We start from the raw sequence: 288,358 nt of genomic DNA, 5'->3' as shown, positions 1-288,358 counted from the left end.
ACAGGCATCAAAGTTCAGCTGTCTGCATATGGGTGTTAGTGTGTGCCTAAATGTTCAGCATATCTGATGTGCCTAGGTCAGTGACGTGGGACTTTCTTACATAAATGTGTCACCTCCTGCCATATAAGATATTTTTGGATATCAAAGATACCTAGGTCCTCCAAAAGATCTGACCATTTTTGAAGCAATATCTGCATGTACTTGATATGTCACCCATACTTAGGCAACTGAATCTTCCCATTATCTAGACTGAACAATTGCATAGCTGAGATATTCATCTGACACCAATGTTGGTCTTGTTTTGTTTAAGCTGTATTAATCTGTTGCCCATTGACAACAGTAAACTGACAGTAATAACAGCTTAAACACCAAGTCACGTGTAGATATTTATACTGCAGAGATTTTGCTGTCTAAACTGCTGATGAATTTTGTGCTTGATTACTGGTTTCCAGTAAACCTAATACCAAATAAAACAAGGGAAGACATGGGGCTTTTACTTTTAATTAGTTTCCCATTAGCTTAACTGAAGTCAGAAAAATATTTCTACTGATAAAACGGGGGGGGGGGGGGGGGGGGGGGGGGGCAACAGAGAACTCATGTGATTTAGTAACAGATCATTAATGACAACATCTGGGTGGCTGTGGTTCCCAGACTTCACAGTCATTTTTTGTTTAAGCTCTTTAAACATAAACCATCTAAAGTGATATCCAGACTTTCCATTGCTATTGGAAGGAGAGACACTTCCACAGAGTCTTTTTCTCATAATTTGCTAGGAAGCCTTGCTTATGAGACTCATGAGAAATTATTTATGTCCAGAATAGCTTCTAGGTGACCAGAGTTAGTGACATTAATTGCCCTAAACGATTGCAAATGTGAGGTACAACAGCTATTTGAGGCTGCAGTCAACCAGTCTATAGGTAAATGAGAGGGAAAAAGATCAGATTCATGTTTACACCTGGAAAGTCAGTCTAAAAATATCAAGAGAAATTTCTTTTGATATATTTTATCATATATATATATGTGTGTGTGTGTGAGAGAGAGAGAGAGAGAGAGAGAGAGAAACAATTAGTAAACTGAGCTTTTAGATAAAATCACTGTCATGGCTCTGACACATATTGGTAATTAGAAAAGGAACATGAACCTTCCTTCTGTGAGGCTGGATTAGGTTCTGTGTTGGTGTCCTGTGGTGATTGTGATCAGAAAATTTCAAAATACATGGAAATCAAGAGGAAATCAACAGGAGATACTGGACTTTCTCCTGTGCTAAAGATTAGGCACTTGCTAATCAGATCTCCAATTGCTATAAACTATAATTTGCAGCATTACCCATAATGTTCTGCTTTTCAATTGCTCTCCTTACCTCATTCTCTGGAGTTCATAACAAAATATTACTGAGATAATAGGAAACAAATAAATTCTCCATCCTCTCCGAGCACTGTCTTGAAGGAAGATTTTCCTCAAAACCCAAGATTCAGACATCCCTCAGAAGGCTATTGGTCCAGTGAGTGAAGCTGCCATTCCACCTGTGCCCTTGCTCCTTACCAGAAATCACTGTCATCTTGGAGGAACTGCAAAACTCAGTATGTCCCAACTCCTCAGGTGCCCCAATACACCAGTGTAGTCATGAGTAAGTAGCCTGCACATTGCCTCCTCCCATGATACTGTGGTTTATACACCAAGCCCAGTTGTGTTCAAATATCTGGGAAAGCCTTGGCATCTCAAGCAGCAATGTGAGCATGGACAGCATGGAGAATTGGAGCATTAGAAACACGTAGTTAATAAATTAGTCAACACTTTGAGTTAAATGGTTGGACCTGAGAGGGATGTTCTTTCCCCCTGAGACAAGGCATGCATATTCAGGGAAATAACTCACATCTTAGAAGACAACAAAAATGAAAACTATATTGCAGTGAAAATAATAATGGCTAGGGGCTGTTGTAGGATTATCATTTTTAGCTCTTGAACAATGACAGTACTTTCTGTTCTGTAGAAGAGCAAAGGTAAAATCGAAGTCCTAGTCACATTAAGTTTCTGGGAAGGAAATGCATAAATATGCAACTATAATAAAAAGAAAAAGCAGAAGTGGATACAGTTAGAAAAACACTTAACTGACTTATTTTTTCCATTTGTTTTGTTCTGGGATATGGATGCAGGATGAAGTTAAATCTCACAGAAAGTTGGCATTGGCCTTGACTGCCCTGAAGCTGCTTTCAGATCTGCAGAGCTTAGCTTATTTTTAACCCATGGAAATCCAAAATAGAATTAAATGAAACAAAACCCAGAAAATCAACAGAACAAATTCCTGCACATTCCTCCTTCCCTCTTATTCAACTGCACTCGTTCTGATAAAATCTGAAGTAGCATATTTACTTTCTGATGTGTTAGTGGGGAAACTGCAGGTGGAGCTCAGGAGAGGAGAGAGAAATGAGCAAGACTTGACTTAGCTAAGCCAGCAACATGTGGGCCCTACAGGCAGCAGGAGTAAAGCAGAAGTTTTGTTTGTCAAGGATCTTTGCTCTGAGGGGAGCAAGGAATCCAAGTAGTCTGGAGTAGTTAGTGTTTCCTTCTTCTGTAGCACACAGAGAAAGGAAAAACGGACCTGGAACGCAGCGCAAATGTGAACCTTTATCCTGTTCTCACTGCAATGGGAGGCGTTGATGGGGGCAGCAGCAGAAAGTACTGCCTTGTCACACAAAGTGTCTGAGCTGGTGAAGATCCCTGTGTTGGGAGCACAGAACAACTTCATTCATCAAACTGCACAGAAAAGCGTAAAAAGAATAAACATTGTTTGCCTTTGTGTTTGCAGAGTTATTAAAAATCAATGACCCTGTTCTCCAAGAAATTCATCAGACATGAGCTAAATGAACTGAAAAATATGTTTTACATTTCATGTGTGTGTCTGGAGGGGAATTGGAAAGTGGTCACAACTCGTGGACTAAAACTAACTTTGTTGTGACCAGCATGTGACAACTATGCATTTCTTCTGAAGTGCATGTGAGGATTGAGCAAATAGAAGAATCTGTTGAAGAGCTAATTGCCTGTCCTCTCAGGGATGTTGTCAATAAAGATCAGGTTTAGCTGATCTGATGCTTCACAGGTTAGGTTAAACCCTCAGACCAGACAAGGGATTTGAGAATGATAGAGGAAATATGCTTACCTGTTCTTGATCCATGGTCTGCAAAGACACACAAATAGGAAGTGGAGGCAATGATGACTGACACCAAAACATGTCCACGTGTCCACTGCAGAGCCTGGTGTCTACTGAAGGTTTTTGTGTCTCTAGAATGAAAATGTTTGAGTAAGAACAAAACAGCATGATTACAGAAGCTGATGTAACTTCCTATTCCTTACTGAGAGCACATGCTGTTAAACAGAAATCTGGGTGTTTGCAATACATAGAATCATAGAATGGTTTAAGTTGGAAGGGTCCTCAAAGATCATCTAGTTCTAACACCCCACCATGGACAGGGATACCTCCCACTAGAACAAGACACTCAAGGCCTCATCCAACCTAGCCTTGAACACTTCCAGGGAGGGAACATCCACAACCTCCCTGGACAACCTGTTGGCCATCCAGGACAGTTGTCTGTCTGAGCTGCCTCTGCACACTGCTGGCTCATGTTGAGCTTTTCATCAACCCAGATCCCAAGGTACTTTTCCTCAGGGATGCTCTCCAGCCATTCACCACCCAACCGGGATTTGTGCTTGGGATTGCACCAACCCAGGTGCAGGACCTTACACTTGGCCTCACTGAATTTCATGAGCTTGGCAAAGGTACTTTCCATAAAGAAAATATGCTGTAGCCATTTAGCAATTTAACAACTGAGACAATTAAATTACATAAAAGCAGACCATGAAATACCTTGAATTTGAACCTTTCCAAATTAGATTTAAAATTCAAGAAGATATAATGAGACCAAACAATTTGCTGCCAAAAATAAAAACAATATCAACTGTTACTAATATAGTTGGGAATTTGTGTATCTTACTAAATTATGCCTTCTGCAACACATTTTGGTCAGTGAAAATATTATGAGAATTAACAATTAAAAATGCCAAGCTACATAAAAATCTGACATTGGTACTTTTGAAAATAAATATAGAAGGAGAAATTATTTTGAAATTTACTAAGTACTGAGGGTGCTGCTTATATCATTCTCTTATTTCAGTGAAAACATTTAATCTAGTAACTTAATTTTGCTGTTAGTTACCAATGACATAATAATTGTGAACTTGTTTGAAATTGATTGTTCCATTGTTGACTTATTTTTTTATTTGTATTTTATGCATGGACTCTTCAGATTTATTCTAGTTATGTTGTTTTCATTTATAGCAAAGTGTTTGAAGCTACTTCAGAATAGGTATTTGGTATATATTTTGCTTACCTCTCTTTTTTCTTAATTCCACACTAACAGCCTCCTTTTATTTTCTTAACATGTCTAGTGGATGATTTACTAATCTGAAAGCTCATCCTGTTCCAACCTTCTTCATCTTCTGACAGATAGTCTTAAAACTTGTCTTCACCTAGAGGAACAACAACCCCATGTAGAGATACAGGCTGGGGTCGGAGTGGCTGGAGAGCAGCCAGACAGAGAGGGATCTGGGGATGCTGATTGATACCCACCTGAACATGAGCCAGCAGTGTGCCCAGGTGGCCAAGAGAGCCAGTGGCATCCTGGCCTGCATCAGGAATGGTGTGGTCAGCAGGAGCAGGGAGGTCATTCTGCCCCTGTACTCTGCACTGGTTAGACCACACCTTGAGTACTGTGTTCAGTTCTGGGCCCCCCAGTTTAGGAGGGACATTGAGATGCTTGAGCATGTCCAGAGAAGGGCAACGAGGCTGGTGAGAGGCCTTGAGCACAGCCCTACGAGGAGAGGCTGAGGGAGCTGGGATTGTTTAGCCTGGAGAGGAGGAGGCTCAGAGGTGACCTTATTGTTGTCTACAACTACCTGAGGGGAGGTTGTGGCCAGGAGGAGGTTGCTCTCTTCTCTCAGGTGGCCAGCACCAGAACGAGAGGACACAGGCTCAGGCTGCGCCAGGGGAGATTTAGGCTGGAGGTGAGGAGAAAGTTCTTCACTGAGAGAGTCATTGGACACTGGAATGGGCTGCCTGGGGAGGTGGTGGAGTCGCCATCCCTGGAGCAGTTCAAGGCAAGGTTGGATGTGGCACTTGGTGCCATGGTCTAGCCTTGAGCTCTGTGGTGAAGGGTTGGACTTGATGATCTGTGAGGTCTCTTCCAACCTTGGTGATACTGTGATACTGTGATATTCTGAATGTGGAATTTTGGAGCAGCTGTGACTGACTCTTCTTCACTTGGAACTCATGTTTCTGAAATACTTTAATCTCTTTGGCCCCAGGTATCAAGATGAGAAGTTGTCCACCTGAGAGGTGGCATACATCTTCTCAAGATAAAGAACAAAATGTTTCTATGGACAGCTGTGTAGACACTGGCAGTCCAGACAGGGAGTAGACTGTATTGAAATTACCTGTGGTCATAGGAAAAATTAAAAGAAACCCTAAGTAGGATGCTGATTACCAGGTAATATCCAGGGCTTCTCCCTCAGAGTATTCATGTTTAAAGATTTACCTGTATGGTTAAGAAGGTCTTGAGGGCAGTGTAATAATATCAGAGTCCAGCATTTCCACCTCAAAACTATCTCATAGTATCACACAGTATCACCAAGGTTAGAAGAGACCTCATAGATCATCAAGTCCAACCCTTTACCACAGAGCTCAAGGCTAGACCATGGCACCAAGTGCCACGTCCAACCTTGCCTTGAACAGCCCCAGGGACGGCGACTCCACCACCTCCCCAGGCAGCCCATTCCAGTGTCCAATGACTCTCTCAGTGAAGAACTTTCTCCTCACCTCCAGCCTAAATCTCCCCTGGCGCAGCCTGAGGCTGTGTCCTCTCGTTCTGGTGCTGGCCACCTGAGAGAAGAGAGCAACCTCTTCCTGGCCACAACCTCCCTTCAGGTAGTTGTAGACAGCAATAAGGTCATCTCTTTGTAGCATAGCAGTGTTTTGAAATATGCATTGCTTTGTTTCTTCCTGCAAAATGCCTTCACTTTTTCTCCCACAGAACTCATTGATTGTTCACATATCTCACATATACCCTTGGATCCCTCATTCCCTCCAATCAGACTTTTAATGATCATGGTTGATTAATTTAATGTATTCTGAGACATAATCAGAAGGCACCATCCAAGATTTGTAGTTTTGTGCTACTTCCTTCACATCTGATGGAAAACTTTACCTTCTCCAGGCTCCAGATCAGACATATCGTGTGAGAAAATGTTAGGTAGACTAGCAGAAGAGGTTGTAGGCAGATATCCTTGTTGCATGAGAAATAATAGTTGCTTTATGTCCTGCAGTAGGACTTGTGGAAGGTGGATGGACAGTGATGCAGACAGGAATAAGTTTTTGTGTCTGGAAGTGAGCAGAGCTGGGGGGCAGGAGTGGGGAGGGGAGCTTGTGGCTTGGAAATCTGTGCTTTCAGCACTGGTTCAGCTGGGTGCCATTGCAAGGAGCTTCTTTGCAGTTAGCCCAGCTGTCCCAGCAGCTGTTTCACCCACACACCTGCTAGGAGCCAGGCTCTACCTGCCTTACTCTCTCCATCTGTTGCTGCTCCCTCGGGAGGAGGGATGGACTTCGCTTCAAATGTGCCACCAAAATGCTTTTTGTTACTTTTAGTAATTTTAGAAAGAAAAAAGCATAGTCTGGGAAGAAACACTGCTGGTTCTAGTGTCCCAGGGAAGTTCTGGCCTGAAGAGGAGCCCTGGTACAGCCATCTAAGTTGTGGGAAACCCAGAACTCCAGGAAGATTTATCCAGAAGATCATTCTGTGGAAAGCCAAATTGTGTTTCTCTTCCATTGCCAAGTGGATGGAAGATGGTCCTCTGCAGAAACAGCAATACACTGGGAGTGGGGTAAGAAAGATCTGAGACTGTTCCTTTTTCCCAGACACAGTACATGTTCCTGTAAAAGAAAACTAGAAGTTTGTTTCTTGCATATTCCTTAAACATCAGGCAAAAAATCTCCAAGATATGTATGTTTCTCCTCCCAGATATCCATCCTGATAATCAGTAAGTTCCACAGCTGCAGATGGGAGAACGAATCATGACAGTGCAGCATCAGAGTTACACTGCTTTACTGAACGATCGCTGCAATATGTTATTGAAGCACTACAGTGCAGTGATACTGTGATTCAGAACATAGTTTCAACCAGAAACACTATTACAAAATAGCCCAGTCTACCTCTTTTTCCTCCTTTTTTGTATGTCTGTCAGATGAAAACATTGAAGGTGATGTCATTATGGCATTAGTGGTCTTCTCAAAAAGAAAAAAGTCTCATTTCTTGAGACTCATGCTTGAGCCAGCTGCTCCCTTCAGCTAGTGCATAGAAGGTTTGGATGCTGTCTGTACTGAGGGCAAGAGAACACTGCAGAAAGGCTCTGGCCACCACTTGCTTCACAGCTTGGTGAACCAGGTGCCATTTGCAGCCTGGTTAGCAGAGGGCTGTCAGTGTCTTTGAAACAGAAAAGGCTGCCTCACCCATTGTGCTGTGTTGCCCACACAGGCTGCCTTTATTTGCTTCTTCCTTTTCCAGCCAATGAAGAACAGTGTTTGTTTGCAAGCGGTTTTGCTTTCTCAGGTTCCCAGGGATCTCAGAGCATTGCAGCCACCAGAGTATAGCAAGCAAAAAGACTACATTAAGAAAGCCTCCTAGGGAAGTCAGTATATGACAGTGTTGAAATAAGACAACGTATTGTACCACACAGCCTCAGATATTCAGATGAACATTTTACTTCGAGGTCCTGTAGGCACATCCGGTAAAGAGTACAAACAGCTGCAATCCTCTGGAGCCATTGGGCACACTATTGTCACCAGCTATTGAGGTGTAAGCCAGTGACTTTGGCACACCTTAAGGAAAAAGTCTGCTACCCAAACGAAAAATGGTTTCTCATCAGGGATTAGAGTAGTGGCGGGGAGGAGGAGCAGGATCTGACTGCAGACTGCCACAGGGAGATTTGCAGGGTGGAATCAAGTGTTCAGGAACTTGTGTCTGTTTTTTTTTAATCTCTATCAATCAGCACACAGATGGGCTGGCATGCCCTGGTACAGACTATTGTCTGCTAAAATATAACAATGTCTTATTTGTAAGAAAATAGCAATGAGTTATGCACGGTAACTGTTCAAAATTTGTCCCAAAGCCAAAAAGCCAACAAATAGCTAGACTACTCAGACATCTGAGTCCTCAGAATGCCTCTGAGGTACAGTGATTGCTTTGGAGCAGATGGAGAACTGAGAAGATGCTCAAATCTAAAGGGAGTACCTAGCATACTTTCTAGGGACTGAATAATCAAACTTCTTTGGACTATGTAGTTGCAGTTTGGTAAGGAGTCTTATAGGAGGCCAGTAATGACATTGATGAATTCTCATAAGGCCTAGCACACAACAGAAGCAGCAAAGAACAAGCATCTGCTAGAAAACTTGTTTCTTGAGTAAGACATAAAGATAAAAATCAAAACTGTGGTGCAGAAAGGGCCATGTTCAGGCTGCTTACTACGTGTGCTTGTGAAGTACTGTGCCTACTCTTGCTCCCAGTCTTGTGAAGGCAATAAAACCATTAAGGTAGTTCTAAGCTGCAGGGTCTCTCCCCAAAGAAAAAGAACAAGTATGCAGTATCTTTTTTTCAATAAACAGAAAATCAACCAAGGAACTGAATGCTTCTTTAAAGGGTGCTAAAAGGATCCTTAGTATCCTACATTGATGAGGGAATGCAGAAAATGGAGCAAAAGAGATAAATTATGCTATTAAGCACATGAAGTTTTCTTCTGTCAAAAGTGGTCTGCCATCCAGTTACCACACAGGGAACCACCTGAAGTACTATGCACTTGCTGGAAATGTTCAGTCTAGCTGAGAAAGTCTGGTGCAGATGTCACGATTTGTGTCTATTTCTGGCTGTGTTGCTGTGCAATTAAACCAGAAGTCCCTCCTCATCTGAAGGATAGGGTAGCAATAAGTGAAGTGTGCAGTACATACTTCTATGAGGACATTAGCCATTGCAAAACATTTCCTTACCAGAGTCCCAAAATAAAATCTGGTGTTGGTTATTTTCTCAAATGAGACAATTCTTAACAACAAGAAACTGATTTGTGGCTGAAATTTCATCTTATCTGAAAACTAGTACTGGAATCTGGCACGTAATAGTGTATAACCTTTTCAGTACGTCGTGATAAATGCTTCATGCTGATTAGCTGCTTGGGCAACTGGCCAGTGCTCTCTGCTAATTGTAGAAGACAGAACATTTATTTTGTAATAAACTTTTAAAAAACCCCTGCTGGCTACATCAAAAGATGTTAAATAAGAGTAGGTCTGACTGGTGTTTTAAAAGAAAAGAAAGAGGAAGCAGAACTAATGTTTCAACTTCAGAAGACATCCATCTTCTAATACATTTTACTTTCATTTCTTCAGATTTCCAAAGCAGAGATCAGGAGAACTTATTGCTTCTCTGAATGCTTCCACTCTGAGAAAGATCCCTTAGCGTTAAGAGCATAGAAAAGAAACATCCAATGTGTTCTGGAAACAAATTTTAGAATCATAGAATCAGTCAGGGTTGGAAGGGACCACAAGGATCATCTAGTTCCAGCCCCCCCTGCCATGGGCAGGGACACCCTACCCTAGAACAGGCTGGCCAGAGCCCCATCCAGCCTGGCCTTAAATATCTCCAGCCTTGGGGCCTCAATCACCTACCTGGGCAGGCTCTCACCACTCTCATGCTGAACACCTTCCTCCTCGTGCCCAGGCTGACTCTCCCCACCTCCAGCTTTGCTCCATTCCCCCTAGTCCTGTCACTCCCTCATAGCCTGAGAAGTCCCTCCCCAGCTTTTTTGTAGGCCCCCTTCAGATACTGAAAGGCCACAATAAGGTCACCTCGGAGCCTCCTCTTCTCCAGACTGAACAGCCCCAACTCTTTCAGTCTGTCCTCATAGGAGAGGTGCTCCAGACCTCTGATCATCCCAGTGGCCCTTCTCTGGACATGCTCCAGCATCTCCATATCCTCTTGTAATAGGGGCTTCAGGTGGGGTCTCAGCAGAGTGGAGTAGAGGGGGAGAATCACCTCCCCCGACCTGCTGGCCACACTTCTCCTGATGCAGCCCAGACTCTGGTTGGCTTTCTGGGCTGCAAGTGCACACTGCTGGCTCATGTTGAGCTTCTTGTCCACCAGCACCCCCAAGTCCCTCTCCTCAGGGCTGCTCTCCAGCCACTCACTGCCCAGCCTGGATTTGTTCTTGGGATTGCCTCTACCCCGATGCAGGACCTTGCACTTGGCCTTTTTGAACCTCATGAGGTTGACTTGTACCCACCTCTCCAGCCTGTCCAGGTCCCTCTGGATGGATCCCTTCCCTCTGGCATGTCTGCTGCACCACACAGCTTGGTGTTACCAGCAAACTTGCTGAGGGTGCACTCAATGCTTCTGTCCATGTCACCAGCAAAGATATTGAACAAGACTGGTCCCAGGACTGATCCCTGAGGGACTCTGCTTGTCACTGTGTTGTGGAGGCAGGAAAATTAATGTAGCCGAGTTGGGAATTTTTTATACAAAAATAGAGTTATTTTATTTTCCCCAAACCCGCCCCCAAAACGATATGTACAAAGATTAGTTTAATTAACAGATTCAGTTGCTTGAGAATATCTACAGGGATACCATCGATAAGCTGACTATTTTGGAAGTCAGAAGTTGGAAAAGGCTTTAGCTATTAATTAATAGTGTTTTCTTACTAATAAAGTTGAGCCAAAATAACTCACTATCAGGCTGACTTCCTCATGAGGTCTGTCTCTGTCGTTCCCTTTCAGCAGCTGCAGGTGGACCATTAAGGGTCGTTAGGCTTACAAATGGTGTCAATAGGTGAAGCAGCCTTTGAAGATCTCTCTGCATCCAAGGCGAGGTGAGAGAGGTGGGGGAACTCTCAGGCAAGCACAAAGGTTCAGGCAGTAACGAACTCCAAGTGGGAATGAACTCCAAGTCGGGAACCAACTCCAAGGCAGGAACCCCCAAAGGCAGGAAGCCCCCAATATTTATATCCTCTCTAGACAAAGGGCAGAGTTACCACTTCCTTAGGCATGAAAGGGCACAGCCAATCCCAGCCTGATTCCAGTGCGGGCACTGCACAGGGCACTTCTCATGAGGGCAGGACCCCTTTGCTCACCTCCTCCACGCCTGCAGGGCAGGGGAGGGGTTGGGGGGAACCAGGTGGCTTTTGCTCTCCATTCAAGCCACGGAGGGAGAGCAATTTAGGGATATACAGGGCTCCAGGACACGCTGGCCTCCACTTAGACATGAATCCATTGACAGCCACTCTTTCGGTGCAGCCATCAAGCCAGTTCTTTATCCATCTCATGGTCCACCCATCAAAACCGTGTTTCACCAGCTTGGAGACCAGGATATGGTGTGGGACAGCGTCAAAAGCCTTGCTCAGGTCCAGGTAAATGACATCAGTTGCTCGCCCCTCATCTATTAATGTTGTGACCTGCTCACAGAAGGCCACCAGGTTTGTCAGGCAGGATTTGCCCTTGGTGAACCCAGGCTGATTGTACCCAATCATCTCTTCACTATTCTTCTGTCTCAGTAGTGCCTCCAGGAGGATCTGCTCCATGATCTTAGCAGGCACAGTTGACAACTCATTGAAATGCTCAACTTTATATTTTTTATGCAGTAAAAACACTGAAGGTACTGCCTGTTTTGCTACATCTGTGGGAAGTAGGGGTTTGTCTGTACATTTTTGCTTGGTTTACATTATAGCTCTCTGGAGCTCTGTGTACTGCTATTTCTTTTTCCACGGTAAATTCTTCTTAAAGTGGAGCAAACGTAGTTATTCAGCTGTTAGAATTAAATGTTCTTCTTTGTTCACTGGAGACTTGTCCTGGAGTCTTTGCTTCCTTCAAGCACAAATGCAAAGATCAGACTCTAAATAGCAAGGGCTACTCAGATAAACATTGATAGAGAGAAACATGCTCAGGTCCTTCTCTAAGTGGTATACTGGACCGTGATGGTGAAGAGCAGCATCTTCTTCTGGGAAGGCAGAATGCTGCTCACCAAGGATGATTTTTGCTTTTCAGATGGCTGTTTCCACCAAGATAATCAGCTGAAAGAGCCACAACGCAACCCTGATTATGTCTCAGTCATTGACAGCCATAAGAGGTTGTATGTACCATTAAGTAATTTGTCACACATTGCGGTATGCACTGAAAATATTGTGATAGATGCAGCTACTGCTGTATATGGAGCTGTCATAAAATGGGAGAGGCAGGCACTCTGCCTTCAAAAATACAGAAGTTCCCAGTTCTATTTCATGAACTTGTTACTTTCCAGTTGAGAAGCAGCATAATTCTTACAAAACTGCTCAGTATTCTTCCCCTTATGAGCATTTTCACAATGTTTTTTTCCCCAGCTTAAGAAAGATAGAGTAATCTAGCTCAATAAATTCACAACAGGTGTAACTGTAAGAGAAAAAGATCACTTGTATGGAAGTGGTCTTCAGAAAGTCAGGGTTTCAATAAAGAACAAATAGTAATGAGCAGAACTATGCAATGGGATTCCTACGTGGGATGTTTCAGAAGAGGAACGTCGAGCTGTGGACTACAAGAAATGACCTGGATTCAGAACAGCTGTTGTCAGTGATAAAACTGAAGGATTTTACACTCTAGGATGAACCTTAGAAGATGGCATAAGCCATCCTCATCCTAAGGCAAGACTGTGTTGACATTGTTTCTGATTAGTATTTGTCTGTGCTAGAAAAATGAAAACACCACTGCCTCCTGAGGCCATTTTTCTACTCCATTGCCTTCATTATCATTAGAAAACTTAAGTAAATGTATATCATATTTTTCTATGCTACAATCTTTTATTTCTCATTCAATCCATCACATGTATATGCAGAATAATCTCCTCCTGTTTGTGCAGTACTTAAATATACTTAAACTCTTGGCCTGTGATCGTTTTGTAACTCCTTTCTAGACTTTTTCTGTTTGATCTGTCTTATTCTTTAAGAATGCATATGGAAACTGGATGCCTTACTGTTAAAATATTTCCTAAAGTGGAGCAGACCAGCATCAGCTTTTTCCAGCCAGGGAGCAGCAAGGACAGCTGCTCCTCAAGAGAAGGGGAGGCAGGAGCTGGACCATGGCATCAGTCACAAGCAGAGGGAGCAGAGCAGGTCTAGCAGCACTGATAACTGTCAGGTGACCAAAGAAGTCACAGGAGTGAGGCAGGTCCTAGGTTAAGCTGGGAAGTTAAGCACACAGGTCAGGGTCATCAAGGAACATGGCAAGGCACAGGTGTGGCTGCAGCAAAGCTTATTGCACTATGCACTGCGTCTACTGAATCTGCTTTTTCCTGCTGTCTTTTTGCAGAAGGTGTTGGTTATCACCAGAACAGGATGACAGAAGACTTATTCAAGCAAAACCAACACACTTTGTTCAAAGGACCAATTTTTTGAGTGCGTTATTAGTGGAAGAATTGTTTCTATTTAACCTTAGAATATGAACTGAAAATGAAGTTACGTTCTCAAATGCAATGATGATACATATGCCATGGGCTGAATGCCATAGGCATCAGAAGAGACAGGGAGATGCCTGATGCAAGCCAATCCATTTATTGCATTTCAAACATGTGTTTTTAGACCTTTCATCAGGATACAAATTGTATTACACTGTAATTGGTTACATGTATTTGCATTAGAAATTGCATACTAATTAGCGTAGACATACATCATATCCTCTCAACAACACATACATTGTGTCTAAGCAAGCTAAGTCAGCAGAGATGGGCAAAAACCACAGGCTGCAGCCTTACATTTGTTTATATTTGTTACACCATTCTCTAAGGTCATTCCAACCTTCCACTTTATCTCAACTCAGCACTTCTGAGCTCATGCACTCTCACCTGTCCATGGCTTATGTTCCAATGTATAATATTCAGACAATGCTATAGAATCACTACATTTAATATTACTATTCCCAACACACATATGCCTTCAAACTATAATTCAGGAGCTCAACTCTCCCCAGCTTCAGTTCAGAATGAAATACCCATGAATCATGGAACCATTTAAGTTCAAAAGAAACCTTTAAGACAGAGTCCAGCCATTAACCCAGCACTGCCAGGTCTGCCACTAAACAACTAAGCACCACAGCTGCATATCTTTTAAATTCCTTCAGGGATGCTTCCCTGAGAAGTTGTTTCAAGTGATTTACAACCATTTTGGTGATGATTTTTTTCCTAATGTCCAATCTAAACCTTTCTTAGTGCATCTTGAGCCTATATCCTTTATCCTATTACTCATTGCTTGGAAGAAGAGACTGATCCTCTCCTTGCTACAACCTCCTTTCAAGTGGTTGCATAGAGTGATAAGGTCTCCCCTGAGCCTCATTTTCTTCAAACTAAACAACCCCAATTTCCTCTAAACAACCCCAATTTCCTCAGCCACTCCTCATAAGACTTGCGCTCTAGACCCCTCATCAGCTTTGTTGCCCTTCTTTGGACACAATCCATCACCTCTAAGTTTTTCTTATACGGAGAAACCCAAAACTGAATCCAGCACTCAAGGTGTGGCTTCAACAGTGACAAGTACAGAGGTATAATCACCTCCCTAGTCCTATTGGCCACCATGTATCTAAAACAGACCAGGATGCTGTTGATCTTCTTGGCCACCTAAGCACGCTACTGGCCCATATTCAGGTAACTGTCAGCCAATACTCTCTTTTTCTGCCAGGCAGGTTTCCAGCTGCCCTTCTCCAAGCCTCTAGCATTGCCTGGGGTTGTTGTAACCCAAGTGCAGGACTTGGCACTTGGCCTTGTTGAACCTCATACCATTTGCCTTAGCCCACTGACCCAGTCTATCCAGGTCCCTCTGTAGAGCTTCCCTACCCTCAAGCATATCAGCACTCCCACCTGATTTGATTTAATTTGCAAAAATACCAAGACTGCCCCAATCCACTTGTGCAGATCATTGATAAAGTTATTAAACTGACCCCAGTAGTAAACCCTGAGGGACACCAATTGTGAGTGGCTACAAACCAGATTTATCTCCATTCCCTGCACTCTTTGGGCTAAGCCATCCAGACAGATTTTATCAGGCAAAAAGTATATCTGTCTAAGCCATAAGCAGCCAGTTTCTCCATGAGGATGCTGTGGGAACCATTATCAAAGGCCTTACTAGTGTCTAGGTAGACAATGTGCATGGTCTTTTCCTTATCCACTAAGCAGATACCATTGTCATAGGAGGAGACGTTAGTCATAAATGCACGTTGACTAGGCTTGAGCACTTGGTAGTCCTGTACATGCTGTGTGATTGCAACTTAAGATAATTTGCTCCATTACCTTCTCTGGCACTGAGGTCAGACTGACTGGGTGGCAGTTCCTTAGATCCTCCTTCCAGCCATTCTTGTAGTTGAGCATCCCAATTTGCTAACCGCCAGTCAACTGGGAGCTCCCTGGTTAACCAGGACTGCTGATGAATAACTAATATGACATGGAAAGTGCATTATGCAGGAGTCAGACTTTGGAGATTATGATTTTGAAAACACAAAACCATTCAGCCAGAATGATATTCCTGTTGGACTAGTCAAGTGAATAGGATTTTTCATCTGACAGGCTTCCTCGGATCTGCACTTCTAAAGTTTGTCAGCGTCAGCTGAAAAGCATACAGCTTTACTCCATTGTTTTTTCCAGAAGGAACTGCCATTACTAGGCTGTCCTGATCTGCTAAGTCCTTACTGCAATGTGAAATCTGCACACTTAATACAGCACTTACATTTCCATTTTAGCAAATAGATCTGTCCTTACAGCTGTCTCAAAGCCTCTGATATATCCTCATCCATCCTCAGTGATTCCTTACTTATTGTCTCTTCTGAGTTCTTCCTTCTAGGTTACACTCCCCACTGCCTCCTCAAGTAGCAAATTTGTATGATGCCAAATTTACATGGCATAAAATCAGTTGTCGATCTTCAGAAGTTGCTAAGCCAACTTGAGCCTTTACTGGTGTCATTGTTTCGCCTCAGCTGGCAACTGAGATTCACACAGCTGCTCACTCACTTCCCCTGCAGTGTAACAGTGGAGAGAAATGGAAGAGTAAAAGTGAGAAACATGAGTCAAGAAAAAGACAGTTTAATAATTACAGAAAATCTGTGTGTGCAGACAAAGCAAACCAAGGAATGAGTTCACTGCTACCCATTGGCAGGTAGGTGTTCAGTGACCACCGGAAGAGCAGGGCTCCATCATGCAAAACAGTTACTTGGAAATACAAACACCATCACTCTAAATATCACCCAGCTGAATATGCTGAGCATGATGTGAGATGACATGGAATATCCCTTTGGTTAGTTGGGGTCAGGTGTCCCAGCTATGCCCACTCCCAGTTTCTTGTTCATTCTTGTTCATTCTGGCAGTGTGGTGTAAGAGACAGAAAGGGACTTGATACTATGTAAGCACTGCTCAGCAATAGCTAAACCATCCCTGTATCATCAAGGTTGTTTTCAGTGCAAATCCAAAACATAGCCTCATACCAGCTACTATGAAGAAAAAAATCTATGCCAGTCCATCTACATTTAGCCCATACCAGGGGCTAAACTATATCAGTTGTTCTATCATTCAATGACTCCGTCCCAGCAGAGAAGGAGAATCAAAAAAAGAAGATGCACAGGGTAAAAGAGATTTAATGACATATCCAAAACAATGCTAATGTCAATACAAAACACAGACCAGCAAAAGTGCAGCAGTCACAATATCCAGAAAGACATCCTTCAAGGACAGGAAAGGGACGAGCAGGATCCCAAGGAGAAGGTTGCTCTCTCCTCAGCAAACTTTCTCCTCTATACTGAGCATGATGCTCATGGTATGTGATAAACCTATGAACAACTGAAGTCACCTGCCCTATCTGACTCAGAACTGAAAACAGCTTGCAGCCTGTGGCTGATCTTGGATGGGCCTCTCTCTTCCAGCCAAAATTATGCCTTTGCACCTGAATTTGGGAGGAGCACCAGTATGCTCATCTATCATGAAAGTATTCTTGAAGTTTCTACAAATACCTCATTCTTTAATTCAGAAGTAAGTTAGCTTTATGAGGGATAAAATTATCCCGCATAAACTGCTTTAGAAAAAGCACTTCAGTGATTCATTGCTGTGCTCTGAACTGCATTTTTACAGGTAAAGGCAGAGATAAAAATGACCAGTTACCAAAACTTTTAGGGATGAATTCATATTCATGACTATCAGTTGTAAGTTCCTGAACCAAATAATGTTTTCTTGCCACTCTGTAAATGAACAGATTAAAATACATTACAGCATTCCAATGTAAATTACAAGAACAAATAAAGGCATGGACAAGTGATGTGCAGTAGATACTGAAAAGGAAACTCTGAAACATCTTAAGGATCTGGTGTAAATATTTGCACTGGAACATAATGCATTGATGGAGCAGACTTACTGAGAAATGAAGACTTGCTGCAGCTCATGTGATTCAAACAGATGTGACTACTAAAGTAAGGTATGATTACTACAAAAAGATTTCCCAAGGGACCTTTGTTCTCAGTCTTTGGAGGTACTTTGTAGTACCTTAGAACTTTTCTATTGCCTAAGGCATTTTCTAACTTTACTACTACTTTTTACTACTTTCTAGTTCCAGCAGAGCTTGTTAGGTTCTGTACAGACCTGTGAGATTCTGTCAGCAGAGTAATGAAAGACACTAAGTTTGGTCTGCTGTAGCTGTCCTCTTCCATGGTGGCATTTTAATCCATTGGTTTTCATTTGTATCCCAGCTTTAGTCAGTCAGTACAACTGTGAGCAGTGAAAATGCCTAAATTTTCAAGTCTGAAGTAACACTTTTGGATATTTGTTCTTGCAGAGACTGTCACTTTATCAGTGTCCCTTTCACTCCAAGATTTATGGGATTTCATTAGGAAGATGATTTATGATGAGAACTATTCCCACCATGATAGCAATTTGTCCTAAATGTCAGGAATAATTATGAAAGCAGCAGATTGTGATGTATTTTACACTTCTTCTAAGTCATAATCAGAAGATAGTAGTCATCTATATGACTGCCAGAGGAAACGTGTGTGTGCACGTAAGCCATTGCACAACAGCTAAGAGGAACATAGGGTCAGAATAAAATAGTGCTGGAGACACAAGAGGAGAGAAGGAGGAGAGGAAGTCCTCCTGGCACTGGCACAGGCATTGGTGGAAAACCATACTGAGGCAGATATCCACACCGCGGCTCATGGAGGACCCTATGCTGCAGTAGGTGGACATGCCCTTTATTTTGACACTGTCTTGGTGATGAGGGAAATTGAGAGAGTGGGCATCTGGAAGTCAGGCTAAGTTAACCCAACACATTTAATCAGCACTTTCAGGTTCTGCCTATAGATGCTTTTTACTGTAGGGCATTGAAAAAGGTATAATTACTACAGGTGCAGCCAAAATAATTACAATCATACATTATTTCCTTGCCTTTACATGTTCCTTTTAATTCAATGTGTTAAAACCAAAAAACAACAGAGAGATCTTTTTAAAAAATAGCTTAGTAGGATCAATTTGTCCTCACTGTACATCTCTACATTTTAGCCAGCTTCCCAATTCCCTCACATTTTGCTGCACAATTGCTGTGCTTAGTTATGGTTATTAATACATTTCTCACTATGAAACGCACCTGTGGCTTTTACCTTAGACACTAATAAATTGAGTGAATAGCAGGAAAATGAAAAATCCCAAAGACTGACATTTTTTAGTAACCCAGTATTTTACCAAAGAAGGTCCATAGCCTGACTTGAACTATCTTAAATAGCTTCATTACAGGATACAAAGCTTATAATTCTGTCACTTGTTAAGTACATCATAAATGTACAAAATGTTTAACATGAAGATGGGTAGGGAGCAATAGAGTCAAATGATACCAATAAATATTTACAATTAAGAGAAACAGAGCTCCTATTTAGCTGAGTCCTTCAAATGAATTCAATTTAGACTTAAATACATCCCTACTCTACTGCAAAATTCTTGTAAATCTGAATTCAGCGTAGAGTTAGTTTCATAGTGGCATGAGAAAGCAGATCAGTGTAAGGGGCTTTGAAATGTAGGGAACTTTTTACTGAAAAAATAAAAGAAATATTTCAAACTTTTTTTTTTTTCCTCATTGAAATGCTTGCAGGCCTCTCTCACACCATGTTTTGTAAAGTCTCTAAGTCTTACACAAGAGGAGAGTGCTTACTCAGCATTGTATGCAACACCTGAGCCCGGGACATGGCAGTGTGTGATGGTGTTACACGGTCCCGTCCCCCCCTCCCCTCCACACACACACTTTGGAAATCACCCAGACTAGACTCAGCCAGCTCTGGAAATTTGAGTGAAGCCAAAGCAATAGAACAAGGGGACACAGTCTCAGTTTGTGCCAAGGAAGGTATAGGCTGGATGTTAGGAGGAAGCTCTTCACAGAGAGAGTGATTTGCCATTGGAATGGGCTGCCCAGGGTGGAGGTGGTGGAGGCACCGTCCCTGGAGGTGTTCAAGAAAAGCCTGGATGAGGCATTTAGTTCCATTGTCTAGATGACTGGATAGGACTGGGTGCTAGGTTGGACTGGATGATCTTGGAGGTCTCTTCCAACCTGGTTGATTCTATGATTCTATGATTATATTTTCATTTCCTTCCAGAAATTGAAAGTATCCAAGCTCATAATTCCCTAGCTTGCTGGCTTAGCTCAATATACAAGCAGATTTTTACAGTATATACATTTACATACAGAAATATATAAGGTAAAAGGTAATACAGAAACACAACTCCCCTCCCAGAAACCTGAGTCCCCAGGAGGGGCTCCCAACCACCCTTCCACCTTCTCCCACCCCTCTCAAACTTACCCCAGTCCCGAGGAAGAATGGAAGTTTGCCCAGGGGGTTAGGAAGCAAAGTGGATTAATCAGAGAAAGGACAGTGAGGCTAGAGAGAGAGAGAAAATGCAAGGGAGAGGGCTAGAGAGAGGGATGTGAGCAGAGAAGATGAGGCAGCAAAGGCAGGGGAAATAGGGTCATTCCCAGCATTCTGCTGGGGTGGTGCTGGAGATGATGCAAGAAAATGTCCTCCTGTTTTCTTGTTACAGTGTCGTGTCGTTTCCTCACTAATCAGTTCTCAAGTGGGTTGTACAGATGTTGAATACTGGATGGAGACTCAGTGTATCTAAAGTGCAAAGATGCATGTGCTAAAATACAGTGGCTGAGGCTACTGCAAGAAAATCACCACCACTGAAGTAAGCAGTAGTGCAACCTCCTTAAAACCATCATTGTACAAAATAGGTTTTACTTATGCTCCACTCACTGGATTTTATTGTGAACTCCTCTGATAGTTCTTCTGCTGGACTGCAACAGTTCCAGTCTGATAATGAAAATGTCACCTACTAGGATGGCATGTGAAAACCAAAGGCATTTAATGAATGGTCTCTAGCAACCTCAGAACAACAGATTGTGTCTGCTGTAGATCACATTGCAGAATCTTCTATATCTTGTTTCCATTTGCATCAGGAATACACCAGCCTGAAGAGTGACCTACTTTCCCTGCAATATTTGCTTTCCTTTTAATTATAGCAATTATAGCACCATGATCACTGGCATAGTCCCCAGAATGTTGACTTTTTTGTTAATGTTATTGTTATATAGATTACACAGACTCTTTGCCAGCATGTCGCCCTCTAATTATCCAGCTGAAGATGCTGTGTGTGCTGCAGACTAGCAGGAAAGCTTTGTGTGTGGGATCTTTGAAGATTTCTCAGGAGGCTGCTGTGCAGCAATCATTATGCATAGAGTCCTTTAGGGCACAGGTACACCTGTGTGTTGTTCCTAAACATCCTCTTCTTTTTTTATGTTGTTCTTCCCTCACTTTTAAGTGCAGCCTTTTTAGTAAAGTGTCTAACACAGAGCAGTGTGGAAACCAGCAAATGATTGACACTTTTCTCAGCCTATGTTACCACAGAACATTTTTTACTGTTTTTGAATAGATGTTTGATAAAGTTTTTTCTTCACAAAGTCTTTTTATTAACTAGCTTATTAACTTCCTTCCCCCATCTTTGTTAACTTGTTTAACCTTAGAACTATCCTAGACTGATTATTTTATTATTCAACAGTGCAGGGTTCTGCACTTTGGCCACAACAACCCCAAGCAGTGCTACAGGCTGGGGACAGAGTGGATGCAGAGCAGCCAGGAAGGAAGAAAGCGACTTGGGGGTACTGGTAGATAGTAGGCTGAAGATGAGCCAGCAGTGTGCCCAGGTGGCCAAGAGAGCCAATGGCATCCTGGCCTGCATCAGGAACAGTGTGGCCAGTAGGACAAGGGAGGTTATTCTTCCCCTGGACTCAGCACTGGTCAGGCCACACCTTGAGTGCCTGTGTCCAGTTCTGGGCCACTCAATTCAAGAGAGATGTTGAGGCTGTTGGAATGTGTCCAGAGAAGGGCAAGAAAGCTGGTGAGGGGCCTGGAACACAAACCCTATGAGGAGAGGCTGAGGGAGCTGGGGGTTGTTGAGCCTGGAGAAGAGGAGGCTCAGGGGTGACCTCATTGCTCTCTACAACTACCTGAAGGGAGGTTGTAGCCAGGTGGGGGTTGGTCTCTTCTCCCAGGCAACCAGCAATAGAACAAGGGGACACAGTCTCAAATTGTGCCAGGGTAGGTATAGGCTGGATATTAGGAGGAAGTTCTTCCCAGAGAGAGTGATTTGCCATTGGAATGGGCTGCCCAGGGAGGTGGTGGAGGCACCATCCCTTGAGGTCATAGAATCATAGAATCATAGAATCAACCAGGTTGGAAGAGACCTCCAAGGTCATCCAGTCTAAGCAAAGCCTGTCTAAGGCACTTAGTGCCATGGTCTAGTTGACTGGCTAAGGCTGGGTGCTAGGTTGGACTGGACGATCTTGAAGGTCTCTTCCAACCTGGTTGATTCTATGATTCTATGATTCTATGAACAACAGAACAATTTGTACACAGGTCAGGAGATTATGAGCTCCAAGCTGAGCATGGAGAAGCATGGTACGTACCTCCACTGAAGAAAGGAGTACTGCTTTTCTGGTTCAAACAATGACCCAACAGTTTTTGCTTTCACAGTAACAAATGTCTCTCAGGAAAAAAAAGTGATGTGGTAAAGAATGGTTTTGCCAGAAACATATTAAAGAGGGAAAATATTCTGACATAACAAATATCACAGGAGTGATTGATTGCATGACTTAATTAAAGAGAAACTTCTTCATGAACAGAAAGAGTCATTGCTACTCAATCAGAGTCCTTCTACTTCCCAAGCCTCAACACTTGCACCTGCTCTGTCCCAATTCCTTATTAAAAGAAATCAATTAAACAACGAACCAGAGGATTTCTGCTGAAAGCTGGGTGAAATATATGCTGTGTTCTGGTCTGGACAGTCAGAAGACACTAGTGAGCCCAGACCAGGAGGGTGCAGATAGTCACTTTCTGATTTTACAGGGGTCATTTCTTATTGTCATTCTCTGAAGGAGACTCTACTTGTATGTGAAAATCCTTGCTCTCCTATTTCAACAATATTAGTGAGCAAGAAATATTTAACTGAGGACATTTTCATATTCTCAAATGTGATTAAAAGATGTAGTAAATATATTATTGGAGCCAGATCAGAATCTCTGGTACTTGTACACTGTCTAATCATTTTTTTTCCACAATCCACTCTAGGGTGAACTAATTCTATAATTGCTTATGTTGCAGAGATGTTAATTTGTTCATGAGAACTCTCTTTTGTAATGAACTGATGTGTTCCCATTAATAAAAACAAATGGGGAAAAAATGGATTTGCTTCTGAGGAAAGTCCAGCCCAGGGTCTACTCCCAGTGGGCAGCACAGAAGAGTTAGTCCCAGGCTGAGGGCTCTATGCTCAACCTGCTTCAATACTACCATAGCAATTTTTTCACCTCCAAATGCTCATTTGGCTCTCATACCATGCCACAGGACATAGACCTCACACACAGTGTTTCATGCGCTACAAATATCTTCCCAGAGGGCTGAAACACAGCCAGCATAAGTTCAGAAATTTGCCTCTGCAGTAAACTCCACCTCAAACAATGCCTGTGCCCAGTGGATAAAATATTAGCCCACACAGCCTGAGAGTGACCCCAAGATATGTGCTTTAAAGTGTGGACGTGACTGCTCTTCTCTGCAGGGGACTCCACGGCACTCTGCTCTGAGTTGCTCCACATCCTTTAGTCAGAAAGATCGTTTGTGAGAGCAAATTAATTTTGTAATGTCAGTGCAGCTAACAAGGAGTCCCAGCTGTAGCTCTGCCCCTGTGCCAGGTCTAATTCTTACGCAAGCTGAGCAGGCCTTGTTCTTATAATGCTATGCTTGCTCTGGCAGCCCCTGCGACTGATCTCAGGTGTACCAAAATATCTTGTTTAGGGAAGGTGGGTGGCCTAAAACTGCCAGGTCATGTAGAAGTTGGTACCTCCTAGCAAAATTCTTCAGGTCCTTCCTTAAGGGACTTCCATGATCACTTTCACCTCTTGCTCACCCACGTCCATGCTTTCACAGGGAGATGAAATGGCAGCTGTGCTTAGTACGAGCTGGCCCACCACTACACCTGTTTTAGTGACTTGCCAGAGTTCTGCCCCCTCTCCTCTAGTTTAATTTTGCTGCTACAAATGTATGCACATTTCTTTTTATATGTACATGCCATACAGTATGTTTCTACACATGGCTGCACTGGCACAGCCATTCCCCTGATTTTTGAATAGTGATGTTATATAATAAACAGTCAAATCCCTTGAACACAGCAGGAAGCTTCTGACAGTTGTAATTGTATTCCACAAGGCACGAAGTTCTCCTTGTGCTGTGCTCTTGAATTACTATTTTTTGTAAGCTATTTTTATTATATTACTATTTTTTTTGGTTGATTTCATCTATTTAAGAGCAGAGGAGGTGTATTCCTTTGGGCTGCTCTGAAAGGTTGACCGCCAATGCAGATGTAAACAGCATGTGGGGTTCAACAGTGGACCGAGAGGACATGACTCTCAGTACAGCAGAGCAAACAAGTTTTAAACAATGCTTTTCTTCACAAGGTGTTTAAATAGTGTCATAAGACACATAGACAAAATGTTTGAAATACTGTGATGCTCTTTTTGGACAAAACTTATGTATTTGAGTGAGATAGGCCAATCTCTTCTTTATTTATGGATATGATTTAATTTGTCACTGCAGTAATGTTGTTTGAGACAAGAACTTGTAGCCAGACATACTTGACAATGTTATTTAAGATGGTGACATTTCAAAGAGATGGGAACATCTGAACTGTGGCTCTTACCCTTTCATTGCAGATATGCTCTTTTGTGTTATTTCTGCCCTTTGATGGGGAACTTCACCACTGCCAAAGTTCCTGCTTTTTGTCTGCCTTACTTCTGTGGGCTCCCCTGTGCTTGACAGGTCTTAGTTCTCACCATGGGAAGCCAAAGTATAACCAATTTCAAAGTGGTGCATTATTTATTCAAAGGCAGAAGGAGGGGTGTTCAACAGTGTCGCTTTTGTATTGCTTTGCAATTCGGTTCTGCTTGGTTCAAATCCAAGTTCCCTAATCCCAACTAGGAAGAGGCAGGAAGTACTTGGAGCCATACATCAATGTCCCTCCATCAATGATGCCACTGATTCCTGCTGCCCACACACAGTTCGTTTTCACTAGACCAGAAAATCCAACAGATTAGTGTCCCTCTGACTTCAGATGTCAGCCTAGAGAGAGAAGGAAACTTTGTTAGCTTTGGCTGGAGTAGCTGACCAGCCCCATTTGTAAGCTATATTGTAAACAAAAATGTATAACATTCTCCTCACTTGTACTCCATCCTGGTTATTATTTTATTTAGATTTTTTTCCACCTCTCTCAAACTTTTAAGACACTTTTTTTTTTTTTTTGTTTCACTTTATGCTTTTATTACTATGAAATTAATAAGGTTCTCTCAAGTGGCACAAGAGTTCTGGAAGAAGTTGTAGGGGAAAGAGAAACATTCAGAAGAGTCCCAAGCATAGCCTGGGAACACTGGGCAGCTCTAGCTCAGTTTGTAAAAAGAAAAACCAACACAACTCTTAATTGATACAGCACCAAAAAACCAACAGAGAGCGATGTGGATTTTGCAATGTCTGTCAAAGGCAAAATTGTATCTAATGAAGATATCTGGAGAGCCACCCTTAAGAATTGCTTTCCACACATCTATCTGACTTCATTCTGACAAAAGAGAAGCCCAAGACAATTCAAAGAAGCTTTTAACATCTTATTCCATCCTTTCTTCCTCTGAAGTTTTAATGGATTCTCCACAAAGCAATGTAACTATGGGAAAGGTGGCAGGAAAGGTTAATATCCAAATTACTTAGGTAGTATGATCTTGTCCACATGTTAGCTCTGGCTTGGCTTGTGGCTGTGCTAAAACAACTGCTCTGCAGGCTATTTGACACTCCTGGGCTCTGTTAGGTCTGTGTTCAAAACCATCTTCAAATGTGCTTTCTGACCTGATCCAAAGATTAACATTTCCTGCAGTAGGTTTCCATTTTAATGGAGCAGTAACTTCCATTTGGCATCTAATGATCCTGCTACTCTTGCTGCATGATGTAGCAGGAGAAGAGAGAGGTTACAAGACCTGCCACAGATGGAAGTGATTTGAGTCAAACCTCTCAATTTGCAATGTTTCATAAGGCAGCAAAGCATGTATCCAATCATGGAGTTTCTGAGCTGCCTCCCCACTGTGTGCAATGATTTATTCTAGTCAGTAGCTGCTGGCGTGAGATCACTAAAATGGTAGCTAATTTCTATAAGATCCCTGTTTCTAAAGCCTCAGTGTTGGCAGATGGTTTGAAGAACTACAGATAAGATGTAGATAAAGAGATACTACAATGGTATGAGTTGCTGTAAAAATTTTATTACAAGTTTAAGGTAGTTGCATTAGACATTAGTGACATTCTACTGCCCCTCACATTCTCATACAATGTCTGTCCCTATAAGATATTAAAACAGATATTAAAACCCAATAAGGCCAGAATTTTTGTTGTTCTTTTTTTTTCATTCAGTTCTTAAGTATTTTGAAGCCCTTATACCAAACAAGGGATGGTCAGCTCTGTAGTACTGTAGTTCCATGGCTGTAGTCCATTTTCTAGGAAATAAAGATGTTCCTCATGCTCTTGATGGGAACATAGCCAATAACATAAGCAAGACTCAACTAGGAATAAGAGTTGGTCTCTTTTTGGACAGAGTTTGAATTAATAGAAATGACCTTTGTGTGTGTGCCAGTGGAGCACCTGGGTAAAATGACTCTTTGTTCATCAATATGATTAGATGGTCATTCTCCCACTTTATTTCCATGTACAGTGAATGATATGCTTCCTTGCAAGAGGCGTGCACAACTAAGATTGGTTACATGTGGAGGGTACAGGGTTACAAGCATGGCATGGATAGGGTGATAAACCATAACATTCTGAGGTGTCAGACCCAGGGCTGGCTAACCCAGCCCCCTTGGGCTGGCTAACTCTGCCCACATGCAGCTGGCACTCCACCCCCTGCAGCTGCATATGGGGGATGCTACCCAGTGCCTGGTATCTTAACTCCCAAGACAGACCCAAGGACACTTCCCAGCATGGGTTGCTCATGTTTATCATTTCATGTCCTGTTAGCAAAAATCTCTCCGTGTGTGTGTGTGTGTGGCTTCCTTCTCCCCATTCAAATAACTGGTGCATTTGTTTGTGTTGGTTGATTTGTACAAATTTCATACCTCCCCATCACCTCTCACAGTAAATAAGGGTACAATATAATTGCTCAGGGGAAACGGTAACAGTTTGAAAGCTTTGCAGTGCAGATATTGTAAAGGGAGAGGACTTCTCCCTTGTGGAGTGATTGAATATTAAGATTAGATTAGGAAGGCAGATTGATAGTTATTCTGTTCACACCTCCTGCAGCCCAAATACTTTATCCAATTTGCTCTCATCACCAACTTCGTTTATAAATGAAAAAGATACATACCTTGATATTTATAGCTCAGAGATTCAGGTCTATTTAGTGACATTATGAATACTGTAAATCAAGTCCTATCATAAACTGTGAGAGACCAATGGTATAACAGTTAAAGCAGAGATAATTTATGGCCCTATAACAAAAAAAAAACAAAACAAAGCACCAAAAAAAATTAGTTTAGTTTTTTTTCTTTCACCTAAAATGGGTGTGTTGAGAGGGTTGAAGGAGTAGGATCAACATCCTCAGATGAAGTAGAGCCTTTTCTGGGCAGCTAAGAGTAATGAAATGAACCATTGCTGTGACTATTTGTGATAGTTCTTTTCTTGTCTCTCTGATAAGCCTGGCCTGGAAATAAAAAATGCAATTCCACCCGGTTTCACTAGAGGACATATAAGGGAAAAAGGAACAAAGTACCACAGATCAAGCACTCCTGTGCTGTGGTGTAACCCTAAAATTGTAAATTCATTTAGGTTGGAAAAGAGCTTTGCAGTCAAGTTCAACTACAAACCTAGCACAGCCAAGTCCACCACTAAACCATGTCAGTAAGTACCACACCTTTTAAATACCTTCAGGGGTGGTGACTCCACTACTTGCCCAGACAGCCTCTTCTAATGTTTGACAACTCTTTGGGCAAAGAAATTTTTCCTAATGTCCAATCTAAACCTCCCCTGGCACAACTTGAGGCCATTCCCTCTAGACCTATCTCTTGTACTTGTGAGAAAAGACCAACACCCCCTTCACTACCAACACCCCCTTCACTACGACCTTCTTTCCACTAATTATAGAGTATGATAAGGTCTCTTCTTAGCCTCCTTTTCTCCAGTTTCCTCAGCCACTCTTACTAAGATTTGTGTTTTCTTTTAGAATAGTCTCTTGCAAGTCATTTAGCATCTGACTGAGCTCCTGTTTTAGATAGGTCAGTTTTCCTCCAGTACATCCTCCAGTTCATCGAGCAGCTGCAGGACAAAAGATAGCGGAATACGGACACTTTCCTATTTCTGACCTGTGTGTAACCAACCTAAAGTTTGGAGCCAGTGACTGCAACATGAAACTACTTAATTTGAAGCACACTGTAAAAAGCCAAAATGGTCTGCCTGATACCTTGCTGTCCAGATAGTACTTTGTGGAGAAAGGGGAACAGTTGACTTCAGGCCTCTCATGTAAACTCAAAGCTCTTTAGGAGGAAACAATTCCCTGCAACAATATAACTAGTGTACGAAGGAAGAAGAATAACATTTGCTGTAGATTTTTCTCTTGCAGAAGACTTTGTCAAGTTGACATAAACAGAAGTGAGACATGCATCTGGACAATATGTTTTTATGTGAGATAATGTGCTACAGTAATTATGATTCTAATTTGCACTGCCTGGATTTCTGGGCCACATTTATTGCTAGGGTTCCTTTGAATTCAGTATTGCTCTTAACCTTATCATAGAATCATAGAATCAACTGGGTTGGAAGAGACCTCCAAGAGCATACAGTCCAACCTATCCTCAAGCCCTAGCCAATCAACTAGAACATGGAGCTAAGTGCCTCATCCAGTCTTTTCTTGAAGACCTCCAGGGACGGTGACTCCACCACCTCCCTGGGCAGCCCATTCCAATGCCAATCACTCTCTCTGGGAAGAACTTCCCCCTAACATCCAGCCTATACTTCCCCCGGCACAATTTGAGACTGTGTCCCCTTGTTCTGTTGCTGGTTGTCTGGGAGAAGAGATCAACCCCACCTGGCTACAACTTCCCTTCAGGTAGTTGTAGAGAGCAATGAGGTCACCCCTGAGCCTCCTCTTCTCCAGGCTGCACACCCCCATCTGCCTCAGCCTCTCCTCACAGGGTTTGTGTTCCAGGCCCCTCACCAGCTTTGTTACCTTTCTCTGGACACGTTCCAGCACCTCAACATCTCTCTTGAATTGAGGAGCCCAGAACTGGACACAGCACTCAAGGTGTGGCCTGATCAGTGCTGAGTACAGGTATGATACTTCATCCCAGATATAGCATCATCCCCAAACCTTCCTATCATTTCATGAGCCTTCATGGATATCCATGTAGTAATATACCCCACTATATACAATGTCTTGCTGACAGCTGTACAAAAGTGAGTGCCTTGGGTAGCGCATGGGTTGTTTTGGTTTTTTTTTTCAACCTTATTGTATCTCTTTAGAGCTGAGCCTGCTTCTATTGTTTGTTTGGGGGTTTTTGTTGTTTGTTTGTTTGGCTGGTTTTTTAAAAATTCCTTTTATAGTAGTGCTTAGTTACTCCAGACACTGGTAGTTGTACTACTTAGAAACCTAATATCACGGAATGGTAAGGGTTGGAAGGGCCTCTGGGGATCATCTGGGCCAACTCCCTGCTAAAGCAGGTTCATCTAGATCAGGCTGCACAGGAATGTGTCCAAGAAAGTCTCTGGGAGAGAAGACTCCACAACCTCTCTGTGCAGCCTGTATCAGTGTTCTGTTGACTTTACAACGAATAAGTTTTCCCTTGCATTTAGTTGGAAATTCCAGTGTTCTAGTTTGTGCCCCTTGCCTCTTGTCCTGTTATTGGGCATCACTGAAAAGAGTCTGCTTGACACTTTGATAGCCTTTAGATATTTACAAGCATTGGTAAAATCCCCTCTCAGTCACCTGTTCTCTAGGCAGCTCAGATCCCTCAGCCTTTCCTCATAAGAGAAATGCTCTGTAGCCCTTGTTTAGACTCTCTCCAGTAGTTCCCTGTCTCTCTTGAACTGGGGAGCCCAGAATTGGACACAGTACTCCAGGTGTGTCCTTACCAGGTGGGTCACACTCCTTTTAACCCACTGCAGGGTACCATTATCCTTCTTGGCCACAAGAGCACACTGCTGGCTCGTGGTGATCATTCAGGACTCCCACGTTTTTCTCCTCAGAGCTGCTTTCCATCAGGTCAACCCCTTACATGTACTGCTACTTCATAAAGTTCCTCTCTGCCTAGCTCTTCAGTCTGTCCAGTTCATGCTGAATGGCAGCAAAGCCTTCTGGTATGTCAGCCACTCCTCCCAGTTTTGTATTGTCAGCAAACTCGTGAGGGTACATGCTATCCCTTCATCCCAGTCATTGATGAATATCTTGAACACTGCTAGCTACAGACCTCCAGCTAGACTACTGCTGATCACAACCCTCTGAGCATTGTTGTTCATCCACTTCTCAATCTGCCTCACTGTGCTCTTATCTAGCCAGTATTTCTTAAGCTTACATATGAGGATGTTATGGGAGACAGTGTCAAAAGCCTTGCTGAAGTCAAGGCAGGTGACTATGCCTGTAAAGGACAAAAATAGAAAATTTGCTTCTGTACAATTTGGCCAAAATTAATGCAGTTTGGTGGATTTGGACTCTACATTTTTGAATACTAATTGGTGGTGGTGGTGGTTTCTGAGCATGTTGATGTCTGGGAACAATTAAACATCAGGCTTCTTTATTGAATGGCAAAGCCAAGCTGGAGGTTGTAATCCTAATTGGTCACAGTGGAATCATGAGACATTATGGCTTTCAGAAGGAAACTCAAAGTTGGCAAAGTTCAGCTAAATGTGTGCAAGCAGGGCGTGTTCTCTCTTCACTTAAATAAGCAACATATTGAGCATTAAATATGACGTACTGAGTAGCTTTAAGGAAGGGAACCTTGTGCTTCTGAAGTGGAGTATGTATTTCATAGCTAACTACAAGTTATTTATAGAAAGATCCCTTAAATTTAAATCCATGTCTGGCTAAAAGTAGAAGCTGTTTATGTTTGTGAAATACAACTTTGCAGCAAGAGCTGCGGCGTGGTTGCGGCAGAACTTTGAGTACTCAGCTAGCACATTTGAAAGATCCTTGGACTCTTTTGCAAACCTTGTCAGTGCTGAGCCAAAAAAAAAAAAAAAAAAAAGGTATCAAAAGCTATTGAAAATGTTGTTCTCTATTCTTAGCATGTGCCTGCATTCCTGTGGGCACAGAGCTATATTTTGAATACATTGGCTTTGGAGTATCTGTGTAACTTGAACTCCCAAACAAAAGGGAAAATTCAATGGTTAGGGTGACACAAGCTGACACTAACAAACATGAAGCAAAACAAAAACCAAGCCATATCAAGATTTTCAGCAGGGAGTTAGAAACCACAAAATTGTCTCCTAAGGGAACTTAGGGAGAAAAAACACTGATGAAGGCATCCAAAGCAAGGATGAACCTGTGCGTATCAATGCCATAGGGTCTCAAAAGTACCCGAATGAGTGACGTAAAAGATATTTGTCCACACACTGTTAATTTACAAAGAAGGAATTGTTTGAACATTTTACTTCTAATATCAGAACTTCTGCAGGAAGTGGAAGCTATTATTGCACCAATTAATATCAGCTGATACTGACACTGAGTGTTGATCTTCATGAACAGTCTCAGCTCTGATCAGGAGTGGGCACTCATTGAGTTAGCGGATGACTATGCTGGGGGGAGACCCTGATATAGTAGCATGTAGAGTAATCATTCAGAACCTCAACAGGGTGAAATAATAGACTGAAAAAACTTATGAAGTTCAGAAAATTAAAATAAAAAACCTTCAACCTGGAGTAGGAAAACTCCTTGCAACAATGCAGCCAGGAGTTGAGGGACTGAGGAGCAGCTCTGTCCAAAAACACCCAGAAGAGCCTGGTATGTATCAGGCTGAAGAGGAGTTGGTGTTGTGATGAGGAAGAGCACCACAGACTGGATTGTATTTGGAAGAGTATTACCAGCAGGTATTCCCTTCTACTTGGCACTTATGAGGGTGTGTAGGGGATACTGTGTTCAGCTTTTGGCTTCTCCATGCACAAAGAAATCAATAAACAGAAGACAGCATGTAGAGAATCACTGCAGTGGTTGCAGAGCACATGATGAGCAGGGGTACATTGAGTGTCAAGGTAGGAATAGACAAGGCAGAAACAAGAGTCTAACTGCTTTCCTTTACTTTGTAAAGCAAGCTTATAGGAAAAGAGAGATGGATGCTTTGCAAAGGTGCAAGGACAAGAGGTGGTGGTCACAAACTGCAGTAAGGAAACTTCACTTGGATATAGAGGAACAAATTCTTCCTGTATGATTCAGCACTGCACAAAGTTTTCTTGAAATGTCACAGAACAGCTTGGAGACTTTCAGCACCCATTAGGAGATAGGAGAAGACAATCAGCTACCTCACCTAATTTTGAAGCCAGTCAAGACAAAAAAAAAGTAGCAATGGTAGTTCAAGGAAGATGGATAAGGAGCTTTCCTCCTCTTGATCTCATAATACAAAACAAGAACTATCAATAAAATATAAGATGGTAAAGTTAAAACCAGTAAGAGTTCTTTCCTGTATTACAAATTATTAGGTAAGACACTAAAGTTACAGTTTGCAAATATTTATATGGATGTATGGAGAATTTTGGGGGAAAGTGGAATAAGAGGTTTACTAGTTCCAGTGCTAGAAAAGAGAGATCAGAATCATAGAATTATAGAATCATAGAATGTCAGGGGCTGGAAATAACCTCAAAAGATTGTCTGGTCCAGCCCCCCTGCCAGAGCAGGACCACCTAGAACAGATCACACTGGAATGCATCCAGATGGTACTTGAATATCTCCAGATAGGGAGACTCCACAACCTCAGTCTCTCCTCATAAGAAAGATGTTCAACTTCCCTAATAATTTTTGTGGCTCTGTCCTGGAGTCTCTCAAGCATCTCCCTGTCCTTCTTGAGCTGGGGGGCCCAGAACTGGACACAATATTCCAGATGAGGCCGCACAAGGGCAGAGTAGAGGGGAAGGAGGACCTCCCTCGACCTACTAACCACACCCCTTCTAATACATCCCAGAATGGTGTTGGCCTTCCTGGCCATAAGAGCACGTTGCTGACTCATGGCTATCCTTCCATACACCAGGACTCCCAAGTCTCTGGCAGGTCAGTCCCCAACCTGTACTGATACATGGGATTGTTCTTTCCCAGGTGCATGACTCTGCACTTGCCCCTGTTGAACTTCATTAAATTTCTCCCTGTCCAGCTCTCCAGCCTGTCTAAGTCTCTCTGAACTGCAGCACAACTCTCTGGTGTGTCAGCCACTCTACTCAGCTTGGTGTTGTCAGCAAACTTGCTGACAGTGCACTCCATGCCCTCATCCAGGTCATTAATAAATACTGGTCCCAGTATCAACCCCTGAGGAACTCCACTAATTACAGGCCTCCAGCTAGACTCTGTCCCATTGATCACAACAACTCTGACTTCTTTCCTTTAACCAGTTCCCAATCCACCTCACTACTCCATCACCCAGACCACACCTCCTCAGTTTAGCTGTGAGGATGCTGTGGAAGACAGTGTCAGATGCTTTACTGAAATCAAGGTAAAGCACATCCACTGCTCTTACATAATCTGCCTGGTTACATCCTTGTAAAAGGTTATCAGGTTGGTCAAACATGACTTTGTAAAAGCTGACTGCTCCCAGTGACCTTCTTGTCCTTGATATGGCTAAGCACAATGCTGAGAATAAGCTGCTCCATTATCTTTCCAGGGACAGAGGTGAGGCTGAATGTCTGTAGTTACCTGGGTCCTCCTTCTTAACCTTTTTGGAGATTGGAATGATGTTTTCACTCCTCCAATCCCCAGGCACCTCTCCTGTCCACCACAACTTACCAAATATGATGGAGAGTGGTCTGGCAGTGACCTCTGTCAGCTCCTTCAGCACTCACAGGTGCATGCCATCAGGACTCATGGACTTAGGGATGTTCAGTTTTCTTAACTGTTCCCTAACTTCATCATAAAAAGCCACCATATTTGTCATGCATGATTTGCCCTTGGGGAAGCAACTGCTGGCTGCCACCAATCACCTCTGCTTTGTTTTTCATTTGCCTTACAGAGCCTTCAGGAGGATGCCAGGCACAGAGTTGAGACTGACTGGTCTGTAGCTCCTGGGGCCATGCTTTTTTCCTTTCTTGAAGATGGACATTATGTTTCCCCTTTTCAAGTCAGCAGGAACTTTGCCAGTCTGCCATGACATTTCAAACATGCTGGACAGTGGTTTAGTGACTTCATCCACCAGTTCTCTCAGGACCCTTGGGTGGGTCTCATCACACCCTATGAACATGTTCACATTCGAATTCTTTAGGTGCTCATGAACATGATCTTCAATTATAGTTAGCAGATCTTCCTTCTCCCAGTCCTTTTGCCCTCTGAGACTTGGACATTTTGGTTGGAGCCCTTGCCATTGAAGACTGAGGCAAAGAAGTCATTGAGCACTTCATTCTTTTCCATATCTTTTGTCACTGGTTTTCCATTTCTCTTCTGGAAGGGTCCCACATTCTCTCTAGTCCTCCTTTTCCCACTAATATACCTGAAGAAGATCTTCCTGTTCCCCTTACTGTCCCCAGACAGACTCAATTCAGGCTGTGCTTTAGCTTTCCTAACCTGAGCTCTGGTTGCACGAACAACTTCTTTGTATGCATCCCAGGTTACCTGTCCTTGCTTCCACTCCCTGTAGGCTTTCTTCTTGCATCTAAGTGTGTCTAGGAGCTTTCTATTCATCTATGCAGGCCTTCAGGCATTCTTAGCTCCCTTCTTGTTTTTTGGATGCATTGCTCCTGGCCCTGGAGGAGGTGATCCTCAAACATTTACCAGATTTCTTAGGCTCCCCTCCCTTCCAGGGTTTTTACCCATGTCATCCTGCCAAGGAGGTCCCTGAAGAGTTTGAAGTCTGCTCTTTTGATGTCCAGAGCAGTGAGTTTCCTATGCACCCTCCTTTATACCTTCAGGATCTTAAACTCTACTATTTCATGGTCACTGTAGCCAAGGCAACCCTTCAGCTTCACTTCACTCATCAGCCTCTCACTTGTTTTACTTCCGTTCCTTATTTGACCCTTATCAATATCCTTTAATGATTCAGATTTGACTCTCATTGACTTATAACACTTTTGGTAAGCCTTAAGACGCCAAAGGTTCCCTGTTTTTACTGAAGACACTCTTATTTTTATAGTCCCTGTCCTTGTGATGAGCATTCCCTGGAGAGAAATGTTTCAGGCAATTGGAAGGCTCACCATTAAGCCATGCAAATGTTTAAATTATGGCTTGCAGATCAATGACAAGAAATAGGACATCTATTTCTGGTAACATGCTAGATTTATCGTTACGAGTCAAGGCTAATGCAAGGTGAACTCCTCCCTTTATGATCACTGCCACAAATGCATTAGCTCATCCATGAATTTAAAAATCGACCTCCAGACAGTTAGTTGGCAATTTGGCACCTTGCTTTGATTGTATACAATTTAACAAAAGGACATCCAGCACTAATTCACCAGTAATACTGCTTCTGCCTTTCAGGAATGATTTATTCATTTGGATATGATGTCCAAGTTACAATTTCTTAAGGAAGGGTGTTTACTTTGTTTGCAGTTCATTGTATTACTTGTCAAGGACATGACAAAAATAAAATTGTTGCTACTGATTATTGGGTTGAACATAAGTATGTCCTGAATGAGGCACAGAAAGCCCAGGGGGTGGGTGGATGGAAAGGCAGTTGTTGCCCCATGTTTTCTGACACTTTACAACCTACCTCCTATGGAAGCTGCTGTCACAGCTATCATCTTGCCCTGGTTTGAGCTAGAACAGAACTAATTCTGTTCAGTGGTTTTACCTTTTAGCTAAGTCTATTCTAAGTAACTGCACTTCCAGAAATTAATGGTATGTTTTCACAGTGTCTGCTTATAGCAGTGTTAACACTTGATGTTTATAGGTGGTGCCAAGCATTTGAATGCAGACCAAGGTCACTGCTAAATTTTGTGTACTGTGTTTGGGCTACACAACAAAAGGCTGCACCTGTGGTGAGAGTTGGATGGGACACATGACCCTAAATTGATTGGCGAGGTATTTCAGTATAGATCATATTCAATATAAAGCTCTCTCCTTCAGTGGCTGGCATCCAAAGAGGTCATTATACATTCTGCCTTCAATCTGGATCCATGAATCCTTCAATCCATTTCCAGAATCTGGCTCCTGAATCCAGTTCTTGTCTGCCACTGAGTCCGGTCTTGGACTTTCACAGCGCATGCCACAGCACTGGTGGTGATGGTGACTTAACTGACATTGGGGGGAGGGGGGTGTGTGTGTGGCTGGAACACAAGCCCTATAAGGAAAGGCTAAGGGAGCTGGGGTTGTTTAGCCTGGAGAAGAGGAGGCTCAGGGGTGACCTCATTGCTCTCTACAACTGCCTGAAGGGAGGTTGTGGCCAGGTGAGAGTTGGTCTCTTCTGCCAGGAAACCAGCAACAGAACAAAAGGACACAGTCTGAAGTTGTGCCAAGAGAGGTATAGGCTGGATATTAGGAGAAAGTTCTTCAGAGAGTGATTTGCCATTGGAATGGGCTGCCCAGGGAGGTGGTGGAGTCATCGTCCCTGGAGGTGTTCAAGAAAAGACTGTGCCGTGGTCTAGTTGACTGGATAGGGTTGGGGGATAGGTTGGACTGGATGATCTTGGAGGTCTATTCCAACCCAGTTGATTCTATGATTCTACAATTCTAAGGGAAGAAAATTGACAGTGTCTCACTCATTTAGTGGCACTACCCCTTGGCAAATCTGTATAAAACAGATAGGGATCTTGAACATTAGCACTTCAGACCCTGGAGGATTCAGCAGGTATTGGTCCTGCCATTCTTGTAGCTGTAGCAAGAGAGTTTCAGCACTTCTCAGGTGTGCTAGTTTGAAGTAGGGTAGAATGTTTTGGTGAGAACAACTAGATCACAGGCTGTGAAAGGAAAACAATGGTGATGTCCACTTCCCTCAGAAGTCTCGCTGAGGAGTTTGGGAAGAAGAAATGAAAACATTAGATAACACTCTCACCATTTTTCACTCACTCTGCCTTGGGCTGCTGACTGAGCTGCATCTCTCTAACACACCCTCCACTCACCTTTGCTTCTTAACCTCTTGGCCAAGCCTCTATTCTTCCTTGGGACTGGGGTAAGGTTGAGAGGGGCAGGGGGAAGGTGCAGGGGTGGTTGAGAGCCCCTCCTGGGGACTCAGGTTTCTGGGAGGGGAGTTGTGTTTCTGTATTACTTTTACCTTGTATATTTCTGTATATAACTGTATATACTGCAAATATCTGCTTGTATATTGTGCTAGCTGTAAATAAATAGCTTCATTCATATTTCCAGAGCCAGCTGACACTAGTCTGGGAAATTTCTAAAGTGTGGGGGGGCGGGGAACACCCAAACCATCACATCAGGGATCACCAGGTAAAGAGCTTTGCCTTGCTTATGTTGAGCTCCCTTTTAGTGCTGTGACTGTAGTCTTCTGCTGTTGTAGTATCACCACACAAATAGGCTCAAGTTTTTTCTTATCCCCTTGGTAAGCAGCTGCTCTAACTACAATAATGTACAGAAATATATTGTATTCCATTTCTGTACCTCAGATACCATCCTTAATCTTATCCTAGAGGAAAAGGCTTTACATGACTCATCATTCAGCTCTCCCAGTATTACCTATTGGCTCTTTATAGCCATCAGGACCTGAACAACTAGGTGTGTCCTTGGAGGACGATACGACTTGTCAGAAGACAACTAGGTGTGACTGGAGGTATATTGTATGAGAAATGACACCTTCTTGGACCTAGTTTTTTCTCTTTGCTTTCAACATTTTGACATTGCTGTATAACTCCAGAAAATCAGCTGCCAGTGCAGGTGGTCAAGCAGACATGCTGTCATTTAACCACAGGCAATATTAGGGGTTTCCAGAATGATGGGAAACAGTGCTCCACAGGTCTGCTGGGACTATCACTATGACATATGGCTTGAGAGTTGCAACTATAAATATGTCACCTAGACATATTTATGCTCGTTAGGTAGGTCTCAATCAATCAAAGAGGTGAGTTAGCAGGCATCAGTGTAATACGGCTGATATTTCAAGTTTTAGCATCTCACAAAGCTAACGTGATCCAGCAATCTACTATTTACAGTGTGAGTGATTGGAGAGCTTCCTTCCACTGGCTTCCACAGAAAAACAGTGGTGTGTCTGTGCCCACATTAACCATTTGATGGGAAGCTAGCTGGAAAGAGAGCTTAACTACCAGCTCGGTTGGATACTTAAACTAACAGTTGTAAATTGGTGGTGGTTTAGCTGGAAGAGTAACAAGATACTGCTGCTCATCCATATCTTTGGATGTCGATGTGTTCAATAATGATATAATTATAGGGAAAGCTAAACACTGTAGGAGTCCTAATCTGGAGCAGACTGGTCACAACAACCCCATATAGAGATACAGGCTGGGGTCAGAGTGGCTAGAGAGCAGCCAGACAGAAAGGGATCTGGGGGTGCTGATTGATACCCGCCTGAACATGAGCCAGCAGTGTGCCCAGGTGGCCAAGAGAGCCAGTGGCATCCTGGCCTGCATCAGGAATGGTGTGGTCAGCAGGAGCAGGGAGGTCATTCTGCCCCTGTACTCTGCACTGGTTAGACCACACCTTGAGTACTGTGTTCAGTTCTGGGCCCCCCAGTTTAGGAAGGACATTGAGATGCTTGAGCGTGTCCAGGGAAGGGCGACAAGGCTGGTGAGAGGCCTTGAGCACAGCCCTACGAGGAGAGGCTGAGGGAGCTGGGATTGTTTAGCCTGGAGAAGAGGAGGCTCAGGGGTGACCTTATTGCTGTCTGCAAGTACCTGAGGGGTGGTTGTGGCCAGGAGGAGGTTGCTCTCTTCTCTCAGGTGGCCAGCACCAGAACGAGAGGACACAGCCTCAAGCTACACCAGGGGAAATTTAGGCTGGAGGTGAGGAGAAAGTTCTTCACTGAGAGAGTCATTGGACACTGGAATGGGCTGCCCGGGGAGGTGGTGGAGTCACCGTCCCTGGGGCTGTTCAAGGCAAGACTGGACGTGGCACTTGGTGCCATGGTCTAGCCTTGAGCTCTGTGGTAAAGGGTTGGACTTGATGATCTATGAGGTCTCTTCCAACCTTGGTGATACTGTGATACTGTGATATTTCTGCTGGTTTAGCAGGGCTACTGCAGGTAACTAGTAAGAGGACATGGGAAAGGATGATGCCCCCAGGACAGCAAGACAATTCGTGTCCTGGAATTGCACTGTTGTGTATATGTACTCATTCTCCAATAGTGGCATGTGAGTAGAGAAGAACAAGAACCTTTTCACCCAGGAGCACTTCTGTTTCTGTAGTGCATTGACTAGCTTCTTTCCCACAACTGCTGCTTATGGCAAGGTGAAGGAGATTCCCATAATACCTGAATCAGTTGGAAGACAGATTAAAAGCACAGATAATGATACCAACAAATATTATAATATTAAAAATTTCAGAGGATGATCATTGTAATTTTAAAGCTGTCTCTTTACCTGTCCTTCTCTCTCCTTTTTTTTTTCACTAATTTTCATTCTTTTCCTTTGTCTACAAGCCTGGAGGATTTCCATCTTGAAGGTAAAAAAATTCTTCATTTTGAGGATGACAGAGCACTAGGAGAGGCTGCCCAGACAGTTTGTGGAGCCCTGTCTCTGGAATCATTAAAAATCTGCCTGGATGTGTTCTTGTGTGATTTACTCCATGTTATCCTGATCTACATGATCCTGTTCTAGCAGGACTAGATGATTCTCAGAGGACCCTTCCAATCTCTATCATCGTGTGATTCCGTAAAGTAGCATTAGGGATCCTTCTCTTTCCTCTTTCTGCTCTCTGCCATTTTCCAGGGTATCTGCTCCCAATTTACATCCTTCTGGTATCTGTAGCCTTCCAGTATCCAAGGCCTCCTCCTTCCTGTAGTTTGCCTAATAAATCTGTGCTGATGAAAACTTGACTGATATGTGAAACAGCTGTCAGATGGGAGCAAAGAAAGACTGCAGCTTGCCTTAAACCCATTGTATTACCATAGCTGGAAATCTTACATTTCCTCCTCCATAAAAATTCTTCAAAATCATTGCACAACTCAAGATGAGGAACTCAGATGCAAAAACTTTGAAACAGAAGTGTATTAGTGACAGCCTTTCCTTGCCTTTTAGTTCCACCAGCAAAAGACAGAAAATGAACCATCATTATCACAGACTCATCAGGTATTATGGAATTAGTATATCAACTACCTCTTCCACAGTTAAAAGTGTGGTAAGACCAATCTGAGAGGAAAAAAAAAACCAACATCCAATATCTTCACATTTGCTGCAGATGTGTTGCCATTCCCATACATTTTTCACTTTTATAGCATAGAATCGTCGAATCAACCAGGTTGGAAGAGACCTCTAAGATCAGCCAGTCCAACCTAGCACCCAGCCCTGTCCAATCAACTAGACCATGGCACTGAGTGCCTCATCCAGGCTTTTCTTGAATACCTCCAAGGACGGTGTGAAAGTCTAAATCCTCTCCCTCGTTCATCGACAAAGATAAAGATTGCATCGTCTCTCCCTAATCAACAAAGATAAAGATTGCCTTTGGTAACTCCGGGACTCAGACTCGGGGCTTGGCCCAAAGCTCAGGGATGCAAATCAACAGGCAACGCCTTGGAAACTCCTGGACCTCAGCCTGGCTGGAATGCCCAGGATGCATACATCTTATCTCAGCTACCCCCAGGGGAAAAGGCTGATGTGCATTCAGGGTATGGACAGGTGCAGCCAGGGAGGGGGCAGAGGCCCTCCCCCCAGTGGCGCCGGACCCCTGCAAATGCAGGAGCGTGCACAGGAAGTTGCCCTGGGGAGCTGCAGCCGGACACTGAGCAGAAAACTGGATAAAAAGGCAGGAGAAATGCCTGCCAAAGTGTGGCACCTCCATCGGACCACCGAGGGCGGACAACCACCAGACCACCAGAGCTGCACACCACCCGAAGCACCTCTGACAGACTCCACAGAAGATCATCCCTGGGCCACGCACTTATCTCTCTCTCTCCCCTCCATCTGCACCTGAGGGTAAGATGATCACAGCTCTTTTCCTTCCCTGCTCCTTCTCTTCTCTATTGTTCTCTTTATCTCTCTCTCTCCCCCTTCTCCTCTCTCTCCCTCTGTTTTGCCCAACCTTATCCTTTAATAAACAATTCCGTGGTGATCTATGGTCTCGTTTGCACCTTAATTTCACAACACGGAAATCCATAAGAATTGGTCTTACTCCTCTGGACAGAGTTACTGTTCATCTCTGTTCTCTGGATCTTGACAGATCTCCACCACCTCCCTGGGCAGCCCATTCCAATGCCAACCACTCTCTCTGGGAAGAACTTCCTCCTAACATCCAGCCTCGACCTCCCCTGGCACAACTTGAGACAATGCTACTTCAGTGGCCACAGCCTGTGTGACAGCCACAAAGATGGCATCTATATTCTGTCCATCTTTCAAGGTACAACTTTGTCCTAGGTCACTTCAGGTGCTCTCTTGAACAGGTCTTGAAACTTCCACATGAAATTGCACTGAGCTTCATTTGTGCCTTTGGCAACCATGGTAACTGCTATGAAGGCCTTTTTGTCTCAAAAAAATCATCTCAAAAGTGTGAAAGGAATGAGTGCAGTGCAGAGCACTTTGTCTTGGAGAAAGGCAAGATTCAAGAGTGAGATCTCAGTATTGATTTTGACCTTTGGAACCTCAAATATGTGTTCCTCAGGTTTGTTGTGCCCTCATGCCCAAATGGATAAAAAAACCCTCTCTTCTTCAAAACCTGTTGGAGAGGACTTTGAACAGATCTCAGGAATAGTGCCTGAAATTTTGTTCTGAATAACCTCATGATAAGAGTATATTAGGGATTACTTAAGCTCCTAGGTGCTTGCTACCTGCCAATGGTAGTCTGGAATTCCTAGAATACATCTTAAAGCACAGTGAAAGCACTTGTTCTCCACAAATTAAGTTTGATTTTGTCTACTTGGCATGGACATTAAATTCCTAGCCTGTATAACCAAACATTTATTAGAATTGCAATCAAGTTATATTTATCTAGAAGAAGATTTATTAGACTGTAAAAATTATCCTTCTAAAGCAGGGTCAAGGATGACAGTGCTTTTCATATCCAGGTAAAACTCCTGCTGACGTGAAAGGGAGTTTTATTCTTGTAAGAACTAGACTGTATGCTCAGGCTCTGACAAAATGGCACAGTTACTGAGCTGCTGCTTTGAAATCATGACCTGTCTGAATGGGAATGGAAAAAGTAGATTGTTATTAAATCATTGCTGACCCATATCACAGTTATACACAAGTTAAAAGTAATACAGAAACACAAAATCCCTCCCAGAAATCAGAGTTCGCAGGAGGCTCCCGGCCTGTTTCCCCTCTAAAATACATCACCACATAGGCACTGATTGGCCTGGCCTTGGCCAGAGGCTAGTTTGACTTAGGGGCGTGGGGATATTCTCAAAGCTTCTTGCAGGATCTACACTAGTAGCCCCCTCCTCCACTAGCAATCTCTCCCCCCTTTAGATGTCACCAGCCCCTTTTATGCAATTTTTCTTTTGTTTTACCATGCTTGTTCTTTCTCAGTACTACCTGATCCCTCCCTTTCACTGCCTTTGTTCTCTTCTGTAAACATGCTACCCAAAGTAGCCTTCCTCATACAGATTCTTGTGCTCCACCTGTCAGGTGACCAGGGTAGAACCTCTCCCATGGAATCACCTTGATGGGTCTTGCTCACCTTCATGGTGTGAGTAGCTGATCCCTGTGACACTCAAGAGTGCCTAGGGCAGGAGATTTCACTGGTTCATATGGGCTTCATGGAGCTCTCTCCACAGATTCTTGGGTGTCCCAACTCCTTTTATTTATCATGGAACTTAACGAACTTTTGAGTAGACCCAGTAGATAGCATAAGACATCATGAAATTCAACAAGTCCAAGTGTAAGCTCCTGTACCTGGGTTGGCACAATCCCAAGCACAAATACAGGCTGGGTGACAAATGGCTGCAGAGCAGCCCTAAGGAAAAGGACCTGGAGGTCTGTGTTGTTGAAAAGCTCAACATGAGCTGGCAGTGTGTATGTGCAGCCGAGACAGCAACTGTGTCCTGGGCTGCACCAAGAGAAGTGTGGCCAGCAGGGCAAGGGAGGGGATTCTCCCCTTTAGTCTGCTCTTGTCAGACTCCACCACCCCACCTGGACTACTATGTACAGTTCTGGAGCCCCCAACACAAGAAGGACATTGAACTGTTGGAGGAGTCCAGAGGAGGGACACAAAGGTGCTCAGAGGGCTGGAGCAGCTCTGCTATGAGGACAGGCTACAAGAGTTGGGGCTCTTCAGTCCAGAGAAGAGAAGGCTTCAAGGAGACCTTGTGGTGACTTTCCGGTATCTGAAGGGGCTGCAGGAAGGCTGGGGAGGGACTATTTACAAGGTGTCATAATGACAGGATGAGGAGTAATGAGTTTAAACTGGTAGAGGAAAGATTTAAACTAGATATTAGGAAGAAGTTCTTTACAGTGAGGGTGGTGAGACACTTGAACAGGTTTCCCAGGGAGGTTGTGGATGCTCTCTCCCTGGAAATGTCCCAGGCTAGGTTGGATGAGGTCTTGAGTGACTCAGTTCTAGTGGGAGGTGTCCCTGCCTATGGTGGGGTGTTGAAAATAGATGATCTTTGATGTCCCTTCCAACCTAAACTATTCTATGATTCTATAAGCATGTCATGGCCATATTTATTTTGGCAGGTCCTCAAGGAGCTTTATGCCTCATTAGTCTGCACTCTGGAATTATGTAAGCCACGATCTGGACATTGAGATTCCTTCAAGAAATGGAGAATGTTCTGTGTTTCATACATCAGTGTCAGAGTTAGATCCCAGAAAGCAGTTAGCCTGCTGCAGTTTCTCTGGGGAATCAGTCTGGACCAGTTTGGGATCTCTCTAGGCACAGGAATGGGTGAAATTCCAGAGGAAGCAGGAGACTGTAGGAACAGAGTGGACTGCCAGGAGGAGATAACACAACTCCAGAGTAAGACAGATTTTTTAAATATATATAACTGAGAGGAAAATAAATCTTTGTAAGTTGTGAAAATCTGCAATCAGGAGACAGGTTCTGATAACCTTCCAATATTGATAAATGTTGCTGTGTTCATTTGAAACAAAGCCTATGACTTGTTTAGAAAGTGACAGTATTGCAGCTTAGTAATGTCCAAAATACCATACAATTCTCAAGGCTAATTTAACACTGATGAGACCAATAGGATTCCTAGGGCTAGGAATAGATGAAAACCATGGCTCGTTAATTCGTGCTGCTCTGATTCTCCATGGGAAAGAGAAGAAACTTTCAGTAGGGTGAGAGAAAAGGGACTTGGAAACACTGGAGTTCTGAAAATCATGCAGGTACTTTTGGCTTGCTCTAAGGAGAGGTTCCTTTCTACACCTGACTTAGGTGCACCCCTTGATTGGAATATACTTTTTAGGGTGTTTTTGTCAATGTTTGCTCACTTCCCCTTCTTTCTTTCTCTCTGTATTGATGCAATCTGCCAAACATACAAAATCTGAATTTTCTCTGCAAACATAAGTCTCTATACAAACCTATAACTTTTGGTGGCACTAACATAAGCACTGTTTCTATACAGAACTATGTCCAGATGTTATCTGGCAAATGGGATGATATGAAGGCACAAAAATGCACTGGAGGATTGAAAAAGGGATGTGACTATGTTCGCAAACTGCAGCCTACCCTGGTTGATATGTCACAAGTGCATGTGCCATGTAAGGGAATAGATGGAGAGGGCAGAAGAAATATAGCAGCAACATTTCTGTAGCAGTCTTGCAGTCATCATGATCAGTGGGCACTGGCTAGTAGGAAACACTATGGAAAAGATGAAATTCTGGTCCTCTTTGGGAGTTAGACTTCTTTGCCAGCCTTGGGTGAAAAGAACAGACACCTGGAGCTAACAGCTATATTCTTTTGTTCAAAGTATCAGATTAGGTGAAGGGAGAGTGTGACTGATTCCCTCTTTTTTTTTCACAGTTTATAACAAAAAACTTTTTTTTGTGTGCAGCAGTTTAATAATAGAAGTAGCAATCTATATAGCAGACTAATAGAGTGCTCAGCAAGAAACTCAAAGTAATCAATCCCTTTTCCTCCCGTCCTGAAAGGCTTCAGCTTCACAGCCCAGCAGCATAGGCAACCAACAGTGACAGCAACATGTTGTTGCATGTCCCATCTCCTTACAGTCTTGAATTCCTTTGATATTTTTTTTCTTACAAGTAACATTACTGTAAGACAGATAGAGAACGTTTTTTTCTTCTGTCTCTACCTTTAGTTCCCACAGCTAGAAACGGTGGTTGGGATAGCGACTGTAGTCATGCAGGCAAATGAGAGCAAGGTTTTAACTCCTCGATTGATGGTCCTTCGAGCCACAATTCTGCATAAATGAGGGCTTTGCAAGAGGGCTTTGTAACCCTCCACCACAACAGAATCACAGAATCTCAGAATGGAAGGGACCTCAGAATATCATCTAGTCCAAGCCCCTGCCAGAGCAGGATCACCTATACCAGATCATACAGGAACACATCCAGGCAGGTCTTGAATATCTCCAGAGAGAGATTTCACACCAGCCCTGGGCATGTTCCCTTGTCTCTCCACTCCCTCCAAAAGCTTTTGAACTGTCCTGGAAGTTGTGGTGGTTCTCCTCATAGGCACCTCATGTTAAAGCAGCCCCAAATTCTCTGAAACTCTGGGGCAGAACACTATGCTCTTAGCTGAGTTATTCCAGGAATGGCCAGCTGCTGCGTGCCAGACCCTGCTCCCAGAGATGTTGCCCTATCAGCTGTCAGCCCACACAGTCTCAGATGGAACCTCTGTCTGAAAACAGCTCAGCCTTTCCATCCCCACTGTCTTGTGTATGTGACTGCTTTTTGAATCTTTCTTTCTAATAGCATGTCCTTTTCAGGCCATAGGCATAAATACAATTTAGAAGAGCAAGGTCCTAGAAACTCCTGTGCTCTTCTGAACACTGTGGCCATGGAACGGTATCCTAAAAGAGAAAAAAAACCCCAACAAAACAAAACTGTAAAAGTTAGCATCAAATTTAATTCAGGGATGTATGCAGGGGTGTAAGACCTCATCCTCTTAATAATTTCAATGGAAGCTAACTTTTGATCAAATAACACAGTCAAAGTTCAAGCCAAAGCAAATAAGCTCAAATAAAAAACTGAACAGAGCTTAGCTAAAACTAGAATCAATAGAGTAGTGAACTTAATGACCTGATCATCTTAGCATCATGTAATTGAACCCAAATGATATGTAAGCAGAATGAAAACTGGTCTTACCATTTGCTAATAATTACATTCCAGTAACAAAACTACAGAAGTGTTTCTTTAAACGGATGTCATGTGTTAACATTCCTACCCTACTCCAGGTAAGGGTAGCTGAGGAACTCCAGCTGTGAGAGTAGAATTAAATACAAATTAAATATTTAATGGCTTTAGCAAATACATTGGAAGTAGATCCATAAACTACAGGGGGGGAAAAATATAAGAAAGAATCACTGAAGTGAGGAGAACTTAATTCAGCAGTACCATGATTTAAGAGTTTCCAGTCTCTTTTATTTTGGAGAGTTGCAATGACATATCCAGTGCAGCAGTTTGTGAGCCCACATTTTTCAGCCAGTTTTCACGAAGCACAAGTGTAAGTGATGATAGGAGAAAGCACATTGTATTCACACAGTACAGTTGTGCTTTTGTTAGCAAATAGTTTCACATACAGGTTTTAAGATTCATGATAGCTATCAGCCAGTGATAAAGTCATGAAGCATTGCATCAAGAAGTGTATTCCCTCGTTTAGTCAACAGCGATGTTCAATGAAACTAACCAAATAACAATACATGAAGTACATGGAACTAATTAGGGAAAGAAAAAGAGCTTCCCTTTTTAGAGAAGACCTACCCTCACTTTTTTTTTGAGCAATGAGCAGGTTTCTATGTTTTGTTAGAACCATACCAAAGCTCTTTGAGGTTAGCAAGCCTTTGGATTGATTCCAACAGATTTTCTGCCAGGGATTCATTCTCTAATTTCATTGTATCACTGACAAAGCTTTTTTCCCCCTTCTTTTGGAAGAATAGGTGAAGCCTCAGTATAAAGAGGCAAGCTCCAAAATAAGCAAGATACAGTCTCATAGCTGGAAGACACTGTTCCCTAGTCAAGATGTAGCAATTGACTCTGTTTGCTCCCAAAGCCCATTGGAATAAAAAGTAGAATTGATTATTTAAATCAAGAGTCTTAATGGCACTGTTAGTGAAATATCCAATTTCAGCCATCTGTGTCACGCAACAGTTTGCATTTTGAATCACATCAAAATTGCGTGGTAAGCGAAACATATGTTGTTGCAACTAGAAAAGCAACACTAAACCATTTGACTTCACTATGCCACAGCCAAGAGGGTAGTTGATCATGACACCCCATCTGAGTTAAAACAAATTTCTTGCAAAGAAAGCAAATTTTTCAGAAGTACTAATTCAATTTCTGTGCTTATGCACAGGTATCCATATTGGGGCATCAATATTTTCATTATGCTGTGGACCTCAACAATCAATCATTATATCTGCAGTATGGTTTCTCTCTTTCAAGGTCTCCTTTCTCCGTTTGTCAGATTAAATATAATTAAAAGATATTGCTGCAGAAACCAGGTGACTGCAGTTGCTTAAAACTGTTATTCCATTAATATCTACATTGCTTTTCTTCAGCTGATCCTCATGACATTCAGTATATGGAGGACTGATTCAAAGGACATGCAGTTATTAAACAGGACCAGTCTTAACCAAGTCAGTTTTCTATTACACTCTGTGGTAATGCATCCAAAACCCCTCCATGCTCAGAGGAGTTGGGATGGGGGTGAAGATCAGAAGCATAGGAAAAGGGGTAAGCAGGAAGGCACCTCCCTCCTTTCAGGGCTGTGTTGGCTGACACCTGTCCCCCCATTTCCCCAAGTCACATGTTAAGGGTAAAGCCCTGGGCCACCACAAGCCTGGGCAATGCAGAACCTGGTGCTGATCAGTTTTCTGCCCTTTTTTTGGCCTGTGGAATATGATCTGTGGCATCCATGACACGGGACATTTGGGCCATGAGCTGATATAAAATAGGTCTGCTAGAGAGCACACTGGCTCTTCCTGGGATTTTCTCCCCCCACACATGTGGAACACACATCACAGCTCCAGAAGGATTTCTTAAGAAACAGAGACACCGAGAGGACTTCTCACAATTAGAGCCAGTGTTGTGACTGGGATTTACCTAAATCTCTTAATAGGGGCAAGAGTCTGGAGAATACTTCCTTTCAACTTGTTGGGAAGTAGGCAGTGAGGCATGTGAAGGTCCTGGAGCACATGTCCTACAAGGAGTGTCTGAAGGAGCTGAGGCTGTTCAGTCCAGAAAAGAGGAGTCCAAGGGGAGACCTCATTTGCTCTCTACAACTACCTGAAGAGAGGCTTGAGCAAGGAGAGGTCCAGCCTATTTTCCTTGGTGGCAAGTGACAAAAGTGGAAAAAATGGTTACAAGATGCACCAGGAGAAGTTTGCACTGGATATTAGGATATATTTATTCACTGAAAGGGTTATCAAACACTGAAATGGTCTGCCCAGGGCAGTGGTAACCAGCCCTGGTGTTTAAGCAGTGTGCGGACCTGGTGCTTAGGGATGTGGTTAAGTGTTGACCCTTCAGTGTTGGGTTGAAGGTTGGTCTGGACAATCTTAAATGTATCTTCCAACTAGTTACATTCTGTGCTTCTGTGATTCTGTGAATTTTATGCAGTGTTCATTTCAAAAGTCTTCACATTTGTGTAAATATTCTGACTTGAGGCATATGTGTAAGTCACTGTCACTTATATGAACAATTCTCTTATTAGAAGAGCTTTATTTTATCATCCTGAATTTTCAATTTTGTATGTTATGGACAACGTTCAACACAGTTCTCAAACACAATCCTGTTTCTAGTATGAAACTCTTCTGTGGTAACTTTAATAACTGAAAAAAAAATAGAGAAGTACTTAAGAACCTTGATATTGAAAACCTGAGGGGAAGAAGCTATCAGTTAAATGGCTGCTCTGATTTTACTCCTGTTAACAAGGTGGAAATGAATGAGAAACTATATCACAGTATCACAGTATCATCAAGGTTGGAAGAGACCTCACAGATCATCAAGTCCAACCCTTTACCACAGAGCTCAAGGGTAGACCATGGCACCAAGTGCCACGTCCAATCCTGCCTTGAACAGCTCCAGGGATGGCGACTCCACCACCTCCCCGGGCAGCCCATTCCAGTGTCCAATGACTCTCTCAGTGAAGAACTTTCTCCTCACCTCGAGCCTAAATTTCCCCTGGTGTAGCTTGAGGCTGTGTCCTCTCGTTCTGGTGCTGGTCACCTGAGAGAAGAGAGCAACCTCCTCCTGGCCACAACCACCCCTCAGGTAGTTGTAGACAGCAATAAGGTCTCCCCTGAGCCTCCTCTTCTCCAGGCTAAACAATCCCAGGTCCCTCAGCCTCTCCTCGTAGGGCTGTGCTCAAGGCCTCTCTCCAGCCTCGTTGCCCTTCTCTGGACACGCTCAAGCATCTCAGTGTCCTTCCTAAACTGGGGGGCCCAGAACTGAACACAGTACTCAAGGTGTGGTCTAACCAGTGCAGAGTACAGGGGCAGAATGACCTCCCTGCTCCTGCTGACCACACCATTCCTGATCCTTCTCTGTCTGGCTGCTCTCCAGCCACTCCGACCCCAGCCTGTATCTCTGCATGGGGTTGTTGTGGCCAAAGTGTCATGTCATTTGGCTATGTGAGAGCATAGAAAGCCATACTTTTCTGAAGATATGCTGATAACTGACTAGTAGATTAGGTACTTAGAATGTTCATCTAAGATGCTTAGAACTTCAGATCCAGTTCCCAGGGACCAAAGACAGCCTAATATAGCAGACCAAGAAGTCAGATGTTAGCATTGCAGGTTTGTAGCTTACAGTCTGTCAATTTGTATATGTCAATTTTGATTTTTTTAAAATGTGAGTTGCAAATTACAGTTGTTGGGAATTTAAGTCTTGTTTTAAGTACCATGAGTTGGGCTCTGTTCTGGCACTTCCTGAATATTTCTACCTCTTCTCTTGTCTAGTGTCACTGACAGAGGCTTTTCTTTCCTGTCTTGCTAAAAGGCATCAAAACCAGCTCCATGTTCCAAGTTAGCTAGCACTGGACTGAATCAGAAAACATTGTATTTTGCTTACATAAGATGGCAAGAATGTGTCATGAGTTTTTGTTCCAGGAGGGTAGAGCAACGGTCATTAGCTTGGTCATTAGTGGCTGTGGGAAGCTTCCTCCCGCAGCGGAGCATGAAAGGTAAACATCAGACCCCGTGATGAGAAGTATCCTTGGAGCCTTGAGGCTCCCAGGGGCCTGAGCCTGCGACTATGAGCAACCCACGCACAGCTGTCAGGGGGTGGAATCTGCCGGCCCCTGGGGCGGGCACGGCCCCGGGGGCTGACTCTGGCCACCCCCCCTGGGTGGGATCCTTAAGGTGTTTACTCTAAGTTAACCTATCTCTGCCTTACACTTAACCTGGGGCCAATCTGTACCTTCCACTTGTACCAATCTTGAGCTAAGTTAGTTGTCTACACCCCCTTTGGGGGCTATAAAGGTCGCTGCATCGCCCTAATAAATTGCACTGCTGCGCAGAAGCCACAGAGTCAACTCTCAGTGCCCCGATCTCTCGCCGCACCGGTCTCCGTCCTCTAACAAGTGGCTTTCACTACCAGCAGGTTATAAATTACATAACTATACTTAACTTTTCCTGCAGCACCAGGTTATGGAACAAAATCTTGCAGTTTCTGTTTTGAGGCTATTACCTTTTTACCAAAGATGCCCAGTGTTTGTTCATCATGCTGGACTTGGGAATGCTCTCTGCCTGATTTTTGACCAGTAAGTCATATTTCTGTAGTAAAAAATATTTAAGTGAATTGACATTTGCCGGTGCCAAAAATTCATCAGTTTTGTAAAATTCCAAGGCATGGCTACTTCCAGCTTTCCATAGACACTGTAGACATCTGCAAAGTCATCTGGAAACAGAGAGAAGCAGGTGTTTTGTGACTACATTTCATAGAATCAACCAGGTTGGAAGAGACCTCCAAGATCATCCAGTCCAACCTATCCCCCAGCCCTATCCGGTCAACTAGACCATGGCACCAAGTGCCTCATCCACTCTTTTCTTGAACACCTCCAGGGATGGTGACTCCACCACCTCCCTGCGCAGCCCATTCCAATGCCAATCACTCTCTCTGGGAAGAACTTCCCCCTAACATCCAGCCTATACCTACCCCGGCACAACTTGAGACTGTGTCCCCTTGTTCTATTGCAGGTTGTCTGGGAGAAGAGGCCACCCCCTGCCTGGCTACAACCTCCCTTCAGGTAGTTGTAGACAGTAATAAGATCACCTCTGAGCCTCCTCTTCTCTAGGCTAAACAATCCCAGCTCCCTCAGCCTCATAGGATTTGTGTTCCAGGCCCTTCACCAGCTTTGTTGCCCTTCTCTGGACATGTTCCAGCACCTCAACATCCCTCTTGAATTGAGGGGCCCAGAACTGGACACAGCACTCAAGGTGTGGCCTGACCAGTGCTGAGTACAGGGGAAGAATAACCTCCCTTGTCCTACTGGCCACAGTGTTCCTGATACAGGCCAGGATGCCATTGGCTCTCTTGGCCACCTGGGCACACTGCTGGCTCATCTTCAGCCTACTATCTATCAGTACCCCCAGGTCCCTTTCCTCCTGGCTGCTCTCCAGCCACTCAGTCCCCAGCCTACAGCGCTGCTTGGGGTTGTTGTGGCCAAAGTGCAGAACCCTGCAGTTGGCCTTGTTAAATCTCATCCCATTGGCCTCTGCCTACCCATCCAGCCTGTCCAGGTCCCTCTGCAGGGCTCTCCTATCCTCCAACAGATCAACACCTGCTCCTAGCTTGGTGTCATCTGCAAACTTACTGATGCTGGACTCAATCCCCTTGTCCAAGTCATCAATAAAGATATTGAACAGGACTGGGCCCAGCACTGGTCCTTGGGGAACACCACTAGTGACTGGCTGCCAACTGCATGTGGCACCATTCACCACCACTCTCTGGGCTCTGCCATCCATCCAGTTCTTGACCCATATCAGAGTGAATCTGTCCAAACCATGAGCTGCCAGCTTGGCCAGGAGCTTCTTGTGGCAGACAGTGTCAAAGGCTTTGCTGAAGTCCAAGTAGAGTACATCCACAGCCTTCCCCACATTCACCAGGCAGGAATCTAATCATAAAAGGAGATCAGGTTGGTGAGGCAGGACCTGCCCTTCCTAAACCCATGCTGGCTGGGCCTGATCCCTTGGCTATCCTGTAGGTGCTTTGTGATGGCACCCAAGATGACCTATTCCATCACCTTGCCTGACACTGAGGTCAGGCTCACAGCTCTGTAGTTTTCTGGCTCCTCCTTACAACGCTTCTTGTGGATGGGTATCACATTGGCCAGCTTCCAGTCTTCAGGAACCTCTCCAGTGAGCCAGGACTGCTGATAAATGATGGAGAGTGGCTTGGCCAGCTCAGCTGCCAGCTCTCTCAGCACCCTAGGGTGAATCCCATCCAGTCCCATGGACTTGTGAGGATCCAAATGATGCAGCAGGTCCCTTACTGCTTCCTCATGGATTAGAGGGGGACTATACTGGTCCCTGACTCCATCCACCACTTCAGGAGTCCAGCTGTCCTGGTCCTGGAGACAACCTGTCCCACTATTGAAGACCGAGGCAAAGAAGGTGTTAAGCACCTCTGCCTTTTCCTCATCCTTTGTCACTATGTTCCCCTCTCTATCTAATAAGGACTGGAGCTTGTCCTTGGCCCTTCTCTTGCCATTCATATATTTAAAGAAACATTTTTTATTTTCCTTGACAGCTGTGGCCAGCCTGAGCTCCAAATGGGCTTTTGCCTCTCTAATTTTTCCTCTACAAGACCTAGCAACTTCCTTGAACGTTTCCTGAGACACCTCCCCTCATTTCCAAAGGTGATACACTCTCTTTTTAATCTTTAATTTCCTCCAAAAGACCACAGTGTTATTGGACCATCTATTTTGACTGCATAACATTCATAATCTCCAACAATATGGGTGCTCTCATCAAGCACCCATGGCCCACAAAGCACAGGTTTCAAAACAGTAGCTTAGAAACACAAGTATAATTTGTGACTTCTAATGCTTTGTAAAGGCCTTGAATTTGGAGTGGCATGCACCAAAAAAAGGAACCCCAACAGATTTACACCTTGTAGATAACTAGAAAAGGAGTCAGAGTGAATTTTATTTTGGCTAAAGTGATGTTGGAGGTCATGTACAAAGGTTTATTGTAGAAAAATGACATAGCAGTGGAAGGAAAATACTGTGCTTCTCTGAATTTTCCTGTTTCTAGGTAGAGGAACTTTGTTTGAGATCATAACCCAGCTCAGGTGATTGGAAACAAAGTCATTAAGCAGGATGGATCTTGTATTCAGAGTTTAAAACATATGGCAGTCACTACTGAAATGTACAGCTCTTTGACATAGTTTATCTCACTAGCTGCATTAATCACAACTTAATGTTGGCCTAAAAACAGGGAGGACCTGGACACACCAAGAACTGACAGAAGTTCTGTGTTTTGATACCCAGCATAATAGTGACCCAAAAAGCTTACTTTAAAAGGAAAAATCTTCCTATCTATGAACTAAGCTTAAAAAGAAATGGGAAAATATTGAGAGTTACAAAGGGAAGTATCAAAGATGTTTGGGCATCTTGATGCAGCTCTCCATTTTAAGTGAAGAAATCTGTGAGTGATGGTGCATGAGATTAATGAAGGCACTGATGTGCTCTGCTTCATTTTGGCCTCAGGGAGATTCCTGTTGCAGCTTTGTGAAGACTCCTGTGTTTGAAAACATAAATGCATTCCACAAAGCTGGATTTTGGCCCTCCAAGGATCCTTCCCACAGATTCAGCCTCATGGGAAGAGAGTCTTGTTCCTAGTACTTCTGGAATATTCTTTCTTGATTTCTTCTGTAAATAGCAAGGAAGTGGTTCTACTCGTGTCCTACAACATTGTTGTGGCTTCCACTTCCTGCAGCCTTTTTTCAGTGCCAGAGAGGAGGTATGAATCCAGATACCCAACTATTTTAATGGTCATTTTCCTGCCCGAGTTTCCACTCTCCCCTATCTAAACAGTCAAGGAAACAGTTTGTCTATTCAAGTTGCAAAAAAATAAAGTAATGGGTCAGTAACCACCTTAACTTCTGTGTCTGACAGCACCCAGCACAAAGTCCTGTGGTTTGTAGCTTAGTTTCAGGCATTGTCATATTGTGGACAGTAAATGTCATTTAAAGTCCACTAAAATAGAATTAATTCTGAAAAAAAGTCCAACCTCAGCAGCATCTTTTTTTTTGTCCACAATGCATGAAGAGAGACTTTTATACAGATCATTTACCATAGGCATAAATTAATGTCTAACACTCTTGTCAGGGATAGAAAACAAATTTGCATGAAGCACTTTGATGTATTTCTCAACTGACCCCTTTCCTTTAATTAGAATTTCATATGTGGTAAAATGTATCATTTCTTTCTTATTGCTACATACCAAAAGTGGAGGGAGAGAGTCAATTTAGAACAAACATTCACACCTGAACTACATATAGCTAAATACTCTACATTTCATAGCTAGCTTGCAGAGTGGATTAAAAGAAGAGGAAGTATGCACAATTTATCTGACTTCTCAAAGCAACTAATGACTATTTCTATAGTGAGAAGGAGATGGAATAGAAGAAATGGAGGGCTAATCTATTTCTTACTCGGTTTTCTTTCTCACATGGTTTCTCTGAAGACTTTTTGTCATCTCTATGCTGTTAAGACAATAATCAGGTGTCATGGCCCCAGTAACAGACAAAATCAGCAACCAAAAGTCCAAAAAAAGTCCAGAAGGCTCTCAATGATAATTCTTGATGTAGGTAGTGGAGGAACAAACAAGGAGAGGTGCATTGCTGGACCTTCTATTAACTAATAAAGAGGGACTGATTTAGGACATTAAGGCTGGGAATAGCCTTAGGGACAGTGATCATGACATGATGGAGTTTAGTATTCTACAGGGTAGAAGCAGACCAACAAGTAGAATTACAACCCTGGGCTTCTGCAGAGCTAAATTTGTACTCTTCATTCCTGGAAAAATGATGGAGTGGCTCCTTCTGGAGGGCATCTCAAGGTACTTGGAAGAGAAGAAGGTTATCAGGAGTAGTGAGCATGGATTTACCAAGGGGAAATGATGCTTGTCTAACCTGATAGCATTCTAGGGTGACATAACCGAATGATGCAGGAAGACCAGTGGATGTAGTCTCCCTTGACCTTAGCAAGGCCTTTGACACCCTCTCCCAGGACATCCTAGTGAGCAAGCTCAGGAAGTATGGGATGAAGGAGCAGACAGTGAGGTGGATTAGGAACTGGTTACAAGACAGAGTTCAAAGAATGTGATCAGTGGTGTCAGGTCCAGCTGGAGAGCTGTAACCTGTGATCCTGTGAACCTTTGGATTAGTGCAGATGCCCTTTATTCCATGCCAATGGAAGTCAAGCAAACAACCTTAAATGCTCATCTTCCTTAACACATGGTCAGGCCTCATTTTATACCATCATACAAGCAGTGCATTAACATAATTCAGATGATGTACAGTCCTGTTTTTCCCTTGGGCCAGGGGACCTGCTATCTTCACTCCCCCGTGGAAGCCATCCTGAAGCTGTGGGAATCAAGGCCACTTACTCTGTACACAGCGCATTACTTTTCTTGCTTACATTTCTTCTTCTTGAATACCCACATACAGGGAGCTGGGGGTTCTGTATATTATTTCCTTCTTTAAACAGTTCTAGAAGGGGAGTGAAAAGCCACAAAAAGGGCACGGTCTCAGAACTGGCACTTTTTGTCACAATAAATTGGTGACTGGAGCAGATATTTGTGCTGAGAGGTGTCCTCCCTTTGTTCCAATGTCATGCTATCTTGAAAGCGACTTAGGCCAACTCCACAAGCCCCTTCTGTGGGTTACCTTGCTCTGAAAATAGTGAGTCATGCTCCCACCTGCCCTGCTGCCCTCTTGCATTTCCCCTCTGCAATACAACCACTCACTATTGTGCACCATTTAATTTGATTATTGCTATTTCTAGCCATGGGCTACTTCCAGTTTTAATTATTAGCCTAAGACATGTTATTCTTAAGAAATTACTATTGCTTCAATTTTCCATTGTTTTCTGATTGCCCTGGGATCTGCTTGATGGCAGCTGAAACTCAGCACTCTTGGAAGAGGTGGAGAGAAGCTCAAGCCACCTCAGCAGAGTATGAACAAGGTTGTAACTATAACACCTCTTGTTAATCAAAAAGACTCAGCACAGCAGGATTTCCGAAAGCTACAAGCAGCCCCCTGCAAACAGGATAGCTGTGAAACTCATCTGTCACCAGCAGAAGGGTCAGGAGCAAAGTTACTATCAGATTGACCAAGCAGAATAAAAGCAGCAGCAATGCAGATTATAATCAGCATCATCCCAAACTATTTTGTTGCCTCTTGTAGCTCATTTAACCAGGAAAGGATTAAGGACACCATCTTGCAGGTAGCCCAGGAAAAGACTTGGTGAAGCAGACTGTGAAATGATGAGAAGAAGGATGGTAGTGGCTGTCAGCTCATGTTGTTTAGAGATTTTGTTTTATTTTCTGAATTTGTGGACTCTTGTCTTTGCTTGAAGCAAGTTGAAACAAGCTTGAAATGAAGGAGTGTTGCCTTCTACCTCTTGGCTAGTTAGTCACAAATCCAACTAGTGCAATCTTTCCCTTTTCAGTTTCCCTTGTCATGATCACAGTTTAAAACAGAGGGAAAAGGGTTTCTGTGAATCTTTTTTAGTCAGCTAATAAACTAAAGTACCGAGAGATTTTATCTTGCTGGAAACACCAAGTGCTCTTGAAAATGTTGCTAGGTTTCCAGCACCAGACTATACCTCTTTACAGCTACTATAAACATGCCTTGCAGCTTTTGATAACATTTTTGGAAGCATTGCCACCATTCCTCTTCAATTGAAGTATTTCCTGCATCTCTCTCTGGATGCTACTCTTGCCACATCACCCTCCACCATTTTACCCAAATCTCATCAAAACACTTACCTAGAAAGAGCCAAACATTACAATATTTACCAGAAATGGTGGCTCAGATTTCTGCAGGACTTCATATCTGTTTTATTTCAGGCTTCACATTTCAAACATTTCACAGCGACATGAGGACATTTCCAGATGAAACGCAGCAGCCTATAAATTGGGTTCCCAGCCTTTCTGTTCTTAGTTAAGAGGACATATCTGTGAGGAGATACAAGGGTATTTAGAATATCGCACAGCACAAACAAGGCCAAAGTAGTAGGAAAGAGAATTAATTCCATCTCTGAGTTGATTTCTCTCAGCTTTTCACAGTATCACAGTATCACAGTATCACCAAGGTTGGAAGAGACCTCACAGATCATCAAGTCCAACCCTTTACCACACAGCTCAAGGCTAGACCATGGCACCAAGTGCCACGTCCAATCCTGCCTTGAACAGCTCCAGGGACGGAGACTCCACCACCTCCCCGGGCAGCCCATTCCAGTGTCCAATGACTCTCTCAGTGAAGAACTTTCTCCTCACCTTGAGCCTAAATTTCCCCTGGCGCAGCCTGAGGCTGTGTCCTCTCGTTCTGGTGCTGGCCACCTGAGAGAAGAGAGCAACCTCCTCCTGGCCACAACCACCCCTCAGGTAGTTGTAGACAGCAATAAGGTCACCCCTGAGCCTCCTCTTCTCCAGGCTAAACAATCCCAGCTCCCTCAGCCTCTCCTCGTAGGGCTTCTGCTCAAGGCCTCTCCCCAGCCTCGTCGCCCTTCTCTGGACACGCTCAAGCATCTCAATGTCCCTCCTAAACTGGGGGGCCCAGAACTGAACACAGTACTCAAGGTGTGGTCTAACCAGTGCAGAGTACAGGGGCAGAATGACCTCCCTGCTCCTGCTGACCACACCATTCCTGATGCAGGCCAGGATGCCATTGGCTCTCTTGGCCACCTGGGCACACTGCTGGCTCATGTTCAGGCGGGTATCAATCAGCACCCCCAGATCCCTCTCTGTCTGGCTGCTCTCCAGCCACTCCGACCCCAGCCTGTATCTCTGCATGGGGTTGCTGTGGCCAAAGTGCAGCACCCTGCACTTGGAGCTATTGAATGCCATCCCATTGGACTCTGCCCATCTGTGCAGGCGGTCAAGGTCCCACTGCAGAGCCCTTCTGCCCTCCAACCCAGCCACATCTGCCCCCAGCTTAGTGTCATCTGCAAACTTGCTGATGACTGACTCCATGCCCTCATCCAGATCATCTATGAAGATGTTAAAGAGGATGGGGCCCAGCACTGATCCCTGAGGGACACCACTAGTGACAGCCACCAGCTGGATGTGGCACCATTCACCACCACTCTCTGGGTCCATCCCTCCAGCCAGTTCCTACCCAGCACAGAGTGTTGCCATCCAAGCCATGGGCTGACAGCTTAGCCAGCAGTTTGCTGTGGGGGACAGTGTCAAAGGCCTTGCTGAAGTCCAGATAGACCACATCCACAGGCCTCCCCACATCCACCAAGCGGCTCACCTGATCATAGAAGGAGATCAGGTTAGAAAGGCAGGATCTGCCCTTCCTAAACCCATGCTGGCTGGACCTGAGCCCTTTGCCATCCCTCAGGTGCGCTCTTATCACCCCCAAGATAACCTGCTCCATCAGTTTTCCTGGCATGTCCAAAGTAAGATGAGCAGGATCACTGGAGGGTGAATCAGTCCCCAAGTGCTGAATAGACTTTGAAGGAGCTGATTTTTTTAACTGGCAATACTGGAAGCCTGGAATCCTCACAGAGGACACAAAATTAGATGCCTAGAGATAAGTGCTGTGAGGAATCTGAGCCAAGGAACGTGAGGACACAAACTGTCATACACTGAGGGACCAAGGGAAAAAGAATTGTTAGACTTTTGTAAAAACCTGTCCTTACAAATGGTTCAAGAGACTGTGAAGTTAGACTGTAGAGAAGGCAGTTTCTCTCTCTGAACCAGCTATCTGCCTGGTAAGGCTTTTATGTGCCTTTTGTCTCCCTTACTCCCAACGTTTCAGTGTCTAGAGCTCAAGCAATATACACGTTTCAAAGTTTTATGGTTTCATAAGGTGTGCAAACAGCAGATTAGGCTTTAGGCCTTGAAATAAGACCCAACCCAACACGAAGATCCAATATTCTGGAGTCCTGGTTGTAGATTTTCTGTAAATCTCTGTCTATGAAACACTCCCAGGGAAGCGTTGACATTGTTGTTACCGAATAACAGCTTTAGGAGGGCTGAATGGTTCCGCCCATAGATGTATAGATGGCTGCAACACTAAAATATGCAAATAAGCTTTCCTGCATTTTAAGATCATTAAGAATATTTCAAGTGACACTCCCCTCTGTCGTAATAGTGTAACAAACCCATTTGAAATGACAATCCCTTCACTTTTTCATACTCCCATTTATTGCAGAAAGACTTCTATTTCAGAAATATTTACAGCGAGATCTTTAAATCCTAATTATCACTTTGCCAGCATTTTGTTGCATATTCATACTCCTTGTGACATGATGCCAATTGCTGAATTAATTCTTTAGTGAATATTTAGCATGACACTTGAAGAAATGTGATGAAAGTGCTGGGTCTAGAATCTATTTTAAGAACTCTTGTTAGTGAGTACTAGAAGTACCTCAAGGTATGTTTCAGTTCTGGTGATCATATAATACAACAAAATAAAGTGGAGCAGCAAAACGTTACAATACTTAATATCCTTGTGAGATGTTGAAGAAGTGAATTCATTTGAAGATACCTGTCCTTTGCTAGTATACAATAAGGGAAACTTATTAGTCTGGGTGGAAAAACATTAAATACCCAATTGACACAACTCTGCATGAAGCCTGAAAGTGTTAGATGAGATTTCTGCTTTTCAACCATGCACTTTCTCCTTTGTACTTACTTTCCTTTTCTCATTCCTTTGGCTATTTCACATAGGTATGGCAATTAGATATTGCAGAAGTGCATTCAGTCATCCAATCCAAAGCCTTGGTAATATTACATTCCTTAAAATCAAAGGTATTTCCTAGAGGATTCAAGTTTAGTTCACTTCAGCACCAAGTGTACCAGAGAGTAGACCTTCCACCATTTCCCAGGGGAATCCATATCTCAATCTAATAAACCTTCTATGATGTGCAGTTTAAGTTTTCTTGCTCTAATTTCATCTCACTGCTTCTGGCTATAAACCTCCATAGCTTTACAGATTTTCTCTCCAAACTTAGTGCTGTCACACAGCCACTGCTCAAAATACAAAGTGCTGATTTCTATTTGTCCAAGGCTTCTCCTGTGTTAGACAAGATTTTCTGGGGCTATGCTAAAATAGGATTTTGAGACAGAAAGCTGGTATTCTCCTAAGTGATGAGTATGACTTCAGGCATTGCTTGGGTATCAACACTCTAATAAATTCGGCAGTCGGCCTTTGGTTATAAACTATTTTTTGAGAGCCATATCACTTTCAACTTTCCCTTCAATCTAGGAGCTGATGTTACAGAAATGGACATCAAAGGCAAATCTTCCAAGTGAAACAGAAAGTGAAGACCACTGTCATTTTTCATGTGCTTTCTCGAGTTTTTCCATGTATCCATAGCTTTTAGTTCTCTATGGAAGAGCACAACAACATTTGAAATTGCTATTTAATTACACTCGGGAAAGACACTTGGCCTGGTTGCTCTTTTCTTTCTGGCATTGATAGAAGATAAGTACATTTTCCCAAGAAGAAGACCATATTTTCCAATTTTCAAGTCCTGACAAACTTTAGTTTCATTGATTTCACAAGTGTCTCCTGCTTTTGAGAGTTTTGTGCCACAGTCCAAAAGGAGGAGTACTTTAGGTGGTGATGTGAAAGATGCTTGAAGCAACTTCAGCAATGTGCACTAAGATTTATGCAGTGGATTTTTCTGTACTTTAACTCCTTTGTGAAAGAAAGACTGTACAAATCTAACAATTTTCTTCCTTAAAATTCTGACATTTGAACTCCTGAAAGTTAAAACTGTGTAAAAAATGTAGAGGAAATATTAATAAAAATGGACTTTAACCTCTGTGTAAATAATTAATGTGGACAATCATCTCCTAGACTAAAGGGCAGGCAGGATGAGAAAGAGAAAGGAACAGGACACTTGGCCAGAAAACAACTGTAAAATTCCCAGTGTTAAGTCTTTTCAATTCAATACTTGCTTCAGTTCCGTGGGCCTGAATGTTATTGAAGCATAACTTTAAAAAATAGCTTTGAAGAATGTAACTTGAAAAGCTTCTTCATCCTAGGTAGAAACACACTTAGAAATCATTTCAGTAATTCAGTTAAAATCCCTCGGAATGGTGTGGCCAGCAGGAGCAGGGAGGTCATTCTGCCCCTGTACTCTGCACTGGTCAGACCACACCTCGAGTACTGCATTCAGTTCTCGGCCCCCCAGTTTAGGAAGGACATTGAGATGCTTGAGCGTGTCCAGAGAAGGGCAACGAGGCTGGTGAGAGGCCTCGAGCACAGCCCTACGAGGAGAGGCTGAGGGAGCTGGGATTGTTTAGCCTGGAGAAGAGGAGGCTCAGGGGTGACCTTATTGCTGTCTACAACTACCTGAAGGGTGGTTGTGGCCAGGGGGAGGTTGCTCTCTTCTCTCAGGTGGCCAGCACCAGAACGAGAGGACACAGCCTCAGGCTGCGCCAGGGGAAATTTAGGCTGGAGGTGAGGAGAAAGTTCTTCACTGAGAGAGTCATTGGACACTGGAATGGGCTGCCCAGGGAGGTGGTGGAGTCGCCGTCCCTGGGGCAGTTCAAGGCAAGGTTGGATGTGGCACTTGGTGCCATGATCTAGCCTTGGGCACTGTGGTAAAGGGTTGGACTTGATGATCTGTGAGGTCTCTTCCAACCTTGGTGATACTGTGATACTGTGATACTGTGTGACATCTGGAGTACAAAAAAATCAGGAATTTGAAACTTTGGTAAAAATACTTTTCAAAGGTGGTAACAGCAGCTGTGAATAAATATACAGAGATTAAATCCTGTCTGCAGCCACTATTAGGACCATACAACCATAGAATCAACCAGGTTGGAAGAGACCTCCAAGATCAGCCAGTCCAACCTAGCACCCAGCCCTATCCAGTCATGGCACTAAGTGCCTCATCCAGTGTTTTCTTGAACACCTCCGGGGACGGTGACTCTACCACCGCCCCGGGCAGCCCATTCCAATGCCAATCACTCTCTCTGCCAACAACTTCCTCCTAACATCCAGCCTAGACCTCCTCCGGCACAATTTGAGACTGCGTCCCCTTGTTCTCTTGCTGGTTGCTTGGCAGAAGAGACCAACCCCACCTGGCTACAATGTCCCTTCAGGTAGTTGTAGAGAGCAATGAGGTCACCCCTGAGCCTCCTCTTCTCCAGGCTAAACAATCCCAGCTTCCTCAGCCTCTCAGACCTTTCACCAGCTTTGTTGCCCTTCTCTGGACATGCTCCAGCACCTCAACATCTCTCTTGAATTGAGGAGCCCAGAACTGAACAGAGTACTCAAGGTGTGGCCTGACCAGTGCTGAGTACATGAGAAGAATAATTAGACTATTCCTCTAACAGTCACTGATATCTCAAAGAAAATTAAGTTTTTCTCTGTGTGGTGAGGGATGTGGTACAGGGCCAGGAAGCGAGGCCTCGGCACGCACAGGTGTGTGTACAACAATAACATTACAGTCCCAAGGTAACAAATTGCTATGTACAGAAAACATCTCCCCTCTCCCCACCTGGTTGATTGCCTCCATTCCTGTACCTCCAAATATAACAGCCAATCAAGGTCTTTGTCTCAATCCGAAGGTTGGGAAGGAGACTCAGTTTTTTTGAACATTCCTGTGAGTGAAATTAAGACACGAACAGGGTCATATAGCAAATTGGGACTATTTATTAAAGAGAAAAAGGATGGAACAAGCAAAACAGAGAAAGAGAGAAAGAGAGAAAAGAAAGAGAGAAAGAGAGAAAAGAAAGAGAGAAAAAGAGAAAGAAAGAGAGAGAGAAAGAAAGAAAGAAAGAAAGAAAGAAAGAAAGAAAGAAAGAAAGAAAGAAAGAAAGAAAGAAAGAAAGAAAGAAAGAAAGAAAGAAAGAAAGAGAGAGAAGGGAGAGAGAGGGAGAGCATGAATGGAGAAAAAGAGAGGGAGAGAGTGTTCTCACCCCATGGTCCTTCTTTGGGGGTGTAGGGGGTGGGGAGAGATGTCCCCAGTGATGTTCCCCCCAGTGATCTCGGATATCTCAGGGCTTTGATGGTGTTCCTGTTTCATTCATCGTGGGTCCATCCAGACCACTCACTAGTCACATTACAATGTATATGTGACTGCCAGCTGTTCTACCATGGGTAGGCAGAGCTGACATGTCAGGCAGATCTTATTCTTGTTGAGACACTTCTCAGTTCTTAATGTAATCGCCACCATCACAAGGTGATTTACATGTTCAAGAAAGGCGTCTCTCAGTCCTGAGAGTGAGAGACTGATAGCATTTTTGTTTGCTTTTGTTTATGTTTCCTGGACATAAGGAAGCAGGTGGCCTGCTCTGGCAGGGGGGTTGGACTAGATGACCTTTTAAGACCCTTTCCAATCCGTAACTTTCTGTGATCCTGTGATTCTGTGACTGGAGGTGAGGTCGACAAAAAGTCTGAAGAATGGCGTTAATCAAGAAAGAAGAAAGAAAATAAAATGGTCATAAAAAACAACTAGTAGCTTGCAAATATCTGCTAAATCTCTGTAGAATTATCCCTCAGTCTTTTGAGTCCTAAAAGAAAATGGCAAATTGTCTGTGTCGCAAAGCATGTTAGATACATCTTGAGATATCCTAGCCTAAAAGGTCTCCCTGCACACCAACATTTCTCTGCTTAGCATGAGCCATGACCTCCCTCAGGTACTCTGAGATCCCTGCTGGTGACAGGCTCTGAACCCCACTGGAAGGTTTTTAATGCAGTCTGTGCTCCTCAGAGATCGTTGCCATGTCTGCTGAACCTTCTCCCTTTCTGTGACTTGTCAAGTTGATGGATAAATTAAACAGTTGGTTAACACTGGCTGGTGTTATACAAATAAAGAATGGGAACAGGGAGAATATAATTTTCCTGGAATCAGCCTGGGACAACATTATTAGCTGCACATTATTACGGACAAGCAACAAGTACTTGTTGTTTAATAAAGCAGAGGCAAATATTAACAGCTGCTACCAGAAGAGAGTATTGCTTTCAGTAATCAGAAACAACCTGCTGATGGGCTGTGTAATAGAATTACAAATCAGTAAGGAAAAACTAGCACTCTCTCTGACAGGCTGATGTAGGTAGAGATGAGATAATTATGACCAAATAAATACCACAACAATAACAATTCACAGGGAGGGCAGCATAAGGCAGCAGGCTGCAGTGCAGAACTAATGAGCAAATTGTTGCTAAAATTCAGCTCCCTTTAGCTGCAAAATGGAGATTAATTTGCTCTGTTATAAGGTACAGCTATTAAAAACCTCACAGACCTACAGGTACAGAGATGGTGAAAAGAGATTTCCATGTCAGATTTGTAGTCTTAAAATTATGTATGAGGCTTTTGCATATTGCTTAAGAGGCTGAGATGATTAAGAATCATTTATATATCTTTCAAAGTTGCATCCTCTTCCAGGCATGTCTATTAATGAGCAAATAGTGTTTCCTCTATTCACAACAGTATCCTGAACTGCATTTTTAGGGGACCATAAAAGTCACATAAAACTGCCAACCTTTTGAGGTCTACTCATTATCAGAAATATTAAACACATTGTGGCAAGAGAGCAAGCTACATAGGACATGCCAAATAGAGTAGGGCCATATCACAATATCACAGTGCTTTCCCAAGGCTTTGTGGTATAACAGACCAGGCTGGCAGACTTTATCAGATAGGCTACCAGAATCACAGGACAATGTAGGCTGGGAGGGGTTCCCCAAATGTTATGTTGTTGAGTTTTCACTCAGAGTCATGCTGGTTTCAGCTTTAGCACAGGCATTGTATGTATGCAGCAGTTATTTACAGGATCTCCCACATGACCTTCAAGTCAGCTGCATCTGCTTTGTCCTTGTGTCTTGCTATTCTTGAACTCTTGGCTTTTTTGGGTCTTCCTTCCTCACCCATTCATGTCACTGTGTACAACAGATGAGGTTCCTTTTTTCTTTAGTAGGGTCTCTTCTCCCAGGCAATCAGTGACCGAATGAGGGGACACAGTCTCAAGGTGTACCAGGGTAGGTTTAGGTAAGATGTTAGGAAGAAGTTCTTTGCAGAAAGAGTGATTGGACGTTGGAAGAGGCTATCCATGGTGGTGGTGGAGTCACCAACCCTGGAACTGTTTAAAAAGAGACTGGAAGTGGCACTTGGTACCATGATCTAGTTGATTAGATAATGCTGTGTGATAGGTCGAACTTTATGATCTCAAAGGTCTTTTACAACCTGTTAATTCTGTGGTTCTGTGATTAAGTCAACCTTAATGCCAACTCCTTTTTTCCAAACCTTTCTGGGCATGCTGGCCACAGTTATCGTAAATATTATTTCTACTCTATTCTTTTGCCTTTCTTTGGTCTATTTCCTTTGGCCTTTGTTTAGGGAAATAATTTGTGGCAGTGTGTGTCACATTTTAAAATCTCTGTGAAGTGTCATGGGATATTATGGTGTCACCCAGCAAACCAATAATAATGAGGATAATGACTCCTTTTGTAGCTGCCAAACTTAGTCTGTCTAGAACTCAATTTTTAAAGATACAGAAAATGAAATGTTTCTCTTGACTTTCTGTCAAAGACATAAAATTTCAAGTGGGCATGAATTTCATTTTTTATCATTATTTTCACTCATTTGTCTAATCAATCTGAAAAAAAAAAGTTAGGCATAGAAAAGCACATTAAGTGACATGTTGTCAGTTTACAGCTAGTTTCACACTGTTAAAATAGTGATTTATACTGTGTTTGCTGTAGCTCTCCCATTGCAGCGCCTTGGTAATGCCTACACTTAACTGCATTAGCTTAATTGCATTGTCTGCTGTTTCAGGATTTACCTGTTTTCTCATTGAAAGTTTTTGGGTCACATCAGTGTCTCAGGTTTAGACTATAGGGTTAAAAATTTTTCTGGGGACTAGAAGATTGTTATTTGATCCCATAACTCTGCTATCTCTTTATAAACTCACAATGTGATGGTTTGGGCTCTTACCCACCCCCCCACACTTTTGGAATTGCCCCAGATAACTCAGACGGCCTCTGGGAATATGAATGAAGCTATTTATTTACAAGCAGCAAATATACAAGCAGCTATTTACAATATATATAGAAATATACAAAAGATAAACAATACAGAAGCACAACTCCCCTCCCAGAAACCTGAGTCCCCAGGAGGGGCTCTCAAACCACCCCAACACCTCCCTTGCCCTCTCAACCTTACCCCAGTTCTCAGGAAGAAGAGAGGTGCAGCCAAGAGGTTAGGGAGCAAGGTTAGTGGGAGCAGGGTTAATGAGATGTGACTAGGTCTGAAGGCAAAGGCAGAATGAAAGACAAAATGGAGAATGTTTTACTTCCTCTTCCCAGAGCTCTCAGCGTGACTGTGAGCGAAGGAGACACAAGTGTTTTTCATTTCACTGCCCATTATCTAGTTCTTTTACCAAAGCATTCTAGCTTGCTTCAAACTAGCACACACAACAAGGTCAGCTCATTCTCCTTTCCTCCTCTTCCTTCCCTGCATGTGGAGGGAGCCACTTTATTGTGAAGAACATGTAAGCAGCAGGCCTGTTTTGGGGCCCCCAGTTGTTTAGACCTCTTGGATGGGAGGAGGATTGGAGCACTGGGGAGCGTAGATTTAGCTCTTGAGTTGGGGCAAAATTTAAGGGGGTTTGCCAGGGATGCTGTAATTGCTTTGTAATGTCTATCTCTGTATTTCTCTCCAAACATAATTCTGTATTTTCTGTCCAATTTCATTTGAGAGCTTTATTTCCGTTGGCTGTCTTTAACAACCACAACAATCAGTTAAAAAAAATACTCAGTGTTATGGTAAACAAACATGCAAAAACCAATTTTTTTTTGTTTTGATTTTTTTGTTTGGTTGGGTTTTTTTGCATTTAGTGGAGTAATTTTAAGTATCTGCCTTTTTTTTTGTTTGTTTGCTTTGTTTTTTTGTTGTTGGTTTGTGTGTGTGTGTGTGTGTGTGTGTGTTGTTTGGTTGGTTTTTGGTTGGGTTTTTTGTTGGGTATTTTTGTAACCCACTGGGGGATAATTGGTTGTCCCCAGCAGTTTCCAAGAGCAATTAATTGTAGCATAATAACAGAATTTTTTTTTTACTTTGTGGGTGTAATGTCACTGAACTTCATGAGTTGGTTCCTATATAATGGAGAAAATGGCAAGATCTGTTATATATATATATATATACAATAAGCTTGAAATCATGACTAAGACTGTTTACTACTGAAATACACTGGCAGTCTTCACAGAATAACTTGAAAAGACTGCAGAAACAAAAATGACAAAAACTGTAGTACAAACAATTTTTAGCCCTATAGGACGATTTTGTACAAAATCAGCACACAACATCTGCCTAATAATTAAGCATTCATTGTTGTACAAAGTACTGGGAAATTATTTCAAACATATATTAGCAACAGCTTATTGTAGCAGATGAAAGCAGATTTTGCTGCTTTCACATATCTGATCATCCATAAAGCATCTTGCATAACAGGAGGTAGGTACATTTCATTCTTTCTTCTTCTGTGATTAGATACAGGATCATCTCATTACACAGTTGACTGAAACCAGAAGAGGCTCTTCAATTTGTTGTGAAGCTCACAGTTGGAATTTTTTTTTCTCCTCTTGTTTCCAAAAATACACAGAAGCACATTATAGGAGACCTGGAAAATCTGCCTGCAATCCTCACATAAAAAAAAGGTTAAGTATGTGTAACTAGGTGCTTTGTGACTTTGCAAGTGGAGCACTGTTAGAGTTGTACACATTACCTGGTCAAAGGCCCTTAGCATTGTTGCAGGCAAATTCATTTCATGATGACAAACAAAATGTTCTGATAGTCTTTTCTGGCCTAAAAATTGTTTATTTTGGTTTCTGCATTGCACGGAAGTTGTGCTCAGCACAAACCTCCCTCTCCATTAGTTTTATTGTACAATTAGCCTAACAAATTTTACAATTAGTTTGGTCTTTCTGGGACATTTGGATATCCATTTCTAGACAAGCTTCAATCCACTGCACCTTTAGGAAAATGAGATCTTTAGACACAGGTTAGAAGACACACTTCATGGTGCCTAATTTGATGAGGGGCTGAAACTGAAGGTACTAATACTCAGCGATGGAGTGACAGAGTTGGGAATGGATAGAAAACCCTTCCCAATAATACTTCCTTCTTTCCTATCTGATGTACAAAGCCAGTTATACTTTAGCAGTGTAATCAGCACCAGAAGCTATTGCTGGGCCTTGGAATGAGACATTGTACTGACAACAGGAGCAGGACTAGTGAAGTGATTTTGCCCCTGTACTAAGCACTGGTGAGGCTGCACCTTGAACACTGTGTACAGTTCTAGGCTCTCCACTGCAAGATGGACATATAGTTGCTGGAGCATGTCCAGAGAAGGGCAACAAGGCTTGTGAAACACCCAGAGAACAAGTCTTACAAGAATCAGCAGAGGGAACTGGGATTGCTTGGTATGGACTAGAGGAGGCTTAGGTTAGATCTCGCTGATCTCCACTCATATCTGAAATGAGTCTGTATTCAGGTAGGTGTTGGTCTCTTCTCCCTAGAACCATGTGATAGAATGGAAGGAAATGTCCTGAAATTGCAGCAGGGGAGGTTTAGATTGGATATTAGGAAAAATATTTTTGCTGAAAGGGTGGTCAGGCACTGAGATATGTTGCCCAGGGAGGTTGTGGAGTGATGATCCCGGGAGGTGTTCAAAAGAACAGGGCAAAGCTCAACTCACAGAATGGCCAAGCAACCTCTCCTAAAGTGAGGTTCGCATGCAGATACTGCATTTTGGGAAGTAGACATGTTAGTAGTGCACACTTAGGCTCTTCTGTGCCATTTAGCCTCAAAGCCTGAGCATGGTCCTTAGCATATTTATCTGCTAGTATAGACATAGTCCAAAAAGAAGTGTAACCAATGGATTGAATTGCACTTGCTTCTTTTCCTTAGCCCAGCTTCTTGACAGTCAGCCAAAACTAAGAGCTGCAGCTTTTGTTTATCTCGAGTTTCTAGACTGCTTACCTAATTCTTATCTTTAAGGTCCCCTTGGCATAATATCAGAAAAAATGTGCAAGTCGTTCAGTGCTTAGATGATAAACCAATCCACAGATTCTTGATACCTTATGCCAAAGTAAGAACTGACCAAAAGTAGATTGGGAACTCATCTCCCATAAAGTTACTCTTGATTTCAGTAAAGCTGGTAAGGGAACAGTGACATGATAAAACAGAGAACTTTTCACTCTGTTAAAAGTTTGTACAGACTCTGCACACTAATTTGATATGACCCAGTGCTACACTGTAGAAGAAATCTGGCATTTTAATTAATACTATTTGTTTTGAAATGCTTTTGTGTAGTATTTTATATAATGAACACTGTTCAAGAACTAAAGATAGCAATGTCAGATCTGCCCAGAAACTAAAGAAAAGCAGTGAAAGCAAGAACATTATGTACTTATTAAACATAAGCATGTTCATCATTACTGGATGAAATTCAAATCCCAGCATTCTGGATGCATACAACCATGATAACAATTATTTTTTTTTTAATTTGCTATGTGTATATGAAAGATTCCATCACTGGTTTCCTAAGCAAAACAATCTTTATTTCAGTATTCCACACCCTTCTGAAACTGAATATGTTGCTCTCCATCAGCCAATATTTTCTCTACCGTTTATTGTGTTTACAAAAGCTGCTCTGGAAGCTGTCTCATGCTGTAGCTTCAGCCTGTAAATCTCTCACTAGCCCACTTTTGAGACTTACATATTAACACATTATGAATTATGCTTCTGGACTGCATCAGGTATTGCTCTTTGGTTTGAAAAATTATTTATCAGCTTCTGTAGCCACCTCCATAATCTTAACACAGATGCAATTTGCAGTATATTCACTTGTAAACAGATAATCAATCTTGGTCCAACAGAAAACCCTAAAGGTGCACTAAAGGCAATACAAAGATTCCCCAGATAATATTCTACGTCCATTTTGTCCTAGATGATACTATCATGGAGCAAAAGGTGGTTCAGGATCTTCATGGACACTTATGCAGGATGGCTACTGTTGTTCTTAAAGTGTCCTAAATATTTAGACGTAAGAAACCTGTACCCTATTCAGAAATTTTTGGACTATGCTGTACTTGTAGCCAGAAAAGATGATTTTTTTGCATGAGCCATTGATTCCCATGTAACATCCACTCCTCCTCATGTCCTTTAAGTTTAGCTTTACAACTGACTAAAAATCTCCATGTGACTGGTGAAGTCCTTCATCTGCTCCTGTATTCCATCATCCCACTCCACCAAGGCCTTCAATCTGGATTTATTTTTTCCGGGTCCAAGTTCTTCTGGGAGCATTCTGCTGCACTGCACACACACAAAATGACCGTGGAAGCCTGAACTTTTAAACCTATGTGATGGTTTGGGCTCTTACCTGCCCCCCCACATTTTGTAATTGCCCCAGCTAACTCAGACGGCCTCTGGGAATATAAATGAAGCTATTTATTTACAAGCAGCACAATATACAAGCAGCTATTTACAATATATACAGTTATATACAGAAATATACAAAGAAAAAGTAATACGGAAGCACAACTCCCCTCCCAGAAACCTGAGTCCCCAGGAGGGGCTCTCAAACCGCCCCAACACCTCCCCCTGCCCTCTCAACCTTACCCCAATCCTGAGAAAGGAATAGAGGTGCAGCCAAAAGGTTAAGAAGGAAGGTTAGTGGCAGTGAGGTTAAGGAGATGTGGCTTGGTCTGAAGCTCAAAGCAGAGTGAGAGACAAAATGGAGAATGTTATCTAATGTTTTCTTCTTCTTCCCAGACTTCTCAGTGGGACTGTGCGAGAAGAGACACAACCATGTTTACCTTTCATAGCCAATTATCTAGTTCTTTTACCAAAACATTCCAGCCTGCTTCAAACTAGCACAACCTAGAATGTGTATTCCACAATGGCTCCTGTGAATACATCCCTTCAGTGAAGAGAAATCCAGTCTATTCTTCAGTCTATTGAAACTGCTTTTCTCCTTCCCTACATTGCAGTGGCTATAAATTCTCTTTCTCCTATTACTCCCAGCAATTTTTGTACATTTGAGATTGATGGTTACTCAATCATGGAGAATTAGGTACTTTCAGGAAATGTGCCTCTTTCTTTGAGTATTTGAGATATATTGTAAAATTAAGTTTTCTGAAATGAAGACATGCTGGGAAATGAAGGCATATGTGTAAATTTTAATTGTGTTTAGCCAGTGTTCTAGTCCTGAGTGAATGGTTTGACTGCTTATTGGCACAAACATATACTAACATCTCTGCAAGAACCTAAAGAAGCAAGCAACATGTGCTGGCATTACAAAATGTATTCCAATAGTGTATCATAGACTTGACATTCGTTTCCTCACACAGTTGTGTTTCCTGCTTCAGTTACATCAGTGTAAGAGGAGCAGCAAACTAAGCAAGCAACAACTTTCCAGTTTTTGTTGAATCTTAGCTTTTTTTTTTCTTCCTCTCCCCTAAACCTTTCTGTAAGGACTACCTAGGCTTTATCAGGAAAAGTATCTTTTATGTTGAATCTTTCTTAATGTTTTTATCATCTTTTATAAGAAATACATGAAAATCATGGGAAACCTTGTAAGTGTTGGACTCATGGCAATTCCCTTCTGAGAGGAATAGAGGACCCTATATGTCGGCTGGATCCTTCCCACAGGGAAGTCCGCTGCCTCCCTAGGGCCTAGGTCAGAGATGTAGGTGGGAAGCAATGAAGTCAAAACCAGAAGTTCAAAAGCAACCAAGAGACTTCAAGGAATTGGGGAGACTGGTTGAAGGATCAGGGCCACAGGTAATTTTTTCATCAATATCCTTAACAGCAAGAAGGAATACTGAAAGGAACAGGAAATTCTGCATGATTAATAAGTCTCTCAGAGGCTGGTGCCACCAACAGAATTTTGGGGCTTTTTATTTTGGGGAACTTTATATGGGACCAGGTCTGCTAGTAACAGATGGTGTACATCTGTCTCAGAGAGGGGAAAAGATCCTAGCACATGAGTGGGCAGGGCCTGCTGAAAGGGCTTTAAACTAGACTCAAAGGGGGAGCCTTCAGTCTGCCATTTCACTTGAGGTGAGAGATGGTGACAGTATAAAACTTGTCTGTGACAAGTGGCAGGAAGACACACTGGGATTGGAAAGATGGGGTGATAGTAAGGGCCTCCAGCCTGTTGCCCTGAAGCATGATGTTAACACTGCAGCAAAGACCAGGTCTCATAGAGCTGGGCCAGAGGCCTCTCAGATGACAGGAGAGTAGCTCCCATGAAACACCTTAGGGAACAGTGGGTTGCCCCTCTAAGAAGGTGACACGGCCAGCAGCCCAGCTAAAGTGCCTCTACACCAATGCATGCAGCATGGGCAATAAATAGGAGGAGCTGGAAGCTGCCCTGCTACAGCAAAGCTACAACATACTGGTAGTTATGCATACTTGGTGGGATGAATCCTGTGACTGGAGTATGGCTATCGATGGCTATGAGCTGTTCAGAGGGACAGGAGAGGAAGAAGGGGTGGAAATGTTGCCCTCTATGTAAAAAATTGACCAGAGTGCAAAGAGTTGTCACTAAAGAATAGCCATGAGCAGGTCAAAAGCTTATGGGTATGTATTAGGGATTGGGACAACCAAGAGAACTGCAGCAGAACCTCATTTAAGTATCAGAATGAGCCAGAAACCAAGTGTGCTTGATGTTCTAACCATTCTGATGAACAAAGGCTCAAGCAGCTGCACTGAAATTCAATGGGTGCCAGAAGGCCTTCTTAACCTCCATTCAGAATGAAAGGTGCACTTGGAACTTCATCGTCTGGATCAGTTTTCTTTCCCAGAGTTTGGTTTTTAGAAACCAAGAAGATGGTTGAGTTTTTATATATTTCTGATTCTAAATGTATTTAAATGTAAGATAAGAATTACACTTGACTGAATAGAACCACTTTTCTACACCATTAACCACAAGAGAGGAAATACATCGTTAATCATTATGATGTTATGTAAAATATTCTGGGTTTTATATTTTAAAAGTAACAGAGCTGAATTCTCTCAATAAGACAGAGTTCTAAAATGACCTAATACATGCAAGATATGTAAGTTCAAAAAGTCAGGCATCAAAGTTTTCAACTAAAGAAATGTTAAATTTCTAGCGTTAAACTGAATTTCTAAATTTAAGTTCCCATCTGAGTAAAAGAACAACAATCCCTTTTTAAAATTAGCAAAATGGGGTGGGGGGAAAGAATAATAAATGGGACAATATCATTTTGGTTTAAAGATTTGAGTTAGTTTTGTTTGAGTTTGTTATGACTGTTGTTTGTTCTGTTGTGCTTTTTATAGGGGACAGTGGTGGTGTTTATTACTGGGCTGATTATTTAGAAAGAAGGTAAGCTTATTTGTATGCAGATTATCCTTTTTTTCTTAAGATGACATATGGCTCTCTTATGAACATTATGACTGCTGACAGTCTGAGTGACTCAAAAAATGAACCAGATGATTACTACAAAGTAGAAAGTATTTGTAACTAATTTTTGAGTTTCTGACAGAGTTCTGCCAATGTAACTTTCCCTCCACCCTTTTCCATCTCTTAAAATGTATAAATGAACAAGAGCTGTAAGGTTTATGGAGGATCAGTTATTCTGTTTACCACAGAGTTGCTGTATTAAAAGATTGTAGAAATTAATTACTATGGAGAACTACTCTTGAAGTGCAAAAGGCTAAAAATATGATTTCACCAAATAACATATTTTGTGTTTCTAGTGTTTGAACCCTTAAAGTTTGTTCATAAACACTGCCTTTCACAAATGCCTTGGGGAGCTGTCAATAATTTTATTTCCAGACAAGGCAAATGGTTAATGAATTTGGTTGGCCATGGTTATGTTGGATAAAGAAGGCAAGCAAACACATGTAAAAATGTGATCCAATAGCAGCAATCAAATGTGTAAGTAAAAATGGCTGTTCTCTAGATTATACAGAACTTGGAAAGTGGTGGCTCATCACATAGAATTGTCCTTGTATAGTGGCTTAACCTCAGCTAGCAGCTAACCCAAAAGCTGGACACCTTGAAAATCTCACAACTGCTTCTGCCCTGCAGAAATGGTGGTAAAGTCACAAGGTAAATTCTAAGCAAGCATATAGGGCATCCTCTGAGGCACAGCAGAAGGAGGCTTCACCCACAGATTGTAGGAGAATGATCAGGGAGTAGATTTACATAAATAAAAAAAACAAACCTGTTTTCTGTCATAAGTGGCTGAATACTTGTTTGGACTCATAATACATGGAATACAAAACGTTCCTTCAGAATTAATTCTCTAAACCTAAACCATTACTGAATGAGGAAATTCATGCAGACAGATCCAAGAGGAAGGATTTTGTCACCTCCCAGAAAAGATGCTTGAAATTCAAGGAGTTTCTCAAGTCAGATCCTACTGCACTTATGAACTTCACCCACACTGTTGGCAGAGGAAAGTCTTCCATGTATAAAAGAAAAGACAGGTAGATGTAGTGGAGACTGAGGACAGGAAAAAGAAAACTGGGGAAGAGATGATAGGCAGAACTACCAACAATTAATTTAAATCAATAACACCATAAAGGAAAAACCTGTATCCAGCAGAGCTTTTAATTGTCACAAACTGCAACTACTCTTTACGTTGTAGAAGAATGATTGTAGCTATAAAAGCCTACAATAATTTTACTATAGCATTTTCATCTGCTACTGAAATTTATCAGGCAAATAAGAGGACCTAAAGAAAACAGCCTTAAAAGATTAAAGAGTTCAGAACCATACTGAGCAACAAAACCCCCCAAAAAAGTCTTCACACTTGATAGTCAAATAACATTATGTGAATGCTTTTCTTTCCACTGCAGAAAATGAATGCTTGAATTTATTATGTTCTGTGTAGATGATATTTAGAGAGTTTTGCATCTTTCACTAGGCAGAACTGAATTCTAGCACATTCCAATATATGCAGGGTGTCAGTTTAGTGCTTTCTGCTCTTTCCCCCTCTTCTTTGGAGAAATTAAACTTTAAAGACGCTATTGTAACACTAAGCATTTTGCCTGAGTTTGTAAAAATGCTGAGTTCTTTTACTCCTGAGAATTTTAAAAGATGGTTTATTTCAAAGGATCTTGCTACTTTTGTGTAATTTCTTTGGTTTGCAGAGAGTAACAAATATCAACCTTTTTAAACTGGTGTTCATACAGATGTAACATACATGCATGGTAGCTCTTGTCTTCTTTTCATGTAACAAGGTTCCTGAGCCTCTTCCTGGTAGTCTGTCCATCTCTTTTCTTGTTACACTTCTTTGGTCTGAATGTCTCCATTCATGGTCACAGGTAGCACAACTCCACATCTCTGGGACAACATCAATCAATTTTTCTGAAACTACTGAGCCATAGACAGGGGCATGGGAGTAGGACATCAGCTTCATCCCAATCTCCACCTTTGCCAAAACCTACAGGGTTGCATCTTACAAATTTCCTATTGTGAGGAGCCAAATAGCATTTAAGCCAACAGTGATTTTACAGCTTCAGAACATGGTCAAAAGTGAACGTCAGACTGAAGCACTACAGGTGAGATACCATAAAAGAGAAGCAGCTAAACAAAGATGCCTGTTCTGCAGTAGGGTCACACTGTAGCGAAATACATTAGATAACATTAGAACCAAATTACTGGATCCAGCCTCTGAAACATTGTCATGGATTGAATTGAACCTGCTGCTGCTGTTATTCACACCATGCTGCAGTCATGCCAGCTTCAGAAAGTGAAAGTGCTAACTGGAGCAAAGTATTAAGGGGCTTGAAGTTCAGATTGCAACACAGGAGGCTTCCTGTTTGGGTTGCTGCTTCTGGGTTGCAGGTTCTTTGGGTGTGGTCTTTTCTGCTGAGATGGCATCAAAACAGAGTTTTCTGGCTTGGGCTTTTGGCTTGCTTGTTGCTGCTCACTGCTGCTTCGCATCGTGCTTCTTCTCCAAATAGGCTGAGGTAGTTATGCATTTTGTACCATGTTTATCTGATCTTTTGATCAGTAAATTTTATTCTTCTCTCACTTCTTTTTGGTCTCAATCCCAAGTTTTCATGTGATACTTTTCCCTCACCTCCATGTTGGAAAATAGCCAAGTTAATCTATATGGTTCTGTTTGACCTGTTTTCATAGAATCATAGAATCAACCAGGTTGAAAGAGACCTCCAAGATCATCCAGTCCAACCTAGCACCTAGCCTGTGGTGGAGGGTCACATACAGGCCACAAATGGCTGTGTTTACAAATCTATTCATGCCCGGACATGTTGTCCTCCCGAAAGGTGTTGCCCTGCCTAAACTTGGGGAAAACAAATTAAGGGGGACAAAGGAGCACAATAAGACTGGTGCCCTCTGGTCTGGTCTGACCTGCTTGAAGGTTGAAGTAAACACCTTATGTAAGCTCATGCGCCTAGGGTGGGGATCCGCCTGACCTCTATCCATATTTGGGGGTACCGAACCCATGGACTTCATCTTATCTGGTATGTTTTGGCCTGCTGCCAGACCCTTATTGGACAGAATTGTGGCCAAGGACCATCAGTCTTGGGGTCAAACCTCATAAAATGGACAATTCAGTGTTCCTGCCACCTCTCTCTCTCCTCTTCCACCTGCCGCTCCTAGCCACTTTGCCGCTTTTGGAGACCACTGCCGCTGCATGATTCCAGCCCACGGCACCTCGCACCAGCCCGGCCCTCCCAGCTTGACAGTGCCCATGGAAGCTTCAGACAGTGTGCCCCAATAATCCCTGAACGGAACTATTCAGACCCACGAGGGTCAACAACGTGGCTTTGCCGCACATATTTGGGATCACCGAAACTGACTCCAGCCAGTGAGTAACTGAGCCAACTCGATTTAAACCAGCATAGACTTTCAGTAACTTTACCAGTGGCACCTTTATTTATGCCACAGAACTCTCTATCTAAATTTTTCTTAATCTCTGCTAAATTTCTGATTTTTTGCTGTAAATAGACATTCTGTAATATAATTTCACAACCACATACAAAGAACTTGTGTGGGGTAGCTGTAAATAAGTTTGGGGAAAAGGGGGGGAATTCCTTGTGTATATAATATTAAATTATTTAAACCCTTTTAAATTTGGCCTCATATTTCTTCCCCCCAAACCCAGACAAACCCCTTCACAACATAGCCCTATCCAATCAACTAGACCATGGCACTAAGTGTCTCATCCAGGCTTTTCTTGAACACCTTCAGGGACGGTGCCTCCACCACCTCCCTGGGCAGCCCATTCCAATGCCAATCACTCTCTCTGGGAAGAACTTCCTCCTAACATCCAGCCTATAATTCCCCCGGCACAACTTGAGACTGTGTCCCCTTGTTCTGTTGGTGGTTGTCTGGGAGAAGAGAGCAACCTCCACCTGGCTACAATCTTCCTTCAGGTAGTTGTAGAGAGCAATGAGGTTACCCCTGAGCCTCCTCTTCTCCAGGATAAACAACCCCAGCTCCCTCAGCCTCTCCTTATAGGTTTGTGTTCCAGGCCTTTCACCAGCTTTTTGAAAGAAAGAAAGAAAAGGAGGGGGTGAAGGAGAGAGAATGGAGAAAGAAAGAAAGAAAGAAAGAAAGAAAGAAAGAAAGAAAGAAAGAAAGAAAGAAAGAAAGAAAGAAAGAAAGAAAGAAAGAAAGAAAGAAAGAAAGAAAGAAAGAAAGAAAGAAAGAAAGAAAGAAAGAAAGAAAGAAAGAAAGAAAGAAAGAAAGAAAGAAGGAAAGAAGGAAAGAAAGAAAGAAAGGAAGGAAGGGAAGGAAGGGAAGGAAGGGAAGGAAGGGAAGGAAGGGAAGGAAGGGAAGGAAGGGAAGGAAGGGAAGGAAGGAAGGGAAGGAAGGGAAGGAAGGGAAGGAAGGAAGGAAGGAAGGAAGAGGGAGAGATAGTTCTTACCTCATAGCTGCTGCCTCTAGCCTGAAATGTCCCCAGTGATGTTCCCCCCAGTAAACTGGCATAGCCCAAGGCTTTTATTATGTTCCTCGTTCAACCATTGTAGCTCTTCCTGCCCCACACCCTTGTCACGTTACAGGAGTTCTTTCCTGCGTGCTTGCATGGGCCAGCACCGGGTGGCCTCCACCCCTCTTTACCATCCATGGTCCCCCACACCCTCTGGGCAGCTGCTGTCCACATGGGCAGCGATGGCACATCAGGGAGGTCGTTCAGGATGATCTTTGTTGAGGCAGTTCTCAGTTCTTAATGTAATCACCACGATCCAGGTGACTTACATGTTCAAGAGAGGATTCTCTAAGTGACTGCACTGTCCACATGTACAAGGCCAGTTAGACACTAGCTCAAAGCAGACAGTGCAATGCTGTCCTGCTTAAGTAATTAATTCAGCTTCCCAGCAATGCTGTGGGCTTGGATTCTGAAGCCAATTTGCTTGAGGGACTGCTAGGTACCATCCTTATGCATTCCAGCAGACATAGATGTCTCCCATTCTGAAAACTGAGGTCTTCAACTTATAAGCACTGGAGAAAACTCTGAGGTCATGAAACCAAACCAAACTGATTTGACCACATTTATGATGTCTAAACTCCAGATGTTTGTTTTTAGAACAACAAACTCTTTCTTATAACTATTAAAAAAAATAAAAGAAAAAAAAGGATATCTGGAGAAAATGATTCATCTTATCTTCTACAGGATCTATTAAGAATGAGATGAACTGTATTGTGGAGGAGGCTTGCTTCTCTACAGTGACCATAAAAGAGCATAAGGCAAACAGGTCAGATATAGATCAACCTTCAGATGTTTGATTTAGGATGGATGACTCGTCTCTGCACCCTCTTTCTATAATCAGTGAAGAATAAACCAGAGGGTAATCGACCCCATGTCTTGGAAATGTGGAAATCTTTCCTAGATGTTAAGTCAAGGACCCAAAATCAGGCTTGAAATGGATTAATACATTTTAGATAGCTGAAATGAAGTAACAAGGTTTCTAGGGAAGGTGGCTACATTCTTTTGTACCTCTAAACTTCTTATAGTGGGAATCTAAGCCTTTTTCAGGTTTTTCTCAGGACTTCTACACATACAAAACTTGCACATTCAAATGAGTTATTTTTTTACTCCATGACCAATATGCCAGCCTTGGTAAATGCAAAATGATTGTTGCTGACTACAGGCACTTAGATGATTACAGGCATAATGGCATAATAGCACTTTCCCTCCTTTCTTCATGTCTTCTTTTTCACCCACACTTTAAAATGTAATTCTGAAATACAGTGGGCAGTACAACCACAGATTCCCTCATAAATATTCTCTGTGTGAGAAAAGACACCTGGGAGTGCTTTAACGCTGAAAAGTGGAAGGAAGGCAGTAGTGAGCAGAAATTTACATCCATGTCTCCAATGCAGTATGGCAGGATAAAAACCTAGTGTTGTTTTGGAGACAGATACACGGAAGATTGATGAAGCAAAAAAGAAACACACCTTTCATCTACTGTACCTTGGCTGTTTCCTCACCAGATCACTAGAAAATTGTTGATGAACTGGAAAGGTTTCACAGAAAAAGGGCTAAAAAGAGTGCTAAGGAGTTAAGTGCAGTGTGATAAAACAAGGGAAGGAGGACAACTGTAGCAATTGAAGGAAGAAAGAATTTGTGAGCTATAGGACAGATACATCTAGTCTATCATTTACTGTTCCACCAAACACATTCTTCCCTGGGGCATTCCATTCCTGAAGTTTAGCATGAATAGGCTACAAAATGAAAGCTACACTCTCCTATAAGTAAGGACATCTGAAATCCTCCTCTACTGTTACCTGCTGCCTAATGCAATTTCTTCCCATCAGTGAGGTAGCTGGGTTTATGGCTGTCTTGTTTACTCCAGTGGAGTGACTGGGCTTTCTGCCCGGTTTGTTTCTCCAGTCTCTACACCTGTATGGCACATGCACCAGCAGACAGCTAACTCCTCACTTTCAGGTATGTAAGTAGCACATCACCATCTTTTAACATCAGTATGGTTAAAATCATATTCTTGCCTGCATACTGCAAACTAGTCAGGGAAGGATGAAGATTTGTCATGGCTTCTGGAGGCGGACAAAGATACCAGATTTTCCTCCAATAAAGGTCAGAAACTTTGAATAACTTGAGTGTAAGTGTCACAGCTTAATGATCTGAGGTCAATGCAATGCATGCTGATGGTCCTATTTGAATTTTGTTTTAATGGACGGTATCATACTACCAGTATTAATTTTGTATCTGTCAGCTGGAGCATCTTTTAGATTTAAACATGCAATTGACAGTGGGGTGGAGTTGATAAGTACTAAAAGAAGAGAAAAATAAACATCACCTCTGGGAGAGGACTAAGAGTCAAGTTTCCAAAGAAAGAATCTTCCATGGTGCTGCAAAATGTGTATATTTCCCATGAAAGACCAGTACATAATACTGGAATGAACCCAGAAACACAGGCTATGAATGCTTACATAAATGGGTATGTATTTTAGTAATCTGAAGTCACTGACCTTTTTCCTAATACAGGGAAAGGGGTGTCTGTATAAGAATTTGCAACTTAAGTGTCATGGAAGATATGCCTAGACCTAAGTCATTGTTAGGCACTAATTTCTACAAATGCCACGTGCCACAGAGAGTTTATGTTCAATCTGTGAAACAAAATCTCATAAAAAGCACAAGATCAGACAATCGTTTGAAGAGAATTACTAATGCAGAACCTATAAATTACACTGATAAGAACAAGAATAAAACTTGTTATAGAAATAGATATTACAGGAACATACACAGATAGATGCTGATGAATGTAAAGGATTGAGAGAACAGATGCCTAGATAGAATTCATCTTGTTTAACTTTGGTTGCTTTTTTTGAGGTCTCTTAGCTCCTGCTGGTGTTGGCAGATACTAGTGAACATAAGAAATGGCATATAGAGGATGGTTTACCTGTTTTAGAATGCTGTGGGTTGCTCTCTAGATGCCATTGGCTGGGATTCACTAGGTAGCTGTAGCTGGAGTAGAGCCAAGAAAACTGCCTATATGTAGGCATTCAACTTGTAGATAGCCAGGTTAAGATGGGACAAATTCAGGCCCTAACTTGAAGTACATTCTACCTTATTGTGAATCAATGCAAAAAGATGAAAGGCAAAGGCAAAGGCTGATACTGTTAGATGATGAAAATAGAATGAGAGAATCAAAATAGGAAAATAAACTTTGAAATTGGCTGTGCTGGTGGAAAATAAAAATTAGTCTCCATTTGACACCTGCCTGGAATTCCAACTCCTTTTTAGCCATCAAGGTTATTGCAATAGAGATGTGATTATGTTACTAGTTTAGCCATCAATTCTTAATACAATTTTACATTCATATAATGTGAACAATTACATTTTATATAATTATAATTAGACACTTTTCTATTTCTTTTTTGTCACTGGCTATATTTTTTATTAAAATTAAAGTAGTACCAGAGCTTCATAAATCTTGGGAATTGTTCCTCATTTTGATTTGCCTTTTTGTATCCCAACACATCAAGATCTTATGCATTTTTTTTTGTAGCTATTCAGAAAGGAAATAGAATCTTTGATGACTTAATAAAATTAAATCAATCATAATTACACCATTAGGCTGCAGAGTAGATTAATATTATGAAGGTAACTTATCTTCTAAAGATAATGTTTGCTTGGCATAGACTGCGGTTACATAAACCAAATTAAGACATCTTCAGGGTGCTGGTTGATGACCAATAATTTTTCCTGTGAGTTTTAAGGACAGTTAAGGTTAAAAATATGTATCCTTTGCATCATGCTGAAAACAGAAGAAATAAGAGAGCATGTTTTGTAACCTGGTCAGTAATTCTGAGGAAACACCTTTCTCGTTGGAAGGTGTGAGAAAGAGTATTGGCAGCAAGTCTGTATTGCATGGTTTGTATACCCAAAGCACACGCTGAGCAAGGGTGTTATTCTGCTGATGGAAAGCATGGATTGACTGTTTCAGACCTGCTGTTTTTCACTCCCCAAGAAATGTAGCAGACAGAAGCCTCGGGCATGAAAAAGAGGCAAGGAGTATCATCTCCCCTATCCAGACCGAGTTGTACCTCTGAGCAGCAAACAATTTAAGAATGGACTACTAAGTAAAGATGGATCAACTGGGAGGTGGTGAGGGCTCCTCTCTGGGTAGTCCATCTCCACTGTGTTTATCCACTAGGTCCAAAAGCAGGAAAATGTTAAATCCAGTTCCTTTGTGAAAGGCCAGAAAGGAGATGGTCCCAGTCCTACCTATAATCAAATATAAAAAGAAGCCCTCATGAATAGTGTTGTATTTTTCACAGTAAGACTTGGTACTCTTGGTATCACAGCTACCACCTTCCAAAATCACTAAGGGAGTTTTATCTGGGTGTTGTGGTAGGCCTGAGTAGGCCAAAATAGGCCTGAACACATCCTGGCCTGCCAGACATGTTTTTCTACTCTCCCTACTTCTGTTGTGGGGAGAAGCAACCACGGGAAAGAGGACAAAGTACCTGGAGCCATTGAGTCTAAGGACTTGCCCAGACATGCTTTGCTACTCATCGTGTCCTGTGGTAAGCAAGGTACATACACTTGGCTTGTGCCTGCCTCATGCAAGGCCAATGTATTTCCTGAATTTGGGTAAATTAAGCCTATGGCTTCACCTAAGATGGTTAAGATCAGCTAACTACCATTCTGATTGGCTGTTTTGTGTCCAAAGGCCCGTTAATCTCAGGCTGTATTGATAAGAAGAGATGAGCAGGTAATACAACGTGCTCTGCTGTTGTATTTGTGCTTGCTTGCTTGCTTGCTGTTAGCTGCTGTTACTGCCGTTGCCTCTGCCTTATTGTGCTCTCTGCTTCTGGCAATGATTCCGCTATTGCCTTCTGCAGCATTATGCTATGCTAAGCTGTAAAATAGCCCTGCTGCTGAATAACAAGCACTGTCCTTGGGATTATCTGCCTGAAAACTACACTGGTTTGAGTTTACAAGGAACAGGCTCTAAATGCCTTCACACAATAGGCTTGCGTAGCCAGCATGACATCTGTGCTAAGGCTGCACATCTGAAGGCATCCTACCCGCTCCTGCAAGTCTCCTGCCAAGACAGGAAGCTCTGGAAGGGACACACAGATTGTCCAGAGAAATCAGGACCAGGTCAGAGATCATCTGCCTTTTTACCCATCAGCCTGTGAAGCTTGGGAAGAATCAGAAGCCTCCCTCAGTAGCTAAGAAGACACCAACAGAACCCCATGCAAGCATTTTGGTACTGTCTGAAATCGTTGCTAGACCCACAAGTTGGGAGCTAATTTTGTGAGTAAGTATTCAAAGCCTCTTTAGCAAAGACTTTAGCAAAACTCTGTAATTGAATCTGATTGAATCCTAGCCTTCTGCCATAAGCAGAAAGGTGCTCCTTGAGTCTCTCTAGTGGACAAGAAGTGTATTGACTGCAAGGACCATCCAGTTCAATTGAGATAAATGTTGTATTATTGTTAGCTATTTGTTCTAGAGGTAGTTATTCCTTCATGTTTAATGTTTCCATGACCATTGCAAAAGAACCTGATTAACATTAAAATTAGTGTTTGGGGGGTGAGGCTCCTGAATATGGAAAAATAACATTAATCTTGAAGAAATACCATCTTGGATTAACTAATTACCCCTCCATTACACTGGGAGAGGGGCTTAGAACTTGTGAGACTAAGAGGTCACAAAACCTACACACACCATTTCATGGATCATCTCACCCATATGGGTTCACCATTAGAGAAAAGATCATCTACTTTTGAAAACTGTTATAGCACCCTATTTCATTTTTGTGCCATCCTCACTGCCGGCAGAGTGAATTGTGCATGCATATACCAAACTCTGTATCATGGGATGATTTCGGATACAGTCACATACACCTTTTAAAGACCTCAGCATTCATCAACATTACAAGCTTCATCGACACTAGTGAATAGTATGATCCACAAGGAAGCAATATGATTTCCCATTGGAATGGGCTGCCCAGGGAGGTGGTGGAGGCACTGTCCCTGGAGGTCTTCAAGAAAAGACTGGATGAGGCACTTAGTGCCATGGTCTAGTTGACTGGATAGGGCTGGGGGATAGGTTGGACTGGATGATCTTGGAGGTCTCTTCCAACCTGGTTGATTCTATGATTCTATGATTCTGTGTACAATGAGATAGATAAGTGGTGTAGATAACCTGGTATTAATACTACACATACTTTCTTTCTCATACCAGCTCTAGCCTTAGCCCATGGGCTCAGTGATCATTGCCAGCTGAAAAGCATTTGGTACATTTTGGGAATACATCTCCCGGTCTAATTAATCTGAAAGGAATCTGCTCGTGCTGAGAGACTCATTCATAAAGTACAGTGAGAAGCATAGCCAGGAGATCAGCTTCAGAAGTGCACCCGTGTCTAGGCAAATGTGCAAATATAGATATACTCACAGAAGAGTCTTACACCGAAAGCAAATTTGGCCAGCAGGACACCTCATCCTCTGCGAATGTCAGAGGGGTATGTGTGACTTCATAGCTCACAGTTTCAAGCTCAGACATCTACATGTTTTCAGAGTCCTTTTTAGGTACTTCAGGTGCAGGATGTGAATGATGGCATATCTCCAGGTCCAAGGAAAATTATGAAGATGAGGAAAAAGACTGAGAAGGACTTCAAATGCTATGTTGATGAATAGAAAGTTAGATAATTTTTATGACGGTGCAGAAAGTGCTTCATTAATAATTTTTAAAAGGCTATCCAATAAAATGTGCCAGTACTTACGAACTAGAAAATAATACTGAAGCCCACATTACCCAAAGGGAACCAATACACAAGGAAGCAGAGGAAGGTTCACAGCATTGTAGAACTCAGGGAAGAGATGTTTGTCTTGGGTTCAAATGCAGGTTCCCAGAGACTCTTATAAATTTAATAGACCCAATGACAATTTATAGAATTTATAGAGTGCCCTCCCCTTCTTCCCCCTCCTTTTCCCAAAAGACAGGGAGAGAGAGAAAGGAAAGGACACCCAAATAAATCAATCTCACTCGATTTGGAAGTTAAAAAGGAAAAGTTTAACAATAACTTAGAAAAGGTATTGGAGGTAGGGGAGTTTACAAAGGATAAGGAAGGGAAAACAGCAAAATACAAACAGGGATGGATACAACCCGAGTAGTGTGATGGTGTCTCTGCCTCGTGGCTGCCACGTGGTGTGCTGGTATGCAGTATGAGTGTGTGGGTCAAGAGTAAACGCAGGAAAAGAGGAAGAGACAGGAAACTCCTCTGTCTTTTATACCACAGGAAGTGGGGGGAGTGGGCTAACCATCACCTGGAGTGTGGCCCACCCCTGGGGAGGGGCCAAGACCCCTAGGGTCAGGTTCAGGGTTACTCCCCCAGGAGTGTTAACCCTATACAATGTTATATCCTTCAGCAGTGCTAGCAGCGTGAGCCAGGAGCATCAGGCAGCACAGGCAGGTGAGGCCATGTTATTGCTCTGATTTTCCTGCTGAGAGGACTGTATTTTTGGTAGCTCTGGAAGTCCCACATATACATATTTATAAGTCTTCACGTAATGTGAAAAACTGTTTACTTAGACATTGCAAGAAGTGTGGGGTTTATTCACACCTAGACATCACAGGTTCTATGAATAATGAGACATATAAGAGAATTTTCATGCAGATGATATATCAATCACAAACAAGATTAAATTCTTTGGGTTCTCAAAGTTATATTCACAGATATTACAAGTCAAAAAGTTAATTCTGCTGGAGCTATTTCTTTCACTGAGATATTTTTGAAAGCAATGTGCCCTTCACTCAAAGATTAAAGTAGACAACCTCTCTGTTAATTTAAATTTACAATACTCATTTGCTAGGCTATCACTTGTTTTCATTTCTCTAGACAAGCAGCTACTGTTCACCAGCCCGTGCACCTGAAATGCAGATTGTGTCTGCATGAAACTCATAATTCAAACCACAACGGCATGCAAGAGTCCATTTGGAAAATGATGCCCATCAAGGGGAGATTCATTTCTCTGCATGAATTTTTGGCAACACTCTATTCTTCATAATTTGTACTGCAACTGCTCTCATTTACTGGCACTACAGGTGTTCCTTTGTGTGTTCATTTTTTTATCTGTGGGTGATTAAGGAAAGAAAAAAATCTCTCAATGATAAATCATCCGTTCCATCTTTGTCAGATTTCCCAGTGCTTGACTTACAGCTTTTTCAGCCTGAATCAGCTTGGCTATGGTATTGATGAGAAAACCAAGCATCATCAACCCTAGGTCTTACACAGATCATCAGACTGTCATTTGCACAAGGAATGAGTATTATGATCTACAAACCAAACCCCACATCTTCACAGCACATAACATGTATGAAATAAATGCACACCCACCTGCATTTGCAATAAAAGAACTTCATTATCAAAAAACAACCCTTCACCATCCTCCTGGTCTCCTTGAACAAATCATTTAAAGATTTTGTGCAGGCTGATTTAGCCACACTTCAGTGCTTTTCCTCAGAGATTCCATATTTGAAAACAATTAGCATGTCTGAGAAAGAACTTTTTGTACTTCATTTTAAGAACAAGGTAAGAAAAAAAAAAGAAAAATAAACAGAATAAAAAGGAATATGAACTAAATAAATATTCTCAGAAACTGGTTCCTAATAACTTGTTTCAGATGGTGTCACGGAGGATCAGATAACCAGATTCAGAAGGCACACCTTTGTCTAGGGAGTTAACAAGATATGCAAGATTTTAAGATGCTCCACTGTTGAATATATTTCTAGAATCATAGAATCATTAAGGTTGGAGAAGACCTCTACCCATACCTCATTAAGGTTGGAGAAGACCTCTACCCATGCCCAACACCACAAGGTCCACTAAACGCTGCCCTGATGTGCCATGTCTGCACAATTTTATTTTAACACCTCCAGGGGTGGTAACTCCACCATTTCCTTGGACAGCCTGTTCTGACCCTTGACTACTCTTTCAGTGAAGAAATGTTTCTTAATATCCAATTGAAACACTGCCTGACACCATTTCAGGCCATTTCCTCTCATTCTCTCACAGCTGTTTCTCATGAAACTTGATCTCTAGGCCCTCCACCAGCTTTGGGGCTGTCCTCTGGACTGGCTCCAGCAACACATTGTCCTCCTTGTAGTGAGGGGGGGCTGCAGTAATGCAGCAAATATTTCTTCATATATTCTCATTGCAGAAAGATAAAACCCTAGAGACCTACCAGTACAATAAAAACTGGATATAACTGCACATTTATTAGCAAATATGAACTGGCACCTAAAGTAAATGTTGGCATAGCTACATTGACTAGGTTTAATCACCTGGGAGAAAATTAAAAAAAAAAGAAAAAAGAAAAATGTGGTGTCTTGTGAGTAGATGATCCTACCCACCCCAGCTACTTCCTGTTGAAAGCCTTTGTTCAGTTAATACTCTTCTTTTCTGAAAAGGACAGATATTGGAAGTTCTTCCCAGAGAGAGTGATTTGCCATTGGAATGAGCTGCCCAGGGAGGTGGTGGAGTCACCATCTCTGGAGGTGTTCAAGAAAAGACTGGATGAGGCACTTAGTGCCATGGTCTAGTTGGCTAGGGATGGGTGATAAGTTGGACTGGATGATCTTGGAGTCCTCCTACAACCTGGTTGATTCTATGATTCTATGATTCTAGGTTAATTCTATTATACAAATCAGAGAAGGAAACCCATAAAAAGGAAGTCAGTCTTCAGGGAACTGAAGGACAGATGCAGAGTAGAAAAAAGATAATTCAGACCTGCACCCAAACCAAGACTTTCTGAAGCTTATCTGGATATTTCATTTAAAGCAGAAGTTTCATTGAATCATGTGCAATTTGCATGTTTTCCTTACTTCTCATAAATTTTATTTTTCTTGTGGTAGAAATGAAGTAATAATCTTATCAGCAAATTATTTTGATGGAAATAATGTATTGAAATGCACTTTACAGTAGTAATTGTATAATACCTTACAAGTATTGCATGTAGTCACATTTGAGATTAAGCCATATTTTATGTCAAGGAAGAGTTGAGGAAAGCATGGGGAAATCCATTTGAATACGCATGGCTTAAGAAAGTCCTGCTAACTGGCTTTGAAGTGTAGTAATACTCTAGTGGAGCCACACTGGGTTTGGGACCTGAGCTGACATCTCTGTACAGCACTCTGCTGTGAATACTCCTTTCCTTGGTGATGCCTGTCCTGGGTTTGGGCTGATCCCTCCCCCAGGAAGAAAATTCACAACACAAACCCCCCTTCTTTTTTGAAAGTCAGGGAAAGATGAAATTGTATTTTCTTATAGTAAAACAATGTAAAGAGAGATAATAACTAGAGAAGGAAGGAAGGGAAAAAAAACAATACAATAACCTTAAGGGAGATGGGGGAGGGGTCAAGCAGCAGCGAAGCAGCAGAAGCAGCAGTAGCCAAAACAACAGACGGGGAAGATAGGCAAAGCTGCAGCAGCCGAAGCCAGCGGGAGAAGGGGCAGAACAAACTGTGCTTCTAGACATTAAGTTCTTGATGCTCCAATGAAATTATATTAATTTATCTATTGTTGCCATTTATGTGGCCTATCCCTGGAATGTTCATCTCTCCCCTATGTCTGAGCTAGAGGATCAGCTCAAACGGCCACAATGCCAAAGAACTTATGAGGAGACGTAGCACCAAGCCTTTGACAGCTTGCCACGCAGCTATTTCTATGATTCCTGATGGAGCTTTGAACATGCGATAGAGAGTGGGCTTTAGTTACCTGTCTGCCTTGTGCCACTTTAGAAGCCCTGATATAGCTGATATATGTGCAAGGCTGGCAAATCTATGTTGCGGAGGGGTGTTCTGCCACCTGCGCCAGTTGTGGTGGAGGGGAGGAATTAATTGACACAAGAGGATATTTATAAAAAATATATATTTATTAACTCAAATATTTTCAACTCTCACCACTCCCAACCACTGAACTTTAATATTAATATTTGTTCTACACAGTTATGTGGTGGAGGGGCAGTAGCTGCAAAACTGAGGCTTTTCTATGCCTCTACATGCCCAGACATGTTTTTCTGCCAGGACCCACGAGGCAGCAAACAAATTGTGTAACACACACACGCCCAGCCCGTGTGCCCCTGAGGTCCGGGCAGGTAATCCCCTATTGGGAGGGTCCAGGCATGTCTCTACTGCCTATTGGGGCAAGGTTTGGCTTACAGCCAGCCTAACTGGTCATTTTAGATGTCCAACGAGCCACGAATCTCAGCCACAGAGCCTTTAAAGAGGGGTGTACAGCAGCACCACGTGGTCAGTCCTGTTCAGTCCGATCAGACGATCCAGACTGTTTACCAGTTCAGAAGCTTAGAGCATTTTAGACTCAGCTCTGATCCACAGCAGCATCCTGCTACCCTGACCCGCTTGCATTGGCCTAGACACAGGATCAGGCCTTGCTCACTTGCAAGCATTACAGAGGCTTAGACCTCATGCATTAATCTCAAGGCACAGCCAAGCTATCTGCAAGCCCTCTGAGAAGCAGAGCACATTCATGCCTGCACCTTACATATATGGGGAGCCGAGAGACCCCCTGCCTAAAGCCTAGAGCTATCTTGATTCATCTGCAGAGTTAAATCTCCCTGCAGCACGGCATAAATACTACTTGCCAGCTATCCTGTAACTCTGGAGAGACCCAGAGCTCAGCAGACCCTCAGACAGTCTGCAAACCTGCAAACGCAGTCTGCTAGCTGCCAGACCGTGTCAGAAGCTGCACGGACAAATCCTTCTCCTGCATCGGGAAATTCTGCCAGCTGATCATCCCTGGACACACGGCTTCCAGAAGAAGAAGCAGCACCAAGGCAGAGATCACCCCAGGAGTGAAGGTTAGACAAAACTCAATTTACCCCAGAGACTGGGAAAAGCTTTATCATCCCTTGCAAGCCGGGACAGACTCCAGCTCACCAAGACCCCAATACTGGGCACACGCTGAGACAGATGATTCCCGAGAGGGTGATTAATGATTAATATTTAAGAGCAACATACCTAAGTAAGCTTTAATTCTCTTGTAATGTAAGTTACCTCTATCTGAAAGCACACACAGTTTCAGCCCTTGCTGGGCAAACACTAGAGTTGTTAAGAGGCATTAAGCCAAAGAAATATTTCTCCCTGTCAATAATTGTTAATAATTTGATATTTTCATTTAATAATCAATCCCTGTAAATATATATATCCCAAGCTATTTTCATAAACTTGCAAACGAACCCTGGATTTCATAGTGGTTGGGGGTGGTGTAAATTTGTAAATATTAATTTTAATAAATAATTTTATAAAAAATCAAACCCACCTCAAATTAATTTCTCACCTCCCCCTACCAGGGGAGGAACAGAGAAAACCCCACCACGACAGGTTATAAAGACATTATGGGAATATATCAAACATTAACTATTATAACAACTAGCATACATTCAAACTATTACAGAGAGAGTTTTCCCCTTGGCTTAATGTCTCTTGGGGTCATATGGTACTTGCCCAGCAAGGGTGGGCTGAAAGCCATTTTTCTGCTCTATAGCAGAGGTAATAGAAATTACAGAGTCATTAAATTATTTACTCACAATTCTGATTAATCAATAATCACCCTCCGGGGCTACGTCACAGCCTATGCCTAGTGTCCAATTCTTCAGGGTCTCTGCCTGTGGACTTTAAGGCTGGAATCTTCTGGCTTCAGGGGAAATGACAGTGTGCTGCTGATTTCTTCTGGGTGCTCTCTCCAGGGATATGTAGGCAGGATCTCAGGTGCAGAGGCAGGATGCTGTGTTGTGTCAGCACAATGTAACGCTGGCTACTCAGGCCTATTGTGTGCAGACAAGTGGGTCTGCTCCTGGCAACTTGTGGCAGTGGTGCACACCAGGTAATCATACAAAGGCAGGTATAAGTGAGCTCTGCAAGTATATACGCAGGCAGGCAAGCAAGCAATGTGGGGGAGCTGAGCCCTGTGCACCCACGCAAGACAAACAAAGAGACGGCAAACCGCAGCCTCAAAGGCACAGCTCGTGAAAAGCCTCACCGTGATTCAGCACATGAATCCAGCCTGTCTGCCACTAGAATGACCAATCAGGTTGGCAGTCAGCCAAACCTTGCCATACTAGGCAAAAGCCGCAAGCCTGGACTCCAAATATGGGAATCAGGTGGGCCCAGCACCAGGCAGGCACGAGCTGGGTGTGTGGGGGCTTACGCAACCAGGTGTCCTGGGCAACTGATTTATGGCACCAGGTCTGTTGTGCCCCTCTGTGCTCGTTTAATATGTTTACCTCTGGTGCAGGCAGAGAGACATGTCCAGGCAGGGCAAGGCATAAATAAGCCTGCTTTTGGGCCTACAGGCCCTCCACAACAATCTAACTCAAGAGATTATTTGCCTTTGAAGTGGCAGCTAGAGGACAAGAGGGTTATCCTATGGTACCTAAGTGGCATTAGACTTATGACTGAGTCCTGGAATCCTTCCCAAAGTGTCAGAATGCTTCAGAGAAATTACTTGTTTTGAAATACATCTAAGAAGCTGTAGAACAATTGGAGAAATAAAAGCACTATTGGGATGCACTTTTTATATTGCCATTTTTTATTTGTATCATTATCATAATTCTGGGAAATGTCAATTTTAATGCACATGTTATTTTGTCCTTTTAAACTTGTCTTCTTTGATTTTAAAATATCAGGGAAGGGGAAAACACCTTTAATATAGACTGCCTTTAAATGACTTGTCTTTTCTTTTGCTACTCCTCCCTCATCAGTCTTTTTCTACCCACTTCATAGTTGAGAATAATCCACAGACTTGGGAAATGTCATTGTCTGTCTTGGCCTGTGGCCCAATAAACAGGACATGCTTGAGCAAGGCACTTGTATAGGGTTAACACTCCAGGGGAAGTAACCCTGAATCTGACCCTAGGGGTCTTGGTCCCTCCCCAGGGGTGGGTCTGAACACCACCAAGTGATGGTTCACCCATGCCCCCCTTCCTGTCCCATAAAAGCAGGGGGCTTCCGGTTTATCTCTCTCTCTCTCACTCTGCACATATCTCCCTGCGTCAATCATACCACCGTTACCAGCTGTTTTACCACTGTGATGGTTTGGGCTCTTACCCGCCCCCCCCCACTTTTGGAATTGCCCCAGCTAACTCAGAAGGCCTCTGGGAATATAAATGAAGCTATTTATTTTACAGCAGCAAATATACAAGCAGATATTTACAGTATGTACAGTTATATATAGAAATACACAAAGGATAAACAATACAGAAGCACAACTCCCCTCCCAGAAACCTGAGTTCCCAGGAGGGGTTCTCAAGCCACCCCAACACCTTCCCTGGCCCCTCTCAACCTTACCCCAGTTCCCATGAAGAATAGAGGTGCAGTCAAGAGGTTAAGAAGGAAGGTTAGTGGCAGTGGGGTTAAGGAGATGTGGCTAGGTCTGAAGCTCAAAGCAGAATGAAAGACAAAATGGAGAATGTTATCAAATGTTTTCCTTCTTCTTCCCAGAACTCTCAGCGAGACTGATGAGGGAAGGAGACACAACCATTGTTTACCTTTTCACTGCCCATTATCTAGTTCTTTTCACCAAAACATTCCAGCTTGCTTCAAACTAGCACAACCACCTGGCAGACACGAGGCGGACAAAGCCACCATCACACAACTCGGGTTGTATTTATACATTTTGTATTTTGCTATTTTTTGCCTTCCCTATCCTTTGTAAACCTCCCTACCTCAGATACCTTTTCTAAGTTATTGTTAAACTTTTCCTTTTAACTTCCAAATCGAGTGAGATTGATTTATTAATTGTGTGCTTACCTCTCTCTCTCCCTATATCTAATCCCTTCCTTTGGGAAAGAAGGGGGAAGAGGGGAGGACACTCTACAAATTATTATTGGTTCTATCAAATTTATTAGAGTCTCTGGGAATTTTAATTAGAACCCAAGACAGAACTGAACTTGAGTTTTCGACTTGACTAACTACTTGACTATGGTTAAAAAAAAAGGATCTATAGTTAAAAAAAAAGGATCTATAGCCCCTACCACTGAAAGCAATGTGTCTTGCCCAGTTCTTTTCAAAAATGCTAGTAGCAGTTTGCTCTCGGAAAGAAATTTAGGCTATGGATTCTACATAAACGGAGCTTAATAATCCTTACCTACAGTCCAAAATGTCAAGTTTAGTCAAGTATTCATGCATGAAGGCTTTACAGAAGTTTAGCACACTTTCGGGGTGTTTGGCAGTCTCAGACACCCTTCTATGTGCTCAGGCAGGATAGTTTGCAGACAACATAGTCTGATAACAGGAGCCCAAGCAGTGAAGCTAATGTGGAGTTACATCTCCCATTCATATACTTGGGATCTCTATTGGACTGGCTCCAAATCCTCAGCAAGGGTTGGTCTTGTTCCCATTAAAATGAGTGAAAGTTTTCCCACTGAAATCAATATAATGAGAATCAGAGTCATTCTCATTAAGCACAATTCCCATAGATTTAAGAGCCCATCATTTTACACTGACTGCTTATCAGTCAGTACAAGAAATGGACCTCATTATGGTAAAAAAAAAAAAGAAAAAAAGAATTGAGCTTTGATTTTCAAAGCCTGGTTTAAATATGAACCAATTAACTTCAAAGTTTTCACGGGATGCAGTGACAAATCATGCTGACAAACATGCTAATTCTAGCTAGGAGTCTCACTAACGCAGTCTCCATGCCTCAGAGTGAAGTCTATAAAAAAGTTTTGAAAGAACCAAAGTTCTGCAGTCATCATGGCTTATGTGGGAACAGGAATCACTTATACAGAGAAAAATAATGAAAAGATTTTACTCAGAAAGGTATTTGCCTTTATGTACCTTGATGTTAAATCATCACTAAGCTTATATCCTGCTAAGAGAAATGAAGGGAATAGGACAGTTTCTGAGGACATAAAAAGAAGATTTTTCTTGTTCTTCTATAGCTGCCAGATTTTTTTATTTGACTGATATTTTGTAAGAGGAAAAAGAAAAAAGAGAAGCAATCTACTGTTATTGCCAGAATATAGTTTTTTTTTTTTTATTCCCCTATTTGATTTTGAAATTATATTTCATGTTTAAATGTTTTATTCACTGCTTTTAAGGTTGAATCTTCATAATTTTTGCTTTGTGCATGTCCCCAGAATGTCACCTTCTTTAATGTGGAATGAACGTCCCTGGTCACTCCTTGCTTTTCTTAATGTTTTGGAAACTGTATTATCAAAGCTTACATACAGCTTTACATTATTACAGTGACAAGTTCTGAATGGCACTCACAAAAGCAGGCTGACAGAGAGTGTGTTCTTATTCCCCAGAAAAGGAATAATAATCTTACCTTGAAGAACAGAACAACAACAACAACAACAAAATATACCGTTCAACATGCCTTAAAAAAAAAAAGGCTCCAGAAAAGCTGGAGCCTTAAATTATAGGATTTAAAGTCATTACCATGAATATCTTATTCTTTCTAAATGGTGATTTGGTTCTTAATATTCCTTTGCAGAATGCACTCTCAAAACTGAAACTTTCCTGTGGAATGCCATGATTGCAATCTGTGTACACACCAGTTTCCTCCTGCCTTCTCTCTTGCAGACATGCAGGCAAAGGGTAGTAATTCTTACTTTGCAAATAGTGATGTTTTTCTACTTGCAAAACCTTTTTACTCCACTCAGTCTCCCAAGAGAAGCTGAGAACTGTTTGTAAATTAATATCATTTTACTTGTGTCTAGAAGTAAAGAGAGGCTAGAGGTGCCACTAGACTTGCTCTATCATGTTATATTCCAAGTTTCGGACTCCAAATTGAAGACTACAATCTGTATTTAGCTAAATTATTTCTTCCAAACAAAAATGGCTTGATCTGAAAGTGTCTACTATTTATTTTGGTAATTTAATCTCAACATTGAAACTTTGCACCTGACATCTTATTTAAATGTGTCTGATATCAGCTTTCAGCTACTAGTACTTGTTAGTCTCCGTTAGTTAAAGAATTTCTTCACATTTTTCTTCCCAGGATGGAAATATTTTTTCCTCTTACATTTGATCCCAAGTAGACTTTTATGTTCTTGTTCATTTCTTCTTCTGTATTGTTATGAAGATAATTTCAACCCTTTGCTCACAATGTTACACAGTGACATTGCCTTTACTCTCCCCAAAGTCTTCCAAGAATACTTACTTTCTGTAACAAAATCTTCCATTCCTATACTAACTTATCTTCTGCACACTCTCAAGAGATATTCAACTCACCAATGGTATTCTTCTGATCAAATCAACATTTACAATTTAGGCACTCACACTTGAACTATCACTTAAAAGATCAAGGTATAAACACTTGTAAGACCCTAGCAATCTTATCCCAAGGAAGATACTTAAAGTTGGCCAGGTGAAAACATGCCTTAAACTTCATGTTCTCTCTGTAGATGATAAAGGCAGCTGAGGTGGCTAGCTCTGATGCAGACAATCAGTAGGCATCCCCAATGAGGTACATAACATGGGTGCCTGCACTCTCCTCACCAAAGAAGTACCTTTACTTCTCGTCCTTCTTGTGCTTAAATATATACTTATACATTATATATATGTAACTTTATGTTCATTTCCTCAGCAATCTTCAACATCCATAAAAATGCATTGGCAGCAAATTTACACTTGCTTTCAGATGAAGCATAAAAAATCAAATATGTGATGTTTAGCATGCCTCATGGATCACTGGGTAGCTGGGACTGTTCTCTGTTCTAACTAAACATCATGAGATCATGACCCCAGGTACAAGGTAGCCACCAATCCTTAACGCAGCAGTGAATTAACTTTTCACGAGGAGGTGTTATGTGGTGTGCAATATGGTTCTGATACAAAGCATAGCCTTTGTCTTTTATAATTTGATATGAACTGACTATACACAATTGCCAGCATCCATCCTGAAACTGAAGCTCCTGATGAAGGCCACGTGGTTAATTTTCATGCATTACGAAGGAGCATTCAATTTCATCTCTCATTTACATAATGTCTTTGCTGTGCTCCAGTACACTCAAACTATGAAGCAAGAGTTTAGCAATTTATAAGCTACCCATCCCTGTTTAAACAACAAAAAAAACTACTCTGTTTTAAAAGCTGGTGACTCTTTAAATGTTTCATCTAGTGATTGGTGTAAGACACACATCTTTCTAAAGGACATAGATAAAGTAATGTCTCATGGTAGAAGAACAGACTGCATCTTTTCCAATAAAGTCACTGAGACTTCTGTAACTTACACTCTTGTTTATATGATATCAAGGCATCGTAGCAAACGGATTAGGCTGAATATTGCATACATTCCTCTGGTATTCAAACTGACCTTGCTCACCGCTGGAGCACCAATGAGGCTTTCTTTTTATCTGTAAAATCCTCTCTTCCTTCCTTCCATGCCACTAATTTATCTGAGCTGCAGTGGGTTGACACTGTGGGTTGGAGTCATCTCATCTAACTTTTCAAAGCCTGCAGTGTCTATGTCCACACGTGACCATGCCTTTCCAGGCTCAGCTTTGAGTCACTGAAGCTTGGTTCCTCTGACTTATTTTAAACATCCCTGTTAAGATTAATAAAATCACACGTAGAAAAGCCTACTTCTCTCTGATGATATGCCTAGGATATGAAAGTCTGCAGTATAAATTTACATATCTGTTCAGGTGAGCCTCACATGTATCTGACTGTGATTTGGGCATGCTAAAAGGCTTCTGTCAGTTCCCAGCCCCTAGTGGTGGCAGGGATGACAGGAAGGAAAAACACAGAACAGGTCACTTTGCTTTGAAATACTAGATAAATAAAGCAGTGATTCAAAACAAACCAGTACAAATGCTTTCTCAGCAGAAAATGAAGACTATTACTAGCCATAGTAAAAGTCCTCTCAGGTGCTGAAACCAAGGCTTGTTGAGTTTTTAGATTCAATTTAGAGGCAACATTTTCAGCTGCAAGTTCTGATTCAGGTAAAAGTCTGAGCTTGTTTTCTGTTCAGAATAAAAGCTCCTTTGACTGATTGTCGTGGATTGAGTTGAATCTGCTTCAACAAGAAAGTGCTGGCTGGAGCAAAGTATTAGGGGGCTTGGTGTTCAGATTATAACATGACAGGTTTCCTGTTCTGGTTACTGCTTCTGGTTCCCAGTTTTGGGGTGCTGTTCTTTAGTGCTGAGCTGTCTGCTTGTTCATGGGAAACTCTTTTATTGCTGGCTTCTGCTGCTGCTTCTGCCCTTTGCTGCTCATTTTCTGCAAATAGGATAAGGTAATTGTGCATTGCATTATCTCAAGAAATTCCTTATCTCTGTCTAGGGTTGAGGGTTTTTGTGTCAATTTTCCCTCCCATCTGGGTGGAAGGATGGGGGTTTGGGAGAGTGGGTTGTTAACCCAGGACACTGATTTATTTAAATGTTAATACTTAGAATCAAAATGCTTTAACTATGCAAAATTACTTTTTCTGTATTTCCAGAACAAGCTCTGATGGCTGGAACACAGCTAAACCAGGATATTCAAATGTGAGATCACAGTATCACAGTATCACAGTATCATTAGGGTTGGAAGAGACCTCACAGATCATCAAGTCCAACCCTTTACCACAGAGCTCAAGGCTAGACCATGGCACCAAGTGCCACATCCAACCTTGCCTTGAAGTGCCCCAGATACTCAGTTATGTGCAAAAAACACTTGCAAAATGATAGATATCACGCTGAAAAAAGCTCATTGCTAACATTTATTACTGTATAATTTGCATTCCTCAGAAAGGAAAGAGAAGTTATGCTCTCAGGCATAATTGTGCTCACATGGTCCTTGTTTCCCATTGCAAATGTGGTGGAGAACAACAGGCAAGAGAGATCTAGTGAGAGTAAATGATATATGTGTGCACATATATGCCTGAGTCTAAAACCCTAACTATACAGACAGCATTATGCTAAGAGGAAAACTACTCTGTGCTGGATTAGAAGATAACCAGGGAGTTACACAGACACTTTTGAAACAAGTCATGCTGAAAATTAGTATAAAAGAACCATAAAGCAGTTGTATCAAAACAGAGAATACTGGGTGGGAGCAAAGCATTAAAGAAAAGCCTGACAGCTCCATAGCTCCTTCAGAGGCAGCCTTCCAGAGGGGCAGGGATGTAGACAGCACTCAGAATGTCTATATGGTGCTGTGTGGTGGGACCCACACCTCGTGGTGTGCCTGTGAACCCGTAGAAGACCTCATGCAGGTCTGCGGGGGTTTGGGAGCAGCAGGGATGACATACAGCCAGAGAAGCAACATTTCTCCACACAGGTGTGTAATAGAACACCCTGAGATTAGTTTGTCTACATTTAACCAATGCATTAGCAATACCATTTGTGGTTTACCACTAATTACACATCCAAAACTGATAAACCATACAAAACCAATAACAACCAACAGCAGTGGCAGAGCCATCCACAGCTCCAAAAGCATAAAAACCCCAAACCAAGCCAAAAAAACCCACAACTAATTCCACCTACTGCCTATCCTACTCACACCAACATAATTAATGCTCCTAATGACTTGGTCAAATCCATTAAAACTTCATTTCTTGGAGGCTCAGATTAAAGGCCTGTGATTCACCTGTGTGAACTGTTTAAGACAGACTCTCCAAAACACTGGACACCAAATCAACTGTCTATATTAGCCCATATCCAGAGTTAAACTACAGCAGTTGCTCTATCATCAAATAACCCTTCTCCATCCAAGAATCAGGTTCAGGAGCACAGGATGTCAGGGGTTGGAAGAGACTCAAAGCTAGGAGCAACTGTCGATCTGTTGGAGGGTAGGAGAGCCCTGCAGAAGGACCTGGACAGGCTGGATGGGTGGGCAGAGGCCAATGGGATGAGATTTAACAAGGCCAAGTGCTGCACTTTGGCCACAACAACCCCAAGCAGCTCTACAGGCTGGGGACTGAGTGGCTGGAGAGCAGCCAGGAGGAAAGGGACCTGGGGCTACTGATAGATAGTAGCTGAAGATGAGCCAGCAGTGTGCCCAGGTGGCCAAGAGAGCCAATGGCATCCTGGCCTGCATCAGGAACAGTGTGGCCAGTAGGACAAGGGAGGTTATTCTGCCCCTGTACTCAGCACTGGTCAGGCCACACCTTGAGTACTGTGTCCAGTTCTGGGCCCCTCAATTCAAGAGAGATGTTGAGGTGCTGGAACGTGTCCAGAGAAGGGCAACAAAGCTGGTGAGGGGTCTGGAGCACAAATCCTATGAGGAGAGGCTGAGGGAGCTGGGGGTGTTTAGCCTGGAGAAGAGGAGGCTTGGGGTGACCTCATTGCTGTCTACAACTACCTGAAGGGAGGCTGTAGCCAGGTGGGGGTTGGCCTCTTCTCCCAGGCAACCAGCAACAGAACAAGGGGACACAATCTCAAGTTGTGCCAGGGTAGGTATAGGCTGGATGTTAGGAGGAAGTTCTTGCCAGAGAGAGTGATTGGCATTGGAATGGGCTGCCCAGGGAGGTGGTGGAGTCGCTGTCTCTGAAGGTGTTCAAGAAAAGCCTGGATGAGGCACTTAGTGCCATGGTCTAGTTGACTGGATAGAGCTGGGTGCTAGGTTGGACTGGCTGATCTTGGAGGTCTCTTCCAACCTGGTTGATTCTATGATTCTATGATCAAGTCCAATCAAAAGTCTCCAGGGAAGAAGACTCCACAACCTCTCTGGGGAGCCTGTTCCAGTGCTCTGGGACTCTTACAGTAAAGAAGTTCCCCCTTGTGTTGAGGTGGAACCTCCTGGGCTGCAGCTTACATTCATTGCTCCTTGTCCTATCACAGGGAGCAAGTGAGAAGAGCCTGTCCCCCCTCTCCTGACATAGCCCCCCAATCATCCTCATAGCCCTCTGCTGGACCCTCTCCAACAGATCTCTGTCCCTCTTCAACTGGGGAGCCCAAAACTGAACTCAGTATCCAAGATGGGGTCTTAGCAGGGCAGAGTAGAGGGGAAGGAGAACCTTCCTTGACCTGCTGGACGCACTCTTCTCAATACCCCTCAGGATCCCATTGTCCTTCTTGGCCACAAGGGCACACTGATGTCCCATGGATAACTTGTTATCTACCAGCACTCCGAGGTCCCTCTCCACAGGGCTGCTCTCCAGCAGATCACCTCTCAGCCTGTACTGGTGCAGTTTATTATTCCTTCCCAGGTGCAGGACTCTGCACTTGTCCTTGTTGAAACTCATTTGGTTCCTCTGTGCCCAGCTCTCCAGTCTGTCCAAGTCTTGCTGGATGGCCTCACAGCCTTCAACTGTATCAGCCAAGCCTGCCAGTTTGGTGTCATGAGCAAACTTGCTGAGCAGACACCCTGTTGCCTCAGAAATGTCATTGATGAAGATGTTCAACAGCACTGGACCCATTACTGATCCTGGGGGACTCCACTGGTTACAGCTCTCCATCTGGACCTGGCACCATTGTTCACCATTCTTTGAACTCTGTCTCGTAACCAGTTCCTAATCCACCTCACTGACTGCTCCTTCATCCCACATTTCCTGAGAAGGATGAGAAAGCCTATGAGATGAAACGAGAACAGATTTAATGAATCTGCAAAACTAATATTAACACTAATACAAATACAAAGATAGATCCAGCCCAGCAAATGCATGAGTCACAACAAATGGGAAGGCAGCCTTTGGGAGCAGAATGGCAAGTGAGCCCCTCCATGGATGGAGAGAAGCAGGAGGAGAAAGAGCAGGAAGAATCTCCGTTCCTCTGCAAACTTCTGTCTTTGTAATAAGCACAACATCTGTGGTATGGGATACACTTGTGAACCAGTTTGGCTCAGCTGCCTTAGCTTTTGCCCTCCCCAGCTTATGCTTCTGACTATCTGGTGACTGGTAACAGCCTGCATACCATGGCTGGCCTATGTTTCCATCTGAGCAAAACCAGGACAACGTATAGAAGGTTGTTTAGGTATTTGTAGGTGTTTATTAACATTTCGTAACTGTCTAGTTTGGTGCTTTATCTGTTACATTAGCCATATTGATTCTGCATATGTGGCTCATGGACTGTGAGTCAATGATCTGGCATTAACAGATCAATAAACTTCTTCACTTCTGATCCTACTCAAACCATGTGAATTGAGCGATTTTTCCCTGTGACATCGGAAAGTTCTGCAAATAAACGTTTCAGTCTGCACTGCCATTCCTATCGTTTTCTTAGTGAGCTGTTATAGAATAATGCTCATGGCTCTGTGATACGTGAGGGAAATAGGTTATCATTAATGAAAAAAAAAAAGTGAAAATGCAATAAAATTACAGCAGAGCTGCAGTTTGAGAGGGAGAGACTTGTGTCTTGGCTGGCATTGTCTGCCAGATCTAATGTCCAAGACAATGCAAGAGCTGTTTAAAGGGACTTTGTCTGAGACAGAGAGTGCACACAGTGGCCCTCTTCTCCAAGTGCAGCCCTGAAAGAAACTCCCAGACTTTTGTATCAGTGCTGCTGGTGCACAGTCCCTGCAGACAGAATACCTGTTAAACAAGCAGGGTAATTAGCAACCAACCTCTGTATTTAGTCAACCAAATATAAGCAGTTGCTTGCATCTCTATTCTGACGATGTTTCCTCCTTGTTCACCATTTTCATAGAGAAGAAGGAAGCATTGCAAGCATTTCCATGAAGGTAGTTGCAAGACCAAGGCTGCTCACCTCCTTTCATATATATAACTTTGCTGTTTCCTGCCTCCTCTGTCCTGGCAATTCCCAGGTTCATTTGGTTTCATTATAACACAATGGCACTTATATTATCTAGGTTTAATCCTGGTATCATCCAGAGTAAAAACGCATGGGTTTGAGTACAGGTGCTTGCAGAGGAAGCTATGCATAGTCTGAGGAGTACATAGTCTGTACAAGCACAGCATACTGGCTTCTGTTCTGGTGAAAACCAGCAGACTCTGTTGCTATCAGAGGTATGAAGTGAGCTGACCAGAAATACACTGCTCCTAGTGCAAATTTCGTAGCAATATTTGCTTTTGTGGCTGCCTGTGTTTTCTCTTACAGGTAGATTTTACAAATTACAGAATCCTGACTTTCAATTGAGAGAGAAGAGAAAGGCTTTGGGGAAGCTGGTAGAGCTACATACCTACATCATGGAGAGCAGGAACAGGATAGGACATGCAAACTGGAGCACAGCTGCAAAGCAGTACCCAGCTGCTGCTGTTTTGTGCGTAATGGCTACGGAAGAGGTACAGTGTTTAGTATTCAAAGGCTATACCTCTAAGATGTCAGGCTCATCAGGGGAGAATAAGATGTCAAAAACTAACAGTCTAGACAATTAAAAGCTTCCAGTACTAGAGCTCACGAAGTAAGAGGGAGGTGCAGATGGGGGTCAAAAATGAAGGAGGAAGATTTAATGATTCCTTCAGGGAAATTAATTTCCATCATCACCCTTTGTATTTTTGCCAATTTCCGGTTGATAAAATGCATGCACAAAAAGCAGGAGTTTTAATAAGTGTTGATGACAACATTCTTTTGAATCAAGTTAATCATATTAACCTCTTGTGAGCCCTAGTAAAGGCTGTAAATCAATAACCGTAAAGTAAAACATCTGTGTCTGGATTGGGAGAAAAAGCACAATGCCTTACACATGTGAGAGGAGTCACAGTACTGCCTCAATTATCACAGTGGCTGTCCAAAAATACTTGCAACAGAGTTCCTCTTGAGAGGCATTTGCAAGTTCCTTAAAATGAGGCCTGATTGTCTAGTACAAGTCTGCTAATTTTCCTTTCTCCCACGAAGCCTCACAGTGATCTGACAGGAATGATAGTGCTGACTTGACTGGAGGCAAGATATTACTGAGATATTTCATACAGCTTTACAGTGAAAATATTTTTCTTCTTCTTAGCATGTAGGCTTTTGCCAAAACAGGTGGTTTTGCTATTCTAATGTCAGGTTGGTGCTGCATTTGTTGAACAATTTAATCTGAATTTTGTTGTTTGATTTGAGGTGGCTTTTTGGATGCCCTCAGAGGCTTGCAGAACCCCTCTGGATGTCTCAGGCTCTCCTTGCTGACCTTCCAGGAGAGCAGGTTTTTCACCTTTGCACAGTTTTTTGCAGCGTCTTCCTCTCACCCTCTGCTGACAGCCTTTCTACTCCATTCTAGGTGCTTGAATACACTCAGGACCATCTACTTGCACCATAGCAGCCCTCCAGGTGGCTGCTTAGAGCAGCACCAGGGACACAAGCCACCTATGTTTCAGTTTCAGTGGCTCTGAAGAGTTAGACATTTTGTGTATAGCTGAGGGGCTTCAAGCAGAAGTGAAGAGCCTGCACCATCCTATACACCAAGCTGTCTGAAGATAAAGCTCTTTTCCTTGAGTATGAGTTCAGGAGAAAGGAGGGTTTGTGCTAGAGATGCCAAAGAGCTGAAGTTGTTTGCCTGGTTCCCCTTTTTTTCTAGTGAATTATTTAACCTTGTGAGTGAATCAAAATAATCTCTGTGTTTATTTGATAGGGTCACAGCTACCAGTGGGGCACAACTCCTGTCTTACAGCAGCATTACCAGATTCAAAAGCTGATAGCTTTTCACACTTAATTTCAGCACTGTTTTATTTTTTTCACTTCTCATGATTAAGAAAAGCAAAATAATAGAACAAGGTTAAAATTCTCATCTGACAATAGTTCTCTGACAAATTGTTGTGAAGTAGCTGTTAAAGTTCTCTTTGAATGCAGTAATACCTATTATAAACACTATGCAAAAAAAAAAAAACACAAAAAAAACCCCCAACGAAAGACTGTGGTCTTGGGGCTAGAAAGATATTTGTGTTTCCTTGTTATCTGTGTGCTTAATTTAACACCATTCCCCCCAAAAAATAGCAAAGTCTATGTTCTGAGACAGGGAATTCTCAATCAGAAGGGAAAATTGATTAACAAGAAGGAATTCTACACTGGGAATTAATAACCTTTAATTAGTGATACCTAGTGAACCTGTATGAATCATGTTCTTTGCACTACATTCTTCTTCTTGATCATCATCATCATCACCATGTTATTACCATCATAGTCATTATCACTACTATATTATTATTATTATCATCATCAACATCATCACCACCACCATGTTACCATCATCATATTCAATTACTACCATTGTTTCCTGGTCCAGATCAGGGTCACCTACATGGGTGGCAGAGCAAAATCAGACACATGTATGTCCACTTGCTCATGCTATTGGTTCTTACAAAGAGGAAAGCTTAGTGTGGAGGATGGGCAGATGCAGTGGGGTACTCCATGAGATCCCTGAGTGCTGGAATCAGTGGGACAGAATCACAGAGTGTTGAAGTGAGCGTCAGTAAAGCCAAATGCGGCTTTTGGTGCTAGTCACTCAACCTAGAAAATAACAATTACTGGTAGAAAGAGCTTACAACCCAAAAGATAAGCTCTATCAAGACTTGAAAAGTCCTGGCAGTCAGATGAAGTCCTTGGGGACTGGAAGAAAGGAAAAATTACACCCACTTTTAAAAAGGGCAGAAAGGAGGACCTTGGGAACTGCTAACCTGTCAGCCCCACCTTCATGACTGGGAAGATCATGAAACAGATCTTCCTAGATGCCATCCTAAGGCACATGGAGGACAGGGAGCACAGCCAGCACAGATTTACTAGGGGCAAATCCTGACTGACCTTGTGGCTTTCTATGATAAAGTGACTATGTCAATGGATAAGGGACAACTTGTGGATGTGATCTATCTGGACTCTTGCAAGGTCCCCCCCCCCCCCCAATGTTCTACTTGCCAAGCTGGAGAGATATGGATTTGATGGGTAGATTGTTCAGTGGATGAGGAATTGGCTAGATGGCTGCATCCATGGAGTGGTACTCAATGGATTGAATTCCAGATGGAGAGCAGTGACAAGTGCTGACCCTCAGAGGTCTGTACTGAGACCTGTGCTATTTAATATTTTTATCAGTGATATAGACAGTGGGACCAAATGCACCATCAGCAGGTTTGCAGACGGCACCAAGCTGAGTGGTGCTGTCAAGGGACAAGATGGCATCCAGAAGGTCTTGGACAAGCTGGAGAGGTGGGCCTAGGTGAACTTCATGGGGTTCAACAAGAGCAAGCACAAAGTTCTGCACCTGGCCCAGAACAATCCTCGGTATCAAGACAGGCTGGGGGATGAGGTGATAGAAAGCAGCCCTGTGGAAAAGGACTTGGGGGTGCTGATGGACAAGAAGCTGGACACAGCAGACAGTGTGTGCTTGCAGCCCAGAAGGGAAATTGCACCCCAGGATGCATCAACAGATGCATTGCCAGCAGACCCAGAAAGATGATTCTGCCACTTTGCTTTGCTGAGACTTCACCTGGACTACTGTGCCCAGGTCTGGAGTCCTCTATGCAGGAAGGGCATGGACCTGATGAAGCGGGTCCAGAGGAGGGCCATGAGAAGGATCAAGGTGTTGTAGCAGCTCTGCTATGAAGACAGGCTGAGGATGCTTGGGCTGTTCAGCTTGGAGAAGAGGAAGCTCCAGGGATACCTAATAGCAGTTTTCCAGTATCTGAAAAGAACCTACAAGAAGGATGGAGAGAAACTGTTTACAAAGGCCTGCAGTGATAGGAAAAGGGGCAATGGCTTCGGACCAGAGAAGAGCAGATTTAGACTGGATGTTAGGAACTGGTTCTTTATCATGAGGGTGGTGGAACAGTGGAACAGGTTGCCTGGGGAAGTAGTTGGTACGCTATCCCTGGAGATATTCAGTGAGGCTTGATAGGCTACAGGCAACCCGATCTAGTTGAGGATGTCCCTGCTTACTGCAGAGGGTGTTGGACTAGATGACCTTTGGAGGTCATCCTTTCCAACCCAGACCATTCTATGATTCTGTCAGCAGGTTGGTGGAATTTGAAGTGTCATTTAAAAAGTATTTATTGCCTTGTTTTTATGGAACAGCTTTACAAATGTGGTAAGCCAAACAGTGGCAAGTGGCAGGACAAGCCACGATTTAATTGAATTGCTATTGAGGGGAAATGATATTCTGAAAACAAATATTTGTAAAATAAAAAGGGAAATGGTTGAAAGGAGTAGATTTAAATTTTTCATTCCTCTTATCATGTAAACTGTGTTGAATGTAGCAGAACATAATAGAATATAATTACATGGTTCAGTGGTGGACTTGGCAGTGTCTGGTTAATTGTAGGACCTGATGGTCTTAAAGGTATCTTTCAACCTAAACTATTCTATAATTCTCTAAATACACACTGTCAACAGTTAAATGGTAGTCATGGGAGAAATAGGTCACTGCATTTTCAAGTATGGGCTCCTTCTCCAAAGTACAAGTGATTTAAGAACAAGCAGTCCCCTTTCATTCAAATCAGAAGCCCTATGAGGGATTTGTGTGTACTTAACTGATGCAGCATCACAGCCAGGTAAGTTACATACTTTGACTTTTGCTGGCTCTGCTGAGGTACACATGCAAAGTGAAGTGCTTGCAGTGTTTCAAACAGTGAAGCAAATGACATTAGAAAGGAAGACAAAAGTGGTAAAGCTGGTGGGTGGCTTGCTAGCTTGCTTGTAGGAAGCCCTCAGTGCTACAGGAATCTGATAGCAGCTGTAGAGAAAACAATGAGAGAAAAACTGCAAGTGGCATGGAAGTCCTGTTAACAACGAAAGAAAAACTGTCAAACAAAAAGAAATCTATGGCTACAAACTGAACAACCAGCTTCTCTGCACGAGCCCACCAACCTGTGTATAACGCAGATTACACTGCTTTGGCTGCCTCTGAGCAGGTGCCATGGAGTGAAGCAAGGCTAATGGTCAATGGCACACATATTTTATGTGCTATGAGTTTTGACTTTTTGCCATGGTGTAGGTACAGTTTTTCAAAGAGTTCAATTTATAATTGCTCTTTCGTTGTATATGTTCATGTAAGAATATGCTTTGCTAACATCCGCTGCTCTTAGAAGTGTTTCATTGTCGGTATCAGAACTTGTTTCATGCACCTTGTGTGATCACTAAAGGTAAGTCAAGGAGCAGCTGAATCAGGAGACTGAACCACCCCCTGGTCTGCTCCCTTTGGCTGTGTCCCACTGTTCTGCTGGAGAAAGGCTCAGCTTGGCCTGTCCTAACTAGGTGAATTCTGAATTTCCACTTTACTGTGGTTCAACCTTAATGAACAAACTATTAGTCTGCTCTCATGAGACCCCACCTGGAGTACTGCATCCAGTTCTGGTACTCCCAGCATAAGAAGGACATTAGACTGCTGTAGTGGGTCCAGAGGAGGGCCATGAAGATGACCAGAGGGCTAGAAAACCTCCCCTATAGGCACAGGCTGTGAGATTTGGGGCTATTCAGTCTGGAGAAGAGAAGACTCCAGGGAGACCTTATAGCAGCCTTTCAGTACCTGAAGAAGGCCTGAAAGAAAGCTGGGCAGGGACTTTTCATAATGGCTTGCAGTGACAGGACCAGTGGGAATGGATTGAAGCTTAAGGAGGGTAGATTTAGACTGGATATTAGGAAGAAATTCTTTACACTGAGGGTGGTGAGACACTGGAACAGATTTCCAACAGAGCTCATGGATGCGCCCTCTCTGGAGATGTTCAAAGCCAGGTTGGATGAGGTCTTGGGCAACCTGGTCTAGTGGAAGGTGTCCCAGCCCATGGCAGGGGGGTTGGAATTAGGTGATCTTTTAAGGATCCTTCTAACCCAAACCATGAACCTGTGACTATGAATGAAACTGGATATCACAGAGCATTCTTGAAAGAATTCTTTCCCAAAGAGATTTTTTTCTCCATTCTGGTAGCCTGGATAAAGTGTCATCCAGCCATTGCACTGCTGAGATTTGTGTCCAGCATTAACTATGCCCAGTGAAAAGTTGTCCAAGTTTCCAGTCTCAAGGACCATGTACCCAAGTCATGTGTACCTGTGTTTCAGACCTTCCTGTGCCATGGAAATTCCTTTTTCAGAGTCAGACCTTAGGAATTTAAGTGGTGACTGACTTACAAAGGTGCTTACAAACTCAACAGGCTACTGCAAGTTTTAAACCAATACTTAAGAGCCTCAGCTGTGTAGACATCCTTGAAAATGTTATCATCAACTGTCTCTGTGAAAGTCCACAGAAGCTGCCAAACTGACAGAGGTAAAAAAAAATTGCCCAGAAGCACAAGTATTCTCATTTTATACTCTCTCCCTGGTACTACTTCACATTCTGCTTCCCTAAGGAGAAGAGTTGCAAAGAAAACTCATTTCTTTTTGTACACTGCAATAGCACTCATTGAATCTTTTTCTCTTCGCCACCTCCTCATAGTTACACTTGAATGTTGAGTGTGAATTCAGGCAGTTACGGTCTCCTCGCTGACTTCCTCTGGGCGAGTTTTCATTGCAAAGAAATATCTTTGGTACGACATCACTTCACTGTGTCAGCTTAGGTGCAGTTGCATTTGAAGTGTGAAAGTTAATTTTAACAGGCATCAGGTGCTTTTCTTTTTTTTTTTACATTTAGAAAAGAAGAGCAAAAAATATGGTCAGCATGATGCATTCAGAGGGAGTGAAGGAAATCCACAGGCCTGGGCTGGAAATCTGAGCCTTTCATGTTGCATTTTTCTGTCCAAGGACATTGATCAAACAGTTTTGTCTCCTGACAAATGTTTTTATCTCCTTGTGATGGTTTGGGTGTTCCCCACCCCCCCACACTTTAGAAATCACCCAGACTAGTCTCAGCCAGCTCTGGGAATATAAAATGAAGCTATTTATTTACAGCTAGCACAATATACAAGCAGATATTTACAGTATATACAGTTATAGACAGAAATATACAAGTTAAAAGGTAATACAGAAACACAACTCCCCTCCCAGAAACCTGAGTCCCCAGGAGGGGCTCTCAACCACCCCTGCACCTTCCCTCTGCCCCTTTCAACCTTACCCCAGTCGCAAGGAAGAATAGAGGTTTGGCCAAGAGGTTAAGAAGCAAAGGTGAGTGGAAGGTGAGGTTAGGGAGATGCAGCTCAGTCAGCAGCCAGAGTGAGAGTGCCCCAAAATGGCGAGAGTGTTATCTAATGTTTTCCTTTCTTCAGCAAAACTCTGAGGGGAGTAGACATCACCATTGTTTTCCTTTCACAGCCTATGATTTAGTTTTTCTCACCAAAACATTCTATCTAGCTTCAAACTAGCACACTCCTTCACAGCTTCTCTTCAAATATGAAACCATTGTGGCCCTCTCTCCAAACTAAAGCTCTGTGTGTGCAATTTTCTATACTTCCAGAGCTCCTAAAAATGAGACTTTTTTCATGATCGGGAACCAGAAGGCAGTGACTAGAAGAAATGCACAAAGCTTTACAAGCAACCAAATTTCCTAACCATTAAATTTCCAAGTCTGGAGTGCAGTAGAGGCTATATGGCCAGAACTGGCTTTGCTGTCAGGTTAAAACACGTAGATTTTGCTCAGTGTTTTTCATTAATGAACAGAGATAAATTTTATTGAGGAAAGTATTAGTGGCATTCAGAAAACTCATGGGAGCAGTCAAGTACTGCTCTTGGCAGAATTCCTTCATCATATAGTTAATAACTTTATTTTCCTACACTGTTGACCCAGAGGTATCTTGGAGGGGAGATGAATGATGAAGTAATTTTTCCTTCTGCTCTTTGATTAAACACGACAATGACTTACTTGGCTGGATACACACGTAATAAGACTTGTTTCACTGGAAGAGATCATGGGAAAGGACGAGGTATCTCTCAGTTACAAAGCTCCTCCTTATGTGTTCATGGTGAAACACATTTCTCGTTGTGGTAAGAGGTTACTGAAGGCTTTTACTCTAAATTGAATCTTAGCTTCAGGACCAAGTTTAATCAATAAACTACTTTGTCAAAAAGGTAAATCCCAATTAATCCTCATAAGTAGATTTTAGTAGTTTTCTGGAGCTAATACAACCCAGCGTAAAGAACCTCATGAAGTTACATGGGGATAAGACCAGTGGCTTCCATGTGCAGTTTCTATTTTGAGATTGACAAGTGCCATGTTTGAAAGGGATGTGAATTCTGCTCTTTCTGGAGTAGAAACAAAAGCAATAGACACTGGGTTTATTCTAGATCCAAAAAATGTTCCGACGTCATAAAATCATTAGTAAGTAGGATCATTTTATTTGTCTGTATATGTAAAAAAACCCTTTCCACATATGAAATACTTAGCAGAGTACTGTGTACAGATACAACAGCATTTACCCAGAGCTTACCCTGAAATTTCATGTTAACCAAAGTGGCTGAGTGCAGAGATCCTGGTGACTCTGATCTTGCCTTTGCTGTGCTAGAAGAATTTGGAAGAAGCAGAAACCTCTGCTTTGGATAGAGACAGTGTAAGCCTGTCAGACACATTCATCCAATGAATTTGTCATAGGGATGAGCTATAAAGTCTCTCCCTGGGGAATTCTTGACCAAGTATTGTTTTATTTTGAAATTCTGAGTTTATTGTATTTGTACTCTTTTTCTTAGCAATGTGGAGGAGATCCAAAAGATGTTATAAAATGTGTCTACTGTAATTCAGCATTTTCCTGGTTAGCTTTTGAAATCTCAGCCCTGCTAATGTATATTCTTGATCACAGAACTTGTAATGCATAAAATCCCTGGCAAATTGGAAGTCACACAAATGACCAACAGGGTTTTAATAACTGCTGCTGATAATTTCTTAAAACATGTTTATTTTTTGTTTACAAATCATTGGCCAACACATCCTGAGGTAGACACACAGTATTCCTAAAGCTGTCACACTTTGCACAAGAAAACATTTGTACAGGTGTCTGTATAATTTATGCTATGTTTCATTTCAATCCTCTTTCATTCTCTGCTTCCAGTTTGTGTGACTGTTGTAGGTCTTTTGAAAGCAAGACAATGAATACTAAGTAATTAACAAAACAATTTCATGGGTTAACTCTCTATTAAATATAACAATTTGCAACTTAGAAAGATTTTGGGAACCAGAGCAGGACTTGGTGAATGAAAGGCCTGGTGAATGAAATTAGGTATTGGTGTTTGTATTTTAATAGACATGACCAGCTCTTACAACACACTGAAGTGTAGGAGATAGCTTGTGAAAGGCAGAAGTGTTTCAGGCCTGCAGAGAGTATGTTTGCAAATTCACAGGCTTTACGTGGTCTCATTGACATGGCTAAGAAACTCCTGTCAAGGGCAGCTGCTTTCATTCTAGAACTGGCCATTACCATCGGGTAAGGGCCTGAGCATAACATCGTTTTCTGCCATAGCGCCTCTGGGCGCACAGCATCTTTCTTCTTTACAAAACAGTACAGAAGGGGATGTTTGATCAGCATAAGAACATGCACCACAGCAAAGCAGACTAAGGGTCTACCTGCTTATTGTCCTGTCTCCACTTTGGTCAGTGTAAAATGCTTAAAATAGAAATAAAATGTGATTCTTGTCCTGTCGCTTGTGCTCAGCTTTTATCAAGAAGCAGTTTAAGAGGGGTATGCTGCAAGAGTTTCTAAGGTACAATCCATTGGTCAGTCTTTATGTAACTTCTTCTACTGCTTATAACATTTTAGTAGAGGAAAAAAAAAAAATCAGAAAGAGGCAATACACACTGCTGCTCTCTTTTCACATGCTATACATTTTCCATACAACCTAATCCCTTTCAGTATTTCCTAGAAATCCTGTGAACTTCAGCGACATTCAATACTTTTGTTCTGTGTACTACTCTTTGTTTTGCTGATCTGCCCTCACTGTTTCTCAGTGTGTGTATTCTGCTCAAGGGGATGCAGGGCACTGTTGTCCGTGGGTTTAAGAGAAACACAGAAAAGTCTTAGGATATCAATTGAAATGAGAGAAGAGTGCCAACCATTATGTTTGATTTATTTCTACTGGAGTACATTTTATCATACATTTCTATTAAGGAGGGGACAATCATGGCAACAGTGCCTACTTAAATCTGTCCTGAGCATAATTTATAGCAGAACCATGGCTGAAGATATTTTTTCAAATTAACATTAGCCAGAGCATTTGCTTATGTTCAGAACTCCAAGAGTAAGTAACAACTGGGGAGAGAACAGCTTCTGCTCCTGAGACTGTTAGGAGGAAACAAATGTTCACTGTGAGAAGTCAAACTGTCTCACTGCACTTTCTGTGTTCTCGTTTGCTTCCATTTGATCGCATAGAGCTCTGCTATGCCACCCAAGTAATGTTACCAACATCAAAGCAAACAAAGGCAATTTCTTTATCTGATGATTGTGGCCTCACCTGTTCCCTGCTGTGCCTGCTTCTTAAATAACCGATGTCATTGACATCAGCAGCTACCAGTACATGTTGTCTTATTTGCACATCACATGAAACAGGGCCAGTAAGAAATGGCCCCCGTAACTAGAAGGCTCTTCGTTGTCAATTAACAACATCTTTTAACAGGTTTCTTAGCAACATTGCTTACTTCACTCATGTGCCTCTAAGGGATGTGTCCTGTGTTGTCAGACAAACAGCACATGAGGCCAGTTACTGATCCCTACCCTGTTGGTGCTGAATAATAGCATATAAGATAAACCATCTCAAAACGATGTTTTGACTCAAGATGATTATAATGCTAGATGTTTCCATTAAGAATTGAATGCTCCTTCCATTTCCCCAGTGGGATTCACATATAAAAGTATGATATACAGAGGTGATTTCAATTTAAAAAAATTGAAAAAAAAAAAAAAGGTCAAATCTACAATCTGGAAGTTATAGAAATACAGTAAAAATTCAATACCTGCTGGAGAAGAGAATGGAGACACAAGGAGAGTCCCAAAGCTAGGTGAAAACATTTAGTCAGAGCACTTTTAGGGAAAATGCAGAAACAATGCCTTGAAAAGCTTTAATTTTTTTTTTTTTAAGTCAGTTCTGCAGTACACATATTTCCAGGGCATAACTGTTTGCTTGATGACAAAGTTTCTCTCAACGCATCACGTAATTTTGCATCTAGCATTTGATTTTTCATTCATCTATTATTTATTCACCTGGGCATACAGGACTGCTCATTCCCTTCTTCTTTGTTCTGCCCTCCCTCTGGGTACTGCTTTACATGCTTGAAGAATACTGTTTTTCTGAACTAAACAATCTTACTTCCTTCTTTCCTCATGCAGCAGGTTTTCTAGACATCTGATTACTTTCATTTCTCTACTGAATGTTTTGATTTCCTTCATACCTCGAAGACATTGCCCAAAGTAGATCTAATATTCCTACTGTGCCATAACTACAGTGAAAACTCTAATTTACTACTATATGTTTGAGTCAAAAACTCCTGTTAGTGTAATAGCTGGGGCCTCTGTGTACAGCAACAGATTCTGTGACCCCTTTCCCTTCCACAGGGTCTGGCTACATGTGCTTGGGTCAGGTCTTCTATAGCTTGATTGAGTAACCTGGGATCACATTGCTGGGAAAATCTAGGGCAGTAAGATCTGGTAGAAATTTTGCCTGGAGTTCCCTTTCTTTGGAGCTGCAACTCATACACTGCTGCCATTTGACTCAGGTATCAGGGGGCCTCTTTTTGTCCAGGTTTTACAGGACTAGTCCAAGTTGTGGATTTATCTTCCCTTATCATAGATGTTTGCTCTTTGGTCTCTGTATTGTGTTGATAGCAAAGGAATGGTTGTGTCTGATTACAGCCATGGAAGCACCTAGAGATTTCCTACCTAACCCTACTTACAGAACTTTGAAACAAGCAATTAGCTTGCATAACTATTATCCAGTTGGTTTTATCATTGTGTAATCATCGATTTTCTACTTTATTCTTCTTTCTGAGATCATAAGACAGTGTTTCTGCCATGTCTTTTCTTTCCCCCTGCCCCACATCCAGAGAAACAAGAATGCAGGTGTCAAAGAAATAGCAGAGAATTCAAGAGACAAAACGGTTGAGGTACATGTTTTCGGTGACCATACATGAGCATTTAGCCTATATCCAGCCTTCAGGGGCCTAGGGATAGACCATGCTACAAATGCAAAACTGGATCAGTTGGAAAAAAAAAAACCTTACATAGTGCTTTCCTCATCAGATCATCTGCTGTATCTCTGTATAAGTAGATCCCAATGCTCTTTTAAAGACATTAGGGCCAAAATATGAAGGGAAGGGTTACAGTTTCAGAAGTTGTTTTTTTTTTATTCAACACAAATACAGAATAATGGTTTGAAGGGGCAGACAGAGACTTTACTGTGCCACTCTCACCTCTCTATTGATTTGACAAGCTAATAACTTCTGAAAATATAAACCCATGATTTATGTTAATGGTATAAACAGTCATCAGTTATTCTCATCCAAACAATTTTATTCCTTTGGCAATGACTGCATTTTATTTACCCTTGAAGATGCCACCAACGGTACTAAGTAATGGATCAAACTGCAAACTCAGTAACATTTTGAGATCCAGAGGACTCTAATATCCTCTGAAGTCTATTACCATAAATCTGACCAGTTTATCGCTCATTGCAGTAGCTTTTTTTCAGATTGTTGAAAAACTTTACCCTTCTTCCAGCAAGAGCAGTTGGTAGAAGAGCTTTGAAGGTATGGTCTTGTGGAGAAACAGGTTATGGATTTATGAGCTTTTCATTTCCCGATCTACTACTAACTACCATCTTCCTTCAAGGTGAAGAACTCTATGGAAGCACTAATTACTAATTTTTTTTTTCAAGCATAAAAGGATTGAAGTAGAGTTTGGAAGAAGGAAAATGGATTTGTATATTACTATGGGCTGTAGAATTGCCTGCATGCACGTTAGTTGAGATAAAACATCCCAATAAACTACAGTTTATAAGCATCTTTAAAGAATTCATCATCTTAACACCACATAAAGAAGTTCACTGGTTTATTCCTCAAAAAAGTTTTGTAGGATTCTTGTGGATTAAAATACAATAAAAAAAACCCAACACCTCAAAACAAAACAACCAAAGCTGGCTTGGCAAAGATTGTGCAGTACAATTGGTCCCTTTTCGTTGTATAGATGTCAGAATTACTTTGAGTGACTCACATGACGCTAACAAGCATTGGTACATGAAACATTTAATTCCTTAGTCTATCTGATAGCTTTGCTTCAGTCCCTTCCCCTTTCTGAATCTAGTCCTGTTTTATGTGTACGACAATGGAGAACAATTCTGGACCTTGCCATGCAGTTTGGTTTTTTCCAGTTCAAGTGTAGAGTCTTTCAATTCTGTAAATGTTGCTGGGCAATGAAGGAAAAAGAAAAAGTTGTAAAATGCAAAATTCTTGCATTTTATTTGTTCTTTAGTCTTTCTGTATTTTTACCAACAACAACAAAAAAAATCTGTAAGAGAAAGACACAGAAAACTTCTGAAAAAATACTTCTAAGTTCTGTCTTTATGAACATCCCTTCAAGCTATGAATTCTATTTTCTTTTTATGAAGAGATGAAGTTGTCCATTGCCCCACAACTTCAGCTTCCAAAACAATTCTATTTCATAAGGAGATAGAAAAGAAACCTTTCAACAGACTCTGAAGAAAACCAGATCATGTTCTTTGAGTTATGAATCACTTAAGAAAGACGTGAGCTTTTGAAATTCTGATTTCTGCCTCTCGTTTTGGATTTATATTGTTTCCAAAGTGAACCTATATTCCCCATTAATTTAATAATCCAGAATTTCCTGTGTTATATGCATTTAAAGTTTTAGAGGCTGCAAAGTATATCCTCAAGAGACAGAAGTCAGCATATCATAGTTCCAGCTCCATTGATTTATACTTGCTGAGGATATACTGGGTGTAAGAGGTAGGAAAAAAAGAAATATACTCTTTGAAAGACGTAAAAGACTTCTTAAATAACAGTGGAAGATACTACCTGCCAACTAACTTCTTTTCTACTGCATTCATAGATAACAAGTATTTAAAAGACAAAATATTACCTAGCAGTATTATAACCTTCTTTTTACCCTCAAGCTGATATGCATCTTTACAAATGTTTTAAAAATTACCCTTTGTGCTCTGTGCCTGATTAGTGTGTTCGTGCCTGATTTGAAATAGTTTATTATCAGAAAGCTAACTGTACAGATTGTGTAACCCCCTATGTTTGTGCTTGATTTGAAATAGTTTATTATCAGAAAGCTAACTGTACAGATTGTGTAACCCCCTATGTTTGTGTCTGATTTGAAATAGTTTATTATCAGAAAGCTAACTGTACAGATTGTGTAACCCCCTATGTTTGTGCTTGATTTGAAATAGTTTATTATCAGAAAGCTAACTGTACAGATTGTGTAACCCTCTCCTTCACACACCCCCCAAGAGAAGAGTCAAAATCAGAAAATCTAGATTCAAATTCTGCCTTCACAAAATCTTGGCCGTTTGGTGTAAATGATGGGCATAACCATTAAGAATTAGGAGTTTGTTCTTTCTGTCCTCTTGTTTGTCTCACCTGTCTTCTGCCCCTGAGCTTAAGAACTGCAAGATCACAGAAACAGTTTGGCAGTTTTCCTCCTTGCCTCCAGATCTGAAGGCATTTCCTAATTCCTTTAGACCTTCTTCATCAGTGAATATACCCCAGTACTTAACTGAAGGAATCCACGTTCAGCACTGCCTTGCTCTGTTCTTAGATGCTGCTATGTCTGATGAATGCATCTGAGAAAGTGGATTAGTAGGAAAAGAGCCTGAAAAGAAGTGGGGGTTCTTCATCGAGGCCAATCTCCTGCTCCAGGAGGCCTCACAAAGGTAAAGAAGGAATGAAAAATGTGTCAACATGTAGGCCTAGAGTGTGTAAAGAGAAAGCACAAGGTGTTCCACATTTTAAAGATGTTTGAAGAAACAGAAGTACCAAGAAGGGCTGTATACAATACTGGGCCTCCCTCTGAGAAAAATACATATTTGTTTGGTAAGCTATCCTCAAGAAAATGAATATAAAGTTCAAGAGAATATGACAGAGCCTCTGTGTGCTGGGGAAAAAAAGAAGTTCATCTCTGCAAATTGAATTGGGATTGAAGCAGTTTAATTTATGGCATGTATTTAACTGGCAATCACAGAGCTATACATTCAGGATCAATATTAGCATCAGAACAAATACGAGCTGTGCCTTATGACATTAACACTGTCCGCTGTGTACTAGGACAGGTGAAAGAGGCTATGTTGCTATTCCCACACCCTGAAACACAGAACGTGTTTCTGATCAGGATTTCCTCAAGTAAGAGCTTTCTCTCTGATGTTGTGCTTTAACTTCTAATCACATGCTGTTCTCTGCTGGGTTTCTTCTGTCTGACTCACGTTTTTCCTCAGAAACAAGGAAACTGCATCTGAATGATGCTTAGTGTGTACAAACAAAAGAGACAGTGGTGGCAGAGTGTTGAGGTGAAGTGTGGTTCCCTAAAAATAGGTGTCCAAGGGCTACTGAAATGTTCAGTTATCTAGCAGCCACTGCAGAATGCCATGAATCTCTTATAGGACAGGTAACCTGGAAAGGTGTTGTATCCTGTCGGACAGCCCACAAGGATTTATTTCCCAAGTGTCCCTGCATTGCTTATGGTTAGGTGGCAGCACTGAGCCAATTTGAGTTCAAGTGTTGGAGTTCAGAGGTCCATTCAGCTTTCCCTCAAATTCTTCCAGGTTCACTTGGTGAGCCTGGAAGAAATGTCCTAGTAATGCTAGGTGAAAGGTATGGGTTACCAGGGTTTGAAATAGTGTAAGACACAGGTCAAAATAGTGTAAAACCTAAGATACAGTAGGTGTCTTATTGTACTAGAAACATAACAATATAATTTCATTTGGAATTCAAATTGCTGTCATGAAGAGACAGAAATTAGTAGAGCTTACTCACAGTATTAATGGAAGGATTGCAGTTCAAGGGTCCTTTCACTGCTTCCACACTGCAAAGTAAGGGTTCCCATTTGCTAATGTTCCCAACATCTTGACTGAAGAGGTGTAGTGCTTTTGTCTGAGATGGAGTTAATTCTCCCCTGAGCATCTTTCGTAGTGCTGTGTTTTGCAGTGGTAGCTGGGTGTTGATAACACAACTGATGCTTTGGCTGCTTTTCCAACATTTCCCACCCCCAAGAATAGGCTGAGGGATGGGAAAGATCTTGGGAGGGGACAGAGCCAGGCCAGCTGATGCAAATTGACCAAAGGAGTACTCTGTACCACATGACAACAGCTCAGACATGAAAGCTAAGGGACAGAAGGAAGTGTGGGGACATTTGTTGGTGGTGTCTGTCCTCCAGAGCAACGACTGTGCGTACTGAAGCCTTGCTTCCCAGAAAGCAACTGAATATTCTCTGCTGATTGGAAGTAGAGAGTAACATCTTTGTGTGCTCTTGCTTCCACATTGGGCCTTTGATTTTAGATTTCATCCTAATAAATTGACTCTATCTTTACTCAGGGGACTCCTGTTGTATTTTTCCTCTCCCATGTCCATCTAAGAAGGGGAATGATAGAGCAGCTTTGGTTGGCTTCTGGTCCCCAGACAGAGCCAAACCACCACAAGAGAGAATTCCTCCTGGCTAAACTATACCTCTCTTACCCTGATTTAATATCCTTATTTTGAACTAGGACATTTGACGTAAGTGGACTGAATCCTTAATGGCGTAAACTGTCTGAGTTAGTGAAAAAGTTAGTTTACAACAACTTCGTCAGGTAAAGATCTAACTAAGCTGGACAATTGTTATACCTTTAAAGTCGGTTCAAAGAAAAAAAGTGCTTTCAGAAATTACTCACTCTCTGAAGGTGCCCATTTTTCTGTAAAAGAAGCCTGCTCTGATTGGCCCAATCTTAACCATTTAAGTTTGACACCTATAGGGCAGATGAGATGTCACAGTATCACAGTATCACAGTATCAGCAAGGTTGGAAGAGACCTCGCAGATCATCAAGTCCAACCCTTTACCACAGAGCTCAAGGCTAGACCATGGCACCAAGTACCACGTCCAATCTTGCCTTGAACAGCCCCAGGGACGGCGACTCCACCACCTGCCCAGGCAGCCCATTCCAGTGCCCAATGACTCTCTCAGTGAAGAACTTTCTCCTCACCTCGAGCCTAAATTTCCCCAGGCGCAGCCTGAGGCTGTGTCCTCTTGTTCTGGTGCTGGCCACCTGAGAGAAGAGAGCAACCTCCTCCTGGCCACAACCACCCCTCAGGTAGTTGTAGACAGCAATAAGGTCATCCCTGAGCCTCCTCTTCTTCTCCAGGCTGAACAATACCAGCTCCCTCAGCCTCTCCTCGTAGAACTTGTGCTCAAGGCCTCTCACTACCCTCATCGCCCTTCTCTGGACACGCTCAAGCATCTCAATGTCCTTCCTAAACTGGGGGGCCCAGAACTGAACACAGTACTCAAGGTGTGGTCTAAGCAGTGCAGAGTACAGGGGCAGAATGACCTCCCTGCTCCTGCTGACCACACTATTCCTGATGCAGGCCAGGATGCCACTGGCTCTCTTGGCCACCTGGGCACACTGCTGGCTCATGTTCAGGCGGGTATCAATCAGCACCCCCAGATCCCTCTCTGTCTGGCTGCTCTCCAGCCACTCCGACCCCAGCCTGTATCTCTGCATGGGGTTGTTGTGGCCAAAGTGCAGCACCCTGCACTTGGAGCTATTGAACCCCATCCCATTGGACTCTGCCCATCTGTCCAGGCAGTCAAGGTCCTGCTGCAGAGCCCTTCTGCCCTCCAACCCAGCCACATCTGCCCCCAGCTTGATGTCATCTGCAAACTTGCTGATGACTGACTTGACGCCATCTGCCTTCACTGACTTTGTAGCCTCTAATGATGTCAATGAACGTCAAAGAGGTAATGCTAGAGAGATCAGGTTGCCCAGGAAGAAGTGCTAGATTTGAATCCCTCATCCTCATTATCAGATTTCTGGGCTCACAGCCTTTGTTTTGTTGCAGATATTTCTGTTTTGAAAGCAGAGTTTCTGTGAAATGTCACTCATTTTCATCTTTATTTTTTCCTCCTTAGATCTTCAGGGGTCTCACACATAAGTTCCCTTCCAACACTCCAGTTTACAGTATTGCAAAAGGAGAGGTAATCACTGCCTAGACTTCTCTGTGGTTTGTGTCTTAGTCCCAGATAGCAGACAGACCTCATCCTCAAGGTAATATTTACTCTCAGCCTCTTGCTTTGGTCGTTCTGAAGAAAAGTAGCACTTACACTCTAGCTCTGGGAATTTCACTCTCATGTTCCACCCTTTAAACAGGGCAGAGAACAGATGCTCCTACCAAGGGTCATTCTCAACAGCAGCATTTCCTAGATTCCTACTCTCACAAGGTATAGAAGGTTGATGTGCCTGTGAGAGTCTAAATTCTCTCTCATTCATCAACGAAAATAAAGATTGCATGGTCTCTCCTTAACCAACAAAGATAAAGAAGATTGCATCGTCTCTCCTTAATCTTGTTACTTCTGGGACTCAGACTCGGTGCTTGGCCTAATGCTCAGGGATGCAAATCAACAGACAACACCTTTGAAACTCCTGGACCTCAGCCTGGCTGGAATGCTCAGGAGGCCTGCATCTTATCTCAGCTACCCCCAAGGGAAAAGGTTTATGTGTATGCAGGGTGTGGACAGGTGCAGCCAGGGAGAGGGCGGAGGCCCTTCCCCCGGCAACGCTGGACCCCTGTGAATGTGTGAGAATGCACAGGAAGATGCCCTGGGGAGCTGTAGCTGGACACTGAGCAGAAAACTGTATAAAAAGGCAGGAGAAATGCCTGCCAAAGTGTGGCATTCCTAGCAGACTAAGGGTGGCATTCCCAGTGGACCACCAGTGGCATCTCCAGCAGCCTACCAGTGGCACCTCTACTGGACCACCTAGGGCAGACCACCACCAGACCACCAGAGCTGCACACCACCCAAAGAAACTCTGATAAACTCCACCGAAGATCATCCCTGGGCCATGCACTCATCTCTTTCTCTCCCCTCCATCTGCAACTGAGGGTAATATGATCACAGCTTTTTCCCTTCCCTGCTCCTTCTTCTCTTCACCATCATTCTCTTTATCTTTCTCTCTCCCCCTTCTCCCCTCTCTCCCTCTGTTTTGATCTCTCTCTCCCCCTTCTCCCCTCTCTCCCCCTGTTTTGCCCAACCTTATCCTTTAATAAATAGTTTCATGGTGATCTATGGTCTCGTTTGCACCTTAATTTCACAACATAGAATCCATAAGAACTGGTATCTCTCCTCTGGACAGTTCATCTCTGCTCCTCCAGACCTTGACAGTGCCCCTCTAGTTTTTCAGCACAAAACCTGCAAAAGCAGTGGAGAGCTCATTCCACGAGCTATAGATGAGGGAAGTATAACAATGAAGAGACAACTACATGGAAAACCAAGTAGATGTAAGCTTTTTCTCTTTTTTTACTTTTCTCTGTTCTACTTGGTTTTGTTTGTTGGTTTCATATTGCCAGAGCCTGTTTTCATTATGAAAACAAACAAAATTTATTGTAAATAAAAAGGAAGCCATAATTTTTCCAATTAAATGCTTAAATTAGTGAAACATAAGATTCTGGCACAATTCCACAGGTTATTCTTGCTTTGAAATGACATAAAAACAGAGGCCATTATAGAAGTGCTAAAATCTAATTTAATAAGAATCCCATGCCAAATTACAGATACTCAACAGGCAGACTGCATTGATTTAACGGTAAATTAACATCTTAGTACCTAAAGAAGTGCGGGGTTCAGAGCAAGACTTTAGCTAGCTGTGCACCACCTAGAATGATATGCCTGTGGGACTGAAGAGTGTGCTAGTTTGAAGCAAGATAGAATGCTTTGGTAAAAGAATTAGATAATGGGCAGTGAAAAGTAAACAATTGTGTCTCTCCGCTCACAGTCACGCTGAGAACTCTGGGAAGAAGAAGTAAAACATTCTCCATTTTGTCTTTCATTCAGCCTTTGCCTTCAGACCTGGTCACATCTCATTAACCTTGCTCCCACTAACCTTGCTCCCTAACCTCTTGGCTGCACCTCTCTTCTTCCTGAGAACTGGGGTAAGGTTGAGAGGGCAAGGGGAGGTGTTGAGGTGGTTTGAGAGCCTCTCCTGGGGACTCAGGTGTCTGGGAGGGGAGTTGTGCTTCTGTATTGTTTAACTTTTGTATATTTCTGTATATAACTGTATACACTGTAAATAACTGCTTATATATCTGCTGCTGTAAAATAAATAGCTTCATTGATATTCCCAGAGGCCATCTGAGTTAGCTGGGGCAATTCCAAAAGAGTGGGAGGGCGGGTAAGAGCCCAAACCATCACAAAGAGGCAGAGTATAACTGAGGAGTATGTACCCATATTTCAGGATCTTCAAATCTAGCTTCCCATTTGCAGGGAATTCTGCTGCTCTGAGAACTCCCCACAGCTACACACAAGGGGACCAATCCTCTCAGCAGCATTTTCCTCCTTCAGAAAACATGCAGAGGGAGCAAGCCCTGCAAGGCTGAACAGAAGTTAAGCAACAGTAAGAAGACAGACACTCTAATACAGGGACAGAGTGTAGGGGAAAGTAGGAAAAAAGGGTGAGTGTGTAACAACTTTCCGCAGCTTGGAGACTGCACGGTATTGAACAGACCTGTGATTGGTTTAATTTACACCTGCAAGAATACTCTAGAACTGCTCTTATGGGTAGCAAAAGATGACTTAGACCTGAAGCAGTTTGGTATATATACATATGTATGTATATATATATATACAGAGCGAGATATATAAAGATATATAGATAGATAGATAGATATAGATATACACATGCATGTATATATATATAAAGGGAATGCTTAGAAAGTTGTCTCAGTAAGGATATATTTCTTTCACAATCAATGCTGGTTTAAGGTTTTGAATCAAAGGTAGCTCTTGTGAGTATCAGCTTGGAAGCTGATTTCCATTCTCTTCATTAGTCAGAAGTTCATCTTAAATTGCAAAATTTGCAATTTTCACATCTGTAACTGTGTAAATGATAGATTTTTGTGTGTAAGTTCAGTCTTAAATAAATCTGCTTAACATTCACTAACTAAAACCAAGATGTTATTTCTCTAAACTGCATTCTACAATATGATTAAAGTAAAATTTGAGTGCTTTGATTTCCATCAGTGTTTTCTAAATACTTTGAGATTTTGTCACAAGGCCTTCAATTCCTAGCAACTTCTATTCTCCCAGAAGAGGTATTTTTTCAAACTGAAATGGGCACTCTATCAGGAGCTCTTTTTCAAGGTGGAGAACTCTCAAGAGGGGAACTCTCAAGGCAGGACCTCTCAAAGCAGGAACCTTTTCGCCTTCTCCCTTGCTCTATTTCTCCTTTTCTAGACAAAGTGTCCATTTACCATTTATACTGGGTGTGAAAACCCAGCCAACCCCCAGCCTGATTCCAGCACAGGCTTCCACACAGGTCAGCCCACGTGCAGAAAGGCACCTTTTGCTCTTACCCCTTCAAGCCTGCATGGCAGGTAGGGGGAAAAGAGTTTTTGTGCCACCTTCTCCCATTCAAACACACGGGGGGTGGGAGGTAGAAGAAAGAAATTTGGGGTACCTCAGGACAGCTCCCCTTGCTCTCTTCACCCTAATGTCTGTTGCACTCATTTTACTCTCTCTCCACTCCTACTTACTAACAGATCATAGAATCATAGAATAATAGAATCAAGCAGGATGGAAGAGATCTCCAAGACCATCCAGTCAAACCCATCATCCAACCCTATCCAATCAACCAGACCATGGCACTAAGTGCTCCATCCAGTCCCCTCTTGAACACCTCCCAGGATGGTGATGCCATAAGTGCCATAATCATTGCAAGAGGTATGTCTTCCCCCAGAAAATAAAAGTGTAAAGTGTGCAGAAATACAAGATAAAAAGGTAGAGATGCAAAGATATTAGAACAGCAGGAATAAATGAAACTCTACATCCTTGAAAATTAATAAACATTTGAGTATTTAACTGAAAAAAAGGAATTTGTTATGGGAGTTGGTCATGATAGGCCTGATGGGCCAGAAATAGGCTTATACATGTCCTGCACCCAGGCATGTTTTTTTCTGCTCTTCCTCCTGTTATGGAGAGAAGCAACTGTGTGAAAGAAGACAAAAGAACCTGGAGCCATTAAGTCTATGGACTCCGGCCTGCCCAGATTTGTCTTGGTCCTGCAGTTTTGGTTTGTTGGTTTTTTTGGGGGGTTTTGTTTGTTTGTTATTTTTTTCTAAGGAAGTATTCCTAGTATCAATTCCTTAAAACAACATTAGAGGTGTTTGCAGCTTCTTTGCTTTGGCAATGAAATGCCAAGGCATTTTTTTTCTCACAGATGCAGCAGATTTAGGTTGCCAGGTATTAATTAAGTTTGTTTGATCTTATGCTTATCCCTAAAGTTTAATAAAATGAAATAACCCAATCAGTTGGATCTGTTTAACGAATTGGATTAACAGTTGTAACTAATGTGTTAGCAGTTGGAGATATAGCATTTTGATCTCTTCTAAATGTCCCAGTTGAGAAGAGTGAAGACTTGATATATCTGAAAATAAATCCCGTCACCAGATGTCAGTCTGGGGAGCTGAACTGATGCAGCAATAGAATTTAGGAAGGGTTCAGGTGAGGCTGAATTCATGTCTTTTTTTTTTTTTTCACAGGGAGAGATCCTACCACACATCCCTACATAGAGTTTTTTTGGTGCAGTACTCCCTCAAGATTATATAAGGTAACCAAGAAGCTAAGGCCCTAAATGAGCAAATCCTCTGTTTCACTAAGCACATATGCAAGTCATAGGCCTTTGTCTTTCTCATGTCATGTCCTAATTAGTTACATGACAAGAAATTTTATACAGCAGTGGTTGTGGTTAGGGAAGCTGAGAATTAGAGGCTGTCATAGGAAATGATTGATAAAGACTTCTGCAAGGGTTACTCCTACCAGTGTAACAGGGAAAAACAACTGAAGTAAAATTCTATTCACAGCAGCAGCTCCAAGCCCTCCAGTTGGTCCAATATGTTTGAAGCAGGGAGTATTTTTTTTTCAGCATGAACATTTGGATTTCCATGGGCAGTTGACAAGAAGTTGAGCACAAGGGCTGATGTAAGCCAAGTCACATCAGTTGTGAATCTAGGACACTGCTAACCCACTGTGATGGTTTTGGTGTTACCCACCCCCCACACTTTGGAAAAATCACCCAGAATAGGCTCAGCAGCACTGGAAATTGAATGAAACATGTACAGTTTAGCACAATATAGAAGCAGATATTTACATTATATACAAGTTAAAAGGTAATACAGAAACACAACAGCTCTCACAGAAACCTGAGTGCCCAGGAGGAGATCTCAACCACCCTTCCAACCTTCCTCTCACCCCTCTACCTTACCCAAGACTTTGCCTTATGCTCAAGGTAGTTTGGAGGGTCGGCCTAGGGCATTAGGAAGCATATGGACTAGACACACAGATGGCAGGTTAGGTTAGAGAGAAGTTCATGCAGCCCCAGACAGAGAGCGACTCTGTTATCTGCGTTTGTGTTCTTGTTCTTATACATCTCAGCAAGCCTATGAGTGAAGTAGACATCACCATTGTTTCCTTTTCATAGCCTATAATCCTTCTCACCAAAACATTCTAGCTAGGCTCAAACTAGCACACTCACATGACTTCATGCAAAAAAATTCCTAGATTGTTGATGTAGCTGTCCTTCTGAAAGGACAAGCACAGGCAGAACGTATTTGTGGCATGAGCCAGAGGAGGCATGTCAGCCTGCTCTGGAATGTGGTCCATGGGTGCCAGTGACCCTGTACATCTAGATTTAGTTCAATCTTGAGTCCAGCTCTGACCAACATACTTCATTCCTTCCTTCTGCTAGAAAACAGGAAAATCATGTATCTGAATCTCAGAGTGATAAAAGCGCATCACTTTGAACATCAGGTTTTGAGAACTTCATCAGATAGACTAAGCAGTTTGCAAAATCAAACAGTATAAAGACAGTGTCTTTTGACTATATATAGAAGCATTTTGATAGTCAAATAGTGGATGGCAATTGTCCATCCTTCTTCACAGAAGGAAAAAAAGATTGTTTGACAGCACTACATCATTTGTTGCCTTTTTGAAAGGCTGTCATGTAAATGCCACTTGCATTGTGGTCATTCACAAGAAATGCCACTCCAGCCAAGCAAGCCTATGGCTGAGGCTCTTGTTGTTTTCTGTTGAAATTGCACGGTGACTCAGGCACTGTGATAAAGGGGAGCAGAAGGCAGACAAGTGAGGTAAGTGGGGAGATGGCATACTGAGAAGGCTTGGCAAGAAAATATTCTCTCAGCTTGAACCAAACTGACAAAAGCTAAGAAAATGCCACTTACATGAAAACCATGATCGGCTTGCAAATAAAGTTTGGTGATTCACAGTCTGCCTCTATCCTTCTGAAACAATATTTGTAGGGCTTTGAAATATTGCATTTTCAATAGAGTGACATTTAAGATGCAATAGCACAGGGAGCTGCTTCTATTAAAAAAAAAAAAAAAGGCCTAAATGTGCACCAGCTCAAGGACACCCAAAAAAGCTTTTGCCACCACAATGCTAGCCCTATTTGATGGTATGACCCCCAGTTATCCCTTCCAACACTGTCCAAAGGCCTTCCAACAAAGCTCCCAGAAATTACTGCACCATCTTCTGTGAGTCTGAAGTTCTGCTGAGTGGGACAGGGTGTCTCTTGTTGATGAGCCCAGCACATAAGAGGGATTAGAAACTGTTTACATCTATCCCAAAGTAATGAGAGCTGAATTAAATAAAATGCTGATTCACATCTTTTCCATGTCTCTGCAGCTTAACTGGAGTGTCTTTAAGAGATGTGAGAAAAGCCTGTGTGGACAAGTTCAGCTTGCAGGATTCACCAAGCCAGCAGATTGGTTGAATGCTTAGGCTGCTTTCAGTGTCAGGCATTTACTGCCCACATGAGTGAAGCAGACTTTCTGAAGTCATGTCCATCACATGCTATCTAGTCGAGCAGCACAGTTCCCATGGTTGTGCAGGACAATGCTACATTCATCCGTGCAATACTGTGTTTCTATAAATAAACTCTGACTGTGGGGGCAAATAAAAATCCCATGAGTTTTAGCAAGAACGGGAATTCAACTACATGTGAAACTAGCAAGCTAGCTCTGTTTTTTTTTCTTTTTTTTGTGTGTTTTTTTTTTTTTTTTTTTTTTTTCCCTAACCAGTAAAAGCTACAAGCTGCTGTAAGAGGTTTAGAGTGGTGAATTAGATGCTGGCTTTGCCATGAGCATTCTCTGGGTAATTGGTACAGTAGCAGCCTAATAAATTTTATTCATTACCTGAGCAGAATTTATCCCAAGTGTGAGCATGATGGTACCTCACTGAATGCAGTCATTTTCATGGATCAGAAAATGAGTGCTCACAGTGCTTAGGCGAAACCCTTTAAGAATAAAAATTGTGTAGATGTTAATGACGTAGAGATAATAAAGACCATTTGGATTTTGTAAGGAGTACATATTCTGTTAATCACAGTGACTTTCAGCTTGCTGTCTTATACATAAAAACTTGTTTCACAAGTGACTTGAATTCCAAAAACATTGGTTTGGATCTCTTTGGTAACTTTTTCCTAATTTAAATTTAGAATTCAGCAATACCTATCAGCTTAAATCAGTGAACTCTCAAACTTAATTTAATGAGCTCTTCTGATTATGGTATTTCCAGAGTGGATTCAGACTATTTAGAACACATGTAATGTAGTTTGACCTTCAGGACATGTACATAATTACACAACATTGGAAAAAATTAGCAACTCATCCAAAACATATTTTCCTAAAACATAATCCTGTTTTTACAAATGACATTCTCTTAAGACAGCCAAAACCAAGTATGGCTTTTATTGTCTTGTGATATGGCGGAATTCTACCTGAAATATTTGAGGAATAGTTAAACCACCTATTTTTAATCTCTCAGAAGAAGGGAGTTATCAAATCTGCTTTTCCATTCTCTTTAAATTACCTTTAGTTTATTGCAAAATGTGAATCTTCAAGCCATGATCCAGCAAAGCTGGTTGGTAAACACATTTTTGAGGTTTTCCTGGGTGTAGATCACAAAACTGCTTCATTCATGAGCATAAGAAGCTATTTCAACAGCATCAGATAGTGGGTTTAGTTGTACTATTCAGAACGAACAGCAAAATTAAGCATTATTGTAAAGATATTTAACACTTACTATTACCACACTGCATCTTCATTGCAACTGCAGATTTCAGGTAACTTTGAGCCATTTCTGTAACTATGAAAACTTCCTCCAGCCTTTCACTTCTAGAGAAAAAAGTGGCAGCTATAAGTAGATTCTTGTATCAAGGCCTCCACCAATGATTTGAAATACCTTTTGTGGTAGTTTAAGGCTTACTGGAAAACTCCAAAAAGAGAAATTGGTACTTTCCTCAAAGTTCAGTGCAGAATCTGAATGAGCCTGGCATTGGTTGCAAAAGAATAATGGTCACATCTATATCATTCATTGGTTTGCTAAGAGGCATAAAAAGCCAATATATAAACAATTGTGGGGTTTGTGATGCTTTGTCACTGGGTCTGTCACTGTTCCTTCACTGCTCTCTAACTCCTCCACTAGCCTTGACTTAACAGGTAACATGTGAGGTCTTGCTGGTTGTTTTCTATCTGGGGAGAGAGATGGTAGTGTTGGCCCCTTCTGGGCTTTCTTTGTCCAGGGGGGTAAGATTTGATTTCTGTATTATTTCCGAGTTGTATATAGTTGTAAATACATGTAAATATATTTGGCATATATGCTTGTAAATTTAGCTTTGCCATAAAATGTAGCTTTATCTTACTTCCAAGATGTCTGAAGTGGTCTGGTAAATTTTTATTTGGGGAGAGATTTCCGAAACCCACCACATCTCTCCTAAACACAAATATCAGGTGTCCTCAAGCCTTCAACCCTTGCAGAAGGAGATATGAATTACATTATAGCTGGAATCTGGAACTCTTCACTCTAACTAGAGAAAGTCTAATCACCAACCCATTATGGTCCCAGTCTAAGTCTTTGACATTTGAACATTGTATGCTTGCATTAAAAAAAAAAAAAAAAAAGAAAAGAAAGAAAAAGAAACCAACAACCAAAAGAAGAATCAAACAAAAGCTGGAAAACTGATTTGTAAAAAACCTTACTATTTCAAGTGGGCATTGAATTCCAGATTCCAGAGTTGAATGGGAGCATAACAATCAGGGAATTGTGGAATATAATTGTTTTGGTTGGATAAGACCCATGAGCTCCTTGAGTCCAACTACCAACTTTAAGACCATTAAGACCATTAAACTATATCCCAAATTGCCAGGCCCACACATTTCTTGAACACCTCCAGGGATGATGACTCCAGCATTTCCCTTGGTAACCTATTCCAGTGTCTGACATACGTAATGTAATTCCAGTGTAATCAGCAGAGCAGCTGTTCAGCGTTGGCTTGGGTGTATTTCCTTACCTGCTTTCACAGCACCTCTGCGTATGGCTGTCAAGTTTAAGATGTCGCTTTCTGTCTTAGGAAACCTTGGAGAAGATCATTGCAAAGTCGTTAAAACCAAATTTATAATTCCTGGTAAATGACTGGGGAAAGGCAGGTGGAAGGGTAAAATGTCTGGAATCAACTTTGTCAGCTATATATCAACAATAGCACAAAGCGATCCTGAGATGCACAAGAGGTGGTGACCAGTAAGAGCACAGGGGACTAGAAATCAGAAAACCACCAGCTTTATGTTACAACCATAAATATTAGACATTATCTTGAAGCCAGGAGGCTTGTGATAAGGACTTGCAGCTACTCAAGGCAAATGACAGGACAATGCAGGGCATTTTGATGGCCTGGGAAGATTGCACTGGTTGGTCTAAGAAAGGCACATTTGATTCACAAATTAGCCATCTGATCCTCAGCACAGCTGAGGCACAGCAAGCTTCTATTTGCACTATAAAATGAAGTGACTGTTTCTGTTCTCTGTAAAGCCATAAGTACTGTGTCTTATTTACCCCTGCTTTTCTGTTCTCCAAAACTGATCAAACACACTTGTTTTCATATGTTTCAGATTCATGCTTACCAGAGAGTAAGCAAAGACACAAGAGACGTGGACATGGACCTTCAGGTAAGTTGTGTGACACTTTCCATGGACATGTAGGACTTTGAGGTAGAATTAAATGAGTATGTAGTAACCTCACAGTTCTTCAACTATAGATCTTCTAAAAGCACTTGGTGCCATGGTCTAGCCTTGAGCTCTGTGGTAAAGGGTTGGACTTGATGATCTGTGAGGTCTCTTCCAACCCTGATGATACTGTGATACTGTGAAAAGAGCTCAGACAACAACAGTCAATCATGTACAAAGAGATACACGAGACTTTTTTTGGGGAGATAGATACAGAAAATACCCTTGCCCACCTTAGCTCATTCCTGCAGTCACACATTTATTATACAAATGTGCAGTGCTTCAGAATGTTCTGATTCTCAAAAGTCAACCTCTTCAAATGTGGTAATGGTTTTAACATGTCCTGAAACAGTCATGAAAACTGTATAGTAGACCATACTATTTCAATTAGCTCTGCCTCTTGTGTAGAGCTAACAATCATTCTGCAAAAACAAATACCAGAAGGACTGAGTGTGTACCTAAACACACATCTCCTCTGCAAAAGAAAGTCATGGACCTGTCGGAGCGGATCCAGAGGAGTGCCACAAAAACAGTTAGAGGGCTGTGTCCTGGTTTCGACCCAGCCAGTGGCTGAGTTCCAAAAACAGTCTGCTCACACAAGCAGGCCTTCCACACACAGACCAGCAGTAAAAGTACAACAAAAAAGCCCTGTGGGTTGAGATAAGGCGAGTTTAATGGAATGAGAAAACAAGCCAAAGCAGCAGAAACAATGAGCATACAAGCCAGCAAGAGATAAAGAGCAGCATCCAAGCCTGCAGCCAGCCAAGCAGAAGAAACTCATACCCCAAGCTGGAAGCCAGAACAAACCCTGGGAAACAGGAAGCATCTGACATCACAGTCTGAACTCCAAGCCCCATAATCCTTTGCTCCTACCATGACTTTCATTATAAAGCTGTCATAATATCAGCGTGGTATTTAATAGTCATCACCAGATTCAGCTGGCTGAATCCATGACAGGCTAGAACACCTCTACTGTAAAGAAAGACTGAGTTGGAGTTGTCTGCCTGGAGAAGAAAAGACTCCTGGGAGATCTTATTGAAGCCTTTCAATACCTAAAGAGGACAGATACTTTAGTAGATTCTGTTGTGAGAGGATGAGGGGTAATGGCTTGAAATAAAAGACAGTATGTGTAGGCTTGACAAACAGAAGAAATTTTTTACAATGAGGGTGGTGAAACACTAGAGCAGGTTGCCCAGAGAGGTACCAGATCCCCCATCCCTGGCAACACTCCATTGTCAGGCTGGATGACGCTCTAAGCAACCTGAGGGAGTTGAAGGTGTCCCTGGTCATATTGCAGAGGGCCTTGGACTAGATGACCTTTAAAGGTCATTTTCCACTCAACCTACATTTGTGATTCTATGATCAATCTTCAAAGACTACTATGATCCCAGAAAGCAACTGGGAAAACTAATGAAAGCCCTTACAGTCTTTCACACATACAGGCGTTGTATCTTGCTCAGGATGCCCATGTGTCTCAGGTTGTTGGCCATCTGCATGTTTTGTTCTCCTGCTCTTGAATACCTGTGCAGTAAACATCCTGTTTAGATCCTTATTAGACTTTGGTCTGAGTCATGATGGCTCCTAATCCTATATTTATGCTGTGTCTTTGTTGATGATTGTGGACAAACCAGTTCCAGTCTCCATGCTGTCTCCTTCACAGGATGGCATGTTCTACTGCTGTACATGGGCATCCATTCTGCACTCCAGTTCAGTAGCTTTCCAGACAAAAACCATCTTGGTTTTATAGGGAGTGAGGCAGATGCTATTTAACCTTCCTCAAAGTAGTTAAAGAAAACCACTCCACAACAGATTGGAAAGAAAGTCTAAATGAGAGTACTATTCATAACTACATGCTACAGTACAAAGTATACAAAATACACAAAAGCCTTAGGCCAAAGCTCTCCACCACCTTCTTCCAAACCAGGCCGAAAACCCAGGCCCCAAATGCCTTCCCCCTCAATGTCTTCTTACCCAGGCCTAAATGCTTTTTTCTTCCTGTCCGTGCCGCCTCACATTAGGCCCAGCTAGCCAGGTTGGCTAGTCAGGTTGCTCAAGGCCTCAGACAGGCCTGAAGTCCTCCCCCACATCAGACAATAGCTTGTGCCTTCCCAGGAGGAGAGAGAAGGGAGAAAAGAGAAAGAGCTGGTTGTGCAACTGTGGGAGCGCCAGGTGCAGAAGAGCTGTGGGAATGGAATGAAGAAGGAGAATAACAAGCGGATGCTGACCTTGGTTCCCACCAGCTGTGGGCTGCCTTATCTTGGAAGGGATAGATAGCAGACATCTCGTTAATGAGCATAACAAGGCGTGGTTTACACTGATGTAGTGGGGTGTCCTTGACTAATTATGCTAATGTGTAGGCGTGTGTTCTACTGGCTGAGTGTATGTATTTAGGCTGTAACGCAATAAAATTGTCTCTGGCATAGTTCGCACTGAGTCGTCTGGAGTCCTGCGTGGCAAGGCCTTGATCACACTGCTCTGCAGGCCTTTGAGCCACGGTTCCCGCGGCAAGCAATCATTACAAGCAGCACAGCCTGCAACATACAAGCAGCTTGTACAGAGGTAGCAGAATTATGGAGCAGAATAACAATCCCTGGGTCCTGTCTAGCCCTCTGTCATGGAATTATGAAATAGCAGTCATTAATGTTAATAAAATCATAAAATATTATTTATTCACGCAAAAGTATTTTCTTAACTCATTTACAGGGCCTCTTGTGCTTGGTTGTGCAAGCAGATTACAGGATGTGTACCGTGCACAGGGCAGTCTCAGGCGATTGCAAACGGTTTGGCTAAATTAGCCAAATGCCAAAGAGAGAACTGCGAGGAGAAGCCTGCGGTGCAATATGCAGCCTGCCCTCTGGGGGCACTCGAGAGGCTCCTGCCTGCTGAAGCAGAAGGCACAGTCGCAGAATGAACAGAGCCGAAGCAAAAGGCTTTAATTCCAAAGAGGCTTTCTAGAATATTTACTCACTAATTAGAATCTCTGGAATCTTTCCAGAGCTGCATTATAGTCCAGATAGTACCCAAAACACTTGGAGGCTGCTGTCAGTCATATGGTAACCGTTGGAAGCCTCTGGATTTCCCCAGGACAGTCACAGGATGTCTGGGGCTTGCATGGTCATGCTAGTTTGAAGCAAGCTAGAATGTTTTGGTGAAAAGAACTAGATAATGGGCAGTGAAATGAAAACAATTGTGTCAACTTCGCTCACAGTCCCACTGAGAGTTCTGGGAAGAAGAAGGAAAACATTTTATAATATTCTCCATTTTGTCTTTCATTCTGCCTTTGCCTTCAGACCTAGTCACATCTCATTAATCTTGCTCCCACTAACCTTGCTCCCTAACCTCTTGGCTGCACCTCTCTTCTTTCTGAGAACTGGGGTAAGGTTGAGAGGGCAAGGGGAGGTGTTGGGGTGGTTTGAGAGCCCCTCCTGGGGACTCAGGTGTCTGGGAGGGGAGTTGTGCTTCTGTATTGTTTATCCTTTGTATATTTCTGTATATAACTGTATATACTGTAAATATCTGCTTGTATATTTGCTGCTGTAAAATAAATAGCTTCATTGATATTCCCAGAGGCCGTCTGAGTTAGCTGGGGCAATTCCAAAAGTTTGGGGTGGGTGGGTAAGAGCCCAAACCATCACAATAGTCTTCTGACCAGGTCTTAGTCTGTTCTCAGGAAGATGGGTCCTTCCTGGGGGCTTGGAGCTCAGCACAGAAGTTTGCAGGTGTGCAGGTGAGCACAGTGTACTGCGGCTTTCTCTCACAACACCAACTGCAGCGAGGCCGGTGCAAGCAAGCTCTCAAGCTAGGGGCAGCTTCCTTGCTTTCAATACTTGTAACTGCTAGTGGCAGTAATGCAGCTTTTTCAGGGGCAATTGGCTCTCCCAGTCAGCCCTTACCCCTTCTGCACAGCCTAGGCTGTCATTACCTGCCAGCAGGGTTGTTCACACTACAGCTGGCCAGTTTGGGGTAGCCAGAATTGTTTAAGCATGAAATCAGAGAAGGGCAGTTTGAGGTAAGACACAGAAGCACGAGAGCATTTGGCCCTTCTATTATTTCCTCTGCACTTGGAAAAAATCCATTGGATATAATTCCTCATTTAAAAATGTAGCAAAATCCCCTCCCTTACTGCAAGCTGCTTAACAAGTATTCTAATACTAATTCATCACACCAAGGTTGCATTTGGTGAGGGAGGAAATATTTATCACTGGTCTTTTAGGAGGGGTGGAAATTGGCTGGGTTTGGGGTCAGTAGGTGTTTCATTCTTGACCAATGCCGTGATCCCTTTGATTCTGGAAACCACAATGGTGGAAATCCATCCAAACCTTTCCCATCTAATATCTCCATTAATACTTTGACTGCTTCACTTATGTTTATGCTACACTTATGGAGCCCTAGGCATGGACAAAGGTGCCAAGCTCTCCCTCATCCCACACTCAATAACTAGAATTACTTGAGATTAATTAATTCCTCAAAAGATCTGTCCAGGATTAATTGTTTAGATTACCTGCCTCTAAGCCCGACTCTTCTGTTTCCTCCTTATTTTTACTTCATGCCTCTTCTGAAGAGCCAAAGATCTTCCAAAGAGCCAAAGGTCTTCCACTTTCCTACAGACAACACATTAAAAGCAATAGCAGAGAGTGCACTGACTGGATCTGAACCAAAATGTCAGCTGTCCTCTCCTTACATCTTGTGGTTCCTCATCTGTCAGTGCTCCCAGGTAGCTATGGCAGCTATGAATCCAACAATTTAGTGGTTTGTATTTCAAAAACAGTTACAAGAAGTTGGCAAGTAAATTCTTTATTTCTCAATGCTACTTTATAATCTGCAGCAGAATCTCTTCCAGGAGCTGTGTTGAGTCTTGGAAGTTAGACCACGGCATATAAACATTCCTGGCAGGAAGAAGACACGAAGCTGTGACATGTTCAAGGTGCTCCTGTTTTGTGATTAGTGATTAAACAACGTGTATCCTCAGTGGTCACACAGCTGCAGGCAGCATTTTTGGCAGCTGTCCTAGTGCTGTCTAATTGCCACCTGTCACATCAACATGGCCAGTGTTAAGCTCTGTGTTCCCTACTGAAAAAGGTTGCTTCAGTGAATTGGAACAAGCGTGCCAAGGGACATGTTTTTAGCTGATTCACAAGAGGCTTTGCTACTGCGGCTTAAGGCATTTTGGAGGAGAGGAGACTCTTGCACTATACACTAAGTGTTTTGCCAAAAGAGAAGGGTAAGGATAGAAATGTTCTTTCTTTGTAAAGCCAAAACAACACACGCTCCTTTTGGTCATGCATACAGGGAAGAAGGAGTCATTTTAAATTAACTTTTTTTTTTTTTTAAATTTTTGTTTAACTATTAGCTCATTCCCTAACCTGCCTTGACCTCCTGAGGCTGGCTGTTTTCAAAACAAGGTTTCTGTTAGGGCACTAGAAGCCTTTCCTCTGGCTGTGGCACCAGGAGCCCATCTTTGTCCAGCTTTTATCTAGCTCTGCAGACAGCTGGACTGAGATGGGTTTTGAAGCTAATTGATTCACATTTCTGCCAGTAATAGGCTTGAGGGACTCATGCTTATGGTGACAGCAGAGAACGAATGGAGGAAGTTCTAGAGAAAAGCACAGGGAAACAACACTTCACATTGTACTTAAGAGAGTGGCTAGCTCTTTGCACACTGTCATACTAGCAAATTGGAACAAGTCATGATCTGATCTTGCTAGTCACAGTGAGAAATGTCAGAAAACTTTCATTCCAAAAGTGGAGAATGGAGAGAACAGGAGACTTCTTCCCTTCCACTGAAGCTAGCCAGGACAAGAATCAATTTCAGCTAATCATGAACTCTTTACAAATGAAAGACTAAACCCACAACAACAAAAAATTGGATCCAGCTTTCCAACTCTTTCTAAATATCACAGGGAACCATGGTCAAACCTGGAGCATAACTGAGGAATGAGAGGTTAGGATCACAGTTCTTTGAAGAAAAAAGACAGGGAAAAACTTGCTCGAAACGAGATCTGCAGTGCAAACTGCTGTACCTAGAATGTCAGCGATGCTGTGAGCCCTGGGACACACATTCACAGGGCTGCTGCTACATCTTGAGCTCTTTGCAAAACTTTGTGGTGGCACTGGCCATCAGAAGTGTCTGTTCTAGGCAGTCAGCTTATTCCAGACCTGACACAGAAACTTCTTTGACTTTCCATGTGCTCCAGAAATAACATAGATGATTCTATGTTTTTTTTCCAGTCCTGACATGCTGTGAGGAAACCAGGAGTTAGTATGGATCTATAAACATGCTCTAAGTGAGCAATTACTTCTGGCATGCGAATAATAGGATCAATAGATACAGATTCTGAATACTCCTTGCCCTTCCTGCTCAGTGCAATAGGTGAGATTATTTTTAGCAGTGCAAGTTGTCTGCCAGGTAGATTTTTCTACCTTTGCTAAAGGTATTTCAGTCTGGGATAGTCCAGGAGAGAGAAGTTCAGTGGAAGAGTACAGATGGAGAGCAAACTTGCTTCTGAAAGAGAGAAAAAGTTTTGACCAAGCTTGCAAAGCCAAAAGCTGGGTTAATTAAAATACTTAATCTTGTCGTTCTGATATTTATGGAATCAAACTGAAATACTTAATAGTGCCCTTCAGGGTCAGAACTTGCTTTGCTTCACTTCACTTCTAGCTGCCTCTGCTAGTCATCGTTAAGTGCAAGCCCCTAGCTCATAGGGACATGAAGCTTATTAATCAGATTTCAGATTCATTGGTTTGAGTTCCAGGATCACCAGGTGTTTTCTGATGAGAACTGAGACTAATACTCCAGATTTATCATCCATTTCTGGACAGTCAGGGGAAAGTCACCCTCTAAAGTAATGCTGATAAGGTATCACTACAAGCTGTAAAAGATTAGCTGTACTTCTTCATAGAAAGCATTCTGGAATAAAGCAGAAGTATGTTGAATGGTGTAGAATGGAACATAAAAGTATTGAAACAAACTCTTCCAGTGTCCCCAAATTACTAGTGAGGAGGCTGCAATGTGGAATAGCATTGACCTTCTGCTGAATCAATAACATTTGAGATTAATTTCTTCAAAATCCTCAGAAAGTGTCAGATTGAATCTCTCTGAAAAGCCATGCAACAAAATCACAGAAGCTGAAGATTACATTAGTTAAAGCTGAAATTGGTATCATAGTCTTAATTACATGAGAAAATAGATGCAAAAAAAAAAAGAGAAGATTGACTCAGAATAAAAACACAAAAGAAAAAGGATGATTTATCACATTTGAGGAGAAAGCAAATACTTGAGAAACACAAAGATAATTAATTCCTAAACCGTTGCACATCACAACCATGGTGATGTACTCAGGAGTGTTCTTTATGTCTTCCTCCTCAGGTTCTCCAAACAGTTCTGTCTTTATATACTAACACAGACAGCTTCTCCTTGGGCCAGAGTTCTAGTAGGTGATGTCAGTCCCCAGTGTATTTGTTCATCTTCTGTGTGGCCCCCAAGCCATTCTTGCTCTGGTATTATTGGTAATAACAACTGCAGCACATTTAGATATTCTCAAATAAGTGATCACACTGGGTGATGAGACATAGCCATGCTAGTGAGATGAGCTAGGCATAAAAGCCAGTGTTGCACCATTCACAAGAAACAGTCTCTCATCAAAATCCTTGAAACTGGATATATGCTGGTCAAGGTTTGTTTGTCTAGGTAAGGGAGGAGGTTAGGTTTTTCCTGGAACAATCTGAAAGATGCAGAAAGAAGAGTTGACCTGCAGCGGTCACAGATTAAAGAGGTTGAAAACCCGAGGACAAATACTATTTCAAAAGGATAAATACCATCTCTTTTGCTTCTTCATTCAATTCAGCCTCAGGACTTTTGTCACACCATCTCCTTTGCTTCTTCACTCTATTCAGCCTCAGGACTCTTGTCACATTCATGGAGGTTAATTGAAACCAAATCCGTCTTGAACATATACTCTGACTTGCCCTGAAATTCAATATATTTCTCTGCTTATGTCTGAAAGGTATAATTCTTGCATGTTTCCATTTTCTTGAGGCAAAAAAAGGAAGCTTGACCCTTGCTGTTTCTTCCTACTTCATGGGTTAGCACCAAGAGTTGTTATCCTATGGCTCAGCTCTTCTCTGAACTCCTGCTAGTGTCATCCTCGTTTGTCCACTTCTTTGCCTGCCTTCTGCTTTAGATTCCTGTTCTCCTGTGAGTCCTTCTCAACCACCACCAACGGTAGAGCAGTTCTTCAACAGCTGTACATCAGCAGGGCACCAGAACAGACCTTTTTTTTTTTTTTTTTTTTTTTTGAGAAAAAGAGAGTAATTTTTAAAATGCTGTTCTCTTTGGTCTGCAGCTCATTGTGAAATGGCACAATTATTTCCTCTTGCTCTCCTAATTTTTTACTTTATTCACTTCTATTGTAAATTAAGATGGATTCATTTCCTTCTCAGGAACTAACAGAGAAACAAGTGACAGAATAAGGAGTTGTACCTCCGTTTTTCAAGACTTCACATGCTTCAAAGCAGAAGGAGTCCAGATCTGCATCACTAGGACAAATAACTGCTGGAGGCACAACAAACTCCTCTAAGGGTTTGCAAACACCTTTAGAAACAAGAAATCAATTGTATGCCCTTCCTTACATCGTATGGAGTCCTCTAGTTACTGTAGCTTTTTTCTTCCTAAAGCATCTCTTCTTTCCTCTTTGGTTCCATCTGAACATGAGCAAAAACATGTTACTTTGAGCATGACAGAGCACTGTAACTGGCTGCCCAGAGAGGTTGTGGAGTCTCCTTTGCTGGAGATATTCAATATCTGCCTGGGTGCAGTCCTGTGCAACCTGCTCTAGGCAAACTTGCTTTAGCAGGGAGATTGGACTAATCTCCAAAGGTCCTTATGATTCTGTGATTCTTTGAATATCTGCCTCAGGTGCCTTTTACATGATCTCCAAAACTTGGGCCAGTGGGTGAACGAGGTGTCAGGGAGTGTCTTGCTGTCCTGTCTGCAAGTTGAGTGTTTTCCTTAGATGGAGGGGGAGCGTATTGGCCAGCTGATGAAATTCTTTGGAGTGGTCTGTTTTACTATTAGTGATTTTCAAAGTCACTTCACAATGTATAGTGTTCAATGTTGCCAACTCTCTTGAGTTTATCATGTTGTTTGTGAGTTCATTCTCTGAGGAAAAATGTCTGTAACTTTTTCTCCTTCAGAAACCAAAAGCCTTAGAGCCATACAGGTGCATATATACTCTCAGTTAAAGTAAATCAGGAGTACTAAGACTGATGAGGAAGGCTAATGATGCCCAAGGCTAAAGCCTGGACATAGTCCTCATAGCTGGGAAGAGGGTGTCGGGTAAAGAAGACAAACAGGCCAGAGCAGGAGATAGGGTGTCTCAGGGTGAGGAGGTGGGAAGGGAGCTAAGGAATGAACAGAAAGAGAAACCAATTCAGTCACATGACAGCCAAATGGCCTGTGGCTGCTATAGGGGTGGGAAGAGGACAGAGAGATGAAGAGGTCAGTAAGTAGAGAGCAGGCTTGAGGTTAAAATGTGTTGAGAACTATATCACCAAACTCTGAGTCTCATCTTTCTCCAACTGTAAACACACAGGTATCAAATGCAGCAAGAGAGTGCATGTTTCACCAAGTCTGGTGAATGTCCCTGCAGCCAGGGACACAGCATCCTTGCCTTCAACAGCCCCAGGCAAAACAAGTAGAAATGTAAAATCTGTGGATTGCCCAAAGGTGTGTCAAAAGGAACCCTGGCTTTATCTTCTGTCTGTGTTATTTACAAAGCTCTGAAGACTTTGTGTAAAACTATTGTAAAACAGCAAAGTATATTAAAAACTGCTGTTTGTAGACTTGACAGTCTCAAAGATAAGCTGTGTCACAAGCAGGTGCAAATCAGTCTTTAATGACATATATATTAAACATTGTTAGTGTCTTATGGAAAAGTAGTGTTGGAACATGTAAAGACTCTCTCATGAGGAATACACAGTGGAGGGGAGGTGTTACATTTAAATTACACAAGCAAAAAATGAGTTTCTCAGCTTGCGTATGCTGGTTTTGGCAATGGCAGTACTGTTTTTTCAGCTGCATGAGTTCCATGTAAGCCAGTGCTGGAGATAATGAGAGGCAGTATACTCTGAGCTGCATAAGGACACCTATTTTTACTGTAAGAGTTTGGAACATTAGTGCTCTTTAAACACTTTACAGGTTTTGCTTAAACTGGGTGTTTGATACTCAGTCTCTCATATGTTTGCATTTAACCTCACAAACTCAATATACGCAGTTTCTCTCTCTCTGTATATTTAAGCTTACATAGATACAACGAAACACTGTTCCATCAACCTCCTCAAGTGAACTATAAATGAAGCACTACTTACTCATTTGTATAGGATATGTGTGAATGGCCTATGTCTACCTCTGCTAAAAACATGCTTATGAAGAGAAAGGGCAGAGAGTGCTTTCCCAAAAAATACTGCCTTTGCATTCTTCTATATTTGTTGCTCTGTATCAGAGCAACACAAATGTGGCAGTGTGTTAGGTGGTTTGGTTTTGGGGTCTTGGTTTTGTTTTGTTTGCTTTCTTTTATGGGGTTTTTTTTTTGGGTGTGTGTGGGGATGTTTGGGTTTTGATTTGTTGGTTTTTTTTTTATTTGGGGTTTTTTTTGGTTGGTTGGGTTTTTTGGTGTTTTTTTTTTTTGGGGGGGAGGTGAGAGTTTGGGTTTTTTTCTTGTTTTTTTTTTTTTAGTGTTTTTTTTTAGTGTTTTGGGTTTGTTTTTTTTTAGCTAGGTAACTCATTTATGTTTCTCTGCAGCATTTTGACTTCTAGGAACCCTAATTGGTGTTCCATTAGGAACAGTGCTAGCTTCACTTTGAACAACCATAACAAACTCTTCCAGCATGCATCATTAATGACCGCATAGCACACGAAACCGTTCTGCATGAAGAAAAGACAGATGGCTTCTTTACGTTTTTAATATTGCACACAGCCAAATCTTGCAATTGCTTTTATTCAATAAAACCTTTTTTTTTTTCCTCCTCTGCAGTAAGATATATCCTAGCCTTTATGGCCTCACAACTTATCAGATAAATAATTACTGAATTTCCATCTATCACTGAAGGAACTGCTATGCTATAGATACCGATGGGACTGGAGCACATTTATGAAACTGATAGATCATCTCTAATCAGTGGGCTCCTGAAGTGACCTTCAGAGATATAAATAGCTACCATGAGGTGTCTGAGTCTGCATCTTGGCTTCCTATGAAGAAAACAGAGTAGGTAAGGAATGTCTGAAGGGCAAATAATGGGAGGAGAGTCATTAAGGTGCTTTAAAATATTCCTTGAGAGGAAGTCTACATCTGCAGATTAAGTACAGTGCCTAGGAAAACTGTGAGTAACTAAATGAAGTTAGAGTTCTAGTACTGAATAATATCTGCCCTCTTCCCTCCTCTCCTTCAAGGAAAGTAGGAAGTATCAGATGAGAGATTATTTTGGCAAGTACTTGGGTTATAAAATGTCTTAAGCCCCAAGAGGATCATATGCATCATAGAATCAAGCAGGTTGGAAGAGACCTCTAAGATCATCCATTTTACAGCTTAGAACAATTTACAAGCATATATATGTGTGTATGTGTGTGTGTGTACAATATACACAAATATTTACAGTTATATATAAGTTAAAAGTAATACAGAAATACAAAATCCCTCCCAAAACAATCAGAGTGTCAGGAGGTTCCTGACCCAAACCTCCTCCCCATTTCCCTTCAGAAATAACCAGATCAACCCCCATATATCTCACGTGATAAATCTGGAGAGATCTGAGGTGAGATGTCAAAAAGACGACATGAAACTTAGGGGAAATAAAGAGTCAGGTCAGATTAGGGTTAAGGCAGATGCAACCACACGGACTGTCAGAGAGAAGGAGAACAAGTGAGAACTGAGAAGTGTGTGAGAAGTGTCCTACCTATATTTTAACTAGTTGTGTTTCTCAGCAGAAGAATGAGTGATATAGGGTACTGATCTATCTTTCTTTCTTTCTTTCTTTCTTTCTTTCTTTCTTTCTTTCTTTCTTTCTTTCTTTCTTTCTTTCTTTCTTTCTTTCTTTCTTTCTTTCTTTCTTCTCACAGCTAAGGATTTAATTTCTCTCAGTAAAATATTCCAATTAGCCTCAAACCAGCACAACAGGAAGATTCTTATGCCAGAAGATGAGGCAAAGCCAGGCTTTTTACTGGTTGTTCTCCCACGCTGTGCCAAGCACTGGGACAAGGTGAGGAGTATGATATGGTTTCCTCTCCACCTAGAAGTTAATAATCTGTTAATTATTTGCCTAAGCTTCTCTGAGAGACAATAAGGGCAGAGAAGTGATTTGTTCCCTCACCTCGGATACTAAGACATTTTGGTGAGAAAGAGCACATGTGAACCAAAACTGAGAGGGGCACAGCATGCTTTCCAAATCTTGGGTACCCTGTTGCAGCCAAATAGTCATTCTCCAGACTGCTGAAGGGCAAACCAAAATGTTAATAAAACAACTTCCCTTCTCTCAGTAACAGAAAAGAAGAATCAATCTAAAAAAAAGATATGGAGATCATTGATACTCTAATTGAGCAAAGAGAAACTGAAGTTCCTTTTGCAAAGTCTCACTTCACAGAGAGCAGAAGACACTCATTAGGGAAGTCTGCTTTAGCCTCACCTTTGGCCACTGGTTCTGCTGTGGAATAAAGTTAACTCTTCCAGAGGGAAAAATGACTGCAAACACAAGTGTTCTGCGCTCATACTTGCATCACACGTGGCCCAACCTCAGCCCTAACCAGTGTCTGGGGTTTCCTTGGATTTCTCTAAGATTGAGGGCATCAAATACTTAATCTGTGTATTCTGATCCCGAAGAAGAATCATTGGATATTGTTTTGTTGTTTGTTTGTGCTGTGCTGTAACAAAGAAATAACACAGTTGGGCAATTTTCAAAACATAGGAAAAGGCCCCAAGGAATTTATGCTGCTATTTTTGCAGTGGATTTGGGTTTTTTTTTCTGTAGTTTTTCAAATCCAGATGAAAGGGAAGCTCAGGCCATCTGTATTTTGAGGGTAACCTAGAGAACAGCTGTTTTCTTTACATTAATGATGAACATTATGCCCTCTGTGATTTGTGATCTGGATTTTGGCTTTTGCTACTATTTTACTAGTTTTTCCTCTGTGTTAAAGGGGTGTAACTCATCAATGAGTGCAATGAAGTCAGTGCTGACAGTGACTGTTTTTAAGTGGAGAAGTCTGTGAGCATGGCTTCCTAAACTTGTCACACACTTTTCAGCAACTGTGCAAGATCTCTGGAAGGCAGTGATTTTCTGAACTGGCATTTTTTGATATCTAGTTGTTGGAAGCATAAAATAAGGGAAAAGTACCAAACTCAATATTGCTGATAAGCACATGGTAACCAGAGTAGGCAGAGGGTCTGAGTGGAGATCTGGTGGTCCCTGCTGCCATCACACTGGGCAGAAGGAAGGGGCGAGGTGGAGGCCCACCACTCCGTTCTTCATGTGTCACATGCAACACTGCTAACCATAGGAGTTACAAAAAAAAAAAAAAGCAAGAAATGTCTCATGCAGCTGATAAAGGAGCAATTGATTGACCACCAGGAACAATGACTTGACTGCAGTCCCACCTCCATACTCTGTCCAATTATAGACAATGATATAAAATATTGCCCCAATTTAATATCTCATTTGGAAGGGATCCAGAGTTGGAAGCCAAAGGGCTGGGGTAAATCAACATGTTTGCCCCCCCTCAATTCCCCTCCCAAGAAGGCATGCTTTTTGGGTAAGGTTTGTGACCTCAGCTATGCTGAGTGTTTCCCCAGGAGGTTAAGGTTGTGATTGCAGTAGTTGTGTTTTGTAGCTGCATAGCCATTCTGCAGTTTAGTGCATTTGCCACTAGCAATCTGAAGAATCTGTGTATGTTGCATCTAAATAGAACATACTATCCATACACCCAACTGCTTCTTTGGAGTGCAGCCTAACCTGCAGAGGACAGGCTTTGTGGGTATCTGATGTCAGGCCTGCAGTTTCCAGTTTGGCATATCTATTTAGAGTCCAGCCATCCCTAGCCTCTGTAATCTCTGAGGACCGGCTAGAACATAAGGAGATCCATCTCTTGCCAGATTTATCCTTCTCTATATACAACACTAGTTACAAAATGTAGCCATATGGTCATCTGTCTCTTGGTCCTAAAGTCTACATATATTTGCATGCATCCCTTCCAGGGACATCACAGATGAAGAGCACTTTGGGGACCGAAAGCAACAATAGTAACAGCAGCAATTATGTCAGGCGTGTGGGAGCAGATTTATACTATTCCCATGGTGTTGCTGGGATCTTCTACTTGTTGAGATGTTTATAATTTCTAGTTATGTAAGAAGAACACGTGTGAGAGGGAAAGAAAGGTACATTGAAAATTTTGTGGAATGCTTTTGTAAAAGATGCTTAAATGGAAAAGGCAAAATTGCTGGGTTTGCCTCAGTGGTATCAGATGTCTTCGCCTTGATCTACTCTTGGCCATCAAGACACTAAAGAGCATCTTCCATTCTGGTATCATCAGCAAACTTGCTAATGCTGCATTCAGCTCCTGCATCCAGATCAATATATTGAAGATACATTCCTTGAGGAATACCAGTGGTTGCTTGCCAAATGTAGCTCCATTCATTACAACCCTTTGCGCTCTGCGCTCCAGCCAGTTCTTCACTTAGTGGATTGTTAACTTGTTCATCCCAAGGTTTGAAAATTTCTTCCAGAAGGGTGCTGTGAGGGCCAGTATCAAACCTTCCCTTCATCTGGAAAAAACACATCCAGCACCTTCCCTTTGTCCATGAGGTGGGTGCTCTTGTCACAGAAAGCTGTCAGATTAGTTAAACAGCACTTTCACTTAGTGAAAAAGTGTTGACTGTGCCTGATTTCCTGTAGCTGTGTAAGTCTAATTACAAGGAACCCTGAGAAATCTGGGTATTCTAATGGAAAAAACACTGTGTGATCAAGAATATATGGAATCTATTCTGAATCACACTTGGAAAAATACCAGGCGGTTGCTGTGTCTTAAAACACTGTTCATCTGCACCTGAAGTAAAATGCAATTTGGTGGATGTTCCACAGACAAATAGTTTGTCTCAGAAAATGATCCACAGGGAAATAGACTGTCTGAAAAAGAGAGCTATATCTGTAATTTGATTTTTTCTATATTATTTTCATAGTTCTTAGCTCTTGCAAACTCTGTGCCACCACATGCAACACTACAGAAACACAAAGGAATATTTGACACATGTTTTTCTTCCTTTTTTTTAAATTCACTTTCTTTTCTTCCATGCTGAATTTCCCAGCAATCACTGAGACACAGCTCAGGGTTTGTGGAGAAATCTCAAACAGGCTAGAAAATTGTGTAAGAACAAGCTCTCGATGCAGTACTCTCCACCTCTGCACTGGCAAACACTTCCAGTTCCCTTGGATATCTCTAATTATAATGTATGGTCCATTAAAAATGACAACATATGTTCATTGAGCTTGGATTCTTGTGATTAATTGCAATGCTCTCCTAATCAGTTGTTGTTATTTATGCCTCTGCCTTTACACAACTGATTATGCTGTACATTTGCACCATTCAGAGAGTACCAGAAGGGACATGAAGGGTGTGTTTACATGTTGCAATGCAGCATGATATGCCTGCATTAGTGGTGACTCAGTCTATGTGCTGACACAGAACAGAGCTGTATAGTGCTAGAGATAATTGTCTAGGTCTCCACCTCAGAGCCAAAAGGAAGCCACACAATGCTCACAAGCTCTGCCTCTCAGAAGAGTTTGTTTGACTTTGTGAAGCACTGTGGGGTAATGTTTTTTCTGCTTTCAGTCAAGCTCCTGCTGCCTTCAGTTGGTGAAAAATCACAGGCAGCTCAGTGCAGGTATTTCTCAGGAGCTCCCTTTGAGTGTTTCCTGCTTGTACTCATGTGTGCATATATCAGGTATCAGTACACAGAAATTGAATCTCTCTTTAAGCCTCCTAAAAATATCTTTAAAATACTTTAGAGCCACTGACTAGGCACTGCTGTGTATAAAGAACCTGGTAAACAAAACCTGAAAAAAACTCCTCTGGAAATCTGTTAGGAGGAGCAGAAGTTTTGGGGGGTGCAAAACTCCATGGTAATTTGCCAACAGCAAGGCTGTAGTATGATTCACCTTGACATTACATTTGACCTCAGCTAAGGTAGTCAGCAATTCTAGGAGCCTGTTAGTGGATAGCCCAACCTGAGACACACACCAGGAATCTGATTCTTTGCGAGAAATTGTAGAGCAGCTGTCTCTGAAAATAAGTTGGTCCCTCTTGGGTACACTGGCTGTGCACACAAAAATTGTGGGTCTGACATGCCAGCTCTTTTCTCAGAATATTTTTTTCAGAGAAGTCAAAAACTTCTTTGTTGGGCATAGTAATATTAAATGCAGTGATTCTACAGAATTGTCTGACTGTGGTACAGCCACTGGAAATTGAAATACTGGGACATAAACCATGGACAGGCGAGAGTGCACGAGCTCAGAAGTACTGATAGAAGGTTGGAATGACCTTAGAGACTGGTGTAACAAATATAAACAAATGTAAGGCTGGAGTCTGTGGCTTTCTTCTGTCTCTGCTTGACACAACGTATGTGTTGCTGAGAGAATGTGACGAATGTCTACACTAATTAGTGTGTAATTTCTGACTCAAGTACATGTAGCCAATTGCAGTTTAGACAATTTGTAGCCTTCTGATGAAAGGTATAAAAACACATGTTTGGAATGCAATAAATGGATTTGGATTTGGATTGGCTTGCATCAAGCTTTCTCCCCATCTCTTACCCTATTACCCATGGTATTGAGGCCTGTGGCACTTCTTGTTACATATCTTTTCTATCTCTTTCTCTTTATCTAGTTTTCTGCTTACTACACATCTGCTCTGCAATTCTCTTCTTCCTCAGTTTCAGGCTTTTAGTTGCAATTTAATGCTGTCTGCACAGCATTATTGCCTGGAGGCCTAAGTCAACTTTGGCAAGCCTCCTACTGGCATGTTATGTTAATAACTGATTGGTTTTGTTCTCAGTGAGAGCAATTTGTTCCAACAACTGGGATTCATCCCACTTTAGTTTTTGGTTTGTTTTTTTTTCAGCAAGTACACAGCTACACGCTAGCACAAACATTAAAGACCAACATCCTTAAAAATAGAAAGGGAAAGACCACCAGCATCACTGCATCCAACCCAACAGCTGTAGGCAACCAGAGAGTAGCTGCCTAGTGCAAATTCCACACCCACACACTACCCCACTGTCACAGAGCCTTGCTCCTGCAGGGAAATTTACATTTTCAGTCTTCTGACTGAAGTTTCTGAGCATCCAAGCATTCCAATCAGCTTCAGATATTTAGACTTTTTAGCCAGGTGGTTGTTAACACTTTGGCTTCCACTGGTATGCAGATACTGCAGGGAAAAAATGCAGATGAGGACCTGCATCTTACTACATGCATTCATATGTGGCAATGGATAAGGGTGCAGAGAACAAGCCTGTCTGTGATGTATTTGTTCTTCAGTTTGTGTAAAGTATGCCCCAAGTACTACATCCATTTGGCTTTTTGTTGATTTGAGGGTGTATCTCCATGGTTGAAGCTAGGCATTTTAACTGTCTGGGAAATTTAAGAAGAAACATTCCCCAGACAAACAAAAAAAGATGCTACTCATGTGCAATGAAAAATAGTTCATGAAAATTACTTTGTCATCACATGCCATCTGCATTTTTTAAACGTGTCTGTGAAATTTTACAGTCATTTACATTTCAAGTCAGCAATTAGATTAAAAAAAGCCCACAACTGCAGCTGTGGCAAGTACTCTGTTATGTGAAAAAAAAACCAAACATAAATAATCTTGTCCTCCAGTAACAGCTCTGATGAGAATGAAGTTTAGTATAAAATGCTCAATTTTTGTCTCTTCAGGGTTGATACAGTATAACTGGAAAGCCCCAAATAACCGACCCTTTACAGAGAATCTTTTCAATTGCCATTAGGATCAGCTGTGGAGCAGCCCCAGAGTCTGCCTTTCCTGGCACACAGGCTGTAATTCTGTGATCAAATCTATCATCCTTCAGATGAAAGAGAGATGAAGGTCTCTGGAGATGGACATCCATCAGCTCCCCCTGAGGCAGGAGCACATATTCTCATACGAAGAGAAGCTGAGTTTAGATGCTTTCTTCCCTATCTTTCCCACCTCTTTTGTTGACAGTGACAGACTTAGAGGCTTTGTCAGAAAAAGAACACAAAAGAGCAGAACTTAAAGTAACTATCATCTTGTTACCCCAGCTTCCTCAGCACCTCAGTACAAACACTTCCTTACAAATGTCTCTCCAGCTTGGCCTGAGTATTGGTGCACCCAAACCCAGTCATATCAGTCAGTCCATGCCACCTTTGTGGAGTAATGGACATTCAGTGTAGAAAGAACTGGCCCTGAGAGTTTAGTTGTTCAGCCCCTGTTCATGTATCAGGTCTCTGTATTAAACAGTCTTTGTCCTTAGCTTTGTCTTCAGGTTCTTTCTGTCCTGTCAAGCCAGGCACCTTCCCATTTAACACTAGAACCAGCAGATCCCAATTGGCAGTGGGATTCCAGTTTGTCCTGGGGCTTGAGTAATTTTCATCAGGGGCATTTTGGAAATGGGGTCTCTGCAACCCTGCAAGTGGACTATCAAAAAAACCCAAAAAGTAAAAGACAGACAGTTTTAGTCATGTTAGAAAAAGTCATTTTACATTCAATGATGGGGTTTAAAATATGTCTCTGCAGCAGTGGGGAAGCTTCACTAACTTTCTTAAATGGCCTTGCTTCAGTGGACTGCTGGCTGTGCCCACAGGGCATGACCCCTGCTAGGCAGCCAGAGACAATCAGCAATTTTTATAGGTGCATGTCATGGATTGAGCTGAACCTCCTGCTGTTATTCACACCATACTCCAGTTGTGCCAGCTTTAAAAAATGGAGGTGCTGACTGGATCAAAGTATCATGGGGCTTGAAGTTCAGATTGCAACATGGGAAGCTTCCTGTTCTGGTTGCTGCTTCTGGATTCCAGGTTCTTGGATGTTGTCTCTTTTCTGCAGGCACGGCAGCAGAACAGGTAGGAGTTGGGTAACTGCTGGTTTTGGTTTTCTGGTTTGTGCTCATTTTCCCTGTGCATTTCACTGTGCTTCTTCTGCAAATAGGCTAAGCTAAGGTAATCATGCATTGTATTATTAGATGAATTAGAATACTAGCTAAGGTAATTACACATTGTGCCTATGGTATCTCATGTTACATGAGATAGTGTATCTCTTTATCTCAGCCCTGGGTTGTGTACGTTACTCTTCCCCTCACTTTTGTGTTGGGGGAGCAGGAAGTTTAGCCTTTGTGCTAAACCATTGCAGTGCAGTTCATTGCTCTGTTCCATGATTGGTTGTTGCCATCGCTGTGGTTTTCCCCTGGGTGATTATTAAGCATATTTGTGAGCAGTTTTTATGCCTGGCTGAGCTGATGAAAAGAGGTGCTGCAGTCTGCTGCAGCCCTATCCCAAAAACTTAGCTTCACACATGAATAACTGCTTCAGTTTCAAGATCTAAGATAATTTGATTAATTCTTGCCAGCACTAACACTCCTGTCATAACAGAGGTGCATAACAGAGGTCTGAGCCCCAGGATCTCACAGAGGAAATGTGGCAGCTGGGAAAACTCTCATCAACTATTATGTCCATCTTTCTCTATGCTTCAAAACCTGGTCTTGCCTTGTCAGTGGAGCTGGATAAAAGATACAGGTCTCTATTATATGAGAGTGTGATGAAATGTAAGCTTTCCCTTTACCTTCAGTTCAGTGTTTCTCCTTCCCTGTAATATATGCTATACTCCTTTCCTTACGTCACAAGGCAAGTGGGCAGCACAGGGAAAAGAGAATTAGAGACACAAAAGGAGACTGAAAATAAATCATAAGCTAAGTGCCAGACAGAGGAAGAGAGAAGCAATAGTTATTGGAAGAGTGTTCCCAAGCAACACAAGAAAGGAAGTGATCATAAAGACAGTGGGAACAACATACAGTATGTTGATCATTTATCATCCAGAAAGAGGGTTATTCTTTTTTTTTTTTTTTTTTTTCCTGGAACAGTTAAGAGAAAATCTAAGAAGGTCACCAGGAGAGAGAAGAGCACAATGTGACTAAAAACAGCTGAACTTGTTTTAGCTCAACAAAGGGAAGGTTGAGAAAGATGTGACTTCTTTCTAGAAATATAAGAAAAGAGTAAACGCCAGATGGAGGAGGGCTATTTGAGCAGAAGGAGAATTCTGGTGAAAGAAGAGAAAAGGGGGAAAAAATAAGCCCTAAATACACCCACCCCAGAGACCTTTCTAACCATCTGGTCAGTGAGAGTTTGCAATGTCCGCTCAGTTGGAGCCAGTGGGACAATCTTTGAGACTTAAAGGTAGAGACTGATTGTTGCATGAAAAGGATTGAGTGACAAGGCTGCCTGGCTTTGACAAGGCACAATGTTCCTGGTGCTCAGGTCCTGCTCTCAAAAAAGCCAATGAAAATGGAAATGAGGGGAGGATTTGCTGGCAGCCTTTTTGCTAGCTAGCAGCTATCACTATGACTGAGTGCACTGAAAATGGCCACAGTTAGTTATCAGATCCTCATCCAGCCAAGACCCTGAAACTCCATATTTTACAATCACTTCACCATGGGAAAAAGTGTATATCCATGAAGATGGTGCTTCAGCAGTTAGCAAGAGTTTTTTCTTATTGCAGCAAAAGCTACCAAGTACACTTTTCAAGATCATTTCACATGTCAGTCAGCACTGAACACCAATTCTTCAAAAACTACTCCTGTATTGGCAGCACAAGGCTCGCTCCCCTCGCTTTCTCACCTTGGAGATTCTCAGCCTTTCCAGTTGCTGGGATTTCTTCATCCTCACGTAAACCTGTGGTTACTCGCCCTCAGACTGCTAGGCTGGTGCCACTATGCAGGAAATCAGTATGAGAACCAGGCTCTGGTTTTATTTTTCTTTACTTTTACATTGGAAAGCAGTTTCTGGCCAAAAGTTCTTCACCTCCTAAATCAGAGTTGTCCCATCCATAGGGCTACAGTAACCTAGCTCAATACAGTCAGCTCTCGGATGAGGTTTCTTTTTCAATACAGCATGCAGTGTGTCCATGTTATTAAATAACACTACTGATATTAAAATTTCTATTCATAACAACAACAAAACAAGAAATATTTACCTGTTGCAGTAGGATGTAAGTCTGCCTCCAGACGTGGAGAGAGCTGTGGGACCTGAAAGAGGTGTTCTGCTTCCATTTCTTTGGGTGATTTGAAGGGTTTTTTAAATTTGTGTTGGTGTGTTGCTACTAAGAGCACCATGGTGCCATGGTCTAGCCTTGGGCACTGTGGTAAAGGGTTGGACTTGATGATCTGTGAGGTCTCTTCCAACCTTGGTGATACTGTGATACTGTGATACTGTAAGAGTCAAGCTTGGGTTTTGTGGACATCCATGGAGAATAAAACTTGCAGCCTGGATGATTGTCACCTTAGCAGCAGCAATGTACTCAAACTAAGATTGCACAAATTTATATCCCTCGTGGCTATTGCAATTTCAAGTTTCAGTCCTCCATTGTATTTTGATCTTTCCCATAGATGTCAGAAGTTCTGGCATTTTTTTCTGTCCTGAATTTTATGTAATCAAGTAAGATTCAAATTTTCCATCAATCTGGCTAACATTAACTTCAGGTGGTATACAAAGTCAGTCAAAACCTCTGAGAGCTTTTCTGTTGACTGTAATGGGCTTTGGATCAAGACTCTTAACAGCAATCATTTGTTTGAATCTATTCTAGTTTAATGAGTGATTAGCACATGTTTTTCCCACTCTTTACCTAACAGTTGATAAACCAAAATCCATGAGGAGCTGTGTACTAAATAATGGTATGATTTTATAACCCTCAAATTGCTTTGGAAAATAGATTTATAAATCATGCACATAAAAGTAAGGGATATTGACAAATTCTCTGCTATAAAAGCAGAAGCTTGCTGTGCTTTATGTGAGTCTCTCAACAATAAAGTGTTACCTACCATGGGACACTGGGAAAAACTATCAGATCTTTATAGATCTTGGTGTCTTGGGTGCCTCTCCGTTCAGTTCTATTTTATTTGAGGTAATTTACATGTCTTTGGTACTCAGTCTCAAATTCCTTCATCTTCTAAAATGAGATTCTTGTTTAAACAGTGTTTGAACAGCTCTTCATGAAGGGAGTTGTGCAAAGCAAAAAGCCCTCAATTTTCCAATTACCTGTTGTTATTGTTCAAGTCACTTTACAATCCAAGCAGCATTTCTAACACTGAAAGATACCAGCCATCAGGATTTGTTCTACTCGACCTTTTGTGATATTTAGGCATCTGTCTTTCCAGCTCAAGTAATCAAAATGATAATTAAACCTACATCTTTGTGAATGTCAAAACTGTCATCTGCATTCAGAATGTTACAGGTCTCCAAGAAATTATGATCAAGTGAAATTTAGCATCTGTGAGGTCATAGAGAAATTGTTCCAGCACTGGCTTCACCAAAAACTGCCTTGTCAAAGCAAATGAAGTACGTGGAAGTATGCTGGATTAACTGCCCATACAGGATACCTAGCGTCATTACAAACCAAGCATATTTTGCAGATGTAACTGTTGAAAGTGTTTTAAGTAATGCTCTAGCAGTACTAGCAGGCTATGAGTATCCTTTTGACTTTTTCTCTACTAGTACCTTGCACTATGTGCAGTTGCATATTCGTTTCTTACATGGATTAATTACTTTCCTACTCAAAAGCGTATTGTGTTTTTAGTGAAAGCAATAAAAAACCTCAATGTTTCACATCAAATAACAAAAAACAAAGTGGCAATTTTAAAATGAGTTAGTTACAGTAGCTTCCAGCTTAGAATAAGGCAAAGTCAGGAGTTCAAAGGTCATGAGGAACCATGACCTATTTGTTCCTATTCATACATGAAGCCAGGTCAGAGTTTTCCAAACCCAATCAGCAGTCAGACATTACTTCTCAACAGTCAAGTTGTAAGTGCACATTTGGCTCTGACTGATACAGCAGTGGAGGCAAGTTCTTACTTGTGTTGATCATGGTAAGGGATCACTAGCATCGAGAGATGTCTTCTGCTATCTGCCACTGAAGCAGTTTTGTCCAATCCACTATAAATCCAGGCATGCATGGAAACGATTTCTATTTCTCTGGAAATGTTTGTCTCGTGATCATCCTGCTGCATGCAATCTTCCAAGTGTGCTCCTGCTGCAGAGCACTGTGCAGCAGCAGTGCTGCACACACAGTTCCCCCTGTCATTACACACTAACTTCTCCAGAGACTTCTTTTTTGCAGCTAGTCAAAGAATCAAAACGAAAAATGCTGGCCTGGAACTCCAGGTGTGGGCTCTACATAGCTCTTGGCATGATAATACTTCCATTAGCTACAAATACAGTTTACAATGACTAAGGGACTAGCTGAGTGCCTCAGGTAGCTGCAATGTGAGATGGAATGCAGCCTGTGCATCCTTTGCAGAGGCAGAGGAATTAGACAGTTCTGAATGGCAAAGCAATATGTCCAGCGTCCAACTGTCTAGAGCCATGACAGGAAACACAGAGCTTAGGGAGAATCCATAGCTTGAAGACAGTCACATATATCAGCTTGGCACCCAAAGCTATTTCATGACAGGAGGCTCCCCTCCATCTAAGATGCAGTTAGATGTAGTGCAGTTGTCATTTCTTAACATCAGAGGTAGTTGCCTAGGGTGCTTGCCCAAAGGGTGCTCTGGGTCATGACTCAGGAGTATTCTCAGCTGAGCTGGGAGTTTTCAAAACACTTCAGCTGCTCAACCAAGAAGACCTTTGAAAGAAAAAGGAGCACAAGTGCCTGACTCCAACCTAGCTCTTGGGTTGCTTGCATTGGGAAATGTACTAAGTGCTCCTTGTACCTTTCCCATCAAATATCCCCAGGAGAAAAAAGATGGGCAGACCTCATTGCTAGTAATTTTAAATACTTTTGCATCTACCTACCTCACTGATATTCTGGGCTGCAGACTCTTAAGAGTAGCCCTAGGCAGGAAGAATTTTGTATCAAATTACTTCTGTCCCTGTGGATTAAATGTATAACCTGAAACAAAATTTGAGCCTGGGTGTACAGAGAGAGGTTCTTAATTGCCTGACAGCCTGCAAATTCCCCTTTTCCTAGTAATTTTCAAAGGATGGGGAAATGGGGTCTCTAGTGGCAGCGCTGGCATTCAAGACAGAGGAAATGTGAAGCAGCAGTTATTTGTTAGACTAATAGAGTGTCTGATCTCTGAGACACTTTTTAACAAGGAGAATATCTAATAGCACAGCTGAGCAAATCATCACTTGGCAGTACATATCTGCAGGCTTGAGCTCTCAGTAACCTGCAGATGAGTAGCAAACCTAGTGCAGGGGTAATGCAAACCTTGCCCTGTGATACGGATGAAGGATGGAAGAAACGCCGTGGGCAGTACTGCTGAATGGACTTAAAGGATTTAGAAAACTCACCCATGCTCTGTTGCAGACTGCCAAGTATATACATATAAAAAGCATCAGCACCTGGAGACAAGTGTGATAACTCTTGAAGGCTAGAGCATAAACTGCAATACATTTAAATACAATATTAGAACAAATAAGCTAAAGATTACTGTGATATATCATAGCTCCGAGTACACAAGCTGTGTGCTGCTGTGCCTCCTGTCAGCTAGGATAATAGCTACTTTATCTCCAGGTTTTTGCAGCAGGAGCAATAACATCTGAAAGAAGCCAACTGCTGGTGGTAAAATGAGGGATAATTCAGAGTTTAGCCTAAGGCTCCCTCTGGAGTCAAAAGAGAGAGACTGGTGCCTTCAAAGAGGGATTTGGAGTAGGGAACTAAGCAGTTTTAGGGACCTCTGTCTAGGGAAAACCTAGGGAAGTGTTCTCCCTGCACCTTGCTGGAGGTACACCACTGCAGGGGCAAGTATGGGCTGAGCAGCCACTCTGGGTTTTCCCTCGTTTACAGGAAAGAACAAAATCTGCCAATCTCAACTAGGGTGCAGTGCTGGGGCAAAGGCATTACCACACTGCACAATGCAAAGATAAGGGACACTGTCCAAACAAATATTGTGCTTGCTTAAGCACTACCTAAGTTCAGTTAATTAGGTATCAGTTTAAACTATGGCTGATTTTAGGGGAAATAGTTATTGCTTTGTTCTATTCCATATCACATCCACATGTCTTTCTTGTTCAATTATACAAGTGATGCTACATGTTGAGTAACTGCCAAAGGGTTTGATTTTCCGAAGGTGTGCATTCAAGACCGCAAGTCAGGCCCTTGTGTGTGGTTAAGAACCACATAAATTAAATACTCAAAGCCTTAAATAATTTTAGAAAAGCTCAGAGCCTGTATTTGACAGAGTTCAAAGGTACTCAGGAGAGATTCTCCCTACATTAAAAAAAGTTTCAGAGAAGCCTTGGAATTCGTACTGCTTTTTGTCTAGTTTTCAGTTGTCTACTGTACTTCTATTAATAGGTAGAGCTGGCTTTTGTGATAGTAGTGACTGCACATCTATGGAAACAGTCTTGATACTAACCAGACAATATTTTGCAGAAGGCAGAAAGAGCCAATCATTTATAACGGGACTCAAACTCCTTTAATATAATGAGTAGTGCTTAAGCAGTTATTTGATATTGTTTATCTGTAGATCAACTATAAAGTACACAAAGAAACACATCTCTTACCAGGTGATTCCAACCTCTACCATTCTGTTTCCAATCAGCAAACTAAGCTTGGCACATCATTAGTGTTTTCTACTCTACAGTATGTTGCTGTACTGGAATAAACAGATAAGACTGAGCTGAAACATGCTCAAAGCAGAGGAAGCCTTGCTGCTGACTTCAAAGGCCCTGCAATCATATCTACAGCGCTGAATATTTTATCTACTTCTAAAGTTGTGACATGTATCATTAGCTTCTATGAGATTTAAGCAACTGTGTGACAGCTTGTTCCAATGCAAAGCATGGAAATTAGATTTAGGGACGGTTTGGTCTCCAAATCTTCAGAGTATTTTTGTTTGTTTGTTTGTTTGTTTTAGGGGAAGGGGCTGGTAAATTAATGTCAAGGTGGCTTCAAAAACCCCTCCTGGAGTGTGGCTGTACCCTAGCTCCTCTAAAATCACTTATGAACAGGATTAGCATTCCTGATACAATTAGCACAGCTGGAGAATTTTTCATTTGGTTGGTTTGGGGTTTGTTTTGGTTGGGTTGTGGATTGGTTTGAAACATTTGACTTAATCAGACGAATAAACAGGATTCCACTGTGTTGTTTTGATGTCAAAAGCTCTTTTGCCTCCTGGGCAGGTAGAGCTTTCATACAAACTTCCTGCTCTTAACAGACAGCGTCTTGGCTTGAAAAGAGGTGGGTTTGCCATTAAGAATCTTCCTAAATCAGTGGATGTAGTTTTCCCCTCTTCCTTAATCTGCTATAGAAAACAGTAGGAAAGGTGCTATGTTTAATGCTTAAGAATCCCTTTTGCTGCTTGTGTGTTGATAAGAAAATGCTTTCATGTTCATTTTGTTTGTGTAAAACTAACCATTACATGATATTTAACACGTGATTAAACATTAGAATTTAGTCAAACATACAACAGTCATACTCCATCTCAAGGGGAAAAAAAACCCAAGCAATTAATCTTTAAACCTTTTTAATAAATGAATATTCATTCATCAGTATTTTCATAAAGCATTTCTTTGTCATTCCATTTTGTGGTTTCTTTTTGGTTTTTTGTTTGTTTGTTTGTTTTTTCACTGCTGAATACCAAAAAAACATAGATGTGCCTTCAGCAAAAAAGACTGGGTTTTAGTTTATCTTTACAATGGGATGAAATCAACCTAGAGTTAAACCACCATAATATTTCTACTGTTTATTGACCCTTTGGGCTATAACACAAAATAGTTCCAGGTTTTGGGTTTTTTTGAATAGCTTTTACAAACAAATGATGTGTAAATGTTATTTATAGCTGTGCTGAGTTAGAAAGGAGTTAATTAGCTATTAATTACATTACTCTGGTGTAATTTGGTTTAAATTACTATTTTTAGACTTAAAGCCATCTATGGTTTAAAATACTGCAGCTATCTTACAAGGACGGGAGCCAGAAAATGGGAAGTCAAGGCAAACACTGTTCTTAACACATAAGGTTGTGTCTGTGTCTGTGTGTAGGACATGGTGCTGGGACCAGAAGAAGGGAATTGGCAAAGAAAGGCACAAAAAAAAAAGCGTGTTGAAGATGAAGTGTTAACCTTAAGTGAGATTTTCCTGGATTTTTTTTCAAGTTAAATCAAGACAGATGTGGATCTGTTCAAGGCTCAAGCTGCTTGTGCCCCACGGTGGTCAAGTAGATCAATGAACATGAAATCTTGCAAAAAAAGCTGAAACCTGCAACTGCCCCCTTTTTGCCATGACAGGCAAAGTGGGGAGTGTGGGTGCATGCAAGTCACTGCAGTAGCACACTGCCCCCAAGTTATGTGTTGGATGAGAAAGAGTCCTCAGAGACTGAATTCTCTTTCCTGTGCAGGGTTGGGAAAATACATTGCCTTTTTGCTCTGGCCAGACAACAATTCTCCATTTCCTTCACGACCTTGACTGAAGCCACTGGAGAATTGATTTCAGTGGGATCCAGAGTACACATTTCTATCACAACTGAAACATCTTTTCCTATGGAAGACCTCTGCCTAATCACGTGATTTCTAGGAGCTGAGGTTTAAAGAATAGAAAGAACTGGGATTAAATCATGAGGTTGGGACCACTCCTTTCTTGGATCCCATTTGTCAGGTCTGAAAGTCTTGCTGAAAGATCATTTCATCAGGGTAATTTTTCTATAGCAAAGTCTACCATTTCAAAGTTTTATTAAAATCACTTTTAAAAAACCCAACAGCTATATTTTGCTACTAGGATAAGAACCTGGGGGAGGTGCTTTTCAACAGTCCTACCAAACATGTACTTTGGGAAGGTGTTAATTGTTCAGTTACTTTGATTATAATGATGACAATCTGCTCTGTAATCCCTTCACAGTTTGAAGAGATATTAGAAAGCTCATTGTATATTGTGGTCTACCAATAGGAGCTAACACTGAGGAGCTTTTAGAAACCAAATTTTTCCATTCCAGCCATATAGGTTCTTCTGAGGCTCTCCATACTGTACAGCCGTCTGCAGATAGAGTGCTTAAGAACTGCAGTTAAAGCCATTTTGCACCACTGCCAAGGATGCAGCAGGACTGCAGTGCTGATCCCGTCGGAGCTGCTGTGAATGCCAGGGATCGCATTGCAGGTTTGCTGCAAGGCAACTTTGTGCAGCCCATTCATGTTCAAGGAGCAGATCCCATAATGGGATTGTAATGCAGACTTTGTAACGCCAGTTGATTTATGCTGAGTTTCAGATGAGAGCAAAGTTTAACATTTCAGCTGCAAATAGTCAGGAGTGGGAACGGTAACAGGCTGCACACAGCAGCAACACAAGTATCATTGCTCTAATCACACATCAATCAAGCACTAGTGACTGCATGGGTCATTACAGAGCCAAGGCAACCTTTTCAGTGTCCTCCCTTTTTGCTGTTTTTGGTGGATGCATGACCACACTTTTTTATCCCATAGATGTTTCTAACTAGCATCCAAAGTTCTCTATCTGCCAGAAATTCCCATTGATGCCCAGAGAAATTCTACATGCAGAGAACTGGCAGGGCTAAGCCTGATTTCTCTTTTTTTTGTTTTGTTTAAAGATCTATTTATGCTACTGTATTTGTTGTTATTTGAGAATGTACATGATAGAAACACTGGTTACAAAAAATATATCCTTTTTTCTTTAGAAAGGTTTAGTTTCAATAAATAACAAGTTTACAGATCTGAAATTGGCATACCTTGATGACTGCAACCCACTAGACTGAAAAAATGTTGGAATCAGGGTGAAGGAATGAATTGGGATGAAACCCAAAGTGGTCAAATTTGCATGAAGGATATGTCAGAACACAGCTAACGCTGAAAGAAAGCATACTGATTGCTATCTCTTGTGATCTGTAACAGCATCACACTACCTTGGTAAGTGTACAGGTATATAATTTTAGTATACAAATAAAATATGAAAATGCTCCATTTTACTGAATCAAAGTATCAGAAGTAATCTACTTGCTCAGTTCTAGAGATTAAAATGTTGTAACATCACAGAAACAAAAATATGACATAGCATGCGGTCACAACAGCAAGCAGAGGGAAGAAAATATTGAGAAAATATACTTATATGCATATTATGCAAATATATTTTACATTAACATACAATGTTATAAGAATGTTAAATAATGTGGATGAATGTTTAAAAAAGGCTACAGCTAGGTGGTTTCATGTTGAAATAGCAAATAACCTGAGACATCTTCTATGCTTTCACTGGAATAACAATCTTTAAATCTACAGCAGATGTAGAACACATTGACAGTAGTTGAATTCTCAGCTAAATTATACTAAAAATGTGCTGTTCTCTTTCAAAATGACATGGCAGCTGGAACCAGTCCAAGGGAAGGAAAATGTGCTGTACATTTACAGTACTTACAAAAGATTCATTTCACTGTTGATGGACACTTAAAACGCTTGTTTGAAATATTATGAACATGTATATGTCTCCGAAGACCTAAAGCAACACTCTCATGATCGGCTTGCTTACTGCAGAAGAGAAAGCAAGAGATTAAAAAACATGCCCATTCAGGGCTGAGGGGAAAAAAAAATGAATGATAACATATAGAAACCCAAGAAATTTTAGCAAATAAAAAATAAACTGGGCTTGATGAAATCATAGTTGATGGATCAACAATATAAACAACTTAAACTTACCAGTGTAACTCTACCGCTTTATGACTAGGGTGTATGGCAGCATCGACAAACAATGCTACTAAATACTGACTTTATACATGGTTACAGCTGTTTGAAAATGTCTATGACAACCAAGGTTTTGTAGTGATAATACACAACACTTTCTCAAGGCTTGTTGCTTTGATGACACCTTGCCTTTTGACTTAAAAAGTTCCTCTGCAGTGCATTCTATGTTGATGTGTCCATAACCTCAGAACAAATGTGTACATGTGTGTGTGCATACATATGCTTTTGCTTTGCGGTATGTGCTTTTAAGTACACACAGTTCTTTGCTACATGTATTCACACATACATGGGTACAGTCTACATGGTAAAAGTTCATATATATATATATTTTTAGATATAAATATATATATAAACTCTGCAGGCAAGTAGTACATCGCTTGTTGTAATTGAAGTCCTTTAAAAAAGTTCAGTCACTCAGTTAACATAGTACAGCCAGTAAATTAGGTTGAAAAGAGAAAACGTGAATGGAAACACCATTCTTGACCATCTGTCGATAGCATTCACATCTGTTAGGTCGGGGATTTTTATTTTCAGCTGTGAAGACCTTCTTCGTAAATGGCCTCTCTTGCTGTGGGAGCCTGTTCTGTCTGACGAACGCCTTCCAAGGCTTTCTCGATGTGAGCTTTGTTTTCTGTACTGGATTCCTGAGTTGTCAAAGGATATTGTTGAATTTCGGGCATCCGTAATGCTGGTGGTGATCTCGTTGCCTGCCACCTCATTGTGAATTTCAAGCGATGTCAGCAGAATGTTTCCATGGGTGTCCACCTAGGGGGCAAAACCAGAAATATATAATGTTATATATATATATTGTTTCCAAAGACCTTTCAGCGAGACGTGGGTGTATTTAGATCTCTAAATCCACACATATTTTAAGACAGCCTGTATTCATTTTAAGCATGTGGTAATCTTAAGGGGGAAGAAAAATGGCAGCACTCATCTGCTTAAAATTAGGCAAGTATTTAAATACTTATGCAAAGAGGGTTATCATCACAGTGCCAGCATCCAGTACAAACCTATATTGGCAAAATCAACCCTTTTCCTCTCCCTCTAAACTGGTTCTGTTTTAAAAGATGGTGCAGTTCAGTGAAACCTCTACGGCACTGGTGATGGTAAGAGATGGATTCTCTCTTTGCTGCAGTAGAAACTAAGTTAAACTGGACTAGCTTTTTTCTACCTGGGATTTAAAACCAGAAGTCTGCTAAAATCACATGAGTAAATAGTTCTGACCTGTTAAATTCTTTGCATCTTGCAATCACAGAGCTTATTTATAACTTTTCTCTTAGACTTTTCTTCTCATGTGATTTGCAGTTTTCCAGTCATGGAAATGTTTAACTGCAGAGCTTTTCCATCTTGGTAAATGATCCTAAAGAGCAACAAACTTGGATATGTATGAAAGCTGCTGAATTGAGGGAATAGGTGGCATTCTTCCCTTCAACCTCCGTATCAGAGAGACAGTGAGCACAGTGTTGAGCACGGGTGAGCAATGCAATGCCATTTTCAGTAATGAGGAGGAAGGTTCTGATCACTTCTTTAATAAAGTCTGGGCCAGACTGTCCAGTCCCTGTGAGCAGTGATACCCCAAAGAAGCACAGAGTTGCGTACAGCTCTTTCAATCCAAAAAAAAAAGTCCATTTCCTGTGAGTGGCACTGATGAGGAGCCCCAAATGATGCTGTCTCAGCATTTTGTCATTTTAGTGCCTCATGCCCTGCATACTGGAGGACAAGCAGAGAACACAACTGTTACAAGGATCAGCTTCAAGGAAAGTGACACCTGAAGGAGAAATAAATACCCTATGCTGGGTATTTTCACTCAGCTAACAAGTGTGACTGTTCAAGTGAACTCAGTTTCCTATGTCAGAAATAGATGGTGAATCACTACAGTGAAGCATACAGGATAATTTCCCATCCTGCAATTAATACCTTCTTCAAACCTGCCACCTGATCTAGCTGTCTTAACTTTGCAGCAGTTGAACAACTCATCCTAGAAGCATCTGTTTAAAAGCCCTCAAGCACACATTATTGCCATGGCTTTTTGAAGTTGTATGGTCACGACACCGTACCCTGTTCAACCCTGTGCAAACTTTGTGTGATGCATTAAAAGTATACATAGCTATGTGTCTGTCCATATGTATTCACCCTTTTCCCAGTCCTGTTTAAATTCTGTGAAATAGCTGCTTCCTTCATTAATAATTGATGCTACAGCTTAACTGTCCTCAGTGAAAACAATTAGGATAGCACATCAGTAATGCTTTGCCAAGCTTCTTGTAAATGAAAAAGAATGTAAAATGCTATGAATGACATACAGGCAGGAAGGAAAAAAATTCCTAAGGTATTTAACAAATCTTGCTGTTGTAGGCAACAGTGCATTATACTGATGAGTGCTTATAAATAAAAACAAACAACATGAGCCAAAATGATGGTGTGGAGAAGCCTCGGTAGTGATTAAGTAGAATTTATTTTCCCTGTGGCAGAAACCCACTGGGTACAAAAGTACAAGCTTGAAGTTTGTAGGAACAAGTTCATGCTGTTGGCATCTGTAAACAGGGAATACACACAGTTGTAAAATACAGCCATGGATATCATCACCACTTATAGTGGTCTCTGGAAATAACTGCATCCCTTTTCTCTGGTTTTGGGTTGGTTGTTGGGGGTGTGTCCACAAAGACAAATTATAGTCAGGATTCTTAAGAGCATTATGTAAAGTATCTCAACAAATTGCATTTTCCTTACAAAGTTTAAAGCTAAATATTTCACCCAGGTCTTCACAGCATCTCCTTTACCATCTCCTCTGAGGCTTCAAGAAATTTATAAAGCAGAGGGAAACAGACAAGTACCAAATTGTTAATTAAATGCCTGCTGAGTCAGTAAGGATCCAAGTATACAAAACTGAAACTCTTAGTTCAGAATTCATTTTTACCAAACCACATGCCTCCCATCTCTGAACTACTGCTCCTGCACCAGGGTGAAATGTCTGAATCTCACACAAATTGATTTGGAGAGTGAGAAGCATGACACACTGTGAGACATTTTATACTCAGTAAAAACAAACTCACTTTTGAAGGTTCATCATTTCTGAGCTGCACATATTCTATTACAAACAAAAAAATCAAAGACTCTATCAGCCTAATGCCACTACCCAGAAATGACCACACGTACTTAACTGAAGCCAGAAAGAGAACAATTAAGATAAGGCTCACAAAGAACCTCTGGTCATTCTCCTGGTCACCAGTGGCCTCAACTTGGATTGTATATTGTAGGTCTGAAACTTCAACATACTTTTACTGTTGGGAAGTGCTGGATCTGCTGCTTAATTCTAAACAAGATAACTGGCTCATTTGGATATTAGGCATTCTATTGTTAAAGAAATTAAAGGCAAACTCTGATACTGAATAGTTTTCTCCAATTCTTGGAAACCTTCATCTTTAATGCCAGTTGGAATACACTGTACTAGGGTTGGGAAACTACCATAAAGCTTCATTTACTAATAGGTGGTGCCTGAATTGCTTCACAATCGCTTAGTTCTCTGATAAATATAAAAAAGGATCAGGAGTACTTAACAATAAAATCTCCTTTTCCTCATAGCTCTTTCACTCTACTACACAAAAACAAAAAGAGGAAGCATTTTGTTCGAATCCCACAGGTATGTTTAGGAGTTCATAAATCCCAAATTTTTAAAGAGCATGTAAACACTTTACATCATACGCAGCAATATAAATGCAAATAGCGGGTTTAAATAACAGCACAAAAAGCAGTCTCTGTAGTTAGTCTTGCATTATTTTACATCAAAATTAGTATTCAAGTACATTATCCCACTAAATAGATCTCCCATTTAAATTACAACATGATAATTATTTTTGGTGGAAACTGTAATCTAATCTCCAGCTAACTACCTGATTTTCACCTGGTCTACCCTGCTGCAAGCATCTATATGGTCTTGCAAGGTGTAAACTTTCTGGTAGCAGTTTTCATCTACTTAAGTATAAACGGCTTTACTTATGTATTAATGGCTTCCCACCAGAACTGTACTCATCAACCTTGACAGATATTTTTAAAAAAAATTGGCACCTCCTCACCACACTCCTGTTTCAGAAATATCCCACTGTTTCAGCACTGAAAAAAAAGCATCCAGGAAAGATGAAGATGCACAGGAGAATAGTGCCAGCTTTGCTATTCTCATATTTCCCAATTTAAACTGAGTGATAATTCTGCCACAGCAGCCAAGATACTCTCATTCTTAGAATAAAATCCCACTTGTGAAAAGGGTTGCTACAATTAACAGCTCTTTAAAAGCAGTGAGTAGATCTAAGTGGCCTGAAACTATTCTCAGCGATGCCTGATGGGAAGTGACTGCCTTGGCCAACAGCAGGGGTTTGAGCCAGGAATCTCCACAGCTAAAAGAAACATGCAGGGACTTCCTGATGAGAAGGGCCTTTTTATAAAGGGTTATGCATCATTTTTTTTCAAAGGAAGCTTTTCCCACATGCCTGACAGCCACAGGGGGTTGAAGCTTGAATGAGCTTGTGGGATAGTTATCCTCCTGGGCTGAACTTTTGGTCCCACTAAAATGAATACGTAATTTGTCACAGCACGAACTAAGAAGCAATATTTTTAGCAGGGAACTGTGAAAAATCGTAATCTCTGTGGACTGGTCCAGGAGCAGCAATGTCCAAACCACATGCTTACTAGCTGATTACGCCAGTAGCCGCCATCACAAGAGCGAACGAGTGAGAATAGGATTGCCTTGGAGCTCTCTCATGCTGTTTTTGTTGTAAATTAGGCTGTATCTGAGCTTTATTTAAAAGAAACAATTTATGTAGCAAAACTGAAAGGGCACAGAGAGCTACAAATGAAGCCAGAATCTGCCAATGTGAACAGGAGAAACAGAATTGATCAGTAACAATGGTGATCAATTTTCTAGGGAAAACATTTTTAGAGGCCATCTATTTTCCTCTGACAGGTTTTCCACAGAGGACTTTAATTTAGGCACTGATAGCATAAGCAGAAGAAATACTTTATAAAAAAATCAGAAATAATGTATTTTTTTATCCTAGAGCTTGTCTTTATATATAAACCAGCATATCAAGGTTTTCCAATTAAATCCCTCAATCCAAAACTGGTACACGTATAAAAATCAGTTATAAATACGAGCATCTTATGTTTGTCTGCAGCAACTGTGGTTTACCAGGACTGGAGAAGTTCAGCAAAGAACAGAACATTATCTGAAATAAAATGTGACAAAAAAGCAGTCAAAAGGAGACAGTAAAATGTGAAATTTTCTTTGTAGTCAGCTGCTGATCTGCAGATGAGTCATTTGTAAAGGCTTGCTCAGGTTTCTTCTCATCACCAACTCTGAATCTTCTGAAACTGTTTCCAGAGATTCAGTTACATCAGGGTATGCCTCGGTCATCATTCCACCTTCAGCAGTGCTACCTGGGAGATCACAGGGCTGACTTTTTCTTTCCACCCTTTCCTTTGTCTGCTCCGTAATGTGAGGACACTAGCTGTGCTGTTTCCGTGCTGCAAGGGCTCTTCTTTCCCTTAACACCTGGAGCTGTTGAGCTGGTTGACTTTAACACATGAGCAAAGCTGTACAGAAAGCCACAATAGGAGCATGAAAGCCAAGAGACAGCTCAGCTTCAGCAGCTGGTAGAGTGCTCCTCAACACTGAAAGCCTCAGTGGTAGCATATCAGGAACAAGTCAGAGAGAAGCATTTAAAAGCTTGGTGCCTGAGGGGCATGTCTACAGTAGCAGGAGCAGCATGGAGATGGCTGTGTCAGTTTTGGCTTTTCAAGCCTGTGTCCTCTGATGCAGGGGAATGCAAATGTATGCATTAGCAAGCAGAGGTACTGAGCATGAAGAGTGGCTACTTTACAGAGTAATTATCAAATAAAACACAAACATAATCATGTCTGTGGATACTGTGGCCTAGAATATTGTTGTTGTTAAAATCCTCTTGCTCTACAATCAAGTAAGACTAGGAAAGCACGAAAAGGCCTTTTTTTGTGCTGTAAGAGGGGTGTTTCTAAAGAAGATCTCACTTTGTAGTTCAGTCCTCTGATGTTTAAAAAATGAACTTCAGTACCAAAGTCCATGCTGGTTGTACTGGTTTCCATGGGTTAAATGCTCCTGGAGTGAAATCAATGCAGAATTTCCCCCTCATCTTTCTCTTGTTCCTTTTGCCTGAGATAGAGACACTGCCTTAGCAGCACTCCTAGTTTTGAGTACCACAAGAGCATAGCTCAAAATCAGAGCCTGAGTGCCAGGCAGTGTGTTGGTGCTGCCTTTGCTCTGCTAATGCTGCCTCCAAACACAACCAAACGATTTCCACAGAGCTGCAGTCCCTCCTGAATCAGATTGATCCTGATAGAGAATGCAGCTGTTCTGTCACTGCATCCACAAGTTACAGCATCTGATGTGGACAAGGAATGGCCTAATATTTGTTTATTTATCTATTTGTTTTGTTGCTTGGTTTTTAGTTTATTCCCATTTTTTTGTTTGTTTTCTAGTGCCCTGAGCTAGCTCTCTAAATCAATTACAGGGAGCTCAGTTGGTATAGAAGCAAATTCAATTGCTAAAACAAAATAGCAACACAAATCAACACAAAACAGTAATCTTAGAGGCAAATTGCAAATAATGCCTTCTCTCAGTCTTATATTTGAACTCTTCTCAATCTTCTTTCCATCACAGCATACATTTTGATAATCACCAAATAGCTGCAATATCTGGAAAGGGGGCTGCCTGATTTTAGGCATTTTCTATTTCTTTAAAAGTGTCACACAGACTCAAATCACGCAAGATTTGGACAACTTTCTAGGATTATAAACCTTCCCTTTTTGAAGGGAAATACACTCTAGGGAAGCCTGAAGGCTCACCAAAATCACCAACCCATTAATTTGACCGAAGCCGTGCAACGTAGTCTTCTATCTATGGCTCCAAGTCTCCCTAGTAAGGAGGGAGTATGCTCTCCAATCTGTGAGCCTCTGCCAGAATATGCAGGCCCTGAGTTCCAACTCTGGAAAAAGAAGCAATCAACTGCCAAGCAGCCATTATTTCCAGCAGATTCAATGATCTTCAGGAGATACTGGAAGTTAGTATCTCTTTTCCTTTTCTGAAGAGGTCAGAGCCAAGGCTGCAGTGATTTCACATGAAAGTAGGTAAAAAAACCCTGGCATGACCGCCTGTCCTGCTGCATCCATGGATGTGTGTACAGCATACAACATAGTACATGATGGGCATGATCCAGCACCATGGAAACAATTTTCCTGCTTCAGGGCTGTGGTGGCTCAAAGACCTGGTAAACTTTGTATGAAGTATATCTGTTAGGTGGATTTTTCCTGAGCTGCTCATCCTGAAAGCAATGGGATTTCTAGCCTGTTCTATGCAATTCCCTCTGGTTTGTGCTTCCCAGTGTTTCTCAAATGAGATATTCAAACATGATATTCTACATCCATTGCATCTGCAGTTTCTGTCCGTGCTTCATTTCTAAGGAATAGTTCTGATCAGCTCTATCTACTGTTTCTGTCTTTTTCTGTTATGTGCTGGCACAGCTCCTCTGAAGGCACTGAATCCAGTAACTGCAATGAAGCTCTGTTGACCTCATCAGCTGAGGCCTGGTTTTCTGCACAGAATGGGACCATGCCTTACTATTTATCCTGTGTCATTTGAACAGCAAATATTCAGAGCCTGCATGAGTATAAGCACTTCTACAAAGCATAGTGTTTCCCTTTAATGGCCAGGCCTTCAAGGGACAAAGTTACACACTCTTCTTTCAGCTCTGGTGCGCTGAATTTGTATCCAAATTTCATTCATGTGTGGTTGACATAATGCAGCAGAAAAGTCAGAACAGTCCATGATCTTTGCTAAGTATGGTTCAGAAAATAAAGTTCAAAGTTCAGAAGTGTAAGGGGGGAAAAAAAGGTCAATATATGGTATGGTTAGTCCTGGGATATAAAAATGGCATGAATCTGGTTATGGAAGCTCTCGTTTTCGCCAGTTCAGGTGCTTATGCACTTGCCAATACAGACCAATTGATCTCAAAATAGAAGAACAGGCAGGCTTGGGGTGCTGTTGGGTCCATTAACATGACTTGTACTGAATTACATAAATCCTTTAAGTGGATGGGCTCACCAGATGGTTTTCAATGGAAGAACTCAATCTTAGGGCATACATCTGCACTACCTGCTTGCAGCTAAATTCTCCATTACTTTCAGTTGTGCTGTTTTGTTTTTCTTTTTTTCCCCCCACCTGGTATTTTTATTGCTAAAACTATTTTTCTAGGAAAGGAAATACATTCTTGCTGCTAGCTTAGTCCTAAGTAGTGCTGCCAGCTGTGATGAGGATTTGATTTCTTAAAATTATAGAAAAAAATGAGTTTATTGGTTCAAAAACTATTTCACAGATATGAATGTCAATAATTAGGTATATATACAGAACTGCACCTGTATAGCAGACAGATCCATTAGGATCAAAAATGCAGCTTGGAATTACTCTTGTGTTACTGGTATTTAATAAATAGGTAGTAGTTTTGTCACTGTGAACTCTTCTAATTTATTGCTACACTATAATAATGCTCAAATGTTGAACACCTCAAGTTTTTCTTCCGAAGGGGACTGCATGATGCAATACTCCCATAAAAAAAAAGGAGTCTGGAGAGTCATCAGCACTGACTATGCTATTGCTGTGCTTCAGAAATCAATTCAAAAGTTTCTCTAGAAATCACAATTTTCTGCTGGCCTTAAACAGCAGCAGATGATGATGCCACACGCAGTGGTTCAGCTATGCTGGCCAATTAATTAGAGCAGCAGAACTAATCCTTCATCTGTTCTCTCCCATTCTAAATGCATCTGCTCTAACTGAAGTGAGAAAAAGTATGCTCAGATCCTAGACTGTGTTATGTGAGTACTTAAAATCACATTTAAAGTATATTTGATTTAGACAAATAAATGTCTTTGTAGATCCAAGCCTATATTATCAAGGTAGCTGTGCACCCACTGTTATCTTCTTCTAACAGTTACTTGTCATACAGGTCATCCTCACTTCGATTTCTGTATGCCTAAATATATTCCTCTATGTAGGCTCTTGAATATAAACATGTCAAAGTTTGTCCACAAAAAAAGGGTATGGTTAGTGACATTCTTACATAAGCTTTTTTTATTTCATATGGTTACTTTTTGCAGTGAAAGAAAAAAGAGACTAAAGAATCCTACCCGGTTGCCTTCAAACTTTGAGCGATCGTTGTTTGCCTTTGCTGTTTTTTCCGCAAGTTTCTTCTGCCTTTGAGGGCCTTTTCCAAAGAAAATGTAGTTGACAAAGGCGTATTCAAGTAAGGCCAAGAAGACAAATACAAAGCAACCCATAAGATACATGTCAATGGCTTTAACATAAGGAATTTTAGGCAAAGTCTCTCGCAGATGAGTGTTGATTGTTGTCATAGTCAGCACAGTTGTAATTCCTACACAAAGGGGGAAAAACAAGGACATCTTACTACTCCAGATATACCATGATTCAATCATAATCTTCCTTTTTAGCCAATTTACCTTGCTGGTGTGAGGAAGCTTACAAATTTGTGAAAGATAACTTCCATGTGATATCACTGCAAAGGAAAGCATAATTAAAACTCCATGCATTACTATTCTGCTATTGTATTTCTTCCATATGATCAGAGGCAACTCGTAACAAGGGAGCGTGGCACCACTATTGTGAGTTACCACCAGCGTAGCTGGCTCCATGGTGGCCAAACTGATCTGCAACAGGAAGGTAAACAGATTGCCAGGAACTAAATGGTGTGCTCTACCAGCGCTGTGCTGCTCAGCACAATGGAAAGAAGTGTTTTAAAAGTAACACAACTAATTAGGGCTCTGAGCAGATAAAATCATGCACACACATTAAGACAGAGTGTTCATATAGATGGTAAAAGATTCCTTTCCTGCAGTTTTAAAGTTCTAAGTTAAGCTGTTGGTTTAGGTTAGCTTTGCAGTGCCTGCCTGTAGTAGGTAGAGAAAGGCACCTTTCTAGAACAGTTCATCTCATCTGTTTTAGACACCTATTACAGAAAAGGACAATATTGAAGAGGGATTTGAGATGACTACTTTAGAGCAGTAGTGAATTTTGACATAGAAAGAAGTGATATGAGCAGTGACAGGCAGAGAGGTATGTGCATTTGGTGAAAGAAAAGCCAGCAAAGGAGAGTGCTATTTTTATAGTGATTGACTGGACACCAATACAGTACCCAGAAAAATCTGTAAGGTATGTCAAACCCTCAGTTATTTACCTAAGGATGGACACAGTACCTGAAAATACATTACAAAGCACTTATTTGAAAAGCTGTTAGGAAAAGCAAATTTATTGTCAGTCTTCTTGAATTCACAATAAACTGCAGGGTCTGTATCTCTGCTGGAAAGTTTATGGGAATTGCAGATCACAAGTGGCTGAAAACACTGGTCTGTGGAATAAGTCTACATTGGTATAAGAGGCACAACCATTCTGATAAGTCCTTTCTATTACTATTTTCTCTGATTCTACAGTTATACCATCAATCTGTAAGCAGTCACTAAAATGCAGGCAGGAAAAAAAAAAAAAAAAAAAGAATGAAAGAAAATTGCTTCCATGTTACAAAGCACAGATTCCTTTACCAGAAGAAACAAAAATAAAGTCGCTGTAACTCAAAATCAAGCTGTCAGCATAAACAGTGTCACTCCAGGGAGCTGTAGTAGTAGCCTATGAGGTTTCTGTAACAAATATTTTGTGTATGAGTAGGTGAGCATCATGCAGTTTTCAGTGCTTCTCCTCTAAACTGTGAAACAAGTGTGTTGATGTCAGATGTTTCACGGTTCGAAATACAGCGGAGACACACATAGCATAAGCTTATTTAAAATCTGGATTTGGTATAACTCACCCAGCTCTCCGGTAAAATGAGTACAGCTGACACATTATTTTTAACTGAAGAAATTTTGCACAGTCTCAAAAAAAAACCTCCAAGCCTGACAAGAAACAGGGGTGAGAAAGCTGGAGGACTGTAGCAAACACTATCACACACTTGCAGCCCAAGGGATTTCTCCAGCCTGAACTACGTTCTTTCTTTGTAAGATTACCTCCTGCTGCTTCCCATAAAGGATATCAAAAGTTACTTAGTAGCAAATTAATTCCTTTTAAAATACTCCTGGCATCTCAGCATCATCCCACTGATGCTCACCAAAGCCTAGGGTAACAAGAAGTCTGGCTAGTGGGTGTTATAATGGCCACATTGTTGGAGTGTGTTCCCAGGCTGTAACCTTGATTCTAGAGATAAGTCCTTAAATACCACATGGGGAGAGTTTGGTGGCTCTATTGGTGATCTAGAATATTAAATAGACTGAATAGAAAGGCAGCTACCACTAACCAAAAATGAAGTATGTACCCTGTGAGAATCTGCTAACACTTTGCAGCCAAATGTCTATATGATGATCAATCATTTATTTTCAAGCACAGCTGATGAACAAGTAGTTTACAGTCACCTATTATAGAAAAAGAAGATGATGTTGTGATTATAAGCCTTCCAAAAAGTGAGAACTCTTCAGATCATTTTCCTCCTCACTCAAAGGACTGAATTCAGGAGATTTTAGAACTAACTAGCAAAAACTCAGTTTTGAGTATTTGTCTTGAGATCAGCCTTCTATCAGCTTCTACCTGCAGTGTCTATAGAACAGGCTCTAGAATGAATCACAGACTGATAGGAGTTGGAAGAGATCTCTGAAGATAATCTAGACCAAACCCTCTGCTAACACAAGTACGCCTATATTAGGCTGTACAGGAACATGTCCAATAAGGTTTTGTCTATCTCCAGGGAAGGAGACTCCACAGCCTCTCTGGGCAGCCTGTTACAGTTGCTACATCACCCTCAACATAAAGAAGTTTCTTCTTCAGTTCAAGTGAAACCTCTGTTGTAGTTTGCACCTGTTGCCCCTTGTCCTATCACTGGCTACCACTGAAAAGAGCTCAGTCTCATCCTCATTACCTCCTTTTAGGTATTTCTATGCATTTATAAGATCCCATCTCAGACCTGTCTTTTCCAGGCTAAAGAGTCCCAGCTCTCTCAGCCTTTCCTTGTAAGAAAGATACTCCAGTCCCCTAATCAATTTTTTGTATCTCTAAGGGACTCTCTCCAGTAGATAATGAGTGAGGTGGCCTTTGTTCTATGCCTGGGTTTCTCTGTTGAGGAAACTACTCAGTTCAGTGCAGCCTGGACCAGAGACAGTGTGTGCAGAGAGGAACCAAGGATAGCAGCAAAGCGTGGAAGTAAATGAACTGAAATGAGGCTCTTCCTAAGAACACAGGCTTCCTGCAGGGATTTAGTGAAATCTTGTCTCCATGTCTCTAAGAATTGCACATGGAGTTCTTCCTTGAACAAGTGTCTAAAACACCAGGCCTTATCCTCCTCTGAAAGAGCTTTTGAGAGGTATTTACCAAAGTTGTTATACTGTCTTTAAACTTCTGTACCATTTTGTACAAACTCTTCAAACTCTTAAGAGTGGCTAATCAAAGGAACATAGAATTATACCCATGGTACTGAATTTCATTATGCAAATATCAGGTGATACAAGACATACCCACCAAGGCTCTAATTGTTTTCTCAGAAGAACCAATAGATGGATTTTCGTCCTCTGAAAAGTACTTTCTATCCACAGGAAAAAGAACATCTGGGCTCCTGACCTTGCTTTGCATATACTATCTGTCTTTTATTCTAATATTTGTGTTACCATGGGATAGCTTGTGCTACACAGAGATAGGCCACAAGAGACAGTCCTGTTTCTTAACAGGGAAAAAAACCCACACAAACTCATTATAGAAGGATGTGGAATACCACTGAATTCAGTCACTTCTGCCAAACCATCTATTCTCTGCAGTTCAGGAGACTATGTAAAATCTAGATGCTGACTGATGTGTTTGAAGTACTCCCCTCACTTGGTTATAATATCTCCAGTGTGGATCTTTGGTATATAGTACTTAATTTGTAAATGTATGAGAGCTGTTTGCACTGTGTCCCACCTTCCATTAAGCTACCACTTATCTGCAATCTGCTGATCATGCACTAGGTGCCAAGTGGTAATGTGGCACTGTATATGCCCACATGCATCAGCTAATCTACAGTACTTGTAAAATTACTGTACAGTAACTGCAGTTAATCTATATATCTTCAGTTTCCCCAGCTCAAATGCTAGAATGTAATATAATATTGCACAAAGGTATAGCTGTGGGTGCCCAGCTTGCTTTGTTATGTAGGATCTTGGAAGTATGGGGTACAGAGATGGGGATCATATGGATACAGGCTGGAGTCCCAGTTTGCTATCAGAAAAATAAGGGAATATGTTCCTGTTTTAAGAAGAAAAGGGAGTACAGCATGAAGTTATACAGCATATGCTTAGTATCAAGTTTTGGGTAGGAAGGTGTAGGCTATTGGGACATACAGAGCTGAAGACAAAATTTGAGATGGGAGACAGACATAGTCATAAGGATTTATGGACCTGTTTACTCTTCCTTGTCTATAGTTAGAGATCTCTGAGTGTGCTTCTGTACTAGATGAAGCATTTCCCCTGAGATATTTTGAAGCCATCTACCCTTATCTAAAGGATACTTTGATCTGAAAAATGTCTTGGATGTGGCTCTGCACCAAATCCATGTCCTTCTGTCATGAGGTAAAACAGTAGTTTAAACTGTCATAAAAAAGCACTTAGCATACTGTGCATTCTGAGGGTTAAGCAGGATGTCATGGTCCACAGATGATGTGTCTTTGTGCTCTGAACTAGCACATGGTTCTCAAGGTCTGTTCCTGTTACTGCCACTTAAAGCACTCAGGACCTCAGGAAGTGGCTCAGAGCAACACTTTTCTTCCCACGCTGATCTGAACCAAAAGCCCACGCTTAAGCCATTGAAGTATGATTCTGCATCTGGTCCCCTTGTTGAAGCTACTGACAGCACTAACTTCGATGAGAACATGGCTGGGACCCACATGAGCAGCTCACACCAGAGATTCAATGGTAGCTACATTCCTGAACACAGCGGAAATCTTATCACTTTTGAGGCAATACTGGATGGCATGATTTTGTCATAAATGATTTTGGAATATCAAAACACTGACATCATGTTGTACTACTTAACAACCTCCAAAGGCTACATCCAATCTGAGATTTTAATGTCCCACTCATTCTTAGCACATACCAAGGGCAACTCTTGCCGCTGATGCATCATAATTGATCCAGAATGACACCCATGATAAAATGGTAATCAGTATGGAGGGCATGTAAGTTTGAAGAATAAAGTATCCAATATTTCTCTTCAACCTGAAGCTCAGTGAGAGTCTTGGATAGGCACCTGGGGAAAGGGAGAGAAAAACAGCATTATCTGTACCGAAGAAACAACACACACAGACAGTCGTCTTCAGTTTCCGTAGAAACCAGAGCATGCCCATTTCATGGGGTAGTATGACATCTGCAGAACAGCAGGGAAAATGTCTTCCCTGTAGTACTAGGTTGGTGTTAAAAGAAACCTTGAAGTGAATGTAGTGATACCCAAGCAAACTATATTTGGAAAGAAAAGAGAGAGTAAAGTATTCTAGATTATTGAACAGATGGGTGAGCACCGGTTAGTTTATAAAAACAGATGCTTAGGTCTCCAAGTAAATGCTTCTCCAGATACAGTTTTATATATAGCATTTATTCTGAGAGGATGAGAAATGTGCATAGCTTTTTATTTACATGAAAGAGTTCACGAGATAGCACTTCTTAATTGCAGCTAAACTATGAACAACATGCTACCTGTGGTGTCAAAAATAAACTGTAATGAATCCCAATGAGGAAAAGCCTTCAGACCAGATCTTCTAACATCAATTAGAGCTGGACAGAATTTTTCCTCCAAAAATATTTTAAGCAAAACTAAGATGATTGGACTGGATGATTCTGGAGGTCTCTTCCAACCTGGTTGATTCTATGATTCTATGATTTTTTATGTGTGTATACATATAGGATTCATTAAATGCTACAATTTAAGAAAGCAAATAACAACAAAAAAATAACCTAGCTGTCACTGTTTCAAAAAAAGCCATTCTATTATTTAACTTCAAATTGTGTGAATAAATCTTTTACATTTAGAAACCTCAGTTGAAAAATTTGTGGGTTCTTTCACCAAATGCAGAGGATTAAATTGAGTACAGCTGTGTAAGAAAAACATCGCCATTTACACAACATTAGCTCCATGATTTCAGTGTTTGCATTGCTAGTCTTAGATATGATAACTGTAATAGCTCATCTCAAAGTTTTCATTTTAGTCAACATCTTAAAAAATATTTCTGAACATACCAAAGGCCCAATTAGTTATTGGATTACATCCCTGTCCTGGAGTCCTGTACCCCTAAATTCCTCTCCTGCCCGGACTTCAGGGGGAAAGGGGAAAAGCCGCCTGGTTTCCCTCCCCCCTCGCATGTCCTGCAGTCGTGAAGGGGGGGAGCAGGCTGGGATTGGCCGTGCACTTTCGTGCCTAAGGTGTGGTAACTCTGCCCTTTGTCTAGCGAAGGTTATAACTATTGGGGATCTTCCGCCTTTGGAGTTCCTGCTTTGGAGTCTGCCTGTGCCTGGACGTATGTGTCTGCCTGAGCTCACACACTCCCCTGTGCCTGGACTGCAGAGACCTTAAAAGCATTTGCTTTCCTATTGACACCTTTGTGTGCCTAACGACCCTTAACGACCTCTGAACGATTCACCTGCAGCCGCTGGAAAAGAAGAGGAAGACAGACCGCATGAGTCAGCCTGAGTGAGTTATTTGGCTTAGCTTAATTTAGTAAGAAACCGCTATTAATTAATAGCTGAGGCCTTTTCCAACTTCTGACTTCCAAAATAGTCAGATTATTGATGGTATCCTTGTAGATTAATTCTCATGCAACTGAATCTGCTTATTAAACTAAATTAATCTTTGTATATATAGTTGTGGGGCAGGTTTTTGGGAAAATAAAAAATAACTATTTTTGATAAATTCCCGACTCGGCCACATAGTAATTCCTGCTCTCCGCACCAATCCCACCCATTCTAATGCAAATGTGTGCAAGATAAGAAAGATTATATCTTGAAACAAATGAAAATTACAAACTTCCCTTTAAATTCTGTCCATACGTTTGCAGATGAGCACAGGAGATAACATTTGTCCATATAAGCAAGAATGATGGATTTCCTGAGACAGAAACTGAAAGAAGGAATAGAAAACTGCAGATTCCTCTTCAACACATTCCGGATACATCTTTGGTAATTGAAGATGCAGAGATGGCTGAGTGCCTTCTTTGCCCCAGTCTTTACTGATAAGACCAGCCCTCAGGAACCTCAGTCTCTAGAAACAAGGGAGCAGAACTGGAGAGAAGAGGACACTCCACTAGTCAGCCAGGACTGGATTAGAGATCACTTGTGCCAAGTGAAAACACACAAATCCATGGGCCCACATGGGTTGCATCCATGAGTGCTGAGAGAACTGCCTGATATTGTTGCTGAGCCTCTCTACATCATTTTTGAAAAGCCATGGAGAGCAGGAGAGGTGCCTGATGACTGCAAGAAAGCCAATGTCACTCCAGTCCTCAGGAAAGACAAGAAGGAAGATCCAGGCAACTCCAGACCAGTCAGCCTCACCTCCATCCCCGGAAAGGTGGTGGAGGTCATCACTAACCACGTGGAAGAAAAGAGAATTATCAGTAGCAGCCAACCGGGATTTACCAAGGGGAGATCTTGCTTGACTAAGTCGATAGCCTTCTATGATATCGTGACCAAATGGTAGATGAAGGACAGGCTGTGGATGCCATATACCTTGACTTCAACAAGGCTTTTGTTACTGTCTCCCATAACATCCTTATAGGTAAGCTCAGGAGATGTGGCACAGATGGCTGGTCTGTGAGGTGGTCTGAAAATTGGCTCCACAACAGAGTTCAGAGAGTTGTCACCAATGGCATAGAATCAAGTTGGAGGCCTGTTACCAGTGGTGTTCCCCAGGGATCAGTACTGGGTCCAGTTTTATTCAATATCTTTATCAACAACCTGGATGAGGGCATTGAGTGTACCCTCAGCAAGTTCACTGATGATACAAATCTGGGGTGGTGGTGGTGGTGGCCAACAGCTCATCAGGCTGTGCTGCCATCCAACAAGATCTGGACAGGCTGGGGAGCTGGGTGAAGGAAAACCTTATGAAGTTCAGTAAGGACAAGTGCAGGGTCATGCATCTGGGGAGGAATAACAACAGGCACCAGTAGAGGCTGGGGGCTGCTCTGCTGGAAAGCAGCTCTTTGGAGAAAGACCTTGGAATCCTGGCGGATAGCAAGTTCTGCATGGGCCAGCAATGAGCCTTTGTGGCCAACAAAGAAAATGGTATCCTGGGGTGCACCAGGAAAAGTGTGTCCAACAGGTCTAGGGATTTTCTTCTCCCCATCTACTCTGCCCTGGTGAGACCACACCTGAAGTACTGTGTCCAGTTTTCAGCTTCCCAGTTCAAGAGAGACAGTGACCTGATGGAAAAAGTCCAGTGGACAACCACAGGGATGACTGGGGGACTTGAGCATCTCCTCTATGAAGAAAGACTAAGAAACTTGGGGCAGTTTAGGCTTCAGAAGAGAAGACTGAGAGGAGATCTGATCAATGTGTACACGTATCTGAGGGGTGGCTGTCAAGTGGATGGGGCAAAATCTCTTTTTGCTGGTCGGCAGCAGTAAGACAAGGAGCAGTGGCTACAAACTGGAACATTAAAGGTTTCACCTCAACATGAGGAGAAACTTCTTTACAGTGAAGGTGACAGAGCCCTGGAACAGCTGCCCAGAGAGGTTGTGGAGTCTCCTTTTCCAGAAACTTTCAAAACCCATCTGGAAAACCTCCCCTAAAACACTTTGATAAATAGCTTGAATCACTGAATCAGAGGCTTTCCTTGGGCTGCTCCAGTGACAAGGACCTTGGGTGCACTGGGGAACCTCAGAGAAAGAAGAGCATACTTTGCTATTGAAGAAGTGTCATGCATGTCAGTACTGTTCAGTAATGAAATCCTGAAATGAGAAATTATATAACAGACCAAACTTGAGACTTTTATCTTGAATGCTTCACCCATGACCGCCAGCTACTATATCCTCATCATCTCTGTCTAATGAGATTGGGTAATTACTCAAAGTAGAAGGACCAGGCCTTAAAGGTGGACTCTCCAGACAAATTTTCTCAAGGCCAGAGACATCAACACAAAGTTGTTTCACATACCAGTTTCCGTGTCCTGAAGGTTGAAGATAGAACCCTAAGAACCATATCTAGAGCTGTCAGTGCTGTGTGTCTTCCTGCGCTAGAGTTTGCACTGGACTGCACCAGACAGATTCAGTTGTGAATCTGAAGATGTTCTGTTCCTTTTGAGCTGCCCTATGACATCTCAGACACCAGTATGCAGCTGGTGAATATAACATATCCCCTTGTGGTAGTTTAAAACTAACACACTAGTCAGGTTCTAAATTATAAACTAAGAAATAGGAAGTTTGTTAAGTAAAAGGTAAATAAAATAGAGGATTGGATGCAAAAGAAAAACAATGGTAAGTGTATATCATTCCATTTGCTTGCTGGTTTAGTATGCAATTTGCTAGGACAAACTCTTCCCTCCTTTTCTCTTCGCACTGGCTGTTGTCAGCTGGTGGGGTTTGCATGGCTTTCACTGACCTTGGCTGAAACTCTTGTCATGGCTAAGCAGATAGCAGCAGGGCTTTTCTATTTTCTCTCTATTCTCCCTTCCTTCATCTCTTTGGAGAGAGTCTTTATCTGCTAAACAATGGGAGAGCAGACCTGCCTGCAGCCTTTAAAGCCAGACTGATTTTTTGCTGAGCAACCAAGGCCTGTTTGGGGCTAACGGGAGACAATGTTGGGGAGAGAAAATGAGCACCAGGGTTTTGTGGTTTAGTTTGGTGGGGGAGAAGGCTTTGGGGGAATTCTCATGTACCCTGTATCTGAATAAGGTGTTAAGGATTCATGTATGCCATATTTTCCTGCATGTCTCTAAATACAATTTCTGTATTCTTCTCCAATTCAATGAGAGCATCTTTATTTCACTTCCCTTGGGAGTAAAATTTATTTATATCCACTCTTTAACCTCTTTATCTCTTTGATCAGCAGTTGGAGACCATGCCCTGTGCCATCTCAAATACCAGTTGCTGCTCACTTGAACTGGACACATGTGGGCTAGGGGTCTAAGCTCTGATTCCATTTTCAAGAGAGTCAGTTCAACCAGTCAATCTAATAAATAATGACATAGAGAATCTTTCATCTCCTCCTAAAACAGATTCCTATTGGTGGACTGAGTTTTGTCTCCAAATTCCACTGACTGTATTGATTAATTTTCATCACCTAGGACACCTGGTTCAGATGTAAACACTGAAATTATATTCCCCTTAAATCAGAGCAAGACAAATCCCAACCCTGCAAGGCTCAGGGCATATTTTTGATCTGTGGGCAATGAATCAAGTCTTGCTGAAATTACAGCTACTCATAGAGCTGACAGATTGCTCAGGGTCATAAAGGTAAATAAAATGCCATGCAGTTTTGTGGTGATTTTCCAAGCTCAAATTTTATTGGGAGGTCTGGATCTCATGAAATTTCAGAATAATTTGGTCTTTGTACAATTCCAGTTGAATCTGAGATATAAACTGGAAGCCTCGTTTTGTCATGCTATAGAGCCACGCTTCTCCTTTAGGTAGCTATCTCTGAGAGTAGAAAAGTTTGTATTGCTTTTGCCTGTATTGCTTTTATGCCTTCATAAATGATCTATTTGCCCTGCTTCCAGGCCTGCCATCTCTGCTACATCTCGTCTTCAGCAAACAAGCCACAGGAATCTGTGGACAAAGTAATTAGAAGAAGGAACACCACTTATAAGGGCAACAAAGCTGGTGAGGGGCCTGGAGCACAGCCCTGTGAGGAGAGGCTGAGGGAGCTGGGGGTGGGCAGCCTGGATAAGAGGAGGCTCAGGGCAGAGCTCATTGCTGTCTGCAACTACCTGAGGGGAGGCTGTAGCCAGGTGGGGTTGGTGTCTTCTGCCAGGCAACCAGCAACAGAGGAAGGGGACACAGTCTCAAGTTGTGCCAGGGCAGGTCTGGGCTGGATATTAGGCTGCCCGGGGAGGTGGTGGGGTCGCCGTGCCTGGAGATGTTCAAGCAAAGCCTGTCTGAGGCACTTGGTGCCATGGTCTGGTTGATTGGCCAGGGCTGGGTGCTAGGTTGGACTGGATGATCTTGGAGGTCTTTTCCAACCTGGTTGATTCTATGATTCTATGATTCTATGATTATTTCCCATACATATTTCCTCCTCTTTGAGCCTAAAGCTCAGTGAAAAGGATGAGTGCTAACCTGCATGGAATAAACATTGTAAGCCCAGATCTTTATTTAGTAAGAAGGAACCATCTTGTGTAATCTATGTAATAAAAAAGGCTTTTTTGGTGAACTCAGCAATTACGCTGGTACTTTCCTGATTATGCTCTGATAATGATTTCTTCAGTTAATGCTCAGTACATTGGGAGATTAATTACCAGGAAATTGTAGTTAACATTTCATCAAAAATTGCTTTTTTCTGCCTAAAGAACAGTGTTGCTGTTCAGGGATCAGATTTGTTACCTTATCTTCCTATCTCATGTAACATGTTGATGTCAATGGGCTAATTTAAACAGTAGAGGAATAACAGAATTTGGCCTTAAGTATTTAAATCTAACAACAGTATTGAGAATGCCAGCATGAAAACAAATACTTAATCAATAACTGAGCCCAAAATATTCCTCTTTCATAGATTTGGGCACTTGGTAAAAAGTAATTACTTGTTTCTGTTTCGATTTCATCAAAAGCTAGCAAGCTGAATTATCTAGCTCCAAGGCTGAATTTGTCTCTTGCTGTTTTATCCAAGTATGAACACAGATAACACAGCTGGTCAGTTACAGAATTCTTATTTTAATATGTTCTTCTGGGAAGGTTCTTTGGCTAATTGGAAATGTACTTTACAGATTGATCTTTCAGAATACAGCAAGTAATTAATTTTCAGATCTTTAAAGGCTATCCTCTTACCAACAGGTTGCTAATCAGGCTCTGACTGCTATGCATCTTGAACTTTTCAGGCAGTGTTTTACACATCCTCATTTGTGTTCACTTTCTTAGTATTTCTGCCTAGCAAGTATTAAATAGGTGGATTTAGCTCACAGGTTTAGGCACTAAATTTCAGGTATCTGCATGCAGATATTCACACACTGACAGTGCATAAGCTCTTAAGTGTTGACCATGGAGGTCAAGACTTGCAGCCTGCTGATTCTAAGAGTAGGATATAATTACCTGTGTAGAGGAGTTTAATGCCATTTGAGATGTACCAGGCTACTAAAGCACAGAAGTAGTACTACCTGGTAAAACAATACTGAAACACTAGATTTGCACACAGGACACAAGACTATGAGATTCCAGAATAGCAATCTAACTGCTAAACAGGATGCTCTACACCACCTGAAGAGGCACTAGGTGCCTATGTTTGGGCAATTGAATTGTGTTCTAAAATACATTTATTTGACAGAATTGAGGTGTTCAAGAGATGAATACCTCTTTAAACTCTGTGACACAATTGATTTTGTATCATTTGACTATGGGCTTAATTCACCACAGGCATCCAGAGTAATTTTAGATGTCTTACAGTAGCCTGTATGGCCTTCAGCTGGTGTTAGAAGGATAGTCAAACTAGATTTTACTTCTTCATAGCAATTTAAACAGTTGTACTTTATTTTCTTTCTGTTATGAGAGTACAGGCTATTGCCCATGTCTTTGCAGGTACCTTCTAGACACATCAGGACACTATTTAATTCCCATCAAGTGTTCTCTCTTTTTTGTGGATTTTTTTTAATACAATCATACCTCTTCCTCCAGTTACCTCATGAATTTAACTTTCTAGACTTCCATTTATACCCACAAATTTCCCCTAGACCCTTTTCTATTTCTCCACAAATGTCCAAAAAGTGTTACCCATGACCACAAGTACTCAGCTCAGGCCTTAGAAAAGCAAATCAGATTCCTTATAGGATGTGGCTTGCTTGGTTTGGGGTTTCTTTGGTGTTGTTTGGGGTTTTTGTCTTGGGGCTTTCTCTGTGCATGTGTGTGTGCATGTGTGTGTTTTGTTGTGTTGTTTGGTTTTTTTTTTCCTGAAAAGGTGTGACTGGTTCATGTTCAGTCTCAGATCAACAGCAGCCTCCAGATTTCCACACACAGAACGCAGGCCTAACCTGGTATTCCCTACTCTGAATTTGGAGAGAAATAACTAGCATTGTAGCCAGGTGGGGGGTGGCCTCTTCTCCCAGGCAACCAGCAATAGAACAAGGGGACACAGTCTCAAGTTGTGCCAGGGTAGGTATAGGCTGGATGTTAGGAAGAAGTTCTTCACAGAGAGAGTGATTTGCCATTGGAATGGGCTGCCCAGGGAGGTGGTGGAGGCACCATCCCTGGGGGCCTTCAAGAAAAGCCTGGCTGAGGCACTTAGTGCCATGGTCTAGTTGATTGGATAGGGCTGGGTGCTAGGTTGGACTGGATGATCTTGGAGGTCTCTTCCAACCTGCTTGATTCTATGATTCTATGATTCTATATGTAGAGATGTTATATCTTACACTTGTCCATACTCACTTTTATTCTTTTTTTCATGTCCATTTTGCAAAATTACCAGGAACATTTTCAGCTCCAATGCTATATTCCCAAATGCATGCAGTTCCTCCAGTTTTCTTTCCGTCCTGTACAGCTTTCTGTCATTATATATGAGTTTTTTTCCCATGCTTACTGTTGCTTCTCAGTTGTAACTATGGGAACCAATTTTTTCCATTTGCATAAGTTACACAAGATCATACTGCACTGTTCCTCATGGAGGATAGGAGAAATAATTACTCCAAAAGCTGTTTATGGCATGACTCTGAAGTCTTCTTTAAGTTTTATACAATCAAAGCACGCTGGTACTGACATATCTGAAATGTTCGCTGAGATATTGCACTCAAAGAACTAATATCTTCCCTTGAGACTATAATAATCTCAAAGCCAAAAAAAAGAGCTGGAGTTATTTTCCACAAAAAATGTAGAAACACTCCCTAATTAGAACAACCATAAGAATGTAGGGTCTTGAGCAGAAATTTGGAAAGAATGTACCAACTTTATCCATCACATTCATTAGCATGAATTGGATTCAGAATGAAGTATTTCAGATTGAGAAACAAATGTGCTCTTTCCCCTGAATGGAAACACTTGTCACAAAATTTCATAATTCAACATTTTCATAATGTCTTGTACCAAAATAACAGTAAACTCAGGACTGCATCTGCATCACTGGCAAAAATTATATTCTTCAGAAAATGTTAAAAGAAAGAGGGAGTAATCTGTTCTCTGTGACTGTCGTGCCCTATTCCCTAACGTGGAGCTGTCTAAACCCCTGAAGCAGGAGTCTCCAGTGGTTACAGGACACTCCAAGGCTTTTTTGGAAAGAACTGCTGCAATTCTGAAAATGTACTCAGTCATATGAATGGTTGCTCCCAGGTTTCATTCTCGCTCTCGTATTTGTCTCACAGGTCTTTGGACTTCTCTTTTTCCTGAACTTAAATTCCTCTCATCTCTAAATTATGCCTTTACTGAAGTATGCAATAATTTGGCTTCCAACTGTCATAAAAGCTTCCCCAAAAAATTCTCTATTCACTCATTGATGTCCAAAAGACTCGTCCTACATAAACACATACAGTCCTGTGAAGGGGCAGGTAAGCCCTGTCTGCCAAAGTTGACTCTTTGTCCTGGAGTCCTGTATACCCCCAAATTCCTCTCCCTCTGTGGTTTGAATGGGAGAGGAAAAGGTGCAAAAAGACCTGTTTCCCCCCCCACCTTGCAGGCGTGAAGGGGGTGAGCAAGGTGCCCTTCCGGCACAAGGGGTGCCCTGTGCAGTGCCCACGCTGGCATCGGGCTGGGGATTGGCTGTGGTCTTCGCGCCTCTGCAGTGGTAACTCTGCTCTTTGTCTAGGAAGGGTATAAATATTGGGGGACTTCCTGCCTTGAGGTTCCCGCCTTGGAGTTTTTCCCTGCCTGGATAGATTCTGCAAGAAAGAGTCCCCTGGCACTCCGAAGGACAAGCTCCTGAGGGACAAGGCTGTCTCTGCTTTGGACAGCTTTCATCATAAACACCCTTTATGCAGGCTCAGTAGTCCTTAACGATCCTTGGATGGCTTCTGAAAGATAGCAAGGGGACAAGCATCTGGACTGCCCTTCCTTTCAGCCAGCCTGACTCACCTGTGAGTAAACATTAATGAGTAAACATTAATGGCTCAGCCTGATTAATAGTGGGGGATGCTATATTTAATAGCTCAGCCTTTTCAAACTTCTGACTTCCAAAATAGTCAATTCCACCTCTGGTATCCTTATAGATCTTCTCAACCTAACTGAATCTGCTAATTAAAACTAAATTAATTTCTGTATCTAGTTTTGGGGGTGGATTTTGGGGAAAATAAAATAACTCTGTCTTTCTATAAATTCCTGACTTGGCCACATTAATTCCCTGCCTCCACAACACTCTTGTTGCAGAACAGAAAGATATAGAATTAGAGAATCTATTTCCCTATAGAAAAAAAGCACCCTTCCATTTGCAATGACAAACAAAACCAGAGGTGTTGAACAAAACACACGGGGTTTTGGCCTAATATGTCCCAACATACTAACATATGGCCAGTAACCCTGTAGGCTCCACTTAAACTCATGATTCAGAGGTGGATGACATCATAATTATTTAGATTGTAGCTATTTGGGTGTCAAATACCACACATATATGCACACAGGAAAAATAAAAATAAACAAGATATTATACTCCATGAGTTCCTGCCTCCAGGTTTTATCAAGTAAGTAATTTCTTCAGCCAAACACACAACACAGACAACATATAATTACAATTAACAATGATTAATTATGATTAACACACCAGTAATTGTTATACACAAGGAAATGAAACACTAACTGGGCAAATGACATTACTTGCCTGTGGCAAAGACAACATTCTTTGACACCAGTCTATATTCCACAATGGAGAACTGAGGAAGCTCAATTCTTTCCACACCAGTGACTGCATTATCTCCACCTCTCCAGTAGAACTCAATGTCATCAGTTGTGTAGCCATCTGCAGGTCAAGCAGGAAAGTAAGTAAAAATTAACAGCAGATCAAAATGTATGTCCAAACAGTCTGCATAGGGTTTGTCATTTGAGACAATAAAAGTATCAGCAGCTGGAGTGGTGTATGATATTCTGTTCTGTATGCCTGTGTGAAGGTCTCCCAAAGAACTCTCTACCCAGAAATTTGAGGCAAATACTCCATTTTATTTTAATTTACATAAGGGTTAATGGCCTCAACAAGACAGAAAACAGTACATAATAACCTGCCAAATTGTAGATTAGCATGAGTTAAGACATCATTTGCATTTAGCACAAGTGTGTATTTCTGTCGATAATCACCAGAAGGAAGAGGATTATTCCATGAGTAGAGACAAACATAACTGGGGCAGATCTTTTCCACTGACACTAAAGAGTGTGAGTCTCATCACTTCCACTAGCTTCTGTAGTAGAGGACTACAGGTGAACATAGAAAATATAGTAGTATTTTCTGTAGATGGCCTACAGTCTCCAGCCAGTAATGGAAATGGAGCAGAAACTCCTGAAGTGCAAATACCGATTTGAATATTGCAATCCTAGGACGTGACTAGGTGGAAGAGAGAGAGAGAGACTCTGGCTTGGAACACAACTGCAAATCATAAATGGGGACGATCTGTAAGCCCAGGGGGCACCTGCAGCAAGACCATCCGTGCATAATAAAACATACTGAGAGAAAATAATATCACAGTGTTTGCCTTCCTGAAAATGAGTCTGATTAAAATATGAAAATTCATTCTCTTGTGAAGAAGATAAGCATCCAGCCCTCTTGCCAAGACTGTCTGGAGCAATAAGTGACTGCATTTTGCCCTAAAGCCATTTTTCTAGGATATATCTGTCTATCCAGAAATGCATGAGCCTTTGTATTTTTTTTTAAAGTAAAACACACAAACACACAATCCATAGAGGGATAATTATGAGCCATGCAGTGCTTCTAAACACCCACATAAATATTACACAGTTGTATAAAAGGAAAACTGCCCCACACCTGAACCAGGTTTTAAGTGCATTTTGTTAGATACATACAGCTTTCTATTTCCAGGGTACAGTTTTGTTCATCTAGTGGGTATCTTCTCAAGTCCATCATACAAGCTGCAGTGGTTGTGATTCTGAAATACAAACATCAAATAAAATTACTGTAAGCCAGGAATCCAGGTTTTGTTGTTGCTGTTCATTTTTCCAGGTGAAGACATTCTGAAGAATAGCTTACAGTAAGTGAAAATCTGGTCCACAGTTGTACACTGAGCAGCAGCTTAACACAACAGCAGTTATCCTGACTGCAATGGAGCAGCCACTGTGATTCACCCTTATGCAACCAGTCCTGACTGGGTTCGACAGATCTATCCACATATGCAAAAGCTACACAAACATTTGCTGAGATTAAAAAAATATGACTCTGTAGCAGAAAATGGGAGGCAAAAAAAAAAAAAAAACCTGCAATGAATGTCAAAATTATTAGAGCTGTGTGAATAACTGATTCCTTGGGTTTGTGGCAGGTCTACCTCAAATGTTGAAAAAAATCTGTAAAGTCCAGCAAAAGGCTTTGTTTCAAAGTTCAGTATATGTCTCTAGGCTCTCAGATTTAGAGAACTTTGTAATGAAGCAGCACACTGAATTTTACATTTTCTCCCCAAAGAACTCTATTTTTGCTTTGCTATTTCCAACGCTGGCAATTTAGCACACTAAAGATGAATTGGCAAAACTTTTCACCATTGATAAATCTGCACTTTTCACAGACTGCATCAAGTTGGAAGGGACCCTCACAGGTCATCTTGTCCAATCCCACTGCAGTGAGCAGGGGCACTTCCAACTAGATCAGGCTGTACAGGGCCACATCAAGTCTCATTCTGAATGTCTTCAGGAGCCTCAATCACATCCCCAGGCAACCTGTTTCAGGATTTTACCACTCCCACTGTAAAGAACTTCCTCCTTATGTCCAACCTAAATCTCTTCCCTGCTCCACCAAGCTCTTGTGTATCAGGAGTCTCAAGAACACACAAGGACAACCAAAACAATTCCATCAAAAGCTTCACAAAGTATCAGCACTTTACTTTTGAATTAATGGATACAGATATAGATATACACACTAATTTTTAGACTGATATAGCCATATGCTCATGACTAATCTTTGGCATATTTCGGTGTTTTGCTGAATCATAATCTTCATCAAGAGTAAGTAAATCATTATACATCATTTTCTTAATAATAGCTTCAAATAAATGTCATAGTTAAATTACCTTGACTAGTTCCATTTCTTACTGAGTCTTTCCTGATATAAACATGAGATGGAAATTGTAGCCTATTAGTTCTAACAGCTGGAAACCTCAGTGTTAAGGTCTTGCCCATGTGTTTTCTCCATTTTGAAGCTTTCTGTTCAATCCATTTACTGTTTCAATTTATAGTCTTCTAATCTAGTGAACTACTTCAAATTTTGGAGAAAATATTTCAAGAAGATAAAAGCAGCTAGGACTCTTTTTCCACCTCTTTCACAATAAAATGGATACTATGTTGTTTGTATGAATGCCCTACCCGGTCTCCCAGAAAAGGAAGGAATCTAGTTGATTGGATAGAGCTGGGTGATCAGTTGGACTGGAGGATCTTGGAGATCTTTCCTAACCTGGTTGATTCTATGATTCTATGAATGCATATCCTTAGCATATCGTTTATTTCAGATGGGTAACAACATAAGAGCCAAAGAAAGGGATTAAGACCATTGCAACTATCTCAGAGGACAAGAGACCCTTCTCTGATGGAGAATATATTTCTTTGCACAGGTGCAGACAATTGTGTGAGTACAAAGGCACTGGATGAGTTAAGAGAGGAAAACATCCAACGACCTGTTACTCAGCATATCTTCTCACTTGTGCTCCTACCAGTTCTAAGTAGGCACAAAGCTAATTTTTGTTCTTCGCGTTTTTCTGTGGCATAAACATCTCTCTGCCACTGCTCTTTACTCTGGCCATCCTCTGAATACCCTTACTGTAGTTGAACAGGCTCTGAGTTATCAAGTCACAGGAGGATACTAAGGTCAACTTTCTTCCAGCTGCCTGCTGGAAGATGCTCTGGTTCCCCTGTTAACGTGTCCCATTGGGCTGGAATAGTTTGCAAACAGCAACTCCACAGCTGCTCTGCAGTTTAGGGAACATCTCTGTAGCTACCATTTGCAAATGCCCTTCTGGATCCTCAAGCAAGATGCTATTAATTATGGAGATTAATGTCTCCTCAATATGATGACTACTACCAGCTCTAGCTAAGCATATAAAATTAGGCCTAGCAAAGGGTCTTAGAGAAGAAAATTGAGTCTTGAATGTGTGCTTTTGATGAGCAAGGACTTACCACGGATCAACTTGACAAAGCCATACTGATTGTGCAATCACACAAATCTTACTCCTGAGCCAGCTGATAACTATGCTTAACGTAAAACAACACATGGGCACTGCTTCTATAAGGTGTCCATCTCACGCTTCAGTACATTTCCCTACACTGACCTGGGCCTCATTTAAGATCTTGCAGCAGAATCCATATGAGCTATGCTGAAATAATAGAAAATGTTGTACCAGAATCTCAACTATTATGCTGTATAACTAGTTTTAAATGTCAGCCACGAAGAACACATATATTTACAAATGATTAATTTGTCAGAATTACTAAAATCTATGCAGATGGCAAACTTGTACTCCATTTATTAATTACCTTTTGGCTTTTTAAGGAATGTATTTTTAATTTTGGCCTATTCACATACTGTAGTGTCACAAGTTCCAGCACCAAAAACTGCATGATCTTGCTCAAGTAACTTTTTACACTACAACAAAATGTATTCCTTAATCATTATTCATAAATATCATTATTAATTCAAGTGATTATTCAATTTCATAAATATCCACTGCAAAAGAAAACATAGCTGAATATAGATAGAAACGGATTTACCCCATTTACTCAGAGCTGAGTGCTCAGAAGTCCCTCCTGAGTGAACACTTAAGCAACCAAATTTAACTTGCACAAATGCTCACCAAAAACAAATGTTAATTGCTCAGGCTTGTGCATGCTCCCAAGAAAACCAGGGTTTATATTTTATGGGATGGGATGCCACCTGACACAGAAGTACAATCAGGTTTCAAGAACTCATCATCACAGCAGTGACAGAGAAGCAATTACAAGCCAGAGAAAGATAAAGTAGTACACAGATACACAATTTGGGTGAAAGCAATACACAATGGAAATCTTTTTAATTGCTTAAAACTCCCTATGTCAGTTATCTTTCCTATGGATATTGATTCTTTCATCCTTCCCTGCTACTTTATTACTGCACTGGTCACCTTTGATCACATTGCTACATTGCATATGAACCCCACTTGTGACGTGTTGGGAGGTGCTGAACAAACAACTGACAGAAAGATATCTTCTTTTCCTCAAAAGTTCACATTGTAAATCAGTCTAAGCAATAGAAATACTTCTTTTGTGACTAGGTAACAGTCCTGATGGCCAGTTTGATCTTCTTTTCATTTTGATACAGAAGCACATTAATCCAAAAAAAGAGCAGAATTAAGTGTGGTTGCCTTGTCTGACAGATCATAATGAACATCTATCATGTTTTATATGCAGGTGATATCTTAACGAGTCCTTAATTCCTCCACTCTGTATGTTTATAATGTTTAGCAAAGTGGATTAATCAGAGAGACAGCAGAGAGGCTAGAGAGAAGTGCAGCTCAGGCAATGCCCCAAGAAGAAGTAGTAGTGCCTTATCTATGTTTGGATTCTTGTTCTTATACCTCTCAGCAAGCCTATGAGTGAAGCAGACACCATCACTGTTATCTAATCCTACTCACCAAAACATTCTAGCTAGTTTCAAACTAGCACAAACAGAAAAGCCTTGGTCTTTTCTGTCCCACATCACTTTCCAAGTGTGGAAGGACAATTTTGGGTTTAGAGAGACTATCTCAATGTATTACACAAAAAAAGGAGAATATCTGAAAATAATTCTGTCTTGTTAATGAAAATTGATGTTTACCTTTGAAGAGAACATTGGGTTTAGGTGTGATAATGCTGCATATTTATCAATGAAATAATGAATCTTTTTGTCTTGCAAACATCTATCATGTTTTATATACAGGTGATAACTTAATGAGTCCTTTCAGATAAAACACAGATTCCTCCACTCTGTATGTTTATAATGTTTAGCATAGTATTGCTAACAAAATTCTGTGACAAACACACAAGCAGCCAGAAAGACCATTTTTGATCCCCAGCCTGTATTTTCATTATTTGTTTTGCCTATTATTAAAAAAAAAAAGAAAAGAAAAAGAAAAAAGGAAGCAAGCTGTGGCATCATCATATGTTTAGTATGTTGTTCTGACCAAGGTGGAATGACAGTGCATATTGTGCTCAAAGAGAATTCCCCAGAAATGGGCTAAACTTCATAAAACCACTGTCCCATTCCTCCACTCTCATAGATTTTGCTGAGGCAGCAAACTACTGTCTCTACTTTGAAGTAGAGAGAAACCTTGGATAACTGAAGGTCAGGTCTTTCAAAACAGTGCTATGTTTTACATTGGTCAGAAGACAACACAGATTCAGTGTGGCCTTGGGATTACTTCGATTATGTATCTTTTGGAGGAACTGCTTTGCTTTATGGATCAGATATAATCAGATGCAACCCTCCAAAACTTCCCCTATTATTCTCAATAAGCCTGTGTTTTGTGGCATATAAAACTCTAGTTTCTGGTCTCATCCTACAGGATGAATCATTGCCTTCACACTGTGGCTTGAGACTAATGCCATCGGTATACCTGAAGCCACAATACAAGAAGACAGGCTAGTGTTAGACCACAGAAAGAGCAAACCTTTATATCAATGGAGCTAAGATTTAGATACTTTCTTCCCTCAGATCACAATGTCCTATATTTTTCAAGGTTTTAATTTCAGACAGTTATTCTTCATTAAGAAACTTTGCTGCTTCACACCATGCATATGTGACCTTTGTGTGTTTTCAGAGGCAAAGGAATGTAAAGAAGTGTGCAACACGTGAGCTACAGGGTGAAATCCCTGCTAAGCAAATACTGTCAAGTGAAATGCAGTCTGGTTGTGGACAACTATGTTTTGCTGCTCTTATCAAACATGCTATTTTATGACAGATAATCCCACCTGAATGACTCAAAATTTTAGAGCGTGACAGAAAGATTTCTATGTTTTATTACAATCACAAGTGTTCTAACCCCTGTCACCTTTTTATTGCATTGTCTGGGGGGATGGTTCCTCAGGTAAAGAAAACTAAAACATCTTGCATCATTTTTTGACATTTAACTACTTGTTGAAAGAATCCTAAACCTGCAGTTCCATACCAAGATGAAAGAAAGCCTAAAGAAAGTGCCTCCTTTGCTAGAACAGTTAATTATAGCAACAATATTTCCTGAACATTCTAAATGTCTTTAAAGTTTCATAAGATGAGACTATATTTATTTTCTCTAGAAAGATTCATCCAATTATATGTCATCCATGATATGTAATAGGAGTTAAAAATGTTGAAGGGCCAAGACCAAACTCATTGATAAAAAAGATCCAACTGTTGATAAAAAATGAAAGCAGGTAAATATAATGATACTAGACACATTATCCATTCACACCATTTTCCGTACTTCATTCACTTTTATATACTAGGGACTCTGTATCCTGCATTATCTATGTGCAGCAACACTGAATATTACCTGTGCTTACAAACACAACAAACTGGCAAGGACTTGCTTTGTTGGTACAGCTTAAACCATCAGAGTAAATGGAGTTACCTGTCCAAAGAATGCATTTCTTTTTTGTACTACTGAGTATTCCAGTCAGATTTTTCTAGGGCACTTAAGATTATTATGAGAAGATTTTTTTCTGCCATTTGTAATCATAAAAGCTATGACAGAAAAGGAAGAAAACACAGGTTAAGCCTAGAAGAGGTATAAAGTAAGATAACACAGGATCACTTTGTACCTCTGGTTTGGAGTATAACATATTGTAGTGCTGATCTCTGCTGTAAGAAATCACTGGGAGTACCCACAGTCATGGACTTAAACTGTGTCTGACTCTGCTCAGCCAGGGCTGCTTGCAGCTTTTCCTTTATCGACTCCAAACGCATCAAGAGGCAATATCAGCACCCACATTCAATCTTACTGCCTGTATTTTAGACAATATTCCCAGGTTTACAATTAATGTGTGTCTTTCTGCTTCCTGTAGCCAGTGGGCTTTCCAGATATGGTGACTACAGAAACAGATAAAACCTGACTGAAGGTGCTTCTGGCAAAATTAAGAAACATCAACTGTGTCATTTGTTTTCTACAGGCATCTTTCAGAGTTCCAGGGAAAGTTACATAATTTGCTATCCAGTATTTGGAATAACCTTGTACCAGGAAGTAAATATCAACAATACGTAACCACAGTGGGGAAATCTTCATGACAGAAGCACAGACCTGAGGCCGTAAAGCACTGTTCCATCCGGGTGAAGGCGAATCATTCGATTCTTCACAGTAACACCATGCACAAATGATTTCTTGTCATTTAAGAAGTAAGTGTCAGGCACCCAGAGCTGATCTGCCACTCGGTTGTCAAGCGTGAGGTTCAGAGGTATGCCAGCATAAGCCAGCCTCTTATCTCTCCAGTACTGCTGAAAATACATAGTCAAAGTGTAATCCTGGTGAAGGAAAAAAAAAAGAAGCACAACAGTCAGTCACACTTGGTGCAACTGGAAGAATTTTTCTTTTCAATTATTGGCTTATTTTGCATATTTTTTTTTTTAAGGAACAAAACAATTATTTAAAACATTAAAAACTCCTTTATTAAAAATTTTGAGTGATTCAAGTATTGCTCTGCTCTGAGGAAGTATTTCAAAGCTTAAGAAATTCATCTAGTGTTAGTATCTTTTTTTCTGCTCCTCCTTTTCTTTCACGCAGTTCCCCTGACAACTGCCCAAAATTCTGATGGTTGTGGAATGATAAATGAGATAAGAAAATACTGCCATCTTTTCCATTTTTAACAATGATAGAAGAATGAGAAAAAAAAAATCAAAGAGTTTTAAAGTACTATGCAAAATTCTGTCTGAAAAATCAGCTGCAAAGATGTCATTTATACATACGCCTTTATGTAAGATTGCATTTCACAGTGGCATAGCTTTTCTCATCAACAGGTGACACAGGTACTTAGGAGAACAGAAAATTGTGAAGTCCCACTAATGTCAATGTTTGGTTTCCATAATTCTGCCATTCAAGGCTCATAGTGCCTGTTGTGAGCTGTGATCACCAGCATAGAAGCCCAGACACAGATACATAGACATAAACTGTCGGGGTACGGAGGCTGGCGAGAGGTGAGATCGGAGTGCTGACGACTCGAGACAGCAGCTTCTAGGCATCTGTGCATCAGGACGATTTATTAAGGCAATACAGCGGTTTATATAGCCCCCAGAGGGGGTGTGCACAACCAGCCTGGGGGGGGCTGGCCGAAGTGGACAGTACAGATTGGCCCCAAGTTATGTGTAAGGCAGAGATAGGTTACCTGTGGTAAACAACCTGTGGCTCCCCACCCCAGGGGGGCTGTGTCCGCCCCAGGGGCTGGCAGATTCCACCCCCTGACAGCTGTGTGTGGGTTGCTCATAGTTCTCAGCCTAGGCCCCTGGGAGCCTGTAAGACCCAAGGACACTTCCCATCACAGGGCCTGATGTTTACATTCCATACCTTGTTGCAGGAGAAAGCTTCCCACAATAAACCATCCATTTTAAGATTTTTTTTATTTAATTTCAGAGTTTGTTAACCTGACTCAGCATGTTGTAATAATGCTACATTGAGACATTTGGGAAGTCTTAGAAAATGGGCTCATTCATTAGCTTCATGGTATTAAAAAAATAAAAAATTCTGGAAACATTTTAAAGTTAAGTGCCAGCAAAATTGAAACAAACAAACAAAAATGACATTAAATATCAAAATTTCCTGTTAGAACAGTGTAGTGGTTTGGGTGTTACCAGCCCCCCAACACACACACTTTGGAAATCACCCAGACTAGACTCAGCTGGTCTGGAAATTAGAATGAAGCTCATATTTATTTACATCTTAGCACAATATACAAGCAGATATTTGCAGTATATACAATTATATACAGAAATATACAAGGTAAAAGGTAATACAGAAGTACAACACTCCTCCCAGAAACCTGAGTCCCCAGAAGGGGCTCCCAACCTCCTTCCATCTTCTCCCACCCCTCTCAACCTTACTTGAGTCCAAAGGAAGAAGGGAGGTTTGGTCAGGGGGTTAGGAAGCAAAGTGGATTAATCAGAGAGACAGCAGAGAGGCTCGAGAGAAGTGCAGCTCAGGCAACGCCCCAAGAAGAAGTAGTAGTGCCTTATCTATGTTTGGATTCTTGTTCTTATACCTCTCAGCAAGCCTATGAGTGAAGCAGACACCATCACTGTTATCTAATCCTTCTCACCAAAACATTCTAGCTAGTTTCAAACTAGCACAAACAGAAAAGCCTTGGTCTTTTCCGTCCCCCATCACTTTCCAAGTGTGGAAGGATAATTTTGGGTTTAGAGAGACTATGTATTACACAAAAAAAGGAGAATATCTGAAAATAATTCTGTCTTGTTAATGAAAATTGATGTTTACCTTTGAAGAGAACATTGGGTTTAGGTATGATAATACTGCCATATTTATCAATGAAAGAAAAGAGACAGTAAGTGGAATCCATTAAAACTCAGATTTTCAACTTACAGAAATGCTCTAAAGGACAAAATTCATCATGAAGCTCTTCAGAAAACATCAAGAAATGCATGTCATTTCCAAACACATTTAAATATTTAGCAGCAGGTGTGTAAGCCACAGGATACCTGCACTTGCACCTGGTTCTACAAGCTGGTGATGCAAAACCCCTCAGGCTTGCTACCTATCTGAAAAAAGCATGTTAGGCTTTCTAAGTGGAGCTGTTGAGAATGGTCTGTTCCTGTAATGGGTTTCCTATGGAGACAACCCAGTTTCAGGCACTGCTCCTGCCCTGCTTCCCTCAAGCCCTACAGCATTTCCTTGAAATCAAATGAAACTTGAGGATGTCTTTCACATTCAGAGACTTTGCATTTTTTATTAATTGATTCATTCTCTCTAATGAGGGACCTGCTATAGCTTTAAGATATCACATTAATTGCTTAGGAATAAAAAAATCATTGCAGATATGAAAGACAATCTGTTCACATTTTAGGAAACTAATAGAAGACCTTTGAAAACAAAAGGTTCCAGTGATGGAAGAAAAGAGTCTCTGTGGAACTGCCTGGAAGGAAGATTATTCCTCAAAACTAAATTCGACATGACTGCTCAGGAGAACGTCCTTTGACTTTTTGTCAGAAGATTTCTTTGATAGAACTAATAGTTCCTGCTCACTGGTAAATGAGGTACATGCTACACTGGGTGCACTTGCCTCACTGCTGTTAGCATGTCAGGAAGAACATACCTTTCTGCATGTTCTCGGCAACCAATTTTCTGACACATGCATTAGAATGAATATCTTTTAACAGCTCTGTTTTGCCTTGATTAAAATTTGTTTCTATAAGCATTTGAAATCTGGTAAGTACTTGGTGTTTCTACTGGTTTGCACATCAATGACAAGGAATTGTAGTTCATAAAAGCACTACACCAAAAGTTCACTAGGCATAGATGCACAGTACGTGCACAAATGCTGAACAGATATAAAGAAATGGGGTAGCACTTCCCAGCATTTGGCATCCTGGCTTGTGTTAGAAACACTGTGGCCAGCAGGAACCAGGAGGTGATCATCCACCTGTACTTGGCACTGGCAAGGTCACACCACTAGTACTGTGGCTTGGATGGCAACACTCTGTGCTGGGTTAGGAACTGGCTGGAGGGCCGGACCCAGAGAGTGGTGGTGAATGGTGCCACATCCAGCTGGCGGCTGTCACTAGTGGTGTCCCTCAGGGATCTGTGCTGGGCCCCATCCTCTTTAACATCTTCATAGATGATCTGGATGAGGGCATGGAGTCAGTCATCAGCAAGTTTGCAGATGACACTAAGCTGGGGGCAGATGTGACTGGGTTGGAGGGCAGAAGGGCTCTGCAGCGGGACCTTGACCGCCTGGACAGATGGGCAGAGGCCAATGGGATGGGGTTCAATAGCTCCAAGTGCAGGGTGCTGCACTTTGGCCACAACAACCCCATGCAGAGATACAGGCTGGGGTCGGAGTGGCTGGAGAGCAGCCAAACAGAAAGGGATCTGGGGGTGCTGATTGATACCCACCTGAACATGAGCCAGCAGTGTGCCCAGGTGGCCAAGAGAGCCAGTGGCATCCTGGCCTGCATCAGGAATGATGTGGTCAGCAGGAGCAGGGAGGTCATTCTGCCCCTGTACTCTTCACTGGTTAGACCACACCTTGAGTACTGTGTTCAGTTCTGGGCCCCCCAGTTTAGGAGGGACATTGAGATGCTTGAGCATGTCCAGAGAAGGGCGACGAGGCTCTTGAAGGGCCTGGAGCACATGGCCTATGAGGAGCATCTGAGGGAACTGGAGTTGTTCACTCTGGACAAGAGGTGGCTGAGGGAAGACCTCACCACTCTCTGCAACTACCTGAACAGAGGTCAGAGTGAGGAGGGGCACAGCCTTTTCTCCTTGGTGTCAAGTGACAGGACTAAAGGAAATGGGCTTCAAGTTGTGCCAGAGGAGATTCAAGGTGAACATTGGGAAATATTTCTAAACAGAGAGGGTTATCAAACACTGGAATGGTCTGCTCAGGGCAGTGGTGGAGTCACTGCCCCTTGAAGTGTTGAAGCAGGACATGGACCTGGCATTTAGGGACACAGTTTAGTGTCAAACCTTCAGTGCTGGGTTAAGGGTTGGACTGGATGATCTTTGAGATCTCTTCCAAACAGCTGTGTTATGTGATTCTGTCAAATGAACTGGCTGACACCAAAGCAAAAGAGAAGCAGTACATGAGAACAAAGGAAAGCTCTAGGCTAGCCTCCTTTTTCCTTTGGCTTGAGATAAAATACATGTTAACACTTGTTATGGATGGAGTAACGGAGTAATTACCTAAGCAAAACACGCTTAACAAAACTGCCAATTTTCTATCCAGATGCACTGAGACCTAACCCCACTCTCTGGTGCACAACAGGCACAGCAGAAATAGTGCCCAAGAAAGCATGTGTGTTACCACAGCCCATTGAATAATCACTGTACATTTGTGCTCTGTCAGACTTAGCTGTTTTCAACACGATGGGATACAAAGAATTAACATGAACCATGCTTGTTTGGCATCACATTTATTTTCAATCACCTCAAAGCAAAAAGCAGCAGCAAACTCATATTAGAATTGCACTGAAACTAGGTGGTTGTGTGAGGAGTGACAACAAAAGCAGAAAAGGCCAGTTCCTTAGGGTGGTTATACCAAAGTAACCACCAGAAGAAATCAACCTTATTAAAACCGATTAAGGATGTCAACTCTGATTTTCGATTAACTAATTTGCTAGGCTGTGTACCCACAAAAGAAAGTTTGCTGTTTTCCAGAGGACTTTCCCCTCCTCCACTACTGAAATTTACCAGAACTGCTCAGACAGCTTGGAAGAAAGTAAAGCTATATTTACAGGAAAGCAAAATTTACAAGCATATATATACAATATTTACAACTATTTACAATTATATACAGATTAGAAATAATACAGAAATCCAAACTCCCTCCCAGACAAAGAAAACTGCCCAGAAGGGACTCAAATCTACCCTCTCTTTCCCCCTCTACTTTCCTGGATAGACAAACAAAAGCCACCAGTAAAGCTTACATTGTTTTCTGTTAGTGGAGAGATTAGAGCGGGGTGAAGGAGAAGTGAATAGGAGCAGCATCGCAGGACAGTGTGGGACAAATAGTTTACTTTTTGGCTTTTTATCCCTCTCAGCAAACTAATGAATGATATTGACTTCATCATTGTTTTCTTTTTACAACCAGTGATCTAATCTCTCTCATTCAAATATTCCCCTTAGCCTCAATCCATCACACATGGTTTGAGTGTGAACTTGAACAAAATTTACTAGATGAGGTAAAATGAAGAAAATGGACTTTTATTCCTTGGTAAGTAGCCTACAAAGTTTATTAAGGGACACCTTCCTCCAGGGGAGTATATAATACAGAGGTCAAGAGGGTAGATGTTTAAAGCTAGAAGAGATTAATTCCACTACAGCTGCTATATTAAGTTTGCTATTGTATGTCAAAGGTGACACAGAGCTGCCAGTTTTGGTGAATTCTAACTACTGTTCAGAGCAGTGGACAATTTTCTCAGCAGCAAAGGCCTCCATAAATCATATTTTTTCCTCACACGATACCATGCCATAATCAAGGTCCACCTTTACCCTCTCTAGTTCCTCGGAGTAACAGACATCTAAGGCAACAAAATCACTCAAAGCCCTGACAAAACAAACATGGAGCTTTTGAAGTACAGGAGAAATGTGCTCTAAATAGAAAAAGTTGGACTGCACAGGCAAGGTGAGCTTTCTTTTGTGCATTCAAAGACCACAGAACATCCTACAAGGATGAAGAATGGTGATGAGTATCCTTGACATTCTAGCACTGCAGTGACGCCACTTAACGCACACAAGAGAGGTATGCTGGAGAATTTTTCAATAGACTTTCTTGAAAAAGGAAAACAACAACAACAACAAACAAAAACCCAACTTGAATAGTACATAATATTTGTGAAAGAAATGAGATACAGTGGTAAAGAAGCTGATACCACAACTTAACTAGAGTATAATAGAACTTGGCTCTTCATGAGAATTATCTGTGATTTCAAAACATCTTAGGGGAGAATTACAGAGACTCACAAATATTATGTGCTAACCACGTGCAAATAACTATTTAAATGTTTTCTGCATGACTTTTGTCCCTCCAGAAACTGAACATACCATATAGGAAAACAAACTATGATGGAACGTGTCCAGAGAAGGGTGACAAAGCTGGTGAGAGGCCTGGAACACAAACCCTGTGAGGAGAGGCTGAGGGAGCTGGGATTGTTTAGCCTGGAGAAAAGGAGGCTCAGGGGTGACCTTATTGCTGTCTACAACCACCTGAAGGGAGGCTGCAGCCAGGTGGGGGTTGGCCTCTTCTCCCAGGCAACCACCAACAGAACAAGGGGACACAGTCTCAAGTTGTGCTGGAGGAAGTATAGGCTGGATGTTAGGAGGAAGTTCTTGACAGAGAGAGTGATTGGCATTGGAATGGGCTGCCCAGGGAGGTGGTGGAGTCACCATCCCTGGAGGTGTTCAAGAAAAGCCTGGATGAGGCACTTAGTGCCATGGTCTAGTTGATTAGCTAGGGCTGGGTGCTAGGTTGGACTGGATGATCTGGGAGATCTCTTCCAACCTGGTTGATTCTATGATTCTATGAACCAGACAGGCAGAATGTATTACAGTATGCTAATATAGAATACACAATGCACCAAATAAAGGACTAATGAGTGGTAAATACTAATATGATGTAATACTAAAAGCAAACCATCATTTTCTTTCTATTAAGGGTTCATTATCTTTAGCTTTTTCCTCATCTGTACTCAATAAAAGCTTGCTCATCAAAATAAAATTTACATCACCATAGCAGCAATAATGCTCTCCCTGCATTTGACTATCACAGTTTCCAGTCTTACTATGCTATGTATGAAGGATATTAAAAATTTACCATTATGTGTAAAAATGATGTGTTTCTTCAAAATGACTGCTAGAGAGAACACCACAGTTAATAATTTGGGTGGACTACTGTTGATAAGGCAGTTAAGCAAATGAAATTATCAATGCAAAATAAATACATTGAAAATTACTGGAAATATTAGAAAATCATGCAAAAAATAACTATTCCACCGCTTGGGAAGGCAAGCTTGTATCTACTTTGAATGCAGGCTTTGATTTCCATTTGGATATAAATTCACATGCTGGTTTTCCTGACCAACAGGCAGATATGCCTATTATCATCAGGTTTTGGATTATTTATCTTTGACAAGTTGATAAAGCAAATACTCATTCAGTGGATCAAAAGATGTATTGAAAATCCACACCTTAGTCTCCAGATAACTTCAAGGTCCCTTTCCCCACCTTCTACACAATCTCAAAAATTAGATGTGGCTGCTGTACTACAAGGAGCTATTTCTGAAGCATCGATGATTGAGCTACTTTCTTCCCAATATACCCAAAGCAAGGTGTAAAGCCAAACTCATGAATTCTATGTTTCAACAGAGCAGCTGTAAATCTGTCCCTGTAGCATACACTTAAGAGACCTGAGACCTAGATTAATGTACACAATAGTTCACATAGCTAAATATTAATTTAGTAAAGACGTGTTCAGAAAGGCTAACCTTAGGAAGTTAGAATTTACCAGCAGTGCCACCCGGTTGTGTGAGATGAGCACTTAAACATTTTCCTCAGCATTCAAAATTTCTGAAAAACTTCAGCTGAATATTTTCTAAATCAATATTTTACATTATAATTTCACCTGTTGACATTTCTGTTTGCCCTATCTCTAATCCACAAATTACTTATTTAATTGTCAGCAAACAGAGAAAATCACTGAAGTCTCCTGTTCTGCAAAGACTTTAGCAAGAAAACTGCGTGATCAGAATGTCTCTGGAAGATGTTGTCCATGAGCAGCCTGAGAGGAGACGTATCTACACACACAGATATACATTCATTCCCTCTACTCCAACAATCTTATATCAAAAGATTCATCTCACTTAGAAGATCCTGACTCAGCCATCTCTCTGACACCATTCAAAAACTTTAAAATAGTGGCAGGTTAAAAACATCCTACATATTTTCTCAAGCACGTGGCTAGAATACTCCTATGTTAAGAAAATGCAGTGCTAAAGCAGCTCAGCTACACTGATTTCAGTGTGACACTCCATACATCTGCATTGTCTTGGTATCCTTTGTAATAAATTAACATGTTTGGGTTTTATCTACTGAAACACAGTGTTATAAATAGATCTTAGGACATATTTAGCTGCTAAGAACCTACTTGATGCTACAAATCAAAGTTTTCCAAATAAATGTATGATTGCATAAGTTTCTCCTTCCCTCATACCCTTTGGCACCAGAGTTTTCATCTTCAACCACAGTGTCTTCTGCTGTATTGAAAAGTGGCTGAAAGAGGTTTGTAGCAAGCGGTGAGCTCCAGGGCTCAGTCATGGGTAGTCCTGTTCAATATATTTGTCAGCAACCTGGATGAAGAGATAAGAGTGTACCCTTGGCAAGTTTGCTGGTTACACAACACTGGCAAGGGCAGCTGACACACCAAAATGCTGTGCTGCCATTCACTGAGACCTGGACGGCCTGGAGAGTTGGACAGAGAGTAACTTTATGAAGTTCAGCAAGAGCATGTGTAGAGTAGTCCACCTAGAGAGGAATAACCCCATGCATGGGGGTTGTGCAAGTTTGGCATGACCTGCTGGGAAGCAGCTCAGTGGAAAAAGACCTGGGAATCATGGTAGACAACAGGATGACCACGAGCCAGCAACGTGCCCTTGTGACTAAGAAAAGCCAATGGTATTCTAGGACCTACTTTAATAAAGAACTCCTGGAGGCACAGGAGCAGGCTGTGCCATTGTAGTGGAAGATGAGCCGGTGAGGGAGGCAGCCAGATTGGATGGGCAAGGACCTGCTAAAGGAATGAAAGATAAAAAAGAGGGTGTATTACCTTTGGAAAAAAAGGGAGGTATGCCAGAAAGAGTTCAAGGATGCTGCTAAGTGTTGTAGGAAAAAAATTAGAGAGGCAAAAGCCCATTTGGAACATAGGCTGGCCACTGCTGTTAAGGAGAACAAAAAATATTTCTATAAATATATGAATGGCAAGAGAAGGGCCAAGGACAACCTCCAGTCCTTATTAGATAGAGAGGGGAATATAGTGACAAAGGATGAGGAAAAGGCAGAGGTGCTTAACACCTTCTTTGCCTCAATCTTCAATAGGGGGACAGGTTGTCTCCAGGACAGCTGGACTCCTGATGTGGCAGATGGAGTCAGGGACCAGTATAGTTCCCCTCTAATCCAGGAGGAAGCAGTAAGGGACCTGCTGCATTATTTGGATCCTCACAAGTCCATGGGACCGGATGGGATCCATCCTAGGGTGCTGAGAGAACTGGCAGCTGAGCTGGCCAAGCCACTGTCCAACATTTATCAACAGTCCTGGATCACTGGAGAGGTCCCCAAAGACTGGAAGCTGCTCAGTGTGATGCCCATCCACAAGAAGGGCTGGAAGGAGGAATCGGAAAACTACAGACCTGTCAGCCTGACCTCAGTGCCAGGCAAGGTCATGGAACAGGTCATCTTGGGTGCCATCACAAAGTACCCACAAAGTACCTACAGGATGGCCAAGGGATCAGGCCCAGCCAGCATGGGTTTAGGAAGGGCAGGTCCTGCCTCACCAACCTGATCTCCTTTTATGATTAGATTCCTGCCTGGTGAATGTGGGGCAGGCTGTGGATGTAGTCTACCTGGACTTCAGCAAGGCCTTTGACACTGTCTGCCACAAGATGTTCCTAGCCAAGCTGGCAGCTCATGGTTTGGACAGATTCACTCTGATATGGGTCAAGAACTGGCTGGATAGCAGAGCCCAGAAAGTGGTGGTGAATGGTGCCACATCCAGTTGGCAGCTGTCACTAGTGGTGTTCCCCAAGGACCAGTGCTGGGCCCAATCCTGTTCAGTATCTTTACTGATGACCTGGACAAGGGGATTGAGTCCAGCATCAGTAAGTTTGCAGATGACACCAAGCTAGGAGCAGGTGTTGATCTGTTGGAGGGTAGGAGAGCCCTGCAGAGGGACCTGGACAGGCTGGATGGGTGGGCAGAGGCCAATGGGATGAGATTTAATAAGGCAGGGTTCTGCACTTTGGCCACAAAAACCCCAAGAGCCAGGAAGAAAGGGACCTGGGGGTACTGGTAGATACTAGGCTGAAAATGAGCCAGCAGTGTGGCCAAGTGGCCAAGAGAGCCAACAGCATCCTGGCCTGCATCAGGAACAGTGTGGCCAGTAGGACAAGGGAGGTTATTCTTCCCCTGTACTCAGCACTGGTCAGGCCACACCTTGAGTACTGTGTCCAGTTCTGGGCCCCTCAATTCAAGAGAGATGTTGAGGTACTGAAATTTGCCCAGAGAAGGGCGACAAAGCTGGTGAGGGGCCTGGAACACAAACCCTATGAGGAGAGGCTGAGGGAGCTGGGGTTGTTTAGCCTGGAGAAGAGGAGGCTCAGAGGTGAGACCTCATTGCTGTCTACAACTACCTGAAGGGACATTGTAGCCAGGTGGGGGTTGGTCTCTTCTCCCAGGCAACCAGCAATAGAACAAGGGGACACAGTCTCAAGTTGTGCCGGGGGAAGTATAGGCTGGATGTTAGGGGGAAGTTCTTGACAGAGAGAGTGATTGGCATTGGAATGGGCTGCCCAGGGAGGTGGTGGAGTCACCATTCCTGGAGGTGTTCAAGAAAAGAGTGGATGAGGCACTTAGTGCCATGGTCTAGTTGCCTGGATAGGGCTGGGTGCTAGGTTGGACTGGCTGATCTTGGAGGTCTCTTCCAACCTGGTTGATTCTATGAGTCTAAAACTGAAGGGAGGTATCTCATAAATACTTAAAGGGTGGGTTTCAGGAGGAGGGAGCCAATCTTTTTTCAGTAGCGCCCAGTGACAAGGAGAAGCAGTAACAGGCATAAACTTGAACACAGAAAGTTCCATCTAAACACGAAGAGCAAATTCTTTGAGAGTGGTAGAGCACTGGAACAGGCTGCCCTGAGACATGGTAGAGTCTCCATCTCTGGAGTCATTCAGGACCATTCTGGATGCCACCCCATGCAACCTGCTTTAGGTGAACCTGCTCTGGCAGCAGGATTGGACAAGATGATCCCCAGAGGTCCCTTCTAACCCCTATAATTCTATGATTCTCAAAGAGCCTGTCTCCCACTGAACATCTCTGAAGAAGGCTGCCATACCAACCACTGCTTGGCTTTCTGTAGGCAAAGGGAGCATAGTTGACATAGCAACCAGCCAAAGCAGCTACTCCCCAGCTTTTTGGGGACAGGGGGTGGTCAGTTCAATAGACAAGAAGCTTTTCAACAGCAATGAAGGGAGCAGCCTTCCTGCAATAGCCACAGGAGTTTACTCTTCAAAAGCTGGCTTTTCTCTCTGTGTGTTCCTCTGCCCACAACAATATGCCTTCCCATTCTTGGGGTGTACTCTCATCTGAACATCAGAGGACACTAGCTGACAAGGAAGCTAGTTCTTGGGCTGAGCTTTGGGGAGTGAATATGGAAAGAGATATTTCAGTTCAGGGACATAAATCAGGGAAGTAAGAAGTCAGTCTGGGCTATGTAATCCCTGACAGACAGGGGGACAACACTTAAATAGTTCTCTGATTCAGAACATTACAAGTATTATGACACCATAGGCTTCTCAGTAATCAGGAGCCCAAAAGGCTGATCAAAAGAAAGTTAATATATACCTTTACACATTGAGGTATCATACTCTGTGATCTAGTGGCAGAAAGCTAGCTAGAAGAAGTATGGTCTGTCACTACATCCTTAAATATCTGACCAAAGACTGTGTGGCAAATTGTCATCAAATCCTTAGGACTTTTCAAGTGTAGCATCTAAACATTTGACATTTCTATTTCTATTACTCTTTTTTTTTTAAAGGAGGGCTCAATTAGGTACTGCATTTTATGTTCTATCTGCCCATCATCAAATGGATTATGATTACAAAAATATATCCTTAAAAAATAGACTTGTAAGAAAGAAAAATGGTGCTAGGCTCAGTGAGGCACTGGACCTGCTCCATGAAGCACAAATTTATTTATTTTAGGCCTTCCAGAACCTCAAGAAAGTATTTAATTGCACTAATTGAAAACCTGCTAACAACCTACAGGGAAGAAAAAAAATCAACTTTTATAAGCTGTCAGCTGGTTCCCACAATTGAGGCAGCTGACCTTAGATGAGATCTGACAACTAATTGATTGTGCCTCCTACGCAGTAGTAAGACATGCCACCAGTCAGTAGGAATAAGCTCAAGCCCTAAAATCTTAAAGCTATGGGATGCTTTTTTATTTTCAGTTTTGAGATATGAACAGAGGTTAAAAAATTATTGCATTTCTACTTTGTTCTTTGCATAAATGCATCGATCTGTATCTCTCTTTGACATTCCTTGAATTATCTATTAAAACAATACAAGGAAAGACAACACCCCAAGAAAGCTTTGATATTATTTGTCGTATTTGTCCAGATCTTCCTATTTACCTTAGACTTACATCCATAATTCTTTTTTTGTCTGCAAAGTGTTTCAGGACAGCAGTGACAGAGGTAGCTAACAGCCTCCATAGCTGGACATACACAGGTGTGCTTTAAACACTGCAACCATAAACATATAGCTCCATGCCTCTCGTACTTGATTGAACATGAAAATGATCAAAACCAATTTTTGGTAAACTCATATTTCAGATTGAAAAGTCTACATTCTCCTTGTCAACAAAGTACTGTAAAAGCTCTTAGTAATGGCAGCCCAGAACTCAGGATGTTATTTTAATCACTCCAGAGTTAACAAATCAAAGTCCTATTTAGGAACAAAACTCTAAGGGAAACATGCATTGAATGATAATGGATATACATATCTGTTTACATCCACACTTTATGGTTAAAAAAGGAATATTTACTCCACTTGAAAAAGAACTGTTTTGAATTTTCTCACCCCCAAACTATTCATTTACTGACTCTGGGAGACAGCCAATTTCACTGGCACTAGAGCAGTAAGGCTGACACTCAAATTTCCACTTGCTGTCTGCAATTATCTGAACCACTAGATATTCTTACAGGAAATCCCATTCAAGACAGACACCATGAACATTGGCCAGCAAGTGCTTTTAAAATGAGTAACTTAAATCCATATAGTTTTTTTTCCCAATATTATGGCACACAGTATTTGGGTGGGCCAGGCTTAGACAACACCCCCAGACCTTGTTAGCCCTGCCAGATGCTGGGGTTTCCCCAGTTCTACCCATGGCACAGGGCCTCATGTCAGCCCCCTGGCGCTCCCCTCACCATGCACACCAGTCTTCAGCTCTGTCTTGGGTTCAAATGCAGGTTCCCAGAGACTTTTATAAATTTAATAGACCCAATGACAATTTATAGAATTTATAGAGTGCCCTCCCCTCTTCCCCCTCCTTTCTCCAAAAGACAGGGAGAGAGATAAAGGTAGGGACACCCAAATAAATCAATCTCACTCGATTTGGAAGTTAAAAAGGAAAAGTTTAACAATAACTTAGAAAAAGGGATTGGAGGTAGGGGAGTTTACAAAGGATAAGGAAGGGAAAAAACAGCAAAATACAACAAAAGGGATGGATACAACCCGAGTAGTGTGATGGTGTCTCTGCCTCGTGGCTGCCACGTGGTGTGCTGGTATGCAGTATCAGTGTGTGTGTGAAGAGTGAACGCAGGAAAAGAGGGTGAGGAGCAGGAAGTGCTCCTCTTTTATACCGCAGGAAGTGGGGGGAGTGGGCTAACCATCACCTGGAGTGTGGCCCACCCCTGGGGAGGGGCCAAGACCCCTAGGGTCAGGTTCAGGGTTACTCCCCCAGGAGTGTTAACCCTATACAAGCTCCCCACAGTCCTGCACTGCCCAGCAGTGGGAACCACTGAACCAGGACCACCTGTGAACTCATGTCCTGGCCTAGCATCAGCCCAGCCCTAGGCAGGTGCCCGAGGCCTGGGGCTGCTGCAGTGGCCTCCCACTGCCCAGCTTCTGGCTGAGAGTGAGACAGGCCCTGGCTGCCAAGCTCTGTCTTGCTGCCCTGAGAGAGGAGTCTCCACCACTACAGACACCATGACAGTGTGTCCACAGCAACTCTGGCTCTTTATATGTAAATGGGCAGGCAGTTCATTTGGACCAGAATATTGTGCATGTGTTCACTACTGAGTAAGGAAATAAACTAGAAGAGATTTCTTTGCAACACCCAAAAGTTGGAAAGGTGATCCCCCTATTCTCTCCCCTCCAGATATGTTACTCAGACTGACAGCTTCTCTTTGTCCTTTATCAGCAATGCTGAATCCAACTTTACATCTTGCAGTAACTGGGATGTATGCTAAGACAAAAGGGAAACAGTGCATTTACTAAAAACCTATTACTGTGGATAGAATAAACTCATCTCATGACAGAGCTGTGCTCATAAAACTTGGTAAAGTGCAAAATAAACAGGCAAAAAAGCCAAACACGGTATCCAAGAGGAAATATTACAAGCATACGTGATATTCAGCCCCTACACAAACTTCTTGTGAGAAGAGAGATTTGTGAAAGAAGTAGAAAAGTGTGCTCCAAATCAGTGCCCCTTAAAAAGAATTAGGGCTGTGAGTGATTTTAAAGGGAAATTTCTTGCTGAGGGAGCATCTCCCCTCCTGCATATTATCTGAACACCTTGCAAAGCTAATAGCTTGTGGTGGGTTAGGAAATTCACCATCACCACCACTACTGAAATTTACCAGACTAGTTCAGATGGCTTGGAAGAAATAGGAAGCTATATTTACAGCAAAGCAAAATTTACAAGCATATATACACAAAACATTTACAAGTATTTACAACTATATAGAAATTAGAAATGATACAGAAATCCAGACTCTCTCCCAGACAAAGGAAACTGCCCAGGAGAGGCTCAAAGCTTACCCCCTCTTCCTCAGTCTACTTTCCCAGACAGACAAAGACAAACAACCAGCAAAGCTTACATTTTTATTTGTTAGTAGAGATATATTAGAGCTGAGTGAAGGGGAAGCAAAAGGAATGAAGTGGGACAAACTGTTTACTTTTTGGCTTTTTACCTCTTTCAGCAAACCAATGAATGATACAGACTTCATCAACATTTTCCTTTCACTACCAATAATCTAATTTCTCTCATAGTATTCCAATTAGCCTCAAACCAGTACATAGCTTTTGGAATCAGGGAATCAATCTGTATCGCTATGTAAAGAAAACCAAGGAGAATTTCAAACTGCAGTGCTGCCCAACCCCTAGGTCCAGGCAATGAGCACAAAACACATATCTAGTCACAGATCTTCAAAACTTCTAGTTTTAGTAACTGGGTTTTTTTAAGTGGAGGTTTGTACCTACTTAGGATACTTAGAGCAAAACTGATCCTGCAGTGGATTACATTGGTTACTTTCCTCTTCGTGCAAATCTCCTGAAGTTCAGCAACGCCAAGTGCAAGGTGCTGCACCTGGGTCAGTCAGGGCAACCCCAAACACAAGTATCAGCTGGACAATGAGTGAACTGCAAGGAGCCCTGTGAAAAAGGACTTGGGGTTGCTGGTGGATGAACAGACAGGAGCTAGCAATAGCATTTGCAGCCCCCAAAGCCAGCCATATCCTAGGTTACATAATAAAGCAGTGTGGCCAGTAGATTGAGGAAGGTGATTCTGCCCCTTTGTTCCACTCTGGTCAAACTAACACAAATACTTTGTTCAGCTCTGGAGTCCTCAGCACATAAAAAATATGGATCTGTTGAAGTTGGTCCAGAGGAAGGCCACAAAACTGATAAGAGGGCTCAAACACTTCTCCTATGAAGAAAGGCTGAAAGAGTTAGTGATTGTGCAGCTTGGAGAAGGGGAGAGTCTGAGGAAACCTTAAGTAGCCTTCTAGTATTTGAACTAGGCCTACAGGAAAGATGAAGAAGGGACTTTATCAAGGATTGTAGTGGTAGGATAAGGGGTATCAGTTTTAAACTAAAAGAGGGTAAATTTAGATTAGATATTAGGAAGAAATAAATTCTTTCTGTGAGAGTGGTGGGACACTAGAGCAGTCTGCTCAGAGTAGGTGTAGGTGCCTTCTCCCTGGAAGTGTTCAAGGTCAGGTTGGACAAGGCTTCAAGCAACCTGGACTAGTAGAAGGTGCCCCTGCCCATGGCAGGGGGAATGGAACTAGATCATTAAGATCCCTTTCAACCGACCTGTTCTGTGATTCTATGGTTCTATGACCTACATACACTAACAACACTTTCCTCAAGACTACTGTAGGCTGTTTTCCAACACCAACACATACATGCAATACCACATATCTGCAAAGACGAGCAACCATGAACGTATATAGAATCATAGAATCATAGAATCAACCAGGTTGGAAGAGACCTCCAAGATCATCCAGTCCAACCTAGCACCCAGCCCTAACCAACCAACCAGACCATGGCACTAAGTGCCTCATCCAGTCTTTTCTTGAAGACCCCCAGGGACGGTGCCTTCACCACCTCCCTGGGCAGCCCATTCCAATGGCAATCACTCTCTCTGTGAAGAACTTCTTCATAATATCCAGCCTATACCTACCCTGGCACAACTTGAGACTCTGTCCCCTTGTTCTATTGCTGGCTGCCTGGGAGAAGAGGCCACCCCCCACCTGGCTACAATGCCCCTTCAGGTAGTTGTAGACAGTAATAAGATCACCCCTGAGCCTCCTCTTCTCCAGGCTAAACAACCCCAGCTCCCTCAGCCTCTCCTCATAGGATATGCTCAGTTCAAGAAATGAAATGTAGAAGGAGCTACTTGTGTATTACAGCATTATTCCTAGCGTGGTATCAACCAGAAGGACAGAAGGCAAATATTTTTATTTCCTTGGAATTTTGGTGAAAACACTGACAACTCAAAGATACACCTCTCTTATAATAAGGGTTTTTCCCACACTGAACAGTTATTCTGCTCTATGTAATGCTTCTCCTGCAGCAAAATTACTTGTATAAATATGGCTAGTGGACACACTAATTTCAAAGATGCTCCTTGAAGACACAGAGCAGTTATTTAAAGAAATGGAGCCTTCAAAATCACAGGCACAGCCTATAACCACTGCTCAATTACTTACCTAATTCAGCTATTCTCAAATACCTCAGCAAAGAGCAGCAAAAGGCATTTAAGAAATCATCTCTACCCACGTGGCTTTTGGGTGAACAAACTGTGGCTTAGTAAATGTGGTAGTTTGAGGCTGGGGGATGCCTTTAAGAAAACACAAAGTTACAGACCTCCAGCAATTAGGAGAGGCCCAAGAGGTGGACTGGAAAGTGTCATCTTCGTATTCCATACCCGTAAGTCTTGCCCCCCAATAAAAGTGGCTGAAAAGTCAGATTCTTCCCCTTTTCCCTTTCTCTCTCTTTCTGGGAAGGATGAGCAGGCTCCTATCTCCCTGGCAGAGGAGACAAAGCCCAGCAGGCCTAGGCGGTGCTCCCAATTAGGCCTGGAGTGGATTCATTTGGCCTGGAGATGCTGAGCTGAATTTTGTGCTGTGTCAGAAAAATGGAGCGGTATGGAAGAGTAGGAAGGGGGACATTCGGGGCTGGGATTCTGGGGCTTGTGTGAAGCTTTGTCTTAATGAGCTTTTGTGTTAAGCCCAGACTATGAATTTCTGCATTTTATCTGTTTTGCTATGCATTGCACTACAGCACTGCAGCATTGCAGGGTATGAATTGCCTTTCCATTTAAACTTCCCAATTCTCCAGTCCTCTGTGTGAGCAGTTTTCCTTTGGCCCTGTTGGAAGAGGTAAAAGAGCAATCTGTCCCGCTTAACGCCTCGACAGTGCAGCACCGTGAGCAAGGTACACTACATACCACTGCTTTCAGCCGGAGGATTGCATTCTGCAGGGAGCCTCAGTTATGGTAGTCAGGTGGCCTCCTCAAACACAAAAATTGTATCCTTGATCATTTGCCTCTACTCTTCCTCCAGCAGTGTTTTTCATGCTGTCTGGAGAGTCAGTGCTTCACTCCACAACACTGGGATGAAGGGTTCAGACCAAGAACTGGACAAACTTTGCATAAAGTCTATAGAGTGAAAACAGAGTTCAAGCAAAGGTGCTGGAACTAAACCCCAGTAAAGTTACCGGAGAAGAAGATTGAATTAAACACTATAGGAAAGTCAGCAGGTGTGAGAGACTAAATCCTCTCTCTTGTTCATCAACAAAGCTAAAGATTGCCTTTGGTAACTCCGGGACTCAGACTCGGGGCTTGGCCTAACGCTCAGGGATGCAAATCAACAGGGAACGCCTTGGAAACTCCTGGACCTCAGCCTGGCTGGAATGCCCAGGATGCATACATCTTATCTCAGCTACCCCCAAGGGAAAAGGCTGATGTGCATTCAGGGTATGGACAGGTGCAGCCAGGGAGGGGGCAGAGGCCCTCCCCCCGGTGGCGCCAGACCCCTGCAAATGCAGGAGAGTGCACAGGAAGATGCCCTGGGGAGCTGCAGCTGGACACCGAGCAGAAAACTGGATAAAAAGGCAGGAGAAATGCCTGCCAGAGTGTGGCATTCCCAGCGGACCACCAGTGCACTTCCACCAGACCATCCGTGGCACTCCCAGCAAACCACCAGTGGCACCTCCATCGGACCACCAGTGGCATTCCCACCGGACCACCACCAGACCACCAGAGCTGCACACCACCCGAAGAAACTCTGACAAACTCCACCGAAGATCATCCCTGGGCCACGCACTCATCTCTCTCTCTCCCCTCCATCTGCGATTGAGGGTAATATGATCACAGCTCTTTTCCTTCCCTGCTCCTTCTTCTCTTTATCTTTCTCTCTCCCCCTTCTCCCCTCTCTCCCTCTGTTTTTGATCTTTCTCTCTCTCCCCCTTCTCCCCTCTCTCCCTCTGTTTTGCCCAACCTTATCCTTTAATAAATAGTTCTGTGGTGATCTATGGTCTCGTTTGCACCTTAATTTCACAACATGGAAATCCATAAGAACTGGTCTAGCTCCTGTGGACAGAGATACTGTTCATCTCTGTTCTCCGGACCTTGACAGCAGGTACAGAAGGAAATATGTTTTGGGAATGAATCACAGTGTGTTGAAAATAAAAAAAATAACTAAAAAAAAAAACTTTACAAAACATAAACAGAAATATAAGGCCTACATCTTTCAAGAAAAATAGAAAAAGACAGAAGCTGTTAAAATTCATTTAGGACACAAGTTAAGCTAATTCTGTGTCCAAAAATTACATTCAAAGGTAGCATAGAAAAGTATGTAAGCAGATCAAATGCATACATGCTACCATTGAAATTTTAAGATATGACAAAGCTTTAAAGAAGTTTTAAAGTAAGACAAAGGAACTAGAATATCTAGTTTTAAGTGAGAATACTGATCTAATAGGAGCATCAGAAACTTGATGGAAGGAAAACAGTCATTGGAAACCCATAATAACAAACTACGCAGGCAAGAAAAAGAAAGAGGCATGCTAAAGAAAGCTTTGCATCAGATAAGTAACCGTACTGAGTGTAACATGTTATCTCTAAGGATTAAGATACTAGGCGTACATAAGTATTAGAAATAAGTTGTCACTGTCTAATCGGGATGACAGTGGTGTCAGTGAGGTGCCAAGAGAGATTTAAGAGATAGCAAAAAAACAAATTAGTAATCAGAAACTTCAATCACCCCCACACAAACTGAGTAAATGTCAGGTTGGGGTGTGATGCAGAGACTAAATGACACCACAAATGCCTGATTCATGGAGGAGCTTTTGGTGAAAGCTGAAATAAGGCAAGACACTCTTGACTTGGTTCTGAACAATGTGCAAGTCATGGGTCAAAATATTGTGACAGAGCAACTGCTCCATCACCCTGATGAAACCGGGATCCACTGTACCCTCAGCAAGTTTGCAGATGACACCAAACTGAGTGGCACAATCAATATGCCCAAAGGATGGGATGCCATCCAGAGGGACCTGGACAAGCTGAAAAGTGGGCCCAGGTGAACCTCATGAAGATCAACAAGGCCAAGTGCAAGGTTCTGCACCTGCATCAGAACAATCCCCATTATCAATACAAGCTGGAGGATGATGTGATATCAAGAGCAGCCCTGTGGAAGAGGACTTGCAGTGCTGGTGGATGAAAAGCTGGACGTGAGCCGGCAATGCGCACTTGCAGCCCAGAAGGCCAGTTATGTCCTAGGCTACATCAAAAGAAGCATGGCCAGCAGACCAAGAGAGGTGATTCTGACACTGTGCCCTGGTGAGATCTCACCTAGAGTCCTGTGTCCCACTCTGGGGCCCTCAGCGCAGGAAGGTAGTGGACCTGATGGAGCAGGTCCAGAGGAGGGCCACAAAAATGATCAGAGCCCTGGAGCACCTCTGCTGCAATGACAGGCTGAGGAAGCTGGGGTTGTTCAGCCTGGAGAAGAGAAGGTTCTGTGGAGACTATATAGCAGCCTTCCAGTACCTGAAGGAGGCCTACAAGGAGGCTCAGGAGAGTCTGTTTGCGGGAGTCTGTAGCAACAGGACAACGTGCAATGGTTTTACTGTAGGGGAGGACAGATGCAAGTTGGACATTAGGAGGAAGTTCTTTACTACCAGGGCGGTGGAACACTGGGGCCTCCATCACCAGAGAGGTGGTGGAGGCTGCCTCCCTGGAGACATTCAAGGTCAGGCTTGATGAGGCTCTCAGCAACCTGAGGATGTCCCTGCTTGCTGCAGGGGTGTTGGACTATGTGACATCTGTTTAACAGCTTGGGTAAATAATGGTATTAACATGAAAAGGATGTACTTGAAAAACAAAAAGTCATGTTTAGAGGAGAAAAAAATAACTAAGAAAAGCAAGCCAAAAGCACATAAACAATATTTTACTAAAGCTACAAACACTTACTATAAATCATCAAGTGGTCTTAAAGAAAGTGTCACAAAACAAGAAAGTAGCTCCTGATATGGATTATTGATCAAGTAAAAGACAAGAAAGAAATAACAGAGCCTAGGTGTCATTTTTCACAACAGTGGGAGATCATTTGTAGGCCTGATTTGGGGTCTGCGCAGAATTTCATTCTGGTCATAAACAGGACTGACAGGGGACGCACAGCAAGGTGCTCATACTTGCTACAACATTTCTCCAAACAGTAAAAATTAAAGATGTGAGTATGAGGAGGTGCAGGACAGCAGCATTCTGAATGTCTGAGGGATAAAACATTTAAAACTCAATGCTATTGCAAAGCAATGCATATGAGGAAACAAGAGATGTAACTATGGACTAAGTGGTAGGTTCTGGGCTAACTACAGATACTCAGGGGAAAAAAAACCCATAGTTGCACTATTAATCAGCAGTTTTGTGAAGAGATAGTTTAATATTCTGTAAAACCAGAGAAAGCAAACAGAACAGTTTAAGACTGTCTGGAAAATAAACAGAAGAAAGGAAAAATCATTGTGGTGCATCATTTTAGTCTACTCACATACTGAACACTGCATACAGTTCTGGCCTCTGTCTCCAACAGGACAGAGCATAACAAGCTATCAGGAACTGCAGCAATGAGAATAAAAGGAACAGAATATCTCCCATATAATGACAGACTCAGCACACAAGGAATTTTCTGTTTAGAAAAGAAGCAACTAAGAGATGTATTGCGGCTATCTGTAATAACGTTTTGGAGGAGGCCAACAGATATTCACAACTTCTCACTTGTATGAAACAGAGCAGCAAAAGAAATTGCTGGATGACAGGCTCAAAACAAATGAAAGGATACTCTATTTTCATGCATATATGTACAGACATGCATGTTTAAACTGAGCAGTTCCTACCCATAGCCTGACACCAAAAATACTCCCAAAACCCCAATACGGTTTCATAGTTTGATACTGGGAGAAGACTAAAGAAATGTCACAATTTAATCTCAACCTACTTTTATAGTTTTTCTAAACCTTCACCATTGCCCACAGTTGGAAACTGAATACCAAGAAATACAGACTTTAAGTCTAGCTTCGTAAAACCAGCTGGATGTGAGGGCGATCTGGCTGCGACATCTGTCACCCCATTGATCGCCAGGGTTGATTCGGCTGATCAGGCTGGCTAGGCGGGTGTCCCCTTCCTCCCTCACCGCTCCATGTGCGTCCCTCCCGAAGCTGCGCGCTCGGTCGAAGAGGACGACCTTCCCCGATAGAGACGGTACCGTTCATTGGTCAAGGGTATATGGTAGCTTATATGGGCAGAGTCCAATGGGATGGGGTTCAATAGCTCCAAGTGCAGGGTGCTGCACTTTGGCTACAACAACCCCATGGAGAGATACAGGCTAGGGTCAGAGTGGCTGGAAAGCAGCCAGACAGAGAGGGATCTGGGGGTGCTGATTGATACCCGCCTGAACATGAGCCAGCAGTGTGCCCATGTGGCCAAGAGAGCCAGTGGCATCCTGGCCTGCATCAGGAATGGTGTGGTCAGCAGGAGCAGGGAGGTCATTCTGCCCCTGTACTCTGCACTGGTTAGACCACACCTTGAGTACTGTGTTCAGTTCTGGGCCCCCCAGTTTAGGAGGGACATTGAGATGCTCGAGCGTGTCCAGAGAAGGGCGATGAGGCTGGTGAGAGGTCTTGAGCACAAGCCCTATGAGGAGAGGCTGAGGGAGCTGGGATTGTTTAGCCTGGAGAAGAGGAGGAGGCTCAGGGGTGACCTTATTGCTGTCTACAACTACCTGAAGGGTGGCTGTGGCCAGGAGGAGGTTGCTCTCTTCTCTCAGGTGGCCAGCGCCAGGACAAGAGGACACAGCCTCAGGCTGCGCCAGGGGAGATTTAGGCTCGAGGTGAGGAGAAAGTTCTTCACTGAGAGAGTCATTGGACACTGGAATGGGCTGCCCGGGGAGGTGGTGGAGTCGCCGTCCCTGGGGCACTTCAAGGCAAGGTTGGACGTGCCACTTGGTGCCATGGTCTAGCCTTGAGCTCTGTGGTGAAGGGTTGGACTTGATGATCTGTGAGGTCTCTTCCAAACCTGATGATACTGTGATACTGTGTGATACCACTCTCATGTCCTTATCTTCTTGAAGTGTGCTGTTAAGTCTTTTAGGACTTTTAAGTCTTTTAGCTCATGAGCTGATGTGGTCTTCCTGTGGTGTTAATAAGCATTGTTATTGGGGCTGACAACTTACTGTTCCAGCGTGAAAAGTGGTAGAAGTTGTGACGTGAAACACACAACTCTTATTTAATTCAGTTGCATATGAAGGTAATTTTTTTTCATGAGATTTTTACAAATAGCATAAATATGCCAATGTAGAGCATTTAACTGCCTGTCAAAGTTCAGAAATCATTACAGAATCGCTTCTTTAATGTGTTGAGTGATAGTTATGTTCACTTTAATCTGTATAACATCTGCTCCTGGAAAACGTAAGCAGATGTGTCTAATTATTACCTTTCAATACTTGCATATGCATAGCATGAATAAGAACATGAAAAAATTAAGACTTCTGTGAAGCTGAGATAAAATGCCTTTGAAGCAAATAACACGGCAATGAATCATATAGCTAAAATATCTATTTTGTAGTTGGGAAGTTAGCAAATAAACACAAGCAATACATTATTCCAAATGAAAATACTGTTTGAAGATATTTTTAATCTATGCAAAATTTAAATTAGCTTGGAGTTTGAAGTCAGAACCATGTTCTTTACAATTTAAGTTGATTTAGAGGGATAATATTCTTAATGTTACTTTCAATTGCAACAGCATTCATTTTTGTTTGAGAGATTTTTACATGCTGGAAGATTTTTGAATTGGCTAAACCCCCAAATGAAGTGGTTTGTTTACCCTTTTTAACACAACACAGCAATTATATAGATTTCTGGCCTGTGGCAGGAGACCAAAGTTTAGTTATAGATCCCCTGCAGAATGATTCTCCACTAAGTTATGTCTGGCTTCTCAGTCTGGGATGTTCAACTCCATAGCCACTCTTACAGCCTCCCTCCACTGTTACCACCTATGTCTGTAGCCCTGGATTTTGGGTCAGCTGTTGATGCTGCTGTTCTTGGACTTGCTGATGTGCCCAGGGACAAACTGCTGCTACGCAGCTGGCTACTGCCATTCAAGCCCGGAGGCAGGCAACATGCAAGGTCTTGCTGCTGTGCAAGGGAGTAGCTGCCGGCTCTGCATCCACATTTCTGACAGGCCACTGCCTGGCCAGGCTGCTACTCTGCATGCCAGTGCGCTGGAGAGGCTATGGACTGTTCAGGGTTATAAAATGTATTGCAGAAAGAGAGTGTGGTGGGTTTGTAAAGTGATTTGATCGTGAGAAGCTGAACTGTGACAACTGCTGCAAAAGCAATGTAATCTTAAACCAAGAAGTTGCACTATTCAAAGTGTGAAGTCGATTAGGTTATCACTTCTCATACAAAGAGCACATATTGTGCCAGTAAAGAAGGAAACATTTAGCTCTATATAATTTTTTAGAAGCTGAAATTATAAGAATATTTACTTTGCTATTAAATTGTCTGATTTTATTCTCGGTATGTAGACAAAATGGCTCTGCTCATAACAAAATATTGCATTTTCTATGTGCTACAAAACCCGCAAATCATTCAAATTCTACTAGATGAGAAAGATGTACCTCAAACCATATTGCATGCCAACAGAGATCACCAGACAAGCTAAAAATAGCTGTTCACCTTAGAGCATTATAGTGAATTTTGATTCTGTTCCTATTTATGCAAACAGATATTTCTTCTGCACAATTAGCTAGTTTCTACCATCAGACTAAGTTTGTATATTTTTCTAATTAGAATTGCAATTATCAGCTACTGGCAGAAACAGAATTCCCAAATCATTAATTATATAAACCAACAAAAAGTAGACCATATCCTAAAATATATTTTTTTAAAAGAGTATGATTCGTACTTCAGTATATGACCCAGTTTTACGTTATCTCTTCATGTTTGTCCAGATTTATTTCACAGATAATTCCTTCCTATACAGACAGCTCATCTGCATGGTCCCAAATCCAGCAGCTTGCCTTCAGAGTAGAAGCTGCTGGATGCTGAACACATTAACACATCAACACATCTGATGATAAAAACTCTTAGAAATCTGATGGCAATGATGAAAATGGATGCATCTGAAAAATACGTTTGATTTGCTATGTTTTAGAACTGACTGTGACAAATGCATTTACACTAACAAAAGAATTGACTTTCTCTGAGTCCAGACTATTCCCCAGTGGAGTGACTTATTTTATATTTAGAAAAGGCCTTTACTAGAATTACTGATGTATGTGGTATTAGTACAATTAACATGACATTGTATAAATATTCCAAATGGATTCATAAAGTGGGTCCCTGATAACATAATAACTAAATAGAAATATAAAGGATTTATCTTTCCTGACAGATGCATGGATTATACATAAATTTGTATGCGCAAACATGCAGACTTTAAACCCTGGTTCTATGCTACTGTACATGACAGAAACATCTAGCATCTTCACATTACACTAACTCATACTTTCAGTAATTCGACTTCCCTACCTAGGCTTTAAAAAACTGGTGGTTTACAATTAACATTGCCATTCCAAAAGAGTAATCTGCTGATCACTCACATGCCATCTGAAATATATGAAGCTATTGTTTCAAAATCTTTACCATAGACCATGAAATCTAGAAGGCTAATTTAATTAAAATCCATTTTAAAAATACCAGTAGGTAATATTAGGCATTTTGGAGTATATTTTATAAACTTTATGTTTTTAAAATTCATTGATCTTCCTTTGTGGGAATAGTTGTAAACTGACTACAAAATCTGTGTCACTTGGGTGCTCCCAGTAATAACAAAGGCAAACTGCATTGAAAACTGCAGGAAATTAGCCCTTGCCTTTGGCATCCTGGCCTGTATCAGGGACAGTGTGGCCAGTAGGACAAGGGAGGTTATTCTTCCCCTGTACGCAACACTGGTCAGGCCACACCTTGAGTCCTGTGTCCAGTTCTGGGCTCCTCAATTCAAGAGAGATGTTGAGATACTGGAACATGTCCAGAGAAGGATGATGAAGCTGGTGAGAGGCCTGGAACACAAGTCCTATAAAGAGAGGCTGAGGGAGATGGGTTTGTTTAGTCTGGAGAAGAGAAGACTCAAGTGAGATCTCATTGTTGTCTACAACTATGTGAAGAGAGGCTGTAGCCAGGTGGGGGTTGGTCTCTTCTCCCAGCAACCAGCAATAGAACAAGAGGACACAGTCTCAAGTTGTGCCGAGGGAAGTACAGGCTGGATGTTAGGAGGAAGTTCTTCACAGAGAGAGTGATTGGCATTGGAATGGACTGCCCAGGGAGGTGGTGGAGTCACCATCCCTGGAGGTGTTCAAGAAAAGACTGGATGAGGCATTTAGTGCCACAGTGTAGTTAATTGGCTAAGGCTGGGGGATAGGTTGGACTTGATGATCTTGGAGGTCTCTTCCACCCTGGTTGATTCTATGATTCTACGTTTCTATAAGCCTATAATTTTGACTGTTGTATGTTCAAGACACACTCCAATTACCCTTACTCCTGCTTAATTAAGGTCTCCTTTCAGGCAAGGAGGATGAAGTTGTTTGAAACTGGGGAAAATAGAAGTGGAAAGTCATGTGCCCAGAGACTAATAATAACAACACTAGCTGATCAGTCAGTAGGAAGCACAGAATTTGAAGCTGGGTATTTTAGGTTTCAAGAACTTCAAAAGCACTGAGTTATCAGTGAAAGGCATTGTGTGAAAGATGCTGTTGGAATCCCAGCATGCAGCAGATGATGGAAGTAGCAGTGCCACTGGACAAGGTATCAGCTAAAATTTCACCTAAAATAAGCTGTAAAGTTCTGGAAATCTTTCCTCAAAAACTTAAATTTGAGAAGGTGTAGTGAAGGGTTAACCAAAGTCTAAGGGAGGAGAGAACCTGTCTCTTGAATAAAACACTGGCTTGTTCAGCTCAGTGACATAAAAAATGGTGTGCATTACAACTCCCTCCTGCACCACATGCTCAAACTGAGTAGCAGGAGTCAGAGAGAATGTGTGCACCTACATCTTAGCAAAACATGCCATCAGGATGCATCTGCATTGTTTATCTTGACTCTAGGGAAGGAAACACTCCATGTTCAGATGTAATCTAAGGCAGTTTAAAATTAATTGTGAGAACCATCCAGTCACACTTCTTCATTAGTAAGCATTAATCTTTCACAGAAAGTCCTAAAATAAATTTCAACTCATGCAAGAAAAAAAAGGTGTCAGATATTATTTCTTCAAAGGTGCCTAAGTGCAGTTAGGATTTAGACACCTAAATTACTTATGATTGTAAGAGACTTAACAACATCCTCATGAAGTAAATTGTTAACATTGTAATGGCAATTAATTACAATAATCAGATTTTCCCTAACTTTTTAGATAGGAAAACAAAAAAAGAAACTTAGAAGCATCAGTTGCCTGCTTAGTGTTGATCCGATTTGTTGGTTGCTGTCACTGATTGTCACTAATGAAAGATTCAAAATGTTTATTTGAAATTATTTATAGTGTTAAAAAAAAAGAAAATCTGAACTAAACCTGAAGCTGTGGGACTTATCCAAGCACGCTTAGGACTAAAGCCACAGAGCTATTAACCAATCTCAATCTTATTCAAGTGTGTGCTTCACACTGCACATGCACACCAGGGTGCATGTGGAAATCAGAAAACAGACCTCAAGAGCATGTGGGAATGCAGAATGCACAAGAGTTGTGGGGTGCAGGTGCAGGACTGCTGTGGGAACGAAGCAAAGAGAAAAGACAACAGGCAGATCCTTGTAATAACAGCCCTTGGTTCTCACATGCAGCTGGACACCTTATCTCAGAAGGGGTAGATAACGGACCTTTGTAAATGAGAATAACAAGGCATATACTTATGCAGATGTGGTGGGTTGTCCCTGACTGATTATGCTAATGTGTAGGCGTGTGCTCTACTGGCTGAGTGTATAAATTTGGGCTGTCATGATCAATAAACGGCTTCAGCAGAATTCACATTTGGATCTTTCCAAGGACTCAGGCGGCTCGCCCGAACCACGTTGGTTTATGGGCGTGTTCACCGTTGTCCCGCAGGCAAGCAGTGGTAGCAGGCAACGTGGCCTGCAACGTGTGCATTTGATAAACTGACACTGGAGAGATGACGGTGACAAGCTGCACCTCTGCAGTGTGTGAAGATGCCTGATGTCATCGGTTGTTACGTTTCCTCACCAAAAAGTGATGTAATGGCCCAGAAGCATAGGAAAGGCAAACAGGCCCACTTTGAGGGTGTAGTTTGAGTAGTGTGATGAGTTGGTAAATAGAAATTGGAGGCCTCCATGTTTTTGGAGTTTTCCAGAAGCATACTGATGCCCCAGCATCAGGATCTAAGAGTGACTGATGCACATGGAACTGATCATGAGACAGGCTAATGAAGTGTTAAGACTTGAAACATGGGCAAAGCTCTGCTTTGGCACCCTGACACTTAGCAAAACCAGAGTGTAAGTTACAGGGCAGGTGTAAGCAGTTGTTGCTTTCATACTATTTCTACATTATCATGTCAGCATCATCACAGTTTTATTTTAAATATGCTTATTCTCACATTCAGGGTTTATGTTCCATTTTAACTGAAAGGAAGTATAAAAAACCTGCAGCAAGCGACAGTGTGCAGTTCACACGTAACTACAGTGGCTATTGTACTTAGACAGGATGAGAGCATATTCATAGCTTTAATGCATCAGACCTAAGGCACATCCATGCCTGGATAAGTATTCTCTAGAAGCGAGTCATAGAAGATGAGCTAAAATAGTCCTGTTGTGTGATTCAGATTCTGGACTGAACTCAGGCAGACAATTTACAAATAATGGGCTGGAATCAGATAATGTGATGCTATTAGAGCTCTACAGGTTCTAACAGTATGGTGATGGGGTTGAACTCCTGTAAAGGAGATGTACATTTCTCCCAGTAAAAAATAAAATTATGGTTCATGTAGAATGCTATGACGCAAGATTAAATACAACCCAGAATTAAGCATGAATGCTTTCCCTTTTCTAGGTAATCAAAGGCTTTTTCTGTTGGTTTCTGCATGCTAGATACTTCTTTCTCCTTCTATAAACTGAGTTCGTGCTCAAGCAAATTCTTCACTTATTGATTTTTTTAGTATTCCATTTAGAGTCACCCTTTATATGGTCTGTGCCACTGGAGCTTTACCCTCTCTACCATATTTTTGTTTCTAAGTATATCTGATTTGGTCTGTGCTTTTAAACACTTTTCTCCTTCCATGGACATTGTATTTCATCCTGTAAATATACTCCTTCATACCTGTTTCTGCCACTATGCACTGTTTAGGTAGCACTTGTATTATCAGACTAGAACAATAGATTTCTTCATATTCCTCTCCTGTGGATTTAGTCAGAATTCCCACAGATGTAACAGTGCAGAAACTGAAACAGAACATTTTAAGGTAGTAGAATCAATCTTTTTCCACAAACCAGTATTTATGTAAATGTGTTTTAATAAGTATTTTTTTCCTCATAAAAGTGTTATAAATAATAAGCAGCCATGCAATTCTGCAAGGCTGGTCTTACAAACTTTGCTGTTTGCTGTGTATTTGCTCTTGTACTTCCATTCCTAAGCTCTGTTTATCCATTGCTGGATGCAATCAGCTTAAACCTCTCCAAGTCGCACAGGTAGTAAATACAACTCTTTGCAAGGAAAAAAATAAAGATCACAGAAATCACCTAAAAAATAACAATTTTATCATTATGCTCAGGTTTTTACATATGATCAGAGCCACTTGGGCTCAAATTTACTAGGCTCATCAATCACAGAACCACTTCAGCTGGAGAAGACCTCTAAGGTCATCAAGTCCAACCATCAACACCACTACAGCCATTAAGCCATGTCCCTAAGTACCCTGTCCGGAGGTTTCCTGAACCCCTCCAAGGATGGTGACTCACTCACCCACCCCACGACCTTCCCGGGCAGCCTCACCCAGAGCTGTGCCACACGCAGTATCCCCACAGCCACATGACGAGCGGAAAGCATCCTGCTCTCAGGAGGAGAGGGCAAGAAGCCTCTTACCAAGATGAGAGAGAGAGAGAGAAGAAAGAGGAATGCTGAAAGATTTCCAAAGTTCACCCAAAAGTATTCTGCATAGAGGTTTACATAGAGGTTAAAACAATGGTAATTTTGGCTACTGATCCCCCTCTTCCTGGCAGCTTCCACAGGCTGATAATGCTGTCTGTTTTAATGCTACATTACAGAACAAAAGATACTCACAGGAGAGAGATTGTTCAGGTCTAACTACCTGGATAATTATACATACAGCATTAAGGAGATGGCATTTACTCATCCGGAGATTTTTCTTTCAATAATACAGATTTCAAATCAGTTCCTTGAAAGGATCTCAGGATAACTGTTAAGAGCAATTAAAATATTCATTAGCAATGGGTGAGTCCCAATAGATTGCAATCAAACTGCAATCTGATGCAGTGATTGTATTTCCTTGTTTCCCTCACAACTTTCCCACGATGCTTATGCTTCCTTCAGACAGAAGGAAGCCAAAGTATTTCTAAGCAATTTTTAAAACACCCTTCTAAAATAAATTTTAGACACCTCTGTTCTATTGCATCCTTACTGGACATTATATTCTTTTACTCTTCATATGCAGAAAAAAAGTTGACACCCTTTACTCAAAACATACTCTTTAAACACAATACTTCAAAAGATATTCTGATCACTTGAAATGTAAGGTTGTCATCAGAACACTTTAATCAGAAAATGCTCACTCTTGGTCCAGCAATACAGCTCTTATTAAGGTTTTAAACTACTAAGTCATGTCCAAAGTTCTTTGCAGTTTTCTGTCTTTGAAGCACAATGGAACAATCATAAGCCCACACAGCTTCATTTGTTTAAGCATGCAGTGCAGTTGTTACTAGGGCTTCCAACTACAATGATAAAAAGCCATTAATTTTGCATAACTACCACTCCATGCAAAGAAACGTCTTCACATAAAACATTACAACTGAGTTTTATGCTTTTGCACATGTATGATTTAGTTACAGTGCAGAAATAATCCATTGGAAACACAATTGCTCTGCTGCAGTGAAGTCAGAGAGAAAGGCTTAACGGGTTGTACTCTCTCTTATTTGGGAATAAGAGAAGTGTGTATTTTGATTACCTATTACTATCACACAATCCAATGTCACTAGTCACTAACATTTTAAACCAGTATAAACAAAAATAACATAGAATGACACTCATATTTAGAAGATATTGACACTGAAGCCAGAGGTGGAAAAACCTCCTAAACTTCAGTTCAAAAGGAGATACACTATTTGTACATGTATGGTCTTATCAGAGAATCCAGACTTCCAGTGAAAGAATGGAAATAGCTGAACTGTTACGACGGCACCTTACACAGGATTCAGCTCAGCAAGAAAACGTATGCATCATTACCACTCTTTGAGGGCAATCTGAAAATGCTGATGCTGGAGACGTAGTTTCACTATAAAGAGATACACAAAAGGAAGAAAGAAATAGAGTATAAATGCACCACCTACAAGGAGAAAGCTATGTGCACGGCACTGGGAGAAAGCCAAGACCTGTGGTGGGAGGTTTCTGGGTAGAGTGCTGGCGGCACTGAACACAAGAGTGATTCCTCTTGTTAATGTACAGCGTGACCCGGAAAACAGGACTTGCCTTTCATGTGTTTCCTTCACAAATAAACACCACAACTGGGCTGAATAGCACTAAATTGGTTCACTTCCCTTTCACAGAATCATAGAATGCTAGGGGTTGAAAGGGGCTTCCAGAGACCATCAAGCCCAACCTCCCTGCAAAGCAGGACCACTTAGGGCAAGTCATGCATGAACATGTCCAGGTGGGTTTTGAAGATCTGTAGAGAAGGAGACTCCACAACCTCTCTTGACAGCTTGTTCCAGTGCTCTGCCACCTTCACTGTATCTTTTCTCACCAAGAAGGTAACAGGACCATTTATGTTATCAAACTGCATAAATCTCAGTACAGTAACACCTGTATGCGCTCTTAGCTTTAACGATTACTTAATTAGTAATCACAAACCAATGTAATTATTTGATATTTACAAAATTCCTTGTCTGGAATGCACATTATAAAGTACCAGATGAATGGAAAAGATGAAAATAAACACATTCAAAGCTTTAAGTATATTAATGTATTTTAATATGCCTGGAATATTAGTAGAACCTTTATTTTTCACTTCCATTTTTGAGATTTAAGTCATTGTTGAAGCAGAAGCAACTGACATCTTGTGGATGCAGAACAAAGAAAGATTGCATTACTTTATACTTAAAGCATATAAAAGGGGGGGGAGGGGGGGAGGAGTGGTGGTGGTGGTAAACAAACGAGTTCCCGGTTGCTAGTGTATTGAACTCTGGGGCTGAATCAGCTCATTCCTAGACCTGAAATACCCTTTCAGTGATTCCAGTCCAGGAATACATCAGCCCATAATGATCTACGTTGTTTAGTTAATATTCAAGTTCTGCTTATTTCTTAGTCATACAAGATTTTATTATTTTTAGAAATTAAATTAATTTAAAAGAGAAGTTGTCTGCTTAGAAATAGCAAGCCTCATCAGCTTAATGCATGTGCTGGAGGTAGCAGGTGAGAACACCTCTTTCTTTCAGAATCAGTGGCTGCCATTTCAGGCTGCAAAAAATAGAAAGCAGTAAAATGTCAGCTGACACAATGAATATCTGTAGAAAAGCAATGATACAACTTGGCTAAAGCTAGGGAGATGTATGTGATAGCTGAGGGCAGTAGAACTGTCAGCCTGCTATGCAGATTTTATTGTATTTCTTGTAAAAAAAAACCCAAACAAACTACAAAAAAAAATCACAGCAGTAATGTAGTTTGTATTGTGCACTGCAGATACCATATTTTTACATTTGTTAGATCTCATCTTTCTACCAGCACTTTTACTTTGTTGCTGACAAATTGGCAATATTAGCAGACACAGAGCAAAGGTATGCAACAGGATGCAACAAGTTTGTTAACTGCTGTCTACCATCTGCTTGTCCAATTAAATCAGCTCAATTAAATTATTAAAGCAAACAACTAAAAAGTAACCTTATTTAAATTAGAAAAATAATTCCATTAATCAGCTGGAGTGTTTGACAAATTTCCATTATGTCAGCCTTAGTGAAGAAGCAGCCCCAGACTCCACGGGCAGTCACTCTGATGCTTCTGAGAATATCTGAGCAAGCGCACATCATTTGCATCCACGTAAACATGAGATAAACACATTTCTTTCTTGCATCTGTCCTCTTTTGGTAACTTTGGACTCTGTCTACCAATATAATCTGCCTGGCACTAATTCAAAGAGTGTTCCTGCCAAATAGTTTTCCCCATGACAAAGATGCTTTATATTTTCCTTTTTGTACTCCCACACATATTTGCATCCATCCTTGATAGCCTGCGGACTGTTGGGCCTTAGAAAACACTCAGAAACTTTGCATGAAAGAAGCTATAAAAGAAACTATTTTAGTTGCAGAAAAACTACTTCATAATATTTTGTCTTAGAAAACATTTTAATATTCACATTGTGCTGTGCAGTTGTTCGGCTGATGTTGTTCTCACGGGCAGCACTTACGGCCCAAGCACACGCCAAATAGAGGACAAGGATAGAAAGAATACCCAAATGACAAATACCTTTGCTAAACTGGAGTCACCAACATACACTATGGTGAAACCAGGATACGTTTTGCTTGGTACACCATGATGCATTGATAAACCATGAATAGTCAGAGTACTGGTAAGTTATGTAAATCACTTAAATCACTTACCACTGATGCCACTACAAATTCTCCCTTGACCTTCCATAAAACAAATGACAACGTATCCCAACAGGATAGAAAATCAGTGGCAACAATTGCTAGGAGATTTTCTTTATGACTCTTAATGAAGAGACAACACAACAAATTACAAATGAATATGAAAATTCTATCCAACAGACAATGTTTACTTAGAGTCTATAAAAAGTTAACACAATTTCAGCTAGATCTATAATCTTTGCATTGTTGCTTTGATATTTGTGTGCACAGATCACTTGAAAGAATAAATACATTAAACATTTTTTTTAATGCTTATTTTCCTGACATCTTTAAAGTACTTGTGGAAGCACATTTATTCTGAAATACAAATACTACAAATATGAGAAAGCCTGTCCAAACCTAGGAATGTAAATACAGATCATGAGATAAATTTACTGAGAAAGTAAAGCAGCGCTACAGGCTGGGGATAGAGTGGCTGGAAAGCAGCCAGGAGGAAAGGGACCTGGGGGTACTGGTAGAGAGTAAGCTGAAGATGAGCCAGCAGTGTGCCCGGGTGGCCAAGAGAGCCAATGGCATCCTGGCCTGTAACAGGAACAGTATGGCCAGTAGGACAAGGGAGGTTATTCTGCCCTTGTACTCAACACTGGTCAGGCCACACCTTGAGTCCTGTGTCCAGTTCTGGGCTCCTCAATTCAAGAGAGATGTTGAGGTGCTGGAACATGTCCAGAGAAGGGCAACAAAGCTGGTGAAGGGCCTGGAACACAAACCCTGTGAGGAGAGGCTGAGGGAGCTGGGGTTGTTTAGCCTGGAGAACAGGAGGCTCAAGGGGGACCTTATTGCTGTCTACAACTATGTGAAGAGAGGCTGTAGCCAGGTGGGGGTTGGTCTCTTCTCCCAGCAACCAGCAATAGAACAAGAGGACACAGTCTCAAGTTGTGCCAAGGGAAGTACAGGCTGGATGTTAGGAGGAAGTTCTTGCCAGAGAGAGTGATTGGCATTGGAATGGGCTGCTCAGGGAGGTGGTGGAGTCACCATCCCTGGAAGTGTTCAAGAAAAGCCTGGATGAGGCACTTAGTGCCATGGTCTAGTGGATTGGCTAGGGCTGGGTGCTAGGTTGGACTTGATGATCTTGGAGGTCTCTTCCAACCTGGTTGATTCTATGATTCTATGAGTCTATGAAGTAAGTTTTTTTTCCTCTTGTTCAAACAAAACAGAGAGTACTCATTTTACAAGGGTTTCTCATGACGTTTTTAGTGGCTTTTTACAAAATAACTCTAGTCTGCAGCATAACATCTTTCAGTGTGTTACTTGTAGCTCATTTAGTGATTGAGGGTTTTTGGGTTTTTGTGGGTTTTTTTTCAAAGCTCTCAGAACCTGGTACCTAAACATTAGCTTGTGGTCTTACCATACATGACTGATCTCACATATTTCAAGAAAAAAAAAAAAAAACAAAACTTTTTTATTCTACTAGACACTTGACACAAGTTGACTCATGAACTGAAAGCTTAGCAACTTTAGGCAAACAGATTAAAACACTTTTATTCTGAACTTTATAGTAACTTGGTAACTACTTAATAATAGTTCAACTTTTCTCACTCTAAATCATTGCCTTTCTCCTCTCTCCTCTCCTTTTCTTCTTCTTCCATAATCTGCCCTTTCCTTACTCTATCTCTCTACAAAGTGTATTATTTGAGCCATTATGCGATAAAAAAACCTCAAGTGAGTGTTAGAGACAACAGGTATAGCACCCCATTAGAAGTTCACCCAGGACACTCTTGCTGTATTTCAGTGCTAATGTATCACACACTTAACTCTCCAGCCCTCCCAAGCAGAGGCATATGACCATTTCTCAGCAGAACGATGGGATTGCTTATTTCAGTTACAGCTTCCAAATGATGAAAACTTGTGATCGCTGAAAAACTTCTTCGCAGGCAATATCAAATACTTCTGGACACTAAAGAGGCAAAAGCTTCGAAGGAAAGAAATACTACAAACTCTATCAAACAAACATCTGAAACAAAGTCAGTGTTGTGTTTTCTTCCATCAGCAGTGATTCTAACTATGTGCTATATGACGACAATGTTTTATTTTTCATGAATGACAGGAAAAAAACCCAAAACAACAAAGGAAACATCTGAAACATCTGTTACTTCTTCAGAAAGCCTAAGTCCTTAGGCGCAGGCTTATCCTGCTGAATGGTAAGCACTTAGACGAGTGAGTAGCCTCAGGCTACTCTAGATCTTAAACAAATTGAAGCCTATGGAGGTGCACTTCTCTTTTCATTGACTACGTATGCAACCTAGGACAAATGCACTCATAATTTAGATACCTCATATGAACTCCAATTCTATTTTCACAGGCAAGTTACTCAGTTTGGACTAATGAGTTAAAACAAAGCCACCTTGGAACTAAAAATATCCCGGAACCTGAACCAAATGTCTATCGCAAGGGCAGTTTTAGTTTTGTTATTCCATTTTTAACCACATATTTGCAAGCAATTTGTGTCCATTTCAGCCCATCAGTACATTTCTACAGATGAAGAGTTGATATTTGTTTATGATAGGTTTTTAAAAAAGCTTTACATTTCACTTTCCTGCTGCCTCCAACTGTTCCATAAATAGGAATGATCATCCATTGTCTGCTTTTCACTCAAGATAGTAAGCAGGTAAAGAAACTTTTTCTGTATGTCTCTATAAAAAAATAATTCCACACTTGTTTGTAGAAATAAACCAAGAAATAATGCACCTACTTCAGATACAATTGCTGCTGGCAGTTAGACTTGCCACACAGACTGGTAGACTGCCGGACAAGCATTGGTGTGTTACTGTCATCTTGCAAATACATTCTGAATTTTCATCCCAAGGTGGTAAATAAAATGTCTGTACACACAATCATTAGCTCATTTTTGATGGACTATCTAAAAAGGTAATTTCATATTTCTTAGACATGTCTTTTTTTTTATTTGCTGCTAGGAAAAAGAGTGTAAGTGAAAAAACAATGACAAAATAATTAACACTATAATGAAAATTTCAACTCAGAATTAGACCATGAGTCCAATCCAGGTTTCTTTTTATTCCAAAGATATATTAACTCTTGGTCTGAAGGACTTAGTTATTATTAAACCAAGCAAGCATTCCCATAATGTGGGGGAAAAAATTGCCTGCCAAGCAATTCATTATGATAGGTATAAATATAGAGAGGTGAATGGATCTCTGATGCTAAAAACCATTCTCCTGGTGCCTAGATTTTGCACTCTGGTGGCTCTGACAGATCTTGATGTTATCTAGTCCTGTGCTTTCCAGTACCTTGCAGCAATGCCTTTTGCTGGCCTGGAATCTGGTTCTCGTGTCCCTTTGGTACCCGTGGGCAGGATTCAGTTACCAGGACGCACAAACCTTCCCCTCTCTGATATCCAGATTTCTGCACAAGACTGTAGATAGAGACATGATCATAGATGACTCACTCATTTCCTGGAACTGTACTAGGAAGTCAGATGAAATAACACCCCAAGGAACACTAGATACCTGTAACTGAGCAAAGGACTCCAACCCTCTTTATTACAAAATTAACACAAATTTTTAAAAATAAATAAATAAAAAAGAGAGGAGTTGCACAGACATTAGACCAAAACAGCCAACTGAGTCACAAGCAGCAAGCAAAAGCATAGGCCACAAGTTCTGATGTCAAACAAATTTCATGCCTACTGTGTCACTTCTCCCTCTTCCTGTTCTATTTTCCTAACTTAGTCATAGAAGAAGCTCCTGCTGTTTCTCTATCAGGTTTTGGTTTTTTCTTTATAAATGAGTCAAAAGAGAAATTAGATAAAAGATGACAATAAATACTTAACAGATTCAGCTCCTTCTCAGTCCATGTCTGTGATGTTCATTTCCAAATTTTACACCCAGACATCTTCAGAATAAGCTACCAGAATGGGAATTTCAACTCCCAAAGCTGCTAACACCTCCAGACAAACAAAGCTTGACAATATATGCACCGATAGGGTAAACATCCACTTTCCTGAATGGCGCATTGCCAAAGTCTTCAAAGAGGGCAGGATTTTACCCTGAATAGGTAGACATATCAGTTCCTATTACATCTATATGTACAGCAAATGACCAGCCAGAAATAGTGTCTTCAGGAAGAATTAAGCCTGCCAGAGTATATTTTTGTCTTGAAGAATCACATGCCAGGCATTTGGGCTTGTGCAAATCATAGTCTTCTAGTTCAAGGACCACAGCTTTTTTCAACTGTGAATAGGTATCAAAATATAAATTAGTTATATTGATATTACAGTTTTTACCTATGATTGAAAAAAAAGGCCAAAAGTATAAGTTTAAGTATTCAAGCATATGTGTGTATACATATATAGGGAGTATTTATATAGCCTATTCATTTCTTGTGCACAAAAGTAATTTCTGAAACATCACAAACCACAGCCAACAACAGGAAAAGATTCATTCATTCTCATTAATTCTATATCAAATTAATTAAGCAAATACATATCAGAACTGTATCTGTCAGACATCACTCATTTGACAGTCTTTAAAATCTGATGTAAGAAATGTTGGATGGATAGCAGAAAAGCTGTCTGACACAGCTTTTAAACAGAAGGGCAGAAATACTCTAGGCAAACTGTCAGCCAACTAAACTACTACCAGATTTTTTTACAGTAATTAATGAAGAGCTGCTGAATGAACTTCCAGGATTTGAAAAAGTCTGCACAATTTTGTTTTGGGACAAAGTAGGAGTGATACTGTATCACCATGCATATGTGTACACCCTCACAAAGACCTCCAGTGAGTAAGAAGAAGCCAACCCAATGGGACTGAGCTTCAGAAGCTGGGAAGACATTTTAGACATTCAGATGCTAGTTTACTGGAGGCTATCTCTATTACAGAAGACAATGGTGAAAATGTCTCTCTGTAGGCAAAGCTGCCGTACAGACCTTGCAGAAGGTTCTGACCTGCAACAGGTTCAGTGCTAAGCTGACTTCAGCTGCTGGCTGCCAAAAGATTAAGAGAGGAAAGGACAGAAGGAAGGCAGGAACTCAGCAAGATTCAGACCATTGTAGCCAAGGAAATCAGAAGTTCCATATAAGAGTATTTCAGTGGGAGATCTTGAGAGACTGTAAGTAATCCATTCCTGCAGATGTAGGCCAGTTGAAGTAACAAGCTGAAAATAATGCTGCCTGGTTTGGTGCTCTCTCACACTACAGCCACAGTATAGTCACTGCTGTTTCACATTGGCAAGGAAAGTTTTCACATGTTCTCTAAGGAGAAAGGCTTAAAGCAAGTTTGATCTGTCTGAAAACAAACCATGGTTATGCAAGAGTACAGGGAAGTCTTGGAAGGGCCTCCAAGGATAAGTCACATATTCCTCTGATCATTTCTGTACTTCTGTCCCCTTGCACAGGGTCCCCAGGCAGCCTGCAGCACATGGTGCATGATGGCAGACAACTGTAAATCTGGACCATTACTGCCAAACATGCAGGTGCAGGGGCCATATCAGAGCACCTATGAACAGAAACAGCAACTGGAAAGACTGAATCTGAGTTCTGCTGTCGTTTTTAATCACACAAGAAAAACCAAGAACAGCCTAACTACAAGTAGACGACATTAGTGGTGAGGATGCAATTTTATCTTCCTGGGAAAAGAAGTCAACATCAAAAGGCTTGCTGTACTGATGCCAGATGGGATTTTCCAAGCATCTGTAGATCATATCGAAGGTTTCAGGAAAATCAGAGACAAATACAAGGCAGTGTGCATCAGCCACTCATAAAAAGTACCAGGGAAAACCGAAAGAACCAAGCAAGCAGATGCAAACAAACCTGCAGGCAAGACGTCCTATGTTTTAGGCAGCAACTGTGAAGTGTATTACTGTAACTGCTTTCTGCTCAGCTGCCCCACCAGGGACAGAAGGCAAAATGTACAGAGCTAAGCAGGGCTTAGACATATTTTTAAAGAAGAGTGCAAAGTATATCACCAGAAACAGTCTGGTTTTAAGTAAAAAATGCACATTTAAGCAGGCATGATTTTTAGACATGATCAGAAAACCATTTGTAAAATTGTAAGTGAACATTTTTCTGCTTGGAGTAGTTGTATGAAATGAACAATAGTTCTGCCCCTTCTCTCCACCTCCCCTCTCTTCAAAACTCAAGACAGTTCCTCTTCATTCAGAACAAAGTGAGAAAATGCAGGTCTCTTGTGCATAGACAGAAAAAGGCAACAGAATTAACAATTTTTCTTACCAATTCAGAAAGAGAATCAAGAAATATCAACACTTTGGAAATGTCAAGAGGGGACCTCAGAGCCCCACTATGTCTTTTTTTCATGGTCTAACCACAAGGCAGATATTTTGGGCTCAGGAAACATGCCCGTGTGTCACCTACAAGCAACAAAAACAGTAAGTCTTGGCAGCAAGTGCTCTGCTGCAGTGAGCTGCTGTTTGCTGCTCCTCTTTTGCAACATGATTCAGATGCCTGGCAAGACTGGAACAGAATTTCCATTCACATCCTCTTCCCCACCCAAACCTGAGTGGGAGTGCAAGAGTCACGCAGGTGTTACTCTGCCTCTTTCTCTGTACCAGTACCAAAATACATGGAAGACTGCCCATGTTAGCATCCACAAGTCACATCTCCTACAAGGAATAATCAAATCAACTATAAAATGATCATCAGGAAGGACACTGATGAGACAATAGTAATTATCACCAATCTCAACTGGAAAGCTAGTCTTTGAACTATTCCCAGTACAAGAGAGGAAAGCAAAAACAGGTGCTACTTTTTTTTTTTTTTTTTTTTTTTCCCTTTTAAATTTATCAAGTAACTCACCTAACAGGAATGACAACTAACTTTAGTTATAGAGATTTTCAATACAGCTCTCTCAGGTAAGTATCACCGCCAGGATTATTCTGAAAGGTGTTCTGAAATGCCTTTAATTGACTCTGACATTTAAGACTTCTTGTTCTTAAGTTAAAATCCTCCCAGTACTCCAGCAGTCACTGGGAAGCAAATGTGAAATTAACTCTGTCACCAGATGGCTTAGGACGTTCACCTGTACAATGAGTTCCTCTTCCTGCTCCAATGAACACCAATGTGTATAACACTGTCATCAAATTGGAGATGCTTGCAGGACTCCACATGCAAGTAAACCATTCTATGGATATGTCTTCCAAACAGTAAATGAGTCAAAATTTCAAAGGAAGAAACTGATCCTCAGATGTCCATGAATAAAAGTGCCACTGACAGACTACAAAGTAAAAGTAAAACTCTTCTTTTGAGTTGTTCTGATCTGAACAGTATTTTCTTTTCCTTTGGAAACTACTAAGGGGCTTCTGAATCAATCTTACTTTTACACACATATAGGCACCAAAAAAATTACAGCTCTAATTTCAATATACTTAGAGAAGGAAAAAAAATCACCACTCCAAAAGAAACCTACAAAGATCAAGAGAAAATTAGAAAGCAAACTTCTCCAAGTAAACTTCTCAAAGTATATCTTGAGAAAGATCATCATCAAGATTTAACACCAGCCAGCAACTAAGAACCACTCAGCCTCTCACTCACTCCCCCTGCACTGGGATGGGGAAATAAATCAGAAAAGTGAACAAAAATCACAGGTTAAGGTGAAGACAGATTAATAGCCAAAGTAAAAGCTGCACACACAAGCAAAGCAAAACAAGGAATTAATTCACCATTTCCCACCAGCAGGCAGTGTGATGGTTTGGGTGTTCCCCACCCCCACACACTTTGGAAATCACCCAGACTAGACTCAGCTGGCTCTGGAAATTGAATGAAGCTTAAATTTACAGCTGGCACAATATATAAGCAGATATTTACAGTATATACAGTTATAGACAGAAATATACAAGGTAAAAGGTAATACAGACACACAACTCCCCTCCCAGAAGGAGGGGCTCCCAACTGCCCCTTCACCTTCCCCCTGCCCGTCTCAACCTTACCCCAGTCCCAAGGAAGAATGGAGGTTCCGCCAGGGGGTTAGGAAGCAAAGTGGATTAGTCAGAGAAATGGAGGGTGAGGTTAGAGAGAGAGATGCAGCTTGGAGCTCCCCAGAAGTGCCTTATCTATGTTTTGATGCTTGTATTTATACATCTCAGCGAGCCTATGAGGGAAGTAGACATCAGCCTTGTTTTCCTTTCACCGCCTGTAATCTAGTTCTTCTCACCAAAACATTCTAGCTAGGCTCAAACTAGCACAGGCAGATATTCAGGTATCTCCAGGCAAGCAGGGCTCCATCACAAGTAAGGGCTACTTTGAAGACAAAACATCATCACTCTGATCATCCCCCTTTCCTCCTTCTCCCACCAGTTTTATAGGCTAAGCATGATGTCATGTGGTATCCCTTTGGTTAGCTGAAGCAGCTGTCCTGGCTATGTTCGTGTCCATCCCCCCCAACTTGCTGTGCCCTCCTAGCCCACTCACTGGTGTGGAAGGGTGAGAAGCAGAAAAGGCCGCGACCCTGTGTAAGCACTGCTCAGCAGTAATTAAAACAACTCTGTATTATCAACATTGTTTCCAGCACAAATAAAAAAACACCCCCATACTAACTTCTGGAAAGAAAATTAACTCTACCCCAGCTAAAACATGTCAAACCACAATCTTCAGTGGCCCTTCTTTCAAATTCCATGTTACAGATCCATTGGAAACTGACTCTGAAGAGAAGTGGCTAAAAAAGGCTCACTGTGGAATCATTCTGTTTAACTGTAAGGTTCTCTGAATTTATCTACAATTACATATATCTATCTATATATCTATATAGTACTAATATACATATAAATAGTACTAATTCATGATCTGCCTTTGTTTCTCCATGGTGTCAGGAGAGGGAAGATGATTCCCAATGGCCAAACTGAGATTCTCTGTGGAAACAAAAACAATAGGCCAACTCTCTTACTCGGGAGCTGCTACATCATTTTCTGTAATTCTAAAAAGCTAAATTATCTGCATCTTCCATTTGCTGCAGTAAAACATAGCACTTCTGGAATGTGAAATAGATTCTTCAAGGAAAAAGATGTACCAGTTTCATGCCAGCCATGGAAACACTATTTCACTGGTTGTTTTCCAGTGACACAGCCATAGCAAATCCCAAGCATGAGTCTAGCATAATCCTGCAGCTCCTTCTCCCTTGTTTGTGAATTTTATTATAGCAGGATAAGCTATTTCTCAGATAACATAAGATACAGAAGACAAAAATAAATCACACAACAATGTAATTAAATTTAAGAGTGCAAATGTACGCCGTGTTTGATTTGTTTTAAATCACATAGCAAGTGGTAACTGTGCTAATTTGAAGCTAGCTAGAGTGTTTTGGTGAGAAGAACTAGATCACAGGCTGTGAAAGGAAAACAGGGGTGATGTCTACTTCACTCATAGGCTTGATGAGATGTATAAAAACATAAGTCAAAACACAGATAACTCACTCAGCATCACTCTCGCTGGGGCTGCTGGCTGAGCTGCACCTCTCTAACCTCACCCTCCATTTTGGATTAATCCACTTTGCTTCCTAACCTCTGGCCGAACCTCCATTCTTCCTTGGGACTGGGGTAAGGTTGAGAGGAGTAAGGGGAAGGTGAAGGGGTGGAGTTGGGAGCCCCTCCTGGGGACTCAGGTTTCTGGGAGGGGAATTGTGTTTCTGTATTACCTTTTTACCTTGTATATTTCTGTCTATAACTGTATATACTGTAAATATCTGCTTGTATATTGTGCCAGCTGTAAATATAAGCTTCATTCATAGTTCCAGAACCAGCTGAGTCTAGTCTGGGTGATTTCTAAAGTGGGGGGTGGGGGGAGGGGCAGGGAACACCCAAACCATCACAGTAACCTTCTCTCTAATAAACATCAACACTAGAAAAGATGCAAAGGATGTATAATTATGCTGAGTGCTGTCTGTTGGGAAGTTTAATTTGCATGGAGGCCCATGTGAATCCTCAATGTACATTATGTAACACTACTGCTGAGTGGATACACAGGACACAGTGAAAAGTGGTGAACTGAGGCTCCATGGTCTGAGTTAGCTATTTGTATTTGGTATTCTGAAGATGCTATAGAGCTGTTACAGCAATAGGGCAGAATCCTCTTGGAGAGAAAGAAAAACTAAAAACAAACAAACAAACAAACAAACAAACCCAACACCACAAAACAGAATAAAACAAACAGACAAAAAAGGACAACAACAACAACAAAACCAGCCAACCAACTGAAAAAAAAAAAAAAAAACAAAACCAAATTGAGTTTGTGACATGTGGGTCACTGTGAATCTGGTTTCATTGAGCAGGGATGGGGAATGGACACTGGCTCAAGCCACTGCCGTGAATTTCTGTTTGTTTAGCTGGAGCTTCTCATCCATTAGAATCCACAGCCAAATGTCTACATCTTCCTTTAACATAAATAAAACCATAGGTGGTCCAGTCAAGTAGAAGAAAACAGATGAGGATATAGCAGAAAACAGTAAGTTTTCCTATTTCCCAACAGCTCTGAAACTCCTTAACATTTCCTCTCCTGCGACTTATGCCTTCACCTTGCTTTCCTGCTTTTGTCACCAATACAGCAACAACTTGTAATGCAAGAGGTTTTAAAGCATTAGTGAGGTGTTAATCTGACACCTGCCAAGTTTGAAAGCACAGAAGCTATTGAACTGCAAGCAATGTCAGACGCTTCGTCATTCTTTGCAGCTACACTCATCTACCTCCTTGTGACTTAGCTCTGCTGGATTTTGAAACAATCACCAAAACCTGATCACTTTTAACAATGTTCTCTTTCCCAAGAAGAATTAGGGTCTTGAAATGTCAAGCAAACATTGTTTATCGTTTAACATAAACCATCATTTACCTAGATCTATTATCTAATTTGCTAAGAAAATAGGGGGGGAAGTTATTTAGCAGTGCACCACAGGAAAAAGGCATTGATAATATGAATTTTAATAATTTCTACATCTAGAAAATAGTAAAGACATAATTAGAAGGATAATGCAGAAACATTCATTTTAACCATTCAAGGCATCACTGATGTTGGGAAAGTCACGCTTCACCTTGTTGCAGTATAGGAGACTGGCTTATGAAGAACTGAAGCAACCTGGATAAACATTTATGTCTTGGTGTGTGGCATGCAGCATATGGCAATCTTTGGTTTATACTGTCAAATGTAGATACAGGAAGGGCAAAATCAATTTATGATAACTACATTATTCAGATACAGCAAATCTAAGTTTCTAAAGCCTTCAGGGCCCTAAAGTATGTCAAACATAGTTACATTATTGTGTTTAGTGGCCATTACATGTATATTCTAATTATGTGAATACCTACATTTTACATAAAACTCCTCAAGGACTACTGGCAGGAAAGGAGGCACACCTTTCACATATATAAGCATACACCAGAAAGTGGGATCCCTCCAACTCTTTTAAACACAGGACTGGCAAAGGGCTAGGGAGATGAAGTGTCAAAAGCAGAGCAATGACTTTCCACTGATGTTTTTACCCACTTAACAAATTCAAGTAAGTCATAAATGTAACTTCTTACATTTCCCAGGAAGTTTTTTAAAACATACCCAGTTCAAAAATAAATACACCATGATACAGTGGGCTGCATGAAAATATGCTGAGGGTGACTGGCCAGCTGCGGATTACTCATAGCTGTGAAACCTGCTCTCAGCATTCACAGCTGATAACCATACAGTGCATGGCCTTTTGGCGGTCTATATTTGTACCACTAGGCTTAGAGGGCTTTGCCTTCACTTAGCATTGGTCAGATCATTACATCGGGCATCAGCACCTCCCTGTAAAACAGAACAGTTGCCTAAAGCAGTTTTAATCAGTTTGTAATTGGAAATGTTCCATACAGGTCAATGGGTATCAATTGTTGGAGTGTGCATAATGTAATTAGCGTGGGCTGCAACTGCCAGTGTTTACTTAAAGGCCTTTTTGCTAAACCCCACAGCCTTATCTGAAAAGATACTACTGAATTGTCTCTTCCGTGTAGTAGTGGAACAGCCCATGGAGGCTTCATTCTCTGAAACATGAAAGCTGGACTGTTGAAGAAATTCATTACATGTAAATACTACTGGAGGGGAGAGGAAGAGGGGGCTACTTGTCAATACTGTCCTTCCACTGAAGAATTTAGGAATTACTTTTCACTTATTGATAAATACAGAATATATATTGATTCATACATGTTGAAGGGCATGAAAGATGTTACTACTGCTAGTACACGCTTTGTAAAGCCACCCTTTGTAAAGTTCCCTATTATGCCACCCATTATTCACAAGACAGCAGTGTTGTCTTATGAGTCTTTAGGACTCAGGTTTTCTTCAGCAGAATCTTGGAACAGTAGTTTCTAGGCTCTGAAGCATCAAGCCCTAAAACCATCTGTGAAGTAGAAGAGCTTTTCCTTCAAGATCCTTCCAAGCTTCAGGAGTTCCTGCAGCTCCTCAGCTAAACACCTAGCTGGTTTCTATAACACTCTCCTGCATTTCTAGGTAGTTTGGTAACTAAACAGACCTGTGGCTGGCTTTGAGAGGCAGGTCATGTAATTACTTTGAGGCAAACAAGACAACTTCTTCGGGCTACTGACAGTGGCTGTTGCCCTCTCTCTGTGTGTTGCATATTTAAAGCCTAACTTCCAGCACAAGGTGAAATTAGCATTGAAGCAAATAATCTTTTAAAGCCTCAATTCATAGTGTCAAACAGAGCAAGTGCCTTTTGCTTTGAATTTGCGTGTTAGCATCCCTCTCCACAGTCTGTGTGCTCCTCATTTTAAATGGCAATAGGTGGAGAAAACACAACAAAAAACAATCAGGAATGCAAAACAGCAGTAAGCAGTAATGGTGAATTGCAATGCTATTCAGTTCTATAAAAAAACCTCCTTAGTGTTAAATAGCAATGTTAAAGCAGCACCTGAATGTTTTGGTTTAGATTAGGCTGGATTTGATAGCTACTCTACATAACAGACATAATATAACCAAAGTCCATTTTCTACAGTTCACTCTCTAAAAGCCATAGTGAAATGCAAAAGGATGTTTGGGAAGAAACCTTACCAATGGTAGAGAGCTCCATCAAAAAATGTGTGGACTCTTTCGTGTGACTAGCAGAAGGGTGAGAAAGATGGGGATAGCTCCTGATGTGGAGGGGTAGAGATCAATCTATCAGCAATACAAAAATGAACCAGCCAGAAAAGATACAGCTGTTTGCAGAAGATGAAAAGCACAAAGTGAGTATGATGGAAGAAGATGGGACAGTGGAAGGATTCCCAATATAAGAGTTCTCAATCCAAACATATTGGGAAAAAAACAAAACAAATAAACTGACAAAAGCCTCAAGAACCAAACAAGAAGGAGAAATGAGAAAGATGTAAGGAAAAAAAGAAAAGGGAAGGCAGTGTTCCTAAAGGACTCTAAAGTAAGCTTGGATCACATAAGTGCATTTTAGAAACTTGCTGTAGAGATGCATTAGAAATTTTAAACAGAAAATGAAATAAAATGGGTTGTAATCTCATAACAAAATGGAATATGATTAGAAAAGCAAGTCTGGGGTTGAGTATTTATCTAAGTATTGCTGAGCCTCCATCGAGGGAATCAAAACATTTGGATCTAAATGACACCAAAGACCAAATAAAAATACACTGGCAATAGCTAGTGCTGATTTAGACCTAGGGGTAGAGAACTCATGAGAGGGTTTAATTATCATGTATGTGCAAAGGGAATTGTTTTGTGCTTATTATAGAAAGAAATAGTTTCAAGCATTGACGCTTGTCTTAATAGTAGCCAATGCTGAAGACTTCTTTCCAGTCACATTCAACACGACTAGAACCTAGGGGAAGGGGGTGAATGCATGTGTGTGCATTTGTTTTCATTTGTGGTTTGGTTTAACTGCTGTGTTTCTGACATAATTATTAATTATTCAATACAAGGCTCTGCTGGAGAGAAATGCCAGTCTGTTCCAGATGACCAACTGCTGAAACTATAGCCAGCTGCTAATTATTTGTTCTTTGCAGCCTTGATCTATTCTTTCTCCGTGATCTTTGCACACTCTTTGCTATTCCACTCCTAGTGAGCTAGCAAAGAGAGGGACATTTTGAAGGCCAAGCAGGAAAGAAAGCACAAATAGACTACTTTGAAGTCTCTCTTTTGCCCCATGCTGAGCTCAAACAGCTTTAAGGCTTCTAACATAACCTGTCATAACATTACAACTTGGGATACACTTCCCTGGTTTTGGAAGGAAGAGGAGAGGGAGAGAGCCAGATGGACTTGCATCTCATGCCCATGTTTCCCTTATCTGTTTGTAGACAAGGGTATCAGCGCAACAAACTTGAGAAATGCTTTCTGGTCATTTGCTCTGCTGTCTAGGAGGGAAAAAACCAGTGTCTGAAAAGCATTTCTACCCAGATACATCTAAAGATACTTTGTATTGGCTTAAATGTAGTCATAAACTTTTTTAAAAATCTAAATAAAGAACACTTTAGTCCCTCTGACAGTAGGGAGGCTTCACAGGAGCAATCAGTGTACCCCCAGATATCCTTGTTTTTATCCAAGACTGAAGTGCTAAGCTTCACAAGCAAAGCCTATTATATAAATTAACTTAAATAGTTCAAGCTGGCTTAATTTGTATTAAAAGATTCCATTAACATGTACATTCTTCAAACAAAAAGAAATCTGTCTACAAGTGCAGGGTGTATTTATGCCTATAATTAGTGTAATTGTAATAGCTGCAAAACGAAAATCTGTAGGAACACTCTAGAAGACACAGAGTAACCAATAACAATTACCATTCCCATTAATACAATCTGCTAACTAGATGAGGAACTCCCTTTCAGAGACTTTTAGAAGTGCTTAGCTTTTAAAAGGCAGGAAAAAACCAGACAGCTAAACCCATCTCCTTTTTCTAAATCCCCTGTGGATTACAAGAGCTAGAGAGTCAGCCTCACACCAAGTGTGGTACACAGCTTATATGAAATATTCCATTCTCCTTACAGAAGTCTTAAAGACCACATCATAATAGTGATTAAGATGAGAGTTTATTAAGAACTTTTTTTTTCCTTTTCTTTTTTTTTTTTTAATTTGTTTTAAGCTTGGCAAAGTAAATTCACACTGCCTAAAACATTTCAGTACCTTCCTAACTTTATGCCTGAGAGAGGTCACACAGAAGCAAAGGGGACAACATACATACTAAGGGTTGAAGAGCATGTTGGAGTGAGCTGATGATTAAGGCCTAAATTACAGGCTTGTGAGGAAGCTCAGCTGGGAGGCCAAAGTCATAGAGAACAAATTACCACTTCACTTTCAGGCAGGCCTGCCTCCAGACAAAAACAGAATTACATGAGCTAGGGCTGGGGAGAACTTTGCTCTGGTGACAAGATAGGTGTGATTTTCTATCTAACCCAGGGAGACTGATAAGACAGCAACCCCCTTCAATACCTCTGGTGGCTGTACCTGGGCTTCTGAAAGGAGCTTTTGAGCGTATCTCAACTTGGCTCTCCCCCTCCTGTGTAACTGCTGCTTTTCAGGACACTAATGTCACGGTCTTTTCATCAAAATAAAACTCGGAAATGCACAGACAAAATGATGATCATGCATTTTATTCCATATTTGAAGAGTAGTTTGTTGGAATTGGAGTAATGCAGGATAAAAACTCTCTCAGAAGAGCAGGATATGGTCATCTAGCAAGACCTTTGGACAGCATGTACCATTCAGCTAAGTAACTAAGAGCTAAGGATACAATTCTCCAGTAGAAATGACGGAATCATACTTTGAGACAGGAGTGTCGCTCACTGACTACTGTTTTCAGTCTACCTGTTTGTTACGATGTACTTACTCAAATGATATGGTGATCAACAAACTAAAAGAGGTCTTCTTTAAATAAACTGGATTTGGCTATGAGATTTTTTCCAGCTAGCAGTGTTCCATCACATCAGTAGTTGCAAAAGAATAAACCAAGGTATTTCCTCATTTACTTTAGTTTGGCTCCCAGCTGAGAAGCTGCTGATTCACAGGACATCATGGTCCACCAGCACATGGCTGATGTAGAACACTGTCATACTGCTGGCATCAGAGAATCATACCCTTCATGGCCACAGTGGGGATGGGCTTTGCTTCCAGGAGGAAGGCCTAGGAACTGTGCCCCATTGTCTGCCTCCCATCCTGACAAAAGATCTACTGCTGGTGCCTTTCTTTTGTATCAACTTGAGACCTTCAAGGCTAACAGTATAGTTCTGCTTCTTTCACAAGCAGTGAAAATCATATTTTAAGACTGCAGAGATGCATACCTCTATGTTTAAAGAAAAGATTTCTTGTATGCTACTCATGAGTAGCCCATAGGTCAGCCCACAACTTTGATATCTGACAATATTAATATTTCTATTATCTTTGAGAACAAAGGTACAGAACTACCCTGAGGAGTTCTAGACATTATTTTCTGCACACTGTATTATTTGGTTTATATTCTAGCAGAAAATAAAAGTCATTCTTTTTCTGGCACACTCCAGCTTGCAAGAAGATATCTCAAGCACATTATGAGAACAAGAATTCAGAGGAGAAAAAAAAAAGAAGTCTAGCTGTTTGATGAGATAATTCATTTACCATTAAAAAATTAGAAAAACTAAACCAAACACACTTGGCAGGTGATGATGGGCATAGTGCAACTGCTAGCAAATTTTAGGTTACTTTCAGCAAAACCATGCTCACCACATACTAAACTTGAGCTCATTTTGCCAATAGGAGTGGATAAACATCCTGTCATAGGCAAGAGGTGTAGCTGGCCATAGGTAGCTGTCCTGGAATACTTCTGAAGCGGTGAGTTCACGAATCTTGTCTTCCACATGGGGGCACAAAACAGGGCACTATTGCTCATAACTGTCTTTACCTCTGCTCTGTGTGTCATAATCTGTTTTCACAGAGCGCATACAAACCCCTAGACATTAACCATCTAAGTTTACCTGAGCATTTATGTTTAATGAGGTCGGCACTTTTCCTTCCTGTGTATGAAAATATATCATTTTGGGGAAAAATTAAATGAAAAAAATAAACAGGAAATGAAGGCTGATAAGGGAAGGACTTCAAAGAAGCAGCACACAAATGTAGCTTGACCATCAAAACCAGTTCCCCAGTTGAGAACTCACTCAGCTTTCCTACAAATGGAGTTGCTCCCTTGTTAAGTATTTTATAAGTCATTATTCTGCTGGCAAACAGTATGTAACCCATTAAGCTCCTAGAGATTTTATATCTACATCAGAAAAAAATAGCACTATTTTTAGCCACAAACATGTTCTGGTTTAAGAAAAGCAAAGCAAAGCCATGGCAATTAAACTTGATAACTGTGCACAGCAGTCCTGTCAGATTGCTTGTCTATAGGTGAATGGAAAATGCAGGGGGACTAGAAGCTCTGTAGCTGAAAGAAAATGGCACAATTCAGATGCTTTTCTGATTTGGTATTTTTAAACTTACATTTTTTTCACTAGTAATAGTGAAAGCATTTAAGTGAGACTTGTTCCTTCAATCCTTATTCCTTCCAAGAATCAGAAACTGAGTGAGTTTCAATTTCATAGAGCACATTCCACCATAAAAGAGAGAAATGAGAGGAAAATATAATCATTCACCAGTTGACTCTTCGCTTTCTTTCCAGAGTTCTCAGGTCCACCTCTAGTCTTCTATCTTAAACATAAAAAACCCCCAAAACTAAAACCTTACTATGCAAAAAAAAACCCTAAAAGTCACCCCTAAGACAACAGAATGCTCACTTTCTTTTCAGATATTGCAGACACTTCTCATTAGCAGACCTTTCTTTGGCCCAAATTTGAGAGGGCTTGGTGGAGCCACTTGTAAAATAGGAGACTTAGGATAAATAGGTGTTAATTATGTTTTGAAGAATCTCTTAGCACTTTTTGCCATGTTGCACCTCCAAACATTGTCTGTTCTGGAAACTTCAAATAAACCTTTTCTGAAGTGAGATGTAGCTGAAAAGGGGCATTAGAAGAAGCAGGAAGGCATTCTGGGATATTGTGTGTTGGTAATTAGGAAAGCAAGAAGTGTATGAGCTTTGAAACCCTTTTAAAGGATGTGAAATGACTGAATAAGATTTTGAGTCTTAATCCTTATGCTTAACTACAGGCAAGCACAGCTTTGGAGGAAACAAGGGAGTATCAAGTTTGCTAAAATGGTGGAACAGAGTTCTGTTCCACCCTGTAGAGAGAAACACACCTTTCAAGGTAACTGGCAAAAAAGTTTTATGGCCAGCATTGCCTTAAGATGACATTTTCAGGATGACACTAGTGCCTGAGTCAGAGAAGCTTCCTTTAAGTTTCTAGTGGAAAAGTAGAATCCCATTACATTCCAAGAGATTTAGCACATCAAGGCATTCATACTACAGAACATCTGGCCCTTTGTATCTTATGTCTGAAAAGATGGACCTGAGTGCTCTTCCAGGTGATGCTAGGAACAGCCAAAAATAATCATATCTCTTACCAGCCAGTCCCTTGACCAGGACACTGGTGATCAGTGTTCAAGGCATGTCTTGCAGTCTTTTCTTTGAGGATAAGGTATTGCAGTGTTTTGGCTCACAGGCTGTGATAAGGGTCAGCCATATGTGAAAAAAAAGGGTGGTAACTTCCACATCTAACTGAGCTTGTGGCACCTGTGAAGGTATTTCCTTGTTTGGAAATTATGATCAGTAGCAGAAGGCTTCCCAATGTATGTTTATAGGGGTGCTGAACCTGCATATTTCAGAGGGAAAAAGGATTTCAAACCACAGGTAACAAAAATAATCTCAAGAGTTCCCTCTTAAAATAAAAGGGTAGAACTCACTTTTGATCTCTGAACAAACCTAGACTCTCTTTGAGAGTCTCCACGCAGTCTTTTCTCTATACAATCACCTTGTTCTTACATTCCAGCCAAGGTGAGCTTCATGGAGAGAAGTGCCAAATGCTTTGCTTCCAAATCACTATCACAAAGATTTCATTTTTCTGTTCTTCAGAGGGCATATCCTCCTACCCAGTCAAACTCTGAGTCTGAAGTATCTCTTCATCTATAATAAAGGCATATCACAGCAGTTACAGATAGGGATGCTGTGTTAATAAACGGCAAGGACCACAGCCTCACTTGTTACAGGTTTGTATTTCTGGAGGTCTGCAAGGAGCAAAAGCAGAAATCAATACGTGCAGACAGTGGAAACTTGCTCCCAAGGTAGACATAAGCTGCTCTCCAGCAGCTGGGGGAGAGGCAAGGGAAATGGCACCTTGCAGAGAAAATGTACAGGAAAGCAATTCCTAGAAGAAAAAGTCTTTATTGAGCTACAATCATTGTTCATAACATATTTCAATAACCAAAGGTAATACTAAAGTATTTCACTTGCAGTGAAATAATCATTAAAAGAGGAGAAAATTGTGTGTTAAGTACAATTAAAATTCAAAGATTCAAAAGGACTGAAAAGCATGTCAGCCAAACAGCTCTGGATCTTTCCAAAAGCTCTTCATGTGGAACACCACCAGAAAAGTCACCAATAAAATAGAAGACAGTTCAGTAACTCCAAGATATCCTTTTTTTGTCAGAAAAAAATCAGTTCATTTTCATCAGAGAGAGAGAAAAAAATATTTAAATTAAACTTTAACTTTTTTTTATACCAATACCATCATAGCATCCTCTGGGATTCATAAAGAGCTCAAAACAGAAGCTGTAACTTGAACCAGCTTGACTAAGAGCAGAAGATTGAAGTCCACTTTTTCACTTTTACTGTGAGTTCTTCCATTACATTATAGAGAAGTTCAGTATGTCACACAAAGGCACAGGAGTTATGTGAAATAAAGACTTGCACATATCCAGCAACAGACGGAAAAAAGACTCTGACCTTAAACTGTTAATTTAACAAAACCACAATTGTGCTTTTCAGCCCGAAGCCAGTGTTACATAAGCACAGTAATAGAGAAAAATGGTCTCCATGCAACATAGCTAGATAATCTATCTGAATAAGAAGCTATTTTTGGTTTTCAAGATAAATGACTTCTTCAGATGAAAGCATCACTTTCACTATATTCAGAAATGACTTCTCATCAGTCATGGGTGTAACATGTATCGTCTATTTACATTCTTTACACAGCTGTTTTTTTAACCTGATGCATTTCTTCAGTGATAAGTTCTACTAAAAGATATACAACATGCCCTTGATAGAATGTTTTATCCCAGGATAATAAAATATTTCAGTAGGTTCTATTTATTAAACTGAACAAACACAAAGTTTTCCTTGAAGACAACCGCACTGTTATGTACTTTGACTAAAAGTAAATTTCTGTGAAGCCAATTGTGTTTTTTGAATACACTGGTGCAATTTCCTTATAAACAAATCTGCACAACAGTACTGTACAATAGTTATTTAAGGACCTCTCTTCAACCATTTAAAAACTCTTTTTCCTATGCTGAATGCATGGCACTTAGATGCAATTCTCATCACAACAGAATTCAGAACACACTGTTCACTATGTCACTAGTTTGTATTAAGAATGCAGTACAGGATTAATTTAAACAAGACCTCACAACAGAGATCTCCAAAACACTCCCTAAGCTGAAGTACTTAACAACACCAAAAAAAACAAACAAACAAACCAGTTAAGAACAGCAACAGAAGTCATATTACGGTCAGAGAGAATGCTGTCTTACAAATTATATACATACACACCTACACACATGCACACATAAGGATGACAAAAGAAGTGGTTAGGCAAAAAGAGCAGACGAGAGGGAATACAAGAGGGAATAATAGAAAAGAATTGGCTTAGGCAGACAGTGGATGAACGATCACAAGGTGATTAAAGTTCTAGGATTCCATTTGTTACTCCGCTCAACAGTGATTAGCCTCCACCCAATCCACTAGTGAAGTAAAACCATTTGGGACACTGGTCAAGTGGCTTTAACCAAAACAGTTTATTACACAAAGAGAAATGCAAGATTGTGAGTATGGTCCCACCCTGCTTCTCATTTCACCAGAGCAGCTCCATGTCCTCACCAAGAGCAGTTTGGGTTTTTTAGCTAAGAGCACAACTATCGCAGGTTTGTTCATGCTTTTGCTACTGCTGGATAGTGACTTTTCAGGTTTGTACCTCTTCATGATGATGAAGCAGGGAGACTCACTGATTGATTTACTTACAATTAGACTTCCCCAGTGGTTAAGAGAGATTAGCCTCTAGACTTCAAGGCATAAATAACAGCGAGGACTTGAGCTGGCTAGAATGAAGAAGATAAGGCACAGCTGCACAACAGCTAAAGCTTCAGGGAGGCTAAAGCGATAAAAATCCACACAATGAGAAGCTGGCCAGAACATCAGCAAGAAACTTTAATGTTGTTGGGAGGTCAGAAAGCAACAGCAGAGACACTGAGAAGCAAAAGGACTTAATCTATTTAAATAATTCCATGCATATGTAAACAATTTCCCAGAAATTTAATGACTATGTATTACTGTAAGTGTATATAAAGTACATGGAGACCATCTTCAGCTATGTGAGCTGGGAGGACTACCCCTTCACATCCAGCACCATTAATAAAGGCAATACCTGGCTTGACAGCTATTGGCTATTAGGTTTTGATTGATCTCCCCATCTTGATGATTAGTTCTACAAGTGTATGCTAGGAAAAAACATGGAATTAGTTCATGCATATTCAGATATATGAATGTAATTCAGTACTACCAGCAACTTCTTCTGGGAAAAAGAACAGTTATTTAGTATAAACATTTTGTTTACAGCCCAAAATGAAGAATAATGTTGGCTAGCCAGCTGACATATGACCAAAGTTCCCCAAGGATCAGTGCTGGGCACAGTCCTGTTCAATATCTTTATTGATGATCTGGACGAGGGCATTGAGTCCAGCATCAGTAAGTTTGCAGATGACACCAAGCTAGGAGCAGGTGTTGATCTGTTGGAAGGTAGGAGAGCCCTGCAGAGGGACCTGGACAGGCTGGATGGGTGGGCAGAGGCCAATGAGATGAGATTTAACAAGGCCAAGTGCAGGGTTCTGCACTTTGGCCACAACAACCCCAAGCAGCGCTATAGGCTGGGGACTGAGTGGCTGGAGAGCAGCCAGAAAGAAAGGGACCTGGGGGTACTGATAGATAGTAAGCTGAAGATGAGCCAGCAGTGTGCCCAGGTGGCCAAGAGAGCCAATGGCATCCTGGCCTGCATCAGGAACAGTGTGGCCAGTAGGACAAGGGAGGTTATTCTTCCCCTGTACTCAGCACTGGTCAGGCCACACCTTGAGTCCTGTGTCCAGTTCTGGGCCCCTCAATTCAAGAGAGATGTTGAGGTGCTGGAATGTGTCCAGAGAAGGGCAACAAAGCTGGTGAGGGGCCTGGAGCACAAATCCTATGAGGAGAGGTTGAGGGAGCTGGGGCTGTTTAGCCTGGAGAAGAGGAGGCTCTGCGGTGATCTTATTACTGTCTACAACTACCTGAAGGGGCATTGTAGCCAGGTGGGGGGTGGCCTCTTCTCCCGGGCAACCAGCAATAGAACAAGGGGACACAGTCTCAAGTTGTGCCAGGGTAGGTATAGGCTGGATGTTAGGAAGAAGTTCTTCACAGAGAGAGTGATTTCCCATTGGAATGGGCTGCCCAGGGAGGTGGTGGAGTCACCGTCCCTGGGGGTCTTCAAGAAAAGACTGGATGAGGCACTTAGTGCCATGGTCTAGTTGATTGGATAGGGCTGGGTGATAGGTTGGACTGGCTGATCTTGGAGGTCTCTTCCAACCTGATTGATTCTATGATTCTATGATTCTATGAAAGTATGTGACAAAGGAAAACTTCTGGAAAGGAAAGTAAACCAGAACTCATAAAAATGATGAATCCCAGATGAAGCACTGCACTATCACAACCATCAGCCCTGCACAGCTGTGGCAAAGGTGATAGAAGTACTTGGAGCCAGAGGAAGGAGAAAGCAGAAAGCCACCTTTGTCAGGGGAGAAAATACTCCCCACTTCCCACAGCAATGAGTCCACCTCTCCCTGAAATCAAACATCAGATGTGTTGCACTTAATGCATTGATGCAATGCATTTCAAATGAAGCATAACAACATTTGTAACAGCAACACAATAAAACATCCATTACAAATAAACCCTGAAGAAAAAAATAGTATCAAAATAAACAAAGCCACAAGTCTACTCATGAACAAGTAGAGAAGAATAAAGTCTAAGGCTTTAGGGGCTGGTTATATTTTTTATTTTACAAAGTATTTTTTGAAAAATATGAAAGCTAGAGATGAAATACATAGAAAATATGCATGATCTTGTCTGGAAGGTTTGGCCTCCAGAGCCTTATTTTTAAGCATCAGTTTGGGAAGAAAGACAAGCTCAACCAAGGATACATAGCTCTGCAACACAGAAGAGTCTGATTCTCACCTGATTCTCACCTGGCAAGCGCCAGAAAGTTCTGAATAATCATTTTGTGCATGTATAGGGCAATTTGAGTAATGAAGCTTTCAGGCAAAACCTTTTAGTGCCTTAACACCCCTGAACAAGTAGTAGGGGAACTAGTATATGAGTAACGTGCTGAGCAGTGGGGAACCTGGAAACGTAGGATGCATCTTTGTGGGTGTCTCCCTGCAGTCTTTTGCAGAATTCATAGCAAGAACTCCATCAAGGATGTGCCCTTATGATATACACACACAAAACTGCAGTTTGACATAAATTGTAAATTCTTTTTTGATTGCTAATATTGTTCATCAAGTCTTTATTTAAGCAGTTTTTGGTTGGTTGTCTCTTTTTGTTGGTTTTTTGGTCTTATTTTTAATTCAAACAGTACATTTTAGCTGTACTTCAGTTGGGGTGAGCCTGAACACCACTACAGCAATTGCTGGCACATCTTTTGGCCAAATGTGTTTGAACTGAGACAACTTGATCTTTTAATTTAATTAAATTTCTCTGCTGTTCTGTCTTAAGCCACGTGTAGAATCTTAGATTAATACAGCAGTGAGAAAGCAAATCTTTCTACTGGCAATTTCTTCAAGAAAATCTTACAGTGTTAATAAAACAAGTCAGGGACTGGGTGAGAACAGTCTTATGCTTAATAGTTTTCAAAACAGTTTACATTTAAGGAATACTAAAAATTGGTAACATTAGTATGTTAGTGGTGTTACTTTAGATTATACTTCCTTCAGCTGGCACAGTTCCCAAGCATACTGCTGATAAAGCACAACAGCTGAAGTCATTATGCCACTAACACACTCAGGACATTGGCCTAAGCCGGCTGATTGCTATTATTAGCATTTGGATTTTGATGCAAAATAATAACTCAGAGTATAATTTAGCTTGAAAGTGTGTGTGGGGGGGGGGGGGGAAGAATCTATTTCGCCTGTGGCACAATACCGGTGAATATACATAAGGAGGACTTTTGACCAATTCATCAACTAAATCTGTTGTATTACATATGTTCACTTAAGGGACAATAACTTTATTTAGAAAACTGCTGAAGAAGCGCAATATAAGCAAAGATTCTGTATGAAGCAGAATTTGCAATTACCTGAGGTGCGCCTTAAAGCTCCAAGTCAGTCATAGAATCATAGAATCAACCAGGTTGGAAGAGACCTCCAAGATCATCCAGTCCAACCTATCCCTCAGCCCTATCCAGTCAACTAGACCATGGCACTAAGTGCCTCATCCAGTCTTTTCTTGAAGGCCTCCAGGGACGGTGCCCCAGTTCTCTTATATTTTGTTCTTAGCCAACTGGAAAGCTACAAAGGAGCCTAGTGTTTATTTCCTCCCCAGTTTTAAAGGCTCATATGTTCCAAAATACTGTTATGCTGTGTGTAAAAACCTTGCTTGTTGCTATTCTGCAAGTTTGAGTTCCCTATTTCAATTTTGGATGAAATCAATCTTCCTTCAACTACCTATGTGGACTACACCTTTCTGCTGATTACTGGGAAAAGCTACAGCACACACACGTGCTCCTGTATCACAGTAATCATAGCAGCCATTTTTGCCTGCAACAAATCTTCTAGGCTCCTTGCCTCCCATTTTTAAGGGTGGAAATAATTAGTAAGCAGCACAATTTATTTAGAAACTTATTGCATTCCACTGCAACCAAAGATATGGCAACCAAAGATAGGCAGGTAGCATAGCCAAGGCTGAAAGCCTATTGCTACAATCCACTTCATTCCCCTATGCACAGATGTAGCTAATCCAAATCTGCTCTTTAGAACAAAACAAGCAAACACCTAAAAAAAATCCCCAAACAAGCACACAAAAATAGAATTATTCTTCAAATACACACATGTGGTTGTATTAGTAAAATAGAGAATGGCTGTTACCACCAATAGAAACAAATCCCATTTACATCATGGAGTGTTTATTAGATGTGTAATATTTACTGTTCTGTGTATTACACAACCAAAAGGATATTTACAAAGAAACAGGAAATTAGGGCCTCTGCATTTATACTATCAAACAGCATCAAACACACTGAGACTATTCCAGGTCCCTAAAAATGGAAATGCCTGGAATCAAAACAGAAAAATCTGATCACCCATGATCTGGCAGGCTCAGAACATTCTGTAGCAATAATATTAAACTCTGATTCTTTCAACACAAATTCAGAGGAGCTTCTATATAGCAGAATGAACAGAATGCTAATTAGACTTATTACTGTGTCAGAAGTTTTCTACTTTTCATGCTATTGATCAACTGCTGGCAAAAATTAGTTTACATGTCTTCCATTTTGAAGAGTGAGATCTCTGTCTACTGCCCTCTGGACAGTCTGGGGCTCTTAAATTGCATCAACTGACTGAGAATTGTAGCAATTGTTTCAGTAATTGATACTTTTTGGATCATTAAGAGCAGTGTCTAGTATTATGCATAGCTTTTCAGTAAATATCCAAAAAGGGAAAGAAGTCTTATTTAGGAGGATGAAAACTATCTAGGCAAAGATTTCCATGGTTTTTGTTTGGTTTGTTCTTCTGGTTTTGTCCAAAACAGGATTCTCCTAAGGGTATTTGTAAAAACTCTTCTCCAAGAGCAACAATCAAGACACTCTGTATTCTGAACAGGAAAGCAGAGGCACGTGTGTGAGTGGGAATGGTTGATGAGAATCTTTTATTGCAAATGGTGTCACATAAGGATTATATAATATCACACAAGCTTGATAAAGACACAAAAGCAAACTGCAGGGAAGGCTTCATTCCAGTATCTTCCTCCCACTACACTAAGCCATTAGAATCCCAAATGTGAAAGGACTGTTCAGGAAGGGTAGCAATGTTAGACTCAGATCCTACTCTTTTTCCAGAGTCGAGGCTCACAGTATTCTTTGCTAAACCATGGATGTGACTTGGAAAAAAAATCAGAAAAAAAATGTACCAAAATCCCAGACGTTTTGCTTTTCAAAAAACATGTCATCAACCCATTTGCAATTACTTAGATATTAACTATCAATTCTCTTCTTTTCCTTTTCTATTGGGTCAATTATTTTTGTGTAAATCTTTGTGAAAAGTCCTGGTAAATTAACAGACAGAGAAGCACTGTATTATGTGATTTACTGACTACTGCTCTGATTTCTTGATCTCTAGGAAGCTCAGTGTTTGAATGTGAAGAAAGCTACAGCAGACAGTTGATATCAGAACAGAAATTAGGTATTTTTAACCATGATAAGCCAGAGAAAGAGAAATAAGAAAAGAAAGAATAGTTGTAATAGACTCTTCATTGGAAGGGATAAAGTGATGGGAAGAATCATGTCTACTCACACTCCTGGCTACTTAGAGCATGCACCAGAATAATAGAGAGCTGGGATCTCCACAGCATAACCAAGTTTGAGAGAAGTAAAATCTCTGATACAACAGCTTTGCTACCTGATATGTGCATTAGAAGGTTCTCTAGAACTTGAGTCACCACAAATATCAATATCACAGGTAATGAAAAGAGCAAAAAGATGGGTTAGAGGAATTCACCGACATCACGAGTACTAATAAACAAAATACACAACACAAACTCTAATACTTGTGCAGGAATGGAGTCTTGTCAAATCTCATGGTTTTTAAATCCATCTTCATTTGCGCAATTGCTAGGCTGGCATAACCTTACCACTGAAGCCAGAATTGCAGCCTGAATTGCAGAGGAGTATGATTTACATATTTTTTACCTTTTTTCTGGGTAACTAGCTAAGTTCCCCAACTACAAGCATGTTCTTGAGCAGGAAAGATGTGTAAGGTGAAGGGTGCAGCAGGACACATTGACTCACGCACAATGAAATGTTCTGCAAAAAACATCAATTACACACAAACCTGTACTGGTGTCTGTGCATCTCATCAGCTTGATCCATTTACTGCTACATGAGCACTCTCAACAGAAAGCAGTCACTAAACAAATATCATTGCTGTGCTAGTTTGAAGCAAGCTAGAATGTTTTGGTGAGAAGAACTAGATTACAGGCGGTGAAAGGAAAACAAGGCTGATGTCTACTTCCCTCATAGGCTTGCTGAGATGTATAAATACAAGAATCAAAACATAGATAAGGCACTTCTCCTGCTGGGGAGCTTCAAGCTGCATCTCTCTCTCTGACCTCACCCTCTGTTTTTCTGACTAATCCACTTTGCTACCTAACCCCCTGGCAGAACCTCCATTCATCCTTGGGACTGGGGTAAGGTTGAGAGGGGTAGGGGGGAAGGTGAAGGGGCAGTTGGGAGCCCCTCCCGGGGACTCAGGTTTCTGGGTGGAGAGTTGTGTTTCTGTATTACCTTTTTACCTTGTATATTTCTGTATATAACTGTATATACTGTAAATATCTGCTTGTATATTGTGCTAGCTGTAAATAAATAGCTTCTTTCAATTTCCAGACCGGCTGAGTCTAGTCTGGGTGATTTCCAAAGTGTGTGGAGGAAGGGAACACCCAAACCATCACAATTGCTTACAGATCACCCAGTGTTTTTCCATCTGTGGATTGACTAAGAGCAAGTAATGGCAGCATTTCTTACTAGATTAATTTTCCAAGTTGTAGAGATGATCTGGACAAGCCAAGTAAGTTTAGAATTGTTGGAACAGAAAACAGTGATTTGTATCAGAAGAATGCTTTAAAGAACTTGGGGTTTCGCTATGTGGCACAGTAACATGGGTGAGGACAAACAATATACAAACAATCTCTCAATAAAGCCCAGTCCGGTAATTTGAAGATTACTTCAAGGCTGAAGGTGCAGTTATAGGACTGTCTGTCTAGGCTAATTTAGCCTGCTAACATTTTGCTCTAGAGAGAATTTCAGCATTTTGGAGTTGTGAGTCTTATGGAGGAAGAGAACACTTTTCATGAGATGAAGCAATTAAGCAAGATTGGCAAATATTTACATAATTTCAGCCTGAACTCAGTTCTGTGCAGTCCTCACCCTGAAGGTTAAAATCCTTATTTAGCTCCTTACTGATCACACCCTCCTAACTTTAATCATGTTGCAGGTGGGGAACGGAGTCCCTTTACTCTGTAAATGGGAGAAACAATGGTTGTGTTTAAATAAATCCACTACATATTTATGAGGGAAGGAAGAGAGAATGATAAAGTACCACAAAAACTACTGAGTACCATCACTTGCAAAGTCAGGATTAGGTGATGTCAAAATTCCACTCACTATGAAGACTATGTTATTAGGCAGTTGTGTTAGAAAGGCAGACGCAACCTCTTATATGAAGGTTCATCAGCTGAAGACTAGTAAAGGCATTGTTTCTCCTACTGTACTACTACTAATCATTATGCAAAAAACATGACTTTCAGTTTGCAAATGTACTTCAACATCCAAGTTGGATGGAAAGTCAGTCAAAGCTGACAAAATCTGGCAAGTCAAGATCTGTTTCATTAGGTCATTTCAGCACCTATATGCTACCTATCCAAGCTACCAGTGTTGTTTCAGTAGGCCTGTCTTCTAAAGTAATCTGATGGATTGCAAGAGATAAACTGCTGAGAAATGACAGCCTTTTCTGTATTGCAGGAGACACACAGAAAGATTCAGTAAATCCTCCATACGACTCAGAAGAGAGAATTAAAAGGCCCCACAGAGAGCTCCTGCACCTGTGGTGTGGCAGTAGGGCAGCATCATGGCACAGCAGTACTAAGCAAGTCCTAAAAACAGAGTGGCTCCATCAGGATGGTGATGTCACCACTCCTATAAGGTTAGCCACTCCACGTTTCAATACATCCACAGGAAGACAGCCTACACCCCAACCAGTTTTGATTTGGATGACTTGAAGAAGTTTACCATATTGAAGTAGAAGGGTGCAAACATAAAGCATACGATATAACTGCCTCACAATTTTGTTTTTGGATATGGGTTATTGACAGGGAAGGGACACTAACATTGTCATATCATTGTCTTATTCAGAATAATTACATCTGAAAACTTCTAGTAGAAAAACACTGGCATTTTATCAATAAAAAAGAAACTGAAGAAACAAGAAAGGAGAAAAATTCTACTCCAAAAACACCAGAGAAGTTTTCCGGGGAATAAAAATAGATGACACAAAAAAGGCAGAGGTGACAAAGAAGATGAAGACAAAGACGAACAAAAAAGTCATGGGGCCCAGGATCATTTTTTCACAGTATCACAGTATCAACAAGGTTGAAAAAGACCTCACAGATCATCAAGTCCAACCCTTCACCACAGAGCTCAAGGCTAGACCATGGCACCAAGTGCCACGTCCAATCTTGCCTTGAACAGCTCCAGGGACGGCAACTCCACCACCTCCCCGGGCAGCCCATTCCAGTGTCCAATGACTCTCTCAGTGAAGAACTTTCTCCTCACCTCGAGTCTAAATCTCCCCTGGCACAGCCTGAGGCTGTGTCCTCTTGTTCTGGCACTGGCCACCTGAGAGAAGATAGCAACCTCCTCCTGGCCACAACCACCCCTCAGGTAGTTGTAGACAACAATAAGGTCACCCCTGAGCCTCCTCTTCTCCAGGCTAAACAATCCCAGCTCCCTCAGCCTCTCCTCATAGGGCTTGTGCTCGAGGCCTCTCACCAGCCTTGTTGCCCTTCTCTGGACATGCTCAAGCATCTCAACGTCCCTCCTAAACTGGGGGGCCCAGAACTGAACACAGTACTCAAGGTGAGGTCTAACCAGTGCAGAGTACAGGGGCAGAATGACCTCCCTGCTCCTGCTGACCACACCATTCCTGATGCAGGCCAGGATGCCACTGGCTCTCTTGGCCACCTGGGCACACTGCTGGCTCATGTTCAGGCGGGTATCAATCAGTACCCCCAGATCCCTCTCTGTCTGGCTGCTCTCCAGCCACTCCGACCCCAGCCTGTATCTCTGCATGGGGTTGTTGTGGCCAAAGTGCAGCACCCTGCACTTGGAGCTATTGAAGCCCATCCCATTGGACTCTGCCCATCTGTCCAGGCAGTCAAGGTCCTGCTGCAGAGCCCTTCTGCCCTCCAACCCAGCCACATCTGCCCCCAGCTTGGTGTAATCTGCAAACTTGCTGATGACTGACTCCATGTCCTCATCCAGATCATCAATTTTTAGCCTGGTTTTTATTCAATGCACCAGAAATAGAGGAGATTTCTCTCAAAACTTATCTTCTATACCTATACTTCTATTACAGTCTTCATTTGGAGTGTCCCTCCAAGCCAAAAGCTATTACAAGTGCAAACCAAAGAACTACTCCTATGGAGTTTGGCAGCTGTATTTCAGCTGCGGAGGAAATTACTGAATGCTTCTATAATTACCTACAGTGTAAAAAAGGGGTTGAGATGCCTAGTACTGTAAGACAGTGGTTGCACATAGCATTGACAGCAAATAGCTTTTACATTATATTGCATTTTTTCTGCATTCACTCCATTTTGGGACAACATTTTCCTGAATGAGACAGAGCTAGTCACCTAAATATATTTTTAAGAACATAGCTAAGTGATCCTGATGCCTCTCTTCTGAAGCATGCAACAAAGTAAGACCTATTAACTAAACCATTACCAAACATTTCAGGAAGAAAATACTGTAAGCAGGAAAACTGAATATGTTCCTCTTCATGGTTTGCTGCCAGACCTCTTGAAAAAAAGGCATCTCAGGCTAAATAGTTTTGAAGCCAAACATGCAATACCTAATTATATTAGAGGAAGATACAAATAACCAAATTCCAACATTACTAAAAGAAATATAAATTATTGGATTATCCATACAACTCAAAACACTCAATCTTTATTTTGCATACTCTTTTACAAAGGCAAAGAAGACATTTTCATCTTAACCAATCAGAATTTCAGCCCAGCATAAGCAGGCTAAGTCAAAGAATTATGTTCATGCAGTGATTCAAAAAAAGCCTACTATACATCTCAGGAGGATAATGGAGGGCAGAAGAAAGGAGTTCTGTACTTAAGACCCAGGTGAAATATTTGGCACATTTAATTCAACTGCAAAATTACTCAAATCATAAGTTGTGACAGGTATTATTATTAGGGAAATCAGAACAAGAAAACAGAATTTTTAACAGTATTAACTGTTCTTGAGCTCTGCATGCAAGTAATATTCTTTTTGTTCCATTAACTACAATATTCACTACCACCAAAGTAAATAATTTACTTTACATTTCCAATATATTTTATTTTACATTTCAAATATATTTCTCTACCAAATGTTGACTTAAGTGCATTTATTTACTAGCAGCCTCTCTTCAAGATATTGGTCTTACAGAACATCAGTGTTTCATAGCTGTGAGCATAAGTAATTCAGTTTGATGTTCACAAGAGTGGGTTTGTTCACCGTGGCATGTGAAAATCTGAAGTAGGCTTTGTGATCCATCCTTGCGAAGTGCATGGACAGCTTCTACTGGTAGTATCAGTAAAAGCAAAGAAGGTTAATTTTACTTTAAAACTGGAACATTAATAAACAAGGTCTGTATTTAAGTTCTCTTCCTTAAACTGCAAAAAAAACATCCTTAGTCCTGCACTCTGAGTACTTACAGAAACTTCTGCAGTTTGATCAGCTTAATAGGCAGAAACTCACAAAGCCTGAAATAGTTTCTTCTACATTCTTCAAATCAAAGAATTTGTCCCAAATGCAATCAGTTATTTAAATATGGTAGAATCTGACAGGCTGTGAAGCAGTTTGAAAGTCTTAAGCAAACACCAAGCACAATCTTCCCCAACTTTTCAGCAGCTATCATTCAAATAAATGGGTATCAACGTAAAATAAATGGTTTGAAGTAGTTCTGGTAAAATTACACTCCAATTCCAAGTGGCAGACAGTTGTTCTTCTTTCCCCTAAGCTTTCCATTATACAGCAAAGTTTTTCCTAAACATGCCTTGCAACCTTGATTCAATTTAATTATGTTTCAGCTGTTATCAAAATAACTTAAAATGAGTCAATTCTGTGACTAACAAGTATAGGAATACTGCAACCTCCAACCCAGTTTCACTGCATACTGTACCATCTCAAATCAGTTCAATAAATACACATTTAATTAATTAAACAACTAAAAACTCACTGAGTGAGCAAACACTGAAGAGCCCACTGAAGGGTAAACACTGACTCTAAATAAGAATGACATAGGCATTTATCAGCTCTAAATCCAGGGAGCCTATTGCACATATGCAAATAACATTCTCAATTATAACAAAAGATGTCCTCAAACCAAAGCATGTCACACTGCAGTCCAGTTTCAGATGACACTAAATTATGCTCTCTATACTCATAACAAACATCATATAGACAGTTCAACTCCCTGTAAAAATACCAAAGAGTGGGAAACTACTTATGTGTTTTCTCAGTAACACCTAGGTCAAGGGATTTCACTTCAGCTTGTCTTGCTGCCATTCTCTGTGAAGTCTCTTGAAATTTAAATAATGGCTGAGCTGCAGGTGTCAAACCAATTGCTAATACTTAATTAGAAATTGTTTACTTCTCAATGAAGGAATGGAAAATTGACTTAGGTTTAGGTGACATCAGATCAAGCACAAGAATAGTTTCTCCAAACACCTGATGCACTCTAAATTAACACCCAATCCTAACATGGCCAGAGACACCTCACTGGGAGGAGGAATAATCAATCACAGTACTTTTCAGAAAATGTGGACCCCTTTCATTTTCAGTCATGCTTATTGCAGAGATACAACTATCTGAGGTATACAGATGGCAAGTACACCAGCTACAAAATTAAAAATTATCTGCTTCTATAATCAAATCTTTCCATCCCCCACCAGAAGGGGAAAAGGAACTTTGCTTCAGATACAAAGGCCTAATGGTAGACTGAAGAAACTTAGCTACTACTCACTGTACAGAGCCTTTATAACATGCTTCTTTTCAGCTGCACCTTGCATTATTCCAGACTCGTGCCAAGAAAGCACTGCAGAGGCTTTCCAAAGGACCAAATTCATGACAAAAGACTCAAATCCAATGTCTGCTTCACCCTTTCTTCCCTCCCTCCCTCCCTTTCTTTCTTTCTTTCTTTCTTTCTTTCTTTCTTTCTTTCTTTCTTTCTTTCTTTCTTTCTTTCTTCCTTTCTTCCTTTCTTCCTTTCTTCCTTTCTTCCTTTCTTCCTTTCTTCCTTTCTTCCTTTCTTCCTTTCTTCCTTTCTTCCTTTCTTCCTTTCTTCCTTTCTTCCTTTCTTCCTTTCTTCCTTTCTTCCTTTCTTCCTTTCTTCCTTTCTTCCTTTCTTCCTTCCTTCCTTCCTTCCTTCCTTCCTTCCTTCCTTCCTTCCTTCCTTCCTTCCTTCCTTCCTTCCTCACTTTTCTTTCTTTTCTTTCTTTTCTTTTCTGACTAGACCCCTTCTGAGTTCTTAGCCCATCTATATGCTTATGCATATATATTCTTCTGGACTAGAGAAGTTCTGTTTAGAGGTACATACCTTTGCACGGTTGTACATACCTTTCCTTTGCATATAAAGGAAAGGTACAGGAAGCATAATCTAGGTTTGAAGTCTTAAATTACAGAACTCTTCCCCCCCACAAAGTTTCTAGCCCCTGCAGCTGCATAAAAAAAAAAAAAGTCAATTCTCACTGCTCAAAATGTGTAAAACAAAATTATTTACAAATCCTTTTTTTATCTGGCTAATACACATACAATTCTGCCTTGTAATCAGTTTCAGGGTGTGATAGCCATCATTAGACTTCACAGCTGTGAAACAGAGCACTGCTGCTCTCCCGCTCAGTGCTGCACCTTTCACCAGATGACCCCTGCCCAGCTTAGTCCTCTGTTCCAGTGCTGTACAGATTTTGCACTGCCCCAGTTTCACAACCATTCTCACCAGTAAAGATCATGTCACCAGCCCCATATGCAAAAATTTATCGAGGACAGCAAGTGCTGGATCAGTTCCTCAAAGGCAAATATTAAGAAGTCTAAGATTACCACACTGCCAGCCATTGGGCAGAGATAAAGATCACAATAGTGCTGAAGAAACACATTTTACTCAAGTGAGGTATGTAAACCCAAATTTATATTATTTAAACTTCATAGGTGAGTTCAGAAAACTTAAAGATTCCAGTTCCCCTGTATACTGGTACTGATGTGTATCTACCAACAACACTGTGCTAAATATCTCCCCTAGAGATCTTGCAGCCTTGGGCTCTTCAGTCTTGACACTCAGACATGGCCCCAGAGTGACCATTCTAAAGCTTCAGACTCCTCTGAAGTTTTGTGGTTTTTGAAGTGTCCACTGCTCTTGACTTCACTCACTATTTTAATAGATGGGTGAAATTTACTGATGCCTCAAATTTGGAGCCAAAGCCAGACAGACGTGCACACCACACTGCTTCACCTGCAGCCCAAACACACAGGGCAGTTGAAACCAAATGAAGGTGCACAGAAGACGACCAGACAGACTATCTTATAAAAAAACAAAAGAACAATAAGCAAATATGAAGAATCCTGCTGAATGGGGAAGTTTTGTTTGTTGGTTTGTCTACATATCTTGAAGATGGCAAAAGATACTGACTGTTCTCATGAATTCTACCACTTAGTGATTTGAAATTGCTTCTTCCTAAGCATGCAGTTTACTAATTTAAATTGATGTTAGTTAACTGTACATATCTTTCACAGCCTAACATATCTCTTTGACTAGGCTGGGCACAGAGTGGCTGGAGAGCAGCCAGGAAGAAAGGGACCTGGGGGTACTGGTAGAGAGTAGGCTGAACATGAGCCAGCAGTGTGCCCAGGTGACCAGGAGAGCCAATGGCATCCTGGCCTGGATCAGGAACAGTGTGGCCAGTAGGACGAGGGAGGTTATTCTTCCCCTGTACTCAGCACTGGTCAGGCCACACCTTGAGTGCTGTGTCCAGTTTTGGGCTCCTCAACTCAAGAGAGATGTTGAGGTACTGGAGCGTGTCCAGAGAAGAGCAATAAAGCTGGTAAGAGGCCTGAAGGGACAGCCATATGAGGAGAGGCTGAGGGAGCTGGGGCTGTTTAGCCTAGAGAAGAGGAGGCTCAGGGGTGACCTCATTGCTGTCTACAACTACCTGAAGGGAGGTTGTAGCCAGGTGGGGGTTGGGCTCTTCTCCCAGGCAACCAGCAATGGAATAAAGGGACTGAGTCTCAAGTTGTGCCAGGGGAGGTCTAGGCTGGATGTTAGGAGGAAGTTCTTCCCAGAGAGAGTGATTGGCATTGGAATGGGCTGCCCAGGGAGATGGTGGAGTCACCGTCCCTGGAGGTGTTCAAGAAAAGACTAGATGAGGCACTTAGTGCCATAGTCTGGTTGACTGGATAGGACTGGGTGCTAGGTTGGACTGGATGATCTTGGAGGTCTCTTCCAACCTGACTCTATGATTCTATGACTCTATGATTCTCACATTTATTCTAAGCCACACAGATTATTTGTATGGTGTGTGAACTCTAACGACCCTAATTGGTCTTATCTTTTCAACATCTGTATACTACAAGCAGATATTATCTCCAGATTAGAGTGTTAGAGTTTATCATGTGGTTGGAGAAACTATCTTGTGCTTGATCTGATGTTACCTAAACCTTAAGTCAATGTGTCATTCCTTTATTGAGATGCAAACAGTTTCCAATCAAATATTAGCAATTAATTTGGCTTTCTTTCCTGATCCTCCTGTAGAACATTCATTTTGTTTTTAAAATTTAAAATGTGAAAAATCAATGTAGCATAAACCAAAATGCCAGTGTATAACAATCATGTTGCAGCTGAACTAGCCAAGTATGAGAACAATGTAAGTGGAAAATAAGGCTTTACTCATAAAGTATTTAACTCTTTAGGTATAAGTTAGTTTATGAATTTGTATTTCTTAATGGATCATAAATCTTGAAACTGTATCTATTAAACCTTTCTACAAATAAATGCTTTACAAAGCATTTCTTCCCCAAGTACTCACAAAATCAGAACAGCACATTTATCCACTTTCATTTAGCAAATCATTTAACATCAGGAGTGCCTTTAACTCTGCTAACCACAGTATGCCTCAGCACGATGCTGAACAATGGTGTTCAAATTATACTGCCAGTTTGAACAACTCTGGAAAAGCTCTTCTCTTTTTCTCCATCCTTTGATCATTGCTCTGCTGTAATACCATTATAAAACAAGTATAAAGGACTCCCAGGAAAGAAAGACTGCAGCAGCCAAGACACTGTCATTCCCAAGGCGGTTTTCAGTACATGAACCAAAAGGAAATTCCTGCAGCCCAATCACAAATTGTGGGCCTTTGGGCTGCCCTCTTTCAGAGGCTAAGCCGGTTTCAACTGAGCAGAGAACACTAACAACATTGACCCAGAGCATACACAATGCTGCTTTTATGCTTTCCTTCCCTTTGCAGCTGGCAGTGTCCCTTTGAAGCGGGTACAAGGGTCAGTGCTGTTAGCAAGAGGGAAATGGGTTAAAAGATCACAGCTGCTGCAACATCCCACAGCTTGCAGTTAGTGGCATTGGTTCCCCAATGGCAAGTCCTATAGGAAGCCTTTTGGAGGGGAGCAGTTCTTCGTCTCCTCACCTGTGCCACTCACACCACCAGTGTGATCGGCTCCTTCTGTGACTTCTCAAACGCATTAACTGGGAGAGTTAAGTAATATGAATTTGATTTAATCTAGTGGCTCTAGGGGAACAGTATTTCAAGATCTAATTGCTAGTGGAAACAGCAGATTTTGTGAGGAAAGAAGAATTGGGTTTCTTTTTCCTTGACTCTTCATTTCTCTGTTTCTTCATGATATTGAAAACAGTAAAAATAGCAAGACATCTTTATCTCTTAAAATAGCTTTTATTCCCAAAAGGTGAGCCGCATTTGCTCATACTTCCACTCAAAAACACAATAAAAACATTTAAGACAAAATGAAGAACTCAAGTCAGAAATCATCCACACTTCTAGCAGATGACAACAAAGGTATTAGGATTTTATGATTACAGTCAAAGTAGATTCTCTGCATTGAAAAAAAAAATGGTTTTAATTAACAGAGTATAAAACTTAACCAGAACCTCCAGAGAATCTTTGAGTTGCTCTGGGAATTCAGAAGTCATTCACAGCTTATGTAGAGGGATTTTCCTCCAGTGGCTGCTCTACTGCATTACGATACACACTACGTGTGGCACTGCACTGCAGAACTTGTAACAAAGTTCACCAACACTAGCATTAGAAATACAAAACTCCATTTAAAATAGCTGGCAGAAAGGGGAAGGTTGGAATTGCTACTACTTTTATCAGACTCTGCAGTAGAAACAATGAAAAAGTATACCTTAAGTGTTTTAATCACATTTTAGTAAGTAAAAATGTACAGCTTGTTTTGAAAACTTTATTTACAACAGTGAAATTGCCTGAAATAAAGGGAAAAGTAATTCTTTCAGTGCTACATTTTACTTGTAGTCATTCTGTTTATTATTAAAAAAATACTTAGCAACTTTGGTAGAAGAAAACACTCAGAAAAATGAACACTCCTTTTTTCATTCTGTAAGTTTATCCAAGTAAGTACTTGGAAAAAAATGCTTACAGTGAGAATGGAAACAGGAGTTAGTTTTACTATCACTAAAGGTCTGAAAGAGGAATACTTTTAAAATAGTATTTTTTAATGCACAGGAACAAAAAGTAGTGCTGAGTGAAAGAACACAAAATTTAGCACTAGGTCATAGTATCACAGTATCATCAAGGTTGGAAGAGACCTCATAGATCATCAAGTCCAACCCTTCACCACAGAGCTCAAGGCTAGACCATGGCACCAAGTGCCACGTCCAATCTTGCCTTGAACAGCTCCAGGGACGGCAACTCCACCACCTCCCCGGGCAGCCCATTCCAGTGTCCAATGACTCTCTCAGTGAAGAACTTTCTCCTCACCTCCAGCCTAAATTTTCCCTGGCGCAGCCTGAGGCTGTGTCCTCTTGTTCTGGTGCTGGCCACCTGAGAGAAGACAGCAACCTCCCCCTGGACACAACCACCCCTCAGGTAGTTGTAGACAGCAATAAGGTCACCCCTGAGCCTCCTCTTCTCCAGGCTAAACAATCCCAGCTCCCTCAGCCTCTCCTCGTAGGGCTGTGCTCAAGGCCTCTCACCAGCCTCGTCGCCCTTCCCTGGACACACTCAAGCATCTCAATGTCCCTCCTAAACTGGGGGCCCAGAACTGAACACAGTACTCAAGGTGTGGTCTAACCAGTGCAGATTACAGGGGCAGAATGACCTCCCTGCTCCTGCTGGCCACACCATTCCTGATGCAGGCCAGGATGCCATTGGCTCTCTTGGCCACCTGGGCACACTGCTGGCTCATGTTCAGGCGGGTATCAATCAGCACCCCCAGATCCCTCTCTGTCTGGCTGCTCTCCAGCCACTCCGACCCTAGCCTGTATCTCTCCATGGGGTTGTTGTGGCCAAAGTGCAGCACCCTGCACTTGGAGCTATTGAACCCCATCCCATTGGACTCTGCCCATCTGTGCAGGCGGTCAAGGTCCCACTGCAGAGCCCTTCTGCCCTCCAACCCAGCCATATCTGCCTCCAGCTTGGTGTCATCTGCAAACTTGCTGCTGACTGACTCCATGCCCTCATCCAGATCATCTATGAAGATGTTGAAGAGGATGGGACCCAGCACTGATCCCTGAGGGACACTGCTAGTGACAGCTGCCAGCTGGATGTGGCACCATTCACCACCACTCTCTGGGCTTGGCCCTCCAGCCAGTTCCTAACGCAGCACAGAGTGTTGCCATCCAAGCCATGAATGGTTCCTCTTACTCCTCTTTCAGAACATAAAATTATCTGTGATTTTACCTTTCTAAAATGTTAATCAAGTTTGTAAAAGACTGAGTGCAATACAGGACTGCACCTTGGAAGCAAATGTCCACCTTATGAGAAGCAGTTCAGAAACTACAGAAATTCACATGAACTATTCAAGCAGAAACATAATCTGCACAAAGCAAAATGTCACTTTGAAAAATTAAATGACAGGAGACAAGAACATACTTATGTAAAATATTCAAAGTCTGTCTTATTTCTAAAATTATAAGATATCTTAAGGGAAAATAAAATGAAAATTCAGATGACTATTGCTCTACTAACCAATCAACATGTTTTAAGTAATTATAAATGGCAATAGAGTTATCTACGCACTATTACATGGATAATTTTTACATTTACTTTTATCCTAAAAGGTCTTTTCCAACTGAAATAATTCTGTGATTCTATGCACACAGTACTGGACATCTAATGCAGTGGTTAAGATCCAGTCAAAAATACAATAAAGCTTTATTGTTGTTGATAGAATTTTAGTAGTCACTACAGGGAATGGGCTGCCCAGGGAGGTGGTGGAGTCACCGTCCCTGGAGGTGTTCAAAAAAAAGACTGAATGGGGCACTTAGTGTCATGGTCTGGTTGACTGTACAGGGCTGGGTGATAGGTTGGACTGGATGATGTTGGACATCTCTTCCAACCTGCTTGATTCTATGATTTTTTGAAGTTTGCCTGCCTGTTTTATTGTATTTCTCTGTGAAATTTAACATTTAACAAATTAACATTTCTAAAACCTTGAATAATATATGTGTTTTGCAATCATCATTTCAGTCCAATTTTAATTTCCCTGTATACATAATGAATAAAGGCTAAATGATGCCATTCTGATACTAAATTATTTCACATGCAAAGCAAAAAAAAAAAAAAAAAAAAAAAGTAACACTTGCCAAAGCGAATAACATGAACAAAACCTCAGTGTTCCTTAGGGGTGTGATTGATTAGATCTATAATTTTGTTCTACTGCATCAGATCTAAACTGAACTAGTGAAATGTGGCACGGTATTTACATGCAAGAGATGATACACAGCATATTAAGAAAAAACAAACAAACAAACCCTTAATTTCCAACTGATATAAAAAGACACAGTGTGGCTAACTTCAGAAGTGAGGTACTGCTGAGAAAGGCACACATGTTAGGTCATGGGATGATTACTTCAAAGAAATAGGTTTGTCAGATGCATCAGGTGCATGACAGAGGAAGCAGGTCAGCATCTGGGACACATGCAGCCATGTGTCTCAGCACCAAAAAGAGCGGGGGGGGGGGGGGGGGGAACAACATTTCTTCAGGAACTCAGGAGGTTCTGACAAGAAGGTAGCTCACTGCTTGCTATAAGCAGCCTCACTGGAAGAGATCACTGAAAATGCTACAGCTTCAAGCAAGGCTTTCCATTTCAGGTGGAATGTTTATTTTCCTTCTCATAATTCACTAATATGTGTAGCTATATATGCTAACTAAAGATATAAGATATATACTTTCCATAATAGGTAAAGGTTAACAGACCTTATCAAACAGATATCAAAAATAAATGGCAAAATTCTACATCAAACAGGAGATTCAGTCTCTGTTTTAGAGTAATTTCTAAAGCTGACTTGCTTCTCCAGTATCATTCTAATGCAATGACATGGTCTCTAGAAGTGTGACATCTCTGCATGCACCTGGAGCTAGTTTCCTAAGCTCGGACTGCCAGCATGACAGCAGGATCCAGAGGAATATGAAATTACCCCAGTATGGCCCCAGTGACGTCTGTCATGAGAGTCTAGGGCTTTTCTTGGAATTAATAGCTCAACCTAAGTAAGCTTCAGCTGATGACTCTTAACAATCCCAGCGCAGAGAAACACACTTGTCAGGCTCCACTTCAGTACAACCAGCTTACTACATGATTGATATACTGTTGTATCTGGACACACCTCCAGCTGGTGTAACCAGTCCTGATGCACATTTCTTATCACAGGCTTCACTCAGATATTAACATAATTTCACATCTGCCCCTATCCAGAATGAGAAGGACCAAATACTGACCCACACATTCTTTATGTAGTTATTCAGCTAACTTAATAGAGCAAGTAATACTCTAAAATCAGTACCATTTCTGAGTGGATGTAACTTTACAAAGGTCTGCCTGATAAGAGTATATCCATACCCTATCTTTCCAGATTAATTATTCAGAATTGACAGAGAAATATTTAAGAGGTACATAATGTTTACTTCTCTCAAAGTATCTGATGCAACTGAATCCCACTATGAAGGACTTCTGTTCCACAGAAGCTCCTTAGGAGAAAAAAAAGGTTAGAAACAAATAAATGAATATATAAATAAGTCAATGACCAACCATATCTATGTAATAAATTGATTTCATGCAGACATTTGCTGTATGTACACAATATTTACAGATACTTACAATTATATACAAGTTAGAAGTAATATAGAAATTTAAAATCCCTCCCGAAAAGTCAGACTGCCCAGGAGGGCTCCCAGCCAGCCCCTTCATTTCCATCCTACCCTTTATCTCAGAAATAACCAGATACAGCTCCATATAGATCATGAGATTAACTTGCAAAGATCTGAACTGAGATGTTAAAAGCTGACAAGGAGTTAAAAGGAAATAGTTAGATTGGGTTGCATAGGTTTCAGGAAGAAGAGTGAAGGCAAGATGCAGCCAGGCAAACAGACTGAAGAAGTGCCAGTCTTTGTTTATATTTTCACTATGTCACTCAGCAGAACCAGCAAGTGATATAGACATCACTATTATTTTCTTTTCACAGACAATGATTTAATTTCTCTCATTAAAATATTCCAATTAGCCTCAAACCAGCACACTGATCAACATGGGACAGCTTTGAGGATTTAATCTGCGCAACTAACGACAATGACATTACAACATTATGCAGACTGCAATATCTACACTTAAAAACATAGCCAAAACCCACATATTGAGATATTATTTATCTGAGTGCATATTAGCTAAGCAAGAGCAATCAACTGTTTTCACATCCCTTAGCTTTAATCATTAAGAAACCAACTTTAGCCACAGATACTCCTGAACTGAAAACTGTGGTGTTTGGGAGATTTTTTCCAGGGAACTATCACTTTTTTTTGAGCTATTCATTAAACATCTGATACTAATCCCTGTCACAGATAAGATAGTGGGCTAAGAAACACTTAGTATGAGCTGATAGAGCAATTCTTACACCTGTTTACCACTGCTTCCTATGAACAGCCAAGAAATGAGAATAAAGACCATGGTATCGCTTCACAATTAGTTGCTAAATAAGTGATGAATAAATAACAGATCAGATACGTATGCGCTTCAGGGTCCCAAAATGAAATGACAGTTCATTCTAAAAATGGGAGTCAGCATGGCTTTGAGTCATCTACATTAGCACTATAGTTCAAATCAGGAGCATGCTTTTGGAGCAAGTCTGCCAACTGCTCTTCCTTATTGTACCTTGGTTCTCACTGCAAAGCTGTTCATGAGCATGTCAACTTTACTCCTTTTGGATGGGCACAAACCAGAGGTGCTCTCCATACACACACCTAGAGCTCCAACTGTAATTTTTTATGCAGCACACCAAACCAAACCAGAATTACTTCTACGAAGAAAATTTCCAGCAGAAGTGGACATCAGCCACTCAGCTGCATTCTGCAGATAGGCATCTACAGGGCTTTACGGTGCCACTCTTTGTTACCAAAAACCAGACCAGAGCTCAGGAATGCAGGGTCTATCACTGGTCTGCTGAAGGACATAGGACATGCCTCCTTTTTTGCCTGCATCCCCACTCTGTAAGTCTATTTAACTCCTTTAAAATGCTAATTTGAGACCTGTCAATGAAAAGTGATTCCAGTTAGTTCAAATGCATGACTAACGTGGCATTTTGGTAATCAATTGCCTTACAGACATACAGTACTGTACTGAGGTTTTGTAAATTAGCTATCCCACATCAACCTCTCACTTCTGAGGCTATTCATAGAGAAGAGATACATTTGGGTAGAATCAAACCCTCTGGACACCATGAGTGGCTCAAAGGTCAGGCTGCAGAGCATGCAGGTTTGACCAACTCATGGGGGAGAAGGTATATTTTAATGGAAATCTTACAGATTGCTGCTATAAATGGAGGTGTCAATTGGTTTAATTCTCCACTGATGTGTTTCTAGAATAGACATAAATCCTGCAAAATAATTCTGCATAGCATTAAAATACCTTGTTTTATGCACACACCAGATTTTCATTTGTGTTAACTTTACTGAAATGTTCTTCCTCATCTCTGGTGCACACTCAACACCAAATATTTCTTTGGAGCACTGCAAGGGAGTGGAAGAAAGTTTGCATCACAGAAAGGCTCTAATGATACCAAAGATAAAAAGCACAGGGTGATGGCATCCACGTGGCTGGTCACTGCAGCCAACAAGGACAACCTAACAGTGCAGCATCGTATATGGGTCTGAGGCCTGTTCAGTCAAGTCATGCATTTTTTTCAGAAAGAACGTGTTTGGGAAAGGCTGAACTGCAAACATCACTGGAGCCTTTTCTCACAGAATATTGTGGGGAATTTTCAGCAGCTCTGAATTCCCATTGAAAATTCACCTTTGTTTAGAAGTTCAACAGAGGATGTTTAATAAAGCTCAATGAAGTACAGCCAGTACATCTGGTACCAAAAAAAAGCTGAATTTATTAGGCTCACAGGTGAGTATATAAATTACTCCAAAAGACTCTGTGGCTCTGTCTCTACTAGTGAATTAAACATGACTAGAATATTAAACGTACACTCTGCCACTGAGGCCATCTGGCAACAACTCAAGTTATTAAGCTTTCTTACCCTCCACAAAGAGATTGCTGTATGCTAGCTGCATATCAGATCTATCTGTGGCCCATGCAGGCTCCTGATCAGTGTCTGGGAAGTCTCTAAAGGACCACCAGCTGTCAGGGTCCAAAATCACCCCAAGAAGCACTCCAAGACGGGTAGGGGTGGTTGGACTTTCAGTGTTTAGGAATATCTGGCAACAGTGCCTGTGTATGTGTGTATGTCCCCTGCCTTTTTTGTGTTAGTCAAGAGAAGGAGATGAGAGTTGTGGTGGGACAACAGAAGAAACACAGACATATGGATGCAGGTGAGGGAAATTAAGCTTCTGGTGACATTGCTTTATGGTCCACCAGTACTGCTGAACTGCAAAGTCTTTAATAATTTATTTGGGATGTACACTAACTTAAACTGAGTCTCTAAAGATTACCAAATAATTAAAAAAACTTTTATTCTCCCATTTATCAGTTTTTAATGCTCTAGTTTATTAATTCCCATCAAGGGAAATTAAGAAGAAAATAGCACTGGACCTGCTGGCAGATTGACTAGCAGTTTGTCTAACAAACTTTTTTATCAGTTTCTGTATTTCTCACTGGGAGTTTGGGAGTTTTTCCTGAAAAAAAGTAAGAAAACATTGTTTTTAAAAATTAGTGATTGGACTCTTTGTATAAGTTGTCTTAAACCACTTTTTTGTTCATCTGATCCCAAAGTGGCCAGCATGAACTGCAGCAGAGCAAGGACTACAGAAATATAATGCTGTCAAGTCACCCAAGTGCCAAACAGACCCCACTGCATGTAAATTCTGTCCTCTGCTCATCCTGACAAGCTTCTTTCTGTATCTCACCTAGAGGGAAAGAGGGTATTAGCTCCAGAAAGTTATTTCCAACAGTGCAGCCAGAGGGAATCCTCAGCTTACTTACTCTCTTGCACTGAGACAATCAACAACAGACAGACTCCAGAAAACTGTCTGGCTATTTCCTAGACTTTTGGATTTAAAGATCCCTTCTTCATGCACAAAACCTGCAGTATGATACTAGACAATATATCAGCAGGAATCATGACTGGCATTACAGATGATGGCCACTAAAGAGAAGACCTGATTAACAAAAAAAGATAAGCCAGAGAGTGATTAATGCATTAAGGCAAGATTTGGAAACACGTCAGCACTTCAGAACTCCAGTCAATATTCTGGCAAAGCTGAAGAGTAAGCAGTATCATTTACGTTTGTATGAAGATCTTGAACTGATCTGATCTGTGTTCTGCTGCTTTTAGAAACAATGAGAGGGCAGGAGGACACCTAGAATGTGTTCAGATCATGGGGTGATCAACAGAGGTAACGTCTGAAAAAAAGAGTTTGCAAAGAAATGAAGATCTAAAGTATTTTCAGAATTTCATCTTGTGATTACATATAATTCTGCTTCTGCTTTTAACACTCTCTCAAATACAATGCTATGGTTCTAGTTCTTTAGGGAACACACACAGTGTGAAGACATGGCCACTTCTCCCTCTTCAAAGCACCTGAAATCTAAGGCTATGATACCAGACTGCTTAAAATTCCATTTGGCAAGAAGATCTGCTTGTCTGTAGGTTTTCTGCCATCCTATGAAGATGCAATGGGATGCTGATGGTCACATTATCATCATTAATGCTGGACTGCTTTGCTTCTGCCAGTCTGTGTGACAGTCAACACAAGATGGGCCAAAATTTTGATCTTTGACACCACTGAAATTGCACCACAGCACATAATGGCCAAATTTGACACTGTATTTTCCTTGGAAAGAAAAGGAAATTGTGCTCCTCAGAAGTCAGTTCTGATATAATATGCTAAAATAGTCTCCTCTGGAGTTTTTGCAGTCAATCAGTAAAGTGTCTTGGAGGAATACAGAATACGTTTTTGATCACGTGGACATTACATGTGTTACTGAGTAACTGCCTCTTTACCAACGGTTCTCATGAAAAAGATAAACATTTCCTGTCCCTGATGAGCACTGATAGTAAAATAAAAATGAACATTCATTCCACTAAAGACTGAACAATTCCCTCTTCCCACCTTCATTCCCTAACTCCCTTAGAAACAGCTAAGGTTTGTAGTACAGCTCACTAAAGCAAAAGCACAGGTAGAAACGAACTTGAGGATTTTTTTTTTTGCAAAGGTATAGTCCATCAAGTCTTTTAAAGATTTGACCCTTCTTATAATTCTTTATACAGCACAAATATCTGCTACTCAAGTCAAAATAAATAAACAAGACATAGGATAACCACTTGGAGTACAGCATACAGTTCTTGAGCCCCCAGCACAAGGACACTGAACTATTGGAATGAGTCCAGAGGAGGGCCACAAAGATGATCAGAGGGCTGGAGCACCTCTGCTATGAGGACTGGCCACAACAGTTGGGGCTCTTCAGCCTGGAGAAGTGAAGGCTTTGAGGAGACTTTGTAGTGGCCTTCCAGTATCTGAAGGGGGCCTACAGGAAAAGCTGGGGAGGGAATGTTTACAAGGTCTTGTAATGACAGGATGAGGAGCAATGGGTTTAAACTGGCAGTAAGGAGATTCAAACTAGATGTTAGGAAAGGGTTCTTTACAGTGGGGTGGCAAAATACTGGAACAGGTTGCCCAGGGAGGCTGTGGAAGTGTTCAAGGCTAGGTTGGATGAGGCCATGAGCGACCTGTTCTAATGGGAGGTGTCTCTGCCTAAGGTTGGGGGTTAGAACCAGATGATCTTTGGGGTCTCTTCCAACCTAAACCATTCTATGATCCTAGATTTCTATTAAAAATAAGCACTTTCTGTTTTCAAAGAAATTCACATACTACTAGAAAAGGAGACACAGAAAATCATTTGAAGCTGAACATTGAGCATTGAGCAATGAGGCAGAGCAGCCACCTTTAGCAAGGGCATCTTGAAGAGTATGAAAGGGCCTAACTGGCAATGAGTTGGCTGTGCTGCAAGAACTGATGAAAAAATGCCATGTTTCTGACAAAAAGATGACCAGAGAGTAATAGACATGAAGATTCAGCAAGGATGACAGGGATAGAAGATGGAAATGCTCTAGTCATCTCAGCAGAAGCTAAGACAAAAACCTGGTTGCAGTGATAGATGACTACAATTCCATGACAGATTGAAAAGTAACCCTCCTTTGATTGCCTTCATTAACATTGAATCCAGTCAATTCTTCACACCCATTATTTCCATATATGTGAAGAGTTATCACTCATCTTTGAAAGGTAGTATTTCATTCCGTGTCTTCTAGAAGCAATTAACTAAATCCATCTTCTGAATCTTCAGCATTGTTACTGCATTACTGCTGGTTTAACAGAATTCCTCAGAAGAGACCTGCCATGAAGTATAGATTCATCATAACATGGTATTTCAGGTTTGCTTTAGTTTTACTATCATGAAGGAGGTCACAATAACATATTAATGTATAAAGAGACCTACAGCATTCCACAATGCCACACATAGTATGGTGCAGATGACATTCAATATTGCTCTGTAAATGTTACAATCAAACAGCATATAACGATGCAAACAATTTTAGAACTCATTAATTATCATGCTATGCAGTGGCAAGCAACAGCTACATTCAAGCTCAGAAGGACTTGCTAAGTGTGTGTGAGAAAATAATGAGTTCTATTTGCACTTAGTTTAGTTTGGCAGTGGTTTTGGGACAGGCTAGATCTGGTTTTCCCACAACAGGTCTGGGTTGGGGTGCTTTTTTTGGTAGACTGCATACCTTGGGAAAAAGACTAGAAAAATAGCAATGAGAAGAATGCAACCTCCTGCTTTAGAGCACAATGGATGTGAATGATCAAAAGTCAAGAGGAAAGAGAAAGAAAAATCGCCTAAGATTCATACAAGAGTCTCATGAGATTTGGTCACTTTCCTGAGCTAATTAAAACCAATATAAAATCATTAACAGATTTTTAGGTAAATTTAGTAACAAATTACTATGACTTCTGTCTTAAAGCCAGCTGTTCAATGAGCACCAACAGTCAAATTAATAGATATATCTGAGTAGAGCAGTTCTTTTTTCAGTTAAATATCTTTGCACATATAGAAGCCTTTGCGCCAACAGGTTACTAAATGACATTAGACAGATGTGTCTGAGGGTAAATTAGAAGACTACAAGGCAATATCATAAATGAGATCATTTTAGATGATCCCTTTAGATGAAGGGAAGAGCTAACATCCCGAGTGTCAGGGCTAGATTACTTCTTTAGGAAGGCTAAGCAAAAGGGATCTTCCTCAGAGGCTGAAATTCATTTATGTATTTTAAATATAAAGCAATACTTCACTAATGGGTAACAGGACCACTTCATGCAAAACTTTGGTTTCCCTTTACAAATGACAGCATCAGCATCTAATTCAAAAGTCACCTCACGCCACATAAATGGGTATGCCGGGAAAGACATACAGTTATCAACCTTGATGCAGTACTTTCCAGTCAGGTTAATAATATATGAGCCTGCGATTAATGCGGGCCTACTGGAAAGGTAGCCTGATCAACTATCAGAGATGCATTTTCTAATTCACTGCCCATCTTTTTTCCTTCTTTTTTTTTTTTTCCCTGTCAATTTACAGGGGGGAGTTTATAAAAAGAATGGTAGGCAGATAATCAACATCTTTAAAATAGATAATCTATTCCCAAGCTAGCTCAACCATTTCTCTGGAGAATAAAAATGGAAGAAATGCCAAAGGAAACATTTTCTTTTTAAAATTATTATTATTATTATTATTATTATTATTATTATTATTAAAATGAAATTACTATTTCCTTAAAACAGATTTCTCTTCATCATCTATTGTTTGTTACAGAAACATACATGTACTGCTAACTACTTCTCTTCACATTGCACAGTCTGTAGAGAGGGACCATTATCTACCTAAGCTGAGGTGAACACCTCCATCTGAATTTAAGTGCACATTAACTGCTCAGCATAGCTGGATCAGATCCCACTTCAAGTTCCTTCTCTCTATTGGTAGCTATCACCCATTTATCAGAGCTTTCTGCTCTCTGCTCAACATGCAGCTTTCTGTCAATGAGTACAAGATCAAGCAAGATGAAGAAACAGAGCTTGTCCCTGAAAAACAAGTTTGCAACAGCAATTTCCTGACGTGCAGAAAATGCTTCTTTAAGGAATCACCTCTATAAACACTCTCAAAGAGAAACAAAGAGCTCAAGCAACAGGGCAGAGGCAACTGGACAATCAGGTGGCATTTACTGCACTTACTGAGAGAAGCCTAAAAACAGGTATTTGACCCAAGCCATGCTGCCTGTATTGGGAATGGAAAGAAACAAGCTCTCTACAATGAGTTATCTTCACACACTGTCAGTCAGATAAGATGTGTCACTCTCTGGAGAGTCACAGCTCTCCCACTAAAAAGGGTGACTACATAATCTCAGATGGATGCAACGAATAGGACCTTTTGGGTGTATCTAGCCTATCTAGCACATAGTGGGCTGAGGAGCTTTGTGGTCCGCAGGACAAGTGGCACAGCAAAGCATGACGTAACATGGCTTATTTCTATGTAGATGAACTTACTTGTTTCACAGCACAAGTAGCTGCGTGCAGGTTGCCTATCAGAAATGGACTTGGCATGTGCTAACCTCCAGCAAGTACTTAAGCATCATCTGGCAAAATGCTAGGTCAAATCCATGCTAAGGATTAACATATGAGTGAATGCCTGAGCTCAGGTACCATGTTCAGGCACAGAAGTTTTGACATTCTTCAGATTATTGGAGCACCAAAAGCCTTAATTCTAGAAGATCCATTGTTTATGGGGTCCTTTTGAAAAACAAAATAAAGGATCTTATCTTTCTACAAGTTTTGCTAACATTTTGCTATGCTAAATTCCAGTTAGTCTGGGAGGTATTTTTGTTATTCAAATAGAAGGTCTAGTTTACATGATTGGAAAATTCTCAGAAAGGTCAGGTGTCATTATCTGAATGGCCTGGAAGGTCAGAGGCTAAAGCAAATCACTGCTGATGCAGAAAAACACATAGCTGCATTACAAAAAATGGTCCAAGTTCATGTTCTCTACCTTTAAAGGACAAGAAGACTTAGAGCATTACTCCCATCTTGAGTTGACGTATTCTAAAGTCCAGAATTTAAATGCATTCCTGTATTGTCTATTATTTTCAATTTCAACATTTTAGTGCATTTAAAAAGGCACAGTGACATCAGAAATCACCAATAGTTATCTATTTACAAAATAACTTCTAAGCAGGAAAATGGTTTCCACAAATTTTAGCATTCCAAGCCTGCTGGATTGTTTCTTACTCTTTCAGATTTACTTCCCTACTGAAAAACATAAGAGAGATTCAGCTTTCCTGAATAGCTAAGCTCAGCTCCTGGAAGGGGAAGCCCTCTGATTCTGCACCGAGACCCAAGGAGTGCAGGGCCCTGCTCAACTGCATTTGTGTAACATGTGAATTGGATTATATGTCAACATTTGACCTTATAACTAAGCAATGAGCTCACATGCTAATCCTATGATGGTTAAGTAACCAACTGAATGGGAAATGCTGAAACGTCACTCATGTAGTCAGGAAATAGCCATATGTGACTCAAGAGAATGAAGCTCTTCCTTTCAAGTAAGTTTAGGCTTAAGAGACCAACAGAGTATGGCAGTAGGGCTATCTGACATCACCATTAGAAGAGCAAGAGATGAACTATTTTTTGTCATATGGATTAAAGCTTGCTTTTGAAAGTTGTCTTCTCCATCCTATGTGCATTTGAACTCAGGAGTCACACAAAGTATACTTGAAAAACCTTTCACAGTTCAAACGGTGTCCAGAATTGTACATGCATGAGCCTGCTAGGTAGTACTAGTTTATGCTGCTAAAGATCAACTGTGTACTAGTTTAGTACATTCTTTTAATCATCTTCAGATAGGTAAAAGAGGAACAATAGGTGGAATTCATCCCAACAGTAACTTAAAAACTGAGTATCTGTCCTAGGACAGTCTACTCCTCTCACTCTCTTTTCTGTCCCATTACCTGTTAGTACTTCTAGTCAGGCACTTCTGGAGGGCCAGTCACTCTTTGCTCTCTTAAATACATGCTTTAGAACAAGAAGTATGGTCTTATGGAATGAGTCTCCATGTTAAAGGGAGTTGTGATGATAAACTCTGGCTGGTTGGTAGTTAACTTATTTAGAGCTTGCAAAACAAGTCATATTAATGGACCTAATTCCCATTGGTACAGCCATCCTGTACTGAGCTCTGTACTGACATAACTTCACAGCTTCCAGAAAACTGTACTAGCTGCACAAGAGGTACCTCTGGAATCTCCGCAGAGTGCTGTATTGTGCCAGGGAGACATACCCAGCAACTAATGAAAATTCAACATTCATATTAGTATAAAGAAAAAAAGCCATTAACTGCTATTGAACTGCCAATTATCCAGTGTAACTACAGACCTCCCAGCACAGCTGTTTTACCTTCCCTCCCTGCTATACGCAGTATTACATTCATATTGCAGGTTACATTATCACAGCAACCTGTAACTGGTTCCTAACTGTGAAGAGCACAAATTATTTTGCCAAAAATTATTGGTTCAAACCTGTAATAGTGAATAATGAATTAGACAGACATAGGGATTTTTTTTCCTTGCAATATCTGTTGTTATAAGGAACTCTGAAATTCAATTACAAATATTAATTGAACTCTCCCCTTGAAATAATTCTTCTCCTAGATATTTTTTATGACTCTGTGTCATAAGGGAGGAAAACAGAAGTTTGTCTGGGATAAGCTAAAACCCTTAATGGTAGTGTGCTAGTTTGAAGCAGGGTAGAATGTTTTGGTGAAAAGAACTAGATCATAGGCTGTGAAAGGAAAACAATGGTCATGTCTACTCCCCTCAGAGTCTTGCTGAAGAAGAAAGCAAAATAATAGATAACACTCTCACCATTTTGCCGCACTCTGCATTGGGCTTCTGACTGAGCTGCAGCTCCCTAATCTCACCTTCCACTCACCTTTGCTTCTTAACCTCTTGGCCAAACCTCTATTCTTCCTTGGGACTGGGCTAAGGTTGAGAGGGGCAGGGGGAAAGTGCAGGGGTGGTTGAGAGCCCCTCCTGGGGACTCAGGTTTCTGGGAGGGGAGTTGTGTTTCTGTATTACCTTTTACCTTGTATATTTCTGTATATAACTGTATATACTGTAAATACCTGCTTGTATATTGTGCTGCTGTAAATAAATAGCTTCATTTATATTCCCAGAGCTGACTGAGACTAGTTGAGCATTTCTAAAGTGTGGGGGGGCGGGGAACACCCAAACCATCACAGGTAGATAAATATTACTCAATCTCTTTCACTAGAAGTTTTTATTATCCTTCAGTACTGATGAATAGAACTCAACACTACTCATGGTTAAATTCTTTATATAATCAAATCTTCATTAAAATGAAAATTGTGGGGGAAGGTGTATCATTACTAAATGGTTCCAATGCTTTGGTTACGCCTAAACAAAAAAGTACTCATTCTGAGAATCCTGAAAGTTCCAAGTCACAAACCACAGAGGTTGCAAAAGTACACTAGAGAAGTATTAACATGCTTATTTTATTCTTCCCTAAGCATCCACTACTGGCCACTAGTAGTCAGGATACCTGAATGAACAGATCAGTAATTAGAGGTGTCATGAGTGTTCCAGTGCTTGTATGTTGTTTTCTGCCAGGCATGAGATTGCCTGCTGTGCCTTTATCACAAAATGCTAAGCATTCTGTACGACTACAGACATTACATTATCTGAGTAAGCACTCAATGCATAAACAAAGATTTTCATACAAATATCACTCTTTCTTTCCTTTCTTTCCTTCTCTCTTCAAAAGAATGGGGAAATTTTCTAGGCAGAGAGTAGACATAAATCCACTAAACTTCTGCAAGTTCTCTACTCCTCCATAACTTAAATTTAGTTTAATTCTTCATTACTTGTGCATGATGAAAGGCTGTCAACAGAAGTAAAGATTTACTAGTGGTTACATGCACAGAAACCCTGAACTTGTATTTTATATCTTTTTTGTTTTCTCTGCCCACTGTATTTGAAAGGACATCTATGCAACGCCTGTTGCAGTATGTGCAAAGATACCAAGAACGTGATGGAAATGCATCTCAAGTGGTGCGATACATATTAAAAATGCACGTTGGGAAACTCCTGATCTTCTGCATCATCAGCACCAGACTGGCATAGGCGCCTGAAACCACACCAAGACACACTTGTATGTACACCTCAGAGGAGCTCTGACAGAAAATACAATTAAATCAGTACACAGATTCACAGAAATACAGCGCTGGAAAATATTTCAGAGTATCAGCTAGACCAGTCTTTTCAGCAGCAAGACCACTGGAAAAGTTATTTTCCTAGTCCCTTCTTGAAAACCTGCAACAAAGGAGATGCCACAACAAATGTTGCTAGGTAATCTGAAATCAATCAATTCTTTTCTTCAGATCTTACTTCAATTAGTTCAGAACAGCTGATCATCCTCCTCTCATTATCAGCTTCCTACATATTGTAAAATTTATGTTCCCCTCTCCACCCTATTTTTCACCGCTAAACAAACACATTTACTTCAACATCGCTGCATACGCCCTATTTTCTAATTATTTTAATTAGAAACATTTGTTTCCCTTCCTACACCTCCTGTTCATTCCCGTCTTCCTGAAAGCCCATATGAAAACGCTGGACACAGCATTCTTGCTCAGATTTCACTAACAGCAGACAGAGAAACCCCTGTGTCTTGTGAACGACACCCCTATTTATGAATCCAAAAGTAAGATGCATCTTTTTTTTGACTCATACTGCACTTGTTACTGGGATTAAGGTTTTCACTTGCTTTGGACTCTAGTCCAGTAAAATATTCACATTCTTTCTCTCTGCACTACTGCTTAGCTGACTCTTTATCATTCCAAATACTGGATTCTTCCTTCCTTACAAAAAGTAGCACTTTGCGTTTGCCCCTTCTTTATTTAAGGTCGTTCCTCTAATTTGTAAGCATCATTTCAAATTCCCTTTTTGTCCATTGAAATGTTTGCAATTACTCCAGATTGATGTCATCATAGATTGCATTTATTTCATCATTCAAGTATGGATGATTCAATGCTGGCAGCTGGAGCTGGCTTTTAAAAACCTTGCAGCAACGTTGACTACCTCCTTGTCTCTGCATAAGCGGGTATTTCTTCCATTTCACAGCAGCCACTCTGCTCTGCAGATAAGCAGAAGCTTATCATCAGTATCCCTGGCTAAAACACTCCACCTGCTATTACTTCTCTGTCAACAGGAACTACAAAACATTAAAGCAATGGAGAGACCTAGTGAGACAGGCTGGGGGGAGTTCATAGATAATGTCCTAAGGAAGAAAAAACAGATGGGCCCAACACAATGGATGAGAAGCAAGAATGTCCTTCTTGCCAACCAGCAACTACAGTGCAGGTAACCTCCTAAGATGTCCTCAGGAAGCACTATCCATTGTTCCTGTCTCCTGATGGATGACTACTGGCTCCTCATCAACACAGTGATAGCACCCATCACAGGGTTATGACAGGCTCACAAGATGCTTCCCTGTTTGGCCACTATTTCTTCTTCTTTTCCCCCCTTTATTTATCAAACACATGTGTACATATATATATATATATATATAATAATTTCTGTAGTCTATTTGCTGTATCTATTTTAGTATGATCTACTAATCTCCCTGTACATTAATTATAAAATAGACAAAAGCAAAAATCAGCACACAGAGTTCTATTTTCTCTTTTATAGTGTGATTTGTAATCATGTTACTGCACACATGAATATTCTTCTAGCTACAAAACTTATGTTTGCAATAAAAATGATTATGTAATTACTCTATGAGTACAACTCATTTAATTCCTCCATCTGAATCTTCAAAGCAAAATATGTCACAACTTGGTTATGATTTCCTGCATGAGGTAACTTCAAGATTTTGTTTGCAAAGTGTTTAGAATGTAGATGTTTATGTCAGGAAATATAGGCCACATTTAAGTAGGAAACATAGATTACATTTCATTGCATCTAGCTGAAGCCACACCAAGACTAACCACGTTGCCTTGGCTCTTTCCATAGCTGTTCAGGAAAGATGGACACCTCCCAGAAAGACAAATCCTTCCCATCTTTAAAAAAAAAACAAACAACAAACCAAACACTAAAACCCAATAAAACAAACAAACAAACAAACAAAACTTACAGATTTCTAAGATACCCACTACAAATTACTGCCTCCCTGTTTCTGATTCAAGAGGAGCCTGGTGGATGGCACTGGCTGTACACCTAAGGAACAATTTGCTTACCTACAGAAGAGTGTTGGATGTCATTTTTCACACCCTGGATTATGCCTGCACAGGGATGCCAGGCACAGCACAGGATCTGTGGTAGCCCCTGCCCTTCTGGAGAGACAGTTGGAGTCCAAACAGGACACCTTGAGGCACCTGAAGTATTTAAGAAGCATTATCTTTATGATAAATAACTCTGAACTCCATCACCTGTATTGTCTGGATTGTTCAACCTTCAAAAGCTGGCACATGTCTAATACACATACACAGAGCACATGGTCATGGCAGAGGACTTGAAAGAGATCTGCATCAACCTGGATGGGAAATTGGAAGGCAAGTATGACACCATGAAACCAAAATGACAGTAGACAACTTTGCATCAGCAGTCACATTCTGTTCTAGATTGCTGTTAACTGCAGCAGTGGAGCTTAGCAATACAGATCTCATTTAACATCTAACTGTATAAATACCAATTTACATAAATTGAATCTAACCCTATTTTTTAAACATCTAAAGCAAGATGAGTAAGATGTGACAAATCTTACTGACAGAAATAAGAAGGTTCAGAACCTTCAGTACTTCAGGTGAAGTAAGAATTAATTCACCTAAAAGAAGTTATTTATGCATCGCTGTGTAAGGAAGAAGACAATATTTGCCCTCAGTGAGTGAGAATTTTATTTGGCCTTAGAACAGCAACTAAAACAAATTCTATCAGGAAAATGTCAAAAGTGCTTCAAAAATCAGCAGGCACCCAATGAAGTCCATATGTGTACTCATAGTTTTATAATGGAACATGTATAAAAATAAATTATTACAGTGTTAGCATAGAACAGACTACATCTTTTTCAGAAACAACAACTTTCAAGTTTTACAGTCTGACTTAATGTCAAACTAATTTTCTGCATACAGTATACTCAAAACAGCACAAAAACTCTACAGCCAATGATGCCTCCTGGGTTTTGCTGTTTTATCAAAATTAGAGCCTTTGAAAAGCCCTGGATGAACAGCTCTGAAGTCCCCTCTGCACTAAGAGAATGCAGAGTACTTCGGAGAGCAGCAGTGCAAGTGTCCCTTCTTACAGGAGATCATACTATCCTCTGCAGAACATTATCTCTAAGGAGTATGGTTCATCTTAGCACTGATCCCCTTGTTTTCTCTATCTACTTTATAGTGGCACTTCTACTAAACAATAAAACACATCCTAAAATCAGGGTAAAATGAAAGCACAATAAGAATCTTAATCTTCCAGCTATAATAACGAGTTTAAAGACAGTTATTGGGAGACTCAGTGTATTGATTATTTAGCCTCCGAAGGATAAAAAGGTACTAGAGTATTTGGGTACTGGAAAACTGTATTCCAGGAACCAAATGTTGAACAAGAATCAAAAACTGATTGGAAACAGGCTGACAGACTAGTAGAAAGCATGAGAACTATTTCTTCTTCAATTGACATCTTCTAACCAAAACATATCTCTAAAACACAGAAAATACAGGACACCGCCAACACAAATCATGTAAAATCATAAATTATAAAGTTAAATTATTGAAATCTGACAACAGTAATCTTCCATACTCTTTATTTGTAAGATGACACGGTATTTTCTCAGTATTATGTCTGTTATTACTGATTAGCATTTTGTTTGGAGATGTACATTACTGCACAATTTAGAGGCATTTATAGCAGTTTTAAATGCCATTATTGGAGGCATGCGCAAAAATAGGTGAGTGACTAAGTATCCAATTGCAGGCAAGTAATAATGGGAAAGCATTCACAGGAAAAGAAGGGAAATAAAGCATATATGGTGAAATACACATACATGTGCGTGTATATATACATATATATATACACATATATACACACACACGTATGTATATATACAGAACATTAACAGACTGAAGCCCTTCCATGAACAACACACTTCTTACCTGCAACTTCATTAATTCATTTTTGCCACCATATACATAACTCAAACTATAAATATCAAAGCATATTATTCTTATTTCCACTATGATATAAACAGTAGAGCAGAGTAACAATTTCAATAATGCTACTCAGAATTTTCAAAATGTTATAAATAGAACCTGCATATTTAAAACTTTTCAGTAAAACACTTGATGCTGTGCAGTCCTGATATTTGTATCAGTCCTCCTGATCTAGCGTAGCAATTCAGCATCAAAAGAGAAATATTATTTAATGTAATCCAAGAAAGATGCACATTACTATTAAGTAAGTCTTTTCTGAGAAATAGCTACAGGTAATCTGCATGTATGAAAAGCAAAGAATTTGTAATGGTCTTCAATAGAAAGACTAAAAATACACACACAAAAAAATGTAAATGCTGGAAAGCCAAATGAATACCTAACGACTGAAGATTTATAGGGGAATACATTGTTTACAAGCCTACAGTTTGATCAAGAATAGGGAATGACACTAACTATAGTTTTTGTTACCAAGAATTGTATCACTGAAAGCTACATTACAGGCTGCCTAGAAAACAGTACAATAACATTTACTGTAATAACTTTTTAGTTATATTCATAGAACTGAATAATGTTAATTCTATGGTTATTTTATTTTTAATACAGAGATGAATTTTAATAAGGCAATTTATAAAAGGTTGCACCAAAGCCTACATTTTAATCAAAGGAATTAATGCCCATACTACTACAGTTCATAGAGATTCTTGTAAGACATTTCAGTAGTTAATGAGGCTAAAGGTCAATGCTTGCAATATCTGCTTGGAATTAAATGAAAGAATATGTCAAAGATTAAAAGTTTAGTTGGTAAGCAGCATGAAGTTCAACAGCTATGCCTCAGGTCTTAAAACTAACTGTAACATTTCTGTCTTAGAACATACACTGCAGTAATCTTGTAACGCTCCTTCAGTTCATCCTTATTCAATGTGATATTTACTCAAGAGTCTTTGCAGATCACTGTAAAGTTACCTAAAATAAGTGGAAGCAATCAACTCAGTACTTGACTATAGCCATGACCAGTCAAAGATGACTTCTTTCACAGCGAGAAGTGTTCACCAACCAGAAGCCCCTTCTGCTCATTTTTTCCCACAGTAAATGAATACTTTCTTTTTTCAACAGCTGTCCTTTGGCAACTCTCTTCAGAAACATGTACCCTTTTCTGTTGCAAGATCTGTGTTTTTTCAGAATCTGTATGGTCCTGTGAGGGGGCACGGGCAAAACCTATTCACTTCTTTACAGGTCTAGCGACTAAGGGGAAACAGCAGGCATGGACTTGTGGGGCAGCTAGAAACTTAAGTGGTATTCTGGCTCACTGTTCAGGAGAAAGGATGGTACCCATTCTCTTGAAGAGCTGTATCATTCAAGATCTAATTTCTCAGTCTAGCAGCATAACAAACTGTGTTAATTACTTGCTTTTCCTTCTACCCCTGCTGCACTAAGTTGGACAAGTAGCTATTTAAACCTAACATGCTTTCTGCAGTTGTGGTGGAGGGGGTTCTGGGAGAGAAGGCGCATACATCCCCTCATATTCTTTCCCATCTTCATCTGTATTCCTCTGATATTTATCACCTATGTGGTACTTCACATACACAGAGTGTTATACACTAATGTGTAACGTAATGCTCCCCTAAGTTTGGAGCGTAGACAAAGGTGGGGCAGTGAGGACAGTGAAGTCAGACTTCAATTGCTCAGATACAGCTTCCATGTTTTCAGGAAGCAATCCCGCAGGTACAGAAAAGCCTGTGAAACATACAAAGTATCTCTGCAGCTGCTTGAATTTCCTGGAAGTCTAAAATAAAGTCTTTTAAATAAGAACTATCTCATTTGTCCCTCCTTGAACGAGTAGAAAGGCAGACTCCGGTGTCATTTCTAACTCCAAAGAGTTAACGTTATCTCTGTTAATATTTTTTAAAGATGGGAAGTAGAGCAAGTTTCTATTTCAGAATTTTGGGTAGAGTGGGTGAAAGAAGGTAAAGGTTTAATGAAAATACACAAATAACGTGTAAAGCCAAGATATACCAGCTTCTAACACTGCACCAGTGCATTAAAGAAGTAAAGAAGTATTTTGGTGTTAATGTCATATTAACTAAAAGAGAGCTCAGACTCCAAATATATTTAATGCCATAAATATAACTACAGCATTGCAGAGTAGGCTAGTCTTTTTACCTCAGCTTTGCATAGGGAAGAATAGAATCTGAGAAACACAGGAGTAATTCGCTCAGGAACATGGAAAATCCACCTCAGATTTCACATTAGGGCAAGAAACAGCAATTCCAGCATTTAACCCCACAGCAACAAACTATACAGATCGTAGGACAGAACCGCAGCAACACGCTACACACCTCCCTTCTCCACAGTGAACCTGACAGCCCCGAACGCTACCACTTTGCGAAGAAAAATCACAATTCCTCCCAAGTCCAGAAGCAATCGCCACTGTTCTAGGCGTTCGGCATCAACCGCGCAAGGCACGGGTCGCGGCTAGATGCCGCCAACAGAGGCCCACCGCCACCGGACCAGGGAATCCCGTCGACCGCTGCCGCCACCATGACCCGCGCAGCATCCCACTGCCTGCGAGGCCGCAGCAGGTGCCGATGGCACGGCGAAGCCCCAACGAACACCGGCCCGTGGCGGTCGGAGGTGGGGGGCTTCGGAGGAAGGGAGGGGAGGGTCAGGTTAGGCTGGGTCCCGTACATCCGCGGCAGCGAGAGGGGAATGGGGAAAGAGCGTCCCCAGGGAAATAAAAGTTTTCAGGCGGAGAGGGCAACGCTCGGTATCCCGCACAGCTCCGCCACCGCCCGCCAAGGCAACAGAGACTTAGTGAGAAAGGAGGGACGGGGAACGGGCGGCCGTGACCCGCCGGGAGGTAGCGGGCTGGACACCCCCCCCCCCCCCCCCCCCGCCCCCCGCTACTCACCATGTTGACTTCGGAAACCATGTCGATGCTGGCAATGTCGATGTTCATCCCGACGCAGACGGGCGGACCTGCGGGCAGACGAGACCGTCACCCGCCACGCTCCCCGATCTGGCGGCGAGAAGAGCCACGGCGGCGCGGGAGCCGGCTCCCTGTGCAGGAGCAGCGGCAGCCCCAGGGAAAGAGGGTAGACACGGGGGTGGGGGCGCTCGGGGCGGAGAACCCGGGCAGGGCGACTCACCTCCGAAATCCGGCCGGAGACGGATGTCGTAGCCCTTCAACAATTTATCCACAGTTTCTTTCACGAAGGACATGTTGCCGGGATCGTTCACACTGTGAGGGAGAGTGAGACAAGGGGGTGTCAGGCGGCGAAAGCAGAGGACGGGGTGCGGGGAGCCAGGGGCGACGGCAGGAGAGGGGAGGCGCGGGGGGAGTGCATCAGCTTGTTCCCCTGGCGAAACGCATCCCGCGCCGCCGCCGGGGCACACTGGCTCCTACCTCTGGGCGCAGCAGACCACGGCCACCAGGACGGGAGCAGAGAAGATCCCGAAGATCCTGCCTCCCCCAAAGCCCCACATCCCTCCTCTACACGCTCCCTCCGCGCAGCAGCCGCCGCCGCCGCCGCGATCCGGCTGCCCCGGCTGCCGCTGAGGAAGACGCGGAAGCGATACTCCCCGTTCTCCCCCTAATCTCGCCCTCCCCGCAAAAAAAAATTTCTCCCGCTCCCTGTGCCCGGCCCGCGGGAGCCGACCGCGCAGGCGGCTGCGCCCACCCCGCGGCCGGACGCCGCCGAGCCCCGGAGGAAGCCGCCCTCCGCCGGAGCCCGGCCGCCTGCCTCCCCTCCACCCGCCGTCCCCGCACGCCGCCTCCCGCCCCGCCGCCTTCCCGCCAGCCGGGAGGGGAGGGCGCCACCGTCCCTCCCGGCGCAGAGCCCGAGGAGGGGCGCCTTGGAAAGCGGGGCTCGCCGGGGCCGGCAGCGAGGGGCGGTGGCACCCCGGGCGCCGCCTCGGGGCACGCCCGCTCCTCCAGCCGCGACGCCTTTTCGGGAGGGCGAAGGGATCTCCAGAGTTGGAGCGGAGCATCGGGACCAGGGCACCCCTCCGGGACTGCCCTCCTGAAATCGCGGGAGAGGGGACTGCCCGCCGGGCGGAGGGGGTATGGGTCTGCCCTCAGCCCTGGGACAGGACTGCCTCTCAACGTGCTCCGTGGGGGGCGTCTGCACCCACCTGCCCTCGACGCCTCCTGGGATCGGTGGCCGAGGGCAGGTCGCTGGGGCAAGACTGATAGTTGGGCTGGAAGCCCCTGCCCTGACCGGCACAGCGCCTGAGGGCGTCTCCGTCACGGGCAGGAGTGAGGTGCGGTGGTACAGGAACAGGACCACGTACTCCCCTTTAGCCATGCCTATGAGGACACCATCAATACAAACCTGGACCATCATGTTTTGCCTGGCAAAAC

At 41.6% G+C, this 288,358-nt stretch overlaps 1 protein-coding gene across 1 annotated transcript; it reads right to left on the bottom strand.

The window, feature by feature from the left end:
* Nucleotides 1-156,875: 156,875 nt before the first annotated feature.
* On the bottom strand, nucleotides 156,876-287,676 carry GABRB3 (gamma-aminobutyric acid type A receptor subunit beta3). The gene is made up of 9 exons (XM_064143516.1): nucleotides 287,402-287,676; nucleotides 287,145-287,236; nucleotides 286,907-286,974; nucleotides 192,739-192,959; nucleotides 186,320-186,402; nucleotides 185,130-185,267; nucleotides 174,301-174,453; nucleotides 169,314-169,558; nucleotides 156,876-160,871 (listed from the first exon to the last, which is right to left on the bottom strand). The coding sequence occupies exons 1-9, from the start codon at nucleotides 287,479-287,481 to the stop codon at nucleotides 160,521-160,523; spliced, it is 1,431 nt and encodes a 476-aa protein (XP_063999586.1). The 5' UTR covers nucleotides 287,482-287,676; the 3' UTR covers nucleotides 156,876-160,520.
* Between the last annotated feature and the right edge of the window lie 682 nt (nucleotides 287,677-288,358).

The sequence above is a fragment of the Pogoniulus pusillus genome, chromosome 5 (genome assembly GCF_015220805.1).
Source record: "Pogoniulus pusillus isolate bPogPus1 chromosome 5, bPogPus1.pri, whole genome shotgun sequence".
Taxonomy (NCBI): domain Eukaryota; kingdom Metazoa; phylum Chordata; class Aves; order Piciformes; family Lybiidae; genus Pogoniulus; species Pogoniulus pusillus.
This window is presented reverse-complemented; position numbering and strand designations above follow the sequence as displayed.

Excerpts from the sequence above, each read along its gene's own strand:
- GABRB3 (XM_064143516.1), bottom strand. The coding sequence starts at position 287,481 with ATGTGGGGCTTTGGGGGAGGCAGGATCTTCGGGATCTTCTCTGCTCCC. Across the intron at positions 186,403-192,738 it reads ACAGTGCTTTACGGCCTCAG|AATCACAACCACTGCAGCTT; the intron begins GTCTGTGCTTCT and ends TTTGTATTTCAG. Across the intron at positions 160,872-169,313 it reads CAAAGTTTGAAGGCAACCGG|GTGGACACCCATGGAAACAT; the intron begins GTAGGATTCTTT and ends TTTGCCCCCTAG.